The following is a 276,093-nucleotide window of genomic DNA, read 5'->3' as shown; positions in this document are numbered from 1 at the left end:
CTTTGGAGGGATGTGGCCCTGCTCATAGCTTGATTTCAGACTTCTGGTCTCCATGACTGTGAGAAGTAAATTTCTGTTGCTTTGAGCCCCCCAGCGTGCGGGGATCTGTTATGTCAGCCTTAGCAGAGGAATACAGCTCAGAAGCTCCGAGAGGCAGGACCCAGATGCCATGACATCTAGCCCCATGTTCTTTCCATGAGAGTGGGTCAGAAGAGAGGTCCTCCATGAGGGTAGGAGGCTTTCTGTGTGATGGAGTTCATACAGGAGAGAAAAGAGCTATTTTGTGGGAACGCCCTGCCTAGTCCCTTACTCCCCTCCATACATAGCGAGCCTCCTCCCCTTCGCCTACTTCCTAAACTTGCAGAGGCCCCAGAATTCAAGCTGCGGGTAGATGGACTGAAATAGCCCCACGCCACCTGCCTTCTGTCTGCCCCGCCGGATCACTCTCTGCCTTCTCCACCCTGCTGTCTGCATAGGATGCTGGCCTGTAGGGACGGATCCATGAGCTCTCCTGCCCTTGGCTTCCAGGTGAGGGCAAGGAGGGTGAGGTCAGGGGGCCTCTGCTGGGTCACCGTGGCGAGGCTGGTCCCTCAGCCGGAGATCAACGCTCTTCTGATTATCTCCTCCCGGAATGGGGGGCCGCGGTCTCTCTCCTCTGCCTTTTGGTCCCCACGGTGGCTCTTCTCTGGACCCTCACCCAGACCTTTGCAGCTGGTCCTTTAGTGAACAAACCCACCTTGAATCACCTTCTGGGTCACACGACAGCTGTTTCCTCTCAGAACAGCTAACCACTAGACTAACTACTAGTTAGTCACAGCAACCACTAGAACATGAGCTTCACGGGAACACCTATTTTTGTGCTGTATCCCAGGTGCCTAGAATAGTTCCTGGTAAATATTGGGACAGGAGAGGTTTTTGCATGAACGGAATATGGAACTCTCACGTGGGCTGTAAGGTTATCTGCATTATTAAATCCTAGGAATTATTTCCCCCTTTATAATTTTTTTATGTTTCTTTATTTTTTGAGAGAGAGAGAGAGAGAGAGAGAGACAGACAGAGCACGAGTGGGGGAGGGGCAGAGAGAGAGAGGGAGACACAGAATCTGAACCAGGCCCCAGGCTCTGAGCTGTCAGCACAGAGCCTGACGTGGGGCTCGAACCCACGAACCCCGAGATCATGACCTGAGCTGAAGTGGGATGCTTAACCGACTGAGCCGCCCAGTCGCCCCTATTTCCCCCTTCATAGAAAGAACACCATAAGGCAACCTCAGATTTAAAATATTATGAAACAATAAAATATTATGTAAATATTATTATTAATAAACCTTAACGTTATTTTTTAGGCCCCCCTCCCCATCCCATTTGGTTAGGATAGCAGGACCCACAAAAAAACCTGATTGGTTCACAGTCATTTGGGCGGACAACGAACTTCTCCCTACATTGAAACAAACTAAGCCTGAACCTCTGCCTCTCTGGCTTCCACACTTCCTTTTCCTGTGAGCTTTTCCTTCCAGACGGAATGGCTGATATCGGCCACGCTCGTGTCTGCTCTGTCCTGCCTTCACATTGCCTCCAGTGTTCCTCCTGTCTCCGCTCAGCAGCAAAGCTTCTCTTTCCGAAGGTCACTGATGACATCTTTAAGGAGCCAAATGTCTTTCTCCATGTCCCTCCCTCTGAGCTTTGGGTTCCCCTTGACCTACTCATCACTCTGGCTTAGATGGCTCTCCTCAATGAGCTTCCTCTTGTGTATCTTGTAGTCCTTTGGTTTCCTTCATCCTCTGCTCCTTCTCCAGCTGCTGCTGCCATACATGAAGTCATTGTCTCCTGGATCAAGATGTGAGCCACCAAGGGCCGAGAGCGCTTGGTGTTGCCTTGTGCACCCATGGCCCTCTAGCCAGCTCTGATCTCCCGGGAGATTCCCAGGAGACAGTCATTAGTTCTGGCTCTTCTCCCTCCCCCTGGTCTCTGCCCTTGTTCCTCCTGGTTTCACGTTGTTGTGGGCTGGCCCCACCACTGAGCCCTGCTCCCTCTGTTTTGTTCCAGACCCAGTTCCCAGGCAAGAGGGGCTGGTACCCCTTAATGGGGACTTGGATTCCTCATGCAATAGTTATCACTTGGTGTGTTAGTCAAGGTTCTCCAGAGAAACAGAACCAATAGGATCTATCTATCATCTATCTATCTATCTACCTACCTATCCATCCATCCATCCATCCATCCGTCTATAAGAGGCTTATTATGAAGAATTGGCTCACACAATTATGAAGGCTGAGAAAGTCCAATGTTCTGCTATCTGCAAGCTGGAGGCCCCAGGGAAGCCAGTGGTTTAATTCCCGTTCAAGACTGTAGATTTAGAGAACCAGGAATGCCAATGTCCAAGAGCAGGAGAAGACCGATATGCAAGCTCAGACAATCAGGCTGAGTGTGAATTTGCCTTTCTTTCACCTTTTTGTTCTGTTGAGTCTCTCCATAGACTGGGTGAGGCCCATCCACACAGTGAGGACACATCTTCTTTACTCAGTCTACCAATCCAAATGCCAACCTCTTCCAGAAACACCCTCACAGACATACCTAGAACTAATGTTTAATCAGCCATCTGGGTATCCCTTGGCCCCGTCAAGTTGACGTATAAGATTAACCATCACACTTGGAATATCTGCCTTTCTCCTCCATGTTGGTTGAGAGTCAGGCCCTGCTCTGGCCGAGAACTCACAGTTGATGCTAATTTCACTTGCTTCTGAAAGAATTCCAACTTCTTTGGAAGAGCTATAGCTCAAAAGGCATTTAACATCTCTTTCTTTACTACTGGAGGAACCAAATGATGGCACTTCTGACTTTAAAAAGTCCTAGATGCTCAAGATCCATACGACCTGAGAATGAAATTTGGGCATGGTGGCCATCCACTTCTTTTCTCTGATGGCAGTGGGGACTGTGGTTCAAACTTGCTTCCATCTCTAATAAAGAAGCCATGTTCCAGTCTCTCTGGAACAGGGGTGCAGGGAGCATCAGAACCTTGTTATTTGGGGCGGTTTGTGTGTAACACAGCATATTATTTCCCCAAGTGTGCCCCCGTTATATGGGTAAGTCTAATTCCTCAGATTCCTTTCTCAAGAGAAGTTTCCATGGTCCAACAGGGAAATGCTGAATGAAAGCAAGTTTATGTCGGCTACTTTATTGCAGAATTTCTCAGAGTCCTTATTGCTAATTCAGTCATCACATAGCACCTGTCTGTAGACTGCCCACTGTGTATGTGGGATTGTATGGAGGTGCAGGGAAGGTAGGGATGAGGGAACGTGTCCTTGTGAAGTTTATATGGTAGCAGCCAGCAAGCAGGAAATAACCAACTACCGGCTAAGGATGCAATTATACTAATAAGCGCACCGAGGGGGAAAAGCAGGGGGGTGAGGGAGCATTTGTCATTAGGACCTAATAGAGTCTGGGGAATCAGGAATGGCTCATCTGGGGAAATGATGTTCAAGTTAAGATCTGAAGAAGAGAACGGTATGTACCAGGTGGAAAGGGTGTGGGCAAGGAGCATTTTAGGCAGGAAGATGGTTTATGGAAAGCTCCTAAGTGGGAAAGGGCTGGGTGTCTCTACAAGGTTTTGAAAACAAAGATTTGTTTTCAGGGAGCACTCCTCCACACGCCTTCCCACCCTGCAGTGTATTGTGGGATTAGAATTCAGCTTTTCTGGTGTAGACAGACCCCTGGCTGGGATCCGGGAGACTCAGGCTGTGGTTGCTGTTAATTGTCCCAGAGACAATGTCCCTAATTTCTTTGAGCCTCGTATTTCTTATCAATAAAGTTAAGGGCAGGGCACCTGGATAGCTCAGTCGGTTGAGCTTCTGACTTCAGCTCAGGTCATGATCTCAGGGTCCGTGAGTTAGAGCCCCAGATCAAGATCTGTGCTTTAGACTCTCTCTCTCTCTCTCTCTCTCTCTGCCCCTCCCCCATTCATGCTCTGTCTCTGTCTCTGTCTCTGTCTCTCAAAAATAAATAAACATTAACAATTAAAAAAACAAATAAAGTTAGGAGCAGACAACATAGTTCCTAAGATCCTATGTGCTCTCTTCTTTCAAAGATGGGATTTCCAGGGGAGCATGAAAACTAAACTCAGTTGGGGAAAAGGGGCTCTGAGGGACACTGGGGAGGCCAGATGGCACCTAGGACCCTGGAGAACCCAGTGGATGCTCACTGCCACCCAGGAGACTTTCAGAAGAGCATTTATTTTATAAAGTAACATGCTTGCTCGGGATGCCAACAAAGTCCTATTTTTAAGTTTCTGCAGGTGGAGAAGAGAAGACCCCCCCACCCTGCCCCGCACAGCATCGGCCTAGAAATTAAGAACAAGTAACAAATGAAAACTATTCTCTCTCAGGATCCCTATTTCTCACTTTTTCAACTTTTAAAAAGTTACTCTCTCCTGCCCACGTTTTTTTTTTTTTTGCTCCTTGGTCCAGATCCTTCTGTTCCACGTCTCCCCACCTGCCCCAGAAAATAAACACTGGTTTTCCTGCTGCTGTCAGGTTACTTCACTTCGTGTGAGAAGCTCCTCTCTGCTTGAAGGAAATGGAGTGCTAAGCCGGTCTTTGGGTTGTGGCTCAGAACATTCTAGGTGCCCCCACCCCCACCCCACTGCGGATGTACGATACTGTTGTAAAGGTCCCTCTCTCCGTGAAACCAGCGTATCATTATTTCGTTGTTGTTAGTGCTGCCCTAACAAAGTACCACAAACCCAGTGGCTTCAACAACAGACATTGATGGTCGCCCGGTTCTGGAGGCGGCGAGTCTGTGATCAAGGCATGGGGAGGGTCGGCTCGCTCTGAGGCTGTGAGGGAAGAGTCTGCTCCAGGCCTCTCCCCTTGGTTTGTAGAGGGCTGCTTTCTCCCTGCGTCCTCATGGGCTCTTCCCTCGGGGCACATCTTTGGGTCCAAATCTCCCCTTCTTAAAAGGACACAAGTCGTATTGGATTAGAGCCCACTCTAATGACCTCATTTTAACTTGATTACCTCTTTCAAGATCCCATCTCCAAATTAGAGCCCATCCGGAGGTCCTGGGAGTTAGGACCCCAACATATGAATTTTAAGGAGATGCAACTCAACCTATAAGGGCTAAAAAGGCTTAAACTTCAGTGTACCTACTGCTTACCTGGGAGCTTGTTAAGAACGGAGGCACCAGGGGCATCTGGGGGGCTCAATTGGTTAAGCGTCTGACTCTTGGTTTCCGCTCAGGTCATGATCCAGCAGTCTGTGAGTTCAAGCCCCAGGTCAAGTTCTGTGCTGACAGCTCAGAGCCTGGAGCCTGCTTCAGATTCTATGTCTCCCTCTCTATCTGCCCCTCCCCCAGTCATGCTGTGTCTCCCTCTGTCAAAAATAAACATTAAAAACATTTTTTTAATAAAAAAGAAAAAAAAAGAAAATCATAAGAAAAATACATGTATGGTGCTGTGCTATAAAAAAAATCGAGGGTGCCTGGGTGGCTCAGTCAGTTTAGCATCCGGCTCTTGGTTTCGGCTCAGCTTGTGATTCTCATGGTTCATGGGTTCAGGCCTCGTATCGGGTCCACGCTGACAGTGCAGCTGCTTGGAATCCTCTCTCTCCCTCTTTCTCTACTCCTTCCCCACTCTCCAGCTTGTGCGAGTTCTCTCTCTCTCAGAATAAATAAATAAGCTTAAAAAAAATCCTCACTACGTGGACCTGTACAGTTCAACCCCTTGTTGTTCAAGGACCAACTGTATGTCCTCTTGGTTCTGTTTCTTTGGGAAACCTTGACTAGTACAATTACCTACTTGATGGTACAGTAACAAATATATTTTTGGTCTTCCTCGTCATTTCTGGCACAGAGCTTCTGAAAGCCTTGCAATTTCCCAAGAGTTGAGAGTGACAAAGGTGTCTTTTGTTATGTTAATAAAACCTTTTGGCCCACACCTAAGCGTGGGGGCAGTTGCCCTGGGAACTAACTTGTGATAAGAAAGTGGGAACTTGTAATCCTACCCCCCTGACCTCCGAGGAGGGGAGAGGGGCTGGAAGTTGACTCCATTGCCAATCATGCTTAGGTAATAAAGCCTCCATTAAAAACCCAAAAGACAGGGTTCGGATTGCTTCCGGGTCGGTGCACAGGTGAGGGTTCGGGGAGAGTGGCATGCTCAGAATGCGTGGAAACTCCACGCCATTTCGCCACGCCCTGTCTTACGCATCTCTCCTATCTGGCTGTTCCCGAGTCCTATCCCTTTATGGGCCCAGCACGCTCCCTCTGCGCCACTCTGCTCTATCCCTTTATAAACTGGTGATCTAGCAAGTGAAATGTTTCCCTGAGTTGTGTGAGCTGCTCTAGCAAATGAAGCAAATCCAAGGAGGGTGTCATTGGAACCCCCAATGTAGAGCCGGCTGGTCAGAAGCACAGGTGACAAGGACTTGTGATGACATCTAAAGTGTTTGCATACGTGTGGGGAGCAGTCTTGTAAGACTGAGCCCTCAACCTGTGGGATCTGGTGCTATCTCTGGGTAGATGGTGTCAGAATTGAGCTGAATTGTAGGACACCTGGTTTGGTGTCCGAGAATTGCTTGGTGTGAGGAAACTCCTTCCCATACACACATTGGAATTGGTGACCAGAACCTTTACTTGAGAGCTTTCTAGAACTTCTGTGGTCTAGGAGGAGAGAGTAGGGTTCCCTAAGGAACAAAAGAATTTCAAATTGAAGTTGGAAACCTAAACCAGGAACGCTGGACAGGGGGTCACTTACCAACAGCACGGAGGAAAAGTGGAGGGATGAGTCAGGTGTGGACAAGAGAATAGTCGAAACAGGAAGCTGTAAGAGGTGAGGGCCTTATTCTTCCAGTGACCAAGAGGAACAAAAAGAAAAGAGCTGTCTCACCTTGGGCGATACAAGCTCTTGGAACTGTGAAGAAAGGGCAGTTACTCAAGAAATGAAAAGGGAATAAAAATGGTGGTAGGGGCCCCTGGTTCAAGGTAGTCCTCGGCCTTGTCTACAGCGTTCAACCTGCATGCAGTCACCTGAGGCCCTGGGCACCCTGTGCCTGCAAGACCCCATAGCTGGCCACAACTGGTGCCCTGGGGTGGTGGGGGGAGGGGTGTGGGGGGCGGCATTAACACAGCACTCTGTGCACTCTGGAGCACGGGCCTACATCTGCGGTCGAAATGAAAGGAGTCAATCTTGGGAAGAGGACCCTTGTCTTTTGTTCCCTGTTGGCCAACGGCAGCAGAAAACTATTCTCAAGAAGTGGCACCTGAGATTTCCTTATCCTGCAGACGGACCCACCCAGCCTGGGCCTTGAAATCTGGTGGGCCTGCCCAAGCATCACGCCCCCGTGTCTGAGGAAACAGGATCCGATGTCGCCAGCTCGTTCCCTGTCTTGGTCGGCTCAGGCGGCCATAACAAGATGCCACAGACTGTGGGTCTGAAACAAGGCACATTTCCTCACAGTTCTGGGGGCTGGACATCCGAGATCAAGGTGTCAGCGTGTTTGGTTTCTCCTGAGCTCGCAGACGCAGGCTTCTCTGTGTGCCCTCACATCCCTTCTCTCTGGGCGTGTGCGCCCTGTGTCTCTTTGTGTGTTCAAATTTCCTCTTCTTGTAAGGACACCTGTATCCCCCCCTTGGCTCTCTGTGCCCCCTGGGACAGGGCTTACACTTGTCTACACACAAAGAGTTCTAGGACGTGAGAGATACTACAAAACAAAATCCAACCAAGCGTATTTGAAGATCGAATTGGCTTTATTAAGCGATTCCTGAAACAGGAAGCATCCATCTAGCAAGTAGAGGGGAGCTCAGAGGAATTGTACAGAAGTGGAAGGTTTTTATAGGAGGGAGGGTGGGGCAAGAAAGTTATCAGCAAAAGGAAAGGCAGGATTGTTCCAGACCGGTTGCTTTCCCTCGGTGGGCGGAGCTGGGGGTCTTATCCTGCAGATAATCTCATCTTCCCCGGGGGGTGGGGTGGCCGGGAGAAGGCTCATGTGGCAGATGACTTCACTGGTGCTGATCGGCAAATTCCTGACTGACCGGTTAAGACTACGTTTCTGGGGGAAGTTGAAATTGCAACTAGATGAGATATCAAGCCCCATTTTGGGGACTCAACCTAAGTGGCGCCATTTTGGGCCGGTGGTTTTCTGTTTAATGTGGATTGAGCCATACGGTTCATCCTGCTTCTGGCCACTGGGAGCATTTATCCTGCTCAGCGTTGGCTCCTGGCAACTCATTCCCCTGTCATCTGCTGCCCAGTGTCTAGGGCGAGGTAGTGAGCAGATAGCAAGCTCAGGAAATCCAAGGTCTGAGTTAGCACCTCTGTTCCCAGGGCTTCCTAGCAATATGGCCCTGGCAAATTTCCCTCTCCAAGCTTCCTCTCCCATGGCAAATTGGGATGATAACACCTACCGTGTAGAGTTGTTTTAACAAGAACAAAACTACCTCCCCACAACTCTCCTTATGGACAGAGGCCTGGGTGGAAGATGGTCATTGACCCACAAGTTAATCTGACCCTTACAAACAAGTGTACTTTTAAGGTGTTTGCAGAATATTCCAATCTTGCTACAATTAATCCAGGAGCCATGAGTCCTGTTCTTTATTTTTAGCAGGCTACAAGGAGCCTGACTGAAATGGAGAGGGGAGGAGGGGAATTTTTCGGCTCTGGAAGATAACACGGGAAGTCTCACTCCATTGTGAAAGAGGCAATGTTGCCAATTGTGAGGGTAACAGAGAAATGTCACTTTTATGGTGTCTCTCCAATCAGATGGGGGGCCCTCAAATGTGGGGGGACACAATCCGGTGGGGGGGGGCAGGTGGCTCAGGGGGTGGAAGAATTCACCTGAGGCAGAACAAAGGAGATAGGAGCTTATTGACTACAAGGGAGCAAGGGAGCAGTGGGCAGGACAGCAGGGGGGAGGCTGTCTACAACAAAGTGGTGGGTGGGGGCTGTATTTAAAGAGGGGAGCTCAGGAGGTATGGAGACTGACAGAGTTTTCCCTTTTTTGGTAACTGGGCCTGGTTGCCAGTAGCCCATTGGTTAGTTAGGTCCTATGGGCATTTTGAGGTGAGTCGTCCAATGAGCCTGTCTGTACTCATCCAGGGGGTCGCTTTGGGCCCTTTTGCCTTGATCAAGTCTTCATTGCTCAAGCCTATTGTCTAAAAGCAGCCTCTACAACTTTCCCTCACTGTGTGTTTATAATATACTCTTTCTGAGAATTAATACTTGTCCTTTAGGGATGTGTTTGTGTAAAACGCTGGTTTACAACCCCAGCTGCACATCAGAATCACCCAAGAAGCTCAAAGAGCAAATACTGGTGCCCAGACCTCCCCCCTGGATGTTCTGTTTGTTGTTGCTGTTCTAGAGGGAGACCTAGGAACCAGTGTTGAAGAACCCCCGACCCGGGGTTTGGGTAGTGTTGAGAACCACTCACTCTAGGGTTACACCAACAGCTTCTGCACCGACCTGCGGTGTGAACTGGAGCATTTAATCAATGCTTTGTCTCACTGTCTTTGTCTGAAGAGTGGATAATTGTGAAACGCTCAGCCTGGCACAGGACAAGCTCTATATAAATGTTTGCTATTTTTATGTTCAATGATACATATGCAATGTATGTAGGTACACGTATACGTGATGTGAGCTCGGGACACTCAGTAAATGGTTAGCAGCTGTTATTTTTATATGATATAATGTAATACCATTTCAAAATAGGTGCAAGTTATTTTAGGTAACTTCCATTTGCGTTGCTGTGTTTCTTTCTTGCTCAGAGCTGCCTTTCCATTGTGTGTCTCTTCTCAAGCCCCCGAGCTTCCCTGGTTTGGGTGGGGTGGGTATTCTGCCACCACCCTCCATCCAGCTCCAGGAATGCGTCCTTGTTTTTCTAAGCATTATAGGGTAGTCCCACCTGAACCCCAGGCACATGGTGGATTCAGAGATGAGCATGTGATTGAAGTCGGTCTATACCGGAAGGATGCTCAGGACTTCGATTCCAGTTGGGGGAAGGATATTTTCTTCCTACTCTATGGGGCTGAGGCAACTTATCCCGGGAGCTGGTGGTGATCTTCTTATAACCAAAGAGGAGAGGGCCCTTGGATAAAACCAATCCCAGGAAAACAAACAGGGACAAGAGATAAAAAGATGGGGTTTTTGGTGACTTGTGAACTGCTGGGTCAGTCCTCGTCTAAAGCCTAATCCCCCTTGGGGCTTTTCATTTATGGAAACCAGTAAGTTCCCCTTCGTGTCGAAGCCACTTTGGGTTAGGTTTGCTCTTACTTGCCAGCGAAAGCATCCCAACAGATACAGCTTGTTGAACAACGTGGCGATTTTCCAGAGTGCAACAACGGATGGGGCCACAAAGAGAGGTGTGATCTGCCTGGTTCTTACCCCTGCCCCACCCCTGCAAGGGCTTCTTAAAAGGTCGCCATATTGCACCAAGAAGAATCAGCCCGTGTCAACAGTAGCGTGAGGAGTGGCCCCTGGGAGCATCTTCCATAGACTTTCAGCTATACTGACTTGTTGACAACGATGGACACGAGAGGGTGTCTTTGTAAATGTGTCACCCAGGGCAGGGAGGAACACCCTGGTGGAGGAGGGATGATCAGGCGGGGAGCTCTGGACCAGGTAGGGGACAGCGCTTCTCCCTCTGTCATCACACCCTCCCAACACGACCAGACTGGTGCCCCTTAGAGGGAGGGAAAGGCCGACCCTGATTCCCGTGTGAAGCGCTGGGCAGTGCCTGGCACGCGGCAGCCCCGGTGAGGAGTTGCACACTCCACGTCCCCTGAGGTGGACCGGGTACTCGAGCCAGGTTTCACTGACCACAGGACAGGCCTGCGCTTGTTCTTGCCTTCAGCAAAGCCTAGAAGCTACCTCACCATTATGGGCTGAATTGTGTTCCCTCAGGATTCATGTGTTGAAGCCCTAACTCCCAATACCTCAAGAACGTGACTGCATTTAGAGATAGCTTCTTCTCAGAGGTAATTAAGGTTACATGAAGTTAAGGTTGACTGAAGTGAGGATAAATGAAATGGGGTGGGTCTCAGTCCAGTCTGTCTTGTGTCCTTATAAGAAGAGGCCGTAGGACACAGATACACAGAGGGTAGGCCATGTGCAGACTCCGGGAGAAGTCAGCATCTACATTTTTTTTTAGCTTATTTATTTATTTTGAGAGAGAAAAGATACAGCATAAGTTGGGGAGGGGCAGAGAGAGAAAGGGAGAGAGAGAGAATCCCCAGCAGGCTCCATGCTGCCAGCGCAGAGCCCTACATGGGGCTTGAACTCACAAAGCCGTAAGATGATGACCGGAGACAAAACCAAGAGTCGGACGCTTACCCGACTGAGCCACACAGGCGCCCCAGAAGTCAGCATCTAAAGCCAAGGACACACACCTGCAGAAGAAACCAACGTGCCAACATCTTGGTCTTGGACCTTTGCCTCCAGAATTGTGAGAAGATAAATTTCTGTTGTTTAAACTATTCAGTCTGCGTGTATTTTTTTTTTTTATGGCAGCCCTCCAAACAAATACACTTATTTAATCTTGCAGCAAATATTTATCAAGTGCTTTCTCCATATCAAGTGCAATTCACCCTCTCATTTGGAAAGAGGGAGTTGATGAAGTGAATTTAGAACGTGAGTAAGGGAGATGTTGGCGCGTGCTAAGCCCTATGATGATAAGACAGGACAATGTCTTGGGAGGTTAGGGGAGCTCCTTGGGACTGAGCGCACTGTGAGGCCGTCCGAGCAGGTCTCAGTGATAACAGCCCCTTAGAAGGGAGGCATGTTGACATCAATGAAGAAGGGCAAATGTGGGCATCTTTAAGTCCCTAAAGGTGGCTCCCTGTGGAGAAGACCAGGTAGCATTTCTCAGCTGCGTTTGTACAGGAAAAGGAAAAGTGATTAGATGTTTTGTTTCAGAGGATTTGAAAGAAAAAGCTATTAGGGTGCCTGGGTGGCTCAGTGTGACTTCAGCTCAGGTCATGATCTCACAGTTCGTGAGTTCGAGCGCCATATTGGACTCTGTGCTGACAGCACAGAGCCTGCTTTGGATTCTCTGTTGTTGTCTCCTTCTCTCTCTGCCCCTCCCCTACTCATTCTCTCTCTCTCTCTCTTTCCCCCTCCCTCTCTCCCTTCCTCCTTCTCAAAAGTAAATAAACATTTAAAAGAAAAAAAGAAAGAAAGGAAAGGCTGTCTCACTCCTGGGCTCAGCTCCAGGCGCTGGAGTGGACAGGAAACCGACCCAAATAGCTCTGGTCTCCTGAGCTGGCTGAGGCCAGAGTAGGGTCTGAAAGATGCTTACCTGGTGTTAAGGCCTGATTTGTGTCTTCCCAAAGGTCATATGTTGGAACTCTACCCCTGGTACCTCGGAATGTGAGTGAATTGGGAGATGGGATCTTTAACGAGGTGATCAAGTTAAAATGAGGCCTTTGAGGAACCGGGGGGTGGCTAATCCAACCTGACTGGGGTCCTTCTAAGAAGAGGAAATTTGGACACACACAGAGACACCAGGGGTGCACAGACAGGGGAAAGACCAGGTGAGAAGGCTGCCATCTGCAAGCCGAAGATCTTGGTCTCGGAAGAAACCACACCTGCCAGTGCGTTGATCTTGGACTTCCAGCCCCCAGAACGGTGAGAAATAAATGTGTGCTGTTTCAGCACCCCCGTCTGTGGCCGCTGGAGCTAAGGTACCCGGGCTGAATGGCACTCCCCTAAGATCTGTCCGCCAGACCTGGGAAGGTTGCCTTATTTGGAAAAAGTATCTCTGCAGACGTAATTAAGTTAAGGATCTTAAGATGAGAACATTCTGGATTGACCAGGTGGGCCCGAAATCCAACGACACATGTCCTCCCGAGACAGAGAAGCCAAGAGGAGAAACCGTGTGAAGGAGGGGGAGACTGGAATGATAGAGCAAGCCCAGGAGCCCTGAGGGTGCACGAGCTGGGAGGGAGGCCTGAATGCTTCTCACACACAGCACCCGGGAAGACCAGCTCCCCCAACACCTTGCACACTTCTGCCCCCGAAACTGTGACAGAATAAATTCCTACTGTTTTCAGCCACCCGGTTTGCGGTCACTTGTAATGGTGGCCCTAGGAAACAGCTCACCCGAGAACACATTTCGGGCCCTCTGGGCTGGACCGCGTCCCTGGTGGGGGGAGGTGGCTCACCCCACCTCCGGGAGCCCAAGCAAGTGGCGCACAATTGCAGCTGGGTGTGGACACCGAGTAGGGCCCACCTCCCGCGGTAATGCTGCGCGGCAGCCGGAGGCAAAGCCTTTTTATTTTTTATTAAATGAATTTATTTTTAAGATTTTTTAAAAGTTTGTCTATTTAATTTGAGAGACAGAGAGAGCACGTGAGTGGGGGAGGGCAGAGGGAGAGAGAGAGAAGGAGAGAATCCCCAGCAGGCTCTGCACTGTTCGAGCAGAGCCCGATGCCGGGCTCGAAATCATCAACCGCGAGATCATGACCTGAGCCGAAATCAAGAGTTGGTCTTAACCGACGGAGCCACCCAGGCGCCCCAGGAGCGAAGACTCTTTAGACCTCAGGGTTTTCTCTGCTCAGACGGTGTGGACTTCTTGGGGTGAGGAGGGGAGGGGGGCCCCATGAAGATGAATGGATTTCTTGTGAATTAGACAGGGTCAGAGTATTCATGGTTCAGGAAAGGTTGCGGGTGGGGGGATGGGACCATCCGTACACACTGACTGGTCATACGGGGCTGGACCTGCCCGGGTAGCCTGTCCTGGGAGCTGCCTTGGAAAGTGGAGACTCTGGGGGCGTCTGGGTGGCTCAGTCAGTTAAGTGTCAGACTCTGCGTCAGGCTCGTGCTCTGTCTCTCTCTCTCTCTCTCTCTCTCTCTCTCTCAAAAATAAAGTAAACATTTAAAAAAATTTTTTTGAAAGTGGAGACTCTGCACGTCTCAATGTCTGCGACCACTTCTCAAAACAAACGTTATTACAATGCAGCATCTGATGCTTCCCATAAAACTTACTATTATTTAAGCTAGAGGCGGGGCCGAGGAGTACAGTGATGGGCCCTGCCCCTCGCCCACACTGACACCCACCCCCTGCTCTCACCTGCATTCGTGCCCACCACGCGTGCAGAGGCAGGTGCCTCCTGGTGCTGCCAGGTGGAGGCGGTCCTGTTGTTACAGGAGCGTCTGCGGCCGGGGATCAGGTGAGGGATCCCTAACATCCCTGGCAGACTCGGGTGTGGGTTTGGCAGCTAATGGCTGTGCTTCTTGCCATATTCCTTCTCCTGCTCCAAGATTACAGAAAAGCACTTGGCTCTGGGCACCCTGATTTCTTGCTCTGTTTGACAAAGTTTTCCTTGGTTTTCTCTGCGCCCATGCCCACGTCATACCGCGTGAGTGTAAGTTGAGGGGATGTGTGATCATGCCCCAAGACGGGAAACCTGGTGCCGGAGAGGCTGGAACCGACCCAGGGCCACCTAGTCCATTGGGAACCCTTCTTGGACAGTGTGAAGCCCAAATCAGGACAGGGAGGCTGTGCTTTGCTACAGGACACCGAATTTCAGAGGATACGGACATTTGAAACAATGCTTTTAAAAGACTGTACAAGGGGTGCCTGGGTGGCTCGGTTGGTTAAGCGTCTGACTCTTGATTTCAGCTCAGGTCACGATCTTATGGTTATGGGATCGGGCCCCGCATCGGGCTCTGCACTGACAGCAGGAGCCTGTTTAGGATTCTCTTTCTCTCTCCCCGTCTGCTCCTCTCCCACTCTGTTTTGCTCTCCCAAAATAAATAAAATAAAACTTAGAAATAAATAAATAAATAAAAGACTGTACAGGTTGTAAGCTGTTAATTCCCGAGGAAATGCTTTACCATGAGTCATCCCTCCCCAAGGCAGCTCTCTGGCTGGGGTGGCAAGGTGACCCTCTGGCTGTGTCAGCTACCACCGATGTCACGGTGCACGGAGGGGGCTTTGCCTGCGTGGGGGCCACTCTCCTCCCACTTTTCACTTTGCAAAGGACACTTTTCATATTCCTAGCCCCAAATGCCAAAATTGCTGGTTACTGCGTTGGGAAAAGTTTCTTTTGCAGGGAAAGATAGACTGCTGTGCACCTGTCGAAGGAATAGGCAGAGAAATCAGAGGATGTGGGACCTTTGCAAGGTCTTGCTGAGGTGACAGCCAGGGAAGTCACCTTTGTGACTTGAGTGTGAGTAGACAGATTAGTTTTGAGGGTGGAGGCTTCTAACAGAAATGAAAGGATTTCTTTTTCTCAGATGTCAGTTGAGTTGAAAGCAGGTCTCTGTTTCTTTGGCTCTGGGTGAGGCCAAGAGGAAGTTGTCTCCGGGACTAAAGGCTTGCAGAGGTGTCGTGTGGGCGACGCTGGGCCACCGTTACGGAACGACGAGGCAACCCCACAGCCTGGTATCCTGTTGTTTTCTTTGCTGCCCGCAGCCTGCTTGGCGGACGCTGGTTTCTAATTCCGTGGACTTGCATTTTCTGAAGAATAAGTAAAAGTTAGATCACAACTCTCTTTCTCTCCCCAAAGCCTAATGAAATCAGAGAACGTGGTCATGCCAACAAAACAAAACAAAACAAAACAACCCACAAACACTGTTGGCAATCAAATACAGAAGAGAATACAATTCCACATTGTAAACTCTGAAAAGTGGACACTGGGGAAGGAAGCATGATACCTGAAGTAGCTCTTAACTTTACCTTCACCTCCCCGCCGCCCTGCCTTCTCCCCCTGAACCCCAAAACAGGATATAAAAGGGAAGGCTGATCAGTAAAATCCCTGGAGTTCTCAGGAACACGCTCTAGTAAATGAAGGAGTCTAGACAACACTGATAGGGAAATCTCATGAAGGTAAAAGCTCTTACTCACCCCCTTCCCCACCTCCAGGCTCTCGGGATGTTAGTCCTTTTCCAGAGCTCCACAAAGTTGGAAAGAATGACCAAAAGAGCCTGGGGGATCCATACAGTAGTTAGAAACACTCTTAATGAAGTGGGATGAAACCCGGAGCAGGACATTTCACATAATCTCAGAAGAGAAGGCAGCTTTGCAAACAAAGTCTGTGCAGAAGCCCCAGAAACTCTCCTGTGTCGTCCCTGCCAAGTCACCAGGCACTGAAATGTGGCTGTGGCTGCAAACCGCGCCCCTTCCCCCCTCCCCCCCCCCCCACATGCCAAATTGCACCTCAGAAGAGGGGACGTAAAAGCGGTCAGAGAAGGAGTGACAAATGACATGGAGCATTCCACCTCACTCTACGTGAGAGAAACAGAAGGCTGGAACAGCAACCACGCAAAAACAAGAAAGGAAACAAAGGAACACAGAAACACACATACCAATGAGGGATGAAGAAACCTGGCTGGAAAAAAAAACCAATCAAAGGAACAGAAGTAAATGCAGACCCCCTACGTGTTTCATGCTGGGATAGACGCGGGTGGTCTCCCCCCCCCCCCCCCACCGCCTCTCACTGGCCCTGTGGGCTGCCATCACTGCCTGGCTGCCCCTTTGCCCAGGATGGTATGCAGCCTGCCCCATGGACAGGACAACGACAAGCCGGTGACCGCCGACTGACAAAAGGCTGGCCGCCTCGCCTGAGGGTGGGACTGCCCCTGTGATGTGGCTCAGGCTCCACAGCGCTAACGTGTGGGGCCCACAACTTTACCAACAACTTTGTTGGGCAGTGCTAGAAGAGCGTATGAAAGACACTGTTCATACCTGGGAGTCATGGGTCATCCGTGTTTTGATGAACACACAAAGTCTTATTCTTTCCTGCTTACTTCTCCACCCGAGGAGAAGTATTTCTAAGCCCTTGATGTGGCTGCGAAGAGAGGCATTTCTGCCTAGGAACCGAGTCTCATTAAGCCTTCCTGGGCCTGCCATCTGAGCCCAGCATCAGCAGGCTGTGGGTGGTGAGCAGGTGTAACTGGTTCTCTGGACAACGACAGTAATGAGGTCACCAGGGAGCCATCCTTCCTGTGTGTGTGTGTGTGTGTGTGTGTGTGTGTGTGTGTGTTTAATTTTTTTTTTTCACATTTATTTTTGAGAGACAGAGACAGTGTGAGCAGGGAAGGGGCAGAGAGAGAGGGAGACACAGAATCCAAAGCAGGCTCCAGGCTCTGAGCTGTCAGCACAGAGCCCAACGCGGGGCTCGAACCCACGAACTGTGAGATCATGACCTGAGCTGAAGTCGGACGCTTAACCGACTGAGCCACCCAGGTACTCCCCTTCCTGTGTGTTTAAATGGCACAAGCCCAGAATACCTGCATTTCTCCTGGGGTGATGAGCAGGGGACACTCCTGGGGCCGGTTTGACTCTTGGCAACGCCATTTTCTGTTTCCAGATCCTTCCCTCAGTCCTGTGTGTGAAGCCCCTTTGTAGGAAAGGTCTTGTCTTCTAGGACTCAGAGTTCCCATCTTCCATCAGAGAGCTCTACTGAGGCCACGTCAGACACAGCCAGCAGCAGTTGGGTCACCCTTGTTCCCTGGCTAAGGGAATAATCAAAGGTGATTAAAGAGAAAGGTCTGCAACACTGTGCAGTGGTTTCTCTTGAACAACTGGTCTACCCCACAATACCTGGCCTGCTCTTGTGTGTGGCTCACATTGGTGACACCTCCTCAGTGAACTTTAAGGGCTTCTCTGCTGCGTTCCTCCCTAAGCCTCACACTTGGCTGTACCTCCCTTTCCTCCTGACATCTGAAATTCCAGTTAGACCATATTCCTTTTTGTATTAGTCTTCCCTGGAGAAACAGTTCAACAGGAGATAGATCATAGATAGATAGACACGAGGAGATTTGTTTAAGGGGTTGGTTCATGCAATTATGGAAGCTAAGAAGCCTCACAAGCTGTTGTCTGTGAGCTGGAGGCCCAGGAAAGTGGGTGATGTATTTCTAGAACAATCCCAAAGGCCTGAGAGCCAGGAGGGCCAATGGTGAATGTCTTAGTTCAAGTCAAGAGGCCCAAGAACCAGAACTGGGGTTGAGGCTGTATGTCGAAGTCCAAGGCTAAGGAAGTGAGAACCAAGGCTAAGGAGTGTCGATATCCAGGGATAGAAGAAGCTGGACACCCTCGCTCAAGCAAGCATTGAGCAAACTCACCTTTCCTCTGCCTTTTTGTCCCACTCAGGCCCTCAGCAGAGTGGATGACACCCACCTACACTGGGGAGGCTGGTCTTGCTTTACTCGGTCTATTGATTCCAATGCTAATCTCTTCCAGAAACACCCTCCCAGACGACCCAAAAATAAGGTTTTACCAGCTACCTGGGCATCCCGTGACCCAGTCAAGTTGATGCATACAATTAACCACCACACTTTTCCTTCAGGTTTTGTCAAGAAAACCTTTGCTGCTCAGGGAGGCGCATCTGCCAAAGATCAGCCACTTGTGTCTCAAAGAACGGCCATGGGAGTTTCCTCAGAGCTTTAGTTTCAGGAGAACACAAGACTGGGCTGGGGCAGCCAGGAGAAGGAAGGGAGCTACAGATACTTGAGTGGTCAGGCTGAGGAAGCTAAAGATTTATTTTACCTTCTAGCAGTTTGACTCTGGGCAGGTCCAGCTTTGGGCCAGATGTGAGAAAGAGGGTCACCAGGAGGAGGGACCCATGAGGACCCTACCTCACTGTGCCCACACCAAACCTAAACCTTGCTTTGCAAATAAGATCAATGCAGTGGTGCCTGGGTGGCTCAGTCTGTTAAGCGTCTGACTCTTGATTTTGGCTCAGTTCACGGTCTCACGGATCGTGGGTTTGAGCCCCACATCGAGCTCTGCACTGGTGGCATGGAGCCTGCTTGGGATTCTCTATCCTTCTCTCTCTGCCCCTCCCCTGCTTGGACTCTCTCTCTCTCTCTCTCTCAAAGTAAATAAATAAAACATTTATTTTAAAAAAAGATTGACGTGGGGCACCCTGGTGGCTCAGTCGGTTACGTGTCCGACTTTGGCTCAGGTCGTGATCTTACAGTCCCTGAGTTTGAGCCCCATATCGGGCTCTGTGCTGACAGCTTGGAGCCTGGAGTCTGCTTTGGATTCTGTGTCTCCCTCTGTCTCTTGCACTCTGTCTCTCTCTCTCTCTCAAAAACAAAGAAACATTAAAAATAATAATAATAAAAATAAAAAAATAAAAAAATCGATGCAACAGTCAGCCGTGGTGAGTTCCAGGGGACTGTCTGGAAGCCAACCCCACCTCTCCAACCCGTCCAGTTACAAGGGAGGAAGAACAGGAACATGGCTTCCATTTCCTGCCCCACGGACCCTGCCTAACCTCTGAAGACCAGTCCTATGAGCTGGGTTTGTTATCGCGTTTGGCTCCTGGATTGTATTTTTAAGACGTTTGAAGTCCTTTGATGAGCTGGTGTTTATACTTCATGTTCTTTCATGCCAAGTGAGTACTTATTATTATCTAGAATTACAAAAGCATTTGGTGTTTTCCAAGCGTAGGCAGCTAGCTTCAGAATCCAAGAATGTCTTGCTTTACACCATAGAGGGGTCTGAAAAAGTTTTGTACATCAATCGGATTTCTAACAATTTAGTAGTGTTTTAAATTCACTAGAGAAGCGACCAAAGGGAAACTTGAAGGCATTTTTTGTTGTTGGCAAAATGAAATAATCACATTCTGTAATGAGTGTTATTGGCTGTATACTACACAATGGAAGTACCGTAAATTGAGATTCGGGTTGGTGTTTTCCACAGTCGGGCCACTAACATAAACGCTTCTTGCCTTGTGCTCTCTGTGTAGTTCTGGCTTTTTCCTTTTTCCTCGGCCACTTTTATTTTATTCGGACTATGACTCACATAATGAATCAAGTGCATTAGAAGCCAGACCAAGACACCCAGGGCCAGTCCCAAGAACCCCGGGCTGGCAGGGCCCCCGACTCTGGGAGAAGCCGTCCATTTCCTCAACCGGTCCAACTGGCAAAAGGTAATTACAGTCTGAGATGCTTGTTAAAGCCACTGGCTCAGCGAGAACAGGTTGAACTGCCCCTTTGTTTCCAGCCCACAAGAAATGACACAACAACCGTCCCCAGCCCCAGCCCACAGCGCTGTGGAAATTACTTCCCTACGCAGCTTTAAAACTTGGCCTTGAAAACCAGCGCCCCCTGTCCAGAAGCAGGTGCACAGAGTGGGGTCTTCACCTGTGGCTCCTGGTTCTTCCCAAGCCTAGAGTTCTCGGGATTCTAGATCCCATCAGGCCCCAAGGGCTGCAGGAGCCAGAGTCCTGAATGACTTGATGGGGAAGAAGAGGTGACTCACAGGATTAGTTATGATGTTAAGGTGTGAGACAGTGGCTCCTTTAAATGACATGGAGTCATCTCCTCTCCCCTCCGAGAAGGAGTAGCCATAGCCCTGGTTTAACAGGGGCCTCGGGTGCCAGAAAGAACAAAGGAGACTCGGCCTGCCAATCTGGTTTGGAGGCTGCTTGTGCAAGTAGCCGGGCAGGCCGCCCCCGCACCTCTCGGCCCAGCCCTCCCGAAGCCAGGCGGTCCACGGTGGCCTGTGCTCGGAAGTGAGGCTGGTAGCCAGCAAGGGTGTGCTTATCTTCATGATCAAGTAGGCCTGGAATCTCAGAGCTGGATTCTTTTTCTCGTGGTTCCAGTCGTGTGTGTGTGCAACGCACAAGAAGGGGGAGGCGTCTGCAGGGGACAGAACAGGTCTCCCAACCCAGGCCTTCTCCAGAATCTTCCAGAACTGAAACTCTGCACCCTTTAAGTAATAACCCACCGTTCCCGTCCCCCAGCCCTCTCTGTTTCACTCCTGTCGAGCAGGGCAGTGCGAGAGGCCGAGGTCGATGTTATCCCACCAGCAAAGAAAGAAGCTTAGACCAGACCCTGAAGCAGATTCGTGCAGGCCTCTGTGACAGGAGGCAGAGATTCTAGAAGGAACAGCACATAAAAGCCATTCTGTTTCACTTGGCTGAGTGTTCCTGGGCAGAGAAGAAGCGGAGATGTGCACCTGGGAGCAGTGGAGATGGGATGAGGGCAGAGCTAATCTCGCAGTTTTGTGCCTTCTTAGGACGTACAGATGTATTTGCTCAGTGCCCTCCCTGGGAAGCAGGCTGGGTGTGGTGTCTCAAATGCCTGGATTGGGTATGCAGTGGGGCATGGGGCCCAGGCAGCCTTTTTGGGAGAAGCTAAAGCAAAAGCCAAGGCCAGGCCAGCCACAGAACAAGGGATGGCCATCACCACGCGCCCTATCTCTGACCGATCATGGCCCCCAGGGGGCTGGGTTAAGAAGAATTCTGAGTCTCCATGTTCACGAACTTTCAGGTTTCACTGAGGCTGTCAGGAGGCCCAAGAGGTTCGTGCACAGCGGGCTGCTGAGCTCATGAGGAGGCTGTGTTCATCTTTCCTCACCCCTGCCACACATGTGATCCCGGTCACCCGAGCTCTGATTCCAGGGTGCTCGGGACCCCTTTCTCTATGAACACAGCCACGTCTGGGCTACGAGGCAGGGAGGAGCAGAACCTGGAAAGCTGAGCCAGCAGCCAGATGGGGGGCCTCCTCTGGTGAATCTCTGGCAGGTTGGGGCAGTTGATTTGATCATTGCCTGGGGACAGGAGCTTAGAGAATGCTGTGTTCATTCCCTTCCAGAGAGAGCCAGGCCTGAAGTCCAGAATGGGGGGGGGGCCGGGGGAGGCTCCTCTAGACACGTGACCAGGTGTGGCTGCTGGCCACCTTGCACAGAACCCTGGAGATTTTGTTTGGGATTAAACAAACTGAAGCCTTTACAGCACTTAGGGCAGCGCTGATATATATTAGGTACTCAATGAATGTTACATCACTTTCGCTGTCTCTTTTCAAAAAAAATGTGATCAAATATATACAACCTGAAACTTACCCTATTAACCATTTTTAACAATATAGTTCAGCAGCCTTAAGTACATTCACACTAATGTACAACCACCACCACCGTCCTTCTCCGGAAGCTTCTTGAACTGAAACTCGGCACTCATTAAGGAATAACTCCCCATTCCCCATACCCCAGGTCCTGGCAGTCTTCATTCTACTTTCTGTTCTCCATGCTTTTGGCTACTCTAGATACTTCACGTAAGTGGGATCATACAACATTTGACCTTTTGTGACTGGCGTATTTCACCTCATACGACATACTCAAGGCTCATCCATGTTGTAGCACGTGTCAGAATTTCCTTCCTTTTTTAAACATTATTTTATAATGTTTATTCATTTTTGAGAGACAGAGTGTGAGTGGAGGAGGGGCAGAGAGAGAGGGAGACACAGAACCTGAAGCAGGTTCCAGGCTCCGAGCTGTCAGCACCAAGCCCATCGCGGGGCTTGAAGTCACCGATGGTGAGGTTATGACCTGGGCCGAAGTGTATTGCTTACCCGAGTGAGCCACCCGGTGTCCCTGGAATTTCCTTCCTCTTCAAGGCTGCGTAATATTCCCTTGTGCGTGTATATCGTACTTTGTTTATCCGTTCATCCATCGACGGACACTTGGGTTGTTTCCACCTCTTGGCTGTTGCGGACAGCATTGCAGTGAATGTGGGGGCACAAACAACCATCTGTTATAATCCCTGCTTTCAATGTTTTATGTCTATACCCAGAAGTGGGTCCTTTCTCTTTTGAAACACCTGTAGCAAATCTGTCTTTCAAGAACATTAATAGACATAATGGAAGGGGCAGTCTGCCAGCTGTTGTCTGTAACACTCTCACTTTGCCCATCTCAAGGCCCACAGATGAGGCCATCAGCCCACCTGGCTCCTGTTCCTGTGGGGCAGGGGGGGTCCTCACTCTCTCCCAAAGCGACTTTTAATTTCCCTAGGCCCCTGGGACATTTATGGATCAGCCTACCCCCCTCACCTTACAAGGCTTCCCTGTGGCACGGGCTGTAGTGACCATCTTCTAACCTGTGTCTATGCCATCTGTCCCAATTCCTGCAAATCCATCTTTCTCATTGGCCCCAGACTCATCTAGATGTGATACAGGTGTGACCCTGTCACTTCCCACTGCCTTTGGGGTACAAGCTGAGCTCTGGAGCGGGGCCTGGCCACGCCTCCCCACCTCTTACAATTTACACTATCGTTACTCATAGTTTCGCTCTTTCTCCGGCTTCTCTGCTGTCCCCTCTGAATGCCGTCCACCTGCCGCCCCCAAACCCATGCCTCTAATGTTTACCTGATCTGATTTATCCTGTAAGACTCAGCTCAGGGATCTGTTCCTCCAGAAAACCTTTGTTGTGTGGCCTGGCAAAGTAGGACTCAGAAATGTCTGATGGATAAGCAGGAGAAGGGCATGGCCAGGGGTCTCTCTCCAGGTGAAACGAACACACTATTTTCATACTGTTTCAGAGGCGCTCGTGCCCATGAAGGTCCGGGCTCAGGTGAGCCCCACCGGGCATCCGTCCCCTCCTCAGTTGGACAGCTATGTAGTGTTGGAGAGGGTTAACAGAAACACCGAGGCTTCTTTTTTTTTTTTTTAATTTTTATTTTATTTGAGAGAAGGAGAGAGGGAGAGAATCTTCAGCAGCCTCCACGCTCAGTGTGGAGCCCATGGTGGGGCTCGATCCCACAACCCTGGGAATACGACCTGAGCCAAAATCAAGAGTCAGACGCTCAACCGACTGAGCCACCTAGGCACCTTCTTCCTTTTGAAGAAGCCACTCAAGGACACCGCACGATTAGAAGTTGGATTGGAATATGGGAGGGGGCGGCGTGGCTCTTTAAGGATTTGTTGTACAAATCTACGTGCATAGATCTCGGTGCATGTCTGTAGGTGTGGACCTCGCTCCACAGGAGTCTTGGGGCTGTCTCAGGAGCAATGAATAGCACCGCGTCCCTGATGAGTGCCCGGGGTCCCCTGGCGTGGGGGCCAGAGCAGGGCTACGCCTCGCTCTGTCCTGGCCGTGCGTGCTCCATCTAGGTTGTGACTTACATACTCTAATACCTCCACTCCTCACTGCCCTCAATCTGGTAGGTTAGACTTCCCCTGTGGGCTGCGTGCCCTACATGTAAGTGCATTCTTCCTCGTCCTCTGCAGTATTCCAGGCTTAAATACTACCCTACACAAGGAATGTAATTGCTAGGGTGAGACAGCGCAGAGCTAAACAGGTTGTTGATTAAAAGCGGTGACTTCACTTTCTCGGAGGTGCCAGCTCAGGGATTAGCACCGCGTGTGTATCAGACCCCATTTCTGGGGGCTGTTTTCGTCCCCTCGGAAGAGATGCTTCAAATGCAGCTGCCTCGGTTCTAAAACAAGATCAGTTTGACATCTGGAGGTCCGTTCTGTCAGCAAGAGGCCAAAGCCACCACGACATGGATTGAACCATTTAACCTCGGGGTCGCGGGCAGCCTGTGTCTGACGGATAATTTTTCTGTCCTCAGAATGTTAAAGGAAAATAGTCTCCCGCAGACTGTGCGAGGAGCACAGAACTTCCCTTCCTTTTATCCCTGCCCGCTGAGGCCGGAGAGAGGCCGACAGAGCTCTCTGGACATGGGCTTCTGTACACGGGCCAGCCTGCTGTGGTCCTGTCTCATTGAAAGTCCCTTCCCAACTGGTATTCCGTTCCCAACATGCGTCCTGCCTTCACCTGGAACATGGCAGGGCAAACACCTCCAAGTCATACACAGCCACGTTTCTTCCCTCCATTCTTTATTCTCCCCGGTCTCTGCCCTAGAGGGAAGGCCACGGGCTGGCAGGGACGGCTGGTGGGGAAATAGATCATCACAGGGCAGAAGGGCAGGTGAAAGCAGGGAAGCTGAGGGCACCGGGAGAGCCAGGTGAAGGCCCTTGGCCCACAGGAGGGGAGTTAGGGCATTTCAGAGGAGGAGAATTCGGGGGATGGGAGGCACAGTAGGGAACATTTTTAAACTCCGGGTGTTTCCTTCCATGTAGAGGGAGCTTGGCCAGCATCACACTTCTGGTCTCCTTCTGCCATATCTGTTCCTAGAGGAAGAGGCATGACTTACATTTGGAAAGAGAGACTGGATTTGCAGAGTCCAGATGTCCTCTTCTGGTCGCAGAGAGCCAGCCTGCCTTCAGACAGCGCAGTAAGTATTCCTGGGCAGGACCCCCCCCCCCACGTGGGAGGTCCGCGATGACACAGCACAGCCTGTGAACCCTGGGTTGGTGTTAGGAAGACATTTGTTTGCAGATATTATAAGCCACATTCTCCAAAACCAATTTTGCCAGTCATAAATGTGGTATTTTACTCTCCATCTGCCTGGCTTCTTTGTCTGATTTTTCAAGGGCTCAGAACTTGGACAGAAAGGAAGGGTGCTATTTTGGGGCCATGTTGAACTCCAATAGTGACAGTCAGCTCAGCCCCAAGCCCCAATAATTAAAAGGAAGAAAGAGATTGGGAGTGTGCTTTGTATCCAAGGTGGCAGTCTCTGAAGTGTGTGGGGTGAAGTGCTCGGGCACAGGCAAGAGAAAATACAGAAACTCAGGGTGGGAAGAAGACTGAAAAATACCGATGTTGCTGGAACATTGTGACTGAGGAAGGAGTGATGGAGAAAAGGCTCGAGAAATCACCAGATCAGATGAGGCAGGCTTTGTAGGCTAAGGAACAGAGTTTGAATTTTATTCTAAGTGCAGCTGGACGTCAGTGAAGGATTTAAGCAGGGCACTGAAATGGTCTTCCTTATCCTTCACAACGTCATTCTTTTTAACTCTGTAAAGAATGGTGTGGGGGCTGGACAATGAAAATAGAAGAATTGGGGACGAATCCTCAATTCTGTCTGGATGAATGGTGGATGTGGGTGCCATTCACAGAGTTGGTGAAGGCTGGCAGGATGAGGGGAAGATAATTACATTTCAGGTGCTCCCAGGCTTCTCGGGGGCAATGTAAGCTGTTAGATGTGGGCACTGGTGCTCAGAGGGTCTGGTGGAACCCCAACATGTAGAGGTGCAAAGGGGATGAGTGAACAAATCCCTGGCTGGTCCATAGAATCCTGCCTGGACAGTCACAGACTGGAGAGCACAGAGCAAAACACCTTTTTTTTTTTTTATTATTCAATAGGGTTTGGGGCTGAATGATACAGACAACCTCCTTTGGAAAATTCTATGCAGAAAGCCTTGCATCATAAAGAATTATTGCATGATTTTGTTTGGGGGAGATTTTCCTAACTTCCAGGATATTTGTTCTTCTTTATACAATAGCTGGTTGTCAATCATTTTCCTCTTGAGGGCAAAGAATGCGGAAGACTTTTTATTCATTACAATTGAGGTCTTTTGAAAAGGACCCCTTAACTGATGTTTACATAGGGCACATAGCTTTTTCAAAGACACCCATCCCTTCCTAAGACGCGCAGCTGTGTTTTAGAGCCTGATTTTTCACTGAGCCTAAGGACCCCACAGGGATCCACTATTCATCTCAACCTCTACCTCTCCACATTTTTCATAATGGAACCACTTCCCTGCAATCCTCCTGCCGGCTGGATCCCATTCATCCCCATGAAAGGGGCTGCTGGTATTTAAAGTTCATTGCAGGAAGGTTTCATAATAAGAACTGGGGAAAATAACATAATCTCATTTTAAAACATTTCCTTCCTCTGTTCTGCTGATAGAATCAAACAATTCAGAGTTCCATCTGTCCTGTAACGGGTCCAGATTGCATGATGTGGTTTTGAAGTGATTTGTTTCCTTTGTTTCGGGGCACCTCTGGTGAGATCCCCTCCGCTCCTTGATGTATTCAGACCATGCCATTCGATCCTTGCATTTGCAATTCCAGAAGCAAAATAATGAGCCAGCATTGTAGGCAAATGTCACTCTGCCCCAACAATCAGTACCTAGGGCTGGGGAGGGAAGTCCAAATGTCTAAAAGCAGAGTCCGTTTTCACTTAAAGGAACACTTTTCAAAGTTAACATAAAAACACCCAGGTTTAAAATAGAACAGCCACAGGCTAAGCGTGAATCTGTATGTGATGTGCTGACATGCTCCACGGTATATTGGTTACTATCTCTCCCCTCCTCTGAACAGCACACTTTGCACCGAGAAGTCCCTGATATGATCTCCCTCCTAGATGAAGGTGGGAAGGGATGGGATCCTGCGGCTCTGCCTGATCCTTTCCAGAGTTCCTGTTTGCCCATCCCCTTTCCTCAAGGGCCGGCGATTTTTTCTGTAAAGTGCTATGTCTTACCTGTTCAGGCTGCTATAACAAAATACCACGGACTATGTGGCTTGTACACAACAGACGTTTATTTCTTACCGGTCACTGGGAAGTTCAAGACCAAGGTATGGCAGATTCAGTGTTTGGTGGGGACTCCATTCCCAGACAGTGCCTCCTAGATATAACCTCACTAGGCAGAAGGGTGGGAGGGAGCTCAGTGGGGCCTCTTTTATAAGGACACAAACCCCATTCATGAAGGCTCTACCCTCATGACCTCATCACCTCCCAGAGACCCCACATCCTCATACCATCTCATTGAGCATTCGCTCTCAACATAGGAATTCTGGGCGAACACTAGCATTCAGACCATTACAGGCTGGATGGTAAATATGTTAGTCTCTGTGGAGCACACCATCTCGTTTATGACTGTTCCACTCCGTCACGTGCCATGAAAGCAGCCACAGGCAACATGCAAATCTCTGAGGGATGGCTGTGATCCCCAAAACACCTATTTCTGGACATTGAAATTTGAATTTCAACTAATTTTCACACGTCATGCAACAGTAGACTTCTTTTGATCTTTTAAAAACATTTAAGGGGCGTCTGGGTGGCTCAGTCGGTTAAGCGTCCGACTTTGGCTCAGGTCATGATCTCGCAGTTCGTGGGTTCGAGCCCCGCATCGGGCTCTGTGCTGACAGCTCGGAGCCTGGAGCCTGTTTCATATTCTGTGTCTCCCTCTGTCTCTCTGACCCACCCCTGTTCATGCTCTGTCTCTCTCTGTCTCAAAAATCAATAAACGTTAAAAAAAATTTTTTTTTTAAATTAAAAAAATATGTTTTTTTAAATTAAAAAAAAATGTAAAAAAAAAAAGTACAATGGCCCATGTGCGGTACGAAAACAGGTGTTGTACAAACACAGGCGGTAGGCAGGACAGAGCTGGCCCACGGGCTGGAGGTTGCCAACCCTGTTCTGGTTTGTGGCTTCCTTACTAATCTTCCTCCTGGCCACAAGGGGCACATGACTTCCTCCTTCCACCCTGATGAAAATCCCATGTTCGCAGATGCAGGGATTAGAGTAGGAGGAAAGGGGGAAGGATCATTCTTCTTTCTATTTTTTTATTCTTATTTTCTACTGGTGTTTTTTCCCCCCCTCATTGCTCTGCCTCTCTGTCCACCTCCTCAACGGGGGTTTCATTCTCTCCTGTTTCACCTTCTTGTGTGTGTGTTCTAAATCCTCATCTAAATTCTATCACGTCTCACGGTTTGGGCTACCCTCATGCCCTAGGCTGGGCCAATGCAGACCAGAAGGACTAGGACACAAGTTTCTTGGGTTTGCGGCCAAATGAGAAAAAGGCTGATCGAGGGACGTTTTCATAAGCCTAAACCTATTCCAGTTAAAGGAGCCTCCTTTATTCTGAGATGATGGCTGTTGTATTTTGTGGAATTGCAATGTCTGGCCTTTTGCGAAGTGCTGTTGACAACAGACGAGAGTATTTAACACAGATCAAACTCTCGGCGTTGTTGACGAGGCCTCCGTACATCTGTCCCACATCTGCTCTACATCTAACATTCCAACCTCATTCCTCACCATCCCTGGGATGGTTAATTTTATGTGTCAACCTGACTGGGCCATGGGGTACCCAGATATTTGGCCAAACATTATTCTGGGTGTTTCTATGAGGGTGATTTTGGATGAGATTAACACTTGAATTGATAGACTGAGTAAGGCAGATGGCCTGCCCTTCCTAGTGTGGTGGGCCTCATCTAATCAGTCCAAGGCCTAAATAGAACAACAAGCTGACCTCCCCAGAGCAGGGACACTTCCTGCTGCCTGACAGCCTGTAGAGGGACACTAGCTTTTCTCCTGCCTTCAGACTCAAACTACAACATTGGCTCTTCCCTGGGTCTTGAATCTGTTGGAGGAGAGACTGGAAATATACCCTCTGCTCTCCTGGGTCTCCAACTTGCTGACTCACCTGCAAATCCTGAGCCTTGCCTGCCTTCATAAACCCATGAATCTGTTTCTTATAAAAAATCTCTCTCGGACACCTGGGTGGCTCATTCAGTTAAGCATCCAGCTCTTGACCTTGGCCTAGGTCATGATCTCATGGTTTGTAGGCTCGAGCCCTGCATCAGGCTCTGTGCTGACAGGGCAGAGCCTGCTTGGGATTCTCTCTCTGCCTCTCTTTGCCCCTCCCCTACTCGCTGGCTACCCATCTCTCAAAATAAATAAATTTTTAAAAAATTAAAAGAAAAAGGAATCTCTTTCTCTCTGTATACATCCTATTGGTTCTGTTTTTCTAGAGAACCACGACTAATGCAATCCTTTCTCCTTCCAGTCATCTGTAGCAACCCTCTACGGCCCTGACTTTGTGTCCTGGCTAAAGCCTGCCCCACCTCAAGTCTCAGCTGAAGCGTTGCTTCCTTAAGAAAAGCTGACCCCACCACTGCACCTCACCCCCACTATCTGGACTAAGTCCCTCTAAACTTCTTTCCGAACACCTACCATAACTGTAATTGAAATGTTTATCTGTGAATCTGACTTAATGTCTATGCCCCTTCCAGGATAATATGCTGCCTGAAGGCAGGGAACCACAGCTGTCTTTCCGACACTGTGGTCCCGGCTTGCGGCACAGGACCATGCACGGGTGGTCGAGCGATCACGTGGACCCCAGGGCCTGTGGCTGGTGTTATACCGGAAGTGATTAAGTTCCGTGGAAGGACAACAAAGTGACGGGGCAAGGTGAAGACATAAATAGCCTGCCTGCCTTAATCTGTGTCAAGAAGTGTCAGTCCTGAAGAGGAAGGTGTTGGTTTTTTCTGCTAGTTAGAAAAATCACTATTTCTCTGTCATGGCTGAGACGAAACTCAGTCGAATTAAGGCAACAAGGTGTTTTCTAGTCGGGTGATTTTTCTTGTTGTGGTTCTTTAGCTGGATGATAAGAAATGACTAGAAGTCAGGACAGATGAAATCCCAATTTTCATGTCTTCACTGTATCCATCTTCTACTTTCCATAATGACTTCCAGATGGGGATAAACATGATTCATAACTTGTGCTTTTAAGTGAAAATGCATACAGTGCAGCTCTCTGGTATGCCTCACTACCTTCCTTCTCTTAGCAGAGACTTCCTGTTAAGTCACGTTCTCCTGGAGCACCGAGGTCTCCCTGGATGCCGGGCAAAGGGAGGCCGAGCTCACTGACTCTGGGGTTCCCACAGGTGGGTCACACCACTGCTCTAAACGGTCACACACTGTCTCCCACCTCTTCTGCCTCTTGCCTCCCTCCTTCCTCTCACAACACGGACTTGGCTGGTTTCCACTGGGGGTTTGGAGTGATTGGTTCCTTTATCATGTACTACATTCTCTTTACAATTCCCCAAAGGGAACAACATGAAATCAACGGAAGAAAAGGGTTTCAAAATAGTAGTGAAGACGTTGGTGACATAGGAGGCCACCAACTCGTGATCGGTTAACACACATATGTGTTTTGAGAACCTACTTTGAGATTGTGCTCTAGTAAATGATTGGGAGTTACGAGAATGTAGCATTATCTATTTGTTCCCTACTTAATCCATATGCATTGGGACACGCAGTGCAGAAGATGATGTTGAAGTTGGACAGCCAGCACTAAAGAGAAAAGAAAGAAAAGAAGGACAGGCGCCTGGGTGGCTCAGTCGGTCGAGCGTCCGACTTCAGGTCAGGTCATGATCTCACGGTTCATGGGTTCGAGCCCCGCGTCAGGCTCTGTGCTGACAGTTCAGAGCCTGGAGCCTGCTTCTGATTCTGTGTCTCCCTCTCTCTGCCCCTCCCCTACTTATGCGTGCACGCGCTCTCTCTCTCTCTCAAAAATAAATGTTAAAAATTTTTAAAAAAATTTTTTTAATGTTTATTTATTTTTGAGACAGAGACAGCATGAACAGGGGAGGGGCAGAGAGAGAGGGAGACACAGAATTGGAAGCAGGCTCCAGGCTCTGAGCTGTCAGCACAGAGCCCGACGCGGGGCTCGAACCCACAAACCGCGAGATCATGACCTGAGCCGAAGTCGGACGCTTAACTGACTGAGCCACCCAGGCGCCCCAAAAAATTTTTTTTAAAGTTTAGGGAACTTGGTGTTCTCTGGTATGGGGTCCATGCTGAGAGATCACACCCACTGGGCTTCTTCCTGTATAGGTTCCCTCTGTAACCTGCCTGGAATGTTGTTCCCCCAAATACCTTCATGGTAGCCCTCGCCTTCTTCAAGTCTTTCTGCAAGTGTCATTTTGTCAACAAAGCCTGTTTGCTACATTCTGGATTTTGTGTCTCTCCCAGACTCCCTGTGTTGGAGCCCGTACCCCAGTGTAACGGTATGTGGAGGTGAAGCCTTTGGGAGGTAATTAGGTCACGAGGGGGGAAGCCCTCAGGAATGGGATTAGTGCCCTTATAATACAGGCCCCAGAAAGCTCCCTTACCCCTTGTACCATGTGAGGACATAGAGAGAAGATGGCCATCTGGGAACATGAAACTGTGTTCTCACCAGGCACTGGATCTGCCCGTGACTTGATCCTGGACTTCCCGGCTTCCAGATCTGTGAGAAATAAACTTCTGTTATTTATAAGCCACCCAGTCTGTGATATTCTGTTATAGCAGCTCAAACAGACCGAGACACTCTCCGTGCTATTAATGCTGTTTACAACTGCAACATCTCACCTCCTCTAGAACATTCCCTGCCTTGCATTCTCAAATTCCCTTTAACTTTTCCAGCTTTTTCTTCCTTTTAATAGCATTTATCATCTCCCAATACACTATGTAACACACTTGTTTATTTTGTACATTAGTTATGTTTGTTCCCAGAATGTATGTTCTACCCCAGGATGTATGTTCTATGAGAGCTCTCTGTTTTTATTCATTGGCGTATCTTAAGTGCCTACAAAGGTGTCTGTAGATGCTCACTGAGTATGTGTTGAATACATGCATGGTCACATAGTTTCTTTTTAAGTTTTTTTTAATGTTTATTTTTGAGAGAGACAGAGCGCCAGTGGGGGGAGGGGCAGAGAGAGAGGGAGACAGAATCCGAAGCAGGTTCCAGGCTCTGAGCTGTCAGCACAGAGCCCAATGAGGGGCGCGAACCCACAGACCGCGAGATCGTGACCTAAGCCGAAGTCGGTGGCTCAACCGACTGAGCCACCCAGGCGCCCCACGCATGATCCCATAGTTTTAATGAATTTACTTGTGTTTACCTTTAGAGGCATCATTACATTGAAAACGATAAATAATTTACCCACCAACATCTGTTCCCTTTGTTTCCTGGTTTTTAAGTGGCTGAGAGGCAATCACTGAGGTGGTAATCTTCTTGCTAATGGAAATGTGAAATTTGCATCACCGTGGCAGGCGTGTGCTCTTTCTGGATGTTTCCACTCCAGGCAGCATGCCCTGCCAGCCGAGGTGCAGAGAAAACCAGCCCAAGGATCACAGAGAGCTAACCTGAAGCAGGAGGGGGCAAGGAGGAGATGCCGAGAACTGGAGAAGCCGGGCAGAGGACCTGGGGCATTTTGTGGTAAACAGAGTCATGTGGCTGTGCTACGCGGGCCAGCCGGCAAAGTAGGGTCAGAGAAAGTCAGAGAAACCAAATGTGCCATCGTCACCCCCAAGCAAAGGAAGGTCTGAACAAGGTACTAGGACAGGCTAATGTGAAAGAGACTTTGAAAGAAACAACAGAAGCTTTTCTCATTTTTATTATGAAAAATTTCAAACATACAGAAAGAGGGAAGATATAATTAATCGTTACACATACAGACGGGCACACACACACACACACACGCAGCCTCGGTTCAACAACTGAAACAACAGAATTTTAATCGGATCTTATCTCACCAAGAACCTAAAACTGGTTTACAGTAAGTAATACATTCTGTAGACAGGAGAACACTTTTCCAGTTGTTACACTAGGAAACAGTGTAACAGATTCAGATGCAGCACCTGATCATATCTTCTCATCGCACTTTCAACAGTCAAGACGAGAACGAGAACGCTGTTTTCAGCGTACGTAGTCCTTGAACACGAACTTCTATACGAAGCCGCATCTCCCTAAGTTATCGAGGAAGGCACCGTGATGCCACCGTGATTGTTATCTCTGCCAGCAAAATAGTTTTGAAACGTTCACGTTAGCTGGGTCACGATGGAAAATAGTGTTTTGTCCCTCTCTAGCTTGTGTGGTTAAGATTTTATGTGAAACATTCTCCGAGGATGAAGCACTCATTCAAGCTTCACCATTTTTTTTTTCTCATGTGGAAAAAAAAAAGTAAAAGACTGAAATGTGAAGGTGAAAACGTGGAGGAAAATGAGGCTTATCGGCCTGCCGCGTGCAGACCTTCCGCGACTTACGAGGGGGTTAAGTCCCAAGAGACTGAACAGAAGTTGCAAATGTTCTAAGGGAGAAGCATGTATGTAACGCATCTGACCCACCACACGACGTAGCTTACGTAGCCTGGCCGGCCTTCAACGTGCCCACAGCACCCACAGCAGCTTCCACGTGGGCAAAGGCATCTCGCACAAAACCTATTGGATGGGAAGGTGCTGACGGTCCCGGGTAATGTGTTGAGGGCTGGCCTGAAAGGGAAAAACAGCACAAGCCCTCCGACACTGGCTGTCTGGGAGCTGCCACTTACCTCAGCATCCGAGAAAGGATCGACCGCGTGTCGCTAGCCGGGGACAAGATCCGAGTTCCAAATCCCAAGTATGGTTTCTATTGAATGCCTGCAGTTTTGCACCATCACGAAATAGAAAAACCGTAAGTTAGACCATTGTAAGTCAGGGACTGTCTGTAGTATTTTTTTTTTTTTTTTTTCTGGATGCCTTCCTTTCCCCAGTCCCCTGTTTCAGGTTGTTTAGATTGCTGCTTTTTTTTTTTTTTTTTTTTTTTTTCAGTCTGACCCGGTGTTTTTCTACGTGTATCAGTTCTTAGGCCACAGAGATGTGTGCCACCTGCTAAAATGCCGATTCCGTAAATGCAAACTGTACCAGCGTCTCTGTTTTATTTTAGTTTCTAAAGTTTATGTATTTATTTTGAGAGAAAGAGCGAGAGAGAGAGAGCATGAACAAGGAAGGAGCAGAGAGAGAGAGAGAGAGAGAGAGAGAGAGAGAGAGAGGATCTCAGCGGGCTCCTTGCTGCCAGCACAGAGCCTGACGTGGGGCTTGAACTCAAGAACTGTGAGATCATGACCTAAGCGGAAAGCAAGAGTTGGACGCTTAAGCCACCCAGGTGCCCCAGCCTCTCTGTTTTCAAACCATAGCCACCCAGGTGCCCCAGCCTCTCTGTTTTCAAACCATAGATGCCTTGGAGTCCCTAAGGCTGACTAGTGCGATGATGAGGTCCTTTGAATTCCTTATGTGATGAAACTCTGCTGGGGGGAGAGCCAAGAGACACGATCTGATGTTCACTTGGGAGCTATAGATGATCACATTTCACTGAGGTGAGGTTCCTAGCTGTTGAGTTCCTTTGACGATCATCTTCAGGCCTGTGAATCCCTCATTCTGAGGGGGTGGAGTAGCAATCTGGGGTGCTATACTGCTTCAGAATAGATTGCTGGGCTGTCCAGCAATTAGAGGTTGATGCACTCCATATGTCAAACATCCAATCAGCATGAGGGAGAAAATGGAGACACTGTTGTTTAGCTCCTCAGGAAAAAGCTCCATCCTTCTGAGTGGTCAACTCTATTTATATGTCTGCCTCATGAAGACAGGTGCTCTGTCTTCATGATTCTTTTCACTCATTCTTTTAAAGTTTATTTTTATTTGTACAACACACAAGTACATTCTCATTGTAAAAGAAACTTCTATACAGATAGATAAAAAACCCTCTTAATTCCCCCAATTCCCAACCATCTTCCTTCCTCAGAAGTAATCACTGTTATCAGTTTGGTATAAATCTGTCCAGATTTTCTTGTTTGCATTTGCATGACTGTATTTACATAGAGAAATGTGTAGTTTTATGTATGCATTTACATGAATAATGTCACGATTCCTGTCGTGTTATGCAACTTGTAGCTTTCAGTGAACACTATGTCTTTGAGGTCTTTCCATAAGATCATTTATGTGGTCTTTTCCATATAAATTTACTTCATTCTCTTTTTATTGCTACATTATACTCCATGGATGTGCCAAAATGTATCCAATAATCCTAATGATGGCCATTCAAATTAGTTTCTGTTTTAAACAATGTGTAAACACTGCTGTAATAAACATGCTTTGCTTTTTCGTGCATACACTTGACTAATTCTCTAGGATAGATGTCTCTAGGAGATACCCAGAAGTGAACTGTTGGTTGAAGGAACTGGAAATTTCATTAAGATAGACACTGCCAACTTGCCATCCCCAAAAAGCAGCATATAAGAGAATCTATTTTTCTCTACCTCGACAATGGATAACCTTGAATTTGTATCACTCCGTTTTGCAAGAATGTAGTCTCTCACTGTCTATTATAATTTGTATTTCCATGAGACTCAGTGGGGGCAGGGGGGAGTTGAGCAAACTTATTACCCACATACCTTTCATCTTTTATTTTTTTCTCATTAAGAGGCCTTAGATATTTCTTTCAACCAATACATGCACATATAATTACAGAAAGAAGTGTGTTATTTGAAAGGGGTGGAATGGGGATTCTGTTCATCTTGGACCTGGCCCCTCTCACTGTTTTTGGAGTTTGGGTTTGGCGTCTGGGCTGTGGTGGGACCAGGGGTCCTGCCATTGACCTAAAATAGTTTTGAAAGCTTACCGTTATTACTTAGTAAACATGATGGCTTTTTTTTTTTTTAAGTTTATTTATTTTTGGAGAGAGAGAATAGGAGAGGGGCAGAGAGAGAATCACAGGCAGGCACCACACCATCAGCACAGAGGCCGACACTGGGCTGGAACCCACGAGCCGTGAGATCATGACCTGAGCTGAAGTCGGTCGCTTAACCACTGAGCCACCCAGGCGCCCCGACGTGGTAGCTTTTAATGACAGAATTCTCTCATACTTTTGAGGCTGCTGATGTCGAGTCAGGTTTTACTACTTATCCATATCCCTTTTACAGGGTCTGATTCTAACTCTGGTCAGCTGGTCAGCTGTAACCGTATGGCTCCCGTTCATGCCCTTGTGTGTGGTTTTCATTCCCCCGCAGAAACGCCCGGCCCCTTGCCGGGGTCTTCTCATCGACAGGAGCAGATCTAAGGATGTTGTTCTCCGGGGACGTTGACCTCGTCATTTATCAGCATTTCCTCTGGGCAGGATGTGTTTCATAGCCTTCTCTCCTTGACTTCCAATCAGGTGTTTTAAGCTTTACCTAGACCCTCCTCTTCTCCATTTCCACCAGGAAGCATTCCAGAATCTACCTTGGGTCTTGAGCAACCCGTGGGCCTGGAGGCGTGGGTGGGGTCATCAGCAACAGCTGCTCTGTGTTTTGTTTCGCTTGCCGGTGTCCTCTCCACAGCCATCCCAGCCTCTCCGCTCTCTGCGAGCCACACCCTTGCTGCCTGCCCTCTGCGCCTCCTGCTCCGGCCCAGCTGCACCCCAACTTCCTCCCGCCTGCCGACGAGCCAACCCCACAGCCTTCGCTGCACTCCGGGAGACTGACCTGGTATCTTCTGCAACACGCGGGCAGTGTCTGCAATTGCACCTGTGCGTCCCTGGAACCCCGACAGCTGCTCACCCCGGACGCTCTTTCCTGGCCCCCTGCCCACAAATGCTCTGACATTGACCGGGAGGATGCTTCAGTGTCCAGTCCATGGTATGCTTCCAATTTACCATCTGCTGTTGTTGTGTCCCGAGCCTCTTTGTCCAGGTGAGTGCTAACTACCTTTATGTGATAAGGTCTTTGAAAACGGGACAGACAGACAGACAAGTTCAATGCAGTTCCTTTTACACAGTGCTTAGCCCAAAGCTATAAGCAATTAGGTACTTACTAAACGCTTCCTGGTGGTATAATACTACAGGAAGTTATTTCTTTAATTATGTATTTCTTGGACTTCTCTCTTGTATTGGGTGGAAGGTGGGTGGCTGAGGGGTAGAGTGGTGGTAATTATTTCTGAAAACTTTTTCCAGGGATTCAATGTCTCATTTGCATATATTCCTTAGAAGGTCTGATTTCATGCATAGCTCTGGAGATGTAAATCATATTTACAAAGCCGGGTCGCGTTTAGTCCCACAAGGAGCTGCCGTGCACAGATCTGAACAAACGTGAGTTGTTACTGCTGTTCTGCCTTGCAGACCCGTCGTCCCAAACCAAATAAAATGGGCAGGAGAAGGCGTCTTGGCCCATCCCGTGCCTCCTAGACTCCCTCAAGGAAGTTTTCCGCGGCCAGGAGATCCTGCTTTATGTCCCATTCTTCTTTTTAATGGTAAATTTCTACAATTTAAGGAATTGTTCAAATTGACACAATTTAAAGAATTTTTTGAAAAGTATGACATTTTGGCGGAAAGGATGTGGACATACATATATATTGTTTTATCCGAAGGCTAAATAAATGTTTTAGAGGAGGTAGGTAGGATTTGGAATCAGAGAAAGCTATCAGTTTTTATTTTGGGTTGTTTGCTTTAGTTTATGAAACTGAACCCTCCTGGGCTCCAGACTTGTCACAGCGGAACACATGTAATAACATTTAGAAGGTGTGAGTAGACTCATACACTGCCTCTTGTAGCTGTTTGTTCTTTCCCACGAGGCATTAGCAGAGCACCGCCCGGATACTCTGCGTCTGGGAACTGGGGTGTTATCTTCCCGGTCCAACCCACTGTCTCACTTTGTGACGTGGAGACCGTTAATCTCTCTGTGTAAGTGTGAGTTGTAAGGCTGGGAACCGTAACACCAGCAAGGATGACGTCTGCCACCCTAGGCAACCCGGAAAAGAGTTGCTGCGTGAGTGCGGAATAGAAAGTGAGCCATGGGGGTGGCTCAGTCGGTTAAGCGTCTGATTTGGGCTCAGGTTATGACCTCATGGTTTGTGGGTTGGTGAGTTCGAACCCCGCGTGGGGCTCTCTGCTGTCAGGGCAGAGCCCAGTTCGGATCCCCTGTCTCCTCCTCTCTGCACCTCCTCTGCGTCATACATGCTCTCTCTCTCTCTCTCTCAAAAATAGTAAAAAAAAAAAAAAATTTTATATATATATATATATATATATATATATATATATATATATATATAGTGAGCCCATGTTTAAAGGGTTTGCCCCCAGATGGCTTGGCAGATCTTTAAAAAAAAAAAAAAAAGAGCCCAGGACTTCCTGCCTCGTGATCTGGTGCCGGGGCCAGAAGTTTGGAGGGAGAGGAAGCGGAGGGAACCAGCTCCAAGCACGTGTGAGCTCTTGAGGCTGCCGACTGGCGGGACACCAAGGGACTTTCCCGGGGCACTTTGTGAAGATGGTTCCTCCTGGCTCTGCCAGTAACCTGGTGAGGACCCCGGCCGCTGCCTCTCGGGAGATGGGTGCCGGGGGAAGGTCACCAAGGCCTTCGCCTCTGCTGCCCTCGGTGTGTTCCCAAGGCCCGTGCATCCTGGGCTCCTTCATCAGACCAAGGCAGGCTCCCTGGCCAGAACAGCTCTGGGGGACGGGGTGGGGGGGGGTGGGGGTCAGCTTCTGCATGGGAGACAGAGACAGAGGGAGGGGTGTGTGTGTGTGTGTGTGTGTGTGTGTGTGTGTGTGTGTAAATAGAAGAGGCCACGAGAAAGAGAGTGGGCTCTCTGGTCTCATGTAACTTAATTTTTATTTCAAAATTCAAAATGCAAAATGCTTTTCCTGCCGCTTTGTTCTCAGCTGTCTCCTTTGCTCTGTCTCGTGAGTTCTGACCCTTCGCTTTGGTGTGCCTGATTCCGTTGTAAGCTCGGCCTTTTGTTTTCCACTTTTGGTGCATTGATCCAGGCTTTTTTTTTTCTTCCCCTCCTGCTGGTTCCTGCAGTTTCCAGAACATGCTTGAGAGACAACATTCCTCTCAGGCATTAGGTGAAAAGTCCTATTTTTTATAAGAGCATATTTTTTCCTTTCTCTAAAACAAACAAACAAACAAAAAACCCTCTCTTTATCTCCCTCTGATTTCTAAAGTCTCATTGTTCATTTCCTCCTACATCGACTTCCTCCTTTACCCCCTTACCCTCACCGTGAGTTGCTTTTCTTTTCTTTTTTTTTTTTTTTTTTAAATTTTTTTAACGTTTATTTATTTTTGAGACAGAGAGAGACAGAGAATGAACGGGGGAGGGTCAGAGAGAGGGAGACACAGAATCTGAAACGGGCTCCAGGCTCTGAGCTGTCAGCACAGAGCCCGACGCGGGGCTCGAACTCACGGACCGCGAGATCATGACCTGAGCCGAAGTCGGCCGCCCAACCGACTGAGCCACCCAGGCGCCCCGTGAGTTGCTTTTCTGGTAACAGCTTTATTGAGATAGAATTCACATACTGTAGACTTCATCCATTTAAAGGGTACAATTCATTGGTTTTTGGTATAGTCATAGAGTTGTATAGGCGCATGATTGAAATCGTTTTCATCACCTCGAAAAGAAATACCGTGTCCATTGACAGTCACTCCCCGTTCCCCTCCCCCAGCCCCTTGGCAACCGCTGTTCTATTTTCTGTCTCTACGGACTTGCCTGCTCTAAACATTTCACATACATGGAATCATCATATAGCATTTGTCTATTGTGCCTGGCTTCTTTCACTTAGCCCTTGTTTTTAAGGTTCCTCCACGCTGTGGAGGTACCTTGTTTTTATTGCTGACCTCAGAGGTGCCTTGTGTCTGTATGGCACGGGTTAGGGCGGGGCCAAGAATCAGATGTGATGAACAGGAACATACATCACGTGGAAAAGAATGCAAAGTGATAGATTATTGAAACCCAGTGTGGAGGATTTGCCAGCGCATTGGCAATCATCTTGTGCCAAAATCATATCGAGGACCGTTAAATATGCCCTGGCAGAAGATATGACAATATCTCTGAAATGGAGGAGGCACTCGGTCCAGAAAATTCTTTCCATGCAAATCTCAATGCACCCAACACCCTCCGCTTGTTCCTTTCTCCTTTCCTCCCTCTAGTCTTTCTGGGGAAAGGCGCAGCAGTGTCCTGTTTGGAACGATATGCCCGTGAGGTTGTAGGCATGCCTGGGTGTCTCCGTTCTAGTCTTGGTCAAGAAGGAGGGAGGCAATTTCTTGAGAATTTGAAAGGGCCCAAATAAGGAAGCATAGCTAGACTCAAAAATAAAAAAGATGCTATCAAGTCAAGAGGAGATGAAAAAAGGCCCAAGACCCTGGAAGGAGAGAGCTGGAGACCAACTGGCATTGAACCCAACTCCGGCCGTGACCGCCAGCTGGGTCGGCACCTGGGAGTCAACTTTGGTAGGTACGTGTGGTGAGGGAGTCGAGGAAAGGGTGTCTTAGATTTCCTTCATTATCCTGGCAGAGGTCAGAAACCTTCCCAGAGCCTCCGGTGTCTCACTCAGAAACAAAAACAGCTGGCCGCGTTTAAAGTCAAGAATTACAAGCTGTTGGCATTAATGTACACCGTAAGCTAAGAAAGGAATGTATGAGCAGGATGGGAAAGTTCTCCTCTTGCAAAAGTGTCTCAAAAATTATATTCATAGCTACAAAATCCATTAAAGTTAAGTATAATTAACTTGACTGATGTGGCTCCAAAACGTTAATAGAGGAAGAGAGAAAGGCCGTGTGAAAGCTCTGGGATGGCTGAAATCTAAGATATTTTGAGTTTGGATTGGAAAGAAAGAAGAAAAGTCAGAGTATGATTTACCCCGCCTCACCGTCAGGTGATATGCTGCTGTGAATTCTGAAAATCTGACACTCGGGCTCATTCTGGATAGCTCTCATCTGTCTGTCCTTTTCCTGAAGGTGCTATGTGCCGTTGCTTAATGATCCTGGGGTATTACAGAGTTCAGGCCACAGTTAACTTCATTTACAATCTTCTGTGGCTCCAGCAAGCATCTGCAGAGCTAGGAAGGAACCGATCATGCTAGCCACACTATTCTGTATTCCGAATTCATTCATTTATTTAAACATATATACTGCCAGGGTGATTAAACAGGGTGCTGGGGATGAATAAAATATTCATAGCCCTGGCTACACACTGAATATATCCCCTCCACACACACACACACACACACACACACACACAGACACGCACCCCAAATTCATATGTTGAAGTCCTATCCCCTACTGCAATGGTATTTGGAGGTCAGGACTCTGGGGGTGACTAGGTCATGAGAGGGAAGCCCTGTAAATGGGGTTAGTGCCCTTCCAAAAGAGACTCCAGAGAGCTCCTTCACCTCTTCCCCACGTAAGGATGCAGAGAGAAGACACCAGCTGTGAATCAGGAAGCAGGTCTTCACCAGACACTGGTTCTATGGGCATCTTGATCTTGGACTTCCAGCCCTCAGAGCTGTGAGGAATAAATGCCCGTTGTCCATAAGTCACCCAGTCTGTGGTTCTGTTACAGAAGCCTGGACAAACAGAGACAGCCTGCTCGTGGAGGTGTCCATGCAGAGGCATTAAAACATGGTCCACGGTGGGGCACCTGGGTGGCTCAGTTAGTTAAGCATCTGACTTCAGCTCAGGTCATGATCTCACTATCCATGAGTTCGAGCCCCATGTCGGGCACTGTGCTGACCGCTCAGAGCCTGGAGCCTGCTTAGGATTCTGTCTCCCTCTACCCCACTTGTGCTCTGTCTCAGTCTCTCTCTCAAAATAAATAAACATTAAAAAAAACAAAAAACACAACACAGCATCCGTGGTAATTGCAGGAAATGCTGTAAAGACTAAAGGAGAGCACGTATTACCGGGAATCCTACCTGAACTGGAAATCTGCTCTTGCCCCTCACGATGAGTCTGACTGTGTTTCTGGGTCAGGTACCTGGATCTTTCTGCGTTTAAACTAAATTCTCAGCCATTAAACTTGCAAATAAGCTTCTCTCAGGCTAGCCCACTGTTTTTCCAGACCTGCCCAAGTATATCCCATCATAGGACACGGTCATAGAAGTCAGGCTGAGATCCCTTTGTGTGTGTGACAGGGATTTTAAAAGTTACCTCTTTTTCCTTTTTTTTTTTTTATCATGGTAGAAAATCTAGATAACATAAAAGTCACCATCTTAACTATTTCCAAGGCTATCTCCAGACCTTTTCCATCTCTCCAAACTGAAACTCTGTACCCCTCCCCTCAGCCCCTGGCAACACCATTCTACTTTCTGTCTATTTGACTATTCTTAGTGCCTCGTGTAAGTGGGATCGTAACAGAATTTGCCCTTTTGTGTCTGGCTTATTGCACTTAGTGTAATGTCTTCATGGTTCATCCATGTCGTAGCAGATGTCAAAAACTTGCACGTGTATGTTAAATTCTAAGCACTTACAAGGCCCCTTCCCCACTATATTTTCAGGGTCCCTGCAGGAATGATTTTAGATATTGACATGGATATTGAACAGAATTTAACAAAGGGACCATTTATAAGAGTGTGGGTTTAAGGAAGCCAACCTTGGGTGGTGAAGCCCCTCAGAACGAGCAACAGTGGGGGGCTGTTACCATTCCAAGGCCTTGGAGGGGCCAGGGGAGGCAATGATTGCCAGAACCTGGAGGGAGAATTGTAGCTGGAGATAAGGCCACCAGATAGCTGGAGATAAGCCTTGGGAAGAGAGAAGAATAGACGCCCCCCCCCGCCCCCCCATTCCTCAAGCTTTATAGTATGCAGCCCAACCAGGAGCCAGAGGGCAAGATTGACCTTTCTGGGCACAGGTGCCAAAGGCTGGAGATGGGATCTGGAGGAGCAAATGATTTACCCCTGCACACCCACCTTCTGCAAGGGGTTGAGTGGGGGGTGAGCAAGAGGGATGCGAGGCCAGGGAATCTGAGAACAGAAGTGAGCTGGGTTTCTTGAAGAAGAGAAAGGATGTGGCATATACTCAGAAGGAAAATAGGTCTGGAAGGAGTGGGGGAAGGGCGAGAATGAGGAGAAAGTGGAGTCAACAGTTCCCATGAGGAATGCTGGGTAGAAACCTCAGGAACAAGAGATATCTAAGGAGAACTTACTAGGTGATGACCTCAAACTCCCTTCTCAGTGTCCTCAAGGCATCTTCAGTAAAGATACACTTTACTGTCCAGGCGTTTATAGAATTGTGAATGTAGCGCCATGTTGGGAACAAGGAAGTCCAGTGGTACTTGACGGTAGACAGAGTAACTGGCCCCCAAACACGTCCACGTCCCAATCCTGGAACTTATGAATGTCAGCTTACATGGAAATGTGGAGTTGCGTTTGCAGATGGAATTAAGGTTGCTAGTCAGCTGACCTTGAACTAAGATTATCCTGGTCGTCTGGGTGGGCTCAAGAGTCAGTGTCACATGACTCTGAGTTGAGTGGGGTCAGAATGACTCAACCAGCTGCTGCTGGCTTACAAGATGCGAGCAGGCCACCAGCCGGGGATTCCAAGCCTCTGGAAGCTGGAGAAGCCCTCGCAAAACCCTGAATTTAAGCCAGTATGACCCCTTTCAGACTTCCTCCCTCTAGAACTGCAAGATAATATACTGGTGCTGTTTAAGCCGCGAAGCGTGTCGTAACTTGTTACAACAGCGATAGGAGACTGATACGCTGGGTTTTATGAGTTTTGGGCAAAGTTAACTAAATTTGGGATAAAAATACGGAGCTGTTGGGGGTTCCTGGGTGGCTCAGTTCATTAAGCGTTTGTGGCTCAGGTCATGATCTCACGGTTCGTGGGTTCAAGCCCTATGTCGGGCTCTTTTGCTGACAGCTCGGAGCCTGGAGCCTGCTTCGGATTCTGTGTTTCCCTCTCTCTCTACCCCTCCCCTACTCTCTCTCTCTCTCTCTTAAAAATAAATAAACATTAAAAAAATTTTTTTTACATATGGAGCTGTTTATAATTACCATAAGTACTGTATTGATAGCTGAACTTGTAAACTTTACCAGCGAAGGTTGTCATTCACTACTAGACTCCCTCGTCCTGGCTAAAGCATCACTCCTGCTTCCAATGCTGCAGGACTTGTGTTGTTCTCGTCACCTGGGTTCTGGTGTAGCTGTTCTCAGCCTGATTCGTTAATCAGCGCGGGGTCTGTGGTTTTCATTTTGCACCTTCATCAGTCTCCTTTGAGAGCCCAGGGCTGTGGCCCCCTTCTGAGCCCCACACTTTAGTTTTAGAGCTCTCCCTGTCCAGTCCATCATGCAGAGGTTTTGCTGGTTTGGGGAGCCCTTTTTTCTGCCCACACGAACTCTCATTGCAATCTGTTAGACACACAAATACAGCAAACTCGTGGTGGAAAGGATTAAGAGACTGGCTCTCTGGCAGTAGACGGTACCTGCAGAGTAAACCCTCCGATCTCCCGTTCCTGAAACAGCTATGCTTCTCGACATCAGTGCCTCCACAGCTGACAGAGGCTCTTTCGGGCACTGGTGGCAAGAGTACAGAGCAGATAAACAATTAAAGATGAGAATGGAGCAGGATTTAATAAAACAACATCGAATGGGTCTTGCTGGGCTCGAATCAACGTGTCGGCAGGGCTGCGTTCCCTCTGGCCCAGCAGTCCAGCTTAGATCATTTTATTCTGAAGAAACATGCTGCAGAATACAAAGCAACATATGAAAAAGGGTTACTGACTGTGGGATTTTGTTACAATAGCAGATATTGAAAACACAACCAGAGCTCCTGTCCATCAGAGACTGGTTGAATCAGTCATGGAACAGCCAAGGGATGGAGTATCACACAGCCATAAAAAAGACTGGGGACTCTCCGATGGGATAGAAAAGGATGTCCAAGCTATATATATATTTTTAAAGAGAGAGAACAGGGGAAGCGCATAGAGAGAGAGGGGGACAGAGGATCTGAAGTGGGTTCTGTGCTGTCAGCACAGAGCCCGATGCTGGGCTTGAACTCACGAACTGTGCGATCATGACCTAAGCCAAAGCCGGACACTCAGCCGACTGAACCACTCAGGCAGCCCATCCAAGCTATATTGTTAAGTGAAGAAAGTAAAGTGGAAAAGAATATATAAAGCATGTTACCATTTCTGTACAAAAAGGTCGGGTAAGAATTGTGTGTGCGTTTGCTCGTTTTCACAAGAATCACTGGAAAGATAAACCAGAAACAAGGGGAAATAGCGTGGAAAGAGGAGGGGTGAGAGGGACAGTGACACTCCTCTGAGGATCTTTTTGTGCAGCTTTGAATTTTGAGCCACGGAAATGTTTTAAGTATTTAAAAAATTAAAGAGAATTAGGGGGGGAAAGTCGAACATAAACACAAACAAAGGAAGCTAAGTGGTTTGCAGCAAGCTGATGGCATAACACCCCATAGAGGAGGATTGTCAGTAACTTTTGAACCCTCTGCTCTGACTACTGGGACATACTCGAAGGGAAAAAAGACTTGCAGGAGGCTTATGCATCCCAGTGAGAGCTAGTAGCAACATTAGCGTCATCATACTGACGCTCCTCTGTGTGTGTTGTAAGGTACAGCATCTGAGTTAACACACTGTGTGCGGAAGCCTCGGGCTCTCAAGATCCGAGGAAGGAGGTAACGTGCATGGAGAAATGCTCTGCTTCTGGATGAGAACTGGAAGGATCTCTATGAATTCACCATTTCCCACCTCTAGTCACCTCCAAAGACAAAGCGACGCGTTAGTTAACGCGGTGAAAGCAGATTTTATTCAGGAGCTACTGACAGCAGGGACAGGAACTGAGTTCCGTTCTGATTTGCACAGAGTAACTGGTGTTTTAAAGGGAGAATAAGGCAGTTGGGAGGGGGACAGAGCGGTGCTCAAGCGATAAATTACAAAAGATTGGTCAGTGTCACTTAGGTCAGCTGCGTCTGCTGGCTGGCAGTGGAGGAAGTCAGGATTCTTCCTCCCAGGGAGACTGGGAGACCGAGGTCCTGTCCTTCCTGCTGACTGCCTTCCAAAGGCATGATTTTCAGAGCCCCAGGGAAGGCATTCCTGAGTTTAGGAGGTACATCTACATCTCAAAGGGTCAGAGGAAGGATTCACAATTATATGCCTGTTTTAGTGAAAAGCTCTGAGACAGGGTGGTCAGAAGCCTGACCTGGAGGCTTGAGCTTTCCAGGCAGGCATTTGGGGAGGGGCTGGAGTCCTCGTAGGGACACAGCCTCCTGCTGCTTGAAGCCATGCTGGAGTTTGGGGTCTCTTAGTGTAGAGGTTTGGATGGGGTCATTATGTTCAGCTCTTCCCCATATGAAGCAATGCCACTCCAGGATCAAGGGACACATTCGTCCTCAGATCTTGGTTTCTAAATAACCATTCCCTCTACAAGGAACACCTTGGATAAATTGGCTGATTCCAGATTAAGGACAGGGAAAATGCAGTGTGTTTGGAACTTCTTGTGCCCGAAAGCAAGAAGGTGCTCCAAGACCAATGGGCAGGACCAGCTACGTAATTTGCAGGGCCCAGTGCAAAATGAAAATTCAGGCCCCTTGTTGAAAAATTACCGGGAATGTCAAAATAGCAATCGCAGAGCAGTGAATCACACAGGTGGCTTTCCTAAGAACAAGGTCTTGTGCAACTGCCCAGGTCACCCGCCTGCGATCCTGAGCCTGATCGTGGAAGATGTGTGAAAAGTTCAGGGGAGCTTGAAGGGGCTCCTGCTGGTTAATTTTGGGACAATGTGACCACCGAAAACCAATAAAAATGGCAATGGGCTATGAAACATGAAATTAGAAAAGAATCCATGAGTTTATAGTGATACAAAAACTGTGTATTGCAAGGGAGGGAAAATTTTATGAAGAATGTCAGCTAATGTAGACGGAATTACAGAATTAGGAAAATTACCATTTTTTTGCAGTCACCAATGCAATAATGATGCTAAACCCATTGTGTTTAAGATTGTAGAGGAGAAGGTTATGCAAACAATTGATGTCTGCCTTTATTACTTATTAATTACAAATTGGAAAAGATGTTTTCGCAATAGATCTGGAAGAAAGCACCCTTAACCAAATGACCAACTTTGCATGATTGACAATGAGACAATATATCACGTGCCTTCTGATAGGAAGCAGTGAAAAGTACACCAGGTAGTATTTTGCCCAAGATGTTTAATTTGAATCTGACCATGAGGAAACAAACAAGGCAACTGGCCTGAGCCCTTAAAAAATGAAAGAAAGAAAGAAAACAAAAACAACAAACCCAGAGCTGTTCTGGATAAAAAGAGGATAAAGGATAAAGAAACATGAGAACCAAGTGAATCGTATGACGTTTGATGACCTAGAAGGAAAAGGAGCCACGGAAAACTTCCAGGGACGACTCTGGGCGTCGGGATTTTGAACTGCAGATAATAATACCATTACCTCAGTGTTAAGTTTCTTGGACGTGATGGTGGTATTGGTTATGGTCATGTAGAAGAACGTCCTTGTTTTTTGATGATACATGCAAAGGATTTTAGACTGAAATGCCTTGGCATCTTCAACTTAGTTTCAAATGAAAGGGAGGCTGGAGGGAAGGAAGGGGAAAGGAAGAGAGGAAGTGAGAGAGATTCAGAGACAGTGATGGGGAGAGGGATAGAGAGGGCAAATGTGGCAAAATGTTAATAATGGTTTGAATATGGGTGAAGAGTATGTAGCAATTGTACTGTTTTTTCACTTTGCAATAGGATAGACATTATAAAAAATAAGCTAAGGAAAGAAAGGTTTCCTCGCTAAAGTCACATATCAAGGAGGAACACAGTTCCTGGCACATCAGGGGCATAAAGGCTCTCTAGCTTGATTGGCAGTTCCCCTGAAGCAGCAGACCTGCCACCAGGCCCATCAACATAATTCATGTGTGTCCCCGATCTGTGTGCCCACACGATGAGTCATGGTGAGCAGGACAGAGCTGACGGCAGACGGCAGTGATGGGCACCTGTCTCCTGAGGACTAGCAAGAGCCGAAACTGGAGTTGGTAGACCAGCGAGCCGGGGGCTACGGTTCCTTCTGCGTTCAGGTGCCAGTACAGGCTCAGACAGCCGTTTTGGGTCTTATTTGAACATTGGCGACAATATGCCTGCTCTGTTAACGCTACAGAGATTGAAGAAGATAATGTATGAGACAAAACGTTCTTATTTCCCAGATCTATTTTGTAGATGATCCCATGTTTTATAGATTGTATTCTGGAAATACAGATTGTTTAGGAGCTGTTACAGATGTTCTTGCTGTTTGTAGTCTTGTAATAATTTGTGTCCTATAAATACAGAATTCATGATCATTCTATTTCATACGATTACCATCAAAAAATGGGGGCAAAAAAAACCAAGGCAGCGTATCTAAAATAGTAAAATCGTCTCTGCTACATTCCTGAGCACTCCTGACAGGAGAGGATTTCTGTTCTGAGCAGGCTTCCAGCTGCACACTTCGAGCTTGTTTTTCTTTCACTACCTGTATCGTTTCAGGGCTGGGTATAATAGGACATGTTCATATCATGACATGCCTTCTGGGTGAATCAGCCTAATGGGCAGCAGGGATATTTCTGGAAGCCAACCCCACCCCGAGATGGCTAGCAATCACCATACACCCAAGTGATTGTGAGCCATGCAGATCTACCCCGCCAAGCCCTGGCATCCCTGACTCAACTTCTCCTTAACCAGAGTCCAAAATGTCGTGGCCATTTCAGTGGTATCTGTGCAAGGGGAGGTGTGATGGAGAGAAAAATCCCAAGAGGAAAGAGACAATGGTATCAACCAATTATAGTTAAAATATCTTAAAAAAAAAAAAAAAAAAGAGGAGAGCAAGAGACAGGGAGAAAGTTCATCAGTGTTTTTTATGTTATATGGGAGGTAGAGATGTCTGAGGGGGCAGTCAGAAATGCAGGTTTAAAGAGCTGATGGATGGCAGTGTAGAGACTATGGAGTCATTCACAATCAATATGGCTGCGTAAGTGGATGAGCTCCCCCCGAAAGAAAGTGTGTAGAAGAAGAGAAGTTAACCAAGGGCAGAATGTTGGGTGATGCCAAATTCTGTTGTCAGGTGTAGGTGAGGAGACCGCTATAAAGTCTTGGGCCAAAATGCTGTTTGCAGCCAGGATAAGAGGGCTGTGAAAGATGAGCACAACCAGGTCGGTTTGGATTATTGTCATTTACAATGAAAAGGGGTTGTTTTTTTTTTTTTTTTTTAAATGAAAAGATTTTTGATAATATACACATTTAAATATTTAAAAGAAGATGTAAACGTAGGCTGATAGTCTTATACAATTATAAAATCAAAACATACTAGCAAAACTACAAACTCATAAAGTAAACATTAAAGTTCAGTACGACAGATGGAATTGTCTTGCTGAAATAAAGTCACTGCTAGTGATGGTAATAGTAGAAAAATCTATTTATATGGTTGAAATTTCACTTGTTGGTTTGGTTATTTTGATTTAAAAAAAATATTTATTTTGAAAGAGAGCGAGCAAGCACAGTGGGGGAGGGGCAGAGAGCGAGAATCCCAAGCTGGCTCTGTGCTGTCAGCAAAGAGGCGGACGTGGGACAAACTCACAAACCATGAGATCATGACCTGAGCTGAGATCAAGAGTCCGACACTTAACTGACCGAGCCAGCCAGGTGTCCCCTAGTTATTTTGATTTTGAGCACACTGCCCATCATTGGAGTGACTGTCATGATCTATGTTGATATTTTTTCTCCTTTTAAAATTTATTTTTTATTATCTCCTTAACAAAGTGGGTTTTACATCCCCTACCTATTATTTAGAATGGACAGTCTAGGGGCGCCTGGCTGTCTCGGTTGTTTGAGTGTCTGAGTCTTGATTTTGGCTCAGGTCATGATCCCAGGCTCGTGGGACTGAGCCTGCATTAGGCTCTGACCCCGCTGAGCATGGAGCCTGCCTGGGAGTGTCTCTTTTTTTTTTCTCTCTCTCACTCTGCCCCTTTCCCTGTTTGTGTGTGTTCTCTGTCTCTCCCTCTCTGAAATAAATAAATAACACAATGCAATATAATACAATAAAGATGGGACAGTCTAACAGTGCCTCTCAAACGTGATGACAATAGTATCATTTACCGAAGTTTATTCATTGATTGTTCACTGTGCACATTAATGATCTGTGGTAAAGCTGGTGTGGGTCCTCATCACCGGATCCTTACTCCACATGGCTCGCCGTGGAGCTGGATACTGGGACCCACACTTCTGGGTTCTGTGTGCTTTTACCATCATGCATATTTTGAGGATTCAATTCTCCCCCCGTTTTTCTCCTTTCAAGCTACTATAATACCTTCATCTCAATCACCTGGCTTCAAATGGCCTGCAAATACTTAACCATATAAATAAAAGAACTAAAGATATATAGTTAACTAAAATTGGGTGGTGGAGGGAAGCAAGGAAGGGGGGAGAGGAAGGATCCACTAATTCACCATTGCTCTAAGTACGGTGTCACTATGGTGGAAAGAATGTATCTGGCAGGGCGCCTGGCTGGCTCGGTTGGTTGAGCCTCTGCCTTTGGCTCAGATCATGACCTCACAGTTTGTGAGTTCCAGCCTCAGTTCAAGCCCAGCATTGGGCTCACTACTGTCAACGCAGAGCCCGCTTTGGATACTCTGTCCCCTTCTCTCTTTGCCCCTCCCCCTCTCGCTCACTCTCTCAAAAATAAATAAATATTAAAAAAAAAAAAAAAGAATGTGTATGCCAATTTTTCCTTGTCAAAGGCTTAGGTGAGCTATTTAATTACTTGGTTTCCTCATCTGTAGAGTCACGTTACAATGATCAAATGATATCTTGTAGCTAACATGCCTAAAGCTGTGCCTGGTACACAATTGTTGTTCAGTGATAGTAATTATCAAGTTTAGACATTTATTTATTAAAATTTATTTAGAGAGAGAGAGAGCACACACGCAATTGGGGGAGGGGTAAAGGGAGAGGAAGGGAGAATCCCAAGAAGGGTCCACACTGTCAGCTCAGAGCCTGACTCGGGGCTCGAACTCACAACTGTGAGACCATGACCTGAGCCAAAATCAAGAGTCAGATGCTTAACCAACTGAGCCACCCAGGTGCACCTTGAGTTTAGACATTTAGTAAGACTAGAATAAATGTGGAACTCACAATGCTGGCTGATGAGGTAAGACTCAGAGGTATGATGGGCTTGACCATAGAGAGGGCTGTGTCCAGTCAGACCAGCTGAGCAAAGGGCGGGTGTTGGCACCTGGATCTACACAGATTTTATGCATCCGGATCATTGCCAGTTCTGATGTTTGACCTGAAGTTAATGTCTCACTGTACTTGTGGCAAGATAGTTGCACCTGTCCCAGATTGTACAAATCCCGGCGTTCACCACATTTTTTAGTAAGTTTATTATCAATTTGGGAAAATCTTTTGTACACAGTCCATTCCTGGGGATTAAAAATGATTATTTCTTTTGTCTTTGAGGGTTACAATGCTTTTGGTCTTCTTTGGAGCTTCTCTTTTTAGTCTTTCTTCAAGAACTAATTTCTATTCTTTTCTGTTTTTGTTAAAGACTTCAGTCCTGATCATGTTGTAGCAAAGGTTCGGTTCAAGCAGACCTGGCTTCCATGCTGGCTGTCACTTAGATATTATTTGATCTTGAGCATGAGCTTCCTAACCTGGCAGATAAGGAAAAATAATACCCACTTCCTCTGGACTGTTAGGATTAAATTAGACGATGGCTTGAAAACTCTGAGCTCAGCAGCAGCACTAGTAACCTTAGTACCATTGTCCACATCCTCCCAACTCCTCCCACTCCAGTTAAAGTGGAATATTTGCAAGATTAGCAGTGCTTTGGCATATGAAAAAATCGTTTATTTTATTTTATTTTGTTTTATTTATTTTGTAATCTCTATACCCAACGTGGGGTTCAAACTCACAGCCCCAAGAGCAAGAGTCACACACTCTACTGACTGAGCCAGCCAGGCACCCTTCCCTCCTCCCCATAATCTTTAATTCATGTTGGGAAAATATTAAAAACTATAGTACCAGCCTGAGTCTTACCACATGTGAGAAAAATTAGAGTTTCTAACTGTAAGCTTACTTTATCCAAGATGAAGACATATTAAAATTCCCAGGCAAGGGAAAAATATCTGCCATTAACCAAAATATGTGATTATTATCAGAGTTTCCTTTTTCCCGAGGAAAAAGAATACAGCTAAAATACAAATGATTCCCACAGATTACCCAGAAATGCATTTACTGAGAGCAAGAGAGCGCCGGAGAGTTGCTAATGAGCCATACAATCTAAGCAGTCACTGCCTCTGCCTTTCTTCTGTTTCCTCACCATAGGTGAGGTGATTATCCTTAGTTGGGGAGGGGAGGGCAGTTGGGAATATATGTAGGACATTTCTGTTGTCACAGCAGCTACCCTATATGGTGGCCATCTTCTAAGATGGCCCCCAGCGATCCTGCTTTGGGTGGTCACGGTTCGTCGTACCTCCCATACTGCAGCAAAGTTGGTCTGTGTGATCGACAGAATTCCCACAGAAGCGAAGGTCTGCTACTCCCAAGATAAGGTTAGAAAAGGCAGTGCAGCTTCCCTCTTGGACTCCCCCTCTCTCCACTTGCTTGGTGGAGAGCCTCATCATGAGCACCCCTACGGAGATGCCCGTGTGGTGAGCAACTGAAGCCTGCTGCAAAGCAGCCGTGTGAGTGAACTTGGAAGCAGACCCTCCATACCCAGTCAGGTCTCAGATGGCGGCAGCCCCAGCTGACACCTGGACTGCAGGCTGGCGAAGACCCCAAGCCTGAACGACCCAGCTAAGCTGCTCCCAGCTTCCCGACCTATAGAAACGGAGATAATAAATGGTCCTTGTTTTAAGATGCTAAGTTTAATAATATTTTTAAAGTTTATTTCTTTATTTTGAGAGAGACAGAGGCAGCGCAAGTAGGGGAGGGGCAGAGAGAGAGGTAGAGAGAATCCCAAGTAGGCTCCGCGCTGTCAGCATGGAGCCTGACGCGGAGCTTGAGACCACGAACCACGACATCATGACCTGAGCCAAAACCAAGAGTTGCACATTTAACCAACTGAGTGCCCCATTAAGATGCTAAGTTTAAAGTAATTTGTTGTACAGCCAGGTTGCTACTGGCTTTTAATAAGCAGAGTCAAAGATGTTAGATGTCTGGCCGTCTCTGGAACAGCCCTGCTCAATGAAGACTTGTCCTACCTTGCTATAGACTGAATGTTTGTGTCACTGACAAAATTCACATGCTGAAACCTAATCCCCAAGGTGATGGTATTTGGAGGTGAGGGCTTTGTGAAGTGATGAGGTCATGAGTGGGAAAGCCCTCATGAATGGGATTAGTGCCCTTTTAAAAGGACCCTAGAGCACTCCCTTGTCCCTTTTGCCATATGAGGGCACAGTGAGAAGACAGCTGTCTGTGGGCCAGGAAATGGGCTTTCACCAGACCCTGAATCTGCCACTGCCTTGATCTTGGAGTTCCTAGCCTCAGAACTGTGAGAAAGAGATGTTCATTGTTCAGTTCACACAGTCTGTGGTATTTTTATGATAGCCACTTGAATGGACTAAGACACACCCTTGATGTGGAAATCAGGCCTATCCTAACACTGGTATGATCCCTCCCAGTTTGAAATGTGTATGATTGTATTAGGGGGGTTAAAAGCAAAAGATCAAAAAGAAAAGGTAACCATAAATTGTTATGTGACTCTATCCAACTTTTAATGTAGGTATCCAATAGCCCCCAAATTGTTCTTTGAATCTATCTTACAGAAACTCGTATGGATGTGGATAAAATTATGTACAAAAATAACCCTTGCCCTTTTGTTAGCAATAACCAAATGCTGCAAATAACTAAATTATTAGAGGACTAGTCAAATAATTATAGTTTATCTGGGATATTATGTCATGACATAAAGTGGACTCTAAAGGATATTGTTAAATGAAAATCTAATCATAGAATAATACAAATGCCATACCATTAGGGTTTCATGCGTGTGTGTGCATGTGTATAAATGCACAGAAATAGAGAAGGTATGGAATGATTCACCTCAAATTTGACTTTTCATTCTCTGTGCCTCTCTGTATTTGAATTTTTTACAATTAGCATTACTTTTGTGGTTACAGAATACTCTAGATTATTATATTCAGCGATAGGGGTAATGTCCTGCTTACTTTTGGTGCCATCGAGGTTGCTCCAATCTCATTTTATACTCCAAGATGGGCGGAAGTCGCTTACGTTTCTGGTTTGGATCAGATGGAGCTCAGGAATGAAGTGATGGTCGGTAGAGGGTAGAGTACCAGAAATGGGGAAATCAGCGTGGAACATAATTCCTGACTGGGCCTCAGGCCTTCAGCTCTGTGGGCTCTGCCCTCCTAAAGGACCCATCGTTAGCTGGCCTGGGAACATTACAAGTAGCTCTAAATCCAGAAATGGAATTGGAGACACCTGAACCTAGTAGGTTCTGCGGACCCTTGGGTTCCCCTTGGCTCCTTTAAAAAGGAGGTTGTGCTTTCAACTCAAAAGTGAAGTCAGAGATTTCAAGTAAGAACCAGGACTTGAAATTCCTTAGACTGGAATGCATCCGTTCCTGTACTCAAAGCACACCTCCCCTTGTTCATTGGCTGGCTGCCTTTGTTTGTTTGTTTGTTTTTAAGTATGCTCACACCCAACGTGGAGCTTGAACTCACAGCCCTGAGATCAAGACCTGAGGTCAGTGAGATCAAGAGCGGATGCTCCACCGACTGAACCACCCAGGCGCTCCTGCTGGCTGCATTTTTACCTTTGCAGGTCTTTGCTGGATAAAACATATAGTAATAGAATAGGCCCTGTTCATTATCAACCAAGAAAAGCTTGGAGTTATGTCTCCCAAGTCCAAAAATGCACAATGAAGATGAAAACGAGAGTAGTAAATATGTCTAAGGGAAACTGAAAGTTTCGACTTGTGTGTCAAGATAAGGCAACAAAGATAAGCAGTACAGACATCACAGCAGTGAGGGATAAGAGCCAAGTCGAGAGATGTGGAAACAAAGAAAAAAAGGGTGAAGGAAGAACGTTTTTAAAGATTTGGCTGATCACTTTTTGACCGTCATCTTAAGAGAATATAAAGTTGTATATTTTGGGTTGTATGAGAACCCAAACTCCCACGATGCCCTTTAGTCTGGGGTTTGTTACAAACAAGGCTTCTTCAAGAGAGTGAGACGTTGTTTCCCCCCCTCCCCCACAGTCCACAAACACCTCACTCAGGACAGGAAATGTACATTCAGCAAATGACTATGTCTAAAACACAATCCATAAGAGAATGGGTAAAACTTACTTTTTTTCTTTTGTGTGGAATTAAATTGTTGGAAGGAAGCCAAGGAAGTGACACATTTCACCTCCTGTTTCTGGTGGAACAACCCTTAAGCCATTGGTGGTTGTTCATCAAATTGTTTGGGGTCTTAGGTACTGTGGGTTACTGAATTTATTCTCCAGCCAACAAATTTTAATTTTTTCGTATTTCCATAAGGAAATGAGATACAGTGACTTTACATAGATTGCAAATCTATTCTTTTTTTAAAAAATTTAAATTTTATTTATTTTGAGAGGCAAAGTGGGGCAGGGAGGGAGGGAGAGAGAGAGAGAGAGAGAAGAGGGGAGGGGAGGAGAGAGAATGAATCCCAAGCAGTCTCCACGCTCAGCACTGACGGAGCCTGATGCCCCGCTTGATCTCACGACCCTGAGATCATGACTTGAGCTGAAATCAAGGGTCAGACGCTTTACTTACTAAGCCACCCAGGTGCCCCAATTGTAAATCTACTTTATTAAAAGTAGTGGAAAAATATCCTTCGTATCATCTACTTTGGTTGCCAGTGTGCACAGGGTGGTGGTGGTTTTTCAAATCTTTAAGTAACTTCTCTCCAACTTAGTCAAGGCAGAGAATAAGTCTTATTTCTTTTGTGTTTTTCTGAATGTAGTTGACTTCACTGCCTCTCAGAGTCTTAGTTTCCTCGTCTGTAAAATACAGGCATTTACTTTAAAGGGTCACGTGTATACTTTATATACTTTATATACATATGCATGTAGATCAAAGTACTTTGCCAACAGTAAAGAGAAAAACGCTAATTACTTTGTTTCCAATTGAATTTATGGGACTTGAATAGTTTTTCCTAAATCCAAGATAGGAGAAGTTTGAGAGAGCATATCAAACCCAAGTCAGGAGAGTGGGAAGTGAAGACAGTTGAATGTGTGGTTCTTAGGCTCAGGTCAGAGGTCTAAGCTGGAGATGACAGATGGGGGAATGAGCAGCCTGTCTGGGGTGGGTGAAGTCAAAGGTGAGGGTTAGGTCCCACAAGGGAAGTGTATGGAACTAAAAAGGGTGGGGATGAGGGCGTCTGGGTGGCTCAGTCGGTTGAATGTCCAACCCTTGGTTTCAGCTCAGGTCGTGATCTCACTGTTCATGGGTTTGAAACCTGCTTCAGGCTCTGTGCTGACAGTGCAGAGCCTGCCTGCTCAGATTCTTGCTTTCCCTCTCTCTCTGCCCCTCCCCCCCCCCCCCCCCCGCCAATAAAAAATAAATAAACATTAAAAAAAATAAAAGAGGTGAAGATGACCAGTGACTAAACCCAAATACCAGCTGTTGAAGGCAGAGGTCCTTAACTGGGATAAAACACTCCTTGTGAAGACTTTCTAAGGCATTTGCGTACATAGTTGGCTTTTTTTTTTTTTTTAATGTTTATTGTTTATTTTGAGAGAGAAAGTGTGAGCAGAAGAGGGGCAGAGAAAGAGGGAGACAGAGACTCCCAAGCAGGGTCCATGCTGTCAACACAGAACCTGACGTGGGGCTTGACCTCACAAACTCTGAGATCATGACCCGAGCTGGAATCCAGAGTCAGATGCTCAACCAACTGAGCCACCCAGACGCCTCTGTCTATAGAGGTGTTTTAAGGGAGTCCATTTCTAGATTTTCGGCTTCAATTTCTTTTCTTTCTTTCTTTTTTTTTTTTTTTAGGTTTATTTATTTTTGAGAGAGAGCACAAGTAGGGGAGCCAGAGAGAGAGGAGTGAGAACAAATCCCAAGCAGGCTCTGCACAGTCAGCACAAAGCCCAATGCAGGGCTTGAACTCATGAATCCTGAGATCACGACCTGAGCCAAAACCAACTGAGCCACACAGGCGCCCCTAGATCCTCAGCTTTGATTTCCTCATTATATATATTTTAATGTTTATTTATTTTTGAGAGAGAGAGGAAAAAAAAATGAATGAGCAGGGGAGGGGCAGAGAGAGAGGGAGACACAGAATCCGAAGCAGGCTCCAGGCTCTGAGCTGTCAGCACAGAGCCTGACGCAGGGCTCGAACCCACGAACTAGGAGATCATGACCTGAGCTGAAATCAGATGCTTAACCAACCAAGCCACCCAGGCGTCCCTTTCAGCTTTGATTTCTAATCTTTCCTCACTTGCTCTATTTCAGAGCTGACCTGGGATGGGACAGAGGATGGGGGATTGTGTCTCCTCTCTAATCCTCTCACGCTTACCTTTCTTCCACTTTCCAAAAGGAAGACACACCCTTCATCACGCAACTTGCATTATGCTGGAGGGAAAAACCTCCAGGGCAGCAAACAAAGGGGCAGCTGGAAATACTGGTGCTGGTTCTAAGAGAGCACATGGCTCTGGTGGCCAAGGGGCAGGCCTGCCCGCTGGCGGTCTCCAGCTCTGAACGCGACAGAATTGAAGTTGGACCTTGCTGACCTGTCCCCCGGTAAGCCATCACGAGTGGTCTGTGATCATAGATTGCTCTGATTTGGGGCATAACTCAACAAGAGCTCGGATTTGAGAGCCATTGCTCCAAAAACCAAACCAAATCAAACCAAAACAAAACAAAATTTCTTCCTTTTCCATCCATTTATTTGTAAGGTTTCTCAAGGGTCACATCTATAAAAATGAAAAATAGGAATAGAATTGATGGTGAACCTTGTCTCATTCTAGAGACCAGTAATATTTACTAAGAGGTGACTAAACTGGGAAATATATGTAGATAGATATCTATATCTACCGATGTACCTGTATCTATATCCATATCTGTATCTCCAGAGCCACAAATTAAGAGATGCATTTCTTAGTCAATTCAGGCTGTTTTAACAAAATACCACGCTGGGTGTTTTATAAACACTAGAAATTTATTTCTCACTGTTCTGGGTGTTGGGAAGTCTGAGATCAAGATGTGGGCAGATTCTGGTCTGGGAAGAGCTTGCTTCCTAGTTCATTGATGGCGTCTTTTCCCTGGATCTTCACCTGGTGGAAGGGGCCAGGTGGCTTCTCTTTGTGAGGCCACTAATCCCCTCACGACCTAATCACCCTAAGGGCCGCACCTCCTAATTCTGTCACATGGGGGATTAGGATTTCAGCATATGAATTTGGAGGAGACACAAACCTTCAGACCACAGCAGTTTCCAATAAATATTTAAGGCAAAGACTATAGTGACAGAAGGCAGATCTGTGGCAGCCTGGAGCCAGGAACAAGAGTTGAGGACCATCTGCAAAGCTCCAAGAGGGAACTTGTGGAGTCAAGGAAATGTTTTATATCTTAATTTTGACTGTGGTGTTGGTTACATAAGTCAACACGATTGTCCAAATTTATCAGCGTGTACACCTAAAGTGGGTGAATGTTTTTTGGATGTAAATTATATCTCATTAAAACCGGGGCAAAGTTTTCCTTTTCTGCTTAGTCATTATTTATCAACTTTATAGTATTTACACTGTTTTGATGAATTACATACCAGTGATCATTGTAATGGCAACTCAACACAGAAGAAATTTTTGAACATTTAGAGGCTTATGGGTATGGGAAACACAGCAAATTGTAATTGGTACTTTTTTTCCCAGAGAAGAGAGGGATCAATAAAAGGCTGCAAAGTATAAAATATATTAAGATTAGGATCACGTGGGTGGCTCAGTCAGTTGAGCCTCCGACTCAGCTCAGGTTATGATCTTGTAGTTCATGAGTTCGAGCCCCATGTCAGGCTCTGTGCTGACAGCTCGGAGCCTGGAGCCTGCTTCGGATTCTGCGTCTCCCTCTCTCTCTGCCCCTCCCCCACTCACACTCTGTGTCTCTGTCTCTGAAAAATGAATAAATGTTTTAAAAAAGTTTTTAAAAAACTTAAAAAAATATTAAGATTAAATTCTGCAGGAGGGGAAATATGAAAGGGAAAAAGAAATATAAAATGCCAAAGGTTAAAAAAGAGGTTGCTCAAATATTTTAAAATATGGATGATAGTGGGTTATAACCATACCATGCTTTATAGATTCCATTAAATTTATTTAAAAGAATGCTAGAACAGTTTCATTTTAAAATAATACGATTTACAATATACTGGAAAATTCATTCTTTGCAACCATTTAGACTTAGGAGAACATGTCAACTTCAAAATGAACAGGTATGTAATCTTAGGGTACATGATCTTTTCAGGTACTTTTAAGAACAAACAAGGAAAGAAAAAGAAAGGAAAACCATTGATTTAGGGATGAGCAGAACAAAGAGAACTAGAAGGAAAATCACAAAGAAGGGAAACTCAGAGAGAATGTGCACAGAATTCAAAGGAGAAGAGACTTTCAATGAGGGGAAATTGTTCTCACCTTTAGAGAGGCTCAAGCAAGGTAGGTACCAAAGCATCACCAACTGAGACTTTGACTCATGAGGCTTTGACTCATGTGTCGATGGGAGATGTTTTCATCTTTCCTTTGCCCCAGTGGGGATCTTGAGTTTGGAGATCAAGGATTCCATTGGTCCCCCAGGGGCTCCTCAATTGCAAAATTGAGGGCAACTGGGGTGCCTCAGTCAGCAAGAGTGTTCTAAAGGGTAGGGGAATGAACCCAGGCTCATGGACTCGGAGAGCAGTGGGGCCCAAGGCCTTTCCCCTTAGGACTCCCAGGCAGATGCAGGTACAGTGTCTACCTAAGAAGAAACCAGATTTTCCAGTCTAGACAGCATCTGCTGTGTCCAGCCATGAACAGAAGGAAGGGAGCCACTTGTCCCCAGGGGAGGTGGACTGGGCGGGACAAGAAGTATGTCGCTCAGGACTCTTATGAACTAAATACCCCATCCCCAGTGTTCTGGGCTGTCTAAAACCCTCTTGACTCTTGTATGACCCAAGACCTGGGAATCTTAATCATGGCCGCGATTGGGTTTCCTCCCTGCCCAGTGGGAAACGGAGCTTAGAAACATTAATTTTTAGAGTCAGAAACATAAATATCACACTTCTTGAAATCCACCTGCTGTTGCATATTAAAAGCCACTCCATAAGGAGCAAATAGCGTTGGGTTGGATTTGGCAGCTTAGGAGGTCAAAGGTGCAGTTTCAGCAAGGGGTGGGGGGTGGGGAGCAAGATCTACATTTATAAAACAAGGAATGAGTGGGAGGTGAGGACATGGAGAAAACACATGTAGACTGCTATTCCAAGAAAGTCGGTTCTGAATAGAAGGTGAGGGAAGGGGTAGAAGCTTGAGGAGGATTTGAAGGAGAGGATTCAGCTGTGAGGCCACGGACAGCATTGTTCTAACACATACTCTTGCAGACCATTGCTCTTGTCCAGCTTTCTCTGAGCAACTTTCTGTTGTTTCACTGGCATTTACAGACGTGATTGTAAGGTAAAGTGAGCTGCTGTAAGAGGAACTCCCAAATGTCAGTTGCTTAACATGGTAATTAAGTTTTATTTTTCATGAAGGTAAAACCCAGTTGGGTATTCCTACTGGGTGGTCATGTTCTCCGGCAGAGATGCAGGGCCCCAAGCTCATTCTTTCCACGTGATCTTGCACACTTGGCTTCCGGAGCTGCCCTGGAGAGGGAAATTAGCGTAGGGAATTGCCAGTGGGAGGCTTATGTGGGCCAGGACTGGAAACGGTGGACGTCATCTCTACCCACTTTGAGCAGAACTGCCACGTGACCACATTTAACGGCAAAGGGGCTGGAAAATGCAATGTGGCTACGCATGGCATTAGGAGGTGGGTCTGATGAATGTGCACTAGTCTCTGCCACGTGATTCTGCCCATTCGTTACTATGACCTCCTTAGCCTATATCTTAGCCTTTCAGGACCTCACCCTCAATTGAGACACTGCTCACACTGCGGTCCCAACCTATTTCCAGTCTGATACATTCAAGTCTCAGAGTTTCTTATAGAGACTGGAAGGGAGTCATCCCTGCTTGTAAGTTACACAACCCTTAAATTCTTGGCTTGGGAAGTATCAGAGGGGAAAGATCAGGGAGTTGAGGTGTGATAGGCAGCAGGACCAAACAATCTCCCATGAAACATGGGCATTTCACTTTTCCCTTGGGGTTCTCTGCTGTGATGCCATTGTTAGCATCATGGCCATAGGGACTGTCTTCATGAACATCCTACCCCCCAATATAAATGAAACCCATCTTCCTACAGTTGGAACAAGATGACATTTTCAAAACGACTTTGCTAGGGACGCCTGGCTCAGTCGGTTGAGCCTCTTGACTCTTGATTTCAGCTCAGGTCATGATCCCAGGGTCGTGGGATCGAACCCCATGCTGAGTGTGGAGCCTGCTTGGGATTCTCTTTCTCTCCTCTGCCCCTCTTCCTCCACTCACACTCTCTCTTTCAAAAACAAAACAACAAACAAAAAGACTTTCCTATTTTGAAGGGAGGGCAAATGGAAATAAATAAAAGTATTGTGTGTAAACCAGAGGTCCCTGGTCATACATAGTGGCAGGATTACTCACTACCCACCCTCTTTTGTAAGTGCTGCCCCTCTTGACCAGCGTAACTTCTCAATGTGGACTGTTGGGTTTGGCCTGACTCCAGATCCGCCTCTACTCTTTGATATTTGACCCTTGTACATATTACTGACGAATCACCTTGTTAGTTTTGATGCCTAGTATTAATTTAAAATGAAAATATTAAAATTATAATAGTTTAAACTCTTCTGTCTTCCATTTCATTACACATTTTTTGCTTGTTAAGAATTTACCTGAGGAGACTAACAGCAATGAGATAATTGTTTGGAGAACATAGAACCTGCATGAAGAGAGTTTAAGGGCTTTTCATGATGATTCATCCAGGCTATGATATGATTTGGAAAATCACTTCCACAAGACTATGTGGTATACCCTTTTCTTGCAGAAATGTTCCCAGAGATGTAGTATTTCCCTTTGATGGGAAAGGTTGAATAATTACAAATTCTTGCCATTTGATCTTTTTTTTTTTCAAAGATTCATGCAGACTTCTACCTTTATATTTTGAGCACTTATTTTCTATACAGTATTAAGTTTAGTTAACTTTTTATTGGTTACATTTAGTCCAATTGAGATGTAGGACATACTCTAAATTTCATAATAATGCTTTGGATAAGATATGAATTTTTTCTTTTTAATTTTTTTATTGAGTCATAACTACAAAATATAAAATCCTCTCTTCTAAACAACTTGGAGGTTTTTTAGTATAGTCACAACTACTGTCTAATTCTAGAACATTTTCATCACTTCAAAGAGAGACCACATTCAGGGTGTCTGGGTGGCTCAGCCGGTTACGCATCTGACTTTGGCCCAGGTCATGATCTCACAGTTCATGGGTTCGAGTGCCGTGTCAGGATCTGTGCTGATGCCTCAGAGCCTGGAGCCTGCTTCGGATTCTCTGTCCTCCTTTCTCTCTGCCCCTCTCCTGCTCATGCTCTGTCTCTCAAAAATAAATAAATGCTAAAAAGAGAGAGAGAGAGAGAAACTACATTCAATTAGCAGTCAGTCTTCATTCCCCTGCCCCTGGCTTGTGGCAGCCACTTACTTTCTGTCCTTACGGATTTGCCTATTTTGTATATATTTCATATATGGAATGGAATCCTATAATAGGTAGCCTTTTGCACTTGGCTTCTTTCAATTAGCATAATGTTTTAGGTTTATGTATGTTGTAGCATGCATTATTACTTCATTCCTCTTTGTGGCTGGATAATATTCCATTATATGGATATACCACATTTGGATTATTGGCTCAGTAGTTGATGGACATTTGGGTTGTTTTGACTTCTAGGCTATTATGAACTATGCCGCTATGAACATTCATGTACAAATTTTTGTGTGAACATTTCTCAGCTCTCTTGAGTACATATCTAAGAGTGTAACTGCTGGGTCATATGATAAATCTGTGTTTAACTTTTTGAGGAACCATCAGAATGTTTTCCAAAGTGGCTGCACGATTTCTCATTTCCACCAGCAGTGCACAAAAGTTCCATTTTCTCCATATCTTCGCCAACATTTGTTATTTTTGTAGTTTTGATTGTGGTTTTAATGTGTATTTCCCTAGTGGCTGATGATCTTGAGCATCTTTTCATGCGCTTTTTGGCCATTTTAACCATAGGACAAATGTCTATCCAAGTCTTTTGCCCATTTTTAAATTGTCTTTAAAAATTTTCTCATTGTAGTTGTAAGAGTTCTTTATATATATATATATTATTAAGTCTTCTATTTCCTTGTGGATCTTATGTCTAGTTAATAATTATTAAAAATGGAGTATTGAGGGACACCTGGGTGGCTCAGGCTCAGTGCCTGACTCTTGGTTTTGGCTCAGGTCATGATCTCACGGTTTGTGGGTTTGAGCCCTGTGTCAGGCTCTGTGCTGGTAGCATGGAGCCCACTTGGGATTCTGTATCTGCCCTTCCCTTGCTCACACACATTCTCTCTCAAAATAAATAAATCAACTTAAAAAGGGCATATTGAAGTCTCCAGCTATCATTGTTGAAGTGTCTGTTTCTCTCTGATTTCTGACAGCTTTTGCTTTGTGTATTTTAGGGCTCCATTGTTAGGTGCATATATACTCATAATTATTATCTTTTCTTGATGTCTTGGCACTTTTATCATTATAAAATGTCCTTTACTGCAAGTAGCTATTTTTTCTTTTTTTAGAGGGAGAGTGAGAGAGTGTGCATGTGAATGGGGGAGGGGAAGAGGGACAAGTAGAGAGAGAATCTTAAGTAGGCTCCATGCCCAGTGTGTAGCTGATGCAGGACTTGATCTCAGAACTGTGAGATCATGACCTGAGCTGAAATCAAATCATGATCGACACTAAACTAACTGAGGGACCCAGGTGCCCCACAAATAACAATTTCTGACCTAAAATCTATTTTGTGGGATATCAGGATAGCCACTGTAGCTTTCTTTTGGTGACTATTTGCATGGTATGTTTTCCATTCTTTAAAAAAAAAAAATTTAATGTTTATTAAAAACTGAGCCACACTGGTGCCCTGTTTTTCTATTCTTTTACTTGACACCTATTTGTATCTTTGTATCTAAAAGGTGTGTATTGGGGTGCCTGGGTGACTCAGTTAGTTACACGTCCAGCTCTTGATTTCAGCTTAGGTTGTGGGATCAAAACCTGTGTTGAGCTCCGTGCTGAGCATGGAGTCTGTTTAGGATTCTCTCTCTCCCTCTTGCTCTGCCCCTCCCCCTGCTTGTGCTCTGTCTATCTCAAAATAAATAAACATTTAAAAATAAATAGGAGTGCCTGGTGGCTCAGTTGGTTGAGCGTCCTACTTTGGCTTTGGTCATGATCTCGTGGTCTGTGAGTCCAAGCCTCACATCAAGCTCTGTGCTGACAGCTCAGAGCCTGGAGCCTGCTTTGAATTCTGTGTCTCCCTCTTTCTCTGCACCTCCCCTGCTCACACTTTGCCTCTCTGTCTTCTCTCTCTCTCAAAAATAAATAAACATTAAAATTTTTTTAATAAATATATAAATAAACAAATAAATAACAGGTGTATCTCTCATAGATAGCATATAGTTGGATCATGTGTTTTTGTCCATTCTCCCAGTCTTTGCCACCTTTTAATTGGAATGTTTAATCCATTTACATTTAATGTAATTATTGGTAAGGTAAGATTTATATCTGCCATTTTACTATTTGCTTTCTCTATGTCTTTTGCCTTTTGTGTTCCTCTATTACTGCCCTCTTTTTTTTTTTTTTAACATTTCTTTATTTTGAGGTGGGGGGCACAAGCAGGGGAGTGGCAGAGAAAGAGGGAGAGAGAATCCTAAACAGGCCCCACACTGAGTGGAGGGGCTCGACAAGGAACTCGATCTCACAATTATGAGATCATGACCTGAGCCAAATTCAAGAGTTAGATGCTTAACCAACTGAACCACTCAGGCGCCTCTATTACTGCCTTCATTTTTAGGATGTTTTCTAGTATAGAATTTAAATTCCCTTGTCATTTCTTTTACTATATTTTTTGAGTTATTTTCTTAACGGTTGACTGGTGGATTTTAATTACATTTTTAATTTATAACAAACTAGTTCAAATAAATAGCAAATTAATTTCAATAGTATATAAAACCTTTACTCTTATGTATCTCTTCTATTCCTCCCCCCCCTTTGTGCTATTATTTTCTTTTTTTGTACTATTATTTTCATACAAATTATGTCCTTATATTTTCTGTTCCCATCAACACAGATTTAGAATTATTAGTTTATGTAGTTGCCTTTTAGGTTACATAGGAAGAAAAAGAGGTACAAACAAAATACACATTTATGCTGTCCATTTAGTGATTTTTATTGATGTTCTTTTTTTTTTTTTTTTTTTAATTTACATCCAAGTTAGTTAGCATATAGTGCAACAATGATTTTAGGGTGTTGATATTCTTTATTCATGTGGATTTAATTTACTATCTTGTGTCTGTTTCAGCCTTCCTTTAGTATTTCTTGTATTTCAGTCTGCTAGTAACAGATTCTCTGTTTTTATTTATTTAGTAATGTATTCTTCATTTTTGAAAAATAATTTTCTGGATATAGAATTCTTGGTCGATATTTTTGTCTTTCAACAACTTTGAGTATATCATCCAATTACCTTCTGGCCTCCATGGTTCTGATGAAATTTAGCTGTTAAGATTATTGAGGATCACTTGTATGTGATTAATTACTTTTCTCTTGCTGCTTTCAAGATCCTCTCTTTGTATTTTCAACAGTTTGATTATATGGTGTCTAGATGGGGATCTCTTTGAATTTATCCTACTTGGACTTCTTGGATAATAATTTCTCGGATATATAGACTAATGTTTTTCTTCACATTTGGGAAGTTTGGGGTCATTATTTCTTCAAATATTCTTCTTCTTTTTGTTCTTTTTCTGTGACTATCATTATAGTATGTTAGTATGCTTGCTGGTGTCTTACAGGTCTCTGAAGTTGTAAATAGATTCAATTCTCTTCATTCTTTTTTCTTTTTCTCAGACTTGATACTCTCAGTTGATCTATCTTCAAGTTTATTGATTCTTTCTTCCATCTGATCAAAACTTCTATTGAGCCTGTCCATAGTCAATTATTTTATTTGTTATTGCACTTTCAATTCTAGAACTTCTATTTGCTTCTTCTTTGTAATCTCCTTTTTATTGATATTCTATACTTGGCAAGACATTGTTTTCATGCCTTCCTTTAGTTCTTTAGACACGATTTCCTATGATTTTTGAACATATTTAAAATAGATGATGTAAAGTCTTTGTCTAGTAAGTCCAGTGTATGGATTTCCTCAGTGATAGTTTCTATTTATTGCCTTTTCCCCTGTGTGAGCCATAGTTTCTTAATTATTTGCATATTTTGCAATTTTTGCTTATAATTGGATAAATATATTAATATTTTAAAATAGTATGGCAATTCCAGAAATCAGATTCTCCCCCTTCCTCAGGGTTTGTTGGTGCTGTTTGTTTTTTACTGTTTTTGTTGTTGATTAGTCTAGTGGCCTTTCTGAACTAATTCTAGAAAGTCTATATTCTTTATCGTGTGTGGTCACCAATGTATCTGCTCACTTAGCTTAGTGGTTAGCCAATGATTAGACAGGGATCTCATTAAACTTCTAGAACCAACAAGCCTCCCAGTCTTTCCCAAAGGACTCTGTGTTTTGGGGCACGCCTTTAACATTCAGTGAGGCAATGGACTAATCTGCTTTTGTGTTCATTTCTTTCTTGTGTTGAATCTCAAAATTAACCACAGGTGATTGTTTAGGTCCTCTCAGGTCTTTCTTGAGCGTGCATGCAGGCCCATGCATGCATGTAACCTTCTAGATTCCCATATGTTGAAGCTTTTCAAAGTCCCTATGGACATCTCATTTCCTAGGTTTTCCTTTTAAGCATTCTATTAGCCTATTGTTTTCTTTTGATATCTTCATCTTCAACTTCTGGAAACTGCAAAGTTAAACAATGGCCTCTAAATGTTTTTGACAAATTGCCTCAGGGAAAGGGCTTTTCTTACTAGGTGAGCTCTCAGTCAGATTGAAGACAGCCTTGGAAGCAGAGTCTTCCAGACAGGTCAAGTAGTGACATTTCTCTGGTAATGAGGCTTTGAAGGATTTCCAACGCTAGACTGCCTGCTCCAGTGGCTCTCTGACTGCTGGTTTTCACTGTGATTGGGGATTGTTGGGTTTTTTTTTTTTAAGGCTACCACAAAGCTGTAGAGAGGGGGATTGGAATAGGAAAAGTTAAAACACCCAAGGTCCTCTCTTTTTATCCGGATTAAATGATTTTTCTTGAATAAACACTCCCAGATTGCTGTAAGCCTTTGATTAATCTCCAGAGTCCTGGCTGACTCTGTCAGTTTTTCCAATTCTCTCATTGATTTTTGAAGGGGAGAATTTTCATAGGTCTTACCCCACCACTTCTGCTGACATCTCCCTGTATTTATTCTTATTAGTTTCAAGATCTTTGGAATAAAGTCAAATGTTATTTGGAGCTATTACATACTGCACCTACCATATCACTATACTCATTCAGTCACCCATTCATTCATTTAAGAAAAATTGTTGGGTTCCTGATATTCACCCAAATTTTGTGTGAGGTATTGGAGATGCAACAGTGAACAAGGCAGACATAATTCTGCCTCGATGGTGCTTACATTCCAGTGGGGGCAAAAATTGGATGACAGTGAGGGGGATGAGGATAGAGTGAGAAACATGTAATAGAAAATAAGAATACAGTGTGATAAGTGCTATCAGAAGGATGTACTAGGTTCTGTGGGGTCTCATAGGAGAAGCACCCAACTTGAACTTGTCAGGGAAATCTGAGAAAGTTAAGGAAGCCTTCATGGAAGAAATGACATCTAATGTGAGACCACAAGAATCAGCTCAACTTAGCCATGTGAGGAGGAGGAGGAGGAAGTAGGTTTCAGACAGAGGTAAGGTAAGAATGTGAGAAATTACAGCAACTGAATTCCTAGTTTAGTATGGTTACAATATTGAGTGGGTGGAAATAGATAAGATGCTGGAGGTGTAACCAGAGGCCGATCATAATGGGTCTTTATAGCAGTCTTCTTAGGGCAGTGAGAAGTATCTTCTGGGAATTTCACTGTGGTTTTTGTGTCTACTGTCTCTCCCTTGTTCAAGTAACAGCACTCTCCCTTTAGGGGCATTTGTTCTACCCATCCCGCTTCAACTTTATGGCTCTAGTGAAGCTTCAAATCCCAGAACCCAAATTCTGACCACAGACATGAGCTGGGCCAATCTGAGTCCTTTCTGAGAAGTTTTGTTTTTAACTGGAACTATAGAAAAAGGAGGTGCTCTTTTTGAGTTGTGAAGCCGGGAAGAGACAAATCTGGATGTAAGGGTAAGAGTGCCATGGAAGTGCAAAATTGTACAGGCAGAGCTGTTGAGAGATCTGGCCTTGCACATGGAGCTAGATCCAGAGCCAAAAGGAACTTGGGCACTCCCAGGAAATGTTTCGGCATCTCGGGATTAAAGTTTAGATATTAGAAGAGGTGGAATATGATCTGTGCGTCCTGGAGGGGCTACTTAGGACAGGGATCAGAGGCCTATACTTTGAAAATAATCTTATTTTATAATAGTAATTTATTTATGTATTTTTTATCATTGGAAATCTAATGACAAAGCATCACACAATTCCAAATTGAGGGATCTTTCTATAGAATAACAAGCCTAAAATCTCCCAAAATGTCATTGTCACAAAAGGCAAAGGAAGGCAAAGCAACTATTCCAGATTAAGAAGAGTAAGGAGGGGTGCTTGGCTGGGTCAGCTGGCTGAGCATCCGACTCTTGATTTCAGCTCAGGTCATGACTCCAGGGTCATGGGATCGAACCCCACTACACGTGGAACCTGTTTAGGATTCCCTCCCTCCCTCCCTCCCTCCCTCCCTCCCTCCCTGCTTGTGCATGTGCTCTCTCTCTCAAATTAACAAAATTTTTAAGAAAACGAAATGAAAAGATTAAGGGACACATCTACTATGTGCAGTGTGTGATGATGGACTGAATCTCCAGGTAGGGAAAAATTTTGTTATGAAAGATATTATTGGGATCATCGGCAAAATTTGAATATGAAATGTATATTCATCAGCATGTTAAGTTTCTTGTTTTTGGTAGTTGTCCTGTGGTTATGTTATAGCATGTCCTTATTCTTGGAAAGTACGTGGTTAAACATTTGAAAATAAAGGAGTATGATGTTTACATATTATTCTCAAAAGGTTCAGAATGTGTGTGTGTGTGTGTGTGTGTGTGTATGTGTGTGGGAGGGTGGGTGGGTGTGTGAGAGAGAGAGAAAGAGAGAGGAAGGGAGGGAGAGAGAGAGAGCACACGTGAGTGCAAATGTAAAATGTTAATTTTAAATTTGAGTAAATCATTGTAGAAGTTCTCTGTACCACATTTGAAATTTTATCAAAACAAAAAGTTAAAAAAATAATTTTTATAGAGGACCTATGTTATGCCAGACGTTGTTCTAATTATTAAGGTATAATAACCAAAGAAAACCTCTTGCCATCAAGTAGTTTACATCCTAATGGGGGAGACAGAACGAACTACAGAAGTAAATGATATTGTATATTGGGAGGTGATAAGTAAAATGAAGACAAATAATCACGTTAGGAGGATAAGAAATCCCAGAGTGAGGTATTTGCAGTTTTAAATAGGTGGTGAGTTCGACATCTCTTCTGTCCTCAGATCTCTTCAATGCACACTCTGCTCAGCCTGATGCAGGTAGAACCTGGTAGCACCACCTGCCTCTTCTCTCCCATTCTAGGGCTGCTCTGTTAATGACAAGGTGGGGGACACACCTTTCGGTGCCCATACCTGTGCATGCATGACGCAGAAGTGCAGGTTACTTAATGCTCCTTGTTGGTTTGCAAACTCGTCCCCATGCATGCAGGGCAAGAAGAGGCCAAAGGAAGAGGCAAGGCACTCCAGATTGGTAGGTGGCAGGTTTAATAAGTAAGGGAACTTACCTATGTGGCTGTCTTGGATGGAGGCGACATGAGTAGATCTCCACACCTGCCTGCCAAATTTTAAAAGCCTACAGAGGCCTTAACTGGGCTCAGTCACATATACCGTCAGACGCTTTCCACAACACCTTACTCTCTCAAGGCTACGTCTTTGGAATAGCTCTGATGGTGGGAACTGTGGGCAGAGTGTATTTTTTAAGGACAGGGGTGGGGGTAAGGAGCCTCTGATTGCCTAGGTCTAGCTTGAGGTTCAACCAGTGGTCATATCCTCTAGATTACTTTCTCCAACACCCCCTAGGGCTAACATTTGACCCATGTGGAACAGGAGTTGATGGATACATGCTTCCTCCTTTCCCCTCCCCACATAAATGGAGGATCCTGAAGGACCTGTTGAAAGACTTCTCAGTTGGTCCTATAGGACCAAGTGACCAGGTGCCAACTTTGTAATGCTACTTTGCATCCTTGTGTTGGCTCTCCCATATGCCCTGCTTTGCCTCCTTCTCTCTCTCTTCTGATCCCTGAAATCACAATCCCCAATAAAGTACACAAAAGCATCTTTCTCAGATTCTGTTTTTTTGGGGGAACCCAAGCTAAGACAGGCAGGGAAGGGCCCACTGACAAGATACCTTCTTAAATGGGAATTTTTTGAACATTTAAAACAACTCAGTGATAGAGATTCTATTGTTATCATCTCTTATGTCATTGTTGAGGAAACTGAGGCTTGGGGAGGTGATGTAGCTAGCCCAAGGTCACACAGTGTAGAAATGGTAGAACCCACTTAATCTGTCTCCTGCTCACTCTCTGAGCCTTTGTATTCTGCCGCCTCTTTTCTCCCACTGTGTTTATTCATGTTGTTTTGAAAGTTCCAGTGTTTATCAATGAAGTCAACAGGAACCTAAGAAAGTTTTTGTCGATGTTGGGATCTCAGGGTTAAGGGAAAGTTTGTAATGAGGATCAGGGTGTTAGTGATAGCAGTAATCCTACTGTATTAGGATAGGCTAGACTTTGCTGCACTGAAAAACAATTCCAAAATTTCAGTGGCTAAAAATAAGATTTCATTTTTATTAATGTCATATTTCTACGGCAGGGCAACTAGGGGTTTCTATTCTGCATTTTGTAATGTAGGCTCATGGAGCAGCCACCATCTAGAGCATTGCTGGTTATTGTAGCAGAGGGAAGGATCGCTGGAGGGTCTCACACCAGCAATTAAATGTTCCACACGGAAGTTACATATGCCACATTCTGTTCACAGCTCACTAGCTGGGATGACTGTACCCAACCCAATGGGGCCAGGAAGCAGTCCTACTGTGTGTTCAGCATTAATAGCATTGAACACTGTTAATGACTATCACACTCATTGAGAAAACCCCAGGGGAAATGAAACTCAGGCGACAGAGGCAAGTTCTCCATTGTTAACATCTTGTCCTCATAGAGAGCATCTTTTCTCTGAGATGAGAGAGACAGCAGTCCCTTAGATCTGTGTTTTAAAAAATGTATATCCTGGGCGGGGGGCCGACTGGCTCTGTCAGTAGAGCACTTGACTCTTGATCTCTGAGGTATGAGTTCAAGCCCCACATTGGGCATCGAGCTTACTTAAAAAAAAAGTATACCTTGCTTATTTAAAAAATTGTATTTTGGGGCACCTAGGTGGCTCAGTCGGTTAAGGGTTCGACTTTGGCTTGGGTCATGATTTCACAGTTCATGAGTCGTGAGTTTGAGCCCCATGTTGGGCTCTCTGTTCTTGGGCAGAACCTGCCTCAAATCCCCTGTCTCCCTCCCTATTTGCCCCTCCCCCACTCACGAGCATGTGTTCTCTTTCTCTCTCTCTCTGTTTCTGTCTCAAAAATAAGCATTAAAAAATGTATTCCAAGTGTTTTGCTTAAAATGCCTTTTCAGATGTTTTTTATTATTAATATTTCGAGGAAGGATAGCAATTACTTCAAAGGTCCACAGGCTTCAATACTGCTGAAATAAACGATGACTTTCCTTTTAACCTCAGCATAGTTATGTCTTATTTATCGTTTTCTTTGTATATTCCCTATTTACTCAATGACACTCGCGGGCCATACATTACCCAAAAAAGTACATGATGCAGAAGGGTTATCACCAGCCGTTATCAATAACATCAGCTGCCATTTTGAGCCTGTCTACTAAGTGCAGGTTTTGTTATATTTCAGTGTCTCTTAATAAAATGAAAATGAGCAAGTATTCCTGGATTGATTGATTCTTTGTTCTAGATTGTGCAACATTGGAGAAGGTGGATCTTAACATTTTCTTTGTTAAAAAGAGTATATTTATTATTCTTAGAGAAATGACTTGATGTTGGCATCTCATACAAATCTGCAATTAGCTCTCTTTAGCTGAACTGCATCTTCCCAGCTTCTTGATGATAAAATCACATCAGAATCTTTATTGCAGAGAGTAGATTATATAGATTATAACTATTGCTTCCTCCTTATCAGCATAGCCTGCCACCTCATCCTGGAAAGAAATGAAATTGCTATTACATGGCTTGTACTTTTCCACGTTCTGTTAGATGTTCTTCAACCCTTTCTCCCCCCCCCCCCCCTTATTTGGAAATGAATTATTTCATAGTTTATCTTAGCATTTTCCCGGTAGCAAGGCTAAATGCATATGTAATTACCAAAGGTATCTTTTATTTTTCCATGTTAAAAGTGTCTTTTTCCAATTTTAGGCACTCTGTTATATACACAAAAAAATTGTTGTGACCTTGTAATGTGTAAAGTGCTCCCCCTTGAACTTCTTCTTGTGGCATAGTGAAAATATGAATGAGTAACATGTAACAAAACTTGGGAACACCTGTTTTGAGTCTGTCCAGAGACCAGATGGTATTAGATTATTATAACAAAGGATGATTAGCCCAAAGTTACCCCAGATTGGGAAGGGGGCTGGCAATCTTGTTCCAAGATAAGTCCTCCCTTTATGTGGTAAGTCAGTTGGTCATTTATTGAATATTTACCTTGCATTTTATTTTGAAGCTCAGAATGGGGTGAGAGAATGCCATGGCCAGATTTAAATTTTAGGAAAACTGTGCTGTTAACAGTTTGAAGCATAGCTGTGTACAACAGAGTGAGGAGGAGATTAGAAATAAGAGTTGTAGTTACTCAAACACAAAGCGATGAGAGATTGAATTAAAACAGTGGTGGCAGGAATAACGAGGAGAGAATGGATTTAGGAGCTCTCCAAAGAGAGAATCTACACTTGTTGACTTGCTGGATGTGGGGAGAGATGAGAAGGAGCACTAAGGTGGGTGCCCAGGTACTGAGCTTGGCAACTAGGAGCATGGTGGTACCAGTCAGTGAGAGTGAACACCAAAAGAAGAATGGTGTGTGTGTGTGTGTGTGTGTGTGTGTGTGTGTGTGTGTGTGTGTGTGTTAGTAACAGAGGAGTTTCTGAGAGAGTTATGATGAGTTAATTATTTGGGTCTAGAAGCCTGGGGAAAGCTTCATCTATTTAATAAATTTTTATTGTGTGCCTGGGCTCTGGCTGTAAGCGTGGCGATTCCATGAAAGTGGTAGTTAAAACCACAGTGTGGATGAAATCAATCAGGACTATGGGTGGAATGAGAAGAGCTCCCTCTCCTCTGTCCCACTACTGGATGCTTCTATCAGCAGTGAAATATGCTCTCTCATATTTCCCACCTTGAAAAACCTTCCCTGTACGTGTCATCTCCTCCATTACTTTTCCCCATCCAGCCCTCTCCAATCTGGCTTGGCCACTGCTCTGAGCCTGATTTTGCTAAGACAGCAGGGATTTCTTTCTAGGCCGCCACAATGTGAGAAGAATGCAAGTGTTGTGGGCTCGCAATGCCAGGATGGGGAAGCATTCCCATAGACCCTCACTGCTCCTTCCTGCTGCCCTGAATTGAGAGTCACTCTTTGTCCTACTCTGTGTCACCTGCCACATACCCTACTTGAGTAATGTAGTGACACTGTTTTTTTTTTTTTTTTTAATGTTTATTCATTTTTGAAAGAGAGAGAACACAAGCAGGGGTGGGGCAGAGGGAAAGGGGAACACAGAATCTGAAGCAGGCTCCAGGCTCTGAGCTGTTAGCACAGAGCCTGATGAGGGCTTGGACTCACAAACCGCAAGATCATGACCTGAGCCGAAGTCGGATGCTCAACCGACTGAGCCACCCAGGCTCTGTGTCTCACAGTGACTCCTGGGAAAATATTTCTTCAGTCCTTGCTTGCAGCCTATCTTGCTATTAGGTTCAGACCTAGTCTGGGGGCCTGAGCTGTAGGTTGGACCCTGGTGTCCTCTTCCTCCTCTTTCCGGACCCTTCCGTGAGCTCATCTCCCCCCCCCCGACGACAGAGAGGTACACAAACTGCCTTAGAGGCTATGCCTTCAATGAAAATTCCCTTGCAAATAGTTGTAACACATCTGAATGTGTATTTCACAAAATATAAAGGGTTTTAGAGGGGAGGAGATTTTAAAGGTGTAACACATGCTTGCTGTAGAAATCATTCAGAAGGTATAAAAATTTTTATTATAAATAAAAATTTCTAATATAATTTTCCAGAAATCATCACTGTTAACATTTTCAGTAATTTCCTTCCCTCTCTGTATCTCACATTTATTTTATTTAAAAATAAGATTATACTATATTTGTAGGTATTTTTATATATGTAGTTTAAAAAAGTCATTTAAAGGGCACCTGGGTGGCTCAGTTGGTTAAGCTTTGGACTCTTGATTTCAGCTCAGGTCATGATCTCATGGTTGGTGAGTTTGAGCCCTGTGTTATCAGTGTGGAGCCTGCTCGGGATTCTCTTCTTCTCCCTCTCTCTCTGCCTCTCCCCTGCTTCTGTATTCATTTTCTCTCTCTCAAAATAAGTAAACATTAAAAAAAGTAATGGTAAATAAATTAAAATCAGTTAAAGGTGTGTTTCTGTTATTAACAAATACAGATGAAATGATTTTTAATGGAATTGCACTTTGCTGGGGGAGGGGGGTTACTCTATTTTAACCAGTCCCTTCCTGACAGGTAGTTAGCTTCCAATTCTTTGTATTATAAACTAGGCTATGCTGAATGGCCTTATACATAGATTTCTGTGGGTTTTCTTTGTGTATATGTATGTGAGTTATTTCCTTAGGAAATACTCCTAGAAAGTAAATCACTAGATCAAACTATTTATACTATAAAATCTAACATATATTGCCAAAATTCCCTTTACTTAAATTCTACCAATTTACACACCCACCAGCAATGTACGAGAGTGCCCACATCACCCTATTTTTTTACATATTCTGGGTGGTTTAAAATTTCCACCAATACGGTAGATGAATAACTACATTCTATTGACCTCAATTCAGATTTATTTGGTTATTTATGGGGTTGAACAGGTGTGTATTGATCATCTGTGTTTCTATTTCTCATAAACTTCCTTGCCACGGGCCTTGGCGGTTTCCTAGTTTTCTATCGGAGTGTTCATATTAAGACTCAATACGTCAAAACAGGACAATGGTGGTTACTGTTATTATTTAGAGTGAAATCAACTGCTGAATGACTGGTTCTCAAATCTCCTGCACCAGAACCACTTGACGTGCTTGACAAAGTGTGGCATCTGGGCAAATCCTTAATCTCACAGAATTGGAGGCTCTGGGGATGACACCCAGAAACAGCGTTTTTCAAAAGTTTCAGGTGACGATTACTGGATTTGGGGATGTTTTCTCCCAGGGGCTGCGAGGCCTGGCCCCTGTAAACTGGTTGGAATTACCTACCCATCAGCAACCTGCTGGAGGAGGCCTGGGGCTCTCGATTGGAACAGATAATTGTATCATACTATCTGGGAAGGGCAACTCATTGAGCACAATGACTTCATCTGATGAAAGCATTAATGTAAGTTCTGTGAGGGCAGGAACCATATGTGTCTTGTGCCTTGTTGATACTATAGGGCGTCATGCAGTGTGGCATATCTGGGGCGTAGTGTTATTTGCACTAATAAATCCCCCTTTTGTTCATTGCCTTTTAAAACGGACTTTATATGTTAGAGCAGGTTTAAGTCCACAGCAAAGCTGAGTGGACGGTAGAGAGATTTCCTGTATCCGCCCCACCCCCCCCACCCCCCCCCCCCCCCGCCCCTGCACACGCACAGCCGCCTTCATTATCAGTATCCCCACCAGAACCCCATCAGGTTCACAACTGATGAACCTAGGCTGGCACATCATTATCATCATCGCCCAAAGCCCAGAGTTGACATTAGGGCTCACTTTCAGGTCATACCTTCCATGGGTTTGAATGTAGAATGGCGTGTATCCACACTTGGTAAAAATCCTTTAAAAACCCTATAACTCCTGCATTCTCTACTTATCCCTCCCACTCCCCAACCCCTGGCAACCGCTGCTCCTTTACTGTTTGCATTGTTTTGCCTTTTCCAGGATGTCACAGAGCTGGAATCATACGGTGTGTGGTTTTTCATTGTTTTTTGTTATTGTTTGTTTTGTTTTGTTTTGGTTTGTTTTAAGGAGTTTTCTTTAAGGATAAGCCTGCCTTCTTATTGCCAGGTGTAAGTTAGGCTGTTTCACTTCTCAGACCAATATGAAACTACATTTTCTGGGTTGGTGATAAGAACTGTTCTCATCTCAAATGCATCCTTCTGAGCTCAGGTAACACAGGGAGGAAAGGAGTGACTCAGAACAAAAGTTACGGACTTGGGCAGGTAAGAGGCTTTATAGCTGTTCTTCTCCAGCCTTGCCTCTTCAAAAGTACAAGGTAGAGGTTTACTAAAAGAATAGGATGGGGGAGGGGGAGGGGGAGGGGGGAGAGGAAAGAGGGACACTTCAAGTACAGTACATTAAGGGTAACTTCATTATCTAGTCTCTGCCTTGATTTTAACTTGACAATATTTAGGTCTACAATTGAGATAAGCAAAAGTCATCCATTTTGAAGATGGGTGTGTTGAGCTTGAGGTAAATAAAATCTTTGGGTGAAAGAGTGACTTCTCTGAAGTGAAGTATGAACTAGACTTGGAAGGTTCAGAAGAGGAACGGATTACATTGCAAGACACACAGAGATTTCCGTCTGGTTTGTAACCCAGGATGCAAAACTTTCCAAAGGCAGATGAGACATTAGAATCTGAGGCCATGATGACATAGATGATAGGCTTTCCATTGGCCTATAACCTTCACAGGGCCAACAACATTACTATTTTTTCACGATTGAACCACCAGCTATCACCAGTATACTGCTGGACACACATTAGGCACTCAATCAGTATTTGCTGATTGAATGAGTGAATGAATGAATTTCCAAAAGTGAATATATCCTATCAAATACCAAGGTCTAGCATTAAAATGAATTCTTCTAAAGTTCTTACATATCTATACAGGTTTTTAAATTTTATTTTAATTTTTTAGAGAGTGAGAGAGGGGAAGAGAGGGGTAAGTGAGGGAGGGAGGGAGAGAGGGAGAGCCAGGGCAGAGAGAGAGAGAGAGAGAGAGAGAGAGAGAGAGAGAGAGAGAATCTTAAGCAGGCTCCATGCTCAGCATGGAGCCCAATGCAGGACTCAATCCCATGACCCTGGGATCATGACCTGAGCTGAAATCAAATTAGTGGCTCAACCAACTGAGCCACCCAGGCATCTCCTCCCATACAGTTCTAATTAGAGAATGTTTTCTTTCTTTTTTTTTTTTTTTCTATGAGTAAGGTCATTTTCTTTTTGTTGCTTGGGGAATTAAGTCTAAACTCATTAGGCATTTGAAGTCCTTCATTATGATATGCTCTCAAGTTAGCCTCCTAGGATTAGGAGCTTTCACCTGACACCAGTGGTCCAGCTAAAATGGACGATTATTCCCTGTTTTAAAAAAATGAGCCTTCACACTGTCCTGGTGTTTGATTCCCCCTGACCAGGTCAAATCCCATCTCTTCTGCTAAGACTTCTCTGAGATTACCTGTGGTGAACATTGTGATGGCTTCCCCATATCCCTTCCTCTTTTCTTTATCACTTGCCCAATTTCCATTTGAGGGCCATATCTTCATGTGGGAAGAAGCCCAACTCCATTACGTGCTAAACAGCAGTGAGAGCAATTAACATAATCATACGTCCTGGCAGTAAATGTTGATTCAGGAAGGGGTATGTGATTCAGTTCATACCAGAGCCTGAGGCAGAGACAGGTGTTAGCTAGGGGTTGCTCATTTTCTCGGACTGAGGTGAGGAGGCATGGAGCCCTGGAGATTGTTGGCAGCCATCTTAGTTGGATGGAGCAGACATGATGGGAGGTAGAGAAAGAAGCTGGTCCTTGACGATATCATTGAATTCCACAAAGCCCATCTTCTAGTTGGCTTTCAGTGACATAAGCCAATAACTCATCTGTATTATTTAATCCAGTTTGAGTTAAAATTTTTTTTTTAAATGTTTATTTATTTTTGAGAGAGAGAGAGAAACAGAGCGTGAGCAGGGCAGGGGCAGAGAGAGAGGAAGACACAGAATCTGAAGCAGGCTCCAGACTCTGAGCTGTCAGCACAGAGCCCAACGTGGGGCTCGAACCCATGAATCATGAGATGATGACCTGAGCCAAAGTAGGATGCTCAACTGACTGAGCCACCCAGGAACCCATGAGTTTGTTTGTTTGTTTGTTTGTTTGTTTTTGATTTGCAACATATTACTCCTCATAAATGGCAGTCCAGTCTTTCTTCTTAGCACTTCTGTAAACTTCTATTAGTATGTAAGAATAATATACTATACTAATAAACAATACATATACTAATAAGTGTGTGTATATATATATAGTCTACAGTTACATACAATCTAGTAGAGATTTGTTCATAGTCATGGCTAAATAAACCCATTTACTAAAGAAACAAATGAGTCTTTCAAGGGTGAGTAAATTTCAACAGTTATAGAATTAATCTAGGTCAGTGGATTTACCTTATTTCTATGAAAATTTTATACTGTGATTTAAAAATCATGTATACACATAAAAGCTAAAACATAAAACTCTTAGAAGAAAGCATAAGGGCAAATATCCCTGACCTTGGATTTGGCAATGGATTCATAGATATGACACTAAAAGCAGAAAAACAGAATTAAAAAAAAAAAAAGAAGGTAAATGGACTTCATCAAGTTGAAAACTTCTGCTTATCAGAGAACATTACCAATAAAGTAAACAGGAAACCTACAGAATGGGAGAAAGTATTTGCAAATCTCTTATCCGAGAAGGGTCAAGAATACATAAAGAACTCTTACAGTTCCACAATAAGAAGACAAACAACCCAGTTTTTAAAGTGAGCAAAAAGCGTGAATAAACATTTCATGATACACGAATGGCCAATAAACACATGACAAGATGCTCAGCATCATTAGTCATTAACGAAATGCAAATCAAAACCTCGGGACACCACTTCACACCCACAAGGATGGCCGTAATCACAAAAAGCAGAAAATAAGTAGTGTTGGCAAGGATATGGAGAAATTGTAACCCTTGTGCACTGCTGGTCGGGAATGGAAAATGGTTCCTCCCTGATGAAAACGGTTTGGTAGTTCCTCAAGAAGTTAAACGTAATCACCATACAATCCCACAATTCCAATCCTAAGCATACTTCCAAAATAACTGGAAAGCAGGCACTGAGGCAGATACGTGTACACGCGTGTTCATAGCACTATTCCCGATAGCCTAAAGTTGGAGGCAACCCAGATGTTCATGCATGGATGGATGAGTAAGCAAATGTGGTATATCCATTCAGTGCAATGTTATTCAGTCCTAAAATGGAATGAAGTACAGGGACATGCTACAATGTGTATGAACTGCAAAAACCTTAGGCTGAGTGAAAGACGGACACAAAATGTCACATATTATATAATTCCATTTACATGAAACATCCAGGGTGAATCTATAGAGGCAGAAAGCAGGATGGTGCCTGCCAGGGGCTGGGGAGAGAGGAAATAGAAAGTTAACTGGTTACTGGGTATAGAGTTTCTTTTTGGGGAGATGCGTATGTTTTGGGATAACATAGAGGTGGTAGTTGAACAACCTTGTGAATGTATTAAATGCTACTGAATTGTTCACTTTGAAATGGTGTATTGTATATGATGTGAATTTTACTTCTGCATCAAACAAATCTTACCATGAATGAGTCAGTAGAAGCAAAACACACTGATGTATATTTAACACTGAGCTACCAAGTACTTTCCAAAATTGAACTAATAAATCCTCTGATTGTGAGCTCAACTTTCAAAATTGATACGGCAGGAAGCATTGTTACCTGAAGTGTAGGATGTATTTAGAAGGTAAGATGGCTAAGGCTTTAAATAACATTGCCTCACGTAGTGAGAAATTTAATTTCTTTTCAAGGATTTTAGTCATCTTTTAGACCTTGTGAATGTATCAATGAGAGAGTTTCAGTTTGGTCTTAGGTGTTTGCTGTTCGTATGTCTGACATCTAACACACCCCAGTCTCCATTTTCAACAGAGAGCAGGCTTCAGGCTCAGTGCCCTCTGTGGGCAATGCTATTGAAGTGGTCTTCATACTATTGTGTGGTTTTCTGTGTGTTCATTTTTTTTTAATGTTTATTTTTGAGAGAGAGAGAAAACTCGAGGGAGGGGCAGAGAGGGAGACAAAGGATCTGAAGTGGGTTCTGCATTGACAGCAGAGACAGTGAGGGGTTCCAACTCACGAGCTGAGCCACGACGGTCCTGACCTGAGCCCAAGTGGTCGCTAAACCTACTGAGCCACCCAGGCGCCCCCTGTGTGTTCATTTTTACTTTTATCTTCCATTTATGGTACATGACATCTGCTTTCCGCTTCAGTGATTTGCATTATACTTTAGATAGCGATGCAAATTTTCCTATTTAAATTGACTTAAGTAGAAATGTGAGCCACCTTAAAGAGAGACAGTATGTAAATAATACAAATGGTATGAGGACTTGGGGGAAAAAATAGGACTCGGATGAGCATTGGGATAAAGCATCACACTCTAGATTTGGAATATGAGCATCCGAGTGTCTCACTACTCAGCCAACTCTGGACACGTCACGTCTCTGTGCTCAGTTCCTGCTTGCCTCGCAGAACCTTACGGCAGATGCTTTACAAATGTAAATCACTATTATTAAATTATTTGTGTTGGGTATCATCTGTATCACAGGGGCTGCGTTTCCCAGAGTCCTTTGCTAGCACTGTTCTGATAAGGTGTTCTGCCAGTGAGAGGCACGCCTGGGATCTGAATGGCATAGGGAGCCTGACATTGTTCCTCTGACAGCAGTGGCTGACATAAGGGTTTGACAGACATGCATATGTGCCGTGAAGCTAGACTCCAGAGAGTACCCCTGGCAGTTACCAGCTTCTAAGCTGCAAGGCAGCTGTGGCATTGGCAATGATTTCGTGTCATTTCCTGTGACTCCAAATTCTGAGTTCAGCAGCTTCCTGACACCGATCGGGTCCACAACTGCTGTGGAATAACTCAGGACTCAGTGCTGGTCCCCTTCCCCCCCACTCACCCTTTCCCAAGATTTTTTACCTCTGATTCCCTGTGTTAAATATCTTCCTGCTGGTAATACCTTGAGTAGTTTCTTTTTTTCTCACGGAGCCCCAAGAGAGATATTAGTTTTGTTGAACATGAAAAAAAGCTTATATGTAATAATAACACAATAAGACTTGACATTTGTTGAGTGTTTACTAACTGCTGGTCATTGGGATAAGCCCTTTGCATGTGTGGCCCCATTTAGTTCTCTAAGAACCCTATGAGGTAATTTTTATTACTGTCTTCATTTTGCAGAGGGGAAAACTGAGGCAGAGGGTTTCTCTAGGTGTCAGAGGTGGCAAACAGTGGAGAGGGGATTTGAACTCAGGCTGTCTGAATCGAGTGTTCAATGACCCCACGTTAATATTGCCCCACCCCTGTGCAAAAAAAAAAAAAATGTTACTTCGGGTCTCTAATAAAGTCTACTTCAGGTCTGAAGCTAAAACTGTTTTGGAATTCAGAAGTTTCGGTTTCTAGAAGGGTGACATAGCACATACGCTGCATATTACTTGAGGTCAGCATAGGTGGGAGCTGGGCCAGGGCCTTGTCATCAACACGCTGATGGTTCTGTAATAGGACGAGTGTTCGTATCAAATAAAATAAAGACCATAAACAGCCAAAGGAAAGTCCAGTTGCTACCAAATGAATCTAGGTGCCAAACTTAGGTGGGGAAAAAAAAAACAAAACCCTTTTTGTTTCCAGAGCTTTTTAGATTTCATAAGTGCTGATTAGGAATTATGGGCCTGCAATCTTCATAAAGCATTAGCAAATAGAAAAGAGAAGCTGAGTAGATTAAAAAAAATTTTTTTTTCCATCTATTGTCTCATTTTAATTGAACCTTTAGTCTGGTTACTTGTGACCGCTCCTTTCCTTTTTTAGCCAAAGCATGTGGGTGGGGACTTACTTCATGTCTGTGTAAGTCACATGTAATTGCAAGTGTATTACTTTGCAGACACAGAAAGGTTAAGGTTGTTATGTTGTTTCATGGTGTCCAGAGAGCCACCCCCCACTCAAGGGAAGAAGCCAGACAACATCAGCCAAGAACAGGCCATGGGATACCTCAGGATCCTTTACAGCTCACCTTGTTCTTCTTGAACTTGACCTTCTTATGCAGCATTTCTGTAATTTTGATGAAGTTATTTATTAAGGTCTTAGCGTACATATAGCTAAATATAGCTTTATCAACTTTATATTTATTTATTTATTTATTTATTTTTTATCATTTTATATGTTTGTTTATTTTCAAGAGAGACAGCAGGAGCGGGGGGGTCGGGGGAGGGTTGCGGAGAGAGAGGGAGACACAGAATCCAAAACAGGCTCCAGGCTCCGAGCTGTCAGCACAGGGCCTGACGTGGGGATCGAATATCATGAACTGCGAGATTGTGACCTGAGCTGAAGTCGGACGCTTAACCGACTGAGCCACCTAGGTACCTCTAAGCAACTTTATTTTTATTTTTTTATTTTTTATTTTATTTTTTAGCAACTTTATTTTTAATCAACATATCCCAGTTATCAACATGTGGATAACAAAGCAGCCTGTTTCAGTGACTTACAACAACAATTAATGTTTGCTCTTGTGGTTCCACGGGTTGACTGCGCTCACCTAAGACGTCCTCATTTGGGGTTTCTCACGGGGTCGCAGAGTTGGGGGTCAAGGCATCTGAGGGCTCATCTGTGCTGGATGTGCAGGATTGTCTCACCTGCGTGCCTAGCGGTGGAAGCTGGCTATTGGCTGGGGCTCAGTGAACGTTGCCACTATTGTGGCCTCAACGTGGAAGCTGAGGGGACGCTGGGTGTTTCAGTCGGTGAAGCGTCTGACTTCGGGTCAGATCATGATCTCACTGTCCGGGAGTTCGAGCCCCACGTCGGGCTCTGTGCTGACAGTTCAGAGCCTGGAGCCTGCTTCGGACTCTGGGTCTCCCTCTCTCTCTGCCCCTCCCTGCTTGCTTGCTCTCTCTCACAAATAAATAAAAACATTAAAAATTTATTAAAAAAAAGAACAAACCCTGGAAGCTGAGTTCTGGGAGGGGGTGTGCTAAGGGTAAGTATTTCAGAGATCCAGACAAAAGCTGTAAGACTTCTCATCATCTGGTCTTAGAAAATATTCAGTGTCACTTATGCCCTATTCTTTTGGCCAGCTCAGATTCAAGAGGAGGACGATATACAAAGATGTGAACACTGGAGTCATGGTTCACTGGGGGACCATCTTTGAAAATTAGCTACCACACAACTTATACAGATTTGTGTACACAAGGGTTTAAAAGTTAATTAGAAACCCATACATATAGAGGCAAAAGTTTTATCACCCTAAATTGGGGACAAAAATGCCTTGCAATCATACCTCATTTATTTCAATATCTTACAGTTCTTTTTTTTTTTTTTAATGTTTATTTATTTTTGAGACAGAGAGAGACAGAGCATGAACGGGGGAGGGTCAGAGAGAGAGGGAGACACAGAATCTGAAACAGGCTCCAGGCTCTGAGCCGTCAGCACAGAGCCCGACGCGGGGCTCGAACTCACGGACCGTGAGATCATGACCTGAGCCGAAGTCGGACGCTTAACTGACTGAGCCACCCAGGCGCCCCTTACAGTTCTTTTTAATACAACTCTGTTTGATGAGATTAAAAAAAATTAAGGGCATGCCATCTAAGATGTGGTCAAATGGAGACTTTAAAGTTGAGCAGGCAGAAGCAATTCTCTAAAGCTATAAAAACATAATGAGACACTCTCCAAATGGTATGACATCATCGTAGGCTTCTGGCAAACCATGATAACCATTTTGTTCTGTGAGTAGGGTGGCTGGTGAGCAAAAGGGCAGAGGAGATAATGAGAGGTGGCCTTTGTAGTTGAAAACTGGTCTTTCTTACTTACTTGTGTGTATGTGTCACAGACCCTTCTGAGCATACGATGAAAGTTAGAAGACTTCTGCCCAGAGAAAATGGGTATCTGTGTACCTTTGTTCCTTCCTCTCTCCTTCCCTCCTCCTCTTTCTTCATTCCTTCTACAAGTGTTTATAGAGAGCTGGTCTTGTACCAGACACTGATCTGGACCAAGAGATAGAACAGGGAAGAAGACAGAGGAGTTCCCCAATCTGTGGCATGGACGTTCTTAAGACAGACAGAAACAACCCCCAAGTATACCGATAAACGGACAAGACAACCCCAGATAGTTGTAAGTAACAAATTGTGTACACAACACCTTGCATACAGTTTTATGGGGTTCACAACCCTTCCGTGAACTTTTTCCTTGCTCTGCATCAGTAAGTTACCTTTTGAACCAAAGGATAACTTTTTCGTATGAGCAGTGTGGATGTGGTTGTTGATCCCCCATTGCTTGTGTACTTACACTGGGTGCACAGATACTGACTGGGCTGGCTTTTTCCCCAATAGTGAAGAACAATTATATGCAGTCTCACTGGAGGTGACTTTCCTAACCAATAGGAGAGCATTGCTTCCTTAGGAAATTTCAGAAAGTATTGCTGCTAGTGAGGATGAGAATGTGCACAGCAGAGTTTGCCTCAGCTTTTTTGTCCCCTTCTTCCTCCCGTCCCTCCTTAGGGACCTATCTGTTACCCCTATTAAAAAGAAATTGAATGGATCAAATAGCCACGGATTTACATTTGAATTCTCAACTTACAGGAGACTCAAAGGACCTATACTTTCATCCACGTTGTAAAGATGGCAGTGAAGGATGATTTGCTTTGGAGAATTTTTTTTTTTCTTCTATGTTCTATGTTCTTATGTTCTCACCTCCAATTGTACTTCTGGCTTCCCAGAAGTTATTATGGCATTCCGTGGGTGCACTCATACCTTTGTCAACATTTTACGTATTCCCATTGTCCTAACTCCTAGCTTTTGAAAAAAACCAAAGGCCAATATCCATCTATCTTTTCATTATAGTACACAAAATGTAGTTCTAAACCTTTGGTGTTTGTGAAATATTTTAATTGGTAACGTGAACTGATTCCATACTTTTTTTTTTGACTTTTTGGTGCTTTATTGATATCGAGCTTTTACCCTTTGTATTTTAATATCTGGCATTTCACATTGGAGTGAATAGAAAAATGGAGTGCATCTGACAGAATTCTTTAGGGGTCAGCAAAATATGGCCTTGCGGGTCAAATCCACCTATTTCTGTGAGTTTTTAGTGGAACACAGGCACATTCATCCTGTTGTATATTGTCTACTTTTGCCCTCATGTTTACTACGTTTCCTCTGTATGAAAAAGTTTGCGCATCCCTGGTTTAGAGGAAAAATGATTCTATCTTTATTTCCTTGATAATCACTGATGTAAATTCCACGTTTATCACATGCCACAGATAAGTGAATCTGCACGCCTACCCCAGTGTGAAGCCCTACACAGGGGATCTAAAGACAAAAATCTGTGTTTGTCGTTTAACAATACCTCCGAGATGCTTAAATATACAAAAAACTATAGCAATTCCCTGAAATTATACCTAAGAACAAATACTAGTTTTATACTGAAGTGACAGAACTCACTGGTGACACTCTGACTTGGGGAAAAATGTGGGGATTTCTGAACTTGAATTGTACTATATAGAGTCAGAGGGCTATTATTGAAGCATAAAATTCAATCAGTGGTGCTCATAATTAGGTCCAAAATAAAGTTAAAAAAACTTACCCATATAAGTTGTGGAAAAACCTATCTGAAATTTCCACTTTATTTTGCCAAATATGCCTGAGGCCAGGGTTGTTCATTCCCAAATCACATTTACTAGTGACGTGGGGTTCCTGTTGATTTGCAGTGATGTCCCTTGAGTAACATCTCTTGTGTATCTCTGTGGTTCCCAAGGTCTCCTTAAATGATGAGCACTCAGCCATAAACATGGCAATTTAATTCAATAAATATTTATTGAGGGCCTACCATGTGCAAACTGCTGGTCCAATACAGGCTACAAAGCTATATGAGCGGCGGGGCTCCTGCCTTTCAGAAATTCAGGTATCTCAGTTTGAGTAATCGCTAATCAGAGCATTCCAGAACTTTTGGAGAAGTGGTTGGGTATTGAAAAAGTTTCCTGCATCCTGCCAACTCTTGACCTGTTTTGACCGCAATTCATGTATCAAACTATTTATGCCAGTTTTGGATCAGGCTTATTAAACACCTGTCTTCACAAACCTGGTTTAAGTGAATAGCCAAAGGGAAGTATAAACTTAAAGAGTGTACGAATAAGATCACAATACTTGTAAGCTACAAGGAACCTTGGAGACTATCCAAGACCCGGTCTTACGCACAGTTATTAAAGTCTGCATCCTTCAGCAGAGTCTGTGACCCCACCTCCTCTGTCCATCCCTCTGTTTCCATATTGCACACAGCACCCAGTTTTTTGGTGTCTGTTTTCACCAGCTGGAAAAGAGATAATAACAATGGTGCAGAGTTGCCAGCTTTAGTAATTCTAGTTCCTGGAATCAAGGACAGGAAGCCTTTGTTATTTGCACACCCTAACTCTTCTAGCTTCTATTGAATAAATCATTTAACTGTCAGCTAATTACAGTGTTGGAAAGTTTACATCATTCACCTTTTTATGGCACCTCTTAATGGAAGACTCTGGAGATTAAAACTCTTGACAGTTTCCATGATATAAAAAAGGAAAGCTGACCTAGAGAAAGATGGGACAAAAGATGAACATTTGGGAAGTTTTAAGTAGCAATGGGATCTGAGACAGTAGCCTATTTAAAGCAGTGCTGATTGGAAGACCTAAAGTTCCTGGAAAATGACAGAAATGTGATTTTTGTTAGAAGCAATACCTTTTTATTGAACGATCATTTTGCACTTACTACCAGGCACTTGCTTGTTCCAAGTGATAACCTTACGAGGCAGGTACTAGGATTCTGTCACTTTACAGATGAAGAAACTGAGGCACAGAGAAAATTAGAGTGCCCTAGCTCTGACAGCTGGTAAGATGGGCCCGAAACGAAACGCGCGGCAATGTGGCAGCAGAGAACGCGCTCTAGGCCACTACTCTACTGACTTCAGCCCTGAGCTCGCCCATCCCTTGACCTTTCCAATTGGACGGCTTAAGTGGGTCGTTTCCGCGCGGTGCCTCGAAGCCTCGCTCCAGGTCCGGGGTCTGCAGTGCGGCGCGGGTCCTCTCTCCCTTGCCGGCCCGGGGTCAGAAGCGCCGCTTCCCGCCCGGGATCCCGGGGAGCTGCGTCCGCACCCCGCAGCCCTGGAAGCGCGCCCCCGCGGCCGGCGGGAACGCGGGAGCGGCGCGCACGTGCCGCCGGGAAAGGGCCGCCCGGCCGCGCCAAGATGGCGGCGGCCGCGGCCGCAGCGGCGACGGTTGGCGGCGGCCCGTGAGGCGGGCGGGGCCGGCGGCGCGGAGGCGGGGTCCCGGGCGAGCCGCCCTGGGAGGCGGGGGCCGTTTCCATAGCGGCGGCAGGAGGTGTCGCGCCGGGGAACTTCCTGGTTCCCGGGCTCGGCTTCGCCGGGAGCCTCTTGGAAGGGAAACAATGGGGCGGAGGGCACTGCGGTAGCCGCCGCCGCCGCGCCGGGACCTGCTCGGCTGCCCCGACTCCCCGCTCTGCGCCCCGCCACAGCCTCCGCCGACGGGACCGTCCGGAGGTAACTTCATTTCTTCATCTCCCACCGCAGGCGGCCGGCCGGCGGCGGCGGTGCCGGTCTCCGGGGTTTCCTCCGGGCAGGGACTCGGGTTGGCCCCGGGGAGCCGGACGCCGCCATTCCCGGCCCCGGGGAGGTGGACGGAGCTGCGGCTCCCCGCCTCAGCTCTTGGGGGGGTCAGGCTCGGGGAACCTGTGCGGGGCCGTCCGAGTGCCCCCTGGAACCTGGATCGTGGGGCTCTGCGGGAGTGATTGGCAGGTTGGCGGGCGCCGGGTGGGGGGGGCGCTGGGATGCAGGGGGCGTGCGGGGAGGGTCTGCGGCGGACGCCGCGCGAGGGGACCTGGTGGCGGGTGAAGGGGCCCGGTGGAAAGGACCCGGGTCCTCAGATCCTGGGGGAGGGGAGCCCCGCCGCCTCCCCCTCCCCCCCGGAGCAAGCTTCGGTCCCCGGGAGACGTGTCTGTCTCCCCTGCAAGTTTCACTTGCGTCCTGCGGAGCCCAAGTGGGCAGGACTGAGGCGAACTTCGTTCTTTTAAATTACTGCCTTCGTGCCGCGGAACTTTCTTTCGGCTCCGCAAGCGGAGAATGGGGTGAATGAGGGAACCGGAGAGCCTGGAAATCTGTGCGCCTTTGCAAAGTTTGCAAAGTAGTTTGCAGCTAACAGCCGAGTGACGACGGTGCGGCAGATCTAATGCGTGAGAATGGTTGCTCGCAGGTATTTTAATGCCAGGAAATGCGAGGAGTCTGCGAATCCACATTTCTGTAAATTGGAAGACATTTCTATAAATTGAGAATTGCACTCTCCCCGCCTCCTCCCCTTTCCCCGCATTTTAATCCACAGTTGCTTTTTCGTCAGTAGACTTTGATAGGAGTTAAATGGGTCCCTTATGGGACTGGGGAGGATGTTTGAATTGGGGCACTACCCAGTCACGGGAAATAATGTGACACACATGGGGGAAAAGAGAGTGGGGACACGATCTTAAATATTTTGCTTGCTGGAAGAAAGTGACTTTAATCCTATACTAATCCATTTATAAATGGAATCAAGTCTCTGGGATACACACTGAACATTTTGTAGCTCCGAAAAGTTGGACAGAACTTTAGAGATCACCGTGGCCAACTCCCTCTATGTGTTGAATCTCTGGGAAGTTCTAATGGAGGGAAGTCAGGGTACTTTTTCCTTTTGTAAAGTCATTTTAATAAGAATTCAGTTCGCCAGCATCACATGAACAGTGGTGTATTTACTTGTATTTCTCTATCAGACCCTCAAATTAAGAAAAATATTTATGAGTTTGCTGTTTCTGATAATAAAGTTTGTAAACATAGTTTAGGTTTTTACTTAGAGTGGATGTAGATCCTGTGTGGGATTCTACACACGCAATTGACATATGTCAAACGTACATAGGTCAAAATATAACAAATTATGCTAATAGAAGTATAAATTAATTTTTAAAGGAAAACAGGTATCCCGAGTTAACAGATTCCTTTGCTGATTAAAGAATTAGTGAGTTGTCTCAAAGGCATTTGAAGAAGCATCGTTTGCCAAACATGAAGAATTTGGGCCCGAGTCTTGGTGTTTGTGCCTACTTACTGTTTTTAGCTAGCGGTCAGACTCCCCGGTGCACTTGTTTCTGATGAGGGTAGCCCATTTCCAGTTACGACAGTGCTTCGACGTGAAATACCTCCTAGTGAGGACAACTGCCACTGGTTATACAAGCCAGTAAGTGGAAGTGTCAGCTTTGCCGCCATCTGTCAACTGGCTGGCCATCCTTGGAGTTGTGGGGAACGAAGACAACTTCCTGGCATGGCGGATTCAATGTGGGCCTCCAGTGCCTGGCAGAGGTTGTACCGGTCCGCCGTGGCCGCCACGTGCACATCTATCTCAAGTTCCTGTTACGTTTTGCAGCCGGTGAACGTGACTGAGAAGGAGGCCAGTAAATGAAAGCTAGTGGCAGATTGAAAACACGGTTAACTTCGGTTAACGTGCACTAGGCATGTTAGTTAAGGCAGTTGGAAGCTGGCAGAAGACTTAGCCACAATACTAAAACTTTGGGAATTGGTGCTTCAGTTCGAGAGAAAGAGACAGGTGATTGCATTCTGGTTTATGTTTGCAATTGCACTTTAACCGTGCTTCTTTTGCTTTAGTGCAATGACATTGTTATCAACAGTGTTCTGACCGTTTATTCCCGGAAAGTTTCAGTTTGTCCCTTCAGGGTGATTTTTGAAAGGCATATTGGCATTTAGGTGGGATTCGCTGGTATTTAGAGTCTCTCTCCCCTCCGCCCCCCATTAAAAAGTATCTCACTTTTTACAGTGGAAGTCAACAAAAGTACTACCAATTTGAAAGAAATCTGTCTTCTGGCACATATCATTATAGTACCTGGGGGTCACAGCATGGGAATTAGAATTGCAGACACTTGGATTCTCAACCGATCTATGCCATTTCCAGGCTATATCATTTCATGCAAATAACTTAATTTTTGAGGGCTGTTTTCTTTGCAAAACTGGGGAGAATCGTAAATTCAGATTTGTTTGTTCATCCAGCAAGTGTTTCTCCAGTGCCTTCCGTGCCTCAGGTTAGCTACCTTGTTTTCAACGATGACAGGGAGATAGGTTCTTTGAAGTACTGGGAGCTATAAAACCCAGGAGCAAGGAGCCTAACCTGACTTGGGGGTGGTTGGGCAAGCTTCCCTGAGCCAGGGACTCCTAGACCTGAAGGAATAGGAGGAGATAGCAGGTGCAGAGGGGAGGTGAGCGGGTGGGACGCTGTGAGGATAAGACCAGAGCATGCGCACGGCCACGGCGCCTGAAGAGACTGCTGTGAAGGTTAGAGAAGAACGCTTGGGTAGGAGTTAGCTCCCCACACGGCCCGTCGGCAGCCGCGTTTGGTGTGTGGAGAAGGCTCTTGGCACCGCGTTCGAGTCCCCTGAACGAAGGGCTTGGTCTTGCTGCTCAGCCCTCGTGGAAAGGGAGTCCGTGTCGTTGACTCTAACGCAGTAGACCTGGACATGCCTCTCTGTACGCTTTGGGGTCTCGTTTTTTAATTCTGGCGCTGTCCACTCTCAGTTTTTAAATCTGAAAGGCGGGAATGAAATAAAAAGATTCTTTGATTTCTTTACAGAGAGAGGCTATACGATACGAATATAGTATTTTGATATAATTTTGGTAGCATTGTTTCTTTGCGAGAGCTTAGGCTACCTTAAGATACCTATCTCTCACAAAATGGTAGTAGCAATCTACCCTAAAATCAAAAAATATTTATTAAGGGGAGGGTAGTTTCATTTGCCTATAGGAAGGTCAGGAGTTGACTCCGGAGTTTCATATCTCGTTTGCTTAAGTGTTTTTGGCTCGAAATAGATATTTGATTATTCTCTGACAGAGGTACATGTTGCACCTGTGTCTTGCCGACATTGATGTCAGTGTAGAAAAAGTTACAATTTTATGCTGGAATTTTCCTTTCACTAAATTAGCAAGTGAATTAAAAATATTAGAGTAATGTTTTTCATGAAAGAAGTGAAAAAATATTGTTTTTGAGTTTCTTAATATATTAATTTCAATAACTTTACATAGATCAGTAATGGCAAATTAATCTTTTATTATGGAACTAATGCAGTATTTATAAGCTAGTTAGCTCTCTGAGCTTTTTTGTTCTTGTTTCTTCTTATTTGGTTTTTGGACATTTTAATGCTTGTTAGCATATCTGTGGTGAGAAAAGAGAAAGTGAAATAAGATTTCTAAAAGTCAGTCGCAGTAGAAAAGATTGGTCAAAATTTATAAAAGTTAGGTATGTGTGCCAGATATTTTTGTGTATTTTGCTGATGACTATTACAAAAATGAATTGGCACTTAATAACTTTACATTGACATAAATATTTAAAAATTAAAAAAATCTACTTGAATTCCTTGTTTTCCATATTTTTTCCCCTCATTCTACCTTTGTTTTGGATTCTCTTTGTAAAAATAATTATTCCATTTACTCCTTTTTTATTAGCGTGGGATCATGTGTTCTTTTGCTGTTCCTTTAGTGTTGGCCTACGAAATTCTGATAATGTTTTCTCAACTTACCAAAGTATAATATTGAGACTTCCACTCTTTTTCCTGAGGTTGTGAAAGGCCTTTAAAAACATTTAAGTTAATTTTCTTTCTTTCTTCTTTTTTAAACCCATTTCGTTGTCACCATGTTTTAAAACGCATGTATATTTTAAACCCCAAAGATATATTTCTATTGTGCGAGCTGGGGAGGAGCAGAGAGAGAGGGAGACACAGAATCCAAACCAGGCTCCAGGCTCTGAGCTGTCAGCACAGAGCCCGACGCGGGGCTCAAACTCATGGACTCTGAGATCATGACCTAGCCGAAGTCACACGCTTAGCTGACTGAGCCACCCAGGTGCCCCTCTTTGGCTTTGTTTCTATTGAGAAGTCAGTCATAGTTTATTGCTTCTGTCTTGGTAATTGGTTTCTTTCTCAGGCTATTTTTAAGATTTTCTTTTTGGATTTCAAAGAATCCTCCCTTTCTTGCTTGGGGAGTATACCTTCCGATGTCTTTCATCAGTTTTGGATAGCTCTCAGCCATCATCTCTTCCAATATTGCTTCTTCCCCATTCTGTTTCTTGATCTTTCTGCGACTTCAGTTCCACAGTGTTAGACTCACCAAATCCTGTGCATTTCACTTGCCTTCTGTATTTTCCATTCTTTTATTTCTTTTCTGTGCTGGATATTTGTGTGTGTGTGTGTGTGTGTGTGTGTGTGTGTTCTGTCTTCCAGTTTACTAAGTTAGTCTTCATCTAATATGCTCTTTTTTCTAAGTTGATTTATTTTGAGAGAGAGAGTGCGAGGCTGCACGCCCTTAGGAGGAAGGTGGGGCAGAGAGAGAGAATTCCAAGCAGGCTCTGCACCTTCAGCGCAGAGCCCGGTGTTAGGGCTCAGTCTCGTGACCTGTGAGATGACCTGAAGCGAAGTCAAGAGTTGGACTCTTAACTGAACCATCCAGGCGTCCCACTGTCTAGTATGCTCTTAAATGTTATTCTCTGGGTTCTTAATTTTGGTTAATTGTATTTTTCATTCTAGAATTTCAGTTTGGTTCCTTTTAAGTGGTCATGTCACTTTCATAGTTTCTAATTCCCTATCAAAAATTTCAAGCTCTGTACATATCTCTTTGAACAGGGTGAGCATGGCAACTATCCCCTGGTCGTGCAGATTTTTTCTGTAGTCTTTTATTTCTCGAGGGGTCTTATCTCCTAATGTTCCTGCCTGTCTTTGATTGTATACTGTTCATTCTGTTTGAAAAAATAGGTCTAGAAGTAATTACCGATTTAGGTAAGGCTTTTTCTGTTGCTTTTGCCAGGCACTTGGTCTTAACCTTATTCAAATTAAGTTTTTTTGAATCTATGCAAGGATCGGTTTAGTTTACTTCTGTGTTATACCTTCTGGGATTCAGCCTTATGCGGTCTTATTCCAAAGTAGGGGATGGCTCCCTTGGAGGATCTTGTACTCTGACACTTTGGCTTCTGAGTCTCCAAGGCCGCCTCCATGCAGTTTAGCCTCTCAGGCATCTCTTGATTAGGCAAATATTTCCAGGAGGGAAGAAACCCCAATGTGCCACGCATGCTCTGCCCTGCCCTCCTGATTCCTTGTTAGTTCTTTGATCACCATCCTTCCCTACTTTTTAAATTAAGGTATAATATACATATAGTAATGTTCACTAATCTTAAATGTATATCCTGAGGAGTTTCTGTAAATGTATAATCATACTCAGATCAATATATAGAACATTTTTGCCACCCCAGAAAGCCCGTGTCACACTCCTTGCCAATCCATACTACCTATCTTCCTTGCCTTGGGTAACAATTACTCAGTTTTCTAGCACCATAGACTAGTTTTACGTTAAAAAAAAACTCATTTATTTTGAGAGAGAGAGGGAGTGACCAAGCGGGGGTGGGGGGTGGGGGGGATGGGGAGGGGCAGAGGAAGAGGAAGAGAACGAATCCCAAGCAGATTCCGTGCTGTCAGCACAGAGCCTGACATGGGGCTCGATCCTGTCTCCCATGAGATCATGACCTGAGGTGAAATCAAGAGTCCTGCACTCAACCGACTTGAGCCACCCAGGTGCCCCTAGTTTTGCATTGCTTGTTTTTTGTTTTTGTCGAAATAGTATTCCTCTGTGTCTGATCTGGCTTGTTTCATTCAATACTGTAGTCTGTCAACGAGATTCAGCTATGTTGTTGCGTGTAGCGGTAGTGTTTCTTTTTCATTGCCCTGTACTTGTTCTAGTTACTGGGGCACCTAAAAAATTGCCTCAAAACTCAGTGACTTAAACAATGACCTTGATTTCCGTACAAAACTGTAATTTGAGCATTGCTTGTTACAGCTGCATTTGGTGTCAAGAAGGGCTGCTTGAAGGCTGGGCCTAATAGTGTTGGAAGTTTTGCCCACGTGTCTGCCGTTTGCGGACCAGCACTTAAATGTGGCCTGAGTGTGCTCACAGCCTCGTGGCAGTGTTCCAAGTGCTAGCGTCCTCCACACTCATGCAGTGGGGAGAGCAGTGGAGATCCTGTGAGCCAGACACATGCTGTATGTCCTCTTATGACTTGGCTTGGAAACTTAATGCAGTTTTACTTCCGCTGCATTGTATTCTTTGAGGCAGTTATGAGCCTGCCTAGGTTTGAAGAGCGGGGGAACAGACTCTGCCTCTTGATGGGGAGAGAGAAGAATTCTGCCCTTGATCTTAGCCAAAAGGCCGAGAAGCAATGGGAGAGATCGGATTCTAGAAGAGCATGTGAGACCAGAAATGTTGTGGTCGCCATTATTGGAAAATATAGTGTGCCATAGTAGCAGCCTCATACACAAGCCTATCACAATTTATTTATCCATTCTTTTAATACACGTGTGAATTATTTCCAGTTTGGGGCTATTGTAATAAAGCTGCTGTGGACATTTTTGTGCGTGTACTTTGTTGGGTTTATGCAGTCCTTTCTTTTGGAAATACCCCTGGGCACGGAACTATTGAGTAATATAGGCAGATACATATTTTGCCCTACTAGTTACTACCAATTTTGTCAGTGTGGTTGTACCAATTTATATCCTCTGATATTTTTAAGAATTAAAGAAATACATATATTTGTCTAGCTTTTTGATTGTATTTAAAACAAGAGGCTTGGTGTGTAATCTGTGGTCTAGTTTTATTGGAAATGTAAGTTGTATTTGAACGTGTATTCAAATTAGTGCTAAGTATAGTTACCATTAGCAGACTATCTGCATTAATTGCTGAAGAGAAATTTCTGAAATTTCTTTTTAGAACTTGCTTTTTGGAAATATTGAGCTCCGTCCCTCAATTTATATCACATTTTGTTTCTCATCAATGCTTATCATGAGTTTGAATTCTAAAGCTCATTCACCAGACTTGCTTGGGAAATATTTTTCTATTACAAAATCTTTTTCCTACAAAGCTGGTAATTTGCCGTCACCAGGGGTTGCCAGAAGAATGCTCCAGGTTCTTCCCTTAAACTTTCAGGGTTGCTCTTTTGATTACTTCACTACTGATAGTCATTTTAACTTTCTTCTAAGTGTCATTTGAATCTGGCCCCCTCCCACACCCCCTTTTTGTAACCAGCATTTTAGACCAGTTTGTTTCAGCTCATACCTGGTTTTCTGCAATAATTTATTGATTGATCCTACTAATAATGCTTGGGAAGTTAGAATTCTCTTACTCATTGAATTAAGATTAGTTTTTAGGTCCTAAATCTAACAGTGCTAGAAAGAGAACTTAAAAATCATTTCAATTTATTTAAAAATAAGACCTGAAAACAACAACAACAACAACAACAACAACAACAACAACAACCAAAACTGAATCAGTGCTGGAGTATAGAAGATATTTAGATTACCGAAGCATTTTTTCTGGCGTAATCACTTGACAGTCTTGAGTGGTAGGTGCGTTGAAAAGTTTAACTCTCATTTTACAGGTAGAACGTGAGTCTCAGCTGTGCCTCTTGCATCTAGGACTCCTTGTATGTTGAGTGATCTTCCTTCAGGGCCCACAACCTACCATCAATTTGCTGAATTCCAATCTTATTGACTACATGAATTTTCCTCTCTTCAACTTGATATATTTGCATCTTATGGCCAGTACGTTTACTCATTTTCATTCACTGCAGGGCCTTTGCATGAGCTGATAGTACTTTTGTCCTGAATTTGTTTGGTTAGTGGCAGGATGGCTGGGACCAGGTTTGTCTTGATTTTTTATACCAAGCCCCTTGAGAAGTTTTTGCATATTGTCTAGCTGGATAAGTATTTACTGAAGGCATGGATGGATTCTTGTCTTTAGAATCTGGAGTTTTTAGCTGACTTTTAAAATGATGCCAGGCCTCTTAAAGTCAGATGTCTTGTATCCTTCGTTTCAGCTTTGATCTGCAGAGCTCGCATTAGGTGCACTTCTCTGATAGTATGTATCAAGTGCGTTAGGCAAATATAACCTGAACAAATTATAAGCCGATTTTTTTTTTAAATGTTTTAAATGTTTATTTATTCTTTTTTTTTTTTTTCAATATATGAAGTTTAATGTCAAATTGGTTTCTATATAAGCTGCTTTTGAAAGGCCCTGCCTCTATAGCTGTAGGTAAAGAAGCTTGGGAAAGGACATTTGTTTTTCTAAATACATAAAAGTTAGCATGTTCACCAGCGTAAAGCTGCTGGAATTCGATAAGTCCTTCTGGAAACCTAGCTCAGATTCTACCTGTAGAAGGGGAAATTAGACCTCATTCTTATCTGATGCTTCATTAACATACACATGTAAACAAACCGAGGAAATCCAATGATTTCACATTTTGCCCATCTCATTCTCTGACCTTATTAGCAGGAAGTGCTGTGTTGATGTAGTGAATAGTGGGTAGGAGAAATAGACCTTTCACTCTAGCGCTGACGGAAGATTTGCTTCACTTCTCTTGAGCTGGGAAAATATTGAAAGTTGTTCAAATTTAGCATTGTATTTCAGGGGGTATAAATTGCAGAAAGAGCATTCTTTATAGAAAGCCCAAGAGTTAGGAAAGTATAGTGGTGAGACTTCCTGTGTCAATGAATAGTGACTCTAATATTAACTGAAGTTGTTTATCTGGAATGAGAAGACATTACCCAGTACGTATATGTGTGCCCAGCATATGTCTTTGAACCAATGAACTATGAATCTGAATTAAGAAAGAAAGATACTAGAAATCCTCTAATGTAAGTTCCACGGGGCCAGGATCTTTGTTTTGTTCTTGGCTGTGTCTGCAGGGCCTAGAACACTCTCTGGCTCATAATAGCTGCTCAGTAAATATTTATTGGATGGATAGTCAATTTGTATATTATCTGTTTGTTTTAAATTTAAAAACCCAACATTAATCATTTAAATATTGCTTTATAATCCTTTGGGAAATAAATTGTTTGAGGCATCATTTCTGATAATTCTTGTTGGACATTGAGTTGTTTATAAATTTTTTTGCTGTCATGAATCGAGCTTCAACAAAGGAAATTTTCTTAAGCTCTTTCTTGGGCTGGTAGTTCAACACATAGCAATGTTGTGAAACAGGCTCTAGGAATTTCTCCTAGAAAATGAACTTGGCTTGTGCAACTCTGAGGGTGAGATCAGAAGCTTTAGTGATCAGGTAGCGCCAATGATACAGCTCTGAGTAGGCCTGCTGCTCTTACACGTGTGGATAATGTCTAATCCTCAGTCTTCACACGTGAAAGCTCTCTTGCAATTTGTAGTGGAACTGCCTATCACTTGACTTTGTCTTTTACTTTTAAAGAATGAGTGAGTCACTACAAATATTTCTGCCTCTTAATTATAGTTTAAACATTCTAAATGCATTTAACTCCTTCATACGGATGGGTACACATATTCTGTTATTCTCATTTATCATCATTTCACTTCTGAATGGCTTGGGAAAAATTTTGCTCTTTCATATTAAAGTATTATAAAACTTATTCTACAAAAAGCTCTGTGTAATGTGTGTTACATAGGGTCTAATATAATGGTGTCTATAGTGTCCCCTCCCTCAACTTAAGCAATAGAACATTATCGGCATCCTCTTGGATCACATCTCATTGTTCCTCCTCCTCTGTCCATTACTTGTCCGGGGGAACTGTCAGGTTCAACTTTAGGCTCTAGCATTCTCTTGCTTTTCTGTAGAGTTACATTGCATATGTATATGTCCCTGAACAACTTATTGTGAATTTTACATATTTTGGAACTTTATGTTAATAGTATCATTGTGTGTGTGTGTGTGTGTGTGTGTGTGTACTCACAAATTTAGTGAGTAAAGCTTTTTAGTAAAACTAAAACTCACACATTTCATTTGCATTTAAAGTTAATGTCCTTGCTCTCTGCATCAGTCATCTTTTGCAGTAATTATGCTGTGTAACAAACCACTGCAACATTTCAGGGCTGTGAAAGGACAGACATTTATGTCTAGCTCATAGGTTTGGCAGTCTCTGCTGGGTTTGGCTGGGCTTGTCTATAAGCCTTGGGTTGGGTTCAGTTATGTGCTGGGTATCTACTCATTCTGGGACCAGCAGCTGTTGGGGTACAAGAGACACGCCAAGCTCAGGGCTCTTAAACCCTCCACTTACAAATGGGATAGTGTCGGTTGTGTCCAGAGTCCAACATGTCATGTGATCAGGCCCCCACATCCATGAGGTGGGGAGTATGTCCCACCCCTAGGGAAGTCACAGTGAGAGCAGTGAGTGAAGGAAGGCATGTGAACAAAAGATAGTATCTGCCATATCTTCCTCTTGAATAACAGCATAAGAAACTTGGAATATTTCTTTTCTTATTACGTCCCTTCTAGATTACATGCTGTTGTTCAGTACTTTCTCTCTCTCTCTCTTTTTTGTAACTCCTGATTTAGAAATCATACCTCTAATATTTGTTTGTGTTTACTCATGTTTACAACTTTTATCTCACCATTCTTTCCTGTATTTCAGATACTCTCTTTGGCATCATTTTCCATATTTGTCAACTACAGTTTTGGAAGCATCTTTAATGAGGATCTGTTTATATTCTCGCAGTTTGTGTCTGAAATTTTCATTATTTTGTCATTTTTCTTGAAAAGTTAGTTTTAACTGTGTTGAGTATATAATTATAGTTAACAGTTTCTTTATTTTAGCTTTGAAGACATTATTCTAGTGTCTTCTGGCTCCCATTGTTGCAGTTGGTAAGTCAGATGTCAAGTCTAATTGTTCCTTCTGTGAGCAATCTGCCTTTGGTTTCTGGTTGCTTTTAAGAACTCTCTGTCATTGATGTTTCACAGTTTCACGATGATATCTCTAGGTGTCAGTTTCCATTTTATTTATACTTTGTGGAATTTGCTGAACCTGAGTCTGTACTTTAGTGTCTTTCATCAGTTTAGGAAAATTCTTGGCTATTGTCTTTTTGCAGATTGTCTCTCCCTCATTCTTGATGTTCTCTTTCGAAAACTCCCAATTAGATATATATATGTAAAATAGATGTTTTAATCTACTTTTCATATCTCTTAATCTTCCTTTATATTTTTTAATCTGTCTTTGTTGCATCCTGGATGATTTCAGATCTGTCATCTGGTTCATTAATTCTCTCTTTAGCAGCATCCACTTTGCTGAACTTGTCTGTTGAGCTTTAATTTTAGTTATCCTGTTTTTCACTTGATTCTTTTCCAAATTTGTTGCCCTCTTTTTTGCTCATATTTTTCATTTCCTGTTGTTTTTCAAAACATTATTGTCCTTTCCTTTTTGATGTATTTGTGATGAGTCTGCTTATTTCTGTCGAATCTTGCTTATGCATAGTTTTAAATTTTGAGCTAATTTTTCCTGTAACTTTGTGGAAATGCTTATGAGACTTGGCTTAAGAGTGCTTTCTCCCGGAGGGAATTTGCAATTGAGGACAATGTCAAACCAGGGCAACTTAATTTCTAGGTTTGAGATTTTTATAATATACAAGTGTATAGATTTGAACTTGAAACCTGGGTGAAGGTTGGTTTTGGTTACAGATTTCCAGTGAATACTCCCCTCCCTCTCCCCAAACACAAATAAACCTAGACTCAGGAGAGAATTTTCCTTCAATCTTCCTTTGGGGTAGATTTTTTTTCCCCCCTTACTTAGTTAATTATTTTTGTTGAAGATGTAGTGTTTCAGGTGCCAGGCTCTCTGTACTTATCTGTAGTCTGACTTTCCATGTTGTATCGTGTAAAGCTCTAGTTTTGTCCCAAGCATGACTGTCAGCACTGAAAGCCCTTCAGCATTGTCTGGTAGAATTTTCGGGGATCATGGAAATGTCACACACCTCTGCTAATACAGCAGCCACTAGCCACATTTAAAATGTATGAGGTATGACAAAGCAATGGAATTTTAAATTTTACATGGTTTTAATTAATTTAAATTTAAATAGCTACGGGCTGGTGGCTGCAGTATTGGACGGTGCAGCGTGGTTATGGGAGATTGGCAATTGCCTGGAAGGCCCGTTGCTGGCATCAGTGCTTACTTATCACCCTCTCTTTGTGCTCCTGTGCGTTTTTTTCGGTCTCTGAGGATTTCTCTTAGTTGCTTATGAGCTTTGCTGTGCATTTAATAGGATAATTATTGTATTTTATCAAGTATTTTTGATGTCATGTAGCAAGAGGGTTCGCAAGCTCTTTGGGCACAAGAATCTCAGAAACGGAATTACCTGACAGCTGTATTTTTAGTTGGAGAGATACTTATCTTGAACGGTAAAAATTGGAAAGTTCACAGTGAAGTAGTGGATGTTCTTCGGAAACTGACCACGAAGTTAGAAATTATGAGGAAGAATTAATTAAATACTTTCTTTGCCATCGTTCTTACTCTACAAAACATTGAAGGATGCTAAAAGATAAAAATGGAGCTGTAACTAAAGTTTTTAAAGTCTTAACACATGGTCTTCAGCTGCTTGGTGTGAGTGTTTTACCAATACAAGAGCACTTGAATGAAAAGGTATATATATTTATTTAGAGAGAAATATTTTGCAGATGGACAGAAAAAACAAAATGAACTTGAGAGATCATAGGGAACTGTGGTGGTGGAGGGACAGGAAAGGACTTTGACATTCAGTGCTGAAAGTATGTGTTTTGCTTCTGGCTTTAACAGGGCCTGTGTTATTTAATTGGAGGGATTTAAAAATATATAAATAATGAGTCCTAGCTATTTCTCAGGTATACGCTTCTTTTTCCTTCAAAGCCAAATATTTTAGAAACGTGTGGTTGGTTTTGGATATTTATTAATAAAAACACTTAAGACACCTTGTAATAAATTTCTGTTACTTTACGATTTGCTTGCTCTTTTGGAGCCGTAGGTACATTGGATTCTTTTTTTGTTACTTGTATTTTTGTATTGTGGTTAAATACACATAAGACCACCATTTTAACCTTTTTTAAGTGTCCAGTTCAGTGGCATTAACTACATTTACATTAACGTAGGACCATCACCATTCATCTCCAGAACTTTTTTCATCCTCCCAAACTGAAACTCTGTCCCCATTAAACATTAACTAACTTCCTGTCCTCCCCCGCCCCGCCCCCCAGCTTCTGGTACCCACCATTCTACTTTCTGTCCCTGAATTTGACTTCTCTACGTACTTCATTCATGTAAGTGGAATCATAGGGTGTTTGTCTTATATATGACTTGCTTATTTCACTTAGCATAATGTTCTCAAGATTAAATTTAATTTTCTGCAATTGTAATTTGTGCTAAGAGTAAAAGAATGGAGATCCCATCGGCTGGTAGTGGAGATTGGCATTCTCATGTACTTCTTTCCATAGAAGATCATATACAGTGAAGTGAATTACTGTTAATTTGATCTCCTGAAAGAATATTATAAGAAACAATAGAATGTGATACCATATGTTGTGGTTTATAATTCTATTAAATTTAAGTTTTAAAATCATTAAAATTGGGCCTGCTGAGCTTGTTCTAAAATATATTATCTGGTGTTATAAAACCCAGAAATCCTTTCCAGTACTTCTAGAGGTTTAAACTGTCTAAAAGCATCAGAAATTATTTTAGGCTGCCTAGTGCCTGCAGTAAAGAAGAGGATATGGCGGAGTTTGTTTTACTTTAAAAAAAAAAAATTATTATTTATTTATTTTAAATGTTTATGTACTTTGTGTGCACATGTGGGGGAGGGGCAAAGAGAGCGGGAGAGAGAGAGAATCCCAAGTAGGCTGTGCGCTGTCAGCGTGGAGCCTGATGCAGGGCTTGATCTCGTGAACTATAAGATCATGACCTGAGCTGAAATCAAGAGTTGGACGCTTAAGCCACCCACGCGCCCTGCGTTTCCCCTGAGTTCCCTGTCAGGATGGGTTATCCGTAGCCCTGCTTACCATTCGTGCAGATCAAGTTTTGTCACAAAAAGTTGGAGGTGTCACTTGAAAGAATCTATATTAGGTTAGTGTGAGTACACATTCCCATGTGGAGGATAAATAGCATAGCTCATGTTACTAGAAAATGACTTTAAAGGCCAGATTTTACAGAAATACCCCAGTATACCTACTATGTGAAACTGTGGATTTAAAACAAATTATTTTTTTTCCCTCTTGGATGGTGTGAAAAACAAAGATTTTTTTCTTCTCTTTTTTCTGTGTCCATTGGGAGGGGATAGCATTTAGAGGAGGAGAAAGAGAGTGTGCACATTATTTATTTTGAGAGAGAAAGCACGAGTGTGAGCGGGGTAGGGGCAAAGAGAGAGATTGGGAGGGAGAATCCCTAGCAAGCTCTATGCTGTCAGGACAGAGCCTGATGTGGGGCTCGACCTCACTAACCTTGAGATTATGACCTGAGATTATGAGCTGAAATCAAGAGTCAGACACTTAACCAGCTGAGCCACATGGGCTCCCCTGTGCCCATTTTATCTTACATGCTTCTGAACTGCGTTGCTGCTTAAAAGAATTTGCATGCGACCTACTTTGAAAGTAGACAGGAGGGTCTACATTTCAAAGTTGCGATTATGCTAAAGAGTTTGAAACCAGTGAGTTCAGTTACGAGTAATTTCCAAGTATGTTTTTCTAAGAACTACTCCGTGACATTTTACAGTAATTCCAATTCATGCATTGTTTCATATTTGTCAAGTATATTTATCACCTTAGATGGTAAGGTCATAAATCCACTGTTGATAAGTTTTATTATCCTGGTATTTTTGAGGTTACTATTTTTAGCAATAAGAAAACTTGATATGTTAGGAAGTTCAGTTCTTGAATAAGTATTTGTTCAGCATTTAACAATTATGGGTAGGAGGTGCTACTTAGTATAAAATGCTTTCATGTTGCCATTTAGGAATTAAAAATTTTTTTTAGAACATTTATTTATTTTTGAGAGACAGAGAGCGTGAGCAGGGGAGGGGCAGAGAGAGAGGGAGACCCAGAACCCGTAGCTCGCTCCAGGCTCCGAGCTATCAGCACAGAGCCTGAGGCAGGGCTTGAACTCACGAATTGCGAGATCATGACCTAGGCAGAAGTTCAGATGCTCAACCGACTGAGCCACCCAGGTGCCCCACCATTTAGGAATTTTAAATTTAAGATCAAAAACTTTGTTATAAACAGCAACAAAGAGAAAAGTCCCTGACCAAAGAGACTAGACTCTACCAGCGTAAGTGAACTATGAGTAAACTCTTAGATCATCTGTGAATGTTTAATCTACCCTGTGTATCTGTAACATGGGATTGCCTTCCTGTGTCGTCATTCACCATGCTCCAGGGCTCAGCATGTTTGACCTCCTAGTTCCCTGGGAGGGAAAACAGATCTAATAGCCTGAGTGAAACACCATCAAAAAACTTTATATTTATATTTATAGTGAGAAACTTCTTGTCACATATTCTGAAACTAACATGTAAATTATGTGTTATTTTAGATTTTTCATACAACTTCTCATTTCCTTTGGGATAATTGGGTTATCTGGAAATGAAAATCATAGCATTTACTGTATAGATAAAGAAGAAAGCCTGTGGGATGGGGGTCAGGTGATTACGTGGCAGTACTATGATTATATGCCATTGCTAATTACAGTCTACAAATCATGCTGTGCATACAGATTTTCATTTTGTAAATTTGTATTTCTCATGTATTTTACATGACATGAGTAAAGTATATAAATGAGACCAACATTATTTCTTCAAAAAATGTTACCCTAACTTTAATCTGTTGCAGAGTCAGTGGTCCTTAGTACTATGCTATGTTCTTAATTGATTTAGAAAATAAAGTAACCGTCACTTTCTGTGATTGCAAAAAGTAGTTTATCAGTTTATGAACAAAGCTGTAAATGAGGAAGCACAGTGTAAATGTTATATCAAACCTTAATCTACCTATGGGATTTTATGTGTTAGATTTGGGGAGGCACTGTGCATCCGTAATTATGTTGAAATATAGTATTAGTCTTACTTTATGCCTCATTTTCTTTAATATATTAATCAAGTAAGGCAGATTTAGTTTGTATTTATACTAATGCAGGGTGATGCTTTATGTTATACTGAAGTGAAAAGAACCAAATACAAAATTTTGTATGTAGTATTTATAAAGTATATTTTAATTTTTTTAAATGTGTATTTATTTTTGTGAGACTGAGAGACAGATGTGAGCAGGGGAGGGGCAGAGAGAAGGAGACACAGAATTCAAAGCAGGTTCCAGGCTCTGAGCTGTCAACACAGACATGGGGCTCGAACCCATGAAACACGAGATCATGACCGGAGCCGAAGTTGGATGCTTAACCGACTGAGCCGCCCAGGCACCCTTATAAAGTGTATTTTGAAGAAATACTTACAAAAAAAAATCCCTTGAAAGGAACGTGCCCCACGTAATTGGGTAGATGTAGTGGCATTTTGTGGTAAGAGAATTTTTCTTTCTATTTTGCTGTTGTTTCCAATTTTTTTAAACAATGAAACCATATTTTATAATGAGGAAGATGCCCATTATTAGAGAAAGTCTATAGCAATACCTTTAGTGGTCTTCATTTGATAGTGTATAAATTATTTATGTGTAATCAAAAATCAATTTAGCAGATGCGATATGCTGTCTTTATCCTAGATGGAGTACTTTCTTTCTAGGACTTATTTATTTGGGAAAGGGGGAGGGAATAAGTTTTTAGTAAGTGAAAACCAAGGACACCTGTTTCTGTGTGATAATAAGTTTCTGTGTGATAATTACTTTGTATGTACTATTTGCTTTGGGGGTAACTTCTTATAGACAAAGGAAAATACAAGTGGAATCATGATGTTTTAAAGATTGGTAATTTTTTATATTTTTAGATGAAGGTTTTATATTCAGAAGGTTCTTTTGGAAATAGAAAATTGTTGAAACCAAATTATTTTCATTTCTTTTTAGAAAATTTTATTTTAGGGGCGCCTGGGTGGCTCAGTCGGTTAAGTGTCCGACTTCGGCTCAGGTCATGATCTCACGGTTTGTGATTTCGAGCCCCGCGTCGGGCCCTGTGCTGACAGCTCAGAGCCTGGAGCCTGATTCAGATTCTGTGTCTCCCTCTCTCTGCCCCTTCCCCACTCGTACTCTGTCTCTGTCTCTCAAAAATAAATAAACGTTAAAAAAAATTAAAAAAAAAATTTTATTTTAAATGCTGACCTTTAAAAAGATGATTTCTTTCTCTCTGTTTTCTTACTAGGACATGTATTCTTCTGAGAAACCTTGGACAGCAGATTTTGGTTTACTATCTGATTGGGACAGCCTACAGAGATATTTCCAGTCATGAGTAAGTGTCCTGTGTTTCATTTCAGAGGCCTGGGCAGCATTTGCAGTGTACTGAAAAAATAGAAAAAGTTTATTATTGGACAAACTGGAATTATGTTACTTCATCAGAGACTGGATACTCTGGTCAGCCCAGTACTGTGTACCTATCTGTATTTAAACAAGGAGATACTTTTTGATGCTTGGTTTATTCTGAAAAGTTAGATATGGTGAGGAAATCTGTGTCATTAGTTTCTTGGCTGATTTAATTCTGTTATCTAAAATTTTCTGTTGACTACTCATTGGGAAGTGACTTGTGAAAAATATGAAGAGGGAAACACTCAAATATAGAGGATAGTCTAGTGGTTGCCAGAGGAGAAGTGGGTGGGGGAAAAAGAAAGAAATATTAAGAGGGAAAATTTAAATTGATTGTAATTAGCAGAAGTTTAATTGTATGAGGTTTGATCATTGGGTAACATGGGTGAGTATATAAGCAAAAAAAAAAAAAAAATCTATTAATGTCTTTGATGGAATGAAAACCACATCTATCCTGTAGACTTTCCAAATTTGATACAGGTTTTATTTTCTCCCGTAGTGGTTCTGTACATAGTATTTTCTGCCATTCCAGTCTGCTTCCGGCTGTGACTAGGAGAGCTGGGTTTTACGACTTTGTATTAACTGTTTATTTTAGGGAGTGAGGAAAGAATTACGAGTTTTGCCTTGACTGTGATCATATAACAATTTTGATGTATTTTTTAAAAAGTACAGATTTTTTGATTATGGGAACTTTGGAATAGAGTGAGCATTTCCTGCTGGAGTATAATGTTAGAGAGTTTAAACATTTTCACATGTAATTCATATTGATTATCTTAATATGGATAGAGTGTTTTTAAATTTAATTTACTTTTTTAAAAGATTTTTTTTAAGTTTATTTATTTTGAGAGAGAGAGAGCATGCGTGTGTGCGTGAGCAGGGGAGGAGCAGAGAGAGAGAGAGAGAGAGAGAGAGAGAGAATCTTAAGCAGCCTCCGCAGGGCTCGAATCCATGAACCTTGAGATCATGACTTGAGCCGCAATCCAGTCAGATACTTAACTGACTGAGCCACCCAGTCACCCTGGATAGTTTTTCTTACCATTGATTGCAATAATTAAGCAGTCGTTAAATGAAAACAAGGCTGTTGTTGCTGTGAAATCTTTGAGTGCTTTCTACTAAGAATAATATCGCAAGAAGTACGCTTTGATTTTCGAGGGTTTTCAGTGGGGCACTTTTTCAGTGGTGTCCTTTGAGTAAACCAGCATAGTTGCTACACGAGTTCAAATACAGATTCAAGAAGAAGCAGCTTTTATTATTTCGGCTCCATTCAGATGAAATTTTGTGAGAACATTTATCTAATGTAAAGTGCCAACTCTAGTAAAGATGACCACATGACTTTATGAAAACTAAGAAATGTCCAGCATTTTAACTTAAAAATGCTTACATTTTGGGCAATTTACATTTTGTTCTACTTTGTAATCTTAGTGTTCTGTTAGCGTCCCCATTACAGAGTTCTTTGAGGACAGGTACCCAGGGTCTTTCAGTTTTTTTTTCTTTTTTTAAATATGAAATTTATTGTCAAATTGGTTTCCATACGACACCCAGTGCTCATCCTAACAGGTGCCCTCCTCAATGCCCATCACCCACTTTCCTCTCCCTCCCACCCCCCATCCACCCTCAGTTTGTTCTCAGTTTTTAAGAGTCTCTTATGTTTTGGCTCCCTCCCTCTCTAACCTCTTTTTTAAGGTCTTTCATTTTTGAATCGCAGTGTCTAACAGGGTCTTGTATACCTGCTGCCTCTAAAAATTCAGAGCCCTGTGGGGACAAAGGCAGAGAGGGTGGGGGTACCTTTAGGCAACTAATAAATTATCTGAAAGACATACAACTTTTTATTTGTGAATTACAGTGGCTATATTTCATTTCTAAGGTTTTTAATTGGTTCTTTTTTTTAATTATAAATTACACTTTATAAAAATGTTTATTTATTAAAAATATTTATTTATTTTTGAGGCGGGGCAGGGGCAAAGAGAGAGGGAGACCCAGAATCCGAAGCAGGCTCCGGGCTCCGAGCTGTGAACACAGAGCCCGACATGGGGCTCAAACTATGAACTGCGAGATCATGACCTGAGCCCAGGTTGGACACTTAATCGACTGAGCCACCCACGTGCCCCAAATCGGTTGTTTTTTATGCCCTTTAATTCTTTTCTTATTTCTGCTTGTTTTTATTTTAAAGATTTGATTTATTATTCTTTTATTTCTTTGTGGAACTTTCATGTGCTTGTTTTGAAGTGTTTCTCAGATCACTTGATTATTTTTTAATTTTGTCTCCAGTGAATTTATATTGTAGTTGTTGCTGTTGTTGGTGTTTCATCATATTCTGTAGTTTTGCAGGCGCACTCTGATAAAAATTCTTTCTCTTTCTCCTATGGCTGTCTCCTTTTGTGATTTTCCTGCTGGTGTAGCAGATTTGCAGTTGTCTCTGCGTGCCTTTAGAGTTCCCAGATCAGAATCAGGTCTTGTGTTAGTGGATCAGAGCACCAGCCGCATGGTGATGTTGGTGATATCACAGATTCTGTCACGGAGTCAGCTGGCATTAGGTCAGCAGCTTCCTAAGCTGTAGCTTCAGCAAGTTAGCAAAGGCCTTTTTCAGTCCCATTTTATCATCAAGGAGGAGTGTCCCCCCTCCCCCGTCCCTGGTTTTAAGCGAGGAGCCTGGCTACCGACCCTGCTTCACATGAACTCTTATATACAGTTCCCCCCTGGGATTTACTTCCTGCTGCCTTTTCCTGCTTTGGGGCCCACAGCCCAGCAGACCTCCTGGTTTTAGTTTGGCTCATACTTTGTGTTCCTGTTAGATTTTGTTTTATTTTTAATGTTTGTCTATTTTCAGACAGAGAGAGAGAGAGAGGGAGAGAGAGAGTCCCAAGCAGGCCGTGTGCTCTCGGCGCAAAGCCCAGGGGCTGGATCTCGCAAACCGTGAGATCATGACCTGAGCGGAAGGCAGGAGTCGCCGGCTTAACCAACTGAGCCACCCCGGTGCCCCCCTGTTAGATTTTTAATCTGGAGATGTTTAATATGTTTTGGGGCATAGGTATGTCATTTTAGTGATTTGTTTTTGTATTTTATCTGTAATTTCTCTGTTTGTTGTGAAGACAAGCAGCCACAAAGAACGAACATGCCACTGGTATGACCATAAAGTCCAAACTGACTGTTTCACATTGAAGAAAAGAAAACCAGTTTCTGCTTAGTTCCCTGGTTCCTGGTGTTCCTCTCTTTGCTTTGCTTGCTAGGTGGCCCCAATATGCTGCTTCCCTGTAGTGGTCTGCTTGCCTCATTCTAGTTCCTGCCACTCAGCTCTTCACCCTTACACCGTGTACTCTGTAAGATCCTTGAGGGCAAAGGTTTTTACTGCGTGCTGAGCACTTTTCCTGGCTCCTAATAGGTGTTTGATAAACAGTGTGTGGATGGGGTGTTCCTAAGTAACTTGTTTTAGTATGGAGTAGCTGTTCCGGGAGTTACTACTTTTAGGTGAAATTTAAGCCGATCCTACATGAAGGAAGATTGAGGGTGGGGCGGGGGGGTAGTGTGTACGTGTGGGTGGGGGGGAGTGTGGCATAGGACAGAGCATTCCAAGGCAGTGGAGCAGTGTGAGAAAGGCATGGAGGTGTGAGTACACATAGGTGTTGCCACGTAGTTGAGCATTTGGGAGCATGGAGATGGGGAATGGAGACCGAGAGAGAGGGAAAGCTGGCGGAGACGCTAACGGGGTCTGGGTCCCAGACGCTCCGGGAAGTTTGGACTTCATCCGGTAGGGCTTGAGGAGCTGTTAAAGAAGGGCAGTTAGGGGAGGGGCGTCTTGTCTGACTTCGGCTCAGGGCATGATCTTGCAGTTCGTGAGTTCGAACTGCCACACTGGCTCTTTGGTCTCAGTGCAGAGTCTGCTTGGGATCCTCTGTCTCCCTCTCTCCCTGCCTCTCTGCCCCACGCACGCTCTCAAATATAAACAAGTAAACATTAAAAAAAAAAAAAGTTCAGTTAGGGGAGCAACTGAAGATTTCAGTCTGGAAAAATTACTCTGACAAATAGACATTTTTGTTAGATGTAATTGAAAAGAATCAGTTACAGGCAGTATTTGCCTTTTTCTGGCTTTTTTCTTAGTTTTAAGCTCATACTAGGCTTCCTTTGAAATAGACTGTGAATTACGTTTCTTATGCTTGCCAGTTTGGTGATCTTCTCTCCTGATAGATGCCGTTCTTGAGCAGACCACTGTAACCATAGGTTAGAGAGTGTTACAATGTCAGTGTTATGATGCCGTTGCCGGGGGTTGTAAGTTTTCAAAAAGGTGGGAACTGAGTATATCAGAGTTCCTGTTTTTGAAAAAATAGTGGAGAATCATGGTATAGGTTACAAAATAGGAAGATGTGTCATTAAAGTCTAGATAGAATTTCCAAACCTGGGTTTGGGTGAGAATGATGGGTGACTAAAGTTTTTTTCAGTATGGCTCTAGCGATTAAGAGGAAGGTTGGTACTTGTTACATCTGGGCGGATTTATCTGTGAAGCATTTGCTAACCCTTGCCATGTCATGGACCACGCGGGACGTGGTAGGAGTTGTACAGCATGTGGGGTGAACTGTTGGGGGCTTGGAGGTGACTGGCTCTCACCAGGCTGTTCTTCGTGCCCAGCTGCTGACGGACCGCTTTCACCGCACAGCCTGGCACACTCGTTGGGGGGTCCCAGCTCCAGAGCCTAGAGAATTTGTTACATGTTTGAGGTGTTTTTCAGCTTTTAGTCTAGATCTTTATATATTCTGTCGAATTCTGTCGAATTCAAGGTTAGATACGTACCTTGTGGAAAATGTGATGCTTCTGCGATGTGCATTTCATTGTGGATTGTTAACTTTATCACAATCCACAAAAAGCCTTTTGATTTTCAGTACTGAAATTGTTTTTGTTTTTCTGTATTTGCATATTTTGCAATGTTAAACATTTATCAAGATTTTTTTCCCCAAAATTCTGTCTTATCAGATGGTGCCAAAGATGAAATATTTATATGAAAGTCATTATATTTAAACTGTAGCTGTAGTTTGAAATGAACCTCTTAGAGCTTTAAAGGAGATTGTAACAATAGGAGTAGTTCTTGTAAAAAGCATTGCTGAAAATTTCTAAAGATGATGATTTTGGAGGAATGTGTTAAAAAAAATAAGCCAAAAAACATCAAATCCCAGAAGTGATTATTTAGGGTACTACTTAATTTTATTTGCCCATGTTTTAACTTGAAAAAATAAAGCTTATCTACTCTGTTTTAAAAATTTTAGTCTTACATATTTTATTTAACTTTCTTCAGAAAACTTTTGCTCTATAACTAATTATATGTTTTGTTTGTTTGTTTTTTAAGAGAGGATTTCTGTGTTAATTCTCTTCTGACTTGGCAATCCAGGAGTGATTGTGTTATGTTGGAGTGTTTGATCCTGCCCTTTGACCTAAATAAAGGAGTGGGGTTTTTGAGATCACTTCTGGATCTGAAACATTTCTCATTTAACTGAGGAAAAAGTAATGTCAGTGAGTAATTTGAGATGTAGTATATATTTATGGCTTTCTAATAGAGCATATATCTTTATTCCTCTGGAGCAGTAGACGTAAGAGTTCATGCTGAAGTGAAAACAATTTGTTTTAACATTTGTTGGAACAGGTAATGTTATAAATAAGTGAGTAGATTACTGAGTCCCTCAGTCTTGGCACGAGGATTCTTCCAAGTCTTATTGAATAGAAAAATCATGCAACAGATAATAGAAGGCTTTCCCTAAGTATTGGCTAAAGTTTCTGTCTAGGATAATTATCTAGATACATATATATCCTGTTTTATGGAATAGCTATGTACCTGAGAAGCTGGGTAGAGGTTAAAGAAAAGAAAATTTAAGTTGAATTGTATTTTGAATAGTGGGTTATCTGCATTTAATGGAATCGTGAAAGAAATCCTTTTGTAAAGTATAACGAGTGTCTATTTGTTATACTAAGACTCATTTATGTTTGATAAGTTTGGATTTTGGAAGTAAAGTTTTAAATGTTAACCATTCTTAAAATGAATACAAGTTGATCCTCGAACAATATGGGTTTGCATGGTGCGAGCCCACTTGAATACATGGATTTTTTTGGTAAATACAGTACAGTACTGTGTGGTGACAGATGGTAGGTACACTTGTGAGTACAGCACAACGTATAGAGCTATAGGGTTGTTGGATCCCTGTATTGTACACTTGAAACTAACGTAACATTGTGTGTCAACTATACTTAAAAAGAGTACAGTGCAGTACTCTAAATGTAGTTTCCTTATGATTTTTTAATACTTCGTTTCTCTGGTTACTTTATCGTAGGAACACAGCATACGTATGTCGCACGTGACATGAAATATGTGTTAATCGACTCTTTATCTGTAAGGCTTCTATTCAAGAGTACATTATTAGTAGTTAAGTTTTGGGGGAGTCAGAAGTTACAGGCGGATTTTCAGTTGTGTGGGGGTTTGGTGTCTCTAACTCCCCCCTTGTTCCAGGGTCAACTGTATAATCATTGATTTTTAATTCGGGGGAGGGGGCTGAATTTGGGAGTGTATGGAGACTTTTGGTCGTTCTAGTTACTGGGGAGACCTACTGGCGTTGAGTGGGCAGGGGCCGTGTACGGAGTGCAGTAGACCCTGTTGAGAGATACCGTGTGTCACCTGTCTGACGTGTGGCAGCCGTACAGTGTAGGTGAGGTGATGGAGGATGCCAACAAAAATTGCTTCTCAGGAAATTCGTTAGTTCAGTTTCTTGGTTTAAGGCGCTTCATTGTGTTAAGACGAACCATCAAAAATGGAATATACTTTACTTTTAGCAATTTGTCATCTTTTTGACTGCTACAGAAAAGTGAGTAATTCTTAGTTTGGTACTATGGGACATTGAACATGAGTTTAATGTAGTATTTCTTATAGAGTATATTCAGTTACAGTATTCAAATACAGTAGAAGGGGACGCCTGAATGGCTCTGTCACTGGAGCATCTTGATTTTGGCTCAGGTCATGATGCCGGGGTCGTGGGATTGAGCCACGCGCTAGGCTCTGTGCTGAGTGTGGAGGCTGCTTGGGATTCTCTGTCTCTCTCTCCCTCTGCCCCTCTCCCCCCGTTTATGTGTACGCACGCTCTCTTGCTCACTCTCAAATTAAAAAGAAAAAGAAGTGTAGTAGAAGTACAATATAGTATTAGGTTTTTGTTAGGAGGTGATTTACATTATTTTGTATCTTGTTTTGATATTTTTTCAAACTTGTAACAAGAAACGTTGTAAACATAGAACCCAAATTCTTCATATACCTTTATCTGATGTACCAGTTGTTTACATTTTGTCCATTTGATTATCTTTCTTGCACTCCCTCTCTCTGTCACACACACACACACACACACACACACACACACACACACACACACATCTATACATACATCTATACATACATATATAGAAGAAATTGATTTGTAGTTAAAACATTTTCTGTGAAAATCGTTTCCTTTTATTAAAAGTCATTTAAATTCTTAGCATAAATGTCACTTATTATAATGTTACAATATAATCTCAGTAAAGCTTCTGAATTACTTTTGCTAGTTAAATCTTAAAATTGCAAACCATTTACCAACTGCTGTCACACTCTCATTGTTTAAACACTGCATTATTTACATGGGTTTTGTAACCTGTGTCATTAGGTTAGTGAAGAATGTCATTAATGTTTTTCTTTTAGATCTACAATATACTGCATAATATAGATAACCTTGGTATATAGGTCAACTTGAATGAAAATTCTTCAGTATAGCACAAAGCAGGATGCTCCAAACCACCTCTTTATAATAGTTTTAAGGTACTCTATTCTGAAGAGAAACTCTTTGAAATCCCATTCTGGGAGAGTAAGTTTTCCGGCGGCAGTCTTCTTTCAAGAGTCGCAGAGACCTGGGTTGGCTTTGCTGTTGACCTGCCGGCCACTCACGGCGCCTCCATCCTCCCTACCCCTCCCTGCCTCCCCTGTGCCCCTGGCCCTTTCCTTGTTTGTCAGCGTGGGGACTGCAGCTGCGCTGTCTGGAAGCCTTCTAGCTCTGGAATGTATGATTCTATTAGTGAGAAAATGTGCATTTCCACTTTTGCCTGTAGCAACGTAACTATTGGATAAAATGAGATTTGTGTCTATTAAGCTAAATTAAGACAACGGAAACATGCAGTTTTCAGGGTTTGGGGCTCCTCGTGTTGCTTCATGTTGGCATTTGTGTTCTGGTTATTTCAGGGGTTCTTTTGTTGCAAGTGTAGGCATGTGTTCTCTGTTCATTCTGCTGCTTCTCTAGGCAAGCAGAGACAGAGGGGAATGTATATTTAAAATTAATAGCCTTAAATATTCATCTTGTTACCTCTCATTAATTTCAGAAAATAGATTGATTTATACAGTTTATCCTTGAATCCATGTTATTCGAAGTGATGTACTGGTTCCATATCTTTTTTACATTAACTTCTCTAAAAATGAATGTCTACCTGAAAATATTATGTATGACTTAGTATTTCTCATTTGTTAAAAGACACAAGTGGAAAGCACATCTTAGTGATTTTCATTTTTTTTTTTTTTTTTGTAAAGTTGTTTATACAAACTCAACAAAGGTAGAACTGCCTCAGGGAAGGTCTAGGAAAACAACACCTTACAACAATGCACTTCTGAAGGCATAACTTTACAGCTAGGAAATGGCTATGTTGTAAACCTTTACTGAGAACTCAGCTCACTTCAAAGGAGAGGAAAAAGGAAAAGAAAGGCTATGTTGGATCATTTATTCTTCTTGACTTGCTGTATAAATTAGATCTGTATAGAATACAAGAGCTCATGCTGGTGCAAAACTCCCCTGAGTGTAAAGGCTGAAGTCTGAATTTTAAAATTTGGAGATACAGGTGAATTCTATATGGAGGAAAGATGGCAAAGTGTCTTACTTTGACTGTAATTAACACAAGCAAGTGATACTTGTTATGTAGTCTGACTAATAAATCTGCATATATTAACATTCAGTTTTTTGGTTTTTTGTTTTTTTTTTTTTGATAGTGTCTGGACAGCTATGTATTATCACATTTTGGCTCAAACACAAATAGACATTTTCTATTAAGGGAATTTGAGCCTGTCAGTTTGTATGATGGATGTCATTATACAGTTGTCTCCTCATTTTCCACAAGTGTGAAATTGATATTAAAAATTTCCAGGCCTCTATCTTTCTCCCTCAAAATTGATCTAAAATAGTGTTTTAATATTACAATGCCTTTTTCTCTTTTCGAGATGGACAAGGTGACTATGAAAGTAATTCTTTCTAGCCTCTCTTTAAAGCTGTTGGTTAGAAATGGTCAGGAACAGAGTGAGAATATCTTCCCAGGTCTTCCCCTTTCCCCAGTCTCCCCTCTCCTACTTCAAGCACACTGAGTCATAGGTTAGTTATTAAATTCATGTTCAGAGATAGTGGTCATGTGCAGGCACTTGATTGTAGAGTGCTATTTTTTGCCCTGAATTCAGAAGCTGACTTCTGCTGGCATCACCTAGGTACCCTGGAATCAGACCGGTTTTCTTTCCCACTCACACATTTGGAATATTCATGTGTTAATTAAGCTTTAAACAATGGAACGTGAAAAGATTTCAGTAAGACACTAATCTACACTCCTACACGTTTGTATTAAATTGTGGAGTATTGGCAGTCACAGTGTCTTTTAAAAAATAGTTGCCTGTCTCAGATTCTAGAAGAATGGAATAGTAATGGAAGTTACAAGGATGTGTCAGTAAAGATTTCAGCACTCTCCAGTAAAGCACTGTGTTTGATGTTCTCCCTGGTTAACTGTGTTATGTTCTCATGAGGAGTGATGTGGAATAGGTTTGATTGATTGTAATTTAAAAGAAATTTGAGAAGACAAACAGGTACACATTAAGTTTTTATATAAATTCACAGTAATTGGTCTTGTTTATTTTCTTTAGGTAATAACTTTTTGTTATTTTCTTTTTTTTTTAAGTTTCTTTATTTCTGAGAGAGAGAGAGAGAGAGCGCGCGCGCGTGGGCATGAGCGGGGGAGGAGCAGAGAGAGGGAGACATAGAATCCAAAGCAGGCTCCAGGCTCTGAGATGTCAGCAGAGAGCCCGATGCAGGGCTCGAACTTGCAAACTGGGAGATGTGACCTGAGCCCGAAGTCGGATGCTTAACCGACTGAGCCAGCCACCCAGGTGCCCCTGTTATTTTCTTTATGTAGATGAAGTGTGAAGTGTTCTAGATTAGGAAAGGAGGGGCTAGGTCTTACAGCATTGGAGGAACATTGCAGACTTGTTTACTTGTGACAGTTATGGTACCACAGATTTTGAATTTGATTTTCAAACCTTCAGTTTGTTGCTTTGACTGCATCAACACGGCTTTATATGCTAAATGATTGATACAGGCTGTTAAATCATGATCACTAAGATGCATTTCATTGGCATGCTTTATTATCAAAAATGTTGTTTTTGATGCTACCATCAGAATAGCCTAGAAGCTATTTAAAAGAGGGTTTCTTTACTGCTAACTAAGGGGAAATCTCGTCACTTAGACTCTCCTAAGGAAACGTGCTTTTCCATTGCCGTGGTCTTGGTCCAGGTTGCCCCACATGGAGTCAGTAGGGCCACTGTGATTTTGTTTTTGTTTGTTTTTTGCCCAAATCAGCCTTAAACGGTTTATGGGAACTTTGTACTTACATGTACCTGTAGGTGTGTTTACTGATGTGTGTGGGGAATTCTGTCCAGGACAGGAGAAAGACCCTACTCCAACTTTCTCAGTACCCAAACTGACTTTGTTGAGAGGAACTTAGATCTCAAAGGATTCCTTAGTAGAAGTAACTCTGTACTTAAATTACTTTAAAGTGTTTGATTTGTATTGCAAAAGTGAAGTCTTTATTCTTTTCCCCTAAAATGTGTTGTCAGAATTGTTAGCCATCAGAAGTTTTGGTCTCACTGAAGAGATGTGCTTTTCTGACTCAGTGCTGAGCTGGATTCTGGTGGAAAATAACAGTGTTGAGATCGGCAAAGTTTTCCTTCTGATTTCTTCCTTTGATTAGCGTGTATATCTTCTCAAGAGGTGAAATTCTACCTCTCCTTCCCGACTAGCCCAACTTTATTTTTTCATTAAGTTCAATCCTTTATTTTTTTTTTTATTTCTGAAAATATGTTTTATAAAATCCATATTGCTTATTTGTTTTGGAACCATTTGAGAGTAGTTGCATGTATGTCACCCTCCTCCACACATTTGTCTTCAGTGTGCAGTTGCGAAGAATATTTTCTTTCATAACCACAAGGAAATTACCAAGTAGGTAAATTATGTTTATCTAGTCTAAAGTTCTTGTTCCACGGTTCTGTTTCCCAGTAATGCCCCGGAGTGCAGATTTGCCCCCGGTTGCAGGGTCCATCCAGGTGTTACCCACCAGCTGCGTTCAGTTATCAGGTCTCCGAGGTCTCCTTGAACGGGGGGCCTCAGGTGTTCTTTATCTTTCATGAGATTGGTGTCTTGAAAAACTGCAGCCCCACTGTTTTGTAGAGTAGCCCCCAGATTCAGGTTGTCGGTGGGTTCCAGTAGTGGAGTCCCTCCTAACGGGTGTGGTGGTTTGGGGACATTCCTCCAGGAAGCTTGTCTGCAAGAGAAAGGAAGACTGCATAGTGATCTCTTTACTTTTTCCTATTTAGCTTTTCAACAGGAAAATTTCCCGTTTCTTCCTTAATTGAAATAGGATTCATATCTCTTGCATAAGAACAGGATTTATTGCTCTGGTTTACTGGTTTCTGTTTGGCTTTTATTACGTAGGCTTGAGGAAAAAATGGCATGAGATATTTTCTAGAATGAGGTGACCTTGAAAGGAGATAACATTCAGCTTTTATCAGGAGAGATTTCTTTCTGCCCAATTCCCATTTTAAATTATGCTGACAAAATCTCAAGGTGCTGTTGAACAAATTTTTTTTTTTTTAATTTTTTTTTAACGTTTATTTATTTTTGAGACAGAGAGAGATAGAGCATGAATGGGGGAGGGGCAGGGAGAGAGGGAGACACAGAATCGTAAGCAGGCTCTAGGCTCTGAGCCATCAGCCCAGAGCCCGACACGGGGCTCGAACTCACGGACCGCGAGATCGTGACCCGGGCTGAAGTCGGACGCTCAACCGACTGAGCCACCCAGGCGCCCCGAACAAATGTTTTTAAGGGATAAGGTATAGCACTATTGGATTTGTTTCCTAGCAATCAACCAGCTGTAGCTCTTTATGTATCAGTTGAGATTGCTTCACTAAGGATTAGCTTTTCTTAAAAGCTGGTGCCTCTTTGTCTTTGTCCTAATAAACTTTTTTTAGCCAAAAATAGAATAAATGAACATATCAAGACGGATTCTTGTTAGGTTTTAGAGATTTATGGGTTTTATTAGATTTTAATGTGAAATGTCAGGATACTTACCATCTATAGTAATGTCTCTTAAAAGTTTAATAATTGCTAGGTATAGTGAAAGCTAGAAAATTAATTTGGAATATTGCAAAGTATAAGAGACTCAAATCTTACTTTTTAGGCAACTTTGAGACACATGATGCTATAAGTTGATTTCTTCAAGTATTTTAAAAGTTAGGGTGTTTGAATCTGATTGTAAAACAAATTTTAAGGAAGGGAATGTATTATTTTGAATAATCATTATGTCTTTAGTATTAACAGATACTGATGAGTACCTCCAAGTATACTGCTGCTAGGTTGGTCTTTGGGCACATAGATCAGAACAAGACAAGCATGGCCCTTGGCCTCTCGGAGCACAGAACTAGTGGGGAAGACAGATGTAGCAGTGTTTTTAATACAAAAAGGGAAATGTGGGAGTCTGCAGGAGCAAGGGGACCGAGCTGCTGGGAGGGCCGGAAGACTGCAGTTAGGAAATCATGTTCCAGCTGAGGTCTGGCTAAGTGAAGAGGGGGAGGGAGGGGTTTCTAAACAGAAGGAACAAAATGGATGAAGGCCTGGAGTTGAGAGGTGGAGATTAAGAAATGAAGGAAAATTCAGCATTGGTATAAATAAGTGGTGGGAGGAGGTTAAATTTGTAGTTTTAGCTTAGATAAACACCCCAGTGTTGCCTCCATTTTATTTTTTATTTTACCTAATTTCATCAAAACTGGTCTGTCTGTTTAATCTTTCCAGTCCCTTTTTCCTTATTTTTAAAGTATAATCATAACGTTAAAACGCATACATTTTGGAAATGGGGAGAAAAAGTCGTGGTAACCCCATTACATTAAAGCAGCCATTTACGTTTTTGCATATGACCCTGTACTCTTGTCCACATAATATACATTCTTGGGGCACCTGGCTGGCTCAGTCAGAAGTGTGTGACTCTGATCTCAGGGTTGTGGGTTTAAGCCGCATGTTGGGTGTAGAGATTACTTTAAAAATAAATAAATAAACTTCTAAAAATGTATGTTTTTATATAACTTGATTCATAATGTATATGCAGTTTTATATTTGGATTTCTAACGTTGAGTTGTGTTTAGGCAGTTATCCTATTTCTGTAATTGTTTTTCATAATTCAAATTTATAATTATCATATTCCTTAAAGGTAATGATGCATAGTAACTTATTTAACCATTTTCCTATTTTTAGGATGGTTCAGTTTTTTAAAAACATTTGCAGAATGAATATCACTGGTGAATTTGACCCTTTTCTTTAATAAAGGGAAGTAGAATGAATTCCTTAGGCTAGATTCATAGACTGAAATCTTTTTGCCTATGTCTGCCTATCTTTTTTTTTTTTTTTTTTTGCATGAAATTTATTGTCAAATTGGTTTCCATACAACACCTAGAGCTCATCCCAACAGGTGCCCTCCTCAATGCCCATCAGCCCTCAGTTTATTCTCAGTTTTTAAGAGTCTCTTATGGTTTGCCTCCTTCCCTCTCTGTAACCTTTCTTTTCCCCCCTTCCCCTCCCCCATGGTCTTCTGTTAAGTTTCTCGGGATCCACATAAGAGTGAAAACATATGGTATCTGTCTTTCTCTGTAGGACTTACTTCACTTAGCATCACACTCTCCAGTTCCATCCACATTGTCTGCCTGTCTTTCTTAAAAGACTGTACTTAACTAACTTACAGTTACTCTGGTAGTTGGTATACAGGAATATATTTCACTGTGACCAGTTTAGTAGGCTCAAAATAGCATTATAAGTTGCTTTTAGGGGTGCCTGGGTGGCTCAGTTGGTTAAGCATCCGACTTTGGCTCAGGTCACGATCTCACAGTTCGTGGGTTCAAGCCCCCACTTCAGGCTCTGTGCTGACAGCTCAGAGCCTGGAGCCTGCTTCGGATTCTGTGTCTCCCTCTCTCTCTGCCCCGCCTCAACTCATGCTCTCTCTCTCTCTCTCTCCCCCCCCCCCAAAAATAAACATTAAAAAAAGGTTGCTTTTAGTTGCATATATTTAATTTTTTGACAGGATAGCTTTTTCCCCCATCTGTATTGTGGTAAAATACAGATAACGTAAGATTTACCATCCTAACCATTTTTGAGTGTCCAGTTCAGTAGCTTTAAGTATATGTTCATTGTTATGCAACCAGTCTCCAGAACCTTTATGTTGAAAAATTCACACTCTGTACTTATTAAGCAACTTCTCATTTCTCTTCCTCTAGCCCTGGGCACCCACCACTCTGTTTTCTGCTTCTATGAATTTAACTTCTCTAGGTGCCTCATGTAATTGGGTTCATGCAGTGTTTGTGTATTTGTGACTGGTCCATTTCACTCAGCATAATGTCGTCACAGTTCACCCATGCTCTAGCAAGTGCCAGAATTTCTTTCCTTTAAAAAAAAAAAAAAATATATATATATCTATATCTCTAAATATGTATAAAATATAATATATAATATATATGATAATATATAATATATAACAATATGTAATTTATATATTTTTAACATTTGTTTAGGTTTGAGAGAGGGAGAGAAAAGGGGACAGCGAGCGAGAGAACGAATGTGAGCAGGGGAGAGCTAGAGAGAGGGGGACAGAGGATCTGAAGCGGGCTCTGCGCTGACAGCAATGAGCCTGACTGGGGCTCAAACTCACGACCTGTGAGATCATGACCTGAGCCAAAATTGGATGTTCAACCAACTGAGCCACCCAGGTGTCCCAGAATTTCCTTTAAAAGACTGAGTACTGTTTCGTTGTTTGGACGGTACTGGCCAGCTTGGGTTGCTGCCACCTTTTGGCCAGGGTGAGCAGTGCTGCTGCGAACACAGGCGTTGGAGTATCTGTCCGAGACTCACCTTTCGGTTCTCTTGAGTAGATGCCCAGAAGTGGAATTGCTGGATCGTAGGGTAATTCTGTTCTGTGCTTAATCTTCTGAGGAACTGCCTGTGGTTTTCCACAGCGGCTGCACCATTTTACATTGCTCAAGGGCTCCAGTGCCTCCCCACGTCCTGGTCCACACTTGTTATTTTCTGTTTTGGTGGTTTTTTTTTTTTTTTTTTTTTTGATAGCAGCCAAGCCATTCTAATGGGTGTTGAGGTGCTATCTCGTTATTAGGGTAACTTTTTTCACTGTTTACATTTTTTCTTGTATCATATCCTTTTAAAATAGTCCTTTCTTCCAAAATGCTTATTGGAAAACCACAGATTTTAACTTTGGATGATGCTTTTGCATCTCCAAAAATGTATTATGAAGGGATGTAGTTTTTTAATGTATATACAGAAATTTTATATGTTTCTTTTGGGACATGGGTCATTTTGTTATGGGTAGCAGAGAGATAATACATAGTATACATAAAAGGCAGAGGGAGAGGGCGCCTGGGTGGCTCAGTCGGTTGAGCGTCCGACTTCGGCTCAGGTCATGATCTTGGGGTTTGTGGGTTCGAGCCCCGCGTTGGGCTCTGTGCTGACAGCTCAGAGCCTGGAGCCTGCCTCGGATTCTGTGTCTCCCTCTCTCTCTGCCCCTCCCCCACTTGCACTCTGTCTCTCTCTGTCTCAAAAATAAATAAACATTAAAAAAAATTTAAAAAAAAGGCAGAGGGAGAAAAAGGTTTCAGAAAGAGGAAGAATGGAGAATAAAAGGTATCAAAGATCAATTTTGCCTGATATATTAGTCTGTCAGGGACTCTGTTGGTCTTACTTTCTGTTAAAATTAATGTGTTATGGTGAATTACAGGTTTTGTATTATGGAAACTCCAGAAAGATCTTTTTGAATGTTAGAGGGACTTCTATGTTTATATACATAAGCACTTTTGTGAATTTTATGGAAATGTCTGTGTCTTTATATTTTGTATATATACGAATGTGTGCATATGGACATTTGATCTTAAATGTGAATATCTATTGAATTGTGATTCATCCAAATTGAATCGACTTACTCCCAGATTTAACTGCTTTTTAATGTATTTTTTTATGGTAATGAAATTTTAAAAACTAATGTTATTTGACAGCTTTGTTAGATAGAATCTGGAGTGGGTCAGATTGCTTGGATGCTGTGTTTTCTTTGAGTCCTTGATTTTAGAAATAGAGTCATATTTAAGTTTCCTCATTATGACTAGAAAGTCTCTTTGCTTTCTCTTTTTTGTGTGTCCATCTGCATGTGGCTTTGGAAAGCCAGAAGAGTCATTTCTCCATAAAGGGAAGCTTTCTTTAAAAATCACAATGTTGGGGCACTGGGTGGCTCAGTTGGTTGAGTATCTGACTTTGGCTCAGGTCATGATCTCACGGTTCGTGGGTTCAAGCCCTGCCTCCGGCTTCCTGCTGTCGGCTCAGAGCCAGCTTTGGATCTTCTGTCCCCCGCCTCTCTCTGCCCCTCCTCTGCTCATACTCTCTCTCTTTCTGTCAAAAAAAAAAAAAAAGTAAAACATTAAAAAAAATTCAAAATGTAATTCAGAAATTGGAATACAACGTTCAGTTATAATGTGTTGTGTATAGCCTTTAATTCCTACCATTTTTCCACTTAAGGACACTCTCCTGTCATCCTGTAACTACTTGCAGGGGTTATTTCAGTTGTAATTCAGTAATTAATTGTGTAATTATGTGTTTAATGTTAATTTCTTTTGGTAGAACTGAAGGAGATGATCACTCTTATAATACCAGCACCTGGCATTGTACCTAGTAGAATGTACGAGGTGTTTAATACTCTGTATGGATGAGCAAAATTTTACTGCCTTTAAAGTGAACTTATGATATAAGTCAGTACGGTAAGAATTTCTAGTGTTGTGAAGATAAGCTGGGGTAATGTATTTTCATTCCCCATGTTTGTGAATTGTACTTTGCACATATTTATGGCAGTTTCTGCTGAGCCACAGAAAGTACAGAAGCTTCCAGCAAGCTACAGAAGTTTCTTGGCTGCCTGTTACAAGCAAAGTGAATTGCCTTTTGATAAAATAGCTTTAAAACTGGGTTTAAAAGAACTGCTAACTTAATTACATCACAGGTACTTCTGTTTGTAAACAATTACTACCATCTACTGTGCTTTGCGTTATGTGGAAGAAGGACACATATTCTGTTGGCTCTTTCCACATTCTGCAAATTCAGGACACTTTACCTTTCTGTCTTTTTTATTTTGTCTAACTTTTTTCTGTGAAAGAAATCTGCAAAGATCGCTGATGAGCTCGACATTGTTCATTTTTAAATACCCCGTATGAATTATTAGGAATTACTATAAACACCTGAGCACTATTTGGACAGAAAATATTATCAATATTTGGTACAGGAAAAGGTATGTGGACAAAAGCCAACAACTTTTATTTTTATAATCGACATACATTTTATTCCATATTGATGAGTTTGTTGAGCTTGCTTTTCAAAATTGTAAAACACAGTGTTTATATCCCCCCCGGCCCATAAAATCTAAATAGAATAACAGAGAAGTGAAGTATCTTAAGTTGATTAACCCAAGAGGAGACCAGTCAGAAATGGGTTTATAGTTTAATATTCAGAAGCTGTTTTCTGTTTGTGGCCAGTTGACATCTTGAATATTTACAGATTGTTTTTGTCACAACAAGCGTGGCCTCTCACATGTTTTTTTTCCTCATTTATCTACATGTTCTGAAAAAACTGACAGTAGCTTTATTCTAAAATATATTTCCAGGAAAGCCAAAACAGTTTTCTGAAAAGTGCATAGAAAAAAATCTAAATCATTGCCAAGAATGAAAAGATGCTGGCCTGTTATTCATATGATCAAAAAAATTTTTGGACAAAGCACAGTACAAGTATCCTTGTCTGTATTTATTTTATAAAAAAGATGTTGATGAAGTATTTTAAAGTGTGTAAACATCTCCATTCCAAAAATGTATGTATGTTACCTCATTTTTGTAAAATCAAAAAAGTGCACGGGTAGGTCTAAAAGGTTGTTAGCAATGCTCATCTCTGTGTGGTAGGCCTAAGATTTTATTTTCTCTCGGGTTATTTTCATATACTTATTTTCTACAGTGACCATGCATTATTTTTGTAATAAGAAAACTATTAAAGATGTATATTGACAAAGGGAAGGAAATAGAGACTTAAAAAAGTTTTTTTATTTTTCTTTATTTTTTAAATGTTAATTTATTTTTGAGAGAGAGAGCGTGTGCACGTACGTGAGAGCAGGGGAGGGACAGAGAGCAAGAATCCCAAGCAGGCTCCACGCTGTCATCGCAGAGCCTGATGTGGGGTTCACACTCATGAACTGTGAGATCATGACCTGAGTTTAAATCAAGAGTTGAATGCTTAACTGACTGAGCCACCCAGGTGCCCCTCACTTTGTATTTTGATGTGGAGAAAGGAAAATGGTGTAAACTGGAGTGTCCCAGTAGGTGTGCGGTAGAGCGCGACAGCCCATCGCGCTACTTTGGTGTTATCTTGCTCTGTTTTCTCCCAGGCTTCCTCCCTGTGCCGTACTCTGGGAATGCTTGATTGGGAAGTAATGGGGAAGAAGAGTGGGATTAGTGAGTTTGGCCGTCGATAACAAAAATACAAAGAAAACAAGAATAAAGTAAGAATTTTTCTCTTGAGAAGAACTAGCACACAGGTGTGTGCAGGCAGTCCCTTGTTTTGTTTTTTTTTAAGTGTTTATTTTTTAAAGTATTTATCTATCTATCTATCTATCTATCATCCAAGTTAGTCTGTCTGTCTGTCTATCTATCTATCTATCTATCTATCTATCTATCTATCTATCTATCTATCTATCATCCAAGTTAGTTAGCCTATAGTGCAGCAGTGATTTCAGGAGTAGATTCCTTAATGCCCGTACCCCATTTAGCCCATGCCTCCTCCTGCAACCCTGTTCTCTGTATTTAAGAATCTTTTATGCTTTGTCCCCCTCCCTATTTTTATATTATTTTTGTTTCCCTTCCCTTATGTTCATCTGTTTTGTCTCTTAAAGTCCTCCTATGAGTGAAGTCATATGATTTTTGTCTTTCTCTAAATGACTAATTTCACTTAGCATAATACCCTCCAGTTGCATCCACGTAGTTGCAAATGGCAAGATTTCATTCTTTTTGATTACCAAGTAATACTCCATTGTGTGTGTGTGTGTGTGTGTGTGTGTGTGTGTGTGTGTGTGTACATACATACCACATCTTCTTTATCCATTCATCCATCTGGACATTTGGGCTCTTTCCATATTTTAGCTATTGTTGATAGTACTGCTATAAACATTGGGGTGCATGTGCCCCTTTGAAACAGCATACCTGTATCCCTTGGATAAATACCTAGTAGTGCAGTTGCTGGGTCGTAGGGTAGTTCTATTTTTAATTTTTTGAGGAACCTCCATACTGTTTTCCAGAGTGGCTGCACCAGTTTGCATTCCCTCCAGCAGTGCAAAAGAGATCCTCTTTCTCCACATCCTCATGCAGGCAGTCCATTGTAAGGGCACCTGTTCCATTTGTGGTCTACCAAACCACATTGGATCTCCCACATATAGACAATTACTGTTTTTGTTTTAAGCACTCTCTTCAGTTAAACTCTGTACTTTTTGGATTTATTTTTGTATTATTTCTTTTTAAAAAAAATTTTTTTTTTCTTAATGTTTTTATTTATTTTTGAGACAGAGAGAGACAGAGCATGAGCAGGGAAGGGGCAGAGAGAGAGGGAGACACAGAATCGGAAGCAGGCTCCAGGCTCTGAGCCATCAGCACAGAGCCCCATATGGGGCTTGAACTCACAGACTGTGAGATCATGACCTGAGCCGAAGTCGGACGCTCAACCGACTGAGCCACCCAGGCGCCCTATTTTTGTATTATTTCAGATAAAGTCTAAAGAGTAGGATATAGATGAAGTATATATTAAATATAGATTTTCTTTATTTTAAAAGCCTGTCTTCTATTTATTTTTTTAGAGAGAGTGGGAGAGCACGAGTGGGTGAGAGGGGCAGATGGGGAGATAGACTCTTAAACAGGTTCCACACTCAGGGGCCTCAACCCCATGACCCCAGGATCATGACCTGAGGCAAAATCAAGAGTCAGATGCTCAACCAGCTGAACCACCCCGGCTTTCCTAAAAGACTCTTTTAGAACACTTTTAGATTTACAGAAAAGTTGAGTGGAAAGTCCTGGGAGTTCCCTTAAGCCCCCTTAGAATACTCCCACCTTCCTGGTTTCCTGTTATTAACATCTTGCATTTTTGTGGTTCACTTACTGCAGTTGATGAGCCAATATCAACGCATTATTGTTAACTAAAGTTTACATTAAGGATCACTCTTTGTGTTGTACATATTATGGGTTTTGACAAATGTACAATGACATGTATCTACTGTTACAGTAGCGTATAGAGTAGTTTCACTGCCTTAGAAGTTCCCTATGCGACTGCCTATTCATCCTTCCCCCTCTCTTCTCAAATCAAAGGATTTGAGACAGCAAAGGATCACTCTGCTGTCTCCATAGGTTTGCCTTTTCTAGAATGGCATATGATTAGAATCTTATACTATGTAGCCTTTTCAGATTGGCTTCCTTTACTTAACATTTAAGGTGCCTCTTTTTTTTTTTGGTGGCTTGATAGCTCATTTCCTTTTATTGCTGAACAATATTCTGTAACCTGGATCGGAGCAATTTGTCTATCCATTCATGCACTGAAAAACAAAGGATTGCTTCCAGGCTTTGGCAATTGCAAATAAAACTGTAAACGTTCATGTACAGGTTTTTGTAAGTTTTTAACTCATTTGGGTGAATAACAAGGAATAATACAATTGCAGCATAAAATGGTAAGGGCTTGTTTAGTTTTGTAACAAACCACCAGATTGTTTTTTCCAAGGTGGCTGTACCATTTTGCATTCCCACCTTGTGTTCCCACTGGCAGTTAATGAGAGTTCCTGTTGCTCCGTCCATACATCCTTGCCAGCATTTGGTGTTGTCAGCGTTCTGCCTTTTAGCCATTCTAATAGGTGTGTAGGGGTGTCTTGTTATCTTAACTTGAAATTGCCTGAGGACATATGATGTTGAACCTCTTTTCACGTGCTAATGTACCATCTGTGTATCCTTTTTGGTGAGGTGATATGGAATATTTAAAAACCAAAATATAATTCTTTTCTTTTTTTTTATATATGAGTGAGAGTGCACATGCGTGTGCACACACATGCACATTGGAAAGGGGCAGAGGGAGGGAGGCAGAGAATCCTAAGAAGCCTCCATGCTCAGTACGGAGCCTGATGCGGGGCTCAATCCCATGACCCTGGGATCATGACCTAATCCAAATCAAGAGTCAGATGCTCAACCTACTGAGCCACCCAGGCGCCCCAATTCCTTTCTTTAAATAGTTAAATGTATCTCAGAAAAGTATAGCAAAAAGGAGATAATAAAAATTAATATGTAGCGTCACTTTTCAGAGGAAAAATTGCTGGTAACATTTTGATGTTTTTTTCTTTGTGCATACGTCTTTCTCCGTGTGTGTGTGTATGCATGTGATAAACACACTGAAATAGTGGAATCATGATTTTTGTACGTTTCATGTGTACTTGTACACATTAACTTTTCCTAGGTTATTCTTCTATAGCAGTGGTCCTTGAATGTTAGGATTGTTTGAGGGAACCTTTAAAATTTGTGATGCTTATGCTACACCCTTGTACAGTGAAGTCCAAATCCCTGTAGATGGACTCAGAAACCAGATTTTTAAAATTTTTTAAAACTTTTATTTATTTTTTTAAATCTTTTTAACGTTTTGTTGATTGATTGATTGATTGATTGATTGATTTAAGAGGCAGAGTGTGAGCAGGGGAGAGGCAGAGAGAGAGAGGGAGGCACAGGATCCAAAGTAGGCTCACGGCTCTGAGCTGTCAGCACAGAGCCTGAGGCAGGGCTCGAACCCATGAATGCAAGATCATGACCTAAGCCGAAGTTGGACACTCAACTGACTGAGCCACCCAGGCACCCCTTTAAAACTTTTAATTTCAATGTATAGTGAAGATTGAGAACCACTGGTGTCAATATGTAAGAAAAAATATAATTCCTCAAAGATAACACAAAATATGTGATACCCCAAACAGCGACACAAAGATGTGTGGCGTGTGTGTGTGTGTGTGTGTGTGTGTGTGTGTGTGTGAGAGAGAGAGAGAGAGAGAGAGAGAGAGAGAAAGAGAAAGAGAGAGAGAGGTAATGATAGATGGATAGAGAGATATAAAGGAAATCAAGGGAATGGTTAACTACTGGATTCAGGATGTTTGTTAGTTTGGGATGAAGCAGGGGGATGGGTTGGTGGTTGGGGGGGACTGTAGTTAAATGTAGATTATTGTTAAGGCCCTAGTTTTTGTTTGAGTGGTGCTTTGTGGTGTTTATTATTAAAAAGAAATATTGAGTGAATAAATAAAAGTGGGCCATGGCATGGACCAATGATAAGAACTGAGGTCTGTGATGAAAGCAGTTCTTTGTGCCAGGGGCCCAATGAGGACAAGTATTAAAGAAAACGATTACATCCCTCTTATAAGTGTATCTAGTGAGGTTTGAATAACGGTGGTTTGATACCCAAAGTCATCCATTTAAAAAATGAACAGGCCATTCCTGAGTAGCCAGAGATTGTATCTACTTGTTTTCCTGAAATCATACATCCGCTCTGCTCTCCTCACAGAGGCTTATCCTGTGCCATTTGTCAAAATAACAGATACATGATAAATTTTGATGAATAATTATTCACTTTAAATGAGTCTTTTATTAGAAATTCCTATCTTAGTAAGTGGAATGGGCTGATGTTACTTCGCCCTGATTAAAGGAGTTGTTGGGTTGTATTCCTCTGCCATCTGTCCTGTTTTCACCCCTTGAGCACTGTGCTGTAGCAAGATGGATCAGGGCGGACCTTGTTTTTATTTTTTGTTTTCTGTTTTGCAACGTGGGGTAGAGGTGATTGAGTAAAGGGACGCGGAAATGGAGAACCTCTGCTGCAGGCATCTTCTCAGGCAGGTCAGCTTTCGTGACAAGTACATATGGAAGTTAAGGGTCTGGAAATTAATTCTTTTAAGGCTGCCCGTGCCAGAGTAACCCCACAGGTATGTGTACTTTCACAATGTGCGTTCCAGGATTCAGAATGATCTTTGGGGAGAGGAGGCAAATGTGAGAATGCGTATAAATGTGTGTATGTATGTGTACACATACACAGACGACTGGCACACAGCATATTCACAAATGTGGAATTCTTTTTTACATTGTTAGTCTGGTCCTTTAAAATCCTTTGCTTTATGTGATTGAAACATACATAAGTACCAATACGTATATAACCTTTATAAACAAATAAATACACATGTATTGGGCTATGTAGTCAGAATTTTTTTTAAGTTTATTTATTTTGAGAGAGAGCTAGCGAGCGAGCAGGGGAGAGGCAGAGCCAGAGGGCAAGAGAGAATTCCAGGCAGGCTCCATGCTGAGTGTGGAGCCCAACGGCGGTGGGGAGTGGGGGGCTTGATCTCAGGAACTGTGAGATGATGTCCTGAGCCCGAATCAAGAGTCAGACGCTTAACCAACTGAACCATGCGGGCACCCCTGTGTAGTCAGAATTTAAGTTTATTTTGAAATAATTTTGGACTCAGGAAAGTGTTGCAAGAATAACACAGACAATTCTCATATTCTTCTACCTGGATTTCCCAAATGCTAGCGTTGTACCACATTTAGTTTCTCATTCTGTATTCATATTTTCCCCCCCCCGGACCAGTAAAGGGTACAGTGAAGTATTTACCCCTAAATACTTCAGGGTATATTACTAAAATCCAGGATGTTCTATTATGTAACTGCAGTATAGTGGTCATAGTTAGGAAATTAACACTAATAACCTATAGATGGTGTTGTTCCCAAATATCATGTATTTCCCCTCATCTCTTTCTGGCCCAGTGTGCAACCTGACATCATGCGTTACATTCTAGTTAACCTGACTCTGGACTCTCCTCTGATCTGTAATATAATAGTTCCTCTGTCTTTCATGATCTTCACATTTTACAGTACAGCTCCCTTATATATACTATATTGGAGTATGTGGTCTGATAGGTTTACTGATGCCATATGTGATAAAAATGCGAAGAGAATGAGAGAAACAAGAAAAAGCTGTTGGTTGCTTTGCAGAAGTTAAGGACTGACGGTAGTAAGTCAAACTGATTGCTCCGATTTTCATTTTCAAAACCAATACTGTTATCAGTGAGATGGGGGACGATGCAGATTGAATTTTATGGAAACATGAATATAGAAAGTCTTCTCTTCACTGATCAGATATGGAAGATAGAGCTGACTGAAGATAATGCCCTGTAGATCCCCTTCCTTGTATGGAAAGAGAAAAATACTGGGAGAGAGCAAAGCTAACAGCAAGTACCTTTCAAAAACATAATTTTTTTTTTCCAGAAGAGTGGAAATGGTTTCTCAGGAGCTGGAAATGCAAAGAATTGGAAATAAACTCAGTACATACCTAATACCTATTTTGTGCTCCGAACTGCCCTAGGAAATGGGGCCAGGGATTGAAAGAACTGGGTGGGGGAACTTGATTTGAGGAGTTCGATTTAGATATTGATGTGTCTCTATCAAGTCTTCAGAGGGAATTGTTAAAGGGCACGGTTTTGATGGGAGGTTGAAAACTTGGTCTTTGACTCATCTGAACTTTTTAATTTAGTTTGCAAGTATAGATATTCTCTTTAAAGAGAACAGGTAGTTAGGATAATTGTCATGTTTTGTCCTCCATTTGCAAGTAGTTTCTCGCTGTCATGGATTTGTAACACTAATGTCTTAAATTACCACCCATATGGAGAATACATTATGGGTGGATATATATGCACATGTTATAGCACCTCTTCTCTGAAGAGCTGAAAACTTCACCCTGAATTTTAAAACTATACATTTTTACAGAAAAGGCGTGATGTCAGAGAAACCAGAAGCCTTTGAGTTTTGGATCCTGTGTTTTACTTCCAGCCCTGGTTGATCGTGCACCTTAGTTGTCCAATTGAAAAATGGGAAAGTGACAAATAAGCCTTTAAGTGTGAGGACAAGGGAACTGCCTTTGATTGGCCCTGAGATCCATTATTTAATGATACATTAAGGATATCAAAAGTAACAAATGGGAAAGAAGAAAAACTGAGGGGACAGTTGGGAGGTACAGTAAGGAGAACACATTGCCGGTGGAGAATCATTCAGTAAATACAACGTTTAACCACATTAGCACCAAATGTCAGTTTTCTCTTTTCATTAACCCTGTAGCCCTTTGAAAAGGGGATGTGTATGGTAAATAGAATATGTAACAAAGGTATTCAGTATTAATTGGGCGTTGTTGCAGCTTAGGTGTTGAAAACTGTGAGGCAAAAATGGTGGTTATACCTGATTTGCACAGTCTCTGGCTCATGCCTCTTAGTGGTGAGGCCAACGAATTTCAACCCTTCAGGGATTTCTAGCGGGAAGTGTGAATTTAGACTTCTTTTCATGTACTAGGATGTCAGAGGTGTCTGCATGAGGAGGCGGGCAAGGAATTTACAGGATCATTTTTGGAGGTTCCTATCTGTTATACAGACCTGGGAGCTTGGAGTTTGCAAGAGTATTATTTTTATCCTCATTTTATCTTCTGTGTTTCAAATATGAGATTTTTGAGAAATTGGGAAAAAAAAAGTATTAAGGCTTTGCAGTGCAGGGTATTTTGGTTGACTGCTTCTGAGTGTTTTTAAAAACTTGCACATAGCATCTGTGATCCGCTATATGAGAATTTATAGCATAGCACTTTATTTTTCCTGTCATGACTTTTGTGAGAAAATGTTTTCACTGTGCTTAGTGATTTGCAGAAGATTGCCCACATTACGTTTGGTTTTGTTTTGTTTTGTTTATAACTGGTTAATGCTTTGTAAAATGATACATTTGGACTTTGAGGATGGTGGTTTTCACAAGTGCTGAAGTCACTTTGTATCAAGAAGATACAGCCTATCCTTTCGTTGTTTCTTATTAACTGCTTCAGAGCCTTCCTGGATAGCTAAGCAAAGCATGTATCTCTCTGTAGTTGAACGGTGTTCGTGCCGAGCTTCCCGAAAGCAGAAACAGCAGTGAGCTCTCGGTGATGAAACCTGTTGGATTTCTGGAGGAAGCAGCGTAGTCTCTGGCTTGTTAACTAGCAATGATTCAGGTCTTGCAGATTGTAAAGGATCTGGTGACACCATCGAGGCAAAAAGCAGCCAAAGTCAAGGAAGGTAGGAACATCGTCAGAATGAACAATCGGAGCACGTAGAGGTTTTTTACAAATATCGACCTAAAAGAACAGCTATAAAAAAGGAGTTTTGAGTTATCACATATGCTTTTGCTCTTCTGATAGATTATGGTAACTGAGAAGGATCAGGTAATGGCATAATTGTTAACATGTCTTATTGTTACTGTTTTTAAATGACAAATTAGAAGCATATCATCTTAGGAAAAGGTATGAAGAGTAAGGAGAGGTTATGACATAGCTATTGCAACAGTTTTTTTCACACTGGAAAGATCCTCTTGTGTCATGTATTTTGGAGATAGCAGAATAATTTATATAATCCTCTTTTAGTTTTAAAATACAAATGTTCATGGCAGAAATCAGAAAGGAACAAGCTAGGATTCTGCCTGTACCAGGGCAGAATAACTAGATGGTTCCTATTTGTATGGCCAGCTGATCAATTAATAGTTACAAATGTGAATTCAGCAACTGAATGGTAGTTTTCTGTCCTTTTTCAGTGATTAATTACTTGTTTCTATTTGTGATTATATGCTTAATTAATGCTGTTTATATTTAAAATAGTCCTTTATAGTCTGTGTCAATTTCAGATATGTTGAAATACATTTTCAGAATTTTTCTAAATTGCATCCCTGACTTGCAGATCTTAAAATGAACTAATGCAGATACACCTTTGAAGAAATATTCGTGTTTTTTGCTTTTTTAAACATTTGAAACCATAAATCTCCAAAATGACATTAAGGAATTGATTAAAAACATGTAAGTTTATAAACTTAGTTTATAATGCTGGCAATGTCATTAATTTAATCTGTGGTTTAAAATCAGTCAGGTGATAAAATTTGTATATCAGCTTTTCACATGTAAGATATCATACAGCATTTATTTTTGTATGATTTGAATAGCATAAATATATTTCAGATGATATAAAATATAGATTATTATGGATTTTTAAAAAACTTGTTCTGATCTCTATTTAAGTAAAGCTTATAAGATTCCTTAAATCCTGTGCAAAATTATCTAGAGTGGTGATATGAAATAGTATTGTGACACATAGTATATTCAGCCACATATAAAATAGTACAGCTGAAAGAAACCTTAGATTATCTTGTCTGTTCTCATTTTATGGAATAACATGGTATTTAAATGGGCAAAAATGCATGTCAAAAAGCAGAGAAACTATTGTTACTTACCTTTGAAAATGTGATAGTATTTAGGACACTTTACTCACCTCCTTTTTGCTACTTTATTTCCTCTTCTTTTTCTTCTGTAATAAGAAGGACTGAATTCCTATCTCTGGATGGCAGGATTCTAACTAAGAAAAAAATAAAAAGCTTACTGCTTTTACTATTTCAGGAGAATATAAATTAGTTAATTTAATCTCAATCTGTTTGAAAATGTCAGATTCATACAGTTTAACCTTTACAGATGGGATTTTTTTATTGGCATGTTTCTGCTAGTTTATATGTTTTCAGTCACAATCATAATTACTTGGAATATACCCAGGGAAAAGAGTAGTAATATTTTTCTTGTTTTTTAAAATGCATACATGTCCACAGCCTAATCATATTTGACAGGAAATGCCATATGAATATAGAAAATATAGTACTAAGAGATTCTGTATACTAAAGTAGTAGAACAGCTTTTCTTCTTTGATTCTTATGATTTTCAGGCAGAATTTTCTATGACCAGGAAAAACAGAGGCATGTTGTAGGCACATTGTTTTTCATAGACACTTCTTTTTTTCATACCTAATCTAATAGTGTTTTTAATCATGTAGCTAATATGTTTATTATTAGTTTTATCCTTTCTTAAAATATTATTACATTTTACCAATTTATAATATTGATAAACTGAGAAAAAGCTCTATAGATAAATATAAAACAATGACCTATAAAAAGAATTTTAAAACTCAGTTCTTTAAATATAACATGAATTTGGATGAATGTAGAGAGAGCCACATTCCAAAGTATTATATTCACATTAATTTTAGTAAATTGTATGGAAGAATTGATTTGTGAGGGGAAGTATCAAAGTTGGAGATGAAACCATTATGATAAGTGTTTTGAGAAATTGTCATAACTTAGTTTTCCTGGGTATGAAGCAGTAAGCAAACTTAATGTATCTTGTTATAGGTAGGACTCAAGGGTATGGTGAAGGATTATTTTGAGGAAGGAGGGAAATTGTGAAATATTCATAAATATTTTCTTTAAAATTTTCAAAATATCTGCCAAATCACTGCTTTGTCATTTAGTTGAAGTATTAATCAAGTATCCCAACCTACGTAGCACTTGGTGAAATTACTAAGAGTTCATGTTAATGCTTTGCGCGGAACTTAGAATTTTGCAGCGGTTAGCATTGTTAGAAAGGGAGAGAACTAGTGTTATTTGAAGTATGATTTTAGTGGATCTGTATTTTATATTTTAATAATGCAGTGGGGAGCTGATAGAAATGATTGACATTTGTAAGATGGTCAAAATGAATAGGCATAGATGTTTTGTAATACACCCTCGGGCAAAATAAAGGAAGATTAAGCAAAGGATAATTGGTCTTTGGAAAAGTATCCTTGTCTTCTGGGAAAGAGGGTCAGATACACATGTATATGTTCATTTGTCCATTCATCATTCTCCCATTTATTTATACATAAAGCCCTTGTCAAGTGCCCACTATATGCCAGTCACTGTGTTAGTCACTGAGGATACAAAGATAAGATCCTTGCCAGTGTCTGGGATATAGTAGGCAATCAGCTATTTGTTGAATGAATGAATGAGTGAATGAATGAATGAATGAAAGAAAAGAAAGAAAATATACATTTGTCAAGGTAAACTAGTCTAAGAGTTAGAGCAATGTGATCTTGTAGACCAAGGAAAGGGATGGAATGAGTGATTTTATGCTAAATGGAAACACAAACTGTCACAGTTTTCCTCTCGAATATCCTGGTAAGCCTCCGTCTCTAGGGCCAAATTGATGGAGGAGGTTGGGGAGGCTCCACACTGTCGAGCAGACTGGAAGTAAAACTGTACAATCTGTTCACATGTACAGAAGGCACACGTGTAATCACTGTGGCTGTGTGTCACTGAGCAGCCTGGTTTTCTTCTTTAAAAGCTTCATGTTTATTTGGATAACAATATTTAAAAAATAGTACATGTTTCCCTATCTTGTTAAACAGAAGTCTGATAAATATAAATATGATTCAGGTTCTTTATTCAAAATATTTTTTGTAGGTTGCAAAACCTGATGACCATGTTTATTAAAATTATTCTTAAAGTAAGAGTAGATTTAGAGTGAGACCTTGAAAATCCCTCCTGTTAATAAAGCCTATGAGCTTTGGTATCTGTCCTAACCTTTTTATTCCCACTTTTAAGCCTTAACCTCTCTCCCCGAGATCATTAAAGTAGCTTCCTCATTTATTTTATTTGATAAACACTCACTGAACATTTGTGACTTCTTAGATGCAGAGTTTCTCAGGGAACACATATGCAGGTGGTAAGAGACAAAAGCTAATAATTACAATAGTATGATAGGTGTTGTAGTAGACAAGGTGTCATGGGAACCCCATGGGGAACTGGCCCCAGTGTGGTAATTAGGAGAGCAAAGGAATTAGACTCGTTGGCGAAGTGACAGATGCTTTCACTTGAGCTAGGTGTCAGAGGATGTATAAAAACCTAGCTGGCTGGGGGTGTGGGGGGAGAGCGTGTAAAAGCATCCTAAGCCAAATAAACAGTGGACGGGAGCCAGGTAGCCAAACATGAAGAGACCTACATACCGTGAGAAGAAGTTTAGAAACCTTTAGATGATAGTGGGAGAAGGTGAGAAGACTAGTCATGCGACATTCTGTCATTTAACTGTATTCCATCCTTCCGTTGCTCTCTGAGATCACTTTGTGAAACAGTCTGTCATGCAACCTCGATTGGGATTTAACCTGTGTTTCTAGTGGTATTACTAGATCTCTCTGTGTGCTGTCTGTGGAGGCTCAGCAGAGTGCTTGCTGTGTCTCAGACGTGCTGCCCCATCAGGATGGCAGGTCCTTCCTCTCATCAGGTCAGTCTCCAGGGAGCAGTGCCAGCCCTCCAGGGAGCATTCCCTAACTTTCTCCCCTCAGCCTTCGAGGGCAGAATTAGGCATTCCTTTGTATGTCCTCAGCAGTTTACTTTTGCCTGTTACTGTGCCTTTAATATTCTGTATATTATGGTTATATTTGTTAAATTGGTCAATAAATGTTAACTGAAATAGTTGGCTCTTGAATAATGTGGGGGTTAAGGGTGCCAATCCCCACACAGTTTAAAATCCACGTATAACTTGACTCCCCCAAACTTTACTAACAACCTACTGTTGAGTGGAAGCCTAACTGATAATATAAACTGTCGATTGAGACATATTTTGTGTGTCGTGTGTATTATATTCTGTGTTCTTACACTAAAGCTAGAGAAAAGAAAATGTTGTTAAGAAAATCATAAGGGAGAGAAAATACATTTACAGGATAGCACTGTATCGACACTGTAAGTGTATGTCATCAGTTTACAAGATGAATAGTCTGTCAGTACCATTATCAGTATTGTCTTACATGATACAAAACATTGTAGCTGTCAAATTTCTTACTAACACTAGACATCAAAAATGAAAAGATAATGTGAAAAAGAAATTCATACCAGGTCTCATGATTCAGGCATTGATAATGAGAAAGCAGCAATAAGATTGCCTTACGGTAGCCTAGTGTAATCAATTCGATGGCTTCACGGGAGCCTAACCTGTATACTAATGAATAAATCATATAAAATTTTTATGCTATACAGTGTCACAGTCATATTCATGATAGCATATAGGAAACACTGTTACACTTTTTTTGTTTGTTTTGTTTTAGAAAAGACACTTACTTTTGATGATAGGCTGATACAAAGCTCCTCCAAGCATAATGTACGGTGGTGTAATTCTTTGAAAGCGAAGTTATAAACAGTAAGAAAACTAACACATTATTGATTTTATATTAAATGCCACTCACCTTATGCTTATCTGAGGATAGGCTATCTGCTTCCATGTAGGTCTTGCACAGGACGTTCTCCATGACAAATACTTAAGTGACACTGATGACGCAAAAGCATCTGCTACAGTTCATGCCTACAGTTGTTAGATGTTTGCACAAAGACACACATGTACGCAGCCAACATGTATTAACTGTGTGGCATGATGATTGTTTACTGTTTATTAAGTGGAAATGGGATCCTCATCCTTGTTGTCTTCACGTTGCCTAGGCTGCAGAGGAGGAGGAAGCGGGGGTGGTGGCGCCTTCTCAGGGGCAGCGGACGTGGAGGAGGAGGAAGGAGAGGCAGGTGAGGCGGGCACAGTAGGTGAAACTCTATGGAAATACATCATGGTTTCTGTCTGACTCTTTTGCTTTTTCATTTTTCCAAAAACATTCCCATACTTTACCAATCCTTCTTCCACCATTTGCTTTAGTTTCAGTGCCTGTACCGTAGAAGGGTCCATGTTGTTAAAGAAGTCAGAAGCAGTTTTGAATGATGGGACCCCTTCCGCCAGATTATCTGATTTCAATTTGTTTTCTGGCTCTGCTGCTTCTGTGTCTTCCTCATCGTCCGACACTGGTTCGGAAGCGTTCATTTCCATCAGGTCATCTGTTAACTCCTCTCGTGTGGTATCTGTTATCTCTTGAATTTCTCTAAGATCCATATCTTGAAACCCTTCAAGCCCCCCCCCCCCCCCCCCCCCGATCTTTTCTTTGCCATATCCACAATCTCTTTCCTGGTTTCCTTGGTTGGCTGTGTTGTAAATCCTATGAAGTCAGGCATAACATCTGGACACACTTTTCCCCAGCAGGAGTTTATCGTTTTGGCCTTGATGGCTTTCATGACTTTTTCCGGAACAACATGGCATCTTTAGTAGTGTAATATTTTCAGACTTTCAGAGTGTTCTCACTGGCAGAGTTCTCTTCTGTAACGTTAACAATCCTTTCTGTAGAGTGCCAAGTAATGAGCCTTAAAGGTCCTTATGTCCCCAATCCAAAGGCTGAATTAGAGACGTTGTATTTTGGGGCATGTGGGCCACTTTGACGCCTTCAATGTTGAACTCATGGGGCTCTGTGGCCAGGGACACTGTCCAATATCAAAACAACTTTGAAAAGTAGTCTCATACTGGCAAGATACTTCTTGACTTCAGGGACAAAACATTGATGGAGCCGATCCAAGAAAAGGGTCCTGGTTGTCCAGGCCTTCTTGTTGTACAACCAAAAGGCTGACAGCTGGTGTTTATCTTTTCCCTTCAAAGCCCAGGCTTTCTAGATAAGGACAGTCTGGTCATAAACCTGACTGCATTTGCACAAAACGGTAAAGTTAGCCTGTCCCTTCTTGCCTTAAATCCTCCTGCTTATTTCTCTTCCTTACTAATGTCCTTTGTGGCATTCTTTTTTTTTTTTTTTCTTTTTCCTCCAGAATAGGGCACTTCATCTGCATTAAAAACCTGGTCAGGCAGGGGCGCCTGGGTGGCGCAGTCGGTTAAGCGTCCGACTTCAGCCAGGTCACGATCTCGCGGTCCGTGAGTTCGAGCCCCGCGTCAGGCTCTGGGCTGATGGCTCGGAGCCTGGAGCCTGTTTCCGATTCTGTGTCTCCCTCTCTCTCTGCCCCTCCCCCGTTCATGCTCTGTCTCTCTCTGTCCCAAAAATAAATAAAAAACGTTGAAAAAAATTTAAAAACCTGGTTAGGCAGATACCTTGTTTTAGTGATTTTCTTAATGGCATCTGGGAACTCGTCTGCTGCCTCTTGGCTGGCAGAGGCTGCTTCTCCTGTTATCTTGATGTTTTTTAAGCCAAACCTCTTTCTAGAATTATCAAACCATCCTGTGCTGACATTAAATTCTCTGGCTTTAGATCCTTCATCCTCTTTTTGCTTTTAGTTGTCACATCATGACTTTGCTTTTTCTCCAGTCATACTAGATTCTGTAGGTATTTCTTTCTTACAGCAATCCTGTACCCACATAAGTACAGCATTTTCAACATGAGATAAAAGGTATTTCATGAAAAGTGTAAGGTTTTCACATCTGCTGGCATGGCTGTGGCGATGGCTTCACAGATTGCCTTTCCCCTTCTGGTTAATTTTATACAGTTGTGATTTAATCTCTACCTTTGTTGACATTTGACTGTGAGTGGTGGCATGCATGGTCTGTAAGTGTGTACATAAGTTTTGATACATTTTAACTTTTTATAATAGATTTGTATATATTTTATGGTAACAGGTGATAAAATAGACTAATGTCTACATATATTTTACACATTCATGACAGACCTTTTACTTAATTTTTTTGATATTTCTAGGCTATGCGATTTGCCTGTGAGTTTTTCCAGATTGTCTCAAATCTCCAAAAAGTTTTCCACTATGTTTACTGAAAAACATCTGTGTAGGACCTGTACAACTCAAACCCGTGTCGTTCAAGGGTCAACGGTACCCTTGGCTCTGAACAATTTTGCTTCCATTCTTTTAGCTGTGCTTTGGAAGAGTTAAGATTGTCAGAAACTGATCTTTAGTTAAATGAAATATTGTAGCTAATAACGTAACAGTGGACAGAGAAAGGTGGGATTCCTTTTGAGATATTTTGTAGTGTCTGATAGATCATGGTTTGCAGCTGAAAGATCATGGTTTTCAGCTTATATTTAAAGTGGATGTATTTTGCTGCACACATTGACTAAGTTTGAGAAACTGAAGTTACAGCAGGTAGTATTCTTGATTTAGTTTCTTTGAAGTTTTTTTTTTATGATTTACAAAAAGTTTCAAGCTTTTTTTTTTTTTTTTTTTAATGTTTCTATTTACTTTTGAGACAGAGAGAGACAGAGCATGAGCAGGGGAGGGGCAGAGAGAGAGAGAGGGAGACGCAGAATCTGAAGCAGGCTCCAGGCTCTGAGCTGTCAGCACAGAGCCTGACGCGGGGCTCGTCCTCATGGAGTGTGAGATCATAACCTGAGCTGAAGTCGGATGCTCAGCCGACTGAGCCACCCAGGCGCCCCAAAAAGTTTCAAGCTCTTGACCAAAAAAGAACTAACGAGAAGTTGAGAAATGACTACTTGTGGCATACACCGTTCATTGCCCACCCAGTATCCTATCTCCTTCAAATCTTTACTAATAACAGGATTTTGATTTTGTTTGGAGTGATACTGTTTGTTAAAAAACAAACCAATTAAACGATATTTTTCTGCGATGGAAGTAAAAGTCAGCTAGAGATTTCTGGGAAAGTTTTGCTCTCTGAGATAGTTGGTCATCTCTGCTTCCTTGTTACATCTTTTTTTCTTATCTGGAATGTGAATGTAATTCCTGAAGTTGTAGCAGCCATGATGTGACCCTGAGGACAGAAGCGATATGGTGGAAGAGAAATGTAGAAGTCTGGTCTTGGTGAAAGCACTGGGACCAGTGAGCATTGCACCACCTCACTTCCCTCTACACTTCTTGGTTTATTACTTATGGTCAAAGCAATCCTCACTAATGTGTATCCAAAAGTGTATCTTTTAAATAGCAGAATCTCTTAGCATGCAACTCAAGCCCTATTACAGTATATTTTGTTATTGTTGGGGTTGGGTAGTCTTAATGAGGAATAGTCTTAATCCTGAGTTAAAACACAGATGTGGCTGTTACAATAGGATGGGAGGGACATTGATGGTTAGGGAATCAGAAGACCTATGATCTAGTTCTACCATCATGTGGCAAGTCAGTAAATCTCTGTGTGTCATGGTGTTTTCCATTTGTTCTATGATGAGGTGTTCTCTAAGATCTCAGCACTGACATTCATATTCTGTTATTTTTCTTAAAGCCATTTTTGTTTTTTTGTGATGACCTTTTAGATTAAAATATCAGATTCATAATGCTCACCTGGCTGTCTTCACTGTTTTCTACACACACACACACACACACACATAGTAAATTGAGTTTCAGAAGTCTTAGAAAGTATAAGCTTAAGTATAAAAACTTTCAGAGAGTTTTTACAGTTTACTGCTATGTCGATATACAGTAATGTGACTTAATCAAGAGAAAGGCAGCACAGAAGAGGCTAATTGAAATCATGGACTATATTCAGGCAGACTGGGGTCTCAACCCTGTATCTGTTTCTCACTTTTTAGCTGTGTGACCTTTGGCGAGTTACTTACGTCCCTGTGCATCAGATTCTTTTCTGAAGAGTAGGGATGACCATGGGACGTACTTTGCAAGAGTGTCGTGAGGATTGAGATCAGGCATATAAAGGGCCTGCACGGTGGCTGGCATGTAGTAAGAGCTCAGCGTTAGCTGCTGTTAATGTTTTCCTTGGTTCTGTTATTTTTATTGTTATTGCCACTGATATTGCACTCCTGATATGTTCGATGACTGCTAAACTTGCTGATAAGCGTTTGTGTCCAGGAGAGAAGACAGGGCTCTCTGTGCACAGTGGTCAGACTCAGTATAGTGATGGGTAGTCTTTTGAACAGTTTCATTTCACTTACACTTGGAAAACTTTAAGCAGTGCATTTATTCTTTAAATTGAGAAATGTGATATTTGAAATTGTGTATGTGTTATGGGCAAAGATAATTGATAACAGTTTTATCAGAACATTGTGTTAGGGAAGTATATTTCTGTGTATAGATTTTAATTAGCAAGCTGTTTTAAAATACATTATTTTAAAGAAAAATGGGTCCATGTTATTTAGCTCATTGGTCCAGTGTGTCATTGTCTCAACTATGATAAAGAATTATGGAAGTAAGGCAGTAAATTTTGCAATCAGTTATTGCTTGAAAGTCTAAATTCTTTGAAAAGTTTTCTTTGGATTGTATAAACTTAAAATTGAATGCAGTGGACATCCTGAGTAACCTTCCTTTCTTGCTTGTCAGTAAGGTCGTACTCCATGGTAATTAAGAGCATCGTCTGAACTCTGTCCCTCATGGTACACTAGCCACTAACGCATGGTTATTTACACTTAAACAACTTAAAAAAATAAATTTAAGTAACTTAATAACTTAAATAATTAATATTAAGGAAAATGAAACAATTCAGTTCCAGAGCGCCTGGATGGCTCAGTTGGTTAAGTGTCTGACTTTGGCTCAGGTCACCATCTCATGGTTTGTGGGTTCGAGCCCCGCATCGGGCTCTGTGCTGACAGCTCAGAGCCTGGAGCCTGCTCCAGATTGTGTCTCCCTTTCTCTCTGCCCTGCTCGTGCTCTCTCTCTCTCTCTCTTAAAAATAAATAACCATTAAAAAAATAAAAAATAAAAAAATTCAGTTTCTTAGTCATACTAGCCACATGGTAAGTGCCCAGTAGCCACGTTGCAGAAAGTTCTGTTGGACCCTACTGGGCAGACTGTCTAGCCAGACTGCCTGGATTCATATCTTGAATCCACAACCATCTAGTCTTGTGAACTTGGGCAAGTTATTTAATTTCTCTGTGCCTCGGTCCCCTCCTATGTACATTTGGATTAATAACAGCACACAGACGTTCTCATAAGGTTGTTAATGGGGATGAAATGAATCAACATTTGTAAAGTGCTTGGAACAGCACCTGGCACATGGTATCTGTGTGTTTGTTAAGTAAACAAATGTGTGTTGTGTGTTCAGATTTATTACACTTTATAGTTAGTAATGTGTAATGATATTTTTGCCTTTAATGTATTTTTCATTGCCCATTTGAGAAAAAAATTTATGTATACCAACCTGTTTGGATGCATTTTTCATTTTTATATTGGATCACCGTTTAGAACAATGTTTCTGTCATGCATTTGAGCTTAATAATTCATTGTGAGTCCTCACTGCTCTCAGGGTGAAGCATGGTCTCCTTTGATGGGCATTTTGGGAGTTCCGTCCTACCCATCCCAACTCACTTTCCACTACCGTCACTTCTAGCCCTTTGTTCCATTTTTTTTTAAATCACTGCCTTAGTTGTTAAAAATATTTAATGGTGATGGTTTCCCTCTTGAAATGGTGTAGGAGCTCTCCCAGAATGTGTAGTGTTAGGATGTGTGCATTTAGTAAATGCTCAGAGTATGCTTGATGAATAAAAAAATCTTCAGATTTTGAAATGCAATCAGTATTTCTATTAATATCAAAACACATTTGTTCAAGTAATTTCTGAAGTAAAGCGAATTCAAAACCCATTCTACCATCTGTGATGTCAGTATCAGAAATGTGCCCCATGTCTCAAGACTCTGTCTATATTTGTCTCAGTGGGGAGGATCTGGGTAATAGTTCTTGTCACTGGAGGTCACAACCCTACAACATGGTGACATGTGGAGCACCCTTTGGTGACACATTTGTTGATTTTCTGAATGGTGCATTCTTCTCTCTTTTCTTTCCTTCCTTCCTTCCTTCCTTCCTTCCTTCCTTCCTTCCTTCTTGAGAGAAAGCGTGAGAGAGTGAGGAGAGTGAGACTGAGTGAGTGTGTGGTGGGGGAGGAGGAAAGAGAGAGAGAAGAGAGAGGGAATCCCAAGCAGGCTCCATTTCCTGACCCTGAGAGTGAGACTCTATCTCACGACCCTGAGATCATGACCTGAGCCAAAATCAAGAGTCAGACACTTAACTGACTGAGTCACTCAGGGGCTCCTGGATGATACATTCTTAAAGGATGCTGATTTTATCTTGGTTTCCTCACTTCTCTAAATTGTCTTGCACACTCTTTGGTCTGTCGTTTGTTGCTTCTTTCTGTGTTTTTCCTGATTATACTCAAGGATTTATCACATGGGGATAAAAAAGGGGAAAAAAAGTCAAATCAAAAGGAAAAAAAGTACCACCTAACAGAACAAGTAGGGCACCTGGGTGGCTTAGTTGGTTAAGCGTTCAACTTCTGCTCGGGTCATGATCTTGTGGTTCATGGGTTCGAGCCCCGCGTTGGGCTCTGTGCTGACAGCTCAGAGCCTGGAGCCTACTTCAGATTCTGTGTCTCCTTCTCTCTCTGCCCCTCCCCCACTCGCATTCTGTCTCTCTCTCAAAAATGAATAAACATTAAAAAAAGCAAAATGTAGTTTTTATTTTTTATAGTAATGACATCTGGGTATAATTTAGGTTATTTTTCACTTTAAACAAGTTACTGTCTCAATATGAGGAAAAACGTGTAAAAACTTGAGTGTAAACTTCTGTAGATGGTGTGTGCCTGTGGTATAAGATCTTACGGAATGTCTGTTACTACATTTTGCTTAATGGAAAAGAATAGCAGTGACAGATCCATAATTATCTGTGGACAGCTGCATTTTGGGTTACGTGTCCTGTCACAAATATATGTGGTGCAGGTTACCTTGTATTATATATTATATGATGGAGAAAAGAGTGGGTATTATAAACCGGTAATGTGAGTCAGATTTATACATGGGCTTGCAGTGTAAGTAGGGATCCTCAGACAGCCTCTCTAAGACATTGATCAACATCCTTTCTTGCTTTCTTAGTTTTCTTAGAGATGGTGTGGGGGGATAGTTGGGAACTGGTAGGGCAGAGGTGTACTGAGTTCTACCTGACAGTGATTTAGAGTAACGCTTTGCATCGATCTCTGCTTATTCCCCTATAACACATGTACTTATGCTTACTTTTTAAAAGTGTTGTGCCTTTATTAAGCTGTGACCTTCTTGAGGGCAAGGACCTCATTCGCTCATTCATTATTTTGAAGAAAAGTTAATTCTTTTTTTTAATTTTTTATTTTGAAGAAAAGTTAATTCTGAAGAATGCAGTGGTTCATGAGCTTGCCCGGTATTTGTTTCTCCAAACAAATCTCTTTATCAGCAAAGAGATGAATGCACCTGGATAATAGATAATTGGTATATTTAATCAGTTACCTAATGACTGAGAGGATTTGATTCTCACTCTATATTATTTTATTACTGAAACAGACTGCCCAGTAGATTTTATAAACATTCTCTAGAGAACAATTAGGTTTGCAGTGAGTTGTTTTACTTAGAATGCCACTTGGAATTAAATGTTTATTTGTACCCACTATCTTGATATAATTGGAGTGTAATTTAAAAGTACTGCAGTGTCTGTGGTCACAGAACTTGTTGCCCTTTAAAAAACAGGCTACTTGAGTATTGTTTCTCTTCTATTTGGCAGACACAGATGCAGTAGTTAATAAAGGTCATTTTGCTACCTAGTCATGTGAGCTTTTAATGACTGTTACCTGAACACCTGCTAGTTACATCACTATGGTTACCAAAAACATCCAACACAATATAGATGCGGTACTTTGGAAATCTGACTTGGGCTCATCTAAATTGCTATTTAAGAACATTTTAATATTCCTTTACATTTTAAGTAATTGTGGGAAAGCCCTTATCTTTCTGTAAACAATCACACATGTGAATGAAAACCTTTGGAATGGTTATACTTGATAATCTTGGCATCCTGTGGGCTGATTTCTTGGTGTCTAGGAATTAATTGTCTGTGCAGAATTGGGTGGGGGGAAGCAGTGACTTTCTTATGCATTGATTATCCTCTGAAACCTTGATTGGAAATGTGGGGTTTGGAGTAGAGTTGAAAGGAAGGGAAAAGTTCATTCAGATTCTGCTGGGAGAAATTTGAAGAGTGAGAAAGAGTATATTGATTATGGGATTTCAAATAGGACCAAGTATTTTTAAAATTTTGAAACAATTTCAGAGTCACAGCGGGTTGCAAAACATAGTACTGAGAGGTCACATGTACCCTTCACCAGTTCCCCCTATGGCAACGTGTTACAGAACTATAGTTAAATATGAAAACCAGGATATTGACATATTGGCAACTTACAGACTTTATTCAGATTTCACCAGTTTTATATGCAGTGTGTGTGTGTGTGTGTGTGTGTGTGTGTGTGTGTGTGTGTGTAGTTTATGCAGTTAGCACATGCATAGATTTGTGTAACCACTGTGCTTAAAATCAGGCAGAGTGCCTGGAAGTCCAGGGTGGGCACACTCTGTAGGGCAGTTACAGTGGTGGAGTAAGGGCCTTAAGTAAGCCAGTGCTTTGCATTCTTCTCCTCAGTCACATTCAGTCTTTGTCCTGATGTTTGCAAGAGAGCTGCTTCGTCTCCATCTTTAGGTCCAAGAGCCAGGAGGAAAAGGAGAAGGGGAACTCCAGAATGGGTGTCACCTGGATAAAGAAAGCATCAACACTTCCTTAAACCACCAGCCAGAACTGTATCACATGGCTGCAAGGTGGCCTGAGAAGCAAGTATTTTTTAACTTGAAACATTCTTGCTGAAAAACTGGGGTTCTAGCAGTAAGGGAGATGTAGGAATATGGGATACACAGCCAGCAGTGTTTGTTGGAGAATGCAGATATAAACGGTAATGAAATATCATGTGTGCCTAAGACTAGCTAAAATTCAAAAATATGGATAATATTCAGTGTGATGAAAGAGGTACTAACACATCGTTTGGTATGTTTTTTGGTGGGCAGTTTCGTATTCTTTATCAAAATTAAAAGTCGTGTTTTATCTGGCCCATCATTTCAAAGCTGTGATTCTGTTTTGTAGAACACACTGTTCCTGCTTATGTGCATAAAGGTCTGTGTGCAGCGTTATTCACATATTATGAAACCACCTGAAATTACTTGGATAACTGTCAGTAGGAGAAAGATTAGTACACAGTGATCTGTCCATTCAGTGGAGCACAGTACAGCCGGCCATTAAAGATAATAAGCTTGATTGATACGAACAGATCTGGAAAACAGCCGTGAAATATATGTGAGGAGAAAATTGCAGAACAGTATGCATAGTATGGTTCTCTTTGCTGCCCTCTCGTACATACGTATGTACGTGTGGATATATGTGTTCTTCTGCATGAGTGCGTGTGTGTATGTATTTGGTGTGATTTTATCTGTTTTGGAATATGCAGATGAAAAAGACTGGATGGAAACACACTGAAGAACAGTTAACACTGGGAAATGGGTTTGGGAAGGCAGTATGGGGGAAAGAGATTTCACTTCCTTTATACACATCTGTATTGTTTGAATAGTTTACGAGTGTGTGATAACTGTTCAGTTAGGAAATGAAGTATTCTATAGTGTAATTTTTTTGGATGCTTGAAGCACAGACTTTGATGTATCAACTTTCTGGATGAAACTACTTAGAATTTTATTTTGTCATTTTATGCCGTAGACTATACTAGATACTTTTTTCTGAGTAACTCAGGGCCTAGGGAGATACTTAGCGCTGCTGAATATACTCCAGGTAGATTTAGATTAAATGCTATTTAAATCTTCCTTATAAATTTTTTAACTTTCTGGTTCTTTGGGCGGGCAGTTACTTGTACGTTATCAGTGCATCTGCCTCTAATAGTCTTTCCTAGTCTCATTTTTTGCTTTAATATTCTTTGACTTGGAAGTGAAGCAACTATCAACCTGCTTTTTAAACTACATCTAAAAGTAGTTCTGAATAAAGATGGGATAAATTAGTTCTGAATGAAAGTTGTAAGAGATGTTTTAAGAATGTACATGAACTTTATTATTGTTGGCACACTGATTTTTTTAGAGGTCTTTTCTTTTTCTTTGGTTAGCTGTATTTCAGTTATTTGCTGGGGCTTGATGTGTGAAGTTTGCTAAACCTCTAGGGATCTAGATAAGCCGATAGTGTCGTCTTTCTTTTAGAGAAATTTATTACAGTAGTAAAGAAAGGACACAGGATGTTTTAGGGCAGGGTTGTATAAGAAGAAAAAAAAAACAAAAACAATTTTGCTTTTTGTTCTTTGATGATAAGATAGTTCTTGCCTTTGTTGCCAAATTCATGATTAACCATTGTAATGTGTCTAGAGGGGATAAGTGGGACTGGGGTTTGAATCCCGGCACTGTCATGTACTAGCTGAGTGACTTTTCTGATCCTCCGTTTTCTTACATTTAAAAGCCTATTTTGCTTAACATTAGTACATATTTTACAGTTGCCTAGATGACATACTCAGAGGTAGCTGTGAACATCAAGTGGAGATAGTTTATGGGATGTATCTGGCACACGGTGAGAACTCAGATAGTGACTGTTCTTCTGTGGGATAATAGGAAATTTGAGATTTGCATAATACATTGTGCTTTTGGGGAACAAAACAAGACTTTTTATTTTTTTTATTTCATTTTTATAGAATTATTATCCTTCGTGTCCAAGAAAACTTGGACAACACAGAACACTCGGAAAGATTTTTTTGGACGTCCTCTAATTTCCTTAGGAAAGATCTCTGTTACAATTTATTGTCTACCATTCCGGTCTTTTCCCATGTGCAACTGCTACTGGCTTTATAGACTAGATCCGAAATCCTTAAAACAACCTTGCATGGTATGGTGGTATCTCAATTTTACAAATAAGGGAAATGAAGCTGAGGGAGGTTAAGATCAAATTGCTGATAAGCGGTAGAGCTGCTGTTCACGATCAAGAAGAATTCGTCACGGGAGCGACACGGGGCTCTCCTCCCCACCTACTGAAAGCCATCATCTCTCTCTGTAATCAGTTCACATAGGTTTGTGTTTATAAGATGTTTAGGATGTACTTTATGATTGCTCAAGAAATCAAAGTAGCTTTGAGCTTAATGCATTATTTTTCCATATATTATTGTAATGTTGCTTAGAGGATATGCATATTTGGAGCTCCATAAATGTTAAGCTGTAGTAATGGAGGTAAAAATGAGACTTTGTACTACCGCAAAGTGATTATAACTCTCTAGGCTGTAGAAAGTCTTATACTATGTGCTTGGGATGCACTATGTATACACTTTTAGATGTTGAATTACTGAATGGTTTGGAAAATGATCTTTTTCTGATTTATTTTTTTAAAGTTTATTTTGTGAGAGAGCACGTGAGCATGGAGGAGGAGGAGAGAAAGAGAGAGAGAGAGAGAGAGAAAGAGAAAGAATCCTCCATGCTGTTACATTGGAACCCAATTCGGGGCTCAATCTCATGAACCATGAGATCATGACCTGAGCTGAAATCAAGAGTTGGGCACTTAACCAACTGAGCCACCCAGGTGCCCCTCAAAAATGATTTTAAAATTGATGTTTTATTGTACTCAAAAAATGACTAAGCTATATTCTTATTTTTATGTTGTTTTGAATTTCTGATTTTCCTGTTCATGTGTCTTCAAGGTAAGAAGTAGAAAGGATTATTTGGACTAGTAAATATTGCCTTTAATTTAAACAGCCTAAAGCATTTGCACACATTTATAATATTCAGAAATCCCGCTGGTTAGTATACTATGTTGTATGTACTGCCTGCATGGTACTTGAGGTGCACACACTCATACACACACAAATCTGCTTCACTGGGGACTTCCCTTCATTGCTGCGCTTGGACCTTTAGCTTAGAGAATTTGGCAGTCTCTTATTTCCAGTAGTTTGAAGATTGTACTGTCATTATTATAGAAGTATGTGACCAAGCTTGACTTCATGGCTTGCATTGGTTTTTTATGATTTTTTAAATTCAGAAGTAGGTTTTTTGTTTTGTTTTGTTTTTAAATAATGTTGATTGGAATGTGTTCATCTAGGCAATTACAAAACATGAACTAATATTAAACAAAATAAGCTATGGTTAGTTGTAGAAATTATACTTTGAACTTAGATACTATCACGAAAACTCCAGAAAAAATTGCTGTATTTATTTGTTTCATGTGTGTAGCAGAGGAGGGCTGGATCTGTTTGAGTTCTTTAGGAACTTCAGTTTGATGTGACTTTCAATATGACCAGGATTAAGTGGGTATAGTTTATATAAAGTTAATGAAGTGAGTTAGATATAATAATCTGTAGAGCTGTGAGGTTGTGAAAGGACGGGCGTGTTTGGGGAGGTGTAGTGTGTCTTGATGGTGGGTTCCGTGGATGGGGGTGTGTGATGTGTGTTGGGAATTCCACAACCACAAACTGGGAGCAGGCTGTCAGGGGTTATTTTTGACACCCTGGGATTTATCCTATAGATATCCGGGTGTAGACATCCTGTAAGCAGCAGGATGCGTCTAGCATTCAGGTGGTATAGGGTGGAGGGACACAGATACAGGATTCATCATCTTGGGACTCACTCATGGGGAAGAAACAAGGTGAGAGAACCTGAGGAGACAGATCCTGGACATGACGATGTTCTCCTGTGCAGGGACCTTAGTGCGTATTCTTGTAGGAGGATTGAATCAAGGGGATTGAGTCAGGGAGCAGGGGGACGTGGGGAAGAAGAGGGCAAGGCTTCAGAGTCTTTTTGGTAGTGAAACGGACTGGGTGCTTTACAACAGGCTCTTGTCAACTTTGCCTCCACTTTGTACCTGTGCAGCTGGTTGTGGCTGGAGAACACATCACAACATTCTGACTAGTTGTAATTTAAATTCATTATCATGAACTTTAGGTGGGCTTTTCCCTTTTCTCAGACCTTCACCATCTCTTCCCCGTACCCAGTTCTCAGCTGGTTATTGTTCTTCTTTACTGAGAAAGTTGAAGCTTATTGCTTCAGAGGACTAACTAACGTGGTCAGGGTTACCCACATCCCATCCGCTGGACCCCTGTGCTGTGCCTCTTCCTACTCTAGGTGAACTCTGGCTCCTTTGTAATGGGGCCCCTCTCCTAGTGCGCTGAATTCTCTGCCCTGTCATCCGCCCGGAAACGAAGCTCACTCAGCTGTCTGTTCTTTCTCTGTGTCATCAGTGTCCCTCCTCTGACGGGTCCTTGCCATCGTTGTGCCATGTGTTGTTATTTCTCTTGTCCAATGAAAAGTGACTTCATTTGACTTTGCTCCCTTGCCAGCAGCTATTCCATTTCTTTGTTTCCCTTTGCAGTAAAGCTCCTCCAAGGAGTTGTTTGTACTCAGTTTCTCCTCTTCCGTTTTCTTTTTATTTATTTATTTATTTTTTAAATGTTTATTTATTTTTGAGAGACAGACAGAGAATGAGCATGGGAAGAACAGAGAGAGAGAGAGAGAGAGACAGACAGACAGACAGACAGAGACAGACAGAATCCGAAGCAGGCTCCAGGCTCTAAGCTGTGAGCACAGAGCCTGAGACGGGTCTCGAACCCACGAACCGTGAGATCATGACCTGAGCTGAAGTTGGATGCTCAACCAACTAAGCCACCCAGGCGCCCCAACTTCCATTTTCTTTTAATCCACTTTAGCCAGACTTTCAGCCCCATGACTCCAATTTCACCTTGGTGATAATCCAATTTAAAATTTGCTTTTAAAATCACAAGTCTTCTTTGAACTAGAGTATTCACACCAGTTTAAATTCCTGTGTTAAGGAGACTAAATTTAGGGAAATGTGTAGACTTTACCATCCATGTATAGTTGCTATGGTTGTATCATAAAGAGGGAAAGTGGAAACTAATTTTCATTGCTGTTGTATTGGGATCATACCGTTGGCTTTGTGATATTGGACTCCATATGTCTCTTCTTGTGACTATTCTTTAAATCTTCCTACTACTGAGAAGTTGTCTAGCTTTGACCAAGCAGATGGTTTCAGGTTTCTCTTTAATAATGTTGAATGAAGTTATAAATGAATAACTGAGCTGAGTGAGCATGAAAATAATTAACATGAAGGAGGTTTAGTACAGAAAGCAAAATATTCAGCAAAGTTAATCTGATGTATAATTAATGATATCCATAACTGATAATGAGTTGCATGTTTGGCTTTTAGTCATCTGTTAAAACTCTTTTGAGGATATGGAGTTGTTTTAGAATTCTTCTAAAATCCTCTGGTTATGACTTGAAAGAAAGTAGTCAATGGGCTTTCTTTCTTTCACAAAAGGAATATAAAATATCCAGGTTGTCAGTTGGTGGTACCCCTGAAGTTGAGAGCAAGAGTAATTGACTGAAAATATTGAGTGTAGTTGATTTGTTGTTAAGGAGAGATCTAGAGAGGTCTAAGACTCTTCCTGACCTTTCTGGACAGTAAAATTCCCCACTCTGTGAATTGGTCTTTCTTATTAATTCTGCCAATTTTTGCTGTATATATTTTGAACTTATGTTATTAGGTTCATCCTTATGTCTTCCTCATAGATCGGTTCTTTTGTTGCTGTGAAATGTTCCTTTTTATCTGTAGTAATGATTCTTCCTAAGTCTGCTTCGTCAAGTATGCATACAGTGATACTTTCTTTTGATTTGTGTTTGCATGGGATTTCTCTCCCCATTCTTTTTACTTTCAAACTTCCTGCCTCTACATTTAAGATGTGTTTCTCCTAAGTAGTATATATCTGTATGTTTTTTTTTTAAATATCTGATTATTTAAATCTTTTAATTGGAATGGCTCAGTCTGTTTACATATATTACGGTCATGTTTGGGTCCAAATCTGACTTTCTATTTTTCCACCTATTTTAAATTATTTTTCTGTCATTTCTTACCATATTTTACATTATTCAAATAAATTTTATTATCAAGTCTGACACCTATTAATTTGTTAGTTATAAATTCTTTTGCTGCTCTTTGGTGTTATTCTAGATTGCATTATTCATCCTTGACTTACTAGAATATATAATAAGTTACAGCTGTTCCCCAATTCCCAGAAAAATCTAACAACTTTAAAATACTTTAGCTTCATTTATATCTCATCTGCCTTTAGGCATTATTCATGTATATTTTAATTCTCTCTATATATTTAAGCCCTATATTCTTAATATCCATGTATTTACCTTTCCTGTTGCTCTTTATTTCTTCCTTGATGTCTGTTCTTCCACCAGGGCTCATATTTTTCCACTTGAAAAACTCCCTTTATTATTTTAGTATATGTATGCTGATCATTAAGTATGTCTGTTGTTTGTCTGTAAATGTCTTTATTTTTGGATTCAGTTTTGAAGGATGTTTTAAAAACTGCTTGAGATTCTAAGTTGCTGGTTATTTTCTTTCAGAGTTTCAATTTAGAAATTTGCTAAATTTTAAATTATTGCTGCTCCTTTCTTTGAAGGTTATCTGTTTCTTTTTGTCTCTTGCTTCTTTGAAGATTTCATTTTGTCTTTAGATTTCACAGGTTTTACTCTGATATGTCCAGGTGTTTTTTCCTTTGTATGCATTTTGCTTAGAGTTCATGTTGCCTTTTGAATATGTGGGTTACCATTCTTGCTTATTAGCTCTTTAAAACTGTTTCTGCTCCATTATCTATATCTTCCCTTTTGGGACTCCGATTACATGTATGTTAGAACATTTCCTTATGTCTCCAGTGTTTCCCCTGCTCTTTCATGTATTTTCCATTTTTTTTTCCTCTTTTTGTTTCAGATGATATATTTTCTACTGATTTGTCTTCTAGATGATTAATCCTCTCTTTAGCTATGTCTAATCTACTGTCAAGCCTGTCTGTTGAGTTTTTAATTTCAGTGATTGTATTTTTCAGGCCTAGAATTCTCATGATTCTTAAAAAAAGGAAAAGATTCCAAATCTTTGGTGAAATTCTCCATCTTGTTACCAGTCTTACTGAACATATTAGTTATAGAATTTAAAAAAAAATATGTCTGATACTGCAGTATCTGTCTTATCTTTTAGCCCCCCCCCCCTTTTTTAGAGGGGCTACCATTCAGATGCCTGCAAAGTTTTTATTAAGTGGTAGCTATTATATATGAAAAATCTGTAGAGATTTTGGATAAACTTGTAGCTCCTGACAGGCAATTAGAGAAGAGGCAGAGCAACTTAGTCCATCATATTTGAGGTGTTGTAAGTCTGAATTTTAGGAGTTATAAGGCCTTGTCTGTTTCTAGTTCTTCATGAATCCTAGGGTATGGTCATTCAGTGACTTCGTTTGGAAGTCTGGGGTGCCTACCAGGTTCCTGCCTCATCAATGAGTCCTGAACTCCAGTCTTTGTCTTCTTAAGACTTTGAGACTGACAACAGCTGTTTAGCTTTTTAACTGCTGTTGCTACTCTCTGCTTGGCTTCTCACAGTCTGTGCTGCTTATGAATGGACAAATGCCTTGAGGAATTAAGCAGCTGAAATTTTAGGTTGACTTCCCTATGTTTTTTTTGTAGGATCTTGGCCCTCAGGCCCTGACTGTCCTAGGTACCCTGAACTCCAGTGTGAGACTGAGAAATGGTGATTTTCTGCCTACTAGCAGTTTTTATTTGGGGCAGGCAGTATTTTTACTCCGTTCCTCTGGTGCACCCTCCTCCCGCTACACACCCAGTCCCCTGTCTTCCTTCATTCTTGCTCTCTGTAAGACAAATATGATGTCTGGAGATCTGGCAACTATCTTTGCATCATGAGGTGACTTTGAGGATATAAGCCTTAAAGAGGATATGGAGAAGAAAGATTGAGGAGCCTGAATTCCTGTTGACTCTATGTAGCATCCTCATATCAGACCTAATGACTTAGTTCTAAAGTTCCTAGACATCAGGAGAGAAATCAACATCTCTTGTGTTAGCCTTGTGATTTTAAGTTTTGTGTTATATCCAGGCAAATCTAATACCAATTAACAGAGCGAGGGTTTCTTGAATCAATATAAGTATATATTCACATAACGTACTAAGGGTCACCAATTTCCAGCCTTTTATTTAGTTGTGGCATATATAACAAGTGACACGTACCTGAGTGAATACTCTTACGGACACATTCTTCAATATGTCTGGCGTACTTGCCCAAATGCTGTCTGTCACTTTAATTCCCATAGCTGGAAACATGAAAATTCAAGTTCGTGCGAGGAATGTTACTATAGAGAAAGACTTGACAAATTCAAGTTTTGTTAGTTATTGTTATTGGCAGACTACTTATGACATACCTACCACATTATCCCAGTAGACCACACACAGGGATTACAGTACAGTTACTGTCATAACACAGTGTTTTCTACAATATGGTTGTAGACTAGTGTGACAGTGGGGGAAATGAAGCAAGGGGTGATTGAAAAAATATTCAGAAATTAGCAAGAAATTACATGTAGAGGGTCAAAGAAAAATATGTTAAAAATGATGCTAAGCTTTTGAACTTAAAGTCTGGCATAGTAATGCCATTGGTAGAAATAAGCAAATTAGGGGAGGGTTCCTTGGAAGGAAATAAATGTTTCATTACTTAAAGTTAAGAATATGTTTAATTTAAGAAACAGTTCTTCCTCTTGGTATATGTGAATTCTTTGCATGATGTGGATTGTATTACACCAACATAAAAGAATTTTCTTTATCTTATTCCCACCCTAAAGGACATTGCAGGACTTTACCTAAACCTAAAGTTGCAGCTTTACCCTCATATATTCCAAAGCTGCTTCTATCCACAGACAGTATTTCAGGAACTAGTCTTCCAACCATTTACGGTCTAACTAATGTAAGGGGAAGAACTATGACTTCCTTGAAAACAGGAATTCAGCATAGAGCAGCATTATTTCCCTCTTATGACAGAGATTATAATTAGCATCTTAGGACTTATGGTAGTATCTGTTTGCATTTTTGAGGTATACACTTAAGAATGACTCACTACCCTGACTCACTTGTTGAAGTTCACTGTCATTCAAAAGCTCTTTCATTCTGCTTTTCTTTTTCTGGCTTTTCTTTCTCCCCCAGTGAATAGAATTATTGTAGTAAGTCTCACATTGCTGAATATAACCTTTGTTTTTTCTTAATTGGTGCGTATGTGCCGCGCCTCTAGGCATATTCAAAGCTTTTACTTATGACAGCTGGCATTTTGCTGTTGGGTCTTGGCAGGAAGTGTAAATAGTGAGAGCTAGTAGTGTGTAAGAATAGGGAGACAGCAAGCTCACTCGTTAATAGAACAAATGTATAAACACTACATAATTTACTGAAAGTATGCATCTCTCTTTTAGGAATGTTTATAAATTTAGTTGTACCCAATTAAAGCCTAGTCCAGAAAGTATCATCAAGCTCAGGAAATATTTCTGTTTCATAATTGAGCTGGCCCAATTGTTTCAAAGAAGATGTGATCAAACAAAATTCCAGGCAAATAATTTGAATAGTCCTTAGAGTTTATGATAGGATCCAACCAATAACTTGATGCTAGGTGAACAGACCTAAATAGTCCACTGTAGAAATTCAGTGAATTCTGCTACACTGCATATACACATTACCACTTGGTTACATGCTTGAGATTTGGAGACATAGATGCCTGTTGCGGTACCACTGCTTAATGGCTATACAATTACCCTCTGATATTAACCTCTCCAAGTCTTAGTTTTCTCATCTCTACAAAGGTACTTGTGTCACTAGGGTTGTGATTGGGATTAAATTAGAAAATTCTTATCCGTTCATGTAATCATACAGTAAGTTTACTGAACCACTGTTATGGGTCAGGCACTGTGCCAGACCCTGGTGTAGAGTGGTAAACAATATGATCCAGACTGATTTGTGGGTCCAGTAGAGAAGGCAGAAAGCAAACAAGTAAACAAAGAAAATATTACAAATTGTGGTATTTTCTGTGAAGAAGATATCAAGGTACCCTGAAGAGAACTGGAGAAGACCTCCCTGAAGAGGTAGCTCTCAGGTCGAGATGAGAAGAGTGGTGGGAGTCAGCCATATAAAGAGTGGAGAGAATTCCAGACAGAAGGAATAGAATGTGGGATGGCCTGAAAGAAAAGGAAAACGGGATGCAGTGCTGTTAAGAACTATAAATAAGGCTTGTGTGGTTCAAGTATTATTTGCAAATGGTGAAGAGTAGAATGAATAGTTATTTGTGATCTGTGTGGTGCCTAGACCTGGTACTTGATGTTAGTTGTGACCATTCTTACGCTGAATGATTTCTTTATTTAGAGGTCATTTAAAAACTTGAAGCAAATCGTTTCCAAAGTAGATGCAACAAAGTCAGTGCATTGAAACTTGTGTTTGCTGTTTAGAGAGACCATTAGGCCCACACTCAGAGCCCATTGGTGATTATTTTTCATATTCACGTAAATTTGATTATTTGATTTTTATAACAGCCTAGAAGTGGCAAATTGAGATTCTCCAAAAACAGCAAAACATTTCAATAATAAAAATAAAACTTAAAGTGGTTAGTGATTGTTAAAAACACGAGATTATGAAATATTTTTTTAAAAAGATTTATTGAAGGGGTGCCTTTGTGGTTCACTTGGCTAAGCGTCCAACTCTTGGAGTTGGCTCAGGTCATGATCTCACGGTTTGTGATTTCAAGCACCGCATTGGACTCTACACTGACAGCATGAAGCCTGCTTGGGATGCTCTCCCTCTCTGTCTGCCTCTTCCTCCCTCCCTCTCTCTTTCTCAAAAAAAAAAAAAAAAAAAAATCCAAAAAACCAAAAACATTTATTGAGATATAATTTGCACACAGTGAAATTCATCCATTTGAAGCACTGAGCTTGATGAATTTTGATAGTTTTATAAAGTCACATCATCACTACCACATCTTGATGTAGAAAAGTTCCATCAAGAATCCTAAAAATTCTTGTTTTCTTGTATCTCTTTACCCTGGTCACTGGCCTCAGGCAGCCCCTAACCTGTTTTCTGTCACTATAATTTTGTGTTTTCTACAATTTGATATAAATGGAGTTAGGCATTGTGAGGCTTTTTGTGTTTTATTTATGTTGCTTCATGTATTAGTAAATTTGTTTGTGTTACTGAATGGTATTCAGTGTAGAGATTAAATATTTGTTTATTTGCCAGTTTATGGCCATTTAGGTTTTGTCTTATCTATTATGAACAATACTTACATTAACATTCACATAAAAATCTTTATGAACATGTTTTCATTTTTGGGCACCCAGTGTAATAAAGATTTTCTCCTGTATTTTCTTTTAGAAGTTCTATAGTTTTTGCTCATACATACAAATCTCTTGTTAGAGTAGGCACTTAGTTTCTAACAGCCTACCTGGAGGCCACATAGAGGAAGTCTTGGCCAGCTATAAGGAAAGTCAGAGGCCTGTCCTGGTAGCACTCTAAAAGAAGCCTGCTTGCACCAGACAGGCCCAAGATGGCGGGTGCCATGACCACAAACCCCTGGCCAAATAAGAAAGAAAATGATTGGAAACCCATCCTGCCTCCCCTCCCCTGTAATGAATATTCTACTCCCTAGTTAACAACTGTCAATAAAAGATAGAAACCCAGCCCCCAGGGTGTGTGCTCTTTCTCTTTCTCCTCCCATCCATCCTCCCCCCCCCCCCCCTTGCCCAGTCTCACATCACAAGGGTATACTTTTCACTTTAATAAACCTTCCTGCTTGTGTCCCTTGTCTTTTGCGTTGCTTGTCTATCCTTGAATTCTGTCTCATGACAAGACCAAGTGCCTTCGGTGACGCCTTCAGGATGAACCCAGTCAAGACCCTGGGGCCCAGGGTCTCGCCCAGTTCACCTGCCAACACTATGACTTATTTCAAATTAATTTTTTTAAGTTTATTTATTTACTTTGAGAGAGAGAGACAGAAAGAGAGAGAGAGGGAGGGAGGGAGGGAGAGGGAACCCATGCAAGTGAGCATGAGCTGGGAAGGGGCAGGGAGAGACAGAATCCCAAGCAGACTCTGTGCTGTCAGCGCACAGCCTGATGGAGGGCCCCATCTCACTGCTGTGAGATCAGACCTGGGCCGAAATCAAGAGTCAGACACTTAACTGACTAAGCCATCCAGGAGCCCCTCAAGCTAAGTTTTGTGTACTGTGTTAGGTAAGGGTCAAAGTTTTTTTTCCCCCCCTGTGTAGCTAGCTATCTAGTTATTCCAGCATTATTTATTGAAAAGATGTTTTCTCCATGAATTATTTTGAAACCTTGAAACTCTGAGATCTTGCTGTCATTTGTAACCATTTTCTTTCAATAAGAACTTAAGCCTGACAATAGAGCGTATTCAAATATAAAGAAATCCATCTTGTATATGTAAGTATATATTTTAGGAGGCTGTGGGAATGATGAAAGGAACTGCTTTTTAGGGCTAATTCAAGCTAATAAGAAAGTGCTTGTTGGTAAGTTTCAAGTGCTGGTAACTTCTGAGAATTTGTAAAATTCTAAGGGATGAAATTCTGTGCCTAGTTAGTGATACATGATTATCTATAAGATTTCTTTAAGAAAGTGAATTAGAAGAATATTAAAGGGGGACTTCCTTACATTTGCAGACATTTAAAGGAGACCTGGATCAATTAAAAAAACAAGGGGGAGAAAAAGAATTCTACAGTGGCCACTGATTCTAAGAAGAAAGACAAGATAAAGGAATTTAAATTAAATAAATAAAAAAATATATAAAATTAGCGCCTGGGTGGCTCAGTCTTGTTTTGGGCTCAGGTTGTGATCTCGTTGTTCATGGGTTCCAGTCCCACATTGGGCTCTGTGCTGACAGAGCACAGATTCTCTCCTTCTTCATCTGCCCCTCCCCTGCTTGGGACCTCTGTCACTCTCTCAAAATAAATAAATGAACATTTATATGTATACACATGTACATATACATATTCACATAAAAGCTGTTTAAGATGTCTTTTGAGTTTGAGGGTTTGAATGAAAGGTGTAAGAAAAGACTTGTAACCTATAATGAATGAAAAAGAGTAGTAAGTACTTTTAAAAATAGTGTCAGGAAGAATCAAGTGTAAATGAATTGACATCTGTGAACAGTATAATAAAAACACTTTAAAAGGCATAGCTTGATTCCTGGAAATCAGTAATGATCACATAGGCCTGCCATTCAGAACAGATCATGTAATGCAAACATGAAAGAGAAAGACTGCGTTCCAGACTTTCACTTCTATCTCCTTTTTGCTTGGTTGGTTTTTTGGTTTTTTGTTTTGTTTTTGTCAAATCAGAATTATCTTCAAACAGAAAAGAGAATTAGTCAAAAATGAGAGGTATTTGAAGCCCAGGGTAGGTTAGGGGATAACACCCTTTAAATTCAGGTCTTTAGGATTAAATGAGTTTCAGACTCAGACTTTTTTGGAATAATTGTGAATAGTAAGAGTAGTAAAATACAGAGAATATATATATCTGAAGACTGGACTCAAAGGAGCAATGGTAGATTCTGGTAACTAGAAACTATTGAATTTCATGATAATTGTAATCAGAATGCTAGCATGGTTTTATTAATAATGGCTCATGAATAGATTTAAAAGGAAATGATGATCTCTAGGAGCTTTTCTGGGTGTAAGAAGAACAAATTAATGTAAATTCCTTGCTGTCACTGAATAGACATCCCAAGGAAATGTTGCAAATAGGTTTTTGTTTTTGGTTTTACATTTCTTCTTCTTTTTTAAAATTATTTTGGGGGAAAAAATTGGTATGTAACGTTATGTAAATTTCAGGTGTACAACATTGTAATTTGACATCTTTATGCCCCGCACAGTGATCAACATTAAAACTCTAGTTACCATCTCTCACCATACATATGACCCCTCTCCCCCATTTCACTCACCACCCCTCCATCCTCCTTCTTCTCTGGTGGCTATCAATCTGTCAAGCTGTTCACTATGAGTTTGTGTTTTGTTTTGTTTGTTAATAGATTCCACATATGAGTGCAAATATATGTATTTTTCTTTATCTGACTTACTTCACTTAGCATAATACCTTCAAGAGTCATCCCTATGTTGTTGCAAATGGCAGGATTCTATTCTTTTTAAGGGCTGAGTAGTAGTCCATTGTGTCTGTATGCCACATCTTCTTTATCTGTTTGTCCATTGAAGGACGCTTAGCCTGTTCTCATTTCTCAGCTATTGTAAATAATGCATTGAAATCAGTGGTGCATATATCTTTCTGAATCAGTGTTTTTGTATTCTTCAGATAATCTCCCAGAAGTGGAATAGCTGGATGAATAGCTGGATCGTATGGTAGTTCTTTTCTTAATTTTTTGAGCAAACTCCCTACTGTTTTCCATAGTGGCTGCACCAGTTTACATTGCCATCAGCAGTGGATAAGGGTTCCCTTTTCTACACATCTTCTCTGTTACTTGTTACTTCTTGTCTTTTTGATAATAGCATTCTATCCAGTGTGATCTAATATCTCATTGAGGTTTTGGTTTGTATTTTCCTAATAATTAGTGATGTTGATCATCATCGCATGTATGTATTGGCCATTTGTATGTCTTCTTTGGAAAAATGTCTGTTCAGACCTTCTTCCCATTTTTAAATTGGATTATTTGTGTTTAAGCTATTCAGTTATATGAGTTCTTAATATATTTTGGATATTAATCCCTTATTGGATATCTGATTTGCAAAAATTTTCTCCCATTCAATAGGTTCCTTTTCATTTTGATGATTGTTTCCTTTTACTGTGCAGAAGCTTTTTAGTTTGAGGTAATTCCATTTGTTTATTATTGCTTTTGTTTCCCTTGCCTTTGGAGTCACCTCCACAAAAATATTGCTAAGACCAGTGCCAAGGAGCTTACTGTTAGTTTTCTTCTAGGAATTTTATGGTTACAGGTCTTGCATTCAAGTCTTTAATTCATTTTGACAGAATTTTTGTGTGTAGTATAAGAGTGGTCTAGTTTATCATTCTTTTGCACGTGGTTGTCCAGTATTCTCAACACCATTTCTTGAAGAGACTGTCCTTTATTCACTGTATGTTCTTGGGTCCTTTGTCGTAAATTAATTGTCCATGTATGTGCAGGTTTAATTTTGGGCTCTCGATTATGTTCCATTGATCTGTGTATCTGCTTTTATACAAATACCATACTGTTTTGATAACTGTAACTTTGTAGTGTAGTTTGAAATCAGGGAGCATACTTCTAGCTTTGTTCTTCTACGTCAAGATTGTTTGGCTTCAGGTGGCTGCACACAAATTTTAGAATTATTTGATCTAATTCCATGAAAGATGACATTGGAATTTTGAGAGGTGTTGCATTGAACCTGTAGATTGCATTGGGTAGTGTGGATATTTAAACAATATTAACTCTTCTAATCCATGAGCAAGAATATCTTTTCAATTATTTGCGTCTTCTTCAGTTACTTTCATCAGTGCTCATTGTTTTCAATGTACAGGCTAGATTTTACCTCCTGGGACTGATTTTACCTCAGTCGGTTAAGCGTCTGACTTCAGGTCATGATCTCATAGTTTGTGGGTTTGAGCCCCACGTCGAGCTCTGTGCTGACGGCTCAGAGCCTGGAGCCTGCCAGGAGCCTGCTTCGGATTCTGTGTCTCCATCTCTCTGCCCCTCCCTGCTTGACTCTGTGTGTGTGTGTGTGTGTGTGTGTGTGTGTGTGTGTGTGTGTGTAAAGTAAATAAATATTAAAAAAAATTTCACCACCTTGGTTAAATTTATTCCTAGGTATTTTTTTCTTTTTGATGCAGTTATAAATGGGATTGTTTTCTTAATATCACTTTCTGATAATTTATTATTAGTGTATAGGAATGCCATAGATTTCTGTATGTTTATTTTGTATCATGTTACTTTACTGAATTTATTTATTCTGTGAGTTTTTTGATGTCACCTTTAGGGTTTTCTATATATAGTCTTAGGTCATCTGAACATAGTGATAGTTGTGCTTCTTCTGTTCCTACTTGGATACCTTTTATTTCTTTTTCTTGCCTGATTGTTGTGGGTAGGACTTCCAGTACTCTTTTGAGTAAAAGTGGTGAGAGTGGACCTGCTTGTCTTGTTTTTGATTGTAGGGGAAAAGCTTTTAGCTTTTCACCATTGAGTATGATGTTAGCTGTGGGTTTGTCATATATCCTTTATTTTATTGAGGTCCATTCCCTCTATATCCATTTTGTTGAGAGGTGTTTTTGTTTTTGTTTAGCTTTATTCATTTATTTTGTGGGAGAGAGAGCATGAGCAGGGGAGGGGCAGAGGCAGAGGGAGAGGGAGAGAGAGAATCCCAAGCAGGCTCCACCGTGTGGAGCCTGAAGCAGAGCTCTATCCCACAACCCTGACTCATGACCTGAGGCAAAATCAAGAATCAGATGTTCAAGTGACTGAACCACCCAGGCACCCCTGTGAAATCACTGAAGTGATTATATGGTTGTTATACTTCATTTTGTTAAGGTGGTGTATTATGCTGATTGATTTGTAGATGTTAAACCATCCTTGCATCCTTGGAATAAATTCTGCTTGATCATGGTGTATGATCCTTTTAATGTATTGTTGAATTTGATTTGCTCATTTTGTTGTGGATTTTTGCATCAATGTTCATCAATGCTCTTGGCCTGTAATTTTGTTTTGTTGTGTCCTTATCTAGTTTGGGTATCGGGGTAATGGTTGCCTCATAAAACGAGAAAGTATTCCCTTCTCTTCGGTTTTTTTTTTTTTTTTGGAAGAGTTTGAGAAGGATAAGTATTAAATCTTCTTTGAATGTTTGGTAGAATTTACCAGTGAGGCCATCTGGTCTTGGACTTTTGTTTGGTGGGAGGTTTTTGATTACTGATGCAATCTCCTTACTAGTAATTGGTCTGTTTAGGTTTTCTCTTTCTTCAGGATTCAGTCTTGAAAGATTATGTTTCTAGGAATTTATCCATTTCTTCTATAGTGTCCAGTTTGTCTGTATAATTGTTCCAATAGTCTCTTATTGATCCTTTGAGTTTTTGTGGTGTTACTTGTAAGTTCTCTTTCAAACAAACATTTGTTAGAGAGGGCTCTAATTAATTAATTAGTTTGATTGATTCATTGATTTTTTTTTTAAGTTTCTCTTGTATTTATTTCTGCTTTAATCCTTATCATTTTATTCCTTTTACTGACTTTGGGCTTTTTCCCCCTACTAGCTCCTTTACGTGTTAAGTTAGGTTGTTAATTTGAGATTTTTCTTGTTTCTTGAGGTAGGTCTGTATCACTACAATCTTTCTTCTTAGAATCACTTTTGTTGCATTCCATATATTTTAGTGTGTCATATTTCTGTTTTAATTTGTCTCTAGGTGTATTTTTTATTTCTTTGATGACCCATTGGTTGTTCATAACATGTTTAATTTCTACATTTTTGTGTTTTTTCCAGTTTTATTTTCGCAATTGATTTCTAATTTTATACCACTGTGGTTGAAGAAGATGCTTGATATGATTTGAGTCTCCTTGAATTTTTGGAGACTTGTTTTGTAGCCCTACATATTGATCTGTTTTGGAGAATGTCCCATGGCACTTGAGAAGAATGTGTATTCTGTTGCTTTGGGAAGGAATGTTCTGTATATGTCTATAAAGTCCATCTGGTCTAATGTGTCACTTAAGACTGATGTTTCTCTTCTAATTTTTTGTTTTGATTTATCCATTAATGTGAGTGAGGTGTTAAAGTTTGCTACTTTATCAGATTGATGTCAATTTCTCCTTTTAGGTCTGTTAATATTTGCTTTATATATCTTGGTTGCATGTATGTGTGTTGCATGCCTACATACTTATATATGGTATGTCTTCTTGTTGGGTTGATTCCTTTATCATTATGTAATGGCCTTCTTTATCTACTATTACAGTCTTTGTTTTAAAGTCTATTTTTTCTGCTATGAATATAGCTACTCCAGCTTTCTTTTCATTTCCATTTGCATGGAATATCCTTCTTTTTCAGTCTGTGTGTGTTCTTCTGATGTGAGTCTCTTGTAGATAGCATATAGATATTTTTTTAATTCACTCAGCCATTCCATGTCTTTTTATTGGAGAGTTTAATCTATTTATATTCAAAGTAATTATTGATAATTTAAAGTAATTATTGATAGAGATATACTTCTTGCCATTTTGTTCACTGTGTTTTGGCTGTTTTCATACCTCTTGTCTGTTCCTTTCTTTTTCTCTTTCTCTCTTGACCTGTGGTTTGATGGCTTTCTTTAGTGTTATGTTTAGATTCCTTTGTTACTTTCTTTTGTGTATTTACCATAAGTTTTTGCTTTGTGGTTACTGTGAGGTTCACATATATCTTCTTCCGTATATATGATCTGATTTTAGTTAAATTTGAGTACATTCCAAAACTTTACATGGTTTTCTCCATGCCCTGCACATCTTCTATTTTTTTGTCCTATTTTACATCTTTTTATGTATCTCTTAACTAATTACTGTAGTTTTAGTTCCTTTTGCTATTTTTGTCTTTTAACCTCCGTATTTGCTCTATAAGTTACTGGTCTACTACCTTTACTATATATTTACCTATTCTATTCTAGTAAGGTTTTTACTTTTGGATGTTTTCTTGTTATTAATCAGTGCCATTTCTTTTTGGTTTAGGGAACTCTCTTTAACATTTCTTGTAAGACCAGTTTAGTGGTAATACTCCTTTAGTTTTTGTTTATGTGGAAAATGCGTGATCTCTCCTTCAATTCTGAAGGATAAGTCTTGCCAGGTAGAGAATTCTTGGAAATTGGAAGTTTTTTCATTTTAGCCTTTGAATATGTCATGCCACTCCCTTCTGGCCTTCTGAGTTTCTGCTGAAAAATCTCCTTTAGCCTCATGGGATTTCCTTTGTGTGTAATTAAGATTCTCTCTTTATCTTTTAACTTTTACCATTTTATTTATTTATTATTTATTTTATTAAAAAATTTTTTTTTAATGTTTATTTATTTTTGACAGAGAGACAGAGTACAAGTGGGGGAGGGGCAGAGAGAGAGGGAGACACAGAATCCCAAGCAGGCTCCAGGCTCTGAGCTGTCAGCACAGAGCCCGACGCGGGGCTCGAACCCACAGACCATGAGATCATGACCTGAGCCAAAGTCGGATGCTCAACTGACTGAGCCACCCAGGCGCCCCTTTATTATTTTTTTAAATTATTATTATTTTTTTTTTTGAGAGAGAGAGAGAGAGAGAGAGAGTGTGTGAACAGGGGAGGAGTAGAGAGAGAGGGAGATACAGAATCCAATGCTGTCAGCACAGAGCCCAACACCGGCTTGAAACCCACAAACTGTGAGATCATGACCTGAGCTGAAGTTGGACACTTAACCTACTGAGCCACCTAGGCGTCCCTAACTTTTACCATTTTAATTATAATGTGTCTTAATGTAGATCACTTTGTGTTCATCTTTTTTGGAACTCTCTGGGCTTCCTGGACCTGTATGTCTGTATGTCTGTTTCATTCTTCAGATTAGGAAAGTTTTCAGCTATTTCTTGAAATAGGTTTTCTGGCCCTTTTTCTTGCTCCTCTCCTTCTGGGATCTCTATAATGTGATTGTTAGTCTACTTGATGTTGTCACAAAAGTCCCATAAGTTATCTTTGTTTTATAGAAATTCTTTTTCTTCTTGCTGTTCTTTCTGGATGAGTTCTGTTGCTTTGTTTTCTGGCTCACTGACTCGATCTTTGCTCCATCCTGTCTGCTCTTGAATTCCTCTAGTTTTTTTCAGTTCAGTTATTGTATTCTTCAGCTATGTAACTTCTGTTTGGAACTTTATTATATTTTTTATCTCTTTTTTGAGGATCTCACTGTGTTCATCCATTCTTCTCCTGAGTACGGTAAGCATCTTTATGACCATTACTTTGAAATCCTTTTGGGTAGATTGCTTATCTCCATTTCATTAATGTCTTTGCCTGATGTTTTTTTCTTGTTCTTTCTTTGGGATATATTCCTCTGTCTTTTCATTTTGCTTCTTTGTGCTTGTTTTTATGTATTAGACAAATCAACTGCTTTTCCCAGTCTTGAAGGAATGACCTTGTGTAGGAGATTTGATGGTGGAACCCAGAAGCGCAACCCTGTCTCACCAGCCAAGCTGGACACCCAAGGGGTGTTCCCTGTGTGGGCTGCATGCACTCATCTCATGTGGCATAGGGGTGGACACGGCTGGCACCTGGCCCAGCTGTGATTTGCTGGATGTGCTGTACGGGTGGATGGGTTTTCAATTGGGTGCCTCACCGGCTCTAACAGGTTAGAGAGATAGTTCCAAGATGGAGCCTGCTGGTGCTGACATTAGCAAGGTAGGATGGGGTTGCAAATATGGCACCCACTAGTGTCTCCATCCCTGAAGAAAATCACAGTGGTTTCCTGCCTGTCTGGCAGGTGCTTTAAAATTGACAAGTGGGTCTCCACATATGATTTAGGCACTTTTCAAACTGGTGTGTTTGCACTGGGTCCTGCGGTGAATGAGTCTATATAAGAGCTCCTTAAGAGTGGGTTCTCCATTCCCTATAGTTTTATTGCTTTCCTGGATATAATCCCTGTTGGTTTTCAAAGCCCAGTGATTAGTGTATCTTCTTTCATTCAGGATCTAAGGGTTGAGTGCCGGATGTGGAGCACAAATCCCTCACTTGTCAGGGAAAAGTTCTGTATTCTTGAAATCCCTTCTGAGTGTGGTTTTTCTTTGCTTTGCCCCCTCCCCTCCCCCGCCCCCCTCCCCCTCTCCCTCTTTCTCTCTTCTCCTTTCCTGCCTTTCCAGTCCTTGATGCTGTCATTTTTGTTCTTTGTTGTGAAGGCTCTTTTCATCCAGTTTTCTGGTCTTTATCAGAGGAGATTCTTCCATAAGTAGTTATATATTTGCTGTATCCATGGAAGGGAGGGAGTTCAGGATCTTAATATGCTGCTGTCTTGAGCCAGCCTACCAGAAGATAGGTTTTATTTGGGTGTTAGAAATGTATTTGATAAAGTCTTATTGGATGTCCCCACAGACTACAAGAAAAAAATAGGTTTTGTAAGGATTTATATTTGATTGATGGATCATATTTAAATTAATTCATTTATGTCAGAGTCAAGGTCTTTGCTAATATGTCCTAGGATCTTAACTTATGCAGCAGTTTTTCAGTGGCCAGGGTGAAATTTTCATTGTAATCATTGGGTTTGTGAAGGAAGAAAGAGGGTACAATGTTGATAGAGATAGCAAAAGTAAGGTTATGAAATTAAGTTTTGTCAAGATCTTTTGAGGCTAGAATGATAGACCAAAGTGAAGACTAGATTAAAAATGATAAAATGTCATGTTCTACACTGTGATCAAGATAGCCCCTAAGAGAGGACTGAGGGATTTCAATGAAGTGTGTGCTAAATACAAGTCTATTAAATGGACTACCAGCCAGGAAAGAAAAGTGAATGATTTAGTTGCAGATCAAGAAGGGTAACAGAGCTGTTATTTTCCTCACATCAGACCTGTTCTTGGATATTTGGGTGTCACATTTCAAGGGGGACTTGAATAAAATGTCATGTGTTGAACAGTGTGAATATCTCAGTGGTTTGTATTTATAGGCTTATCATGTGGAAAAGTCTAATTTTTTTTAGAGCTGAAAGGAAGACATTTCTAATAATAATTAGAACATTTCAAGATGGAATGAGCTGACTTGTGAGCTTGGGAGATTTTCGTCTCTGGAGGCATTAAAGGAGAAATTCTGTGACAACTTATTAAGAACGCTATCAAGGGGATGTTAACATTTGTGGGAAGCTGAGCTAGATACCCTTGAAGATCCTTTACAATTCCTTTAATGTGTGTGTTGTTTTTTTTACATAAAATTTTGCTTTGATACCTCCACAGTCAGTTTTTATCAATCTTGTCCTTAAAACTTTATTAATAATAAATACCCTATTTTACATGGCCCTTAAAGTAATGCTTTTTTGAACCCAGTTAAATGTGAGGTTCACAAGAATTCTACGAGTTGGGCAGGAGATGTCTTGCAGTTTTTAAGCAGCTATATCTTAGTGATTGAGCGTGTGGCTTCTGGATCCCCGAGCATCTGGGCTCTGCCACCTGCCATAAGACCTTTGGAAATATGTGCCCCTCTTTCCTCATCTGGGGTTTGGTGATGCATTATTCTATATATATGGTGCCTACACCATAGGATTGTTTGAGTTTATGATCATATGATCATATGCTTGAGAATATATGCTTAGAACATTATGATATGCTTGGAACAGTATCTGACATGCAGGAGACATTTAGTAAATGTTAGCTAGTCCTCTTGTCATTTTTTCTATTTTACAGGTGAGGAAACTGGTGCTCACGCAGGTTGTAACTTGCCCAAGTTTACGTCAATAATAAGTGGTAGAATTATTAAGAACTCTGTTGGGGGGCACCTAGGTGCTTAACCGACTGAAGCATTTGACTTCGGCCCAGGTCATGATCTTATACGGTTTGTGGGTTTGAGCCCCACATCAGGCTCTGTGCTGATAGCTCGGAGCCTGGAACGTGCTCTGGATTCTGTGTCTCCCTCTCTCTCTCTGCCCCTCCTCCACTTGCACTCTTTCCCTTTCTCTCAAAAATAAATAAACATTTAAAGGAAAGAATTCTGCTGAACTGAACAAAAACAAAATCAGAAACGGAGTAAAATTACCGATATATGGACTAATTTTGTACTAATTTGTATAACAGTATTGATTTCATTTTAATTTGTTAAATGAATCATCAGACTGTTGTGAATCTATTACTATAGATTTTGGGGAAAGCTCTGGTTTGCATATGTTTACATATATACACACATTCCAGACATAATACAGTAAGAAAATGCTTTCTAAAGCATATTGTAAATAAAGAAAACTACACTTTCCAAAAGATTTATGGTGCTTGATAGCATTTAAAAGGAAATAGTTAACTTTGGTTTGTGTTGGCATTCCAGTATACTTGCTAAGCAATTTGAGCTTCTTATTTCTAGATGTGCTGTTAAGATTTCTAGAGGGATATAAGTCAAACTGAAGGCATCTCCTAGAAGAAAAGTCCAAATTGTCTCTTATTTATAGGGTTGAAATAAACAAAAATGATCTCACTAAAACTGTTCTATCTTTAATCACCTCTTATAATAATTTATTAAATGCTCTGTAGTTTTCTAGTCATGTGAGAGACAGTTTACATGGTATAGTAACATAGTTGTCCTCTGCAGATTGTATGATGTGCTTTAAGAAAGATTATCACTTTTGCCTTTCTCTCCTTGGCTGGCAAGGTCCTGTGGGGAACACATCTCTTATGGTAATGATTCTTTTATTCATTTACAAGGTTGTAAACATCTTGAGGGCAGATATTGTGTCTTAATAATCTATGTTTCTCAGTACTTGCGAAGAGCCTTTGTCTATAGTGAGTTTGTGAAATTGTCAAAGCATTGATGGTTTTATTGGAAACCTAAGAACTCATTAGATTGGCTGTATTACAAATAGTCGGTTAAAGTAATATAAGCCATTTGTCAGCAAGTTTATTAAAGTTATGTTCTTTAAAAGAACTGCTGTAGGCAAAACTGCATTTGACAAATCAGTGTCATGTGGAAAATAAGAGTTTAAAGGAAAAAAATACTCTCTAAAAGGCTTTAAAGGCATTCCAAGAACACTGTAAATGAGAGTTCTATGAGACATCTATTTCAAAAACAACCTAGATTTGTCAGCAGTAAAAATCACATTGAGTAAGTAAGTCAATTGATTAGAAAAGTTGTAGTGTGATCTGCTGAGGCAGATTTTCCTGTAAATTTTATTTGGCTTGTATGCTTTTCTTTTCTTTCTTTCTTTCTTCCTTTTTTTTTTTTTTTTTTTTTAAGTAAGCTTTCTGCCCAACATAGGGCTTGAACTCATGATCCTGAAGTCAAGAGTTGCACACTCGACCAACTTGGGCAGCCCACCCCCTCTTGTATTTATTTTAAAGTGTTTGAACTAGTCTATAACAGCCTAAAATTTAATGACTTTAGCATTCATATTATCCTTTAATTTTTACAGTTCTCAGTAAAATACTGACTCCTTTACAAATCATTGTGATGGTTAAAGACATGTTTCTCTGGACCTGGTTTTCTATTCATATATTGAGAAGGTGGGATATATATTCTTAATTTCCCCTTTCTGCACCATCACAGCCCCTCTGCCTGGATGGCCTGCTAGAGGAGAAAGTGCTAATTGGTTTTCTTGTGATTATGGGAAAGAAATAGTTATGCACTTGGCACAGTTTTCATCTCTTTGAATTTACATTCTTCCTTTCCTTTCTTTAGAGCAGTAAAGAAAACTGGAAGAAATGAAGGCATTCATTTTATCGTAAAAGCTGAGGTGGCCTTGTACTTGACTCTCTTCATGTTTCAGGTCCTTGCAGGCTAGAATGAGGGTGTGGTAGAGAAGGGAACTTTTGCTGTCAAGGGAGCTGTGCTGGAGTAGAATTTAATCTTCAGTCTCTTGAGGAGGGGTTTTTCTCCTAACATTAATTATCTTTACAGTTGTTAAGAATTTTATGCCTGTCTGTCTGTCTGTATGCATGTATGTATTTAAAGTTGGGTATGGAGCCCAATATGGGGCTTGAACTCACGACCCTGAGATCAAGACCCTAGCTGAAATCAAGAGTTGGGCACTTAATTGACTGAGCCACCCAGGTACCCCTCAGATTTTTACTTTTATGTTTTGATAAGGTGGTACATGTACATAGTAAACAATTCAAGATGCACTAAAGGTTATGGATTGAAAAATAAGTGTCCTTTCCATTCACCTACCTAGTTTTAAGTTCCCCAGGGCAGCTACTGTTAATTTTGTGTATTTCTGTGTATCCCTAACCCCCGGCAGGGTGTTATATTCACTATTCTGAACCTTGCTTTTTTCCCCCTACTTACAATATATCTTGGAAATGAATCCAAATCAGTGTGTAATTTTGCCATGTGATTTTTAATAGCCAAATTTATGGACATTTATATTGTTTCCAGTCTTTTTAAGTAGATTATGAAGTTGGTCATGCTTATTTACTTGTAAAAGAGGAATTTGGGTTGCTGTTATAAATGTATTCTGTAACTTCAGATGGTATACTCAATGAGTATGAAGGAGACAGTGCTAAGAAATGTTTTCCTCAATGAGAAGGGTGGCAGGTCCTTTATAATCAGTCTCCTTGGAGAATGGTGATATTTCATGTGGAGATTGGTATAACTCATCAAGTACAGTATTCTTGAAGAGGCTCCCCCCGCCCCCTTACTCGTGTCTTTGAGTTTTACTCTTTAACTGCTGTATATAAAAAATTCGTATAGAGTCTGATTGAACCTGCCTATAAGTTTTGGGCCAGGCAGTCAAGTGACGTTGGGATGGGGGTGGGATGTTTAGGTTACAGTAGGTAGGAATTTTCAAGATATCTAGACAAGGTATTATCTGCAGCTCAGTGGCAGCCCATCCCTTTCTTTCTTGGGTCAGTTGCATCTAAGTTACTGTTTTTTTTTTTTAAAATTCTGACTATAATGGTGCTGTTTTCTTTGGAGATCTACATTCCACGGCTATTTTTCTTAAATATATTCCGTTCTGGGAAAATAATGTAGATGGTGGAATATATACATATTGAAGGGATGTGTATTCGGATGTGCTTAGATTTGTTTTTAAAATTGGCTTTTTGAGCAGAATTTGCATCATTAAAAAAAGGTTTACAGTTGCCATTATCTTAGTCACTTAATTCTGAATGACTCAGGTCTTGATGAATGAATACCCAAGTAATGATGTTATGTTAGTAGTATCAGAACGGAAGATACTAATTTGTACTATGTTTATTTTGCTTTCTTATGGCCTCAAACTAATGTCTCCTTTTGTTATTTTCCTGCACACACCTAAGTTTTGCCCACGGAGATTGCCTTCTGCTCCAGTTGTGTGGGTGGGATATTATGAAAAAGAAGAAGGAGAAGGAGAAATGATACAAGTTGGAAGACCTGTCTTTTTTACCCCAACAGTGAATGTGACTGTTGAGGTATGTGCTCTTGAAATAGGTGTACCTGGTGCTGTGGACTATGGCTTTTTATTAACATTCTGTGGCTTTCTGTCCTTGTCCAAATGGTAAGTTTCTACCGTTCTTTTGAGGCCTGGCTAAAATGTTGCTTTGTAGGTGAAGTCTTTTTCTGACTTTGCTTTTTTCCTATTAACGTCTCTGTGGATTTTAAAAAGACATCTATTAAGGGGAGTTTATTACATATTTAACAGTGGATTCTTTATGTGTCTGATCCCCTTAGGGGACTGTGATCTGTATGAAGAATTGCATTTTGTCCCTATTTATATTCACAGTGGCAGTAAATGGCGTTCAGTAATTTTTGAATTAATGAATATAAGAAAACTTAATCCATCTCATTTTTTCTGAGGGAAAGCTGGTCTTTATATTCTTACTCTGACCTTTACTCACTTACATGACTTATTATTTGGTATTCCAAGTGGAAGTTTTACGTGTTCATAGAGATAGGGGAGGATTATTTTGATGGCTAGATAACTTTCTTCAAAAATTGTTTTATAGCTTTCCATCTAAAACCTCATAAGAGAACTGGGGAGCAAGTTTGTTTTCCAGGCATTGTACTCTTTTATTAAAAAGCTTAAGATGTGTTTGGGAAAAATGTTTTTTTTAACTTTCTAACTTTTTAATGTCCTCTTTACATTACAAAAGAGTTCTTATGTTAAAAAAATATTTTAGGGTTGCTTGGGTGGCTCAGTTGTTTGAGCGTCTGACTCTTGATTTCAGCTTGGGTCATGTTCTCACAGTCATGGTCTCATGGTTGTGGGATCGAGCCCTGCATTGGGCTCTGTGCTGAGCGTGGAGCCTGCTCTCTCTCCCTCTCTTTCTGCCCCTCTCCCACTCTCATGCACATACACATGCATGCACTCTCTCAGAATAAATGAACATTTAAAAAATACATATGTATTTTGTAATAAAAGTAACTTAAGCTTTAGTTAATGACCATTCAGAAAAAAATGTAAAAGTATAAGAAGAAAATATAATTATATGCAGTTCCTCCTGTCAGACTCTCAGAAATGAAAACATTTGTTAACATTTGGTGCATCTCGTTCTTATCTTTTTTTTTTTTTTAAGATTTTAGTTTCAGCTGATCTCCACACCCAGTGTAGACACAACCCCAAGGTCAGTAATTGCATGCTCCATCAACCGAGCCAGCCAGGTGCCCCTCATTGTTGTCTTTTTTCTGTTCATGGATTTTTTTGTTTGTTTGTTTAGTTTTTCACGGCAGTTGATGATTTATTGTTTTCTTGTTTGGCATTGAAGTAACTTTAGTCTTCACGTGGCACACTTCTGGTGAAACGAATCATTTAAGACCTCTGTAGATCACATCTAAGGGGTTGATATTGTGTTACCTTAGCAAATCAGAAATGCTTCCAAAATATTACTCGCTTTCTTTTTGAGGCCATTAAATTTTGTGTTTTGCTTTGGTTTTATTTCACTCCCACATAGGGATTTGGTGTTTGTGAAATGACTAGAGAAAAACAAAGCTACTTTGAAAGGCACTAGGGAGGCATCTAGGTGCCCTCATTGACCAGGTAACTCACTTTCGTGCCCATAGTCCATGACTCAGATTCATGCCTGAGGAAAACTGCCAATTGTTACATGTGATGGCCCTTGGGCATGTTGAAACTGATGAAACATTAAAATTTTTCAGATGCCAAGGGTGAGAGCTGGAGTGTTGGTACAACATTATATACTACAAGTTGCCCGTAGTAGATGTGTTGAAAATACTGTTTTTTAAAGTTTGATTACTTTAGAATTAATGAATCTTCACTCTGAAGAACTTATGAGTTATATGTAGGAGAAAAAAAGATATGGTCAAAAGGGTTTGAAAAATAATAAATGTAGGACCGGGTTATATTGAATAGAGGGTATGGATCAAAGGCAACTAACAAACATTGGTGGGGAGCCCATGTTTCCCTGTTCCCTGCTCGGGTCTGGTGATTGTTACCTAGTAAAGCATTAAAAAAATAGGTTTAATTTTATCAGTATTTTAGCTGCTCCAATGTAACATTTGGAAATTTTTATTTGCTTGCTTATAAGTATAAATCAGTTCCTAGGTAATTACATTTTGGCAGCTTTGTAGTATCAGTGGATTGAAACTTTGGAAACTTGGGTATGTGAAAGTGCACGGAAATAAGTAATTTTGGGAAGTCATCATTTTCGGATCTTGGAAGAGTTTTGTCTTTATTGGAGGAGGAGATTCACTTGTGGAAACACAGCCAACACATGGAGGGCTGATCACACTGACTCCGGTAACCACTTCCTGGTTATGGTGCATTAGTTTCTTGGTAGCTTATACCTTATTAATTTACAGATACACAGATATATTCTGTCTCTCTCTTCTCTTTTGTAACATAATGGGCAAGAGACAGGCTTTGGAGCCTTCCAGATGTGGCTTTGATACTTAATGTAGCCTTGGACAAGTTTCATTTTTCTCACCTATAAACTGAACGGTAATAGGGCTATTTGAACATTCATTGAGATATTGTGTGTGCCTAGCACAGTGCCCGATGGGTAATGAGAGCTCAACAGTGTGAGGTCTTAATAAGCAAATTCTTCTTCCTTCCCCAGCAGTCTTGGTTTTCTCCACAGCTTCTGGCCAGTTTTCTCTTCAAAAACACCTCCGTGGCTTCCTGTTGACTGAAGGGCACTTCCTTGGTCTCTTGCCCTGATTTAATGCTATTTTGAGGATCCCTGTTAGCAGAGTCACTTGACAAACTTTTGTTCATTCGCTTGCCATTTGATGTATCCAAAGATTATGTGGAGTGATTAAGAGCGCGCTGGGGCCTTCTTGCCTTGGTCTGAATGCCACTTCTGTAACTTCAGTGCTGTGTGATCTTTTCAAGTTAATTAACCTAACAATTTTCTTGTCTGCTAAACGAACAATAATGATACCTACCTTATAGTTTTGATGTGAGGTCATTCGACAAAATAACATACAGGAGGTGTTTAGATTGTACAGAATAAATGCTAGCTGTTGTTATGAGCCAGGCTCTCCGTTGGTACTTAGGTTATTTAGTCTCCTCATCATCAGTGACTTTCATATGTGTATAGATAGCACTTTTGATATTTGTTAGGTAAAATAAGTCTTACACAAGGCTCCCCAACACAAAATTATTGGCACAATAATGGTAACCACGTGAAGAATGTGTGCTTCATTAAACATACGTGCACATGTGAGATACTCTTACATGATGTTCTCAGGAGTTGTCAGGTGGATGTGGTGAGTGCAGCTATAATCATGAGAATTCCATGGTGCTGGGCTTGGAGATTATGGCACTCTTTTTTTTTTTTTTTTTTTTTTGTTAAATAATTGAATGAATGACAGCTTCAGCATGATATGAACACTTATATTTATTATTTTCCAAGTTGCTGGCTTTCAGTGGCCTTATATTCTGATTTGGACCTAAGGGCCATTCAGGGACCAAATAATGCTTGCATTGTTAATACTTTTAAAACATGTATTAAGGTAATTCTTTCTGTGTGTTACTCTGTTGTTCTAGGTGATACTGAGTTCTTGTTTTTGTATGCCATGCTGGGTTTGGTTTGTTTTTTGCACATCATTTTTGATTTAAATAGTAGAAAAGTTACCATTGGGTCGAGAAGAGGGTTTGCCAAATTATCTGTGGAATTAGTTATGTACTATTAGGGTGGGCATTCTCTGAACCCTCTTCCGTCGCCTTTGTTGGGTATGTGATCTACGAGAATCTGCTGTAATTGCATCATTTCTTGTCAGCTTCCATTGGGCTGAATTCAGCATGAACTTGTAGTGAACATAACTGCATGCTTACAGTTCTGAATGAGCCGGAAGAGTTGTGAAGGTCAAGTAAATGCATTAGATTCAACAGAATTCTTCCCATAAACATGGAAATTAATTGTGAGGGCCTTTGAGTTAGTATCTACGAAACACCTGAAGTATTTTAGCAGAGTTAACTTTAGTATCCACTTGGTGATTCGTCTGTCAAATATTTGTGCAGGTTTTTTCTTTTCTCTTTTGGAACGCTTCATGAGTTTCATGCATCCTTGTCCAGGGGCCATGCTAAATCTTCTCTGTATTGTTCCAACTTTTAGTCTACATGCTGCCAAAGCGAACACTGCATGTTTCTTGATCGTTTCCTATTATTATCCTAAAGCATACAGCTTAAAATATAATAGAGGAGTACAGTTGCTTAGAGGGGTCACAAAGACTGTTCGTAGAAGTGGTTCTTGGATTCTCTATATCATTGGACTCCATTTTGCACAAATAGTAGACAAAGTCAGTTTCGTAAGTTTAGAAGGCTACTAGAAAGCAGAAAGCGACTGTTAAGAATCCACAGGAATCACAAATAGATTTGTTTCTAAGAAAATAAATATAAGGACTAGCAGAAATAAGAAGAAATATAAAGGTGATCCATTTGTGCTTTAGCAAAATAGCTTGGTATTAGAAACAAGGCTTTGAAGTCAGACAGCCTGACTTTGAAGTCCTGCTCTGCCACTTACTTCCCATAGGACCAGAATGACTTAACCTCTCCACACATCAGGCTCTCCTTATGTAAACTGAGAATAGACACACAACTATCAGAGTAGGTTGTCGTGAGGATTATATGAGATTACACATAGTAAATGCTCAACACAGGTCTGGCACATAGTAAACGCTCACTAGACAGGTTATAAAGTATCCACAAACAGGGAGTCATTACCAATGAGTCTGTGTCATCTATTCAAACAATCATATTGCTGGTAAAGCAGCTAAGGTATAATCCTGAATTTGCCAGCAACTGTAGGCGGATTTAAATGAGTAAAGTGACTCATAGGCTTGTCTTGGTTCTAAGTATGTGTTGTTGGCAATTTTGTCACTCAACCCTGCCCCCAAATGTGGGAGTTACACTCATACTCAACAACTAGTAATTATGCTTCTCATCAGTAGTAATGGTATTTAAATACTGTTACATCACTCCATATCCTTTTTCTCTATGAATCACCTTACACATAAACGTAGGAGTTACTAGTGTGATTTGGGGAGTTCTAGGGAACCAATAGTGATACTGTTTCTTCTCCTTGAGAAGTAAGACACAAGAGACTGACAGATGGAGATCAAAATGGCTTCTGTATTGGTTGATCTAAGGATGTGACATTAGATCCATTAGGTCCAATGGGCCTTATCAGCCCATCTTGACTTAGACTTCCCCACTGGGTGACTAGCATAGCTGAGCAACCACAGACCTCCCCTCAGGACAGGTGCCTTCATGCATGGAGAACAGACCAGATGGCTTGCCCCCCAGGGTGGCTGAGAGAGAGAGAGTGAGAGAGAGAGAGAGCGCAAGGAGCTGAGCCGAGCCAACCTCAAAAGTCCTTCTGCCCCTATAAGAGGGGAAGAGTATGGGGAGAGTTCTGGAGTGTTCATACATAGATTTAAAAGCATGATCTAGTACATTCAGCCAAGTGGGCAGGACCTTCCTGTCAAGAATGTGAGACTATGATTTTGGGAGTAGTTTCTGGGAGTAGACAGGTAGCTAAATCAGGAAGATGTGGGGAGAGGAGTGGGCTTCGTCTTTCTTCGCCTTTTTTTGCCTTTTTTTTTTTTAAAAATTCCTTCCCTCCTCTCCTTCCCTCCTCTCCTTCCCTCCTTTCCTCCCTCCCTCCCTCCCTCCCTCCCTCCCTCCCTCCCTCCCTCCCTTCCTTCCTGGATATGAAGTACTTGTAAATATGCAGAAGTGCTAATCAGAAATAGATGGTGACTTCTCATTTCTGAATTTTAGAATCTTAATAAAATTTTAAATGCTACCTTGAAATAGAATTAAAAAAAACTTAGAATCTTTTGTAAAGGTGTACTTTTTGCAGGGAAAGTATTTCTGAAAAATAGCTTAAAATCTAATTGTTAAAAATAAATTGATATGTTAAGTGTTGAGCTGGTTGAATAGTTGACAATAGTAATAATTCTGAGGAATTAGTTTCATCCTTTTAAGCAATACTTGGTGAGCAGCGACCGTGTGCTAGACCCTATGATTAGATACAGTGACCACAGGGTGAATGAGAGAACTGTGTTTTGTTCATGGAGCTTACAATTAAATAACACGTCAGTAAATCACATGTCAATAAAATGTTACGGGTTCCTGTTTCAAAGAGAACTCAAACAAAAGAAGCAGTGGCTGGTTCTCCCTTTATGCCAGCAGGTATGGGTGGTTCACCTGGAAGCAGACTGTCATTCCTGATTGCATTTGAGAAAAACTTACCTTCTCAATTACAATAAATCTTTGCCAGTAATTGGCTTTAGGACTTTAAATATTATTTTGTTTCTCCTCTTTCTAGAAAATAGGAAGCAAGTAATAGAAGGCTGCCCAGGAATTATTGCTATGACTATAATTTTAAGCATTTTCTTAGTTATGGAAATATTAAATACCTAGCTGATACTGGGTGCTCCGTGTTTAAAATATTAGAGATGTGCCCTGTTCTTGCTTGCTTGGCCAGGATAGCCTTGCAGGTCTGCGTGGGTCATGTGGGTCACTTGGAGGAAAGAGGGAGAGCAGGCCAGGGGAACTTTGCTCCCTCTCTCCTCTACCCGACCTGCCTGCCTGGCTTGGCAGTTGGGCTTCTGTATAAGGATTTTCGGGAAGAAATGTGTTCTGCACATTGAATGGCAAATTTAAAAACTATTCATTTAAAGTATGATATATAATAGGAAATATCAATGTCATGCTGATCGTGATAGAATATAAATATTTTGAATGAAAAGATACAAATCCTGTTTGTAAATCCTGAAGAGCATTTAAGCTTACTTATTTTGAATGTTTTTATGGTATCAGACCATGTGGATTAAGCCAGAGAAATATGAACCTATTATGTGGATACTCGTGTGACTGTTTTGAGAGGAAATCTGGGCGTTTCTGGGGACTTTTGGGTTCTTTCATGTAGTTTGCTTTTAGCCTTTGGCTGTCTCTTCCTTGATCACCATTATTTGTCGTAGTTTTCCCAGTGAACATGGGAAAGAGAGAAGGAAACCAATGATTTTTCTAAGATTATTACTCAGTTGGGGGAGGAAGAAGGAGATTAGTAGGTGTTGGGGGTTGTGCAGTTTTTGAGGACATTGTTTAACATGGAATTGAGTGAGTTAGGAGAGGGGGAAATAGGACGGGGCTGGGGCGCGAGGGAATATTGGATGATAGATGACCTCCCTGTGGAGGGAAGAGACCCTGGGTTAGTCTTCTCCCAGGACCACCAGGTGGTGCTTTTGGCCTAGACTCCCCCGGGATCCTGGCATGCTGTTTCAGAATCAGCTTTATAGGGGCCAGTAGGGGGAGGCAGGCAGGGATATGTACCTTGTAGGTGCCTGCATTTAACATCATCTCATACGAAACACCCAGTTAAAATCCATGGTATTTCAGGCTCTTTTGTGACTGGTGCACCTGCCTTTATTTTATTCGTTTGTTTTTAGTTGTGTTTTAATGTTGATCTGCTTAACTCTGTGTATTTCTCCTCTGAGTGTTTCTTCCAGCCTTGAATCTAGAACATGAGAAAATAACTGCTGAAGTTTTCAGCAGTGGTGCCTAATTAAGATTTTACCATTAAAAGAACTCTTATTTTTGATATATCTTAGCCCATAGTGCACTAAGAAAGTGATCACAAGTAGCTGAAACCATTGCTTAGGCACCACTGGTACTTGGGGCCTCTTTTGGTTGAAAGATGAGGTTGAATGAAGGAACTCTGATTATAGACCAGAATAACTTATTCAAATTATTTCAAGGAAAAACATTATTTGTATTGAGCAGGAAGTGTAAGCCACCAGGAGCTGAAGCATGAAGCAGCTTCTGTCTGTGTTCTTTTAGGCTGAAAGGTCTCTACGATGGTGACTCACTCTGCTCTCTTAGGTCCTGCGTTCCTCTTTGCAACAGCTGCTTTTTCTCAGCTTACTGGTCGTTTCTGCTTCCTCTGTTGTTCTGTTGCCTTTGGTCACCACTGCCTAGTAAGCTCTTTACCTTAGGATGTTTTCTCTTTAACTCCCATTAAAAATGGACTCTCGTTTTTATCCTAGTTCACATTCCTTAGAGAAGACTGGTTGAATAAATTATATTAATGTATTAGGTAGGAAGCTTTCCAGCTACGGAAAAGGTTAAGGTAGATCTGTTGATGTATTGGAGCCAGACTGAACTGTCTGTTCCATGACGGCATGTTGTAGTTTGGCGATTAGCCGCCGTGGTGGGAGAAGAAGCGGCATGGAGGTTCGGAGGTGCCACAACCGGGGCTTGGAGCCCCTGCTTCCTCCCTATAAGAATGGGTCGCTAAGCCTTTATTGGCACACCACTGGGTAGGTCTGCAGATGTGGATATGCACAAGCTCCAAGATGCACTGTTAAATGAAAAAGAGTGAGGTGTAGAGCTATTTATAGAACAATTCTAGTTTCTGAGTAGAAAAGGGAGACGGAAATCTTTGTGTGCATGCATGCATGTAGATTCTTGTATAGTGTGGAGAATGTTTTTTGCAGGTATTGGTGGCTGCTTTTAGGAAGGGCATTTAGGTTTGGAGTGTGGTGTGTGTGTGTGCAGATCAGAGTTCAGTTTTGGACACTTTGTAGTTGATTATGAACACCAAAAGCCAATAAAATTCTTACATAATCAGAATAGTGTCGGTATCATATAATCAAAATAGTGTCAGTGTCATTTATCTAAGTCTCGAATATTATGAGGTGTGTAAAAATAAGTATAATAATCCTAATGTTGAAAGTGTCAAGATCACATGGATGCATTTCTCCTACATGCCATACGTGTACAAATGGCCTTTGTACATTTCTTCACGATTGCCTGTGGCTTTATCACTTTCTGCTTCGCTAGTTCTGAGATTTCAAACAGTCCTCTCGCCCTCTTTTTGGAGTCTTTTCTGTGTAAGCTTTTACTGTGTCACTGATAAAATCTATTTTCTTCCTGAAGACACCTTGTATTCCCTATTCTAATGTAGGCTGGCTGCTCTCTAGGCAACTACACATTTGGCATCTGGAAATGTCTAATTTTAGCCTTCTGAGATTTCATGGATCCCGTGTCTGCCTTCTTTTTTATTCTGTTACAGAAAAATTATTCTGGCTCTTGTTAAAACGGCAAAGACGTTGTACACGAGAATTGCAGTTGGGGTCAAGACTGTTGGCAGTAGGGGAGAGAGATCAGGCTCCACTCCAAACACAGGAAGGACAGGTGGAGTTCATAGCCACCAGGCAGACTGAAGGTTTCAGTGCATGGCGCGGAGGGGGTGGTCCTTGCTACGCTGACCGAACAGGATTCTGGATAAAGGCACGCCAGGGTGACTAGCTATCAGGGTGTGGGGGCACTCCTGCTAAACTGACTTAGCAGGATTCTTGCTGCGGCTGGGCCAGGCCAGGCTAGGCAGGCCGAAGATAGGACAAGGCTAGGAGGAGCCTGACTGAAGTTTGGAAAAGGAGAGAGTCTTTGTCAGTTCTTTTTATTGTTGTTTCGTTTTTCTGTAGTGTGTTCTCATATTCTTTTTAAAAGAAACATTGGGTAGGCAGTGAACTTTGAATCATGTATTGGTTTTCTGTCCCTGCTGTAACGAATTCCACAAACTTAGTGGCTTAAAACAACATAGATTTATTCTTTTATATTTCTGGAGGCCAGAGTCTGAGCTCAGTTTCACTGGACCATAGTCAACGTGTCAGCTTAGTTGGTTCCTTCTGGAGCCGTTTCTTAGCCAGTTCTGACTTCTGGAGACCACCTTTGTTCTTTGCTTGCCAACCCCTTCCTTCCTCACAAGCGCTCCAACCTCTTCCATCGTCATACTTTCTTGTTTCCCTTCTATAAAGTCTCTTATGGGGCGCCTGGGTGGCTCAGTCGGTTAAGCGTCTGACTTCGGCTCAGGTCATGATCTCACGATTCGTGAGTTCTAGCCCCACATTGGGCTCTGTGCTGACAGCTCAGAGCTTAGGGACTGCTTCAGATTCTGTCTGTCTGTCTGTCTCTCTCTCTCTCTCTCTCTCTCTCTCTCTCTGCCCCTTCCCAACTCACACTCCATCTGTCTCAAAAATAAATAAACATTAAACAATTTTATAAGGTGCTTTATGATTCCGTTGGGCCCATCTGCACGATGCAGGATAATCTCCCCATCTCAGGATCCTAACTTACTACATCTGTAGATACCTTTGCCATATAAGGTACACTCACAGGCTCCAGAGATGAGGATGTGGACATCTTTTAGGGGTGAGGGTCATTTCTTGAGCTTTAGCAGACCTGATAATAGCTAAAAATGTTTTTATTTTTTCTCCATGCTTCATTGATAATCGGGCTTGGTATAGAATTCTAAGTTCATGATCATTTTTTTTTCTCAGAACTTTGGAAATAGAGTTTCATTATCTTTTAGCTGGAAAGAAGTTTGATACCAATCTGATTCTTATTCCTCGGTGTATGACTTGAAATTTTCCCTCTCTCTAAGCTTCTGAGATCTTTTGCTTATATTAAATACTACAAATGGCTTAAACTGAGTGTAAACTTAATGTGTGAAGTGTCCAGTTAAGTGTGATTAATGTCCGCAAGCATGCCTCCAACATGACTGTTAACGTTTGCAAAGTGGTTTCCAAATTGTAGGTCCCTGAAGAGGAGTAAGAAGGAATAAATAGAATAGGACAGAAAATTTCACAGAGCCGTCCTACAGTAGTTATACACATTGTTCCCCAAAACGTGTTTCCCTTGTATATGTGTGGTGTGTTAAAACTTTCCAAAACCTTCCAAAATTTAGCTTGTATTCATTTAGTGTCTGAAATAGAGGCTGACGTTCTCACATTAAAAATTATGTTAAGAATGAAATGTGTTTGAGGGGAACATTCCTACCTAGTTTTAGTTTAATGTTTTCAATCACAATTTTCTTCGTTGCTTTATGACAAAATTTAGGGCGAGTAGTAAGCATGTGGTTAACTTTGCGGCAGGAGGTGAAGGCGTGTTCTAAAGCGGCTTGTCTCAAGCCCCTGTTTGTTGTCAGATGGAAATGCCGGGTGTAGGCTGCCGTGGCTCATACTTGGGATCTGGCCTGAAAGACGTGTTTTTACCCTCAACAAACATCATCTTTGTTAGAATATCTGGAGTCCGTGTAGCCACAGAAAGGTCTTTTCTTCTCCCTTAGAAACGTTTTCTTTCTTGTGCTTGTTTCACAAATAGTTTAAAGTAGAGCTGCCTTCCACTTTTCTGTTTCAGTTTGTTGCAAGAATGTATGAGGCACCACCTAACTCGCCTGGTGTGCTTGAGAACTGTAAAATAATAATGAAATCTTGGAGTAGATAAGTTTAATCTATGAGGACTGAAGCCGCCGTTAATTCCCAGGGCCGGACTAACTGTCTAACAAATGGTAAAGTACTTCTTAAGTTGGAATAGGTGATTTGTATATAGTAGTCCTGTCAGAATGTCCGCTTTGAGGTTTGTTCTGTTGGACTGAATTTGAAATTTAATGACTGTGAATGACTTGTTCATTACAACGTGGGGTTAATTGAGTGAGAGATACTCAGCTACATTGCCTGCTTTTAAAAAATGTCTTTCAGGAGGATGCTTGGTTCTTAGAAGTTCTTGTGTTTAAAGGGAATTAGAAGGCTTCTGGAAATGTTAGAGTTGTCACTTTTTGAAATGCTTCATAAGATGCGATAGCTGTCATTATCTTCCACAAATTTGTGCCCAGATAGGTTTTACTGTATACTTGCGTGTTTAATCCAGTGGCTCTCTATTTTTACTGCTTAAAACATGCCTTTTTTCTTTGCAACATTGCTGCCTTAGATGTGAAGTCAATAAAAATAATTTTATTTCATCTGGCTTGAATAATGTAATAGAGGTTTTTTAAATTAAGTAATGACATGTGATGTAGGTGCCGAATAACACAACTGTCATTGTTTAATAGGTGCCTGGAACTTTGTGTACACTTGCACACAGACACAAGGCAGCTGTTGATAACCCTTTGTCTTCAATGTTTTAGGGCAAATTCTTTGTTCTTGCAATGGAATTTCTAAATAAGCTTTCAGAATGAAATCAAAGGGAGGATTCTAGTGCAATTCTTCATAAACTTCTCAACTATAGATCAGACACTATGATGCATAATTCAACTATAGTGAATTCTGCAGAGGGATATTAACTTCCTACTCTAAAGATGGTTACCTCACAAGGTGGATTATTAAATAATGTCTTTGCACTCCATGTTGGGAACAATTGGCATTTACATTTAGTCTCTTCTAGGAAGCAGGTTTGGCTATATTTTATAAAATTAGTATGCCTTTAAATTCACGCTTTTTTTAGAACACATTTGTCAGCATTACAGAATTTTCTCTCCACAAGGAAATACAAGGACAAGAAAGTTCTAAAGGAATTTAAAGATTTAGAACTTACTTTATTTGGTTTAGAGCCAAGTCAACTACTCTAACCATGTTTAAAGTACATGATTTTTCTCTCCTGAAATTAGGATACAATTTCATCCAATTTCAATATGACCTCTATTACGTGGTTAGGTTTTTTCCTTTTTGGAAATCTCTAGACTGGAGATGATCCCTGGAAAGCTTTATATTTTATAATTTGCCACAATGATGGGTTCTTGGGATACTTTGCATCTTCTCAACTCTGTACTGTTTTCAGTTCTTGCCTTTATACTTTTAAGCCTTTCATTGTTAAGTAGGAAAGACGGTTGAGACTCCTATGACTGTAGCAGCAATGAAGGTCTGATATAGAATACATTCAAAGAAAGCACTCATCCATTGAATTTGGCCTGATCACCGTAGATATTCATGCTTCGTTGTTCTGATAATGGAAGTGGAATTTAGTAAGTGGTCAACTTTCCTAGTTTGAGTTTAATTTTTTTAAATTTGCTTTCCCTACCCTTTTGGAGAAATGTGAGTGTAATGTTGTAAAACTGGGCAACAGAAGAGGGAAAAGGAATTGACAGAGGTCCCTAAGTCTAGACTAGGGTAATGAATATATAATTGAGTTGATTATCGCAGACTTTTGACTGCATTAGTTCACTGTGAAGATCTAGTCTGCATTTTTGTTATTTTATTGAACCATTCTATTATTTATTCACATTTCCCCCAGAGGAGAGCGTATTGACAGTCTGAGAAAAGCAGTGACATAAACATTTTTTCCCAAATAAAGTTTTAAAAATTGACAAATTCCCATTTTTTTCCAATTTTTCCTATTATATTGATGATCTCATTGGCCTAAATCCCCAGAGGTGAAATTGTTAGGTAAAGGACATGCCTGTTTTTAAGATTCTGGGGACATATTATCAAATTGCTTTCCAGAAAGGTAAGTCTCCCCCAGAGTAAGCTACTGCAGATTTCCCCACACTCTTTGTCAACATTGAGTAACATCAGTGCATTTTTTGTCAGTCTGAGATAAGTACAAAGATATTTTAAAACTTGTATTTCTTGAGTTTCTAATAAGTTTGATTTTTTTTCCATTCCTTGGCTTTTAAATTTAGATTTTATTTTTATCAGAGCTATACTTGGTTTAAAGATTCAGCAGTCTGTATGACTTATTTTGAAAAATAGCTGACTTCCATACTCCTCCCTCCCCACAGCCCACCTCACAGAAGTAACCACCTTTCTCTCCCAGGCTGATTCGTTTTCTGTTTTCTTCCATAGTGCTAGAGAGCAAGCCTGGATTGCCACTTCCTGCTTCCACAGTCGCAGGCAGTATGTGTTGGTTTCCTGCTCTGGAGGGCGAAGATGTGCTTTTCTTCCCCACACCTAACCTCTTCTGTATGCATGCGCATCCCCTTCGGTCTCAGGGAGTTGACTCCTTTCATCATCACCTTTCTTGGGTCCAACCCCACCCTTCCCTCTCCTCAGGAGCCACCATTTGCTGGGCCTTTGAGGGAGGGGGTTTGAAGAATCCCTGTAGAGTCACTTCAGTGTTTCCAGAGGAATGAATATGAAAGTGTGTGTTGTGTGTGCCATCTTTCACTGCAAGTCCTTTCTTGTGTCTTTATTACTATTTTTCTTTCTTGTGTCTTTAGCGGTCATTTTTATAAAATAATCCTTAAAATTACGGGCTATGGAGTCATGACTGTCTGGATTTGAGTCCCAGTTTTGCTCTTTAGTAGTTTTGTGACCTTAGACAGTGGGCTAAATCTCCAGGCCTCATATGCTACCTATGGTAGGGTGTCGTGGTGAGACATAAACGGGATAAGGGATGTAAAGAGCTTTTCACAGTACCTGCTGCCAGGCAGTATCGTCCTGTCTGCCAGGGAGTTAGTGAGAGCACAGATGCGGTTGTGGCTGTTATTGTTACTCTTGTGAATTTCTTGCTCATGGCCATTGCCCACATTTCCAATGGAGTGCTTGTCTTTTTCTTCGTGAGAAGAGGTTCCTTTGACATAGCCTGTCCCTAGTCTTTTGTTTTTCTTTATGGTACTTGGGATGTGTCATCATATGCATGCTATTTCATGTCGTGATCTCTACCACTCTTATCAGATTTGTATTTTTCAGGGATACCTGGTGGTGGTAAGAAAAAAGGGTATGTGTGCAGCAGAATTGGAGATTAGCATAGTAATTGGGGCATTTGATGAGGGAGGACCTCAGGGGCCAAATGAAGGAGTGATTATTTTCATCATGTAGGAGAAATAATTTTTCTAACTCCTGAAGTGTATCTTAACACTGTTTATTTATTTATTTAAAAAAAAAATTTTTTTTTTTTAACGTTTATTTATTTTTGAGACAGAGAGAGACAGAGCTTGAACGGGGAGGGTCAGAGAGAGGGAGACACAGAATCCGAAACAGGCTCCAGGCTCCGAGCTGTCTGCACAGAGCCTGACGCGGGGCTCGAACTCACGGACCACGAGATCATGACCTGAGCCGAAGTCGGACGCTTAACCGACTGAGCCACCCAGGCGCCCCTTAACACTGTTTATTTTGTGGACAGATTACCTCAATTTGTAAAAGCATTCTTGAATGTTCTTCTCATCATATACCCAGATGGGTTTCATCTGAAAACTCTGAGCTTTCGGTTTGTTTCAACTTCAACACTTGTTTCTCCGAAATTAGATCCAAAATTGATTCTTGAGGGATAAGATTTATCATCTCCTCTAAGTTAATGCCATGTTAATAAATTTACTTTCTTTTGAATATCATATATACTACTGAAATGGTAGATATGTTGATATTTCAAAGCCGTAGTTACAGATAATTAACTCAGCCTTTTAAGTTTATTTGATTTTGCTAGTTTGTCCTTTTAGGCAATATTGATTTATTGTTTATTTTTTGTTTTATCTTAGGTTTCTAATTAATTAACTTTATGGTTTTTTAAATAACAGTTCATCTGAACTTGTTCTCTCCGCAGATTCGGACCAGGATGTAGCCCTCAAACTTGCCCAGGAGCGAGCCGAAATAGTTGCTAAATATGACAGAGTAAGTATTCAGATTTACTCTTTGAGTCTGTTTTATCAGAAAAAACATATAAATAGAAATGGATTTGTTTTTTGGAGAGCTTGAATTACAGAAGCAGTTTATTTATTTCATGTGACCTTTGAAGTCATCTTTATTCTCTCTTCTTCCCTCTGCTCCACCCACCCTGGTCTCTTGCTCTTCTCCCTACACACTGAGCTTTGCGCTGGCCATTTTTTCTGCCCAGAACATTGTATCCTAGATAGTCTCAGACCTCATTGCCTCACTTTTTTCCGATCTTTACCCAGATGCTACCTTCTTAGTGAGATCTTCTCTGACCACACTGTGTAATAGCAAGTACCCCCTCCTTCCCCAGCTATCTGGGTCCCTGTTCTCTCCTTTCTCTTTCACCACAGCACTTATGTCAGCATACTTTATATTACACTTACTTTGTTTTTCGTCTACTCTCACTCCTAGAATGTAAATGGAGGGTAAGAATACCTTTTGTTTGATTTACTCTTATATTCTAAATATCTAGAATAGTTTCTGACTCATGCTAGGTATTCAATAAATATTTGAATATGTTAGTATATAAAATTAAATACCCATTTTATTTATAATTTATGTGTGGTATTAAAATTTTAACACGGATCTGAAAATTTGAACTTATACATTATATATAATCTCCATTAGCATTTTATCTCTTTGTTAGTTATGAAATCTGGTTTTTGATACTTTAGAAAATCACAGTTGTTGACAGTTCACATGTCTTCTCATTATTACGTTACCTCTTGAGATCTGTAATGGGTTGTAGGCAGTGATTTATAAACGTCATGTTTTATATTTATATCACTTGCATGTAATTTCATATCTGTTGCTTTTGGTTATTTGTGAGAATAACAGGAGCATCAAATTATAGAAAGTCATCTGGACTGTGCCCTGCCCCCAGGGAGGCATACAGGCGGTGCTCAACTTAACAGCTATGTTCCCACAGTTCGTTTTTAAATTGGTTGTTTGGAACAACCTGACACAAATTCCCATTATTGTGAATAGATTTTAGTGTGATCTATGAAAAACCCAATTAATTTATTTAACTGCTTAACTAACTTAAAATCAGTAGAACTGTCATTCATTCATGTTTGTATGAATTTTTTTTCCATGCAGTTAACACTTAGTGACTGGGCTAGCCGTTGTACAGTCATTGATAAAATATATGCAGATGGAGGGGTCCACAAGACAGTTGGGTATTGAGTCTGAAATGTGATGGGTTGGTGTAGACATTTGGGGTTCCTACTAATCAGTGCTAGTTCACGGCCTCACAAGTACAGTGAGAAGAGCAGTGGGCTGAGGGCGGGGCTCTGGGCACACTGAGAGGCATCTGTGAAGACCCATCAAAAGAAGAGTTGGATGGTATGGGGAGAGCCAAGAGAGGCTGGTGTCATGGAGGTTGAGGCATGGGGAATGTGCAACACTGACGGGCACACCGAGCAGAGTCCTCTAGATAAGAACCGAGCAGTGTCCACTGGATTGGACAATGGAAGATCATTTTTGACCTTGGCAAGAATCATGTCCAGGCTGATGTATCTATGAAGTAAAGAAGTAGAGAGACAAGGTGGATAGCTTACTGTTCTGAGAAGTTTGGATGAGAAGGCAAGAACGAGTTTTTTTCCAAGATAGGTCGATTCAAAAACATTGAAGTTTGGCAGTTCCTTCCCGAGTGGCTTTCTTGCCCTTCGTTGCTCCCACGTCCCCAGTTGGCTTCTCACAGGAACCCAGGTCTGATAAGTCAGGGCTTAGCCTGTACCTAGGAAATGGTGATTCTATTACCAAAAGTCGTTTTTTTTTAAAGTTAATTTAGGGTGATAATGCCTCATTTCTAGCTCTTTATAAAAAATAACTCTTGTGGCCTTTTTATTCTGAATAATTATTCAGTTTTATAAATTCCCAGTAATACCCTTTGTTCCCTATTACAGGGACGAGAAGGTGCAGAGATTGAACCTTGGGAGGATGCTGATTACCTTGTTTACAAAGTCACGGACAGATTTGGCTTTTTACAGTAAGTTGTATCGATTGAAAGTTAACTTTTTATTATGATGTTTCTATGGTGACCCATTATATTGATTTTCTTTATTTTTAATAGCCCTGCTATGAAGGAGATGCCTGGACTGGTCCTGCAGTGTGCTTTTTGTTATTAAATTCCTAGCATTTTTAACCTCTATGATTAAAATTGAACTACAGTTAAGAATACAATTTTTAATATTTGTTGTATTTTAGTAGGGACATAAAGTGCAATAAATGAGTTGTATCAATAATTTAGCAGAATTAAATGGAAATGAATAACACTTTGTATTTCAGAAATAATTACAAAACATTTCATTTTATGTAAATGCGTTTTAAAAATAATTAGCAATTAGAACTTTAGTGTTATGCAGCCTAAATATGAGCAATGAAAAGAAATGCTGTTGATCTTTCCTATAGTTATAAATGTCTCCATGTTATTGCTTCTCAAAATTAATTCCATTTATCCTGAGTATGTTATGTAAACAGTTGAGGGAGGTCTAGACTACTATAAAGTAAAGTGGCTGAAGTGGTTTTGACTCTTGGAAACATCTCACTAATGATGAGAATCTGCCTGTTCTGGTTCTGGCATTGTTTAGGCAGATTCCTACAGGCTGGAGACTCCTCATCATCTCTACAGTTTGTTTGGTTCCATCCAATTTAGTGATTAATTTCTCGTTCAAATTTATTTTTTTCCCACTCTGATTTATTATAAAGAGGAAGAGCCAGGGTTTTTCAATTTATGGTACATGATTACATTTTGGAGAAAAAATGTAATTTCTTGATAGTTCATAGGAGCAACTTGTAGTCCTCAGACTTTGTTTTCTCCTTCTGTTGAGTTTTCTTGCATTTAGAAAGTATTTTTTTGTATCATGTTTTTCTTTAGGTTGAGCAAGCAAACAAATTAACAGAAACAGTTCTGGGAGTTGGAGAATGTGCCCTTTCTTGTGGCTTTGCTGCTCTCAGATAACACTTTTAAAAAAATTTTTTTTTCAACGTTTTTTATTTATTTTTGGGACAGAGAGAGACAGAGCATGAACGGGGGAGGGGCAGAGAGAGAGGGAGACACAGAATCGGAAACAGGCTCCAGGCTCCGAGCCATCAGCCCAGAGCCTGACGCGGGGCTCGAACTCACGGATCGCGAGATCGTGACCTGGCTGAAGTCGGACGCTTAACCGACTGCGCCACCCAGGCGCCCCTCTCAGATAACACTTTAGTGCCTCATCTATAAAGCAGAATCAGTAACTGCTCTGCGTACCTAGAGTATAGTTGAAGCTTTGAAAAAGTGAAATGATAGAGTACTATATAAAGGTGTGGACAAATTTAAGGTGTTATTATTATACCTAATGACATTAGCATAACCAGAGTGTTCTCCTGAGTAGTTACAATTAGAAGACTCTGAACTTCAACAGACTGACAGAGCAATGTTTAACTATGATGAAATACTGTTCTCAAATTAAACCCTCACTTCTTTTTTTTTTTTTTAATAAATCAAACTTAGCCACAAATGTGTCAGGAAATGATTGCATGTTTGTGTGGGTTAGTGTGCAGAACCGAGGTATGTGACTGAAGGATAATTTGCACATTTAGCCCTGTCAGGATCAGTAGGTCCCAAAATTGCCTGCACGTTAGAATCAGCTGGGAATTAAAAATAAATAAATTTCTGGGCTCTATCCCAGATTTTGATTCAGAAGGTGAAATATAACTCAGCTGATTTTGACCTCCTTTGTGTATTTTGCATATTGTATATACAATATATTGGAAGTGAACCACTGTAAGAGATGTTTGTATCATAAAATGGTCTAATGTAATACTAACTACATATGAAAGAAACTGCATTCCAAAAGGATCTAATAATTACCTAAAACCTCATTTCTCATTGCTTGAAACAACATGTTTAGTCAGTCAATAATTTATCTTAATAATATTAGCCAGTATTCATTGAGCACTTACTGTGTGCCAGGCACTGTTTTAAGCCTTTTACATGGATAACTCTTTGATTCCTTTCAAAAACTCCTTGGGATAGGCGCTCTTATTTATCCTTTTTTTTTTTTTTTAATTTTTTTTTTTTTTAACGTTTATTTATTTTTGAGACAGAGAGAGACAGAGCATGAATGGGGGAGGGTCAGAGAGAGAGGGAGACACAGAATCCGAAACAGGCTCCAGGCTCCGAGCTGTCAGCCCAGAGCCCGACGCGGGGCTTGAACTCACGGACCGTGAGATCATGACCTGAGCCGAAGTCGGCTGCTTAACCGACTGAGCCACCCAGGCGCCCCTTATTTATCCTTTTTTTAGATGAAACTGAAGCAGAAAGAAGTCGGCCAACTGGCCCACGTTGTGTTGACAGTAGGTGTCCAATGAGGGATGTAGTTTTGCAGCAGGGCCTGTCTTCCGGATTGTGCATCACCACCCTCCTGTGTGTTCAGTAAGAGAAACACAGAAGTGCCTTGAGATGCCTAGAAAGAAAATCGAAAGGGGAAAAGAAGGGCCTAAAGAGGACACCGTTGAAAGCGACCGCTTGTGTGAAGGTATAGTTGGATAGCTCAGTTCACCACTCCTCGGAAAATGAAGCCAACTGGTACCGGTTCTCATACGATCACGCTCACTTTTTAAATTTATACTGTGATGCAGTTTTGAAGCATCCAGCGCAAATGAAAATAATGAAGCATAGAAATGGATTTTAGTGTAATGTTAGGCTTTATTACATTTCACCAAAGTCATAGATTTTTTGTTACAACGCCTAATTTAAGTAAGACGCTTTCTCTAGAGGTTGCTGCTGGTGCCTTTCATTGCTTATCACTGTAGCCTGAAGAAGTGTTTTTGCACTATTGAATAAAGTCCCTTGGTCTAGGTATTTAGACACTGCGTTCTGTCACACCTTGATCAAAGAGCATTTCTTTCTGCTGTTTTAGTTCTTTGCAATTTTGATTGGTTCTGCGGTGAATTCAGGTTGTGTCAGTGTCAATACAGTACAATAGCCAGAAGTCACTTTGTAATCTTCTTTGAAGGCTGCTGACTTCATATCTAATTACAGTTTTAGTGACTTAAATTACTTGCTATGATATGTGAAGAAGGCATGTATTTGTATTCACAAGTACAGTATAGGACTAACGTGGTTTTATAATAGATTTCACAATAAATATAAAAACTGTTGCCAAACCAGCCTGGCTCGATGCTGCAACAGGAAGGTCTTTGTTTAGTATTCAGAGATGGGGGTTAGCCCTGGTCTGCGTCCCTGCGACAGGGTTACATCCGGAGAATGGAGAAATCAAGCTTAGTGAAGAGTTAGAGAACTTGCAACATTTGTATCAAAAGTAGTCACCACTCCTCTGTTTAGTGAAGAATGCTTGGAATTTGGACATGATAGATCGAGCTTTTAGGTCATAGTTATTAATAGAATTAGAAGGAAATTGTATCAAAAATAAAGATAAAATTAATGTGAAGCTTTAGATTTTTAACTAATCAAAATGTGTATATAAAGTTTAGCAGATTGTCTGTATTTTAATATGACTACATAAATATTTGGAAACCAAAATAAAGGTGTTTTTGTTTTCATAGGACATCTGTTTTGATGACAAGAGCTTGAGAACTTTTCTACCCGTCCGATCCTTTTGATGAGAGTAAATCTAAATTTAGACAAAATTTACTTCAAAACAAAATTTAGTCAATATATTTAACTTACAGATTTTAACAAGTGTTAAGTTGCCAAATGAAAGTTTATCTCACAGAAATATGCCAAAAATTACAGTCACATACACTCTAGTTAATAATTCTTTTAAGTTTAAAACAGATGAAAATAGATGCAGTTAAGGCCCCTCTCTTTCCAGGGATGACTGTGTTGTTTTTTATTTGCTGTGTTTCTATGAGGCATAGCTTCTTGCTGTCAGCTTGGTGTTTTCTTTAAGCAACTTCTGTGTGTCTCATTCATAGAGGACAAACCTTTGTTTTGCTTTGTTTTGAAGTTTGTCTACTTATTTTGAGAGAGGGGGAGAGAGAGCACAGGCGAGCAGGGGAGAGGCAGACGGAAAGGGAGAGAGAATTCCAAGCAGGTTACACCCTCTGCGCCCACCGAGATGCCCACCGAGATGCGGAGTTCAGTCCCACAGCTGTGAGATCATGACCTGAGCTGATATCAAGAGTCAGACGCTCGACTGACTGAGCCAACTAGGTGCCCCCAAACCTTTGTTTTTTAAAGTAGGGGTAGGCAAACATTTTCTGTGAGGAGCCAGATAGTAAATATTTTTGGCTTTGTGGACCGCATGATCTTTGTCATAACTCTTCAACTCTACTGTCGTGGCATGAAAACAAGCACAGACAATACATGAATGAGCATGGCGGTGTTCCGTTGAACCTTTCTTTACTCACGAGAGCGGGCCGTGGACCAGATTTGATCCTGGGGCTGTAGTTTGTTGACTGAAGGAATACTCTGCCCTCATGCAGATTTTGGTCTTTCTTCTACTTGATGGATATTTAGGTGCCAGATAAAGATGCACAGATGCATGCGGCATGGGGTCACCGTTTTTTCGTACACTGACTCAGCAGCGTGTAGTGTACTCCTTCCTTACACCTGCCAGCTGCTGTGCCTGAGGCTGGTGCCGTGACTCACATCTGTATCCTAGACATTGTGTGTAGCTTTCGGTTCGGCAGCAATCCCCTCCTTGCTTTTTCCTTGGAAGGCTGTGAAAATTAATGCTTGCCGTCACAGAGATTTGAAGAGGAAAAGTTCTGTGGAGATCAGTGCTGCGCACACAGCAGATTTCGTATAAAAAGTGTCAGGTATGGAGTAATAGCGCAAGAAAATCCATTGTAGGAAAACTTGACCACATTCTTGCTCTTTCGTCCATCTAAGGAGTTTCAAGACTGTTTTCACAATTCAGCGTACAGCAGGTATGGGGGGAATGGACCTCATCATAAATAAAGCCACATATGACAAACCCACAGCTAACATCATACCCGGTGGTTAGAAGCTGAGGCTTTTCCTGCAGAAACAAGACAGAGATGCCCACTTTTGCCACTTTTATTCACATAGTACTGGAAGTTCTAGTGAGCACAGTTAGACGAGAAAGAGAAATAAAAGGCATCCAACCTGGAACAGAAGAAGTAAAGCTATCTCTTTTTGCAGATGATAGGATCTTATATATAGAAAACCTGAGACTCCACCAAAGAATTGTTGAAACTGATAAGTGAATTCAGTAAAGTTGCAGGATACAAAATCAATATATAAATTAGTTGCATTTTTATTTTTATTTAAAAAAATTTTTTTTAACGTTTTATTTATTTTTGAGACAGGGAGAGACAGAGCATGAACAGGGGAGGGTCAGAGACAGGGAGACACAGAATCTGAAACAGGCTCCAGGCTCTGAGCTGTCAGCACAGAGCCCGACGCGGGGCTCGAACTCACGGACCGAGAGATCATGACCTGAAGTCGAAGTCGGCCACTTAACCGACTGAGCCACCCAGGCACCCCTAGTTGCATTTTTATATATGAGTGCCAGATGAATGCAAATGCAACTAGTTTTTATATACTAGTAAAAACTATCAAAAAGAGAAGAAAATAATCCTGTTTATAAGTGCATAAAAAAATAAGATAGAAGATCTAGGAATCAGTTTAACCAAGGAGAAAAAGAATTACACTCTGAAAACTCTAAGATGTTGATGAAAGAAATGGAAGATGACACAAATAAATGGAAAGAAATTCCGTACTCATGGATTGGAAGAATTAATTTTGTTGAAATATCCATACTAACCAAAGCTATCTACAGATTCAGTATACTGTCTATCAAAATTCCAGTGGCATGTTTCACAGAAATAGTACATGGACATTCCTAAAACGTGTATGGAGCCACAAAAGACCGAAATAGCTAAAGCAGTCTTGAGAAAGAAGAGCAAAGCTGGAGGCATCACACTTCATGATTTCAAAGTATATTACAAAGCTCTAGTAGTCAAAACATTATGGTATAGCCACAAAAATAGAGACATAGAGCATTGGAACAGACATGAGAGTCCAGAAAGAAACCTACGCGTGTATGGTCATTTAATTTACTACAGTAGGGAAAGGACAATTTCTTTAATAAGTGGCAGTGGGGGCACTGGGCAGCCACAGGCAGCAGAATGAGTGGATTAAAGGCTTGAATGTAAGACCTGAAACCATAAAGCTTCTAGAAGAAAACATAGGCACAAAGCTCCTTGACATTGGTTTTGGCTGTGATTTTGTGGATCTGATACAAATAGCAGAGGCAACAAAAGCAAAAATAAACAAATGGGACTACATCACACCAAAAAGCTTTTGTACAGCATATAAAAAGGCAGCGCACCTGGGACGCCTGGGAAGCTCAGTCGGTTGAGCGTCCGACTTTGGCTCAGGTCGTGATCTTGCGGTTGGTGAGATCGAACCCCGCGTTGGGCTCTGTGCTGACAGCTCGGAGCCTGGCGCCTGCTTCGGATTCTGTGTCTCCCTCTCTGTCTGCCCCTCCACCGCTCATGGTCTGTCTCTCTCTCTGTCAAAAATAAATAAACCTTAAAAAAAAAATTTAAAAAAAGGCAATGCACCAAATGGGAGAAAGTATTTTCAAATTAGGTATCTGATAAGGGGTTAATATCCAAAATATATAAAGAACTCCTACAACTAAGTATCAAAACACAGTCAAATTAAATAATGGTCAAAGACCCTGAATAGACATCTTCCCAAAGAAGACATACAGATGGCTAACAGGTGCATGAAAAGATGGTTAACATCACCAATCATCAAGGCAATGCAAATTAAAATCACAATGAGATAATGAGATATCACCTCACACCTCACACCTCACACCTCAGTTAGAATAGCTATTATCAAAAAGACAAGAAGTAACAAGTGTTGGCAAGGATGTGGAAAAAAAGGGACCCTTGTGTACTGCTGGTAGGAACGTAAATTGGTGCGGCTACTGTGGAAAACAGTAGGGAGGTTCCTCAAAAAATTAAAAATAGAACTACAGTGTGATCCACCAATTCTACTTCTGGGTATTTATCCAAAGGGAAATCACAGTCTCAAAAGGATTTTTGTTTCCTGTGTTCACTGAAACATTATTTGCAATAGCCAAAACATGGAAACAACCTTAGTGTTCATTGATAGATGAATGGATAAAGAAAATGTGTGTATACACACACACACACACACACACACACACACACACACACACACACACAGGCATATTATTCAGCCACAAAAAAGAATGGAATTTTATCATTTATGATGACATGGATGGACCTTGAGGACATTAAGTGAAATAAATCAGATCGAGAAAGACAAATACTGTATGTTATCATTTATATGTGGAATTTGAAACAAACAAGCAACAAACAAACGAACTTACAAATACAGAGAACAGGTTGGTGGTTGCCAGAGGCCAGATGGGGGGATGGTGGCTGTGGGAGGTAGGCAAATGAGTGAATGTGATCGAAAGGTACAAATTTCCAGTTATAAGGTAGGTAAGTCCTGGGAATGTAGTGCACAGCATGGTGATGATAGTTAATATTTGTATATTTTAGAATTGCTAAGGGAGTAGATCTTAAAAGTTTTCATCACAAGGAAGAAAGCCAAAAACTTGTAACCGTGTGTGGTGATAGATGTTAACTTAATATAGTAATCATTTTGTAATATATGCATATGTCAAATTGTTGTGCATGAGTTCGAGCCCCGCATCAGCCTCTGTGCTTACAACTCAGACCCTGGAGCTGGCTTCAGATTCTGTGTCTCCCGCTCTCTTCTGCCCTTTTCCTACTTGTGTCTGTCTCTCTCGTTCTCAAAAATAAACATTAAAAAAAGAAAATTTAAAAAAATCACTATGTTGTACACCTAAAACTAGTGTAATGTTATGGTCAGTTATATCTCAAACAAAAAATTTAAGGAATAAATTTTAAAAATGCATATAAATAAAGGCTTGGTTAGTAGGAGTTCAATAACTATTTGGGGATATGATGGAGGTGCTGCATAGACAATCAGATCCTGGTGGGGTTGTGACAGGGCAAAAGGAAACAATGTAAAACATTGAGGTGGAGGGAGATCCTAGACCAAGTGTGTCTACTTTTGGAGTTTGCCTAAGACTTACTTTGGATATATGTATATATATCCAAACGTATATATATACGTATATATATCCAAATGTATATATATCCGTATATATATCCAAATATACATATATATATACATGTATTTATATCCACATATATATATAATCCAAATATATATGTATATATCCAAATATATATATGTGTATATATCTCCATGTGTGTGTATATATATATTTGGATTATATATACGTGTGTGTATATCCATGTGTATATATACATATACTTACACACACACACACACACACACACACACACACACACACACACACACACACACATTCATTCCTGCATGTCTCTGTCCCAGGGGTTTCAGTAGTATGGTTTGATGTTAAGATGGAGTGGGATGCTGAGGGCAGTCCTGTCTCATCTTGAATTTCACCAGTGCATTCTGTAGGACCTGCCCATACATGGTCCACACCATTCTGCAGACAAATACAAAACTTGGTTCTGATTCAGTGTTTAGAATAGGCACAGCAAAATATGTGGGTCTTGTTTAGTAAATAGAAGAACGCCACAGAAATGTACCCGGCACCTTCAGAGAACTCGTCCTTTGGTAGGCAGTCGGAGTTGGCACTTCATTTGCAGTCAGGAAGGTTCAAATAGGCAGTTACCAGGATCTGCTCACATCAGCTGCACGAGAAACTGCTGTTGCCCAGGGCAGCCCGCTCGCTCCAGAAACACCTGTCGTGGTGTGCTCAAAGGGTGCCAGATGTTCCTGTGCTTTCGGGACATCTCTGCTGACCCCTTCACCTAAGAAGTAGATTCCAGCGGCGTTGATAAGCCCTTTTCTGCCAACAGTTGAGGAACGGATGGATGCGCTTTTAAACCAGAAGTTACATGCTGTGCCATTCATACCTCAATGGCTGCAGGGATCAGGGACGTGTAGACTGTGAGCACATTGGAAGACATAAAAAACCCAAGGTGTGGACACTTGACACTTTTTTAAAAAAAGACTTTTCTATTAAATCCTCAGAGGTGTTTTTTCTTTTCTCGAGAGTTGGTTTCTCAGCCTCTTCCTCATCTTCTCCTGCATAATCTGAAGGTCTTGTCCATCTTCGTTTGAACCACAGGGTTCGATAGTTTTGAGCATCTCTGTATTAGGCTGAGTGACTGTGACTTAGTGAAAATGCTGGTTTTCTTATCTCTGAAATGAGGGGTTTGGACTGTCTCTCTACCACCTGTTTCAGCTATTACACTTTTTGTCAGTTCCATTGCTACATATTGGTTTGTGGTTCACCTAAGGACTCTTCAGAGTAGCAAGCCTGCCTTTGGAAATACTAGACTCTTGAATACTAATGTGTTGTGCTCTTAAAAATGGGATTTTGTGGTTCAAGAGAAATGAAGACAAGAATCTATGTTATCATTGCCAAGACATCAATACTGCTGAGGTAGCAATTGAAAGCACATAACTTTGTTATAGACAGTGCATTGTCTTTATACTTTGGGCAGTTAATACAAGAGTCTTAGCATGTTTTAGGTTAGGGGTGGTATCACAGAATTACAGTATCAGAAAAGTGAATTTGATCTTTTGTTGTACATTTAAAAATCTCATCCCCATTGAAGTTTTGGCAAGTGAAGCTTTCCTGATTTATAGAGTTAGATTTTTCTTTTCATTTAATTTTTTTTTTTTTAATGCTTCTTTATTTTGGTAGAGGGAGACAAAGTGCGAGCGGGGGAGGGTCAGAGAAAGAGGGAGACACAGAATCCGAAGCAGGCTCCAGGCTCTGAGCTATCAGCACAGAGCCCAACGCAGGGCTGGAACCCTCAAACTGTGAGATCATGACCTGAGCTGAAGTCGGACACTTGACTGACTGAGCCGCCCAGGTGCCCCTAGGTTTTTCTTTTTAATTCATCAATCTATCGGAGGAAGTTTTGTTTCCTTATACCTTTTTTTTTTTTTTTTTTTTTGCCAATCATTTGTTATAGGCCATGGTTTGAACCAGAGAGTTGAGGAGATGGTATAGAGTAGGGGGTCACCTTCAGCTCACTACCTGTTTCTGTAAACATTTTGCGGGACTAAAACTGCATGCCGTCTTCATATTGTCTATGTCTGCTCGCACGTTACAGCACCAGAGTTTAATAGTCACGAAAAAGACTGTATGGTCTGCAAAGCCTAATATATTTGCCGTTTAAATGGTTACCTTCACAGAAGAAGGTTCCTGCCCTCCTGTCTACAGCAGTGTTGTCCAGTAGGACTTTTTGGCAATTTTAAGACCATTCTTCCTATATACACACTATTCAAAACAGTAGCCTCTGTCAACATGACTGTCTTGCACTTGTACTGTGGCTGAATTTAACATTTAAGATTAAATAGCTACATGTGGCTAGAAATGACTGTCTTGGACAGTGTACGTCTAGAGATTTAAAGAGAGGGGCCATTGTGGTTACAAAATAGCCAGTTGTTTTATATTGAATTTGGTAGAGTGGAAGCTTATGTAGTTTGATCCGTTCTTGTGATGACAGATAAAAGGTCGTATATCATAGATACCTGTAGGTATATAATTTTTAAAAAGTTCACTGTGGAGGGTCCTGGGTGGCTCAGTTGGGTAAGTGTCCAATTTGATTTCAGCTTAGTTCACGATCTCACAGTTCATGGGTTCAAGCCCCACATCAGGCTCTGCACTAACAGCATGGAAACTGCTTGGAATTCTCTCTTTGCCTCTCTCTCTGCACCGCCCCCCCCCCCCCCCCACTCCCTGCTCACCCGTGCAAGCACTCTCTCTCTTGCTCGCTCTCTCTCTCTCAAATAAGCTTAAAAAATAAATAAATAAAAATAAAAAGCTACTGTGATCTCCACTGTTTCACATATACTGTTCTTCCTTTGCAGCGAGGAGGAGCTCCCATATCATAATGCGGCTATGGAACGGGTGAGTCCAGCTCCACATTTATTTATCGTTTCTAGTGAGTTATGTTTATCAGAGGGATAAAATCCACCACCTCTGTGATTTTGAGTGCCGGCTTATATGTAAATGGTACAGGCATTGTTCGAATTTGACCCAGAGTATACCACAGTAAGGAAGTAATTAATGGTGAAATAATTTTAGGAGGTTTTTGGAACTTCTGATAGATAGTTGAGAAAAAAAGAAAGGTAGCAGTCATCAGAGACTTGTATGCTAGACAGTTAGCTCTCAGTCTAGGACTCAGTCCACTTCTCATTCATGCTTTGAATGCAGAGCCCTTTCAGAGCACGGTTGCTGGGACCTTCTTCTGTCTGTTAGGTCAGACTCTCTGGGCAGGAACTCAGGGCATCTGCGGAAAGCTTCTGAAGCGATTCTCAGGCACTCTTTGGCTAATAAAGCACCATTCTAGACCCATAGTTTTTTGTTTCAGAACTGTTCCATGAGGCTGTAATCAAATTTCCTACAAACAACAACAACAAAACTTTGCCTTATTCAAGTAAGTCTTTTAGCTTTTAAGGACTTAGAGAAATCTTATGTATAGTAAACCTGTCACTGTTTTTAAGCTTAGTGTTTCTGCCTTTCTTCATTGTACTTGGTTGGCTAGGGCGTTGGTTCCATAGGTGCATGTGCATGAGAACTAGAGATTGAGTGGTTTTTATCTTTTTAAATTTTTTACTATCTATTTATTTTTGAGAGAGAGAGAGAGAGAGAGCGAGCAGGGGGAGGGGTGGGGGGGAGGAGGCACAGAATCCAAAGCAGGCTTCAGGCTCTGAACTGTCAGTACAGAGCCCGACATGGGGCTTGACCCCACAAATTGTGAGATCATGACCTGAGCTGAAGTCGACACTTAACCGACTGAGCCACCCAGGTGCCCCAAGATTCAGTATTTTAAGGTTCATCAGATGTTCCCTCCCCTTCTCTGTTTTTTTCTGTACCAAAAAGTGAATTGCAGAATGAAAGGCAGGCTATTTATTGGGATCATCTTCAGTTTGTGTATGTTTGATGTGGGAAGGAGGCTGGGTTTCAGATAATAGAGGTAAAAATATTGTAATGAGAATTTGAAAAATACTTTAGAAAATCTCTCTAAAATCAAAAAATTCTGAAAAAAAATGAAGCATACCTTTAAGATGTAGACAAAATTGCCATTGATATATATGAAGATCATTAGAGGTACTTCCTGCAGTTGAATTGTCATGTGACTGCCTCATTCTCTCCCAGTACCATAACCTTGATGTTTTAGCAAATGAGTTTCTTAGTAGATATGTTATTGAGTAGCAACTGTGTATCAAGCCCTGGGGTAGGTACTGCCTAGAATACTAGGGTCAGATAAGACATAGTTTCTGCTTTGAGACACTCACTGTCCATCCAATGACTAGAGGAAGGTCAAGTGAGACAATAGATAGGAGATTATTGATGACTTCTATCAGTCCACCTTGAAAAGGGAACCTGAGGGCTTGTTCCCACTCTCTTGTCTAGTGTCCTGACTTCACTGATCCTTGGAGTCCACTGCTAGAACCACTGTGACATTATCTCTCACCATACTCTTGTCTTCATTCCCCTCTCTTCCCAGCTGAAATCCTACTCTAGGTCACTACAGTCACTCGCACATACCTTTCCCCTCCTTGCCTCTCTTGCTTCCTCTGGACTAAACTCCAGGCCACGTTGAGGCCAGCTTTCTGCCTCTGCAGTGCCTGCTCCTGTCTGGCTCAGTGTAACTGGGAAAAGGCTCACAACCATGCTGACTGGTTTCACTTTAAAGTCATGATCACAAAATTCAGTCGAACGTTAATGCTGCCTAGAGATCATGCTGTTCCTAGTGAATTTTTGCTCCATTTTAGCCACTGGAACATTCTTTCCTGCTTAGATTTCCAGTACCTCATCCATGCTCTCAGTTCATGTTCTTACTTCTTACAAGAAAATAGAAGCAATCAGAGAAGAACTTCCACAAACGCCCATAACCATACCTACCTACCTACCTGTTTTCATCTATGCTTACGGGCTCTGATCACTGTTGCTTGTTCAGGGACATCACTCAGTCTCTTCTTCCCTCTCCCACCTGAATTCATTCTCTTTCTGCTTGATGTTTCCCATCAGTGTAAAATGTATTATCTCTCTCAGAAAACAACAACAAGACCACCAATCTTCTTTTTCTTTATTTTTTTTATATATGAAATTTATTGTCAAATTGGTTTCCATACAACACCCAGTGCTCATCCCAACAGGTGCCCTCCTCAGTACCCATCACCCACTTTCCCCTCCCCCCAACCCTCAGCAACCCTCAGTTTATTCTCAGTATTTAAGAGTCTCTTATGGTTTGCCTCCTTCCCTCTCTGTAACTTCCCCCCCCCTTCCCCTCCCCCGTGGTCTTCTGTTTGAGTTTCTCAGGATCCACATATGAGTGAAAACATGGTATCTGTCTTTCTCTGCCTGACTTATTTTACTTAGCATAATACTCTCCATTTCCATCCACGTTGCTACAAATGGCCAGATTTCATTCTTTCTCATTGCCAAGTAGTATTCCGTTGTACATATAAACCACAATTTCTTTATCCATTCATCAGTTGATGGACATTTAGGCTCTTTCCATAATTTGGCTATTGTTGAAAGTGCTGCTATAAACATTGGGGTACAAGCGCCCCTATGCATCAGCACTCCTTTATCCCTTGGGTAAATTCCTAGCAGCGCTATTGCTGGGTCATAGGGTAGATCTATTTTTAATTTTTGAGGAACCCCCACACTGTTTTCCAGAGCGGCTGCACCAGTTTGCATTCCCACCAACAGTGCAAGAGGATTCCTGTTTCTCCGCATCCTCTCCAGCATCTGTAGTCTCCTGATTTGTTCATTATGGCCACTCTGACTGACGTGAGGTGGTATCTGAGTGTGGTTTTGATTTGTGTTTCCCTGATGAGGAGCGACGTTGAGCATCTTTTCATGTGCCTGTTGGCCATCCGGATGTCTTCTTTAGAGAAGTGTCTATTCATGTTTTCTGCCCATTTCTTCACTGGGTTATTTGTTTTTCGGGTGTGGAGTTTGGTGAGCTCTTTATAGATTTTGGATACTAGCCTTTTATCTGATATGTCATTTGCAAATATCTTTTCCCATTCCATCGGTTACCTTTTAATTTTGTTGATTGTTTCCTTTGCAGTGCAGAAGCTTTTTATCTTGATGAGGGTTCAATAGTTCATTTTTGCTTTTAATTCCCTTGCCTTTGGAGATGTGTCAAGTAAGAAATTGCTGCGCCTGAGGTCAGAGAGGTTTTTTCCTGCTTGCTCCTTTAGGGTTTTGATGGTTTCCTGTCTCACATTCAGGTCCTTCATCCATTTTGAGTTTATCTTTGTGACTGGGAGTAAGAAAGTGGTCTAGTTTCATCCTTCTGCATGTTGCTGTCCTGTTCTCTCAGCACCATTTGTTAAAGAGACTGACTTTTTTCCACTGGATATTCTTTCCTGCTTTGTCAAAGATTAGTTGGCCATACATTTGAAGACCACCAATCTTCTTTTGCCCCATTTCCTCCTCAGAACCTCCAGAACTGCCCTGATTCTCTTTTGCTCTTAGAGCAACGCTTCTTGAAAGAGGTGTCTCTACTCTTTCTTCTCCATTTCTTTCCTGCATTTCCTTCTTGCATCCATTCCAATCAGATTTTTCGCTTTTCCCCTTATCCCCACCTCCTTCTGGCCTGTATTAAGTTCCCTAATTCCCTTTATGCTGTGATGCAGCCGTCAGTTCCCAGTCTGACTCTTGGTCTGCCTGCAGCGTGTGTTTGAAGCGGTAGGCTGCTGCCTCCTTCCTACACGTTCTCTCTTCCTGGCCCTCAAACCCTCATGCGTTCCGCGTGTTCTTTCCTCACTGGCTGCTCTTTCAAAGTTTCTCTGCTTGTACCTTCTCATCTCCTTGATCTCTGTACTTTGATGTGCCCCAGAGCGAGGCCTTGAACTTCTCTTTCCTATCCGTATTTTTTCCTTGGTCATCTCATCTTGTCTTTGGCTCTAAATGCCAACTGTGTGTTGATGACTTGGCTCCCCAAATCCCAGGCTTGTGTACCCTGGTGCATTCATTTAAATGTCTACACTTAGGTGTCTAATGAATGGCCAAACTGGAGCTTCTGTTATTCTCTTTAAATCCATTCTGTCAACAGACTTCCCCTTGTCAGTAAATGGGAACTCTACTCTTCTAGTTGTTCAGCTAAAACTTGTAAGTTATCTTTGACTTTCGTTCATACCCCACATTTCGTCTGTCAGCAATCCTATGAGCTCTGCCTTCAAAATGGATTCAGAATCTGATGACTTATCATCACCACTTTTGCCCCCCTGTGCACTGTTAATGTCTCTTCTGGAGCTTTCTGTCTTCCTGCTTCTGCTGTTGTACCCCTCTCTCCCCACAGTCTTTCTGTTCACCGAAAGAGATAGATTGAGCCTGTCACGTAAGATTGTGACACTCTGATTGGAACATCGTTTTGGCTTTCAGTTGTATCCACAGTAAAAGGATAAGTCCTCAGAGTGACCTTCATTGCCCTTTATGACCTTGTTTCCGTTAAGTCTCTTGTTTCATTTTCAGTGCCTTCTCTTCTTTACTCACTGTGCTCCTTCATGGATCCAGAGCGCGCCTGCCATATTCCTTCTTTGGCTGCTTCCTCTCCTGGGGTGCTTTCCCCCCTTCGTCCCCATAGCTATAGGACCCATTCCGTTTCCTTTCCTATTTACTCAAATGTCACCTTCACCTTCAGAATAAGACCTTCCCTGGCATGATACCTAAAATTGCAAACTCCCTCCCCCCACCACATCCTAATTATCCCCCTCCTTCCTTTATTTTTCTCCTTAACACTTAACACTATTGCACATTCTATAAATATGTTACTCACTTCTTTGTGTGTGTGTGTGTGTGTGTGTGTGTGTGTGTGTGTGTGTTTGCTCTCCAGGATGTAATTTGGCGGGGGGAGGGGGGGGATCTACTTTGTCCTGTATCCCCAGAACACAGAGCATTGCACATAGTCTAGGCTGAGCAAGTGGTGGCTGAATGGATAATCAAATGAATGTAATGGCTGCTTTATAACACTAAATACGGTGACTTAAACACTTGGAATGTTACAGTGGCCTTTATTTAAAAAATTAGGGAGAGAAGAATTGGAAGGTATCGTTTAACAAAAGATACCCATAATTGGCAGAATAAAATCTGGTAACTCGGTATAGACTTCTGCCTTCAGTGCCCCCACCTCTCTTTTTCTTTGTTATAATTTTCTGGTCCAGAAAGTCCACAAGTCTGGGAACTGGTGATATAGATGATTCAAGAAAGGTGGCAGCAAACGAAAGAAGAAATACAAGACAGAAACTAGTGGAAGATGCATGCTTGAGGGAGGTTGTTTTTACATTTTTATTTTTTCAGAGTCTTGCCTATGCAATAAAAGACCTACCCAGTGCATTTATACTTATAATTAATTGGTTATTTACTTTAAAGTGTTTAATAGGAAGTCACTCAAAAAATCTATGCATACCTTAATAATTTAACATAAGACATAATTTTATATTCATCTGCCAATCTTTTATGAAGCGAGAGGAAGGATACTGAGGCTGCTCATTGAGATTCCACTTCTGCCTTTTGTATGAGTTTTCTATAAAACGGCAAGTGTATTGTATGACCTGCCCTTTATACTTTTGGTTTCTTTTTCGTGGAATGAGAACTTCAGACACATGCAGACGAGCAGTCGGGGACTGTAACCTTTTTAGTTTATCAGAATTTCCCGCAGTTTTTCTGGTTTCAGTTCAGTTCAGGTATTCTTAGTGACTGCCTAGTCCTAATGGCCAAGCCCTGCAGTTTCCAGGAAACTACTAAACAATAGTGCACATATGGCTTCATCGAACAACCTCAGTGGAAACAGTACCATGCCGAATTCTGCACGTGTGTGTTAATCTTTACAAAGCATACACTCGAAGTGTGCGCTTACTGCCCTTTGGGAGACTTGTACACTAATGCATAGTCGTGTAATCATGGTTTTAGTTCCAGCTTTGCCCATGTGTTATTGTACAGGAAGCAGTTCTCTGCTTAAAACAGGGGTAGTAGTAGGCAGTCTCTCTTAAGAGAATTAGTGTTGATATTTGCAGAGTGCTTTGGATTCCCCTGAACAGGCATTTAAACAAATAAACAGTCACACTTATTATATTTATTTGGCAGAGAACAATCTTAATAATGGATTATATTGTTTCTTCGAGCTTATTGATGTTTTTAATAAGGAGAAAAGGATATGTAAAGCTATGAATTTTCACGAATTCAGCTGTTTCTTTATGTAACGCGACATTTTGAATAGCTTATGGAATATTGGAATCTATTCGTATCTTTAAAAACTGTATCTTAATTTTATGTGGTGTGAAATCTTACTCAAAATACATGACCAATAGACTTTTCAGTGCCATTATTCTGTCTAAACAGGGCTCTTTCCTCCCTGTACTTCTTGTCCTCTCCTGACCTCTGCTGGTGAGGTCTAGGTGTGTGGGACTCCAGTCTACTATCCTCAGTCACCCATTCCAATACTCAAATAGGAGAGACAGAAAAGCATCTGAAGATTTGAACTTCAGAAGAGTTCCAAGATTTCTTATTCTAGAAGAGAAGTCCATTTAATATCCGTCCATGCATTATGTATATGTAGGGCCATTGCTGTCAGGATTATTAATCATGTTAATCACCTTAAGACAACTGGGCATCAGATTGCAAACTTCAAACGAAAGGTTTAGTCCTTTTCTGAAAACAGCTCATGGGAAGAAAAGTGCACAACATGGATGGTTTTCATAGTCAGTGAGGTAATAGAGAGCTAGTAGTAGACTTAAAGATTTCGGCGTTATTTTCCTTTGGATAGATGTCGTTTTGAAGTTCTCAGGGGAATATAATTTTCTTATACTAGGGTCTCCTGTATGATTTTAGCAGTTACAACGTTGAGCTCACCTAGTACCCGATTTTTAGCTTTTGAAAACCATTCCCCATTAAAAAGAACCACTGTTTCTTAAAGAAGTGGCTGATCTAGGTTTGGGGTAGAAAAAGTGTAAAGTAAAATGAACCTGATTATCTTGTGCCAGATAGGGCATGTCTCAAGGATGCATTTGAAGGGGCAGATCTCCAACCAGATAAGAGGCAGTCCTGCCAAATTTGGGACAGTTTGAGCTTCAAAAGAATAATGATGAGAGTGGATTATAACACATAGAATAAAATATTTCTTTGGGGTGCCTGAGTGTCTTAGTCAGTTAAACCTCCGATTCCATATTCGGCTCAGGTCATGACCTCACAGTTCATGAGTTTGAGCCCCACGTCAGGTTCTACCCTGACAGTGTAGAGCCTGCTTGGGATTCTCTCTCTCTCTCTCTCTCTCTCTCTCTCTCTCTCTCTCTCTTTCTGTGCCTCCCCCACACTCTTGTTCTCTCTCTCAAAACAAATATATAAACATTTGAAAAAATAGTTCTTTATACCATAGTGTTATTTCAAAGGGAAGAGGGGCTAGAAGAGAAAGATTTTTCAATAGAAAAGTGTCAATAATAGAGAAGGAGTCCTAGAAAAAAACCCTCCACATCATTGTAGAACCACCAGAATCAGAATCTGTTCAGGCAGGGGTTATTTGAGGGTAATAAGACCACTGGATAGAATTGTGAAGGAACAGGACGTCCACTCTCCCTCAAAGCCTACCACACAGATTACAGTTGACCATTGACCATACAGTGGGGGCAGGGGTGCTGACCCCTCGTGCAGTCGAAAATCCACATAGAACTTTTGAGTTCCCCTAATCTTAATTACTAATAGCCTGCTATTGACTAAAAGCCTTACAGATAACGTGAACAGTCAATTAACATATTTTGAATGCTATATGTATTAGATACTGTATTCTTACAATGAAGTAAGCTGGAGAAAAAATGATGTTAAGAAAATTGTAAGAAAGAGAAAATACATTTAGAGTACTATGCTGTATCAGAAAAAAATCCACATATAAGTGGACTCGCACAGTTCAAACCCATATGTCATTTAAGGGTGAGCTGTATAAATACATGGTGCAGTGTTCTAACTTTTTGCGTGCTCAAAATATTTCAGAATAAAAGTTGGGAGAAGTCAGATGTCTGTGTATGAAGTCAACAGAGCTTCTGGTAGCAATTTTGTGTAGACTTCTAATATCAGTAGTTCTGCCTTTTGGCGATACTTTGAAAGGTGTTGCCAACATGATGGAATGATAACCGTTTTTACCATTATGTAAGAGATACTATTATGATTTATTTCTGGTTATTTCTATATTACAATGATTGAATTACTTTCGGAAGTATTTATGATCTTGGTTCATCCATTCATATTTTTTCTCTTTCATACCCCTCTACCTCTGGTAGAATGCTATTAATTGTTTCACAGTGCTATTCACTCATTTTTCTGTATATAAATTGTGTTTAACTTAAAAATATTTAACTCTTTAAATATAACAACCACTCTTCTAGATGATGAAATTAGAACAGGAATATATGACATGGTTCCTATTGTCAAGGAGTTTCTATGGTAATAATAATAATAATGATATGATTTGGCCATTTAGGGCAACTAAAACACAGCTGTTTGGTATTATAATAATCCTAATAATTCTTACTTTGTAGACAAGACAACTAAGATATAGAGAGATTAAGAAACTTGCCCCAAATGAAACAGGTAGGAAGGGGCAAAATTCAAATTTAAACCCAGGCCAGCTGGGTCCTCAGTCCATGCCATAAAATGCTGAGGAAACAGTTAATTTTGCTTGGACCATGAAGGCATTTGAGAAAGGTTCCAGACCTTTGACATTTAACTGAACGGATATATTTTACCAGATGATGTTGGGGAAGAGCATCATGGGCAGACAAATAGCAAACTTTGCTTAAAGAGTCATGAAAATCTCTTAGGTGCTGGGAATGACGAATAGTTCAGAGTGGCCAGATCATACAAGTAGCAGGGAGTGAAACTGGAAGGTGAACGGGGCCATGTGGTGAAGAGCCATCCATGTAGAAGTTTGAACTTTATTTGTAGATAGTGGGTAGCCATTGAGGGGTTTTTAACTGTGATGCATTTAAAAAGATGTGGTAGCGGTGGAGGTGGAGTTGAAGACCACCCCAGCTACCAGTGAGGAGTTAGTGCCTTCATCTAGGAGTTAGGATTGCTGAACCAGGACAGGAGACATGATGGAAGCAAGAGACGTGGATGGACCGGCAGAATGTGGATTGGGGAGTGGGAAGGAAGGGAACGGTTTTAGTTTGACAGGCTTAGTAGGTAGTGATGCTGTGAATTCATGTTGGAGAAGAGAAGGGGAAGAGCGTGGTCAGGGAATAGTTTGGGATATGTTGAGATTGAGTATCTGCTGAGCTTCTAGGTCGAGATTCTCACTCGATGTTATATTCTGTCTAGTTTGTCTTGGTGTTACTGAGTCCACGACAAGAATGGTGTTCGTTAGCCTGTTTTTCTGGAGCATTCAGGTTCACATCTGTCACCTGTGGTTTCAGTTACTTCTTATTTCAGAATAAGTTCTGGAATAGTTAGTTGTAGCATGTTTGGCGATAGAGTATATTTTATCCACGAGTTGTAGATTCATGAGTGGGGGGAAGACATTCACTGCGTTCAGCTCAGGTGTAGCTGAATTGATGGCATCACGGAGTTAACATTTAAACGAGATGGAACTACTAATACATAATTTTTAAATCCTGCAGCATGGGAGCTTTTCCCAAGGTGTGTCTTTTTTTTCCCCCCTGTAGGGGAAAGAAAAGCATACTTAATGGTTTTTAAAAATGTGTTTGTGTGTTTTGTCCTTCCGTGTTAGTGTGTAGCATTTAAAATTACATATATGATAAATATGAGAATACAAGGTATGCCTTAAAAAAAGAATAACTCCTTCTTAAAGTGATTCATTGATAATTCATAGTCATAAAAATGAAACAGAGCAAGAGACCTGCTAGGTCTCAGCAGGGTTGTTCCTGGCAAAGTGTATGTTATTATACTCTAGGGTTGGCTTGAATTATTTGGTGTTTTCCTGTTGGTGGAGAAAGGGGTTGTGTTTGAAGAAGTCAGGGGAGGAAGTGCCGGAGAACAAAAAAATACTAAACTTCGATCAATCTTAATTTTTCACAGCTTGGCCTTCTCTAAAGTCACATTTAGCAGAAACATTAATTAGATTTCAGTGCCCCACTGAGCTTTAAAATTAAACATATTTCTGGAACCATCTGTAACATTTTATCACTAATAATATAATGAAGAATATGCTCAGTCTTTTGAAAAATGGGAATTATAACAGTACGTTTTGCTCACGAGTGATCATCTTTTATTATGAACAACCCATCACAATTTCTAGTAAGAGTTAAGTAATTAAAGGGTTTTAAAAATATGCCTAAAAATAAAATTCTCTAAAAATATTTGCGTTTTTAGAAATTGAGAATCTTTCCCCAAAATCAGGATTTTCTTTGGGATTTTATGCTTCTTTTAAATCTAAAAATACTGATGGTGGGCATATGCCATCTGCCTGTGAGACTGCACTGAAGACCGTCAGGAAGAGCCATTGCTTTCATCTAAACTATAATTACCTGAACCGAGGACACGTGGGAAGCAAGAGACATAGATGTGGTGGCTAAGCGTGTAGGTCCTGAAGCCAAGCTGCCCGGCTTTGGACCTCTCTTCAAACTTGACTTTACCAGATGGGGGAATTTGAAAGTCCTTTAACCCCCTGTACCTTATTTGTAAAACAGGGACGATTATACTTACCTCACAGGGTTGTCATAAGCTTACCGTTTAGAGCATAAAGTATGTCTTCGGAACCGTTTTCTTTCCCGTATGGGCTTTCCTTTCCTTTGCTTTTGCTTCATCCACCTATGACGCTGACAGAGGCCTCCAGAAAAGAAAATGTGGGGATTGAGGAGAATTGACAAAATGGCGGAATCTCAGCTCACCAGAAAGGATTACTTTGGATTCCTTTCGTGGGAATGAAATAGTTTGGGACCTCCTCTGTGTCCGGCACTGTTCTGGGGACTGGGGAGACTGCAGACACGTCTGCCTTCATGGGGTGCGGAGTCGTTAGGGGAGAATGCACGTTAGGTGCGCAGCAGCAGTGGGCTCCCTGACTCTGAAGCCCGGCAGGAGACGGTCTGACCCGGTTACACAAAGAGGTCCCCACAGACTTTTTGGCTGAGGAGGGTATTTTTCTCTGTCTGAAAGGATGGGGTACAAAAGCGCCTTCCACATTTGTGTCAGGCTTCTGAAGAAAAGGGACGGATGAGCTGTACATGCCTAGTTCTTTGTCTAAATTTACTAATCAGGTAAGTCACTTTGCCACCTTAGGAGTTGATAAGAGGTTGGACAACAGGCCCAAATAATTAGGAAGAAACGTCCTTTCTCCTGGAGACCAGAGAAGGAAGGAAGAAGCATTTTCTGTACCACCCTCCCCATCCCCCAGCTTTGCTCCAAATCCCAATTTGGTGTGACATCTAAGACCCCTGCCTACGTTTTCGGCCTCACCCCTCATGCTTCTTTCTTTAGCTCTTTAGAACTACTGTCAGGCACCACGGGCTGAATTACCTCAGAGCTACATCTATCCATGCTTCTTAGAATATTCATTCCCACGTTGTGCTTGATAAAAATCCTAATAATGTTTCAGTTCTTCATTTAGGGCTTATCTTCTTTAACATCCCTAGGTGGATTTGACTGCCCCTTCCATTGTGACCTTGCTGTCACCTTTTCTGACCTTATGTTGTCACACAAGTCACAGCACTCTCCCATGTCCGTGACAGTTGCCCCGAGCAGACGCTGACCTTCAGGGGAGCAACTTTACTTACTTTTGGACAAATTTTTCACTAGCATATTGCTAGTTATATGTTAATCTCTCCACACATAAATACCTGGTTCTCCTTTAAAGAATCATCTTGGTCACTGAAAACATTAGTTAGAATTCAGTAAAATGTAACAGAGGAGAATTGAATTTTGAAGGTCTTTTTGTTGTAGTTGTTGTTGTGGCTGCATAAAACATATTGCAAAGTAACTAAAAATGTCCTTTTGGTTTAGTTTTGTAGAATACATAGTATTTTCAGCAATTAATTTAAAAGCATTGGAAAATTTAAACGATTCCTTTCTCTTTACCTGTCTTTAGCTATGGGATACTATTGCTACAACTATAATCAATTATCTAACTTCTTAGAGTTAGAAAGTATATTTGCTATCTAAGAGTTTAACTTTTTTGGTAGTTTTTGTCATTGTTAAGCAGCATTTTTTTTATCTTGTAATTTTTTTGGTAATTTGTAAGTACAGAAGCCTTAAACAGTAACATTGGATTTCAATTTCATTTTAGCAAAAACAACTGGAAATTGAAAGAACGACTAAGTGGTTGAAAATGCTAAAAGGATGGGAAAAATATAAGAACACTGAAAAGGTAATTAAAATAATGTTATTTCTATCTGATACTATACAAATTGAATGTGGATTTTCCTAATAAAAGCTTTTCTTAAATGATAGGAGTATTCATATTCTTGTTAAAAATTTCACTATAACTTAATTTAGTAAATTAGGAGTATTTATGTTGTAACAGAATGTCTAGTTAAGAGAATGTACTGGACAGTGTAGAGGTAGGATGGTTTCAGGAGTGATTTGCTTCAGACTCTCCATTGCGTTGCCTATGACTTAGTTTCTTTCCCTCTCTCTTCTCTGTCTTCTGCAGTGTCAGCTTTATCTTGAGGTTGGCTCCCCTGTGTGATCAAAATCATTGCAGTAGTTCCAGGCTTCATATCCACATGTCACACTGCTCAGGAAGAGGGCTGGCCTCTCAAAGCTTTCCCTGAAGCAGGAGCAATCTCCTTTTCAAAAGCTTCTAGCAAATCTCCCCTGAAATCTTTTTGCCCTGTACGGTTGGTGCTAAGTTTTAAACCAATTAAAACAACACACACATCTATTTAGTATCACCCCAGTCTCCTCACAAAAGTCTTTATGCATTGGGAAGCTGTGAAGTTCATGGTGGTAGAGAAAAGGGCTCTCTGGTTTTTTAATGAGAAAAGGGCTCTCTGGTTAAATAAAGTTGGGAATATCAGAACGAGCCAAAGTTAAGCAAAGTTAAGTCCTTTATTACAGGACTCCTCAGAGTCTTTATTATAACATGTGGTAGGGGGACCACACCTTGAGGGACCTTAAATTGAGTGAAACTTATTAGATGGTGGAAATCTTTTTGTCATAGGGCATCTCACAGGACTAATGTTCCTTTTCTTTTTGAGCATCCTAAATACTCTTATTTAAAGTCTCTTAGACTCTTTTATTATTTTATTTTCATCAGGTGTAAGTTCATTTTGGGATTGTTGATTTTATTGACTGTTGCTTTAGTATTAGGTTGGAACTCAAAGATGTTTTCTGAGAGGAATCAGTTTAGAGTAGAATGTGAGGTATAACATCTGTGCCCTTGTTCCTTATCATGCTGTCGCTCATACTGGCCCAAAGTTGGCACCTACTTTACCTCATGTCCTTGTGGAAAGATTGCTCAAGTGGTGATGACAGGGTACATGTTGACACACGGCACCTACCTTTCATCTCCCATTCAGTCCTGCAAAATATTTGTAGAATTATACGGCTTAATGTTCTTCTTTAGTATACATGTATCTATGAAAGTATGTAAGCCTGTGTAAAAATAAGCAATTCTACTAGGCTATTATTCTGACAGCAACTCTGGCTAATGTAGTTCCCAGGAAGAGAGATTTTAACAGAACTGTTTCCTTTGATGTGTAATTTTAAAGCCCTTTCCCACAGCTATAATGCTGGAACTATTTGATGATATATATGGTCCAATTTGATGTGAAACAAAATGTACCTTCTTAAAAGAATCGCTGCTTTCAGTTCATACCTAGTTTTAAATTGTACTGAGGCAAAAAAAAAACAAAAACAAAAACAAAAAAAACCACGTATTTTTCTTCTCTTCCAAGAGGAGGTATACGTTTTCTCTCCACAGATTCCTTACTTATGTAATGGTAATACGAAGAAATTTCTAAAAATATCTTGAAGGAAAAATACAGTTGTGATAGAGAATATTGGATGGAGTTGTTAAGAATCCAAGCTTTAATGGAAGACTTTCCATTCAGGTTGTTTGTGTTGCTTGTGTGTTCTCAGCGTGAACACTGTCTCTCCGTTTTCACTGCGCCAGTGTTAAATAGTATTGGGTTTTAAAAATATAGTCTACTAAATGCAGTTATCTCTGGTTTTTTTTTTTTTTAAGTTTATTTGTTTTGAGAGAGAGCAAGTGAGCATGAGCAGGGGAGGGAGAGAGTGAGAGAGAGAGAGAATCCCAAGCTGAGCAGGGAGTCTGACATGGGGCTCAATCCCACAACCGCAAGATCAGCCCTGAGCCCGTATCAAGAGTCGGACGACGACTGAGCCACCCAGGTGCCCCAAAGTTATCTCTGTTAAGTGGAGACATTACGATGTAATTAGTTGTGATGTAATTGTGTCTAAGTTGTGTCACAGCTGAGTACCTACGAAAGATACACTTGTTATTTTTTTAAAGTCAAGTAATTGAATGGACCTTACATTAGCATTTTATTGTACAATGGGAAAATGGAGGCACAAAGTTTATAAATAAATTCCTCAAGGTCACACAGCTTGTTAGTCGCAAGCAGGAGATACCACGTCCAGACTCAACGGTTCATTTGTTATATCATCTTCTATGTTGGCTTTTCCTATTGGTGTTTGTCAGCAAAAGGTCAGAGGAAGTAGAACACGGTTATAAGATGCAGTAGGGCCTTGTGTATGGTTTAAAGCTGTTTTAGATCCAGGGGCTCCTAGGTGACTCAGTCGTGTAAGAGCTTGACTCTTGATCTCAGCTCGGGTCGTGGTATCACGGATCGCGCCGCACTGACAGCATAGAACCTGCTTCGGATTCTCTCTCTCCCTCTATCTACCCCTCCCTCTGTCCCTCTCAAAATCAGTGAATAAACTTAAAAGAAAAACAAATAACATTTTTAGATCCGGACCTGAGGGACTCCTGCCTCTCTGGAGGCAGAGATGAAGGCGCTAATGGAGCAGGGAAGCTGAAAGAAAATGGAGAGGCAGTAAAGAGACAAGCAGAGTGAGCTTCGGTTTCATGGTATACACTTGCGGTTTTGCACGTCCCCCAAACTGAGCCGTGTTTGGTGGGCTGAAAAGTTGACTCACTGGCTGCCATGATGATGTGGATCGGCACATTCATCACTATTTTCAAACCACTAAGGTTAGAAAGAAGTATTGAACATGTTAAGTCAGTTGATGGGTTGTTTTTCAGTTGATGGATTTTTAAAAGGATTTGTGTGACTGAAATAGCCTACTTGATTGTGTTGGCAAGGAAACAAAGATACTGGAAGCAAAAGTAGATTTCAGGGAACCTTACTTTATTTTTTCTTTAAGGTTTGATGTATCATATCCATTAAATAAATTTCTAACAGTTTTAAAGGTAGTACTTTTCAAATTGGAATATTAAAATGTTGTTTACATCCAACATATAGACACTCTAAATCGTGGTTGTTAAAACTGTGGTTTCTGAAGTTGGACTAACTGAATTTCAGTTCTTTAGTTGATTAGTTTATTAGTTTTAGGACTTAGAGTTAGTTACTTTACTTTTCTGCACCTTAATTTTCTCATCCATGAAACGGGGATGATAATCGTATCTCCCTCTTTAGGAACGTGATAATATTGCAAGAAATAAATTGATATAGAAACACATATGCTGCCTCCTAATAAATAATCTGAAAATGGTAGCGTAACTTTTATTATTAAAGTTGTTATTGTTATTTGATTGATTATACTCCTCCCCATCATCTCCACCCACATTTCCCCTTCCTGGCACATCTCTGTGTGTCCTTCAGTATTGATCTTCCCTAACTCTGTCATGTACAGTTCATGCCTCCCTTCTTCTGTTATGGTATCTCTGATACAGTCTCAAGATGAGAGCCACTGTTGCGGGACCGATAAGAAGTGACCACCACAGCAGATTCACTGCCCTCACCTCAACACCTTTATTCCTAAACTTTTTCTGGTTTTCCCTTTGACATGACGACTAACCACCCCTGCATGCCTACCATTCTCCTTTTCCCACCCTGGCCCCCTCTGAGTCTGTCTCTGTCACAACATCTCCCATCAGGGTGTGACAGCTCTGTAGCAAGTACTAGATGTGACTTTATTCGATAATAAAGGAGTGCCAGCTGATGCTATAATTATCTGTTTACATGATTATTTTCACTGCTACCCACTGAGTTCCGAGGAACTTTTTCACGTTCATGGCCATAGTACCTAGTGAGTGTTGGCCACAAAGCAGGCAGTCACTACAAAGTTTCTTTTTAGAATGAACGATACTCATTTATGACTTGGAACGCACAGCTATCACCTTGTGCTGAAGTCTACTACTTAATTGAAAGCTGTGATCTCTTACGAGGCAGTGTGATTTGCCGGAAGTGGCCTGAAGTAGGAGTAAGAAGATGAAGTTCTTTGACCTCAGCACCCATTTCTCTGGGCCCTGGTCTCCCAGCATTTAAAGGGGAGATGCACTTGCTTTGCCTCCTTTACAGACTGTTAGAGCCAGTACGAGATACTACTTTGCCAGTTAAAAGATTCTCAACAAATGTGAACTGGGCTACCGTTCTGGAGAATAAGCAAATTTTATTAGTAACTGTTGTACTTGATATAATTCCTACTTTGTTTTACAAAATTTCCAAAATTTCTATGATAGTTGAAAATTTGTGATGAAAAAAATATGTTGCCATAATGTCAGTCTGTGATGTAACAGTGCAAGTATTTGAAAAACAATAAGCACAGTTTATTTATTTTAGGGTCTCATAATGTAATTTTTCCTGATATATGTGACTTTGTTTACATGCTTTACTTCATTGCCTCCTAAAGCTTGAATTCCAGATGCATCCCTTTTTATATTTCTTTTGAGCTTTTTAATTGAAGTGTAGCTGACATACAATGTTAGGTTCGTTTCAGGTGTATGACATGGTGAGGTGAGAACTCTGTATGTTATGCTTACCTTTTAAGTACAGTTTCACTATCATCATTTTAATGCTTTCTGCTCTTGGATTTCTTTAATATTTTCTGATCCATGTATCTTAGTAAATTCACTTGAGCGGAACGGTGGCTACTAGCTACATGCATTGTGGTCTTGGAAAGATGGTCTTTGTTTTTTATAAAATGTAAAATCATTATCTTTTGCTAAAAGGCGGTGATATCTTGTGTGTGTCTTGGGCATATTATTTATCTTCTTTGTGATTCACTATCACCACCTAGAAAATTGGGATAATAACAGTTGTTGATGTGATTAAATGGGAGAAACATCTATAAATAACTTAAAATAGTTTCCTGGACATAGTAAATGCTCAGTAAAAGTTATGCCTCGTTTTTCATTTTAATTCTGGAGTAGCATTGGGATCATTAATTTTTTCTTTCTAACCTGAAGTGTCTCTCTTATTTCTTCTTGATATAATCATCCCTTGATTTTTTTTTTTTTTTTAGCACATCAAATCATGACCAAATGGGGTTTATCTGAGGAATACAAAGTTAGTTTAGCATCTGAACATCAGTTCAAGTAATTCAACATATATTAAAAAACTAAAAAAAAAGAAAAAACACTTCATCTGAATAGGTGTAGAAAAGGCATTTAGCAAATCAAACATCCATTCCTGATAAAAACTCTCAGTTAAGTCAGAATGCAAGGAAACTTCTCTGACATGATCAAGGGCGTCTACAAAACTGTTGCTGACATCAGACTGTCATGGTGAAAGAGTAAATTTTTTTCCCCCAAGATCAGTAAGAAGACATGATATTTACTCTCATCCCTTGCTGTTTAGCATTATACTGGAGAATGTGATCAGTACAATAAGAGAGAAAAGCCATCTGTCTTGAAAGGAAGAAATCAAGCTGTCTTTTTTGTTTTAATTTTAGATTTACTGTAAGATGAAAAATGGACATTTATATATAGTTGTTGAATACAGAATTGAATGAAAACAGTAAAATAATGTCTAAAGTCTTTTCAGGTCATGTAGTTTGAGAAATACATGTAGGAACTCTTATTTTTTTATTCATTGAAAACATCAGCCTAATGGAGATTCGAGTCCACCGAAGTTACTGTTTACCTGCCATCATCTTCCACTTGACTATTGAAATTTTCCTTTTCACATTTGCAGTAATTTCCACACCTTCTGATATTCATACCTGATGCTTACAGTACAATCTTTACAAATGTAGCAGATAATTTGAAAATACTTTTAGTGGGTGGTACTCCTTTAAAAAGTGTAATAATACATATTACAGCTTTGGAATGAATGTAGATGGCACACTTTCTTTAGGAAAGTAAATCTTAAATTCACTGTTCTTTTAAACCACACCCAGTTTACAATTAATGGTGGTTAATGTTCAGTACCTGGGAAAGCTCCAAGTAGCAGAGTCTAGTTTACACAAAATCTTTCCATATATATATGCTTGCGGTTAGAGTGACTGTGTGAGTTAGCACATGGATGATTCTAGTCACTATCTGCTGAAATTTCACATTTGAGGCGTAGCGTGTTCATACTAGGAGAACAAAGCTGAAATTACATACGGAATTTGCCTAATGAATCAACTTCATAACATTTGCTGTTTCACAATAAAAGTTCTACAGTGTTACTCATTTTAAACCATGCAGTCGGTTTCATAAAGCTACATCATGACTTTGTTACTAAAGCATTAGTTTTCCAAAACTAGGTAGTATGTAGTAGGAGTTGAAACTCTGCTTATCAGTTCATAACTTGTCAGCATTTCAGTTAGAACTTACATCTTATTTTCTTAGCCATACTATTAACATAGATTATTTTGATCGTAAAGGTAATTATGTACCTATTCTTACCTTACTCCTTAAGATTTCTGCCACAATTTGTTTAATCATTTCCTTGTTTGGACATTTACTTTAAAGTTTCAGGTTTTATTATGCACAACTTTGTAATGACCACAATAGATTTGTATGTTATTTTGAATAATTAGCCTTGAGGAAAAAAAAGAGACAATCTCAAGAAGGTGGAGAAGTGTATACAGTCTTAAGATTCGTAGAGTGATAGAAGTGTACAAGGACCCAAAGAGTTGATGAAGCTGATGATTTATTCTTCATTTCGTTCAAAGGTGATGGCAAGGTATTCCTGAAGAGCTACCAAAATTGAAAAGAGGAGAGGGAAAAGGGAGAGGCAGGGAGGGGGGGTGGTGGGTTGGAGGGGAGAGACAGGGAGGCCAGGAGTCAGGGAGAGAACTGAAGATTGAGGGTGGAGTTAGCCGAAGATAACAGGATATGTTATGTTGACACATTCTGGAGAGCCCCAGAGAGGGGTTGCTGCAGGAAAAGATATTGGGGCTTCCAGTATTTACACGCCATGAAAACACTTGTGGGACAAGGCGACCTTTTTGTTATTTGGAGCCTTTTAGACGAACGGGGGAAAAGGAAGAAAGTACATAACTAGTTAATTATATCAACAGGGAATGTGTAAATCGTGTTCACACCTTAAAAAAGAGCACTGATTATGCTTTCATTTTGTATGAGGGGTGCCTTTGTAATAGCATGAAAATACTGAAATGTACTAGTCATATTACCACCTTCTTACTTGTGACTTCTTTCTGTGTATGTCTCCATCACTATCCAAAGAGGAGAGATGATAGGATCCAAGTGTGCCATGTCAAAATGTATCATTTGTCATGGATACTTTGAAAACGAGGGACTGACAGATACTAATTAGTTTGATTTGAGGGATCAATCTAAGATTTGGTCATTTGTAACCTTCAATTTATGTTTCTTTTAATAAGTTTCATAGGAGAATTTACAAAGGAATCCCACTCCAGCTCAGAGGTGAAGTCTGGGCTCTACTTCTGGAGATCCCTAAAATGAAAGAAGAAACAAGAGACCTTTATAGTGTGAGTATCTACAGCTAACTTGTTTTGAAATTGAAAAGTAAAACCCATTTCCTTTCGCTTTCAAGGTGATGTAAGATATTCATGTCATTTCAAGTTATATTAAAATTACAGTACATTGAGTTTTCTAAGAACATGTTATTTTCTATATCAGTCGGTCAGTATCAAGTGCTTTTCGTGTACTTGAAATGATCAGTGTTGGGGCATATTCGTGAGGAAAACGGACTAACCCCTCATCGCAGCTGCCCTCTGGCAGTGTGGTGTCACTAAAGAGATCTACGGTTCCCCCTCATGGACATGGTGGGAAGACGGCTGTGGGACTACCGTTATTCAACAGCTGCCTGTGTGTGCTTGACTGTTTGCTTCTGGGCATGAGAAAAAAGTTTGCCTCCAAGATTAGTAGGTATTTCCCAGTTTTGTTATTTATTAATAAAAAGTCCAACTTTTGACTCCGTGATGAGTAACACTTCCCTTAAACTAGCTAATGTGTTAAATTTGTCTAGTCATTCCTTCAATACCCTTTCTAAACCTACCTTTTATATCAGTGTTTGAAAGGAATAGGAAACATACCTAAAAATCATTCTGAAATATATTCCTCAGAAAATGTAAATAAATGGAATAAATTAAAGTAGAATACAATGGCTAACAGAAAAATTATTTATAATTCAAACCCAGTACCAATCATAAAGGGAGCTTTGGAATACTCTTGATACTTTCTTTTCTTTTTCATATAATGTGTGTGTGTGTGTGTGTGTGTGTGTGTGTGTGTGTGTAAAATTTTATCAAGATGAAAGAAAAAAAATGGTTAATTTTAAAGAGTTACTTATTTTGTGTGTCTGAAACATTTTTTAAATTTGCTATTTGGGCCCTACCCGGACTATGGGTTTATGTCTTAGGATTTTAGAGTTTCAAATTATTTTAGCCTGTTGATAAGATAATTTGCTTTTAGTACCATAGTTTTAGAGCCAGTATTGAAAGTGATGTCTGAGAAAACATACAGAATGTAACCCCAGCCCCTAGAACAGTGTGCCTGGCTACGTAGTAGTGCTCATTAAATTTTGGTTGAGTTAATGAGAGAACACAGTTCCTCTTCCTTCGCCTGCTCCATTCGTTTCCTTGGGCTGCCACAGAGTGCCACAAACTGAGTGGCTCAGCACAGCAGCAGTGTCTTCTGTCTCACTTCGGGAGGAGAGAAGTCTGACGTCAGGGTGTTGGTGGGCCCAGGGTTTCTCTTCAGGCTCGGGGACACTCCTTCCTGCCCCCTCCTCGCTGCGGGGATTGCCGGTGCCCCCCGGGCACGCCTGGGCCCGCAGCCACATCCCTCGTCTCCGCCTCGTCTTCACGTGGCCTTCTCCCTGTGCACATCTGTGTGTCCTACCTGATAAGGACGCCAGGTACTGGAATTGGGGTCCATCCTAATCCAGGATGGTCTCATCTTAACTTGATGACATTTGCAAAGACCCTAGTCCCCAAATCAGGTCACATTTCCAGGTTCTGGATAGATGTGAATTTGGGGAGGGGGCCCTGTTCGACCCAGCACAGGTACTGGTAGCAGCACGGTGCTTTCAGTGCTTTTAGATGTTTTCTCTGTGGCATAAAATGATCCGGGCACTGGTTCACACGAGAGATCCATTCAGTACGTGCCAGTTGTACGATAGCAACCACAGAGGAAATGACTGGCCCGTCAGTACTTCCATCCCTTTCGAACACTGCCATCAGTTCCTCTTTTGACTCTGAGTTTTCCCGGCATCATTACTTGATCTTCTTCCTTTCCCATTCCTTCCTACTCTCCCTTCTCCAAAGATGGTGTGAACTGCCCTCTTCAGGTTGGAACTTCACTAGGAGTCGAACTGCTGAGATTTTTCTCAGGTGGGTGAGATGGTCCCTGGCTCCTGAGCTGGCACTCTTGTCTACCACTTCCTCCTATTCTTTTAGTTGCACCTCAGTGTCATCCGCCTCTCTTGTGTCCGTGATCGGTCTCACGGCCGGCGGTTCAGTCCGTCGCGGTTAACTGCCTCACCTAGGGCCTTCTCAGCCTCACCTACAGGCGTCATAATCTTGTTGGCCCAACACACAGGGATATCCCGAGTTTGCACATAAATGCTTTCTGCCGTTCTTCCACCTTCAGGTTTATAGGGTCATTAGATCCGATTTCTTTGAAATGAAATGTGTGTTTTGTATTGTTGACACTCCTGGGTCTCAGCCACCCAATCCCAGAGATAACCAAGAAGCTGCTTTCCCTCCTTGCACTGAGGTAAGAAATATGCTTGATTTCCTGTATTCTGTACTCTTGTGTGTAAACAGGCAATGACATCATCTTTCTGACCCGTTACTTTTTTTTACTACTTAACTGGGATTTGCTTCTGTCTTGAGGCCTTTTTATGTTGCATTTCCTTGTCCTATAGAGAAAGTAATACTACAGACATATTTGGGTGTTTTTCTGCCTTTGAACTATTTTATCATGTCCTATCAAACATTTCTTTCTGTCTTTAGACTTCTCAGTTTTTGCCAGGAGGCCTGTAGAATGATAATTGAAACCTCTTTACTTGCCCATTACCTTAAAAAAAATTAAAGAACAAATATGAACAGATTATCATTTTTGAACTAAATTTTGGTATCAACTTTTATCAGTGATAGTATACAATAACATTTTAGTGGTCATGTGATTCTAATACAGTACTGTAAATATCTTCCTCTGTATTTAGGACTTTGAAGTAGACCATGGTTACTCATCATGATTTTAAAAGCTACAGAAACTGCCGTTCTCCAAGCTCCTGCCTCAGAACCCAAGAGTACACATAGTCATGAAACACTTAACACATACACTCATATTCCGGATAGCCTACTTCTTTCTACTTTTAGCTGAAGTCGAGAATTAGCAGTTGTGTTTTTATATGTGTTCGTTGGAGTTAAGACAGATATAGATAGATATAGATATATACACCAGTACATGGTAAATGAGTCAGTTATAATAGCGTATGTAGATGCTTAATTATACTTAAGCGTGGTTAAGTATAGATTAGTATAAATTTTAATCTCTTATCTAGTTAAACTTGGGAGATTAAATACATTCACGTAGCTCCCTTCCTCCCTGAAATGCCACTAAATTGACAGCAGTTTTTGAAAAAGCAAGCCCGCAAGGAATATGAAAATGGAAGAGAGAATGCTGCCAATTTTTGGAAACCAGAATTCAGACAAACATTTAATAAACTTAGCAGACCCGGGAAAATGAAATCCTAGGCTGGCTGTGGGAGATGGGAGACGCAACCTGATTTATATCTCAGAGTCTCCAGAAGGCTTGGTAGTTGCCAACTCCAGGTACCTGTGGGAGTGGAAGGGAAGCTGAAAACAGTGGAAGCGGTTCAGAGTCCGGTGGCAGAAGCAGTGAGACCCCCGAGGTCCCTCTGCAGCCCTGGCTCAAGGCTGAGGTCTACTGTTTGGAGAGAGTGAACCAGAGGCCTCTGGACTGGAGAGGACACACACGTTGCGGAGGGTGGGGCCGCTGTGACCAGGGCACGGAAGAGTACATGTCCTGCACTGGGGGCGTCCCAGCCTCTCCCCCTGTACTCCCTGAACGTTGGCAGCCACGTGCTTGGCTTCCCGGCAGGAGCCCAGAAGACACTTCTCTGGGGGACCTGCCCAGCCCCAGAAAATACACCCAGACGTACTGGCTTCAGGGGGACCCCCCAGTGGAGCTGCCCAGCCACGTCACTCTACAGTGAGGACACGGTGGTGAAGCCCCACCTCCGCGCACAGAGCTTTCCATCAGCTTCTAGTGTTGTACTTTTAAATAGAAGCGGACGACGAAATACCTCTGTTCATTTGAGGAAAGGAGCTAACATGAAAGACAAACGAGAACAAATGGAAAAAAAAACTTGTAAGAAACAGACGATACAGCAAGAAGAAAACTTAAAAAAAAAAAAACAACCCATCACAGATATCTTCAGAGGGATTGAAATAGATGTTACATCCATAAAGCAAGTACAGGATGCTATTAAAAGGAACCTTTGAGAACAACAGAGAGTTATTAATTACAAAAAATCAAAATAGAACTGAAAGATTTTAGGGAAGTTTGAGAATAACAATTGAAGGAGTTTTCCAGAAAGATGATAAAGTCAAAGAGATGGAAAGTAATAGAGAAAATATAAGAAAATTAAATGACAGCCCAGGAGATCCCACACTGTGATAGCAAGAGTTCCAGAAAGAGAAAATGGGAATGCGGCAGGAAGGTTTGAGGAAATCGACACAGGAGTTACTGAAGAAATTACTCAGAACTGAGAGATGGGAGTCCGAGTTGTTAAGATTGAAAAGATCTGTCAAGTGCCCAACCCCGTGGATAAAAATAGATACAAATCAAGCACAGAAATGTAAAGTTTCAGAATGTGGAGAGAAAACTGCTTACAAGCTTCTAGAGAGAAAAAGATTTCATACAAAGACACCAGAATTAGAGTTGCAACACCGGAAGCTCTAGAAGACAGTAAAGGCAGTGCCTTTTGAGCAGAAGTAGTTTCCAGCTTAGAATTCTAAAACAGCCAGACAGTTAAGTAAGGAGGTAGAATTATCAGACATTCAGAGTTTCAAAAAAATTTACCTTCCGTACACCCTCCACAGGAGCTACTGGAGGATGTGCCCCTCCAGGACAAGGGAATAAACCAAGAAAGAAGATGTGAGACCCAGGAAACAGGGGACCCAAGCGAAGGATGGCCCAGCTGAGGGTGAAAGGGACACCCCACACCCCGGCTGTGCAGCACATCCTGAGGTCCGGGAGCCCAAGGCTGGAGCTGGACAGGAGGCTGTGGCAGAACACCCGCAAGAAGTGGAAATGGGAGAGTACCTTTTCCCCGGCAACAGCACCAGAGGAGATCAGTGCGGCTTCGAGTGAGTTTGGGATTGGATTAGCAGCAAGCAAACAGAAAATGAAGCAACTCAAGAAAGAAGGCAGTGATTAGCTTGAAGGAAAACAAAAACACTGTGCTGGAAAGCAACAAGAACTCATAATGGACTGCGTGGCCCAGCTGTGAAGTGCTTTTGCGTAGTCTGAGCAGTGCAAACTCGGAGAAGTTCTTCCTTCAGAATTAAAATCTGTATGGTTAAGATGAATGAGAGAAGGTGGTGGGAAGAGGAGAGGATGGGTGTGAGGGAGACCCGAGTCGGGAGAGGGTGGGGGGGATGGGTGGGAGGGACGCTCTTCATTGTGTGCCTTTTCATATTCATTGGTGAGCCATGGGCTTCATTGGTGAGCCATGGGCGTGGTCTTCCTAAACGAAAACAGCTTTTAAATGAGAATTATGTTTTGATTTATTATTTTAATGAGAATTATTTTCAACAACTGATTTCCATAAAAACATGCTTTCTTCCCCTCTTTTTTCTCTTCAGAAATTAAAGCACAGAGCACGGGGCTGTTCACCTGACATCAGACAAATAGACCTTGACGTCAACCGCACATTTAGGGACCATATTATGTTTAGAGACCGTTATGGTGTTAAGTAAGTAAAGTTTGAAATATAAATGGCATTTATAAATAGTGTTTACTAAAGTCTTCATTAACTTAAAACATGAGTAAATAGAATGTCTTATATGAACTATAATTTTGATGTATGTCCTAAAAGCTTAAGCTCGTTTGGTCTGTGTTGTATGAAACTTAGGATCTAGGTTAACTGAAATTTTTTAACCTTTGATATAGTAGATGCCATACAGTTGGTAAGGAATCATTTTATGATCCAAGAAGGGTTAAAAATACAGTAGCTACTTTTATTACAATCTTAGTAAAGAAATTTGAGATTGTGTTACTTTTTGAGAACCATGTCAGTGACAAATAGATCCCTATAAATTTGACCCCAAAGCATAGCTGAAACAAAAAAACAGGAATGGATGAATGAATGAGTACTACCGTTTATGAACGAGAGGGATAGTTTTGTTGACCTCAGGATCAGGTAGAGTTCAACAAAAGAAACAGAAACCTGGTGAGAGGTGTGTATTCAGAGATTTATTGAGAGGAGTTGGTTTATACAGTAGCGGGGGCTGGCGAGGCACGTCCCCTGATGGGGAGGCAGGCCATCAGAAAGGACAGGCTGGCACTCGTGAGCACAAGCCGGGCTGCTTTCCACAGAAAGAGCTGCTCCAGGGAAGCCTCACATCGCTCTTAAAACCTTTCAACCGATTGAATCAGGCCCAGCCAGACTATCTAGGACAATTGCCCCTACTTAAAGTCAGCTGATTATAGATTGTAATCGCATCTACCAAATACCTTCTTTCAATAACACCTAGGTTAGCTTTTGAATAACTGGGAGTTGTAGCCTAACCAAGGTGACACATAAAGCTGACTGTGACCGTGTATCCTTGTCGACTCAGTTTCCGAATACAGATAAATACAAGGCCATACTTTTGCCTAACGCGATTTTGCCTAGGACTGAAACTATGCTAGTCCTTACCCCACAAGAGGATGCAAAGTCTTCGGTGATGGTTACTCTTCTGCTTTGATATTCTAAAACCTAAATACTGTGATACAAAGTTAATTATTATTAATATATCTAATATAGCTAATACATTAGGTGAAAAGGGAAAAGGAAGGAGGAAAACAAAAATATTTTAAAATGTATGTATTTATGTATACACACACACACACACACACACACACACACACATATTCATGCCAAAATAAGAAACGCTCAGAACAGTGATAACCGTCATTTCTGTGGCTGGGCACGTGGTGGTGGCTGGGTGCCACTACACATTTCATATTCCCTTTGTCCTCTGCAAATACCTCAGCTGGTAGTGGTTCTCTACCTGGTGGGATGACCTAACTGTTAATTCTGGACCATTAGCCGTCCTGCCTGAATTAGATTGCTGTATTTTTCCATTGACTTCAATCGCAAGGTTTGGTTATACTAAGAGACCCCCTAAGTATTCTCCTGTGTTCTGGACATAGTCTTCCTTACATCCATTATGTAGTAGCAACTCAGTTTCTCCTTAGTAACCAGGATCAACCCCTCCAACCAGTACAGTCAGCCTCCTTCGCCTGGTGATTCAGAGGCTTGAGGAGCCCAAAGTGGCTGGGTGGCAATCTCAACTACCAGTTCAGTGGGATCACTCCTAGACCAGCAGCGCGTAAGGCTGATGGGATGGGAAGCAAACATTTTGCTAGTGGACTACTAGGGATCATAGTGGGTTGAGCCATCCCCATTTCTGCCGCTTGAATCTTGGAACCCAGTTCCTGGCTGTGGGACAGACAGCACCATGTAGTGGGGGCTTATTGAGAGCACATACAGCTTCCCACGTGATGTGGCCCCAGCCCTGCACGGTATTGTACTGAGCTGGCACTGTAACAGGCTTCGCAAGGCCTCCATAGTTCTGTGAAGCTGGCTGCTCCCATGTGGTTGATTTTGTAGTGAGAATAGTTCAGTGAAGGATGGCAACAAGTTTGAGAGATTGTGAAGCCCTTTGTGTTTTTTGGTGTCAATTTTATCAGAATGAATGTCCTCTAACCTTGAATTTAGACTGTATAGATTATCGTTCACATTTGAGCTGGGGGTCATTTCTTTATTACAACAGTGATTTTGTCTGGATTATCTGTTTTGAGGCAAACTGTTTATTTGTTTAAGTTTGTGTTTTTAAAAATAGGTGAAATAAGTAAATTGTGTTTAATATAAATTCTCTTCTCTCTAGGCAACAATCCCTATTCCATGTTCTTGCTGCATATTCTATTTATAACACGGTAAGTTGGAGCACACCCACCCACAGCTCTTTGGGCTGTATTGTGAGGAATTGGAGGAACTCTTGGGGCTCTCCCTGCCTCTGTGGGTCTTTTCAAGGCTCCTCTGGTGACCCTGGGGTCTTAGAACAGAGCCACTTTGAAGTGGGAAAAACCACCGCATGCCAGTGAATCTCTCGTTTTCCCCTCTTTCTCTGGATTGTTTTGTTGTTTTGTGATGTTGTTTGTCTTGTTTTTATTTTACACAGTAGCGCTGAGAATGAGCAGGGCTAGAAGTTTAGGGAGTCAGTGGGCAGATTAATTTTTGCTTGACCCTTGAACATTCCTCACCACCCCTGGGACCGAGGTTGCCTTTCAGGGTATGGACCTACTTGCCAAGCCCAGGAGCAGGCTAAAAGTAAACTTTTTGGTAATGGAACATGTTGTTCTTAACGTATTTATAACTCAGGGGAAGATAATAATTTGGGGAAAGATAAATTAGTGTTGAACCTAATGTGGATGTTAAATAAATGCTTGTTGACTGGGTTCTAAGGAGGGCAACCTTGAACCTTGAGTGTGTAATTTCTATTTATAGTAAAGCGTTTCAGTTATGAGAAAGTTCAAGCTAGGACAAGTTAAAGAGTTTATTAAAGGCCATTTCATAGAAATGAAGCAATGGTTGGGCCTCATGGAATTTGGAGCTGGACAGTGAGAGTGAGAAGACTTCACTGAGAAAAGAGCTATACTCTCTGTCTTTTCCACTCTGAGGCCATGTGGTAACTCTGATTATCTCTGTAAACTGTTTGTCCCACTGTCTCTGTCCAGATTCCTTTCTTTGCCTACTTTTCACTTTTCCCATGGCTAAAATAGCACCCACAGAATGGTCGACATGACCATTCTTTCAAATTGCATTCCACCATCTGATTACAGATCTCCTGGAGAGAGTATGGGATTAGTCAGTGCAGCCAATTAACTGTTCCCCTGGGGTCAGGTGATCTCTTCTACTCCAGCAGCTTTGGTTCATGTGGCACAAACATGAAGCCCTAAGGCCCCATCGTAAGCAGGGAGTATGGGGAGAGTAGGCAATTCTCAGAGAAGGGACAGAGACTGGTTGGGTATCCCAAAATGTGTCTATATAAAGGCCTGGAAATCCAGAGGAAAAGAGACAGCAACCTGGAAACTGTAGGAGGGGAGAAATTTGCCAGCATTTGAACAAAGAGGGGGAGTATTGAACTGAGAATCATACATACAAAGGAAAAATAAACCTAGCACTCTTTACAGAAGGTATAGTGGTATTGAATAGGAGATAATAAAAATACATGCAGCTTTAGACTTTGTCCACACTTCTACATTCATTCTTGAATACAAATTTATTCTTTTATAGCATATAGTTCAGTGTTGTAAAAATTGTAGTCTTTATCTGTAGAATTGCCGATTCTTTAATGTGTTTAAGCATTTTCTGATTATTTTGTAGGGCAGGTTTTTATATGTGTATATCCATGTGATTTGATCTTAAAACCCCCAGTTTCTTTGTTCTCATTTGTCTTCAGGAAGTTGGATACTGTCAGGGGATGAGCCAGATCACAGCTTTGCTCCTTATGTATATGAATGAAGAAGATGCCTTCTGGGCCCTGGTCAAACTATTCTCAGGCCCCAAACATGCCATGCATGGTAAGAAAACCCCAGAGTTTACACAAAACAATAAACAGGGAAGGGAGAAAAAGGTAAATTAAAACAAAGTCAAACTTTGGGAAATGCTTGTTAGGGTTAAGGACAAAAAATTAATGTCTGGGAGTTTGTTCAGGTGATTAGTGTTTGTGAGTCATTTCTTATTTCCTCCTTCTTTATTGAACTTTGCTAAACATTTCTGTTCACGTTTATCTCTGTTGTGTTTGCCTCAAGGTATACTGTTGGCATTCTGAAATTCTCTCCTCACTTGCCCCCAGTCAGAAGAAGCTAATTTAGGTTTGGAGGAGTTTAGGAAGAGCTGTGTTACCGGGAGAAATAAAAGATGCCTTTTGACCAGAACTTTCAGACTGTCACGCAGTTCTCATTTCAGTGAGATGTGTGCTTTGCTTCTTGTAGCCATAAAATTGATTCCATTTTACAGTAAAAGGCTGCTGATGACATGCTGCGGGTACTTTGTTATTTAATACCTCAAAACTTGCATGAGTTTTTGGTTCTCAGGTTAGAAGATTGTTTTTAATAACCTTTTTCCTAAATCTGCCAAGCATATACAAGAGATTTTGGAGAGTTTGGATTGCAACTTCTCTTGGAAGTAAAAGTGCCATTTGCCCATATAATGCAAAATTATGTTCCCAGTGCCATCCATGATAATACCAAATTAAAAACATTTTTGACATGAATCCCTCTAAGAAATGGATCATCTAAGTTCCATTTGTGAGTAAGCTTGATGTGGTGAGGAACATGCCACATGTTGAAAGTGATATTTTAACATTTTCAGAATTATGACTATAGCTTATTAAATCTCACGTTCTTACCATGTGGTTTCTATGGAGGTATTTTGTGGTGTGTGTGTGTGTGCGCGCGCGTGTGCATGCGGCCATCTCCCTCAGTTTTCCTAGGGAATTTTTTTTTTTTTTTTTTTTTTTTTAATGACTACTATTACTACTTCTACTGCTGATAACTGTTTCTGGACACTTTGTATCCCATCAGTAGACTCCAAAAGTAAGAGGTAAGATACAGCATTTTGAACTGCCATCCAACACACAGTCATTTGAAAAGGCATCTAGAAGAGAAACAACTGTCCCTTATCCATCTTTATTTTGACTGGCGTTGCTCCTCTGTGCTGAAGTGCAGAGGCATGTGCAGAGGCATACTCAGGAGTATGTAATCACGTGGAAGACTGCCCAAGTTCAGGGAAGTCCTTTCTTTCAAACATACCCGATAGCTTACTTTCAGCAGTTGTCACCAGTCTAATCTGTAAAGTAACATTCTTACTATCCTAACGTTTGCATTTATTGTGCAGCTTAGGTCATTATCGTGGGTAAGTTTATACTTAGAGATATTTGCTTCTAGGTCTGCAGATGGAATTTTATAACTAAAGGTTGCCTCGGTTCTTTGCAAATCCTGTATGATAGTGATGTCACTTAGAAATGTATAGAATAAAGTGAGGGCTGAAGAATATGAGATTTTAAAACACCAAATGCGGGATATCACTAATAAGTGAAGAAATGTTAGCTATCTTAGCATCCTTGAGCGAGTGTTTATTACTGAGGGGCATTGCCTTTTTCAAAATGAGACCTTTTCTTGAAATTCTTCCAATTCCCATTCTTATCAAATTGACCAGGAAAGTGGCACAGATACAGATTTTTTTTTTTTTTTTATGACCTAATTTCCCTGGAAAATGTTACTATGGGAGGCATAGAATCTCTATCTCTGGAAATATTTACAAATACCTCAGAAAACTGAAAATTAGTTAAGAAATAGTCCTTCCCCAAAGATTATAAAGCAGTGTTTCCCAAAAGCATGTCTCTTGCGTTCTTGGAGGAACACAGTTTTAATTTTTGGAAACAGATGTTCTCTGGGGGGAAAAAAAAGGTGGACTCTAAGATCAACTAAGTCTGGCAGACAGAGCTAAACAAAGTTTCTTTAGTTTATAAAACATGTTAGTAGCATTAGGAAGCTCTTATGTATCATGAATATGCAACAAGCGTTCCTATAACACAAGGTCCTTCCTCTGGATTCTTTTTTAAAAACAGAGCACAGCTATTAACATCCTTCAAAGTTACAGAAAGCCCAGACTGGAAATAACTAATGGGAGAAATGATGCATCTGTTGAGGATACTTCCTTTCTAATGCATTGTGTAGAATATCTGAAAGGAAACTTGTAAATAAACATACATGTAGGGTTCCATGAGATAAATACACAAAATCAGTACTAATTCACCATTTACGATTTGTTACTTCCTAGAAATCTTACAGATTATATTGTATAATCAGATGGGATGAACTACAACGTTAGATAGAATGTTGATCATATAGTGCCAGAATGTCTTAGATGATGTCAAATATCACTTACAGAAAGGATTAAAAATGATAAAAACTTTGGAAGCACAATATTAATGAAGTTGTTAGAGTAAGACTGAAAAAAGTAATGTTTGTTATGTAGGATATTGACAGTAAAATAAAATGATAAGTCCTTAAGACTAGAATAACCTATAAAAAATTTGTACATTTAAACCCCAAGGGATGCTTAAATCCAGAGAGCAAACTAAGGGTTCCTCGAGGGGTATCGGGTGGTTGATGGGCTATGTGGGTGAGGGGCTGTAATGAGGCACTTGTTGGGATGAGCACTGGGTGTTGTATGTAAGTGATGAATCACTAAATTCTACTCCTGAAACCGTTGTTACACCATATGTTAACTAACTTGATTTTACGTAAAATTTAAAAAAAAGAAATTTTAAAAAATTTGCACATTTAAGATATGCTTTAAGATACTTTAAGAGAACAGATAATCCTGATAAATGGCTTCAGTTCATTTTTCATCTTTTCTTAATTTCTAAGTTTCCCTTTTAATTCAGAAATATTGGCCTCTTTTATATTTTTACAAGGTTATAAGAGATCTCTGGCAAACAACTACTAGACCACAAGTTTCATTACCCAGAGCTCATACACGATTATTTCCTTGGTGGGGAGGACAAATATCTCACTAACTCCTGGATTTTTGTTGTTGCTGACAGTTAAAAATGAAAACAGTGTGTTGTATTTTAAAAGAGGGTTTTTGTTGTTACTGTTTATGAAAAACTGTTTTTATGTTTGTATTCTAGGCTTTTTTGTTCAAGGTTTTCCTAAACTCTTGAGATTTCAAGAACATCATGAAAAAATACTGAATAAATTTCTATCCAAGCTTAAGCAACACTTGGTAGGTAGATATGACTTTGACTTACACCCACTTATACCAGGAATGAAGCTAGAGGAATTGAGTGCAGCCTTTGGTCCCAATTACTTGATTGATTTGCAGTGTTGTCCAGTTCCTTTCCTATGCACTTGTCATTGCCAGGTGTTTGAAGAGCATGAGATTTGTGAAATTTAATTGTTGTTTATGTTTATTTTTGAAGGAGAGAGAGACAGAGTGTGAGTGGGGGAGGGGAAGAAAGAGAGGGAGACCCAGAATCTGAAGCAGGCTCCAGGCTCCAAGCTTTCATCACAGAGCCCGACACGGGCCTTGAACTCACGAGCCGCGAGATCATGACCTGAGCCAAAGTCAGACACTCAACTGACTTGAGCCACCCAAATGCCCAACATTTGTGAAATTGAGTACTGATGAACCATCACAGCCCTAACTCATAGAATCAAACCACTTCTTTGCAGATGATATATACAAATAATGTAGTTTTTAAAGATATATGATTTCTCTGTAACTTTGGAGGCTTTTTACTTTAAGGCTCATACAGACATCCTTAGTGAGCCATATATATACTCTACTATAAAACACGATGAGTTAGTGAAGCAGAGATAGTTCACGGTAAAATGTGTTCTAGAGAATCAAAATGTATTACAATCAAAATGTATTACAAAGGATTTATTCTTAAGGTGATTTCCAAAAGTGAAATTGAGGGAGAAAGAGAGGAAGCAAGAAGAGAAAAAAACTAGAAATACTCTAGCATGAAAAAGATTTGGAATGAAACGGTTTTATGTTTAGTTTTGACAGCTGCCTCCCAACAGCCTTCCTAACTTTTAGTATTAGATTGTCATATTTCATTTGCTGCAATCCAGAAATTTGAAGTCTTTGTTTTTTTCAGGATTCTCAAGAAATCTACACAAGTTTTTACACAATGAAATGGTTTTTTCAATGTTTCCTTGATCGTGTGAGTATTTGTTTACAAAACCCAATCATAAAATTATAAATACCAGATGAGGGGTGAGCTGTTAATCTTATCTCTGTTTTGTTTTTAATTATAGACTCCCTTTACACTAAACCTCAGAATATGGGATATCTACATCTTTGAAGGAGAACGAGTTCTTACCGCTATGTCTTATACAATCTTAAAATTACACAAAAGTAAGAAAATGTTTAAGTATAAGGATTTCACGAAAATCAAGGCTTGATTTAACTCTGATTTCTCATTCCCCACCCAGTTTCAAATTCCTTTTCTTTTTGTGGTGGATTAAAACATTTCTTGAAAGTTCATGAAGAAGTCATGTTTGGTTGGTAATTGGCTTTCCTTGGTTCTGTCACATGACTAGTAGCTGATTACATCACAGAGGTCTTTGATTTGTTTTTCTGTTTCAGTTTCATTTTCACACTGAAGCAGTGGAACACAGTGTCCCGATTTCACTATTAATATTATTCCAACCAAGTTTTGTTCCCTTATTCCTTTCATCAGTCTGAATCTCAGGTTTGTAATCCGAGACGAGAGAGACCAAAGAGACCAGGCCCTTAGTTCAAAGGTCTAGAGAAAGGACATTTTCCATCATTGTTTCTTTCATCCAGGAAAAAAGCCTCCAACTCTAAGCTGTAGACCAAAGGTGGGGAACCTTCTGCTTATCTCTCTACTTGACCACATTGTCTCTGGGGCAAGTACAGTCACTGTCTCTAGTTGCACACATGCAACAAGGCTTTAAAAAGTCTTCAGTTGCAGTATTTCAACGGCTGTATAAATTTGGCATGCTATGCCTTACTTTAGAAATCGAGAAATGAGAGTTTTCTTCATGGATATAAAGAACCTTATTCATCTTTAAGCCTCTGTTCAACCTTTATAGTTATAACTCCTCATAGTAACTTCTCTTGTAACTGCAGAGAAGAGAGTCACTGGAAGCTTTAGAACTTCCTAGAGTGCCTCAAGCCTAGGTCTTAAACATGCATAGTTTCACCTGTTTTGGTCCTTCTACCCTCTTAGGTTATTTCTGAAAGATTCATCTGTTCAGCCTCCCACCTAAACTATAAGCTAATTGAGTACTTGGGGTCATGTTTTGTAAGTTTTTTCCCCCTGTTGTGCTTGGCATTGTTCTAAGTACACGTTAGGTATTTGAATATAAAATTGTTTGATTGCTTACTTGAAAAACATGACTTCGGATCATCCAAAGTTTAGATACAAATGAGAAGTCCCAATGAAATCAAGTTCGTATTGTTTACTCTGAAAGATAGGGGTTCAGAAGCGCTGTGGTTCCTTTCCCTTAAACCCAGACCTCACTCCTCCAGCTCACACACTGCTGCACTGAGAGAACTGTGTCCCGAGACTCAGGGTCTGTCAGAAAGCCCCAGGAAATCAGTCTCTCCTGCCCCATCCACCCCTCCCCATCTCATTCCCTCCCCTCCTCTCCTCTCTGTGTCCTTTCTCTCTCTCTGGATCATGAACTAAGATGTGGAACAAAAGTATACTTCTAATTAAAATTTATATGTATTAGTTTAATGTTCATTAAACAGCAAGAAAATAGAAACATGATGTTATATTTCTCCATAGCTCTGTTCACCACCTTAAATTATGTTTTATTTGTATGACTTTTTTTTTTTTTTTTTCTAAATGTGTGTGTGTTTTTGAGAGAGAGAGAGAGAGCACAAGCAGGCGAGGGGTAGAAAGAGAAAAGGAGATAGAGAATCCGAAGCAGGCTCCAGGCTCCACGCTGTCAGTGTAGAGCCTGACACGGGGCTTGAATTCACGAACTGTTAAATCGTGACCTGAGCCGATGTCAGACGCTTAACCAACTGAGCCACCCAGGCGCCTCTTATTTATTTGACTCTTGCTTCGTTTTGGCAAGTGAGAAGTTTCTTTACCCTTGGCAAGTAAACTGGAAGCATAATAATTACTTTATATCCTATCCTATCATTGGACTAAATAGCTATTGGAAAAAACGTGTCTGCTGCTTTATAGTTTTTTATTAGTTAGGAAGACAGAAGCTCCAGGATTCATGTGAAGTTGCTTCACCAGAAAACTTCAAAAACTGTGTCTGGGCACCTGAATTCAGTGACAGCTCCCCTGAGATTTTGTTCTTGTTTTTTTCTTGATTTCCTTAATAATATTTAGAGACATTGTTATGGGATTATGGGAGGTTTATCACACGGTGGTTTTAAATAGTAAAAAAAAAATGTAATAACCTAACTGTCCAGTGTTAGAACACTAATTATATAGTACTTATATCCAATGGACTCAAAAGTATGATCAGTTTTTTAAATTGATACCTGTGTATACACATCTGCTTGTAGGGCAGTGGCTCTTGGGATCCTAGCTGATTTTTGCTTTCTACTTTGTATCTGAAATTTGAATTTTTTTTTTTAACAAAACTGGTTTCTTACGTAGAAATACAAATAAGATTAATCATCTAGATTTTTTGGAAATTCTGATATAGTAAAAATAGAGACTTGAAATGGGTTTGTGTATGGTAGGTAGAGCTCCATAACAATAAAACAGCCCTCATGGCATCCTAGTTGGTCTGTGTCTCTAACGAGTACTTGCTCTGGGTTAATATTAACGTCTAAGGTATGGGTAGTCTTAAATAAACCAATGAAAAGGTATTTAGCAGAATTTACCTTCTGCTGTCTCCCCAGAGTACCTGCTTTTCTCTGTGACTGCTTTAATGTCAGAAAAAGAAAAATGTTTGTTTGTTTGTTTGTTTGTTTGTTTATAGAGAAAGAGAGCATGTGTGGGAGCCTGTGAGTAAAGGGAGGGACAGAGGGAGGGAGAGAGAGAATCCCAAACAGGTACTGCACTGTCAGCACAGAGCCAGATGCAGGGCTTGATCTCATGAACATGAGATCATTACCTGAGCCAAAATCAGGAGCCAAATGCTTAACTTACTGAGCCACCCAGGTGCCCCAGAAAATATTTTTATCTCACAGAGTTTCAGTGATTCTTACAACGCTATGTATAAGCTGTATGCTGTGCCCTTTTTGAAAACTACAACCCCAGAATAGAATGCATTATCTTCTCAACCTGAAACAGCTGTTGATGCAGCATTCGTGTTTCTCTCATTCTTTCTTAGAACACCTAATGAAACTGTCCATGGAAGAACTTGTAGAATTTCTTCAGGAGACCCTGGCAAAGGATTTTTTCTTTGAAGATGACTTTGTAATAGAGCAACTTCAGATTTCTATGGTAGAACTGAAGCGCGCCAAATTAGACCTCCCAGAACCTGGTAAGAAATACTCAAAACACTTTATATCTAAATCATAATTAAAGTTGGGAAACACGGCGCAATGAACACAAGCCGTTTCTGTTTCCGAACATAAGCATTATGCGTACTTGTGGATGGCAAGCTGCTTATGGCATTATGCTTATTTTAAGAAAAAGCAAATAAACGCATTAATGAAATCCGCCCCTCCTAGTAAAATAACTGTACTGTCCCTAGTTAAATTTAGAAGGTTTGGGTGGCAAATAATACTGATCAAGAGTAGTAATCATGGTGCTTTAACTGAACATAAACAATGACCTTTACTTTCATCACGTCATGTTGTAAAACCATAAGTAATAGCAGAGAAAGTAAAAGATCCATTTTGTAGAAGAGGAAATTGATACTGAAATGCTTATGTACAGAGCTACAGAACCAGCAGATGGCATTATTGACCCTGGAGTCCAAGTTTTCTGACTGCTGATCCAGGATTCCTTGCATTACATTGCTGTGTGGATAATATATTTTATTTGCTTCTTTCTTTTTTAATTTTTTTACAAGTTTATTTTTATTTATTTTGAGAGAGAGACAGCAAGCAGGGGAGGGACAGAGAGAGGGGGAGGCAGAATCCCAAGCAGACTCGGCCCTGTCAGTGCAGAGCCCCATGCGGGGCTCTGACTCAGGAACAGTGAGATCATGACCTGAGCCAAAATCAAGAGTCAGACGCTTCACCGACTGAAATGCCCCTTTATTTATTTTTGAGAGTGAGAGAGACTGAGCACAAGTGGGGGAGGGGTAGAGGGGGAGGGAGAGGTAGACACAGAATCCGAAGCAGGCTCCAGGCTCCAAGCTGTCAGCACAGAGCCCAATGCAGGGCTCAAACCCATGCCATGAGATTATGACCTGAGCCAAAGTCAGATGCACAACCGACCGAGCCACCCAGGCTCCCCTTATTTGCTTATTTCAGTACAGCTTTCAGCACCTCCTATTAGATTATCTGCAGGGTGCTGTGGCAGAGACCCAACAACTGAAGAGAAGGACGTGGTCCTTGTGTCAAGGTGCACACAGGAGAGACAGAATTTATATAACTGATAACAAATGAAGTGTAAATAAATAGGATAATTGGGGAAGGATGAAAGGAAGGATAGGATGGGAGGCAAGAGAAAAGAAATGTGGAAATAGGATGGCAGCAAGAGTAACTCAGAGTATTACTTGACAGTGAATGATTTCCTGAGAAAAAGGCATTTTTCGCCCATTTCCTATCTTGCCTTTGTTGCACTGGAGGGTGTGGTAAGGGAGGAGGGAAGCTGAAGAGCCTGCGTGAGAGGTTGAGGAGTTAACTGGGGTCAGGGGTTATGCCCTCAGGTAGAGTCAGATGGAACATTTCCCAGTCTCTGGGGCACATATTTTGGGGTCTTCTGGATATGTCTGTACGGATCAGGCAGACATACATTCATGGAAGGCACATCCTTCTCCGTTTGGTGAAAACCAAGATGCTCTGCTTTTAGTTAACTTAATTTTGAGGGGTCCTATCAGCATTTCTCCAAGGTTCGTTCTGGGTCATCCAGATTCTCTAGAAAACAAAACGTCACAGCAATGATTGATTGTGGTCAGCAGCCTTGTGAAACGATCACCTTTGCTAAGTGAGGTTACCTTGTGTTCAGTGCAATAATGTCCATTCCCCACTAATTCTTTACCTGGAACGGCAATGACTAACTGTATTCTTGCCACTTTAACATTTATTTTATTTTGTTAGTTTTTTAGTGTTTATTTATTTTGAGAGTGAGAGAGTGAGCAGGAGAGGGGCAGAGAGAGAGAGAGAGAGAGAGAGAGAGAGAGAGAGAGAGAGAGAGAGAAAGAGGAAGAGAGAGAATCCCAAGCAGGCTCTGCACTATCAGCACAGAGATCAGCTCACAACTCGTTAATTGTGAGATCATGACCTGAACCAGGTCCAAGAGTCAGCCGCTTAACCGACTGAGCCACCCAGGAGCCCCTAACATTTATTTCAAAATATCTTGCATTAGGGGTGCCTGGGTGGTTCAGTCGGTTAAGCATCCAACTTGGGCCCAGGTCATGATCTTGCGGTTCATGGGTACGAGCCCTTGTCGGGCCCTGAGCTGACAGCTTGGAGCCTGGAGCCTGCTTCAGATTCTATGTCTCCTTCTCTATCTCTGCCCTGCCCCTGCTCATGCCCGCCCTCTCTCTGTCTCTCTCTCTCTCTCTCTCTCCCAAAAATAAACATTAAAAAAATTTTTTACAATAAAATATCTTGCATTCTTTTGAAAAGGGTTAAGACAAGTTTTAGTAAAAGACATACAGAAAGAAAAAATACATAGTAGAACTATTTAACCATGAGAATAAAATATTATAGAAGAGGATGACTAAGCATCTAACAGCGGGTATCATTTACTGAGTGTTTAGTATGTGCCACATACTACACACATTATGTCATTTAATCCCTAAAAATAACTCTGAAAAAGTACTCGTCTGCATTGTACACATGAATAAAATTATTTATAAGATCTTTTTACTGGGAAATGGTAGAATGTGGATGGAGGGGGAGATGCAGAGAAAGGGAAAGGGAGAGAGAAATAATCCCAGAAACACTAGCTAACGTTTGCTCTGATCCTACTGGCACTTGAAGTAGAACGTGGTGAGGTGGCTCCCCACTTTCTCCATCAAGAATCTGATTTTCACCTGTATTTCTACTGCTGTAGCATCGACTTTCTGGAATTTGTGCCCTGCAGCCTGCCCAGTGTTATCCTCTTGAAATTACTTCAAGCTCTATATGGAGCATGAAGATGGTTCAGTGATCACTCTGGCAGGAAATTTTAATCTCCTCTCTGTCATCTTAAAAGGACACATGAGCATGTTATTTCTTGGTGGCTCCTTTTGTGCTGCCTCCATTTGTAAGTTGTTTTCCCAGACCCACACAACATGCGGCATTTTAAATTGTTAGTTTATCTTTCTAGCTGAATAGAGTTTTCCGTTGTTTTGACTTGCATTTCTTTAATTTTGATTGTCTTTTATTTTTATTGGACATTTTAATTTCTTTTTCTGTAAACTTCCCTGCTCATCTTCTGCTCCCTTTTCTATTGGTGTGTTTGTGTAAATTCTTCGTAAGTAAAGGAAATGGGCCAGTTTATTGTTATTGTGGATACTTTTCATATACAATTTTTAAAAATTTAATCTGTCTTTTTCTTTTAACAATTTTTTTAATGTTTATTTATTTTTGAGAGAGAGAGAGAGAGAGAGCGAGCAGGGAAGGGGCCGAGAGAGAAAGAGAGGCAGAATCCGAAGTGGGTTCCAGGCTCTGAGCTGTCAGCACAGAGCCTGATGTGGGGCTCGAACCCACAAACCGCAAGATCACAACCTGGGCCCAGGTCATGGATGAAGCCCGGATGCTTCACCAGCTGAGCCACCAGGTGCCCCATCAGCCCTTTTCTTTATGGCATCCCACTTCTGTGTTCCACATGCTGAATGAAAAGGTTTTTGTTACCTGTATTTTCTCCTATGACTTTTATGTCTTTATTTTTTTTCTGATTAAATCTTTAGCCCATCTAGAATTACTTGTGGTTTAAAGGAAGAGTTTTAAGATGTGTTTTTAATTTCCACAGATTTATGAATTTTCCAATTTTGCTTCTGTTAATTGAATTCTTTCTTCATGCTGTTGTGGTCAGATAAGATACTCTGTACAGCATCTGTCTTTTAAAATCTGTTGAGACTTAATTTGTGACGTAGCATACCCTGTCTCCTAGAGAAGGACTCATACACTTGAGAAGAATGTGGATTCTGTAGTCGTTGGGTGGAGTGTTCCGTAAATATCTGTTAGATCTAGTTGGTTTACTGTGTAGTTTTCGTCCCCTGTGTGCTTACCTTCTCTCTGGTTGTTCTATTATTGTGGGCCACGTATTGAAATCTCCAGCTGTTACTGTGCAACTCTTCCTCCCTTCTGTTCTTTCCGTTTGTGTATCATATATTTTGATGGTCCATTATTAGGTGCATATGTATTTGCAATTATTGGATCTGCTTGCTGTATTGAACCTGTTATTCACATGCAGTTGCCTTTTTTGTCTGTTGTAACCTTTTTTAGATTTATAGTCTATTTTGTCCGATTGAGTATATCTACCCCTATTCCCTTTTGTAACTGTTTGCATGGAGTATGTTTTTGCATCCTTTCACGTTCAATCTGTTGGTGTCTTTTGATCTAAAGTGAAGTCTCCTGAGGGTAACATATACCTGGATCGTGTGTCTTTATCCATTCTGAAGTCTCTGTCTTTTGATTTAGGAGTTTAAACCGTTTAATTACTGATAAGGAAGGACTTCTGCCATTTTGCCATTTGTTTTCTGTATACTTTATAGAATTTTGTCCCTCATTTCTTGGATTACTGTCTTCCCATTTGATGGATTTTTTTAATTGTGAAATGTTTAAATTACTTACTTTCTTTTGTGTATGTTCTATAGCTCGTGTGTGCGTGCGTGTGTGTTGGGGGGGGAGGGGTGGCAAAGGGATTACATTTACCATCCTAAAGTTATAATGCCTTAATTTGGACTTGGGGCAACTTTAATAACCTACAAAAGCTCTGCTCCTTTGCAGCCCCGCCCCCAGCCCATTCGGTCCACCCCCAGCCCTTCCGGTCCACCCCCAGCCCTTCCAGTTGACCTTTTCCACATTGCATCTGTATACGCTCTGTGCCGCAAAACGTAAAGTAGTAATTCTTTTAAGTGCATTAGTCTCTTCAGTCATGGAGAAAACAAAATGTGGAGTTACAAACCGAAGTTAAACAATACTAGCTTTTAGACAAACAAATGTGTTTTTTTAAGTATTATGCTCTTAAATTATGTAGAAAAAGAGAATGTGGAGTTACAAATGATTTTTACAATGATAGTAGTTTTTATACTTGCCCCTGTATTTGCCTGTATTGAGATCTTGATTTTCTTTCATGGCTTGGAATTTCTGTGTAGTGCCCTTTCGTTTCACCACGTGCCCTTGAGCATTTCTTTCTGGGCAAGTCCCAGAAAGCGTTCCCTCCACTTTTGCTTATCTGGGAATGTCTTAATTTTTCCCTCACTTTTGAAGGACAGTTTTGCCAGATACAGGACTCCTGGTTGATAGTTTTTTGTTTGTTTTTTGTTTTCCTTTAATGCTTTGAATATATCGGCCTCCTGCCTTCTGGCCTCCAAAGTTTCTGATAAAACACCTGCTTATAACTTTATAGGGATAACTTGTATGTGACAAGTTGCTTCTCTGTTACTGCTTCAAGATTCTCTCTTTGTCTTTTGAAAGTTTGATTGTAACGTGTCTCGGTGTGGGTTTCTTAGAGTTCATTTTTTTCGGAGTTCTTTAAGCTTCTTGCTTGTTTATTTTCATGTCTTTACTCAGATTTGGGAAGTTTTCAGCCATTATTTTGTCAAATATTTATTCTGCCCTTGTCTCCCTCTCTTTCTCCCACAATGCATGTTTGTGTGCTTGATGGTCTCCACAGTCCCTTGGACTTCTGTTCCTTAGACTTCATAATTTCCATTGCCCTGTCTTCAAGTTTGTTTTTTTAAAATATTTATTTATTGTTGAGAGAGAGCAAGAGAGAGACAGAGTGCAAGTGGGGGAGGGGCAGAGAGAGAGGGAGACACAGAATCTGAAGCAGGCTCCAGGCTCTGAGCTGTCAGCACAGAGCCCGACATGGGGCTTGAACTCACAAACCGTGAGATCATGACGTGAACCAAAGTCAGATGCTCAACCGACTGAGCCACCCAGGCTCTCCTTTTTGTATTATTATTATTATTATTATTATTATTATTATTATCATCGTCGTCGTCATCATCATCATCATCATCATCATCATCATCCTGTCTTCAAGTTTGCTGATTCTTTCTTCTACCTGCTTAAATCTGCCTTTGAATATCTCTGGTGATCATTTCATTTATTGTACTTTTCAGCTTCAGAATTTCTTTCTGATTTCTTTTTTGTATTCTCTTTATTTATATTTCCATTTTGTTCATACATGATTTTCTTGACTTTCTTCACATCTTCCTTTAGTTCTTTGAGTTTCTTTAAGACAAAGTCTTTGTCCATTTTATTTGCCATTGGTCTTTTTCAGGGACATTTTCTGTTGGTTTAGTTGTTTCCTTTGAATAAGCCATATTTTCCTGTTTCTTTGTGTCTCTTGTGATTTTTTTGTTGAAAACTGGGCATTTGAATCTAATAATGTGGTAACTCTGGAGCTTTCTTCCCTTCCCCCAGGGTTTGCTGTTGTTGTTGTTTTGGTTGTTTGTTTGTTTTATTGTGTAAGCTATCTCTCTGCTAAGGGTCAGCCAGAAGAGTAAACTTCAGGTCTTTTCAGGTCTTTTCTGAGCTTTTCTCTGGACTTTCTAATTTTGCCCTTAATATGTTGCAGTTTTTGAATATCCTAGTCTTCAATGTCTGGCCTCATAGAAAGGAAAAAATATATAAATAAGGGGAGAAAAAAGGGACTGGCCCTTTAAAGCCCCTGAAAATCACCTCAGGGTGCTTGCAACAGTGGGGTGAGGGGGAGGTGCAAGGAAAGTGGCCTCTCCCTCTTTTCTGCACCTCTCTGATGGAGGCAGCTATCAGCAGTCAGAGCCAGACCTCCAGTATCTGGAGGACACGTTTTCTTGCCCACCCTGGCTTCCTGAGCCTGGTGCAAACTGCTCTAGGAACAAGGTAAAGCTGCCTGCCCTGTGGCCGGGGCGGGGTAGAGTATGGGGTATTTCTGCAATGCCCAGAACTGAAAGTGAACAACATTCACTGCCGTTACCTTCCCAGCCTTCTCCTGGCAGTTGCAGGCCTGCAGTGGGCACCAGAGTTCCAAGACAGTTCTGTCAGACACGTTCTGCTGGTGCGGTTGTTGTCCAGGTGGGGGGACGGATTCCTGGTGCTTATTCTGTCACCCTCCCAGCAGCTTTTCCCTGTCTCTGTATTTCTAATGTTGTAGAGCAAAATGGATTCCCTCACATTTTCCAAGATTCTAGATACACAGTTATCATCCAATAATAGTATTTTTCTTCCTCTTAAATACTTTTTATTTATTTTTCACCCCAGAGGGTATCAAACTATTACTGTTTTTCCAAATTAAGAAAAAAAGTAGATGTTGAGGGTTTTTTTTTTTTCTTAATGCTTTTTAGGCACAAATGAACAAATCTCTGTGTTTTTCTCTTTTTAAGACCTTCTTATATGGTGAATTTTATTAATGTATTTTCTAATTGTGAACCATCATTACACTCCTTGGATAAATTTCACTTGGTTGTGATAAATTATCCTGTTAAAGCTCTGATGTTTTATACTTGCTGATATCTTACTTAACTTTTTTGTTGTTATTCCTATGTGGGATTGCATAGCAATGAACTGAAACTTCTTTGTGTTACCAGGTTATGCTAGTATCATAGTATGAAAAGTTTCCTTCTTCCTCTGTGTTTTGGAAAATTTTATGTAGTATTAAAATTGTTCCTTAAGAGCTCAAAATACACTTATGAAACCGTTTTAAAAAGTCCGATATGCTTGTTTTGTGGGGAATCACTCTTTGATAACTTTATGTTTGCCTGGTTATTGGTTATTGTTTTGTTACTCATTTTGTCTTCTCAGGCCAGTGTGCATCCTTTATATTTTCTTAGAAAATCGTTCACTTCAGTTTCTAAATGTATTTGTGTAAAGTTTCACAAAAGCTTTTCAAACATGTACAAAAGAAAAAGTGCTGAAGACCCTTCCCACCCCCATGTATCTATCACACAGCTTATTGAATAATTTTATTTTAAAGTTTATTATTTATTTTGAGAGAGAGCATGAGCGGGAGAAGGGCAGAGAGAGAGAGAATCCCGAACAGGCTCCGTGTTGTCAGTGCAGAGGCTGACACGGGTCTCAAACTCCCAAACCATGAGATCATGACCTGAGCTAGAGTCAAGAGTTGGGACGCTTAAACCGACTGAGCTACCCAGTCACCCCTGAATAATTTTTTAGTGAAAATAAAGACCTCATGGTATTTCACCCTAAATAGTTTAGTCTCTGTGTCTCAGAAACAAGGACTTTCTCCTGTCTAAGCATAGTGCCATTATCAAATCTAATTAAATTAACAATATAATTCTCAAATATCATCTAATATCAATTCCATATTAAAAGTTTCCAGTTGGCGGCTTAGTCAGTTAAGCGTCAGACTTCGGCTCAGGTCATGATCTCATGGTTCATGAGTTTGAGCCCCACGTTGAGCTCTGTGCTGTCAGCTCAGAGCCTGGAGCCTGCTTCGGATTCTGTGTCTCCCTCTCTCTCTGCTCCTCCCTGCTCTCTCTCTCTGTCTCTCTCTTTCTCTCTCTCAAAAATAAAAACATTAAAAAAAAAGTTTTTAGTTGTAGGGTACGTGGGTGGCTCAGTCAGTTAAGTGTCCTTGTGCTGAGAACACGGTGTCTCTTTGGGATTCTCTCTCCCTCTCTTTCTCTATCTCCTCTGCTCATGCTGCTCTCTCTCAAAATAAATAAATAAACTTTAAAAAAAAAGAATTTTTTTTAATTGCAAAAACTTTTTAATTAGCAAGTGATCTGTGGCATAATGTTTTGCAGTTATACAGATATCCACTTTCCTTTTGATCTTTCCCCGATGGTTTCAGCTTCCATTAATAATCCTTGCCGAAAACAAATATTTTATTACACGTCGTAAAGTAGGAATTTTCAAATTCCATTCTTTTATATTTATCAGCAGATTTTCTTCTGTAACAAAGCATTTTTTCTCCTTTATCAGCTGGGGCTCTTTAGTTACCTTAAGATATATTTTCTCCTGAAAAAACAGAATAAATGCTTAGCTGTTTTCTTTTACCAGTTTTCAGAGTTAGGAGTTGATGTTCTTGATTATCTCCAGTGGCAGAAAATGAGCTTTTGTTTTGGCTTTTTCATTGTGGATCCATGGAATTTGATATATTCTTAATGTTTCAATGAGATATAATTATCATTGTTTTAATGTTCACATTGTTCTCAGTTTGGCCAGTGGGATCTCCCTTAAACTGATCCTGTGTTCTTCTGACTCAACACTATTAGTCTTTGAATACTTCTTTGCTTTTATGTGCAACAAGATATTTCTATCTTACCCTAAAAAATCCCTATTCCTCAGTTTTATTACCCGATTTACAAATGTATCCTCATAAGAACTCTAGGTAATCTTTGTGGTATATTGAGTGAAGTATGAAGACTTTCCATTACTTCAGTTTGGGGAATATTCAAGTCCTTTTCCTTTGCTTTTACATAAAAAACTTGTGTTTAAAGCGCATATATTTACATAAACGTGAACAGCTTTTTTGTAGCTGTCTTTTATCGTCAGACATTTCCTTCTCTTCCTAATTTGCAGACACCGTTTATCGTGTGTCCTTGTTGGTGCTGTTAGTCTTCATTTGTTATGAGTATTTCAAGCCTTTCACGTCGCTCATCTCCTTTCCGGCCATTTGTGTCCTATCTTACGTTGTTAATTCTATCATGCCTTTCTTGTTGACCACTGCTAGTAGTAAACGTGTATAAAGTAGTTGGAAAGTTTCAGCTCTCCATCCCTTCATGTGAATCAACTCTGAAGACCCAATTTAAATAAAAGTACATTTAGTTGACACAGTACTGAAATGACATGCATCGCTTCTGGCATACCCCATTGGCTTGCCATCTTGAGGTGGAATTATCCCTTGGATCTCCTCAGCTACCTGTCTTCTGTTCGCATTGGCTAGGATTCTCTCACTTAGGGAGGTTGCTCTGGGTGGAAAGCCTGTGTTGATCCACTGTGACTGCCCGTGTGGCCCGGCTTTAGCTTATGACCATACGACCTAGAAGAATCAAGAGCACGTTTTCTTAGAATAATTGAGAGAACCACTTCTATTTTAGGTATCAGAAAATGTGAAACTTAAGGAACCTTTTTAAGAAAGGAAAGCATTTTGTTGCTTTTAGCTGTGGTACATGTCCTTTTCTGTCCTAGGGCAATTTGGATTCTTTATTTTGTTTATAGCAAAACTTTGCCAGTTTCAGAATTGCCATTTCTCTTTTGTATGTTATTTTGTAATGGTAATCAAAATTTTGGGCTGGAATGTAGGAAGGAGATGTTTATTTTTCCCATTTCTCCTGTGTATTTCTGATCATGGTAAAACATTCAACTTTACCCCATCTTCTTCTTTTTTTATTTTTTTTTAATGTTTATTTATTTTTGAGAGGGAGAGAGAGAGAGAGACAGAGTGCGAGTGGGGGAAGGGCAGAGAGAGGGAGACACTGAATCTGAAGCAGGCTCCAGGCTCTGAGCTGTCAGCACAGAGCCCAGCATGGGACTTGAACCCACGAGCTGTGAGATCATGGCCTGAGCCGAAGTCTGACGCTTAACTGACCGAGCCACCTGGGCGCCCTTTACCCCTCTTCCAAAATCTTCTCTGCATTACCCCAGCTTACTAGCAGTCCATTCACTGTCCGTTCAGACACCAAGTTCTGTGTTTCTTTTGATTCCTCGTCTCTCTCTAGCGTCCCCCTCCTCTCCAGCCTCACTAGCAGGGCTGTGTCGTCCGCCCTGGAAGCCCTGACTCCCGTGTTGCTCACCTCCTTGTCTTGCCAGAGTGACTTTGTGAAATGGCCAGCTGTTCAGGGGACACTTCCGTGCTGAAGGAAGAAGATCCAGACTCCTTAGTTTGACCCAAGATACTCTCCCAGTCTGCTTGTTTTTCCTACTTCTATCCTTCCTCCCCCCTCTTACCCCCAGACACTTCTGACATAGTAACAACAAGAGCGGACTTTGGAGTCCCACATGATAGACGCCTTGCAGTATGCTTTCTTTACATACACATGTCAATTTTTTTTCAACAGCCCGTTGCGATAAGGTACTTATTGATGCAAATTTATTAGTATCCTTCAGGATAACTTTTGGTGCACAGAATTATTTAGGTTCCTAAAATTAGTATTTAATTTCTTACAGTTACAAATCCAGAAACCTAGTTCTTCTTTAGTTTGTTAATTCAGCTTACAAAAGTTAGTAGACGTGGGAAAAATTACCATGCTCTCTCTTTTTTTACATTTTTTTATGTTTATTTATTTTTGAGAGAGAGAGAGAGACAGTGTGAGCAGGGGAGGGGAAGAGAGAGAGGGAGACACAGAATCTGAAGCAGGCTCCAGGCCTGTCAGCACAGAGCCCGACACGGAGCTTGAACCCACGAACTGTGAGATCGTGACCTGAGCCGACGTCGGACGCTTAACCGACTGAGCCACCCAGGCACCCCAAATTACCATTCTCTTTTAAAGGGAATGTTAATGTTTGGTACAAATAAACTTCTACAAACGTTTTAAATTGCATTTATAAATTTAATATGTACAATCCCTTAAACATGTCAACTTTTAAATTAAAAACAAAATCTTCCCTAGTTCTTAAATAACTTCTACATCTGATAAATTTAAGAATTTGCTGAACCTTGAGTCCCTTAAAAATTTGTTACACTCCTGTTTATACATTTCAAATCGTAAGTTCGAATCAGTGACTTTCAATTGGCATGAAAAGGCAATACTAAATATGAACAGATTCCTTAATGCAAAAATACAGAATTAATCCTGTGTTTAATTCTCTTCAGTTTTTCTATAGTTAGTTCTAGATCTTTGGGAATTAAAAAATGTATGTCAGATAAATTTGGAAGGTACTTTGTTAGTTGGAATGTAAACCAGGACTCCAACTAAATTCTCGTCAGTGACTGAACTCGCAGGCCGAACCACTTTTTCTTATTGCTGGGTCCACACCCATCAGGTCCTTGGCCACGTAGTCCAGACACCGTGGGTGCCCCTTGCGCACAACCTCGTTCTTTCTTCTCCCTGAGGAAGTCTGCCTTTCCACCCAGGAGGATTGGACTTTGCATTTTTTTGGTCTTTTACTTTCACCTTGTACCTTTCAAAGGTCTCTGAACATGATAGAACCCCCCCTGTGTTCTTTTGGTTTTTATCTGGAAGGGCCATAATTCTTACATTAAGTGGCACTTGTTTTAATTTTGAAAAGCTTTCATGGTCATTCTGCCATCAGCGTCAGTAGTAGTAACCTAGAGGTGAGGAAACGGGCTACGGGGCGAAGTATTGCCCAGGGTCACATAGCTGGTGACCAGCCTGACTCCAAAGCCAGCACCAGACATCACAGCAGACGCTGCGGCTGATAGTCACGCCGCTGTGTTGTGCGCCCACAGTTCTGTGCCTTAGGACGTGCTACTCCCCAAGAACGCCCGGGACGCTTCCCCAGGTCCCTGTGCCCACATCCATTCCGTTCAGTTTTCACGACTTGGCTTAAGCATCGTCTCCTCCAGAAGCCTTCCCAGCTACCCCCAGCCTCCCAAACCGCACAGCCGGATCAGCGGGATTTTGTGCCAGGAGCACCTCCCCGCCCCGCACTCCACCCCCCTGCGTATGCTTGCAGAGCTGTGCTTCTCCTGTTCCTCTGACATGTGTGTTGGACAGTGAGTTCTAGAGGACAGTGACCACGTCTTCGTGTCACCAGCACACATTTCAGTGCCCGGCATATATATAATAGGCATTTGGCCAATAATTTTTAATGAACAAATGAAGCTTCAATCTATTTTTTAGATAATAAAAGCCTGTCATCTACAAAAGGCTAGCATGAGGCAGTTTTTTGAGGTCCTGGAACTATTTCGTATTCTCATTACATAGACATACACAAACAGGTCCAACTGTATCGTTTGTCAATTTAAAAAGTAAGAAACTCTTTCCCGCTTTTTGAGCGTTTAGATGGGTTTTCACTTTTGTTTATATAATAGAAACTGATATTGCGCCATTTTTTACTGTGTATATATGAATTGAAACACTAGGAAACAAAAATTATTTCACAAAGATCTATGGAATGTGTGTGGCATTAAATACATTTATAATGACAAATGTGTTTAAGTAATTCTCTGCCTCACCTCTCTTTCAAATTTTGTCTGATGAGAAAAAAAGTCAAGCCTATGAACCTAATTACCATAATTAAGAAAATATTTTTTAAAAAATTCTCAGCTATAAATTAGAAAGCAAAATACAGTAAAACCTTGGTTTGCAAGCATAATTTGCGAAACATGTTTGTAATCCAAAGCACTTGGGTATCAAAGCGAATTTCCCCATAAGAAATAACGGAAACTCAGAGGATTCGTTCCACCACCCCAAAATACTCATATGAAAATGATTACAGTACTGTCATATAATACAAAATAATATAGAAAATACAAACTCTAAAGAAAAATAAATGAACCTGCACTTGGAAAACCTTCGTGGCCAGTGTGAGGGGGGCAAGAGAGGAGGGGGATGACTTCCACTGTCACCAATGGAGTCCCTGCTCTCGTTGGCTCGGTGGAACCTTTTTCTGCATGGGAGCCATTGTGTGCACTTGCACAGATGCTCCCCACTGCACAGTAGTAACAAACTTGTCATACACTGTAATGAGTGGAACCGGTAATAAGGCAGCAGAGGCAGGCAGCCTAACCTGGAATGGAGCAAAGCATTCCTGAGCTCACTCTTGTCTGGAAAAGCAAAAGACTGTCCATAGGTGCTTGGAAGTGACAAGAAATATGCTAGTGCCAGTTGTGGGCACCTTCCAACATTCTGAAAAATCACTCATTTCTGCCAAATGCTGCAGCCTGAGGCCAAGCATCCAAGCATAGGAGACGATCACCCACAATCCCAGAGAGAGGGAGAGAACTATTGGCTCAGCTGTGATCATGTGACATTCAGGGTCATGTACTACTTGTATTGTAAGACATAGCTTACTTATCAAGTTAAAATTTATTAGAAATGTTTGCTTGTCTTGCAAAACACTCACAGAACAAATTACTCGCAATCCAAGGTTTTCCTGTATTTCTTTGGTCACTTATAGAAGGGGGTATAGAAGGGTTGAAGCCTGTAATAAATAACGCTGGAATTGCATATTTTTCTGGCTAAGGGTACATTAAACAGATATAAAGCCATTTGAATTTTCAGGTATATTTTGAAATCACTGATTTTGTGACCATATTTTCAAACTCGGTTGGACTCAATATTTGATCTGGAGAGGAGTAAGATGACTCTTCCCCAGAATAATTTTCCTGACAACAGCCCCTACCATTTCTTACCGAAAACTGTTAGAACAGTCAGACTACATATATTCTGTTGTTGAAATTTGTAAGTAGGATATTGTTTACAAGAGAGAGAGCACTTGGGTGCATAGGAGCCTATAATGCCTCTTAGACAATTAATCTGTAAGGCTTGTAGTTGAGTGTGGTGTCCACTGGGTGGCGGCACAGACCTGAGTAAAATCAACAGTGAACAAACCTGAGGGTATCTGAGGGACTCTTCTGTATTTTTTTTTTTTTTTTTTTTTTTTTTTTTTTTTTTTAGGGATGGCTAGAGTATTCTTTCTACTTACTTTTTTTTTTTTTTAAAGAAAAAGTTAAAAAAAAAAAGCAACTAATAAACTTTTTTGCCTTTACTCTGAAATATATCAAGTTGGTACTGGCATGAAAATACCATTTTTGATGAAATGCTGGTGAAAAATGTTATTAATGTGGTATTTTCATAAAGCTGTCTCACTGTTATATATGATAGGAACTGTGGTGCTTTCCTACCCTTTAAGAATAGGGCAGTAATTCTTTTAAACACCTATGTTTTTAAGAAGAGAAGAATTTAAATTCTAGACAGGCAGCTCTAGTGGGATGAGCACACACAGTATTGTGGCTACTGAAAAGAAGTTCAGAACGAAAGTATGGATAATAAATATTAATACATATTGCCTGTGTATAGCCATCTGCGTTGACATCAGTTATGCTTGAATCTTGTAGTTACACTCCATTGGGTAGGGGTGAAAGGAGACAGGTAAACCAAGCAAAGCCAAGTACAGCAGTGTTAGTGCGTATGTGTGTGGCAGGGTTCAAGTCGGTTCAGATGGATCTAAGGAGAGCTTGTGCGAGAATGTTTAATGCTTATTTGAATCGACTTTTGTGGGAAAAGGGCAAGCGTATTTATTAGGATATGAAAATATTCTTGGTGATGGCGTTTGTCCTTCCTGACGGGTCTACAGAGATATCTTCAGCTCAGTGAAAGTGGAACAGTTCATCTTCAGGAAAGAATTGCCTTTACAGCAGTGTTCAGTAGAGCTTTCTTCCAGACCCCATAATTACCGAGGTCGGGTCGCCCTGGCACAAAGTCCTTGAGTTTTGGCATTGCCGTTGGAATGGAGAGGCCTCTGCCCTGCCCACTTTTTGTGACACATGAGCAAATCCCCGCCCAGACTGGAGCAGCCCCAGGAAGGGAGCCGCTTCTCGGCGCCTCGGTTCCCTGTGGAACCGTCTCCACCTTCTGCCCCTCTGCTCCGCTTCCTTCTCTTTGTGGCCCTCTCCGTAATTCGGCCTCACGGCACCCCACCTCCCCCCTCTCTCCTGCTTTCTTTCCCTCTTTTCTTTTCAGTCACTTCTTCCTGCCCCTTCTCATTCCGGCTCCTCTCTTGAGACACAGCCCTCCTCCACAGCCAGTGTCGCCCCGAGGGCCAAGGACCTGCACTGAAATGCAGACCGCGTGTGTACATTTGAGCATCGTTGGGTTACTGAGAATTATACACTGGTCACAGTGTTTGGTCAGTTATGGGAATAACTTGAACGTGGCCCAGTCCCACAGTGTCATCAGTCAGCAGGTATTTATTATGGAAGGTAGATGTTGATGCCAGGATCAGGCGCCATGTATTACCTCCACCTGTTAGTCTTTCCTGCCCCCAGGTCACAGATCACTACGGAAAGGAGGTGTGACCGGACACTGTTTTAAATTAAACATATCCTAGCCTGCTGTTGAGCCCGGCACCGGTGAATATCCTTATCTTCCCTAGTCTTGCATGTGTTATTGTCTTTAAAATTGGAAGGAATTGGGTTTTTCAAGTGCCTACACTTTGGAAGGCTCCTTATATCGTCTACTTCCTCTTTCCCATTGTTGTACCTTCTTCTGTGCTTACTGGAAATCTCTGATCTCTGCAGGGGGCAAAGAGGCTCTGTCCTCTAAATGTCTTTGTACATTTGAAGCATTCACCCTCTACCTGCTACAAGGCCCTAGTACCTATTGAGAAATTACCACTTAGGAATTAATTAGATACAGTGTCATTTTGTCTGCACCAGATTTTTTTTCTCTCTAAACCCTGCTACGTCTAATTTCTTAGCTGGTAGATCTTGGGTATTAATAACCATTATGTGCACCAAAAACCGTAAAATACCTAGGAATAAACCTAACCAAAGAGGTGAAAAATCTATACACTGAAAACTATAGAAAGCTCATGAAAGAAATTGAAGAAGGCACAAAAAAATGGAAGAATACTCCATGCTCCTGGATAGGAAGAACAAATATTGTTAAAATGTCGATACTACCCAAAGCAATCTACATATTCAGTGCAATCCCTATCAAAATAACACTACCATTCTTCACAGAGCTAGAACAAACAATCCTAACATTTGTATGGAACCAGAAGAGACCCCAAATAGCCAAAGCAATCCTGAAAAAGAAAACCAAAGCTGGAAGTATCACAATCCCGGACTTCAAGATGTATTACAAAGCTGTAATCATCAAGACAGTATGGTACCGGCACAAAAACAGACACTCAGATCAATGGAACAGAATAGAAAGCCCAGAAATGGACCCACAAACATATGGCCAACTAATCTTGAACAAAGCAGGAAAGAATATCCAATGGAATAAAGAGTTTCTTCAGCAAGTGGTGCTGGGAAAACTGGACAGTGACATGCAGAAAATTGAATATGGACCACTTTCTTACACCATACACAAAAATAAACTCAAAGTGGATGAAAGACCTAAACATTAGACAGGAAACCATCAAAATCCTAGAGGAGAAAGCAGGCAAAGACTTCTTTGACCTCGGCTGTAGCAACTTCTTACTCAACACGTCTCCAGAGGCAAGGGAAACAAAAGCAAAAATGAAGTATTGGGACCTCGTCAATCTAAAAAGGCTTCTGCACGGCAAAGGAAACAGTCAGCAAAACTAAAAGGCAACTGATGGACTCGGAGAAGATATTTGCAAATGACATAGCTGATATAGAGCACCCAAAGTCTATAAAGAACTTACCAAGCTCAACTGATAAATTTAGAATGAGTCCTACTCTTTAGATTGGAGGTTGAATAACTCTAACCCAAAGGACAAATCTGGCCGGCCACCTGTCTTTTTATTTATTTATTTATTTATTTATTTATTTATTTATTTATTTAATTTTTACTTTTTATTGACATAGTTGGTCCATACCCTGTTTTTGTTTTTTTTTTACATGAAATTTATTGTCATATTGGTTTCCATACAACACCCAGTGCTCATCCTAACAGGTACCCTCCTCAATGCCCATCACCCACTTTCCCCTCCCTCCCACCCCCCATCACCTGTCTTTTAAATAAAGTTTTATTGGAAGACAAAAAAAAAAGTGTCTCTAAAGAAGCCTTAACTTGAAAGTACAAGTGGGTAAACCAAAGCCTGGAAGTCAATGTCTATAAGAGGTTAAATTTTGACCTTGAGATGGGGACATTATTCTGAATTATCCAGGTGTACCTTAAATGCAATTACATGTATCCTTGTGAGAAGGAGGCATTAGAAGGTCTGACACACATAGAGGAGGAGGTGATGTGAAGAGATGGCAGAGAGCTGGTGGAAGATGCTGGCCTTGAAGACTGATGTGGCCACAAGTCAATGAATGCCAGTAACCGCCAGAAGTTGGGAGAATCGAAGAACTGGTTCTACTCTAGAGCCTCTGAAGGGAATGTGGCTCTGTCAACACTTGGATTTTGGCCCAGTGATACTGGGTAAGCTCTTCTGGCCTCCAGAACTGTGAGAGAATAAGGTTCTGATGTTTTAAGCCATGAATGAATGAATGAATGAATGTATGAATGAATTAACCATTATGTGTCTGTACTATTTATATGAACAGTATGTCATTACTCTAATTCATATTTATTACATATGAAGGAATGGACATTTTGTCAACACCTTACTTGTGATTCCCTTACTATCTTAGATACTAGAGGTATGAATACAAAAGGAGAAGTTACTTTAATTAGGTTATTGTCTACTAGGGGAAAGGGAAATGTGTCGTGGGCTACCATGAAAGAACTTAGAGATGCTAGTTTTTTGACATTTTAGAACAGTTGCAGAATTTTTTCTCCACTGGGTCTCTTGCCCATTCAGGAAATGGAACATGTTAAAGTTTTCTTTTACTTCTATGATGTGTAGATATGCAGAATATTAATGTCCCTTCCTTAGAAAACTTTCTGTACTGACTTGAATATAAAGTAGTGTTAAATGTAAGGTGAATACTTTTCTTACCCTTTATATTGAAAAATTAAATCTCTGACATATGTATGTAAGACACATACCTTTCCATTTTGTTTCATGCAGGAATTACCACCTTGGTCTCCCCCTTACTTTTGTCTCAATCTTCTTATTCCTTCTCCTGAGAAAAACATGCCTTATATCCATGATCCTACATTTTTACTGTGTGTCCTGTTAGTCTTTACCAATATGTGCCTTTTATGTATCTAAAGGATTTCAGAATGAAAGTCTGTAGATAGTAGAATAGCGGACCGCTGTGTGACACTGCCTTATTTCCCCACAGGTGTTCCATTTTCTCTCATAGTCTTTTCTCCCCACTTTCTTCCTTCCACCTCCCCAAGTTTTGTTTGTTTGTTTGTTTTGTTTTGTTTTGTCTTGTTTTGGTTTTTTGTTTGTTTTCAAATCTTTCCACTGAACTGGTCCCTTATTAACGCCTTTCCACTCCGGTTCAGTTAGTCCAAATCTGGAATCTTGCTTAAATTCTGGTTAGCACATTTACAAAGATGCCCTTTCGTGTCCCATGATTGTCCATAAGTCAATATAGCTAAACGTCTATGGAAAATGCTATGGAAGCCAACCCTACATTCACCATCCCTGGTCAATACATTGGTGACCACAAGACATAGAGAATGGCATATGAGAATCTGCAAAGTAATGGAACTCTCATTACCCTTAATGGATCTGTTATTGCCGGTGTCTGCCTTCCACATTTGCTCAGTTGTCTTTTTGACGTGGTTATGTAAAATAAATTTTAATTACTATCATTGGTTTCATTACATTTTGTCGACATTGAAAATATGCTAGGACCATAAAAGCATAATTATAAATTATAATTTCATTATCATGAAATATGTGATTTTTAACTAGCAGAAAAAGGCAATCCATACAATTTGTGTTTAGTACAGCAAGTCAGTTTGGAGATTGAGGATGTAGACTTAAGGGTAGTATCTTAGCTCGGGCTGCTATGATAGAAATACCACAGACAAAGTGGCTTTAACAACAGAGAAATATTTTCTCATAATTCTGGAGGCTGGGAAGTCCAAGGTTAAAGCGTTGGCAAAGTTGGTTTCTTCTCTCCTTGGCTTTCGCTGGGCGTCTTCCTGCATGGTCTTTCCTACACAGTCTCCCTGTCTGTGTCCGTACGTCTCTTCTTATAAGGAGGTCAGTCATATTGTTTGAGAGGCCCACTCCAGTGACCTCATTTAACCTTAATTACCTCTATAAAGTCCTTCTATCCAAATGTCACATTCTGAGGGATTTAGGGGTTAGTTCAACACATGAATCTTGAGGGGACACAATTCAGCCCATAGCAGTGAGGTAGCTTCTAGGCACAGACTTTGCTGAAGGCAAGAACAAGCACAGGCCTGTCCTGTGGTCAGTGAAACCTGGCTCAAGTACCCGGTTCACCTCAGGGGACGTGGAGTGTGCAACTCCTCACCGGGGCTGCCGCGTGCCAGGCACTGCCCAGCGCTTCACACGGGAATCAGGGTTGGCCTTTCCCTCCCTCTAAGGGGCACCAGTCTGGTTGTGTTGGGAGGGTGTGATGACAGAGGGAGAAGTGCTGTCCCCTACCTGGTCCAGAGCTCCCCGCCTGACCACTGCTCCTCTAATAGGGTGTACCTCCCCGCTCTGCCAGGGGCCACTCTTCACTGTTGACCACAACTGGGAGGAACCCATGAGCTGCACTCTTTGTGGTGCGATGCGGTTCCTTTCCTTTTAGAAGCCTTTACAGAGGGAGGTGGGGCTAAAAACAGGGCAGATCACACCTCCCTTTGTGGCCCCGTCCACTGCTCTGCTCTGAAGACAGTGGGGGCACTAATCCCATCAGGTCACCCTCATGACCTAATTTCCTCCCAAACCCCATCTCCAAGTACCGTTACACTAGGGGGTTCCAGCATATGAATTCTGGGGGGGCACAAGCATTCAGTCCATAGCAGTTAGCCAACCTTGGAAAGACCTAATTACAAGTGAATTAAGTTTTCCTAGGTTGTGAATTGATACAGATTGAAACACAGAAAGCAGGATGTGAGCATTCCCAGTCCAGGCAAAGAGAAGCGTTTGAAGCTTTCACCCCTAGATTGATGTTCTAGGGCATCCACCTACGTGCACGTTGCAGCCACGGTTCATTTTGAAATGTGGTGATGGTGGTGTTTAACACTGCCATGGAGAATTTTTTAAACATTTTAAATGATTTCATATGAACTGAAATGTTGGTGGCTCTCTCTCTGCAGGCTGCCGGAAGCCACTCAAGTGGTGGAGAAGGGGGCAGCTTAAAGGGCTCAGTGTAAGAGTCTCTACAACTAATCTGCTTTTGTCCCTGTGACAGCACATTTTGCAGGCATGAATTCACCATTCTCTGGGTGTGCGTTTTCCTGTTCCTTTTAGTGGTTATGTTTTTCATCAGGTTCCTACTCACCAACCTGCAAAGGGTGTTGTGATGATTGGCTGATATTTTTTTCTGATGGCATATCAGCCAGCCACCGAATTAGCCATTCAGGTTCCTATGCTGTGCCCTCAGAAAATTGTCAAAGAAGAGTCTTAAGTTCAGTTTTTCAATTACATAGGTCTATATATCTTCTCAATAATTTGCTTGTTGGTGTTATCTGTCTATAGGGAAGAAGGAATTCCTACATTTAACTGGGACTAAATGGATACCTATTTGTAGAGCGGGTGAAAGCTTTTGGGCGACTCGGATTGATTTTAGTTTTATTTGTATGGTTAGTTTTTAACTCATTAGGCTAAGTAACTACTTGTGAATATTCTTGACTCGGGCTGCATGTGAGTCCCCTCTCTTACCTTGATTCCAGCTAGTTCCTGTGAGACTAGTCAGATGCTGCACTGGAATTGCCTCAGATGCTTTTACATACAGCATTCAAAGACAAGGGCAACTTTTTTTTTTTTTTTTTTTTTTTTTAATATATGAAATTTACTGTCAAATTGGTTTCCATACAACACCCAGTGCTCATCCCAAAAGGTGCCCTCCTCAATACCCATCACCCACCCTGCCCTCCCTCCCACCCTGCCCTCCCTCCCACCCCCCATCAACCCTCAGTTTGTTCTCAGTTTTTAACAGTCTCTTATGCTTTGGCTCTCTCCCACTCTAACCTCTTTTTTTTTTTTTTTTTCCTTCCCCTCCCCCATGGGTTTCTGTTATGTTTCTCAGGATCCACATAAGAGTGAAACCATATGGTATCTGTCTTTCTCTGTATGGCTTATTTCACTTAGCATCACACTCTCCAGTTCCATCCATGTTGCTACAAAAGGCCATATTTCATTTTTTCTCATTGCCACGTAGTATTCCATTGTGTATATAAACCACAATTTCTTTATCCATTCATCAGTTGATGGACATTTAGGCTCTTTCCATAATTTGGCTATTGTTGAGAGTGCCGCTATAAACATTGGGGTACAGGTGCCCCTATGCATCAATACTCCTGTATCCCTTGGATAAATTCCTAGCAGTGCTATTGCTGGGTCATAGGGTAGGTCTATTTTTAATTTTCTGAGGAACCTCCACACTGTTTTCCAGAGCGGCTGCACCAATTTGCATTCCCACCAACAGTGCAAGAGGGTTCCCGTTTCTCCACATCCTCTCCAGCATCTATAGTCTCCTGATTTCTTCATTTTGGCCACTCTGACTGGCGTGAGGTGGTATCTGAGTGTGGTTTTGATTTGTATTTCCCTGATAAGGAGCGACGTTGAACATCTTTTCATGTGCCTGTTGGCCATCCGGATGTCTTCTTTAGAGAAGTGTCTATTCATGTTTTCTGCCCATTTCTTCACTGGGTTATTTGTTTTTCGGGTGTGGAGTTTGATGAGCTCTTTATAGATTTTGGATACTAGCCCTTTGTCCGATGTGTCATTTGCAAATATCTTTTCCCATTCCGTTGGTTGCCTTTTAGTTTTGTTGATTGTTTCCTTTGCTGTGAAGAAGCTTTTTATCTTCATAAGGTCCCAGTAATTCACTTTTGCTTTTAATTCCCTTGCCTTTGGGGATGTGCCGAGTGAGAGATTGCTACGGCTGAAGTCAGAGAGGTCTTTTCCTGCTTTCTCCTCTAAGGTTTTGATGGTTTCCTGTCTCACATTCAGGTCCTTTATCCATTTTGAGTTTATTTTTGTGAATGGTGTGAGAAAGTGGTCTAGTTTCAGCCTTCTGCATGTTGCTGTCCAGTTCTCCCAGCACCATTTGTTAAAGAGACTGTCTTTTTTCCATTGGATGTTCTTTCCTGCTTTGTCAAAGATGAGTTGGCCATACGTTTGTGGGTCTAGTTCTGGGGTTTCTATTCTATTCCATTGGTCTATGTGTCTGTTTTTATGCCAATACCATGCTGTCTTGATGATGACAGCTTTGTAGTAGAGGCTAAAGTCTGGGATTGTGATGCCTCCTGCTTTGGTCTTCTTCTTCAAAATTACTTTGGCTATTCGGGGCCTTTTGTGGTTCCATATGAATTTTAGGATTGCTTGTTCTAGTTTCGAGAAGAATGCTGGTGCAATTTTGATTGGGATTGCATTGAATGTGTAGATAGCTTTGGGTAGTATTGACATTTTGACAATATTTATTCTTCCAATCCATGAGCAGGGAATGTCTTTCCATTTCTTTATATCTTCTTCAATTACCTGCATAAGCTTTCTATAGTTTTCAGCATACAGATCTTTTACATCTTTGGTTAGATTTATTCCTAGATATTTTATGCTTCTTGGTGCAATTGTGAATGGGATCAGTTTCTTCATTTGTCTTTCTGTTGCTTCATTGTTAGTGTATAAGAATGCAACTGATTTCTGCACATTGATTTTGTATCCTGCAACTTTGCTGAATTCATGTATCAGTTCTAGCAGACTTTTGGTGGAGTCTGTCGGATTTTCCATGTATAATATCATGTCATCTGCAAAAAGCGAAAGCTTGACTTCATCTTTGCCAATTTTGATGCCTTTGATTTCCTTTTGTTGTCTGATTGTTGATGCTAGAACTTCCAGCACTATATTAAACAACAGCGGTGACAGTGGGCATCCCTGTCGTGTTCCTGATCTCAGGGAAAAAGCTCTCAGTTTTTCCCCGTTGAGGATGATGTTAGCTGTGGGCTTTTCATAAATGGCCTTTATGATCTTTAAGTATGTTCCTTCTATCCCGACTTTCTCAAGGGTTTTTATTAAGAAAGGGTGCTGGATTTTGTCAAAGGCCTTTTCTGCATCGATTGACAGGATCATATGGTTCTTCTCTTTTTTTTTGTTAATGTGATGTATCACGTTGATCGATTTGCGAATGTTGAACCAGCCCTGCATCCCAGGAATGAATCCCACTTGATCATGGTGAATAATTCTTTTTATATGCTGTTGAATTCGATTTGCTAGTATCTTATTAAGAATTTTTGCATCCATATTCATCAGGGATATTGGCCTGTAGTTCTCTTTTTTTACTGGGTCTCTGTCTGGTTTAGGAATCAAAGTAATACTGGCTTCATAGAATGAGTCTGGAAGTTTTCCTTCCCTTTCTATTTCTTGGAATAGCTTGAGAAGGATAGGTATTATCTCTGCTTTAAATGTCTGGTAGAACTCCCCTGGGAAGCCATCTGGTCCTGGACTCTTATTTGTTGGGAGATTTTTGATAACCGATTCAATTTCTTCGCTGGTTATGGGTCTGTTCAAGCTTTCTATTTCCTCCTGATTGAGTTTTGGAAGAGTGTGGGTGTTTAGAAATTTGTCCATTTCTTCCAGGTTGTCCAATTTGCTGGCATATAATTTTTCATAGTATTCCCTGATAATTGTTTGTATCTCTGAGGGATTGGTTGTAATCATTCCATTTTCATTCATGATTTTATCTATTTGGGTCATCTCCCTTTTCTTTTTGAGAAGCCTGGCTAGAGGTTTGTCAATTTTGTTTATTTTTTCAAAAAACCAACTCTTGGTTTCGTTGATCTGCTCTACAGTTTTTTTAGATTCTATATTGTTTATTTCTGCTCTGATCTTTATGATTTCTCTTCTTCTGCTGGGTTTAGGCTGCCTTTGCTGTTCTGCTTCTATTTCCTTTAGGTGTGCTGTTAGATTTTGTATTTGGGATTTTTCTTGTTTCTTGAGATAGGCCTGGATTGCAATGTATTTTCCTCTCAGGACTGCCTTCGCTGCATCCCAAAGCGTTTGGATTGTTGTATTTTCATTTTCGTTTGTTTCCATATATATTTTAATTTCTTCTCTAATTGCCTGGTTGACCCACTCATTCGTTAGTAGGGTGTTCTTTAACCTCCATGCTTTTGGAGGTTTTCCAGACTTTTTCCTGTGGTTGATTTCAAGCTTCATAGCATTGTGGTCTGAAAGTATGCATGGTATGATTTCAATTCTTGTAAACTTATGAAGGGCTGTTTTGTGACCCAGTATATGATCTATCTTGGAGAATGTTCCATGTGCACTCGAGAAGAAAGTATATTCTGTTGCTTTGGGATGCAGAGTTCTAAATATATCTGTCAAGTCCATCTGATCCAATGTATCATTCAGGGCCGACAAGGGCAACTTTTGTCATCGACAAGCATTTCACCGTTTGGGTTATCACTTAAAATACTGTGTCCATGTACCGTAAAATGTCATTATTATGGTAAAAAGATATGAGAACAATGCCATTTCTGCCTGGGTTTCCTCCTCTACAGTGAGAGGTCAGAGTAGTGACCTTAGTTATACGCCTGTTCCTAAATGCCATATGTATTTTTTGAGTAGTATCTGGTGCACGTTAAGTGCTTAATGAATATTAGCTGTTACTGTTACCATCATTAAGTATTACATACTCTAAGTCTAACCCACCAACGTGAACTTGGTTAGATAGTATCAGATGATGTTATCCTCCTACTGAAAAGGCCCCAGGAGTTGGCAGTTAACTCAGAAAGAATTTTAGAGCCTTTACTATAATCTTCAAGGCCCTGTGTGATGTGACTGCTCTTCCTCAGGCCTCGTCCCCAGCTGGTCTCTGCTTGTCTCCTGCTCCAGGCACAGAGCGCCTCTGTCCTCGCCAGAGCTCTGCCCTGCGCGGTCCTGCCCCACCCCCACTCGCTTCCACTGCCTTCTCTGGTGCTGTCTTCCTGGCTCTGCACAACTAGCGTGTGTGCTCCGTGAGGGTGGGAACTTCTTCCTTGGTGTCCTTCCTGGATTGCCAGCTCCCTGGGCAGTGCCTGGGCCATAGTATTTGCTTGATACATATGTATTTGTTGAATGGATAAATGAATGGAACAAACCCTGATTGCCAATTCTAGTGATTTGTGTGCTTTCAAATGTGCAAAATGAAGAGCTTGCACAAGGATTGTCACAGTAGAGTCCGCTGAACCATCCGCAGTGTCTCTGGAGTTTAATGAATGTGCCACAGTGGCAGAAAGCAGTGAGCTGGGCGTGAAAACATGGGGTCCTGGATCCCATTCCGTGTCTGCCATGAGAGATTGATCACATGGCTTCTCTGAAGCTCTGTTCCCATCTGTCCAGTGCAGGCAGAACTAGACCTTGAACCCTCGGGCTCTGAGCAGCTGCCCAGTTGAGGGAAGAGGAAAAGGGGTGACTTTCCACTTTTATCAGAGCAGCTATGTTTATATTTTCCTTATATATTGGGGCCTCATATGAAATTTGGTTTGAAGAAAAAGAGCCTGGTCTTAAAACGTTTAAAAACTCCTGGATTCCAAGATCACAAAGGTTATTTTTGGCTTAATTCCAATTGCGGCATAGCTTAACTCTTTAAAGGATCTCGTTTCTCTATCACTCTCTGCTACCTCCCCCCCAAAGAAAAGCTCACTGAATATATTTTTTTAATATCTCAAAAGTCCCATATGTGGGTGAAGAACAAAGTCATCATCACCCGGAGTGTGAGCTACGTGAAAACGGGGTCTGCGCACTCGCCTCTGGTGACACATTGCTTAGCCCAGAGCAGAGCTCACTCAGTAAGTCTTGTAGATGGATGGGCAGGAAGATACCTGAAGAGCAACCACATATTTGTAAGTGAGAGTATTATTTTTCAATCTGTGAAAATTTTATTTTAAAGATTTTTTTTAAGTAATCTCTACACCCAACACAGGGGCTCAAAGTTACAACCCCCAGATCAGGAACCCCATGTCCCGCCAACTGAGCCAAACAGGCACCTCATGAAAGTCACATTTTAAACCATGGAATTTGTACAAGAGAAGTCTGTTGTCTTTTTTTCAAGATGATATTTATTGGATATCTACATTATGATCATTTTCGGTTTTTCATTTTTTTTAATGTTTTATATTTAAGTTTTGTATTTTAGTTCCAGTAGAGTTAACGTAGCGTTAGGTTGGTTTCAGGTGTCGAGTATATACATTACTCCGTGCTCATCAGGATAAGTGTACAGTTGATCCCCTTCACGCAGCCCCCAACCCACATCCCCTCTGGTTACCAACAGTTTGTTTTGGTTTGTCTCTCCTTTTTTTTTTCCCCTGTGCTCATTTGTTTTCTTAAATTCCACATAGGAGTGAAATCATGTAGTATTTGTCTTTCTCTGACTTATTTCACTTACCATTGTACTATTTGGCCCCATCCATGTTGTAGCAAATGGCAAGATATCATCCTTTTTTATGGCTGAATGATATCCCATTGTATATGTATAGCACATCTTCTCTATATATCAGTGGACACTTGGGCTGCTTCCATAGTTTGGCTATTTTAAATAATGCTGCTATAAACATATGAGTCCATGTATCCCTTTGAATCAGTGTTTTTATATTGTTTGGGTAAATACCCAGTAGTGCAGTTACTGGATCTTAGGGTAGTTCTACTTTAACTTTTTGAGGAACCTCCGTACTGTTTTCCACAGTGGCTGCACCAGTTTGCATTCCCACCAATGGTCTGTGAGGGTTCCTTTTTTCCCCAAATTCTCGCCAACACTTACTGCTTGTTGTGTTTCATTTTCACCATTCTGACAGGCGTGAGGTGATATCTCATTGTGTTGTGATTTGCATGTCCCTGACGATGAGTGATGTTGAGCATTTTTTGATGTGTCTGTTGGCCATCTGTATATCTTCTTTGGAGAAATGTCTGTTCATGACTTCTGTCCATTTTTAATGAGATTATTTGTTTTTTTTTTTTGAGTGTTGAGTTGTAGAAGTTCTTTGTATATTTTTGGGTACTAACCCTTTATCTGATATGTTATTTGCAAATATTTTTTGTCATTCAGTACATTGCCTTTTAGTTGTGTTGATTTTTTTCCTTCACTGTGCAGAAGCTTTTTGTTTTGATGTAGTCCCAACAGTTATTTTTGCTTTTGTTATTTTGCCTTTGCCTTTTATTTCCTTTTGTTGTCTGGCTGCTGTGGCTGGGACTTCCAGCACTGTGTTGAATAACTGGTGAATAACGGTGGTGAGAGTGGATGTACTAAACTGTTTACTAAATGCCCAATTTATTGCACCTTCCTTTAATTCTTGATTAATTTTTTGGTGTTAATTATGTAAAATAAAAAACTGAAAGTATCCAATATAATTTTCTTTCTTTTTAAATTTTTTTTTCTCTTTTGCATTTGAAGTAGGATCCTTTTAGAGGTGTTAACTGTGAGATAGAATACTATTTCTTTCTATCATGAAGTTATACTGTGGCAAGTACTTAAGATAATAATAATCGTAAGCTGTTGGGGAACAACTTTGAGACCACGCTTGGTCATCACCTGCCTTTTCAATTTGGTAGTCTTGCTGTAAGTTGATAGAAATTTGACTGAGATTTTGAAACCACTGTAGTTGAGGCCAACTAAAGCGAAAGTAACAGTAGGACCTTGAACTACTGACCTGCATAAGGGTTGTAATAATGAGAATGAGAGTATCAGCTGTGTGTCCTTGAAGACACATAACAGTATAGCTTAAGAAAACATAAGAATCACCTGTTACATAATTGTATCACCCTTCCTCATAAGTTCATAAAATATTCCCACCTGCACATTGTCTAATAAGATTTTGACTTGTGGTATGTTTTAGTATCAGTCTCCCTAAAAACTGCTTCTCCTAAACCCCCCAGATTCTGTGGTTTATGTGTATGAGTGCTCAGATGAAAAGTATATCATGTGGTTCATCATGTGGTTTTATATTTGATATTATTTACTGCTGTATTTATGTTATTTATGGATCTGTCTTTCCCTTTAGGTAAAGAGGATGAATACCCACGGAAACCTTTGGGACAGCTTCCACCTGAATCTGCTGGCATCAGTCACCTGAGCAACGGACAAAGAAGCATGGGCAGGTCAAGTCCCCCCCTGAACAGCAGAAGAGAGAGCAACTCTTCACCCCACAAAAAGCATGAGCATTCCCCTCACCATCAAGGTCGAGTTGGCACACCAGAAAGAGTAAGGGCGCTGAGAAAGAAATCCGTGGACGAAGACAGTAAAAAGCTTAAAGACGAAGCAGATTTGCAAAGAAAACTTCCGTCGGGCCCACAAGACAGTTCGAGGCAATATAATCACGCAGCTGCTAACCAGAACAGCAATGCCACTTCAACTGTCAGGAAGGAATTTGTGCCCAAGTGGAATAAACCGTCAGATACTTCAGCTATTGAAAAAACTGCCAAATATGCCATCGAAGGCAAAAGTAGGTCAGCACACCCCTCGCTCACAGCCACCGTCCCGAGTTCTGCTGATACTCGGATGTCGAACGTGAGGCAAAAGATGAAGGTTTGGGATGTCGATGAAGGGAAACGGGGCTCCAATGCATCCCAGTACGATAACGTGCCTGAGAATGATAACAGCGCGTCGATTGAAGAGGCGCTAGAAAGAGCTTACTGTCACAGTCCCAGGAAGCACGTGGAGCCAGGGTCTAGTCCATCAAGAGCCTCAAACAAGTTTACTTTTAAAGTGCAGCCTGCAGGTTACACAAAATACCCGTCTCCGTTAGACGGGGAAGATCGCAGGACAGTGCACCCACCCTCCTACAGTAACCCCCCTGTGTACCATGGAAATTCTCCCAAACACATCCCTGCTGCCGACAGCAGTTTTGCATCTCCACAGTTTACCCATGGGACTCCAGGGAATCCTTCCAGGAGACCTTATGGCTCTACTCTTTCAGTCGATATTTCTCCAGAGAAATCTTACAGCCGCCCTCTTCCTCTTGTCCTGCCATCCAGCCGAATAGAAGTTCTTCCTGTGGAGACCGGTGCCGGGGGGTATTCAGGCAATTCAGAGTCACCAAAGAATGGGAAATTCATCATTCCTCCAGTGGATTATCTGCCGGATAACAGAAAATGGTCAGAAGTTAGTTACACATACAGACCTGAGACTCACGGACAGCTGTGGACTCAAGATGCTAACCGTAGCCACTTGAGCAAGTTACCAAAATATTCCGCCTTTCAGCATGTTCCCTTTCAGGACCATAGCCTCCCAGCAGTCTCAGTAGATAGCCCAGTGCGATACAGAACTTCACCAGGTTTAGAAGATGCCGGTTCCTCTGGGTATCAATATTCAGGGCCCTCGCCTCCAGGATATCACTACAGAAATCGGGATGGACTTTCTATTCAAGAATCAGTATTGCTGTGAGAATTTATCTATACTTGGTAAAGACAAGAGAATAGAAACCATTTGAAACCTACATTGCTATGTTTATAATTGCCAAAGCAGTATTTCCTACTACTGTAAACATCTCGCACAATTCCAGTGTATGCTAGTAATAAGAATATGTAGAAACGTTTCATCCCCATGTAGATGCTGCTTAAGATGAGCAGTTTTTAAATTGCATCATCACTGAATCTGCTCAAAAGAATTTAACATGGAAACATAGCAGTGGTGTTGAGGGATGCACACATGATGATAATTCATCACTCAGTTTCATTTATATCTTTCTCCAAAACCTGAGCATTTTTACTCCATTAGCCTATGCTATTTTGAGAAACATTATAAAGCACTGAAAAACTGCATAGAATAGACATTTTGAAGGCTAGATGTAGTGTACGTATCTTTTAATAGATACCAAAAGGCTCCGTGCACACACATTTGAACACAAAACTAAAGAAACGTTAAAAAAACTAATTTTAATATATAGCCATGGGATAATTTACTGTTCTTCCTTTCCTTAACTTATCTTCCACTCAAGTTCCTCCCCCACCCCCCACCCCCAATCTGTTTTTCACCCAGGTCCTAAAGTGATGTAAGGGTCTGCCCCGACTTGATTCAGCTTCTCTGCCATTGCAGCCATTTTCTTTCCATCTGAAAATTAAAGACACTGGAGAGCAAGGCTCACCACTTAATGGTGCTTAAACATCGGGGCACTCAAAGTAAGTTTATGGCCAAAGGCGCGGCCGCGCTGCCCGTTGCATCCACGCACCCTGAGATCAGTGTCAGAGCAGCTTTAGTGCGTTCGGCGCCCTTTGTTCTGGTCTGACTCTTGCAAAGCTCAGAGCAGAATGCTCCTTGCCAGACGCAAAGGAAGTGCCGAGGTCCTGCTCTCCAGTGGATGCCAGCAGGAGGAGTTACTGATGAGTGCGCGCTCACGTGGGGCAGCAGAGCAGCCTCCTGTGGAGTTCATGCGAAAGCTGGTCAGCAGTATGGTGACTTCTCACTTCTGCCCCTTCGATTCCTGCAGGCCCAGGGCGTTCGTTTACACGATCTTTTCCTGGCACTCTTTCTTTAAAGGCCCTAGTGGGTATCACTGCCCTTGGGCCACTAAATTATCACTGTGTAAAATTGTAAACAATGGTCCTAATTATTAATAGGAGTCTTAAGATTTTAGTCTTTTTTAAAAACGAGTGTGACTTTCATACTTTCAAAAATCTCCTTTTTTTCTTTCTCAGTGAAAAAAATTCAGGTTCATGGTTTAAAAATGAGCAATGTCTTTTAAAATACTCTATTACACTACAATTACCAAAATGCTGGCAAAGTTTTGGGCACTCCCAGAAAGTATGACTTTGTGTTTAACGGGAGAGCTCGTTTTCAGCATACTTGCCTGGTGTTTGAATAATGAAGAGAGTAGGATAAACCTAACGTCCATGGCTCTTCTTGTCCCAAGTTGGAGCTTTAAACTTTCAAGGTACCGAAGTATATCTTTTCAAATGAGAGTAACATTTGTTTAGCTAGTGAATGTGACAATATTTTTTATGTATATAATGAGTCTAATGTAATTTTAATCAACTCAGTAATGATGTTATTAAATGGCAAAACAAATGCAGTGTGTTAGCAGCTAAGCACTACGCTGGAGCACAGACAAAACCCTGCTGTCCCTGGGCTCTTGATTCGGATCATGTGGAGGCTTAGAAAGACATGTATATAACGAAATGCAGCTAAGGATATTAGTTCGAATTTTTAAACCATGATTCTGTGACTTGTAATAAACCAAGCTGTACAATTTAGGGTATGATGGCAGCATCTGAGCTGTTCCAAAATATATATGTCAACAGTGGTAAATACTGTAGATTTATATATATATATATATATACATATATATATATATGCAGAATATATATATACACTATTTTCTTATGTCATCTATGACATTTTTATCTGTATACTTTTTTTGATGTGATTGTTTTTAACATGCTAAAAGTAATAAGTATATTTTGTTTTGTGTCTTTCACGTGCTTTTTTCATATGATAAAAGTGCTGCGTCTCTGATGCTTCTGAAGCTAATTTTCTTTTCATTGAGGAGATATACTACTCAGTGTTTGCCTACATGACTATGTATATATATATATGTATATATATATATCACAGTCGTATGTTCAATACTTTATTAATTTCCAGGAGTGCTGTGTTTAGAACTACATCACCTTTGCTTTACTTTATCTGCCATTATTAATAGCAATAAGGTATTTCCAGTCTTCCCCACTATAAAATGTAGCTCTCTCTCCATTAGTTTTTCAAGTAGGAAACTTTAATTTGAAGTTATTTTGCTACCGTAGCATTTTAGTCTTTCATATTTATCTTGTAATAAAAGATAAATAATGGAATAATGATAAAAGATGAAGTAACATTAGTAAAGTGGGTTAAATATAATCGTGAAACTGTATTTGGTGAGGGTCCTCACAGAGCAGAGGCTGATCCTTACAGCTGCACACGCTGTAAATATCTTGCCATTATCCACTCTTTTCCTTATAGCAGTCTTGCCTCACACAATAAGCACTTTGGTATATTGTTTCAATATCTAGTTTGAAAAGCTAAAGAGACTGGACCCGGAGTCTCAAAGGGTTTTAAAACTTGGACTCCTTCAGTTACTTACACTTTTTATTGGATTTTTAAAAAATAGACAGCTTTTTAAAGCTGAGAGAGATGTGTATACATAAATGTAAAGTCAGATTTCAAAGTACTAAAGGGGAAGAAAAATTATTTTTTCTTCCACCCTGCCGGGTTCTCCAGCCACAGCCTATACTTTGGTCTGACAGAAGCAGATCAGCAAGAGAAAAACAGAAGCGTTCTCACAGGTGCATCCTGCATTCACATGGTGCCCAGTCCTGAGTAACTCAACGGAGGGCTGGACTTGGGGTGTGTGCAGCTAACTTAGCAGGGAGAGGGAGGGAAGAAAGATACTCCCGGGAAGACAAGTGGCCCTGAGAGAAGTGATGGGCGATGGGAAGTGCGTGGTGGTGTCGGGGTGTGGTGCTGGAGAGAGCAGAGTGGCCTGGAGATGGGAGTTGTGACAGTTGAGACTTTTGGGGAGACTCTCGGGCAGATAAGCGACTGCAGGAACTGAGATGCCTCTGGCTCAGAGTCGTTCTTTTGCGAGAGTGGTGTCTTTTGGGGTGACGTGTCCTGATCCCCCTCAGTGGCAATGATAGAGTGTCTCCTGAAAGAACGAAAAGAGATAGAACAGGACGTTTCTGGAGAAGAAAAATAGATGGTGGTGTGATTGCTTTCGCCTTTTTCACTTTAAGGAGATTCTAATACTAAAGTTTATGTCATACTCCGTGTAATCTTAACAGCGAGGTTTCCTTTGTGTCATTTCGGGTCTCTCCCTCAGGGCCCATTGAGGTGCGAGCACAGAAACAGTGACTTTTCAGTACTTTGCTGGGATTGCTTTCTGGAGAAACACATGCTCTGCCCACAAATAGGGATTTATTCACAGAGGACATACAGCTCCGTCTTCTGGGAATGTTATCATTCTAAGTTGTCTTTTGATTCACCCCTTTTAGTATGCATTTGATTGTGGATTAATTATAATTTCAGTTTGGGGATCTTTGTTTGATTGTCCTTTAATGGATTTTATATGTCCCTCTGTAATATGGATATTAATGCTTATTGATCAAGCGGTTTTAATAAGCCAAACTTTATTTTTCAGTGACCCAAGGTAGTGAGACTAAAAAGAAAGAATTCCACTTAACACTTAGTTATGAATTGTTCTTTCAGAAGGATTTTCATTTATCTGAAAATCTAAGCCTAATTGCCACCATTTTATCCATAAGAGCACTGAGGCATAAAGGAACAAATTTTAGATTTCATAGGAGTGTATCTTGACCCTTGCTACTCTTTAGAATTATCTGGGGGAACTTAACAAAAAAATGTTCTTCTTGGTTTCTACCCTAGGCCACTTCAATCAGAACCTGGGGTGAAACCCAGGGATCAGGTAATGGTATTTTTCACCCGTTCAGTCAGCTAAGCTCTTTTTTTTTTTTTAATGTTTATTTATTTGTGAGACTGAGGGAAACAGGGCGCGAGTTGGGGAGGGGCAGAGAGAGAGAGAGAGACAGAATCTGAAACAGGCTCCAGGCTCTGAGCTGTCAGCACAGAGCCCAATGTGGGGCTCGAACCCATGAACCTTGAGATCATGACCTGAGCCGAAGTCGGGTGCTTAACCGACTGAGCCACTCAGGCACTCCTCAGCTAAGCTCTTAATAAATAAATAAATAAATAAATTAATTAATTAATACTAATAATAAAAATAAAAATCTCTCTAAATTTGATTGTCTTATATTCTCACCATGAACTGTCTCAAAAGTTCTTAACAGATCAGTTTTAGGGTTTAGAAACTCTGATTTCAGGTAAGTTAGGAAAAATTCTACTGGAAGGATTAACTTTCCAGCCATCTCTGTAAATTTTGATGAACTACTGGCAGTTGTGGAAAGTATAAATGGCTTCAAATGGAAGGCGGCATGACCCTGGACCTTCTCTCATTATACTTTACAGTAGTTCTTCAAAATAGGTAGAGTCATAGTAAGGTTTCCATTTTCCTGGACAACCTCTGTCATTTTCCTTAAGTGGACATGCTAAAAATAGGCCTAAGCTGCATTTGCAAACCTAAGTGCATTTTCCCTATGTGAGGAGCTGAGAAAATGTGCACAGTCTGGTCATTCGCTTGGCCAGTCAATATTTTATTGAGCGCCTACAGTGTAGTATGGTCCTCGGGACCATGCTAGGCTCACGCTGCAAGGTAGGAGACATGGTTTTTAATCTCTGTGCCTCCATCCAGTGTGGGAGATGTGCACAGGTGATTAATACAGACGTAGAAAGGCCACGCACGGCTCAGGAGGGTCAGGGGAGGCCAATGGGGGTGGGGTTGCCTCCATTGCTGAACCTGAGGACTAGTAGAGTAGACTTTGCAGAGGGGATATGGCATGAGGGTTACGTGGGGGACGTCTGACGCCTTGGTGATGTGGGGGGTGGGGTGGAGTGTTCCACAGAGAGACCAGATGATGGGGGCCTTCTATGCCATTGAACTGGATCCTGGAAGCCAGTTTTGCCTTGGGCATATTCATATTTCCTGTGTGGTCTCTAGAGGCTACGTGGCAGTGAGCAAGCGAGCCTGGAGAAGGTTAGGAAGACTGCCCCAAATGGTCAGTCTAAAAGTAGTACAGCGTAAGACCAGGGAAGCACTTTCAAAGAAAAGGTGATTGATCTGAGAGCTAATTACCAAGTAAAGTTGGCCAGACTTAATAATTGTCTGAAGGTAATTATCATAATCGTAAGAAAACTAGCGCACTTTCCTGAACGCTTGCTGTGTGTCTGGCCCTGTGCTTACGAATTTAACCTGTGTTAACCTATATACTTCTCACAATAACTCTGTGAAGTGTGTTCCCTCTAAGTCCTTGTTTACAGATGGGAAAATGAAGGCACAGGGAGTTGACGTAACTTTGCTCCAAGTGACGGCCGGTTCAAGTCACAGAGCCAGGACATGAATCCACGCAGACTGAATCTAGAGCCTGTGCGCACCCCAACTGAACAGTTTTAAGAAGGTGTCACTTTTTTTTTAAAGTGTATTTATTTTGAGAGAGAGAGAGAGAGAGAGAGAGAGAGAGAGAGAGAGCATGTGCGCACATGAATGGGGGAGGAGCAGAGAGAAAGAATCCCAAATGTGGGATTCAAACTCAAGAACTGTTGGCATCATGACGTAAGCTGAAATCAAGAGTTGGCCATTCAACTGACCGAGCCACCCAGGTACCCCAAGATGGTGTATTTTACCTGCCATAGAATTCACCCATATAAATGTACACATCAAAGGGTTTTTTTTAGTAAATTTACACAGTTACGCAACCACTGAAACAAACACAATTTTAGAACATTTCCATTACCTCAAAAAGATCTCTTGTACCCATTTGCAGTCAGTCTCCATTCCTGCCCCCCCTCCTGCCCCCCGCCTCAGGCAACCACTAATCCACTTTCTGGTTTGTCATATAAATGGGATCAGACAATATGTGGCTTTTTGCATAATGATGTGGAGTTTCACCCACGTCATAGCATGTATTAGTGATTCCTTTTTATTGCTGAACAGTAGCCCATTGTGTGACTCTATCACATTTTGTTTACTCACCAGGTGTAGACATTTGCATTGTTTTCATATGCTGCTATGAGCATTTGTGTGCAAATCTTTGTGTGAATAAGTTTCCATTTCCCTTGGGAGTGCTATTGCTGACCTTTGTGGCAAATTTATGTTTAACTTTCTAAGAAAGTGCCAGACTCTTTTCCAAAGTGTTTACACCATTTTAGATTAGCATCAGCATTGTGTGAGGGTTCAAATTTCTCCACATCCTCACCAACACTTGTTTTTTTGTTGTTGTTGTTTTTTTTTTTATTGTAGCCATTCTAGTGATATCTCATTGTGGCTTTGATTTGCATTTCTATAATAGCCAATGATGGTGAACACCTTTTCTTGTGCTTCTGGGCCATTCATGTATCTTCTTGGGTGGAATGTCTGTCCAGATCTCTTACTCACTTTTTGATTGGGTTATTTTCATATTATTGAATAGTAGGAATTCTTAATATATTCTGGATACAAGTCCTTTATAAGACATGATTTGCAGTATTTTTTCCCAGTCTGTCTTATGGTGTCTTTTGTGTTACAAATGCTTTTAATTCGAATGAAGTTCCATTTTTTCTGGTTTTTTTTTTTCTTTATGAATCATGCTTTTAGAATTTTATCTGTCTGCCTAACCCAAGGTCACAAAGGATTTTCTCCTTTGTTTTATTCTAGAAGTTTTATAGTTTCAGCTTTTGCATGTGAGTGTATGAGCCATTTTGAATTAAGTTTTGAGTATGGTGTGAGGTAAGGAGCTAAATTCATGTGGCTATCCAGTGGTCTTAGCACTACATGTTAAAAAGACTGCTTTCTCCAGCTGAATTGGGGACCTTGGCACCTCTGTTAGAACTCAACTGACTATATGTGTGTGTGTGTGTGTGTGTGTGTGTGTGTGTGTGTGTGTGTTTAAGTTTTGAAATCAGAAAGTGTACCTCCTTCAACTTTGTTCTTTTTCAAATGCTTTTGGCTATCCTGGGTCCTTTGCATTTCTACATATATTTTAAGATCAGCTTGTCAGTGTCTGCAGAAGACACTTGTTTTTTTTTTTTAAACAAGACCTAGGATTTTTTTTTTTTTTTTTTTTTTTTTTTTTTTGGGACAGAGAGAGACAGAGCATGGACGGGGGAGGGGCAGAGAGAGAGAGAGACACAGAATCGGAAACAGGCTCCAGGCTCCGAGCCATCAGCCCAGAGCCTGACGCGGGGCTCGAACTCACGGACCGCGAGATTGTGACCTGGCTGAAGTCGGACGCTTAACCGACTGCGCCACCCAGGCGCCCCAAGACCTAGGATTTTTGATAGGTGTTACTTTGAATCTACGGATCAGTTTGGGAAGAAATGCCATCTTAACAATGTTGAGTCACCAGTCCATAAACCTAGATCGTCTCTACATTTATTTTGATCTTCTTTAATTTCTCTTTGGTGACATTTTGCACTATTTTTGTTAAAATTTTTCCTACATGTTTTATTTTTCTTGCTCTTGTGAATGGGTTTTCTTCAGACCCTGTGTGTTTTCACCTCATTCTGTACTGTTGAGGGGAGAGCAAATGAGAAGGTTGATTCTGCAGTGCAGAAATGGGTGGTAGGGTGGCTGGTGGGACCGCCATCTGATAGAATTCAGAAGCTGGAGCAGGCTTAGGTTGAGTGAGAAAATGACATGTTTTGACATGTAGAATTGGAGGAATAGGGGGTTGACAGATGGTGTTGTCTGACAGACAGCTGACCGTTCCAGAGAGACTTGGGGCTTGCTTGCCAGCACGTAGGAGGTAAAGCTGTGAGAGAGTACTTGTCTAGGGAGAAGATGAGCAAGCGAAGGATGGGGAGACCCGGGGGGTCGCTGACATTTAAGGGTTGCCAGCAAGACAGGAGTGCGCGAAGGACTCCGAGCAGCCGTGGTCTGGTTCTGCGGGAGCTGAATGCCCAGGGACTGGCTGTGGAGCTTTGGAGCCGGACTGGCTCGAGTTTGGACTTTGCATCAGAAATTCTGACGTAATGAAGCAACCAAGTCCTCGATGTCGTGGAGCCGCTGTTCCGATCCAGTCCCTCCTCTGTAAATGAAGACTGGTATTTATTTCATGGAGCTGTGAGTTGAATGGGTTGCTTTGTGTAAAGTGATCGATCAGCACGGCCTCGTCACACAGTAATAATTTCGAATGTCCCCTGGACTCACGTGCCACCACTGTGCAAGGTTTAGTGACAGGAGAGCGTGGGCTTTGAGGTCCCGGAGCTGAGAGTTTGGTGAGGAGCTCAGAGGTTACAGGTGACATAGAAGGGGGAACGCACAAAGGGAGGTGTGAGGAACGGCCACAGCTGGGAGCGGGGTTCCCAGAAGGAAACCGTCGGCAGGACGGCCCCGTGATCGGGAATGAAGAGAACTTGGATCTGAC

General features: G+C 41.3%; 1 protein-coding gene, 1 long non-coding RNA gene and 1 other non-coding gene across 10 annotated transcripts; 1 reads left to right on the top strand and 2 right to left on the bottom strand.

Moving 5' to 3' along the window:
* The first annotated feature begins 88,023 nt into the window (after positions 1-88,023).
* USP6NL (USP6 N-terminal like) lies at positions 88,024-271,606 on the top strand. Of its 6 annotated transcripts, none has more exons than XM_042991024.1 (15): positions 88,024-88,111; positions 105,727-105,813; positions 187,969-188,036; positions 189,986-190,068; positions 201,007-201,046; positions 213,387-213,467; positions 220,862-220,969; positions 226,343-226,452; positions 228,632-228,680; positions 230,207-230,327; positions 233,447-233,541; positions 234,422-234,487; positions 234,582-234,681; positions 237,600-237,752; positions 266,148-271,605. In XM_042991024.1, exons 2-15 carry the CDS (start codon positions 105,810-105,812, stop codon positions 267,527-267,529), a joined length of 2,460 nt encoding a protein of 819 aa, XP_042846958.1. In that variant the 5' UTR covers positions 88,024-88,111; positions 105,727-105,809; the 3' UTR covers positions 267,530-271,605. The 6 variants fall into 6 exon arrangements, with proteins under 6 accessions (XP_042846958.1, XP_042846959.1, XP_042846957.1 ...); XM_042991025.1 differs by lacking the exon at positions 88,024-88,111 and adding an exon at positions 96,012-96,228; XM_042991023.1 differs by lacking the exons at positions 88,024-88,111; positions 105,727-105,813 and adding an exon at positions 183,925-184,003 and having other exon boundaries at positions 266,148-271,606.
* On the bottom strand, positions 129,733-213,020 carry LOC122240216. Of its 3 annotated transcripts, none has more exons than XR_006219599.1 (5): positions 212,621-213,020; positions 211,835-211,934; positions 189,638-189,816; positions 133,668-133,751; positions 129,733-132,499 (listed from the first exon to the last, which is right to left on the bottom strand). It is a non-coding gene; the product is annotated as an uncharacterized LOC122240216 (long non-coding RNA). The 3 variants fall into 3 exon arrangements; XR_006219600.1 differs by lacking the exons at positions 129,733-132,499; positions 133,668-133,751 and adding exons at positions 146,390-146,497; positions 154,855-154,937; XR_006219601.1 differs by lacking the exons at positions 129,733-132,499; positions 133,668-133,751 and adding an exon at positions 155,838-156,836.
* Positions 176,679-176,785, bottom strand: LOC122240652. The gene has a single exon (XR_006220426.1). It is a non-coding gene; the product is annotated as a U6 spliceosomal RNA (small nuclear RNA).
* Positions 271,607-276,093: the final 4,487 nt, after the last annotated feature.

This window comes from Panthera tigris, chromosome B4 (genome assembly GCF_018350195.1).
Source record: "Panthera tigris isolate Pti1 chromosome B4, P.tigris_Pti1_mat1.1, whole genome shotgun sequence".
NCBI lineage: Eukaryota > Metazoa > Chordata > Mammalia > Carnivora > Felidae > Panthera > Panthera tigris.
This window is presented reverse-complemented; position numbering and strand designations above follow the sequence as displayed.

Bases quoted from the DNA above. Each gene is read 5' to 3' on its own strand.
- USP6NL (XM_042991023.1), top strand. From the start codon at position 183,949: ATGAGGACTGAAGCCGCCGTTAATTCCCAGGGCCGGACTAACTGTCTA. The intron at 213,468-220,861 runs GTAATTAAAATA...TCTTTTAATAAG, and splicing joins AATATAAGAACACTGAAAAG to TTTCATAGGAGAATTTACAA. The intron at 237,753-266,147 runs GTAAGAAATACT...CTTTCCCTTTAG, and splicing joins ATTAGACCTCCCAGAACCTG to GTAAAGAGGATGAATACCCA.